We start from the raw sequence: 288,358 nt of genomic DNA on the forward strand, positions 1-288,358 counted from the left end.
AGCTCTAAAGTGTAGCACACTGCAGGATGTCAGTATTAGCCAACATATAAGCAATTTTAATATTATATACATATCTATTATGCGCTATTGTATATGACTTAAGTGCAGATAACCAAATAAAATTCAAGAGATGAAAAATTGCATTCTGCGTAGAACCCTCATTGTTGCCACTTCCCTCTGTTTTCACCTGCCCTTAAGACCACATGTCATTTCAGACTGGGGAGCCCATCTATCTTACGCAACAGAGGGCAGTCCTCTGTTTGAAAGGCCAACTGATCCAAGACCAGTTTAAAGATAAAGAACCCTAAGATGGGAAAGGGGGAAACCTCTGCAGTTTTCATCAACAGTCTGCACCTGGGCAGGTCAGTCTTCCCCACGATGGTGAGGCAGGAAGAACCAGCTCCACAAATATAAGATGGGAACAGCTGAGTTGCCAGCAATATATGTGAAAAGCATCTAGAAGTCTTAGTAGACCACAAGTTTAACATGAGTCAACAGTGTGATGCAGAAGCAAAAAAAAAAAAAAAAAAAGCTAGTGCTATTCTAGGCTGCATCAATGAAAGTATAGTGTCCAGATCAAGGGAAGTAATAGTCTCGCTCTATTCTACCTTGGTTAGACCACACCTGGAATACTGTGTCCAGCTCTGGGTACCATAATCTAAGGAGGATATTGACAAGAGTAGGGCAACAGATCATTATGAGGAACAAATATCTAAAGGGCTGTCACATGAAAGATGGAGCAAGCTTGTTCTCCTGCTCCAGAAGGTAGGACCCAAAACAATGGATTCAAGTTACAAGAAAGGAGATTCCAATGGTAAGCCATTGTGGGAACAGTTTGCTAGCTAAAGATTGTCCTCTATCCAATCCAGCTAGTCTCTTCTAATGTTTTTAAGTATATATAGCATGGCAACAGTTGCCATGGTTTGCAGGGAGGAAAGCAAATGAGCCGACAAGGAAGAGGAACTCTGTATGGATGGGGTCTGTACTGCAGAAGGAACAACAGCTTTGGGCTCCAAGATGCCTTGGCTGGCCCTGGTCCTGGACCCTGCTGCCCTCCAAGCAACCCAGCCACGTACATGGAGAAGGAAACCATGGTGACTTTTAATGCTCCACCCATCGGAAAGTGTGTAGCATAGTGAGAAGGAAATATATTGAGTGCCCCAAGCTTTGGGGGTGAGTTTTTAGATTCATATTTGAGACGCAAAGCCAGCCTTTGCTCCAATGGTGCAATGTTTGGGATTCACCCTCAATTTCAGGCCTTCGTTGACCAGTGTTTGGCAAGACCAACCCTAACATAAAAAGATACAAGTCTCCTTTGCCTGTAGAAGCAGAAGTTAGCAGTTCCTTTCTGCAGAAGAAGACACCAAAGCCTAAAAGGGGCAGGGGAGCCTCTTCTAGACAGGTTTACCAAAAAATGGCCAATTTCTTCCTTCAAAACTTCTGGTACCTGGTTTGGGCCAGGGTGGCAGAGCCTGGACCAACTAAGACGGTGGAGCCACTCAAAGGATCAGGTACAAAACCTCAGGTACAAAACCAGCTCTCACAGCTGCCGCTATACCGCACTGACATCACCCATGTCATCTTCCTTGGCTCAGCAACGAAGGACTCCTAAACACATTCTGAGGTCTCTTGCAGCAGTGTATAAAATGCTGCAGCTCAACAACCAGGCATTCTAGCACCCATACATTGGTGATATATTTTAAGCATGCACACTAAGTGAAAACAACACTCCTGACAGTTACTGAAAAATAAACAAATACAATCCCTGTTTCACACATCCACACAACTTTTGGATGCTACCCTAAAAGATAAATTTCTTTCCCAGTTCAAATATCAGGAAACCTAATTAGATACAAGGTTTTTGGAGAAGTGTTTTTGTGTGTGTATGCATACACGCATGCACGCACACTATGGTATTATATTAAAAGCATACAAAGGACACAAGCTTTTGAGGCATATTTTCAAACCTGTGGGCACCACACACACACACACAATGCAACCCAGAACAAACCACAACCTTATTACGGATGAGCAGCAATAAAACTGCTAGCTATCCAGGTCCAGTATGGTTTCAGTTTGGATGGGGGATCATGTGTTAAGATTCCTGCATTGCAGGGAGTTGGACTAGATGAACCTCCAGGTTCCTTCTGCTTCTACGATTCTATGAGAAAACATCTTTGGCCTGAGGGTCAAATCCGCCCTGGACAACTTTCCAGGGACCACATGCCAGTGGTGGGGAGGGTGAGAGCCAAAAGAGGATAGACTTTCGCTGTTGTGCCATAGGTTGCGTTCCAAGCATGCGAAAGCCGTCAAGAGACTGTGGGTGGGTGCTCATGCACACACCCCAGACCTCTCCATCCTCCATTCAGCCTGGGCTTCCCCAGCCCCACTATAATGGAATGCTTCCTTCAAGTCTAATTTAAGTGGGGGAAGAGGGTGGAGTCCACATAAGACCCTTCACACTAGCAAGCTTTACAGCAAGAACAACAAAAATCTAGTTCAGAATTCTACATTGCTCAGTACAGCTGGAGGAAAAACTCATAATCCAGAGCTTCATTTAGCGGGTGTGGGTTGGGGAAAACCCTAGAAATTCAAAGCCCATTTAAGAACATTCCTAAGAGGAGGAGGAGTGAAATGGAGAGCAGAAGCGGCGGAATCTCTTTTATGGGAAGCTTAATGTTTTCTCAAGAGTCCTCTGTACTTCGCATACATCTAAGTAACTTCGCGGGATGAGCAGCTTTGGGAGAAATCCAACAGCTTTCTGTAGTTTGAAACATCAATGAAAATCTGCTCTACAACAGACAACCAAGGAGCATTTGCTAGAGAAAACGGTAGCTATCCAACAGTCCACAGGGGAGCAGACAGGCACATCCAATGTATGGAAAAGCACAAACAACACATACCTATATTAGATAGCGAAAAGTGGCTATTATTGAAATTATGCCCAGCTGGTAAAAGCTGCACAGTACTTGCCCATGTCACTTGGAAATACCCAGCTGGCTTGTCCCGCCGTGCAAGTATCAAGGGAGTCTCTCCTTGCCACCATCTGCTACCATCGCAACTGCCTCCACCTGTCGGCTAGACTTTGTATAACAGTTCCATGAGAGCGATTGTCGTGCTTTGTCCAAAGATGAAGGCTCCACAAAGGACGGTGACTATTCCCCATGCAATTAAGCAAGACCTGCCAAAGGGCGGGAGGGAAAAATGCCAAGCTGTGTTACCTTTGTCACAGTCACAGCAGTTATGATGGGCAGGCCACAGCCGGGCCTACGACTTGTAGGGAGTCCCTCGTGGCACACAATGCATCAGCTGTGCTCTCCAACTCCCATCAGCCCCAACCAGCATCCCCAAAGATGGGAGCTGAAGTCTAAAAGCTCTGCCGGGTACAGACTGGGGATGCCTGCCCTTGGCCACGAATAGCTCATATTCATAGAATCGTAAAATCATAGCAAGCAAAGGGGGCTGGGAAGGAACAGACATACTTGGTTCTTGGTTTGATAGGCTCCATCTCCACTGCGCACACCAAACACAGTCCTGCAACACAAGAGAAATCACTTTGCATTTGTTATCACTAATAATAATTACAACCAATCAATAGTAATTATTAATCGAGAGTCTGTGTGGTGAAGTGGTTAGAATATTGGTCTAGGACAGGCATAGGCAACCTTGGCCCGCAAGATGTTTGGGGACTACAACTCCCATGATCCCTAGCTAATAGGACTAGTGGTCAGGGATGATGGGAATTGTAGTACCAAAACATCTGGTGGGCCAAGGTTGCCTATGCCTGATCCAGGACCTGGGAGCCAGAAAGCTCTAACTGGTTGACCCTGGAGCATAACCTACCTCACAGGTAGGATGTGGAAGGAGGATGGGGAGAACTGTGTGAGCTCCTTGGAAGAAAAGTTCTGATATGAATGCAACCAGTTCCTAAAATACTATAGACTGCTCCGATCACTGTGCATTGAAGGGCAGAATAGAAATTAGATAAAACAAAATGGATGTTTCTTATGCTTTTAACCAAATTTCTATTTAACCAAATCCTCTTTATCTTCCGAATATTCCTCTCTAAGGCAGCTTAACCATGTCTGGTTCCCAGGGTTGCAAGTACAGAATGTGACATGGACTGCTTTAACATGGTCATCTAGTCATTGCCAAATGCTCCTCAGCTTGATTTAGCATATGGGTCAGCAAGGTGGGCTACCAGTATCTTCCATAAACAGCAGCCAGTTCTCTCCCTCCCCCCCCCAAAAAAAGAAAGAAACAGGGGTGAGTCAAATTCCAGAAATTCAGATCCCCCTCACAGCATCACTGACATGAGCAGTCGTGAAACATCTAGCTTCCAGCTTGTCTCTCCTAATGACTCATGAGACCTGGCAAACTACATTTCCCAGGCTCCTTGACATGGAGTTCAAACCTAAGCCAGATAAGAACTTCAGGAGCACTGCAAACTTAATGGAAAGTATTGTAAGTTGAACAAGTTTGCATTCCCATCAGATGTGAAGGAGATAAGTAACTGTACAACCTTGAGGAGACATCTGAAAGCAGCCCTGTATAGGGAAGTTGTTTAATGTTTTATTATATTTTCATGTAGTGGCTGGGGAAACCCAGTCAGATGGGAGTGGGGTACAAACAATAAAATTTATCTATTATTAGTATTATTATTATTATTATTATTATTATTATTATTATTATTATTCCAAACCAGGTAAACACAAACTTTTGCAACTTCACTTCTCTTTCTTTTAAAGTACATGCGCACCCAAATTTATAATCCTTACTGGTGCCAACAGATTATTACAAATGCCAATTCCTAATGAAGCCACAGAAGAATTGAGAGGTAGGGAAGAGGGGCAGGGGGAAAGAGGGCTCTAGCAGGAGCTGCAGTGACCAAGAGCTCACACCTTTCACCCCCCCCCCCGACTAGCAGAAGCAGTTTTCCATTATTATTATATTTAAAGCTGGTGTGCAACAGTGTTTAGCTTGCTGTTTACATAAGCAGTCGAGTTCGGCTTCTCCTGGTAGAAAATCTGGGTTGCTGTGACACAGAACTTTGATCAGTTTCCTTCTCAAGTACAAAGCTCTGGTCAAAACCTTTCGTTGCAATAATCAAGGCACCAACAAAGAAATCTCACTTGGAAAAGAGGTTTGCTAGTTTGCTCCTAGGAAGACCGCTTGACAATTAAATCCATCACTGAGGACTTTGCCAGGAGGACGAGAAGGAGGAGGAGGAGGCAAAAAATCAAAAGCTTTCATCAACCCACAAACATTTTCCATTTGATTAGGAGCGGGGAGGAGAAAAATCAATTTCCCTGAAAAAAAAGGAGGATAGCTGGCCAAGAGCAATGGTGACACCAATTCTTGGAGTCTCATGTGGACAAGCGGGGAGTTTGCTGCTGCACTCAGGACCTGCTTGCAAGCTCAGTTGGCCACTGTGAGAACAGGATGCTGGATGGTGGGCCTTTGGTCTGATCCAGCTTGCCCCTCTTTGAGGGGCTAAAAGATCAGCCACTGTTATGCAAATCCCTCACCCTCTACTACCTCAGAGAGCACACAACATGGTCATACCTGGAAAAATGAAGATGAAGAATGCACTGATGCCCCCAATGACACTGATGACGTCACTGATGTCTGGCACAAAGAGGGCAATGACCAGCGTGACCACAACCCAGGCAGTAGTGAGAGTGACCCGCATCCACTTCTCGTAAGGCTCAGTTGTCAGGACATAGCTGTGCTTGGAACTTAGGCAGACATCCTGTAGGACTGACCTAGCATAGACATATGGGCAATTACAAACAAACAACAACAACAACAACAGGATTCTACTTTATGGAAGTGGCTGGTTCAGTTGGTGGAAGAAGGGGAACTTTCCCCAGATTGGAAAGGGCCATGGGTTCAGTGGCAGAGCATCTGTTTGGGATGCAGAAGGTCCCAGGTTCAATCCCAAGCAACTCCAGGGAAAGCTGGGAACACCACCACCACCACCCCCACACACACACCTGAAACCCTGGAAAGCTGCTACCAGTCAGCATAGATAATGTTGAGATTGATGGACCATGCTGAGCCAAGTGAACCAAAAGTGTGACTCTACATAAGGCAGCCTAACGTTAAGTTCTACAGGAATGCACCTCCAGACATAGAATTTAAGAGGGATAATACATATTTGGAACAATGGACATGGCAAGGGAGTTGAATGTTGATAGAGTAACTTTTCTTCTTTGTTATAACACATGGAAATAAGACTACATTTATAATCACTGGAGAGGAGATAGCATTTATTCTGGTGGATAGCTTTTGAAATGTGCATTTTCTGTTTACCTCCAAGTTCTGTATCTCTTAGGTTCCACCTCTGACAGTGTAATATTACATATATATCTACTCAGAAATTAGCCCCAATGAGTTCAGTGGGACTTACTCCCAAACCAAGTTATGTATAGAATATATAGGACTGAGGTTTGCGGTCCTAAACTGATTCACCAGGGAGTAAATTCCATTAAATTCAGCAGGAATACCTTCCGAGTAGACATGGTTAGGACTGTGCAGTAATTTACCATATGTGTTTTTCTTTGGGAATAAGGGGTTGCCGTATTTTTCAAAATGTAATTTAGTTCAAATGGGCGGTGGGAAGAAAAATGGGTGTGGTTTGAGGAGGAAAGGGAGGGGCCAAGGAGGCAGCCCTGAACTTTGGGCTCCTCAAGAAGAAAGGAAGGATATAAAATGGAATAAAATACCATTAATTTAAGCCATAAATGGTTTTGGCGCAACAGGTTGGATTTCATTCTAAAGCAGGTATGCTGTATTATAAACATGGCTATGCTTGAGAAAAATGAGCCTGTTCCCAGAGGAAACCAGGCTATGCTTCTGACCAGAGGAGCTACACACAATGACAGTCCTCATTAACCAGAACAGCATTTCCATCAAGGTCAAAGCATAGGAAAACCAACACTTCTGCTCCTTACCTTCCCAAGAGGAGGACAATGGGGTAGATGGTGATTATGGAGATGCCAAACAACAGCCGAGCTACAATGACCAGCACGTCATTTCCTGGGTAGGACATCAGGATATCAGCAGCAACATCAGCACCAAATGTCAAATAGCCATAGAGCCCTACACAGAGAAACAGAGCATTGTGCTCTTTAGGTGTGGTAAGGAGAGCAAAATAAACTGCAGACCATGGTGCACCCTCTCACCAACATGCCCCCCTCAGCAGCCTTCATGGTAGGCTAACCTGCGCCCCTCCAGATTAGATGTTGCCCAAATATGTCTCCTGCCACCCCTGACTATTGGGGCCGGTGAGAGTTGGAATCCCACAGCATCTGGAGGGCCACCTCTGCTGTGCAGCAAGGAGGAGGAAAAGATGAAGAAAAACCCAGAGAATGTGATGTTAATACAAATGGGGGTGGGAACACAGCAAAACCAAATCAATATGTCAGGCATAGAACCAAACGTAAAGAACAAACCATCTACAGGGCCATGCACCTGCTAGAAATTCCTATGGGGAAGGGAAGTCATCTACTGGACACTAATATGTAAAGAAGCAGGAAGAAACCAGCCTATCTAAACTAACACACCGGGGGGGGGGGAATCCTGCCCTCCCCTCCCCACAATGTTGTCTCTTGGATCTCAATCGAAACAACCAACTGTGTATATCATATGTTTGCTATTAGCCCTGTGATTTCTTGACTCTAGATTATTCTGCCCTTGCTTGCTGAAAGACCTGCAGGAATCTGGAAGGAAGGATCTGTGAGCCCCTTCACACAATAAGAGAACAGAGTTATGAGATCAGATAGATAGATAGATAGAACTGCTTCAAGTAGTGGTGGAATGGGAAAAAACAAGCTAGCTCACCACAAGAGTCTCCAGAATTTCATCCCCAGGCAAAGTCCCTAGTCACAGCAGCAAGGACAGTCCAAAACAGGCAGGCAGCATCATCGATTCATTACACACACCAAAGAGGAACACCACAAGGCACAACAATAAAGGCTGGATGGTCATCAGTTGAGATACCTGTATTGCAGGGGTTTGGACTAGATGACCCTCAGGGTCACTTCCAACTCTACAATTCTATGATTCAATTTATAAGGGTCAGTATGACTGCAGCCTCGTGCATACTACCCTGGAACTCAGTGGTGCTTCAGACTGCCTAGGTTCCATACATTGAGCTTTGACTAAAGATCTTCAGGGGGCTAAAAATGCAACCTTTAGCTTTCAATTAGAAATGCCTGAAATGTTACAAATAAGTGTTACAGCAATTTTAAATGCTAGCATGAAGTAGGAACCCCGTCAGAGACAAAAGAAAGTAGCCAGCCCTGGTAACTGGCCATTGCCCTCATTTTCCAACTTCTTCTATGATAACCTGTCACAAACAAACTTGAAAGCTTCATCATCACCTTGTTCACTGGCCAGACTCAGGAGAATCTGTCTGTAAGCCTGGTGGTCCAGCAGACATCATTGCTCCTGCTCTGGGGGGAAAACTTCCCAGATCTGTGCTACCTTTCACCTATGCCACTGAGGGCCCCTAAACAAATTAGGAGCTTGGTACAAAATGGTACCAAGAGATGGAGCAAGTAGAAAAGAGCTTGCTTACCTGTCAGAGAATATATAAGCAAACAGAACAGCATGGACATGACAGACACCACAATCCAGTGGGAGAGCTTCTTATTACTCATGCTGCTGTAGATGGTGATGCACGCTTCGTGACACTGAAACACAGAGCTCATGTTGGAAAAGGCTGGTACGCATTCTGCCTCCATTCCTGGAGTCCCAAAGCCATCACTGTCTGCCTGCCTTCTCCCCTGCTCCGTATCAGAACTGCTGATCTCGTCTACACATGAGGCAGTCTCCCACCTTAGGGGCCTTCCTAGAGTAACTGGTGTGGTGGATTAAGAATGACTCTGTATCCTCATGGGATTTGTTTGGTAAAATCCAAAGTTCCCATTGTCCACATAGACTGCTCCTGCTCAGAAGCCATTGCGTTAAAAGGGGGGGGGCTATCAGATGTTTCTGGCCAATGTCCCACAATTGTCTCCTCCACTGATCACCAGCGCTGTGCTTGGTTGTGATTGACACACCATTTGTTTCAGGAAGTCAGGCAAAGGAGGAATCCCTTTTCTTTATTATATCAGAGGAGTTAAACTTGAATGTAGGATCTTGCATCATTTGAAGTGGAAACAAATAAAAATGACTTGGAAGCCTCTTTTAACAACGGGAGGGGGGGGACCAAGAAAGGAGGAGAAAAGGTTAAACTTCTTACCTGAAATCCAAAGCAGATTGTTGGGATAACACTGAACATTGAAGCCCAGGAAGATACCCTGCAAATGTGAAACAGGCTGTGTGTTAGCATCAGAGCTGGCCAACTCAGATGTCAACAGCCAACCAAGCAAGAGACTAGGGGCCTTACTCAGTACGTATATGGCAGCTTCTTCTACTAAGTGAGGGCAGATTGCAACCCCTACCTGCCAATTCCTCCTCCAACACCACCTGTTGTTGTTGTTGTAATTGGCATCTGTCTGTCTCAAGAGACAATGGAGTGTGCCTCCAAGGGTGAAGTCACACCGCTGCGTTAGCAGCACTAAAGTGACCTCCCCATGGTGCAAGACTCCCCTCTTGGCCTCACAATGTGGACCAAAGGAAAGCAGAGCAATACGTTTGGCACCAGCTTGGCTGCAGAAGTTGCCAGAAGGAGCTGTACAAGGCCAGATCCAACCATCTTAGGGACTCCACTCCGGATTTGTGTAGGGTTTACTCCTTAGCCTTCCCACCCTGCAAGGCAGCAGAGGTTTAAGATCAGTGTTTTCCTTCTCCTAGATGGGCTACCTTCCCAGGTTGATGAGCCCCATCTGTCCTTCACTGTACTACTCAAGATTACTCAGTTCTCGGTGGTCCCATGACATCAGACCCTTTGTCCATCTGGACCAATATTGCCTCCAATGACTGGCAGCAGCTCTCTGCAGTTGCAGGCAGGGGACTTGCCCAGCCTATGACCCAGGGGCAGTGTGCAACATTTGCCCACCTTTTGGTGCTTATATTCTTGGCAGGTGGAACTGGTTGCCTCGGCTGTATTCCTGCATTTTGTTCTGCTAGAGGTTATTACAGTCTCCATGTGTTCGTGACTCTAAGTTTATATTGATGCTGAAGCGGATCTGACTGTGACAGATTCCCCCCCCCCTCAACAAAGATGCAATGTGACGGGTTTTAGGTGTTTAAAATTAGATATTCCCTGCCAGCAACACTTGGGAAGTTGGAGATTCTCTGCATGTGGCAGCATTTACTAATATTCAGCAGCAAGGACTTTAACATCAATTAAAGCAAAACCTGTGATCACTTATCCCTCAAACTGGTAATAAATTAAGGATGAGACACGTTGGAAACAAAACAAGTTTTATTTATGCACACTCAATGAGGGTTAACGCTTAGTGGTTACTCTGATCAGGCACAAAAGTAAGAATCTCTTTTACAGAAGTAATAAGGAACTTTACTTACGACTTCCACATCAAATCTGCTTCTAAATAAACTGATTCCTCCTAGATCTATTAATCCAGTAAAACACTTCTAGACTCTTTCTGGGACCTTTTCATTCCCTTGAAGGAAGCTATCTGGTTTCCCCTGCCTAGGAAACTCCTAACCACCCAGCTAATATCTTAGCCAAGCCCTTGCCAAGTCCAATCCAAGCCCAGTCTCAACACTTTCCAAGTCCTAACTGCTAAACTAGCAGGTTCTAGATTTTAACTCCCCACTCTCCCCTGATTGCTGGACACTCCACCCAGCGCTGATTGGTTGCAAAGTCTTCAGGAGGATGATCCAATGTCCATCTGCCACATTTTCCTAATTGTAATCGTTGTATTTTTTGGTATTTTTGTGACGTTATTATAATGCAGCAAAACACTTAGAGACTTATTTGCAGTATGAGGAAGTATATAAACTACCTACAGAATTGCATAAATTTACTGCTGTATTTTTTTCATTACCCCATAAGTGGGGCCAGAGATATGCTTTGTTGGGGGTTCTCTGCCCCACATGCAACAATAATGTGTCTTGCCTTGGACAATCTGCACCTTGACTTCAAGTGGAGCAGGGCACCATCTGCGACAATGCCTCGGGGAGAAAAATGTCTGCAGATACCCCCAACTCTGCAGATAATTAAGCAGTAGAAGGCAGGTCCCTTCTGCATCAAGCATACGTCACGGTGGGTTGTAGCCAACACAGCCATTCAGCTTGCACAACGTAACTTCACCCTGCTCTCCTCGGCATTTGCTCCTGCATCCAGAAGCTTGCGGACCAGTCAGGGCAGATTTTGGGTGCATGCAGGGAGAGAAGAGGAAGGTGAAGTCGCCTTCCTCAAGTGGAACTCCGCATGTGCAGCACTGGATGCAACCCTATTGCTCTTGGGAACCGATTCAGCTACAACAATGTCATCTGCTACAGGTAACTGGGGTGTGTGTGTGTGTGTGTGTGTGTGTGTGTGAGAGAGAGAGAGAGAGAGAGAGAGAGAGAGAGAGAGAGAGAGAGAGAGAGAGAATGTATTTTACACACTTCAGGATATTGACATGGGCCATGTGCATAGGAGAATCAACAGCCAAGCTCCCTTGAGACTCTTAAGAGGTAAACTGGGTGGCCCTTGAGGCTCCTCCAAATCTATAACTGAACTGAATTATGGCAGGTTCCAACATGACAGCATCTCAGCAGCACCTCCATGCAAGCCAATGGGGTGGATGAATCGTGCCCATGAGACCAATGCTTGACAATTCCACTACCAGCCCAACAGCCACCCACGCCAACACTTACCCAGAGGAACGGCGATGTTCATGCTTGACAACGTAATCGGTTCTGAGGTAGTATTTTATTACAATGACAAGCATCAGGTAGCAGGCTGCCAAAGTACCAAGGATGCTGGAACACACAAACGGGGAGAATTAAAAGACTTTGCCTCAAAGGAGCTCAATGCTCCCCTGCATTCAAAAGGGCACCGTATGGTATTTCATGGTAGGGGTGTGGCAAATAGAAGCAAAAACAGCAAAATACAACCGCATCGGTGTTCCAGCAAATGAACTAGAAGATGCTTATGTTGCCTGGGAAGGACGAAAGGTTCCTCACCTGGGTAACCACACACCTCACTTCTGATGCTGGGGACACCTGTAGATACACCTCATGACATGCCTTAAAACAGGGAAGGACAGCCATAGCTCAGTGGTAGAGCCTCTGCCTTGCATGGGGAAGGTCACAGGTTCAATCCCAGCATTTCCAGGTACAGTAGTTGGAGAGCCAACACCAGTCACTGCAGACAGTGCTGAGCTAGATGGACCAAAGGTCTGACTCTGCATAAGGCAGCTTGCTATGTTGCTAATGGTGAGGAACCAACAGCTCTCCAGACCTTGTTGGATTACATTTTCCAATCATGATAGCTGAGGCTGCTAAGAATCCAACAAAATAATTGTTTAAAATTAATTCTGAACAACTTAATTTTTTTTAAAAAAAAATCCTAGGCGGTGTACAAACAATGCAAATCAGCACAAAGGCAAAAAATTAAAAAAAATAGATAGGTACCCTGTATCACTGGATTCTTGTTCTATCTGTGCAAAAGGATAGGTCTTTACAAGATATCTGAAGCACATAATTGATAATGGTTCACATACAGTATCTAGCTGGCCAGTGTTGGGCCAGGACCTGGGAGACCAGAGTTCACACCCCCACTCAGCTGGCATTATCACGTGATTCATCACATGACATGTCACATGACTGCACCCCCTCAGTGTGTGGGGGGGCAAGTTGGCGCCCTTGCTGAGCCCTTTGGAGCAAGTTTGGTCACTATTTGGCCCAGTCTCCAGGCCACAGAGAGCACAAGAACAAGAACAACAGAGCTCTTACCTTGTGTATTTCTGGAATCCAATTTCCCTTGGAATTGAGAGGGGAAAGATAACCAAGGCACACAAAGCAGACAAGGTGAAGCGATGGTCCGTGAACCAATGCTGACGAGAGATACCACCACTCAAGGTTTCATTAGGGTAGAAAGAATCACACACTGAGGAGAAAGGGAACATAAGGCGGCAATGAGGCTTTCCTGGTTGTCTGGCTACCAGCTGAGACGTATTATGCAGCTACCAACAGTGGGATGGGGGACTTCTCCATGGCGGTGCCACGTCTGCGGAATTCCTCAGGGGTGACTGGTGCCCATCAGGGCTGGTGGGACAGAAGGCAGGGAGTCCCAGAAGTAAGTAGGTGGAGCCAGAACTAATGACATGCAAAACCAACTAATTCAAGTTCTGCCCCCATCCACCTCCCTGCCGAGCTCTACAAGGGCAACACTGAAACTGAGGAGGAGGAAGCTGGCAGGCAGGGCCATGCCCTGGACTGGTTTTAAGTAAGGAAGTAGGCAGGTGGGGGTTTGCGGAGAGCAGGCTGAAGTTTTCCTAATGGATTCCACTGGAATTCCCTCCCCTCTGGATTAAGTCAGACCCCTGACTCTGATGAGTTTTCAGCACCAGCTTAAAACTTACCTGCTCACTCACTCAGACATTTGCTGGCTATTAATTCATAGGCTTGGTATGATGCATTAATGGCTTCTGGTGGTTTTATCATATATTAATATGCCGATTGTGCTGTCATTAATTATGCACACAAATTGCACTGGTATTATTTACATGAAGAGCCGCATAAACAATATTATTAAAGAAGGAACAGCTGGGGATTTTAGAGGAGGCTGAAAGGGTTCTGGGGTCAAAGAACTCACATTTTTCCAGCTGGTCTCCCACGACTCTAAGAAAAGCAACCGAGATCATGAACAGGTTCAGAATGAAGCAGACTTCGCAAAGCTTCCCAATGGCAGCCCCACAGATCTCTCTCACCACACCCTGGTACGTTGTCTGGGTGCTGATGGAGGCAGCATAACCCAGGATCACCAAGCCGCTAATCAGGAATATCAAGGAACCCTGCCAAAGAGAGAAAAGGCCCAAAGAGGAGAGAGCCGTGAGCCTATAGAGTAGTAACAGGAATAGCCATGAGATCAGGGTGAGCTCAACCAAGCAGGCAAATTAGGCAACCTTCCTAGAATTAGACACTATCAGTGCCTACTAGCCACCATGCCTCTATGCAAGCTCCAGTGTGGGAGGCAGTGTGCCTCAGCATGCCAGTTGCCAGAATACCAACCTGGTGCCCTCCAGGTATTTTGGGCATGCTGGCTGGAGCTGATGGGAGTTGTAGTCCAATGCATCTGGGGGAGACTGGCCTAACATAGCAAGACAAAGCAAATGCCTCACGCGGATTTGTTTGCAACAGGACCGTGAAGGTCAGAGATTATGCCAGGGGTGATAAGAGGTTTGTGTCTATGGAAAGATAAACCAAAATAAGCAATGACCCAAGGGGATCCAGCAACATCATCATTTCATGGCTTCTGCAAACACTTACATCCCTTCAATCCATGGAGTTGGAGCACACCAGAGAGGGATAGGGAAGGACAAATCCCAACAGTTCAGTCTCTCATGCCAGATTTCTAAATCAGTTTGCTGTTTCATTTTACTTTTTTACTCGCAAATAATTATCAGCGTTTTAGTGTGCATTTCTTCTAACATAATAAATTTATGCAAGCAATATTCCCTAATAAAGAGCATTTTTGTATGTTATATTCAGTAGTATATTGTGGAAACCCAGCCAGATGGGCGGGGTATAAATAATAAATTATTGTTATAAATTATTATTATAATACACTTCCTTCACCCTGCACACACACACACACACACACATGGAGAAGCGCATTGCAAAATTAAAATATGTGCAAGTTTTGAAGCGGAAATGTAGTTTTGCAGGACAGGAACCCAACCATTTTAGATTTTATTATTATTACTGTTGTTGAATTTATACCCCACCTTTCTAGAAAAATACACAAGGTAGCCTACATACAACTGGCACGGTAAAGAATAAGGTGAACGTACAACCTGAAAATGAAACAAAATGCAACCTAATATATATATAAAAAACCAAAGTAGCAAGCAAAACCAACAGCAGTTAAAACAAACAAGCAGCAGTTTTAAAAGCAGATCACTCAATGGAAGATGAGAAGCCACATCCCTAGACAGGCTAGATTCAAGCAAGGCAAGCAGAAACTGTCACACTAATTCAGAAATGTTGCACATCCAGACCGCAGTCCCAAGTCCTCCGCATGCCGTGGCATTGCCATTGTCCTCCTTGTTGGCTTTTCAGAGAAATTTGGTGATTGTCAGAACAAAACGCTGGACTAGATGAGTTTTTTTACCAGACACAGCAAGGTTTTTCTGACATTGTCAGAGCCAGGCACTGCATGGTGAAAGGATTTTGCCCGCTTAAGAAGCAGCTATAATGGAAGACACAGGTGATAAGTGAACTAAAGTGCTTCTGAATGCTATCAACATCTCAAGGAGGGAGAGCCTCAAAGAACCTTACCACTGATACTAGCCCAGCCATAGACTCACTAGCCAAGCTGCCCTCTCTTGGTCCCAGCAGCAAAGCAGAAGACCAAGTCTAAAATGTGTGTGTGTGTGTGTGTGTGTGTGTGTGTGGCAAACAGTGTGCAAACTGAACAGCAGCTCTCTTTCAAAAATTTGCACTCCACCAAATTTTGTGATGCAGTACTCCAACCAAGGCAATGCATATGAAAATGCATTGCATTAGGAAGAGCTGCTTGCAAAAAATGAATATATCAGGAGAAATGTGTGCTAAAATGTTAACAAATGCACAAACCCCAGCAGAAATGTGGAAAACTGAACTTAAGATTGGAAAAAGAGAGAGGGAAACTGGCATCGACAAAATCATCCATACCTGTCACAGCATATTTTGGAGTGTTAAAATCCATTAGTTGCACCAGGCATTTAAGTAAAGATACTATAATAAGTTTGCATTTAATAAACTGTAGAAATAGAGTCAAGTGCCAAGTGGTTCTTTCCCCACCGCGATGCGAGACTTGGTTGCAGCAGCCCCAAATCATACTGAAAATTCAGGGCTTGCTTTCTGCCAGTGATCACCAAAGAGAGTCTGTGAGGGTTGAACTAGGACTAGGAAAACCCAGGTTCCAACACCATGCTCACCCTTGAAGGTTACTGCATAACCCTGAGTCACTCTCTCCCTTACCTCAACCTCCCTCACAGGGTTGTCGTGAAGATAAAATGCAGAGCAGGGAGCTGTGTACAATGCTCTGTGTTCCTTTGGGGGGGGGGGAGTGGGACATAAATGAAACTACTAAATAAAGCTCATTTCCAGAGTCCTGTTCCAGTTCCTTTTTTTCAATTCTGTAATGTAGGAATCAAAACTAAGAAACTGTTTTCCTGCCCCACTCCCCACAAAAAGGAGAGTTCTGAGTGTATTTGCGGAAACCACTAGAGAATCATCTGCACATCAGGGATTGGGGAGAAATCCTGTTCAGTTCAAGCAGGAGTGCAAACCAACCTGATTCCCACTTTCAAAACCAGCAAGTGAACCAAAACACAGCATTGCTCCCAAATCCATGCTCCTCTGAATGTTGTGGTGCAAGTTCTCCAACTAAATAAAGTGAAGTGGGGAATGTGCATTTGAGGGAGAAACGTGCAAAATAATCCACATATCAGGGAAAACATCACGCAAAAATGCATAATATTAAGGAAATTTGTTTGCAAAAATGCCTCACGCACAATCGCATACAAAAATATGCTGACAAATTTTCATGAAGACTTAAAAAAAATGTATGTGCAAACTGCTGCAGAAATGGGGTGTCCTGAATTTATGAGTGGAAAAACAAGAAACCGAGATTAATAGATTTCCCCATCCCTATCCACACATCATGGCTGGGAAGGGAGCCTTGCAAAGCGAAAGGAGGCAGTACTAGGTAGATTAGAAGTAAAATAAACTATTAAAAATGCAATGAGGCTTGCTTCCAAATCCACTTGGCAGGATCAGACCCTCAAACCCTCCACCCACCTATCTATTCCAGCAGCCTGTCACTCTGCAAGAGGTCTGGATGTCTTTCCTTTGGCACTTACCAGCTCCACAAGGACAGCCGGGGTGACTCCTCCAGCCTTATTGAATGCCCAGGGGAAATTCAGGAGCCCTGCTCCAAGCGCAGATTTCAGCATGATAAAGACAGCCCCAGCGGAGGAGAGATTGGGGCTATCTGACTCCAGTGTAGGCTTGGCTAACAGGGTGATGCTCTCTCTAGCCAACTCCTCCATATCTGAAAGAGAGAAGGAGGACCAGGGTGTGGTGGGGTGAGTCTCTTAAAACTGGGCAAATCCAAGCTGACTTGAAACAGGTAACAGATTCCTCCGCTGATCCCCCCACCCCCCAATCTTGGACTGAAGGAATGGCATGCATTGTATATCAATGTCAAAAAGGAGCCAAGCTGTGCTCAGGGCTACGTTTTTTGTCCAGTGGCTGCTTAATGGAATTAGCAGGGCACCAAGAAAGTAGCAACGATGCTTGAGATTCTGCAGGGAGATGTTTTGCAAACAGAGTCCAACATAAGCAGTTGAAGGAGCAAGGAAGACTGGGACAGACATGTGCAACAGAGCAATGCAATGCCCTTGATTCACTGTGCAATTGTAAGCGCAGCTCGCAAAAGCTCAGGGACACCTCCAGTTTCAAACAAATTACCATATGTAGCTGGTCTTTCATGAGCTTTACAATGAAACTGTTATAGGTACAGCCAGGTTTCTCCCGTTTTTTTGTTTTGTTTTGTTTTACAACCAGAAGGCTTTGTCAATTAATAGCCACACCCTCAAGGAGAATCCAGAAATGCAGGCAACTGCATCAGTCCATTATTTATATACATGTCCAGAGCAGCACTAGGACCCCTCGGTGGTTAAGTCCAGTCAAAGGCGACTATGGGGTTGCAGCGCTCAACTTGCTTTCAAGCCAAGGGAGCCGGCATTTGTCCACAGACAGCTTTCCGGGTCATGTGGCCAGCATGACTAAACTGCTTCTGGCGCAACGGGACACCGTGACAGAAGCCATAGCGCACACAAACGCCATTTACCTTCCTGCTGCAGTGGTACCCATTTATCTACTTGCAGTGGCGTGCTTTCAAACTGCTAGGTTGGCAGAAGGTGGGACAGAGCAACGGGAGCTCACTCCGTCGCAGGGATTCAAACCACCGACCTTCCGATCGGCAAGCCCAAGAGGCTCAGTGTTTTAGACCACATTGCCACCCACATCCCTTACACTATATACAGCACTATACAGCATGATGACCAAATAATTAGAATTCCTCAACCTGCCAATAAACAGTCCGCATGGGCCGCTTGCCCTCAGGGGAGACCTGTCCTTTTTTCCACCTGAGGCAAAACAGGAATGTGCCACCTCCTGTTCCCTGCTGCCACTGCACTGTTTCTGCCACCACTGGAACACCCCCCTCCCTTTTTACCAAGTTTCTGTGAGGGGGGCGTTCCACAAGGCCTTGGAGCTTGTCCTTTCTATCCCAGAGTCAGGGAAGATGTGTGGCAATGCTGCTAAAGCCTGGCAAAAAAAGAAATGCTTTAGCCTGGCACTAATGATGATGCCAGGTGAGCTTCCCCAGGGATAGTATTCCACAAGTGTGGAGCCACCACTAAAAAGGCCAATTGTTGTGTTGCCACCTTCTGGACCTTCTAGAAATAAAATGCTGCAGTTTAAAAAAGGACTACATGTGGTTAAGTTACACTGTGTGAAGGAATAAGTCATACAACCCGGCAAATTATCAACAGGATGCTAAACTGTCCCTCCCAAATGAGAGAAATGAGAGAGGATGACAAATTTCTATTCAACTGTGAAATGAAGCCAAGACTGCAACCTAACCCCACTTACCTGGGAGTAAGTCCCACTAAATCCAGTGATACATACTTCTGAGTAGACATGGCTAGGATGGCAACCCTAGATAGTTTTGTGATGGGCAATTATCCACTTCATTAACTTTACCTTTAAGACTTGTCTTTGCTGCAAAGGACAAACCCCTCAGAATATTCATTTTGGAAGGGAACACAGAGGGAAGGAAACTGATGTGTAAATACCAGTTGATGGCTAAGATGTGTGATTTTACTATGATATACATAAAAAACAACCCACCATATCTTTCTGGAGGACAGAATTAATGCATAATAAGCTAACTGCAGGAGAATGGAAAATATAAGACGGCACTGCAAGTGAATGTTGGAAGAGACTGGGGTGTGTTTGGACATCCCTGGTCTGGGCTGTATCGCTTAGACTATGCTACTGCAAGCGGAAGGAGGGCTCACAGGGCACATGGAAAAATAAAATTCTATACAACTAGAAAACCGGCGGATCTGATAAATGGCTGGGCCAAAACTCTTTGTCCCTGTTGTACAAATGAAAAGGGATTATTTCATTCCACCACTCTATGCTTCCTTGTAATGCAGATATTGCCACGATTTCCACATCCTCCCTATTCAAATATTTATTTCATTTATTTAGATGGTTTATTTGCCACCCTTTGCACAAGGCACAGGACCACTTACAACATGGAAACCATCCAAAGGCATCTTGCAATTATGCATAGGGCCCATTGTGTACTATATTACAATAAAAACTAAAGGCTGTATTCAACCAACTTTTTCTCTGAGTAGACCCATTAAAATTATTGACCATGACAGAAATTAATGGACGTAGGTGAGTCATGACCATTCATTTCAATGGGTCTACTCAGATACAGCTCAAAAGTTTAAACCAAATCATAATAAAACAAGGTAACAGCATATATCTTGAAGGAGGAACTGGCAGTAATTCCATATTAATTTCATCTAGAATAAAAACAAACATATTTTTGTCACAACTGAAGCAGCTTCTTCTCTTGAAGAGCATTTATCAACAGCTCAGCCATCTTAATTCATTCTTCTATTTTCCAACCATGTGACCTTTTGATCTTGGTAAGCAGGATAAAGAGACTTTAATCAGCTGCTATAAGGAATTATTAATGGCTAATTGTGTCTGTCATCCCAATTATATATTTGCAACCTAAGGTGTTCCTGGCCATTTAAAGTGTCCTTTGCGGCCTTCACCGTTGTGAGCTGCCACAAAGGAATGTGGGCATAATTGGCTTGTATGATTTAGAAATTAGTCATTGGGCTGTAAAAGGTGCACTCAGCCAATGAGAAAGTCTCAGCGCGGACTGGCGCACTTTGATACAATTTTGCTCTGGTTTTTCAAAGGCTCTCTGGAACAGCCTCTAATCTTTCATTAGTGACACTGTGGAAAGATCCATCTGCCAATTAGCAGAGACTTGAAGAGAAGAGGACGGCTTGCAATTCTCACTCTAAATGAAAATGTATCCTAGTAGTCAGAATCCCAGCAGGAAGAGCAAACTAGTGCTCACTGGAGAAATCATAGTATTGTGGAGTTGGAAGGGACCCAAAGAATCATCTAATATCAACCTTCTGCAACACAGGAAACAGCTAAAAATTGAATCACACATGGCCACTGAACCTCTGTTTAAAAACAACCAATGACAGAGAGCCCATCACCTTTCAAGGTTCTACCATTAGAAAATCATTTCCAATATTTAGTCAGGATCTCCTTTCTTGTAATTTTAATCCATTATTTTCTGTCTTACTGTAGGTCTTGTTTCATTTTGAAAAATACAATCTTATTATATGGTTTATTATTGTTTATATTTTGAATTAGATATATATATGGGGGCACCAAAATATTTTAAGTGCTTAGGGCCTCTAGAGGTCTTAATCCAGCCCTGCACCCATCCACTGGATCAGTTCCTGAGAAACCTGTTTGTACATATGATGCCTGCAGAAAACAGGCTTTGGCTGTGCAGCCCATCAGCCAATGGGTGGTAAAGCTGAAGCCTCAGACACTTTGATCAACTCTTTGCAACCCCCTGCCCCCTGCCAAATATGGTCCCCACAGCAGATCCAGATAAGGAGATGGCCCGTGGAGCCAATAGAGTTGCCCTTCCCTGCCCTAACAGGTAGACCCAGATAGTTTTAACTGTACTATTTGAAAGGCTTTCCAGATCAAGTCCAGTTTAAAGGTAAAGGATCCTAAGAAGGGAGACCAGAGGTGGACTCTGAAATAGCCCACAAACAATGAGCACCTGGACAGGGGACTGAGCAAGAACACAGGACACCTGGTGGTCATAGTCTTCATGACTGGGTCCCCCCCCCCCCAATTAAAATTGTAGCCATTGTTTCTAAATTAGATGTGGATTTAGAAGCAACAGCTAACATTTAAAATAAAAAACATACATGAGTATACATACAGATTAATATATGCAGATTTCATGCAAATCTGTCTTACTTTTTGCAATGAGCAACTGATCACCTTAAGACCACCCTTATGCTCCCCTCCCTTCTTAACCTGCTCTTCTCTACATTAAGCCATTCCTCATGGTCCATACTTCCTTCATGGTCATAACTACTTAAATCCTTTTATGCCTCACCCTTCCTCCAAGTTGCTCAAGATTGCATACACAGACTGAGTGACCCCAGTTTATTGCACTAGAAAGAGATGGACCGTCCCAAGGCCATCCAGTTGAACATCACAGTCCACACAGGGATTCAAATCCAGGTCTCCCCAGCCCAAGTCCTCAGGGATGGGGAACATGTTGCCCTCCGGGGGTTGTCAGGCTCAAACTCCCATCAGCCCCAGCAAACTTCACCAATGATCAGGGATGATATTAAACCATAGTCCAACAACAGGAGTTCCTCTGTTACTGCTCTAGCCGTATTACTGCCTTAGCTTCCCTAACATCAGACCGGAAAGCAGTCTTACAAGGAACCTTCAATTATTGCCCTTATTATCAGAGCCAATCCAAATGAATGGACGAAATTTAGCCATGTTTACAAAGTATTGGGGGTGGGAGAGATTTTAAAAAGAACACACACACACACACACACACACACACACATGTATCATTTCCAACTATGGCCAAATTTTATTTCCAACTATGGGCACTTCTATTTCAGTGTATCTGAAGAAGTGTGCATGTACACGAAAGCTCATACCAAGAACAAACTTAGTTGGTCTCTAAGGTGCTACTGGAAGGATTTATTTTATTTTATTTTTATTTTTTTGTTTTGACTATGGGCAAATTGTTCAACTATAGAAGATGATATTGGAGAATCCAGCAGAGCCTCCTCAGCTTCCCTCTTAAGAGAAAGAGCCCCCCGCTAGTTATTTATAATTGCACCAAGTAAAAAGTTTGGTATGCAAGATGTCAGCCTGATTAGAGATTATTTAATCATTTTTTTTCTGCCTTCGTTAAGCTGTTTAACCTCTGCTGTAATCCTGGCTGAGCCAATGACTTGCAGGGTAACCTCTGGCAGGTCCCTTGACCTTGCCGATCCTTTTTCAACCTAGCTGGAAAATTGGTTAAGCTGCCAACTTCACAGGCAGGAATGGGGGAGGCCAGGATGGAGGAGACGACCCTCTCCACAAATCATCACCATGATGCACACATCACATTTTCGAATCTTCTGACTATACAAGGTAGTCAGGCAGCAATATGGTTTCAGGATTTTACTTCATTTTTAAAAGAAGCAGTTTGAGCCTTTCCACACAGGACAGGCAAACACTGATAGTAATCATCCTCATCATTTCCGTTAGTTTATTTGTGAACCACCTTCCACATATATGTCCCAGGGTGCTTCACAGACATATCCTTGAAAGCAGTTAAAACAGCTATAAAAACAGTACAAGAACAACCGAATATAACTTCAAAAACAATACAGAGTGGACATCCAGGCCCAGAGACCTTGTCATCAAGCTAGAAAAGCTTGGGAAACAAAAATGTCTGTTTCCAGAAAGTTTGGATACTGTCTTATTTATTAATTAAAATTTATATACCAGTTGATTATTATTTTTTTAAAAAAATGAAAATGAAAGAAAATGATTTCTCTATCCTAGAATGATGGGACATCCAGCCAGGTGAGAGAAGGCCCACCCAATTGCTTCTATATCAACAGACTTCACTCTTTAAGATGCTGCTAACAGGTACTGTTCTTAGGGCTTCAATCTGAGCATCAATCTGAGCAGTGTTTGCTTCACCCATGCTTTCTAGGCACAGGTCCCCTTGCCTCACACTCCTTTCCCAGGGAAATCCCACTCTTTAGCACTAAATCAGAGCAAATGTTTATCTGGAGAAGCCCCAAATTGCTGTTTGCTCCGACAGAGAAGTTTCCCCCAGGGAAAAGTGTCTGAACAAGAAAAAGTGTGGATGAGCTTTCAGCTGAGCAGCTAATGGTTCAGCAGGTTTTCTCTTACAGATCCAAACCTCATAGATACCGAATCACAGACCTGGAAGGGACCCACATGTACCATACAGCCTGACACACACACACACACACACACACACACACACACAAAAGTATAACAATATGCTCTCACAACGATGAGTTACTTTATTCCGTAATAAGTGAATGGTTACCATTTATGTCTATCAAAGCACCACACTTCACAAATTCAGAAACTGCCTTGATGCAAGCCAGACCTCTGATCCATCTAGCTCAGTACTGTCTACTCTGCCCCCAAAAATAACATCCCTCCAGGAATTCAAAGGGTTACTCTACAAGGAGATGCCTGGGAACTAAGGGAGAGAAGGTTGTCACATGCCTTCTTCATCCGTTATCCTAGAGCTACACCACACCCACAAGGGTCTTGCAGTATATATGCCCCTCCTTTCTCCACCCCATAACCACAATGGACATTTTGCTTAGCATGTAATGAAAGTATGGCACACAACCCTATTCCACCACAACATAATTACAAAACAAATATTTTGAAAGGGATCCACCAAGGAGGATTCCCCTGTCCCAAGAATCAATCTTTTTCATTCTTTCTCTTGTAATAGATCTGTGGTGCTAAATGTTTAGGTTTAGTAAATATTAGGATTTAATTAGAACTTGTATGTTATAACTGAGACATGTTATAAAACAGTTACAGGTGGGTAGCCGTGCTGGTCTGCCATAGTCGAAACAAAATAGAAAATTCTTTCCAGTAGCACCTTAGAGACCAACTGAGTTTGTTCTTGGTATGAGCTTTCGTGTGCATCTGAAGAAGTGTGCATGCACACGAAAGCTCATACCAAGAACAAACTCAGTTGGTCTCTAAGGTGCTACTGGAAAGAATTTTCTATTTTGTTATAAAACAGTCTCATTGTGTATTAGAAGGGGGATTATGTAAGGGGTTTGTTTGAGGTGTTTAATTAGTGTTTATGTGTAAAGACTGTCAGACCTTGAGAATGTAATCTAGAGCCATGTATGAACCTACTTTTGAGCATCAGCAATTAGCATGTGAAGAGTTAACTACCCGTAACCTAGGTAAATGTCCTAAACCTGCACCAGTCTTTAATTCTAGTCAATCAACAAATGTTGATGAAGTCAGGTGAACTTTGTTAGGTGATGCCAGAGGGGATTAACCATTACTACTTCAAAACATCTAAAGAACATACCATTAGAATGCAAATGAATAAAGGAGGTTTAGGTTTTAGGAACAGCAGAATTAGGAAATATGGGACCAGGAAGGTGGAAAAGGACTCATGCTTGTATGTGCCCAGAAGACCAAGACAGGTGGCAGAGCAAAAAAAAAAAAGGATGCCAGCGATGCAACTGTAAGAATAAGCTAGCATGTTTTGTGGTGCTGCTGCTGTGTGCTCATTTGGAGACTAAAGGTTGTATATATGTGTAAAATAAACCCTATATTATTAAGACACTAGCCTCCATTGTGCCCAATCTCCCCAAAGGAACACAGAGCCTGGGTGAGCACCTGGAACCCCACTTGAGTCAGCAGTGATTGGAGGTGGCACCCAACTTTTGTAATACTCTGCTATAGAAATTGGGTAAGTTCATATGCATGCTTTGAAACATAGTATCTGCAGACTGGGATGGATGAATCTTTCAATTTGGCTTTCTCATTATTCCAGTCAAGTTCAGTTCCTCACATTTCCACATTTTGGGGGGGGGGGAATTGAGAAAATTCATCAGTGACCTAATGCACATTTCTTCCACTATTCACTTTCGTATGCTATTTCGCCTAATGTACACTCCAATATAATGCACTTTAGTGTTATCTAAACATATGCATGTTTATGCACACTTTCACACAACATATACCACACCACAAATTTCAGAGGTATTAATTTCAAAGGAAAGCTGCATTTCAGCTCTCAGGCAGTGTGAATTAAGGACATTCACATATAAATACAAAACAAAACAAATTCCCCCCCTATTGTGCAAGTGATAAACTTGCACACACACAAAGATTTGCTACAGATCAGGCATCTCAAGCAGCACCATCCTATATTCCCATACATCCCCCCAAAAAACAACCACCCCAAAACCACCATTTCCCAGCTGCAAACATGCAGCTACAAGCCTTTGCCTGTTGTTTATGGACCCCAAAAAACACGGCCGGAGTTTTCTCCTCCTCCTGGGTTAAAATACCTCATCTGCTTCCAAGCACTAGGCTCACCTTCCCAGCAGGAGACAACCAGCAAGCAACACCCACAACACCACAAACATATTTAAAGAAAAAAGGTGCAGGCAAAAGACACAGGCATACCAGGAACAAGAGTTAAGAGAAGCACAAAGTTATCAGATCAATTTCATTAGTATATAGAGAAAGAGAGAGAAGCAAGCAACAATACCCATGTTGGCCACGAACACCTTTTCTGCAGCATTCAGAGAGGAGAAGAGATATCCAGAACTAGTCCCATCATGGAGGATATACTTATATACTTAGGAAACTCCAATATAGAGGAGGGGGAGTGATTTTTGCTCCTGTCTCCTGACTTTAGGATGGGGGGGGGGGATATAGTTTGTCTCTCTCAGATTGCAAACCAATCTCCCCCTTCCCATAGCCACTCCCTTCTTCCTGCCTTCATGTTCTGCTTGTGGATAGTGGGCTATACCTATAGTTTAAACAGCCTCCAGCTGTACCCACTTGCTGGCTTAATCCTTGATTAGCTTAGCTCCATCCATCCCTTGCAGACCTGGCAACTGAAGGAGGCAGAGTTGGTTTTCTTAGCCAGGCTGCTTGGGAAGCTTTTCAACAGAGACACCTTGTTAAAAATAATAAGAAGAAAACATTTTTAAGCATTTTACAAACACTAGAGCTTGGGGAATATTCAGCAGACTTAAGCTGGCTCATTTGTTTCCTACCTCCTCCCTGCATCATGACATGGGGGGTGGGGGGTGGCGAAGTGGCACCAGTGGAAACTCTGCCTGCCTCAAGATTATTATGCCACATATGCAGAAGTCATGTCCTTGCACCTCAGTGCTAATTAATTGGTTTGTTAATTCTAGAATTTCCACCATCTTTCCATAGTCATCAAGAAGCTGTTAAAAAAAATAGTAAAAAAAGAAAGAGAACTCCTCAGGCAAATAATCCAAAAATCAATCACAGCCCACACTAAAGCTCAAAATCAGTATAAATTCAATCTTTCTTTTTTAAATTAAATCTATTTTTTTCTGAAGAGGCACACTGAAATAAAACCCATCTCCATAGCTCATCTAGGAGTATGGAGGCCTGAGATTATTCCACTCCTTGGATCATTACAGGTAAGATTGTCAGCTGCCCACAGAAATATGCCAGTGATTTTTTAAAAGCAGATTTTCCAGCTGCACAAATTCCCAGTCAGACACCCCACATTAAAAATAGAAGAAAAATGCCAAACCAAGAGAAGTGTGCTTTGCTCCTTGTTTCCTTTACCCTGGATCAGTGGCAGTTTCTCAACAGTAGAGGGTAGTTCTTATTTACCGGTACTATACAGTGACAATTCATTTACGACTCCAGCAGACACATAAAAAAGGAGTACTTTAAAGGTATTTACTATTAAAGGATGCAAATGCCTATTACCTGACAGAAGAGGAAGATGAAGAGGTGGCAGCCCCAGCCAAAAGAAGGTAGCAGCATTTTATATGGTTTGGGCAGATTGTCTTAAGTATGGAAACTGAACACATTTTGTCTTTATGCAATTGGTATATATGCTTTTCCTGACATTGCCTGCTTTTAAGTACTTAATAAGCACACACACGTAACACATTTAATTCCCCTCCACCCCCATTTATCAAACCACACATTTGTGACCAACTGTACATTTTTTTAAAAAAAGCCCTTCAAACATGCCCCAGTGTGTTAAATATCTGGTTACATTGCCAGAATGCTTTGTAAAAGCTAGAATTCATGACTAGCTGCTAGTTTATTTTATTTAGAAGCAAGCTGGGAGGGCAGCCAAGAGACCGTCTAAGGAATTAAGCTACCAAGTACCCTTCTCTGGAAAGGGAGTTTTCCCAGCTAAAATCTGGATTGAAGACAGAGCTATCTTGGTTCAGAAAAGGGGCTTCTGCTAGCTCATTGGTATTTTTGGCTTCTCTCCCACCCCCACCCCATCTGAAACACAGTATGTAAAGCAGAAGTTTGGAAAGCTCTGTTTTTGGTGTGAAAAGATGATCCTTGCAGTTTTTACTTTTGTGGAGTACAAAAATGTAGATAGCGAGTAAGAAATTAAATGCATACAGTACTTACTTACAAGAACACCTGCTTTAGCCAATGTTCTATCTTAATTTCCAACCAGTGACATATTTGCTCATTTGTTAAAGACTTCATATGTGTGTGTTTTTCAAATGACATACTCCCAGAGACTGTGGTTAATGCTTAATGACTTCACCAGGGGTTGCCACTAGGTCTCAGGTCTGGGCCCTGAAATCTCAGGGTCTGGGATGCTCCTGTCCCGACAACCCTAAGCTAGGTATCTGTAGCACCCAGGAAGACCTTTCTCAGCCCCACAATCTCCATAAATTGATCTCATGGCTACAGCATCCAACCACCTTTTTTTTTGGTATTTTTGTCATTCTTCCCTCCCCACCCGATTTGTGTTACATCTTGCTCAATAAAGAACTCTGAAGAATTTAGGAGCTAGCCATACTTTTGGACCTTTTTGGTTGGCCTTCCTAAAGATATTACCTTTCCAGCATTATCACCTGCTCACTGCTGCAGCTCTGAGGGGCGTTCAATTGGCTTCTCAAACTGTGCCTTTAAGAGTTAAGAGCTTTACTGAAAGTCCCCGTCCTCCCCAATTTCTGGTTGGGCTCATATGTTGTTGTTTTTTGTTTGTTTGTTTTAAAGAGCCAGACAAGCAGAAATTTGGCAGAAGCTTGTTTTTCCAAGCATGCAGATGGGATAGCTTCAGCTGCTGAGTTCTTGAGCCTGTCGCACAGTTGAGTTTTGAGGCACAGAAAAAATGTAAGAAAAAAGAGCTCGATGAGCTCATGTTAAAGGGACGGTTTCAGTGCTTTGCAATTTGCATTTCATTTATCCCAGTTTAGAGAAATACAACCCTCCAGATCTCTCTGTCTGGCAGGATATAAAAGTAAGGAAGTAAATAAAAGCAACACCCTTCCAAGGCATCACTTTAGTCCTTGATACTGAGTAATCACAGCATGATAATCAAGAGGTGCACGGGTGGTAAAATTTCTCTCCATTCCATCTTTAAAAAACCCCACAAAAAACTGAATTTACACGTGCCAAATTGGATCCCAATTTGAAGGCATGTGAAATTACAGAAACTTGTTGCAATATAAGTTGCACCTCAGGGCCAGACCATGTGCAGGGATCTTACCAGCACAGCATCAGAATAATATTGGGGTGGTGGAGGTGGTAAGCAGCCACTATTTCCTGTCCCAGAGTCTGCATACTTGCATGCTAAGCCATGGTTTAGTTTAGTGTGCAAGTCAGGCGAGTCTATATGGCAGTCAAAACCCAATCAAAGTGCTTATGTTCACAAATGAAAAGGTTTTGGCAAACATGAAGAAAGGTTTGCAGAACTGCTTCCTACTCAAGCTTTCAAGGAGGAAAAACATGCATTTTTGTTTCAGCTTCGATACAGGTAACATATTTATTGGAAAAAATTTCTTCACCAACAATGGTGTAATCATGCCAAAAAATTACAAAACATTATGGTAAGTTGCTTTATAAAAATAAACAGAAGGATTTTGCCACACTGATTTGTCCCCTTCTCCCTGTCAGTTTTGCTCTTTTGTCCTTACAGCAGGATGTTGCGAGTTCTATTTCTCTTTGTAATATATAGTATTAGAAAATTGCATTCCATTCAGAAAAATGGTTCTGCTATCAGATAGCCAAGAGCCTTGAAGAAGATCTTCTCCCAAGTTCCTCCTAAAATAAATATAGAAAATAGCCTCTAATGAAAAGGTTTGGTCAGTTTAAAAGAAAAGAAAAAATGTCTCTTTTCCTCCCTTTTTGGGAAATAGAACAACTTATCGGTTCTTTTTAAATAGTGCTCAAGGCTTTGGTGCATTCAGCTACTGAAAATAATAGTATTTTTTAATTAAAAAATCTCGTGATGATTCACTGAGTTCTTGTTTTGTCAGTAGCCGAAGAAACCATGGGTTCCTGCTTGAATCAGTCACCAAATGCCAGGCACAAGCAATCTTCATTAGTAACGATCATCGTAATCCCATGAAGCAGCCAGTAGAAGGTAATCTTTGGCAACTGTGGTCAAACAGACGGTGTCTTTGGTAGGTGACCCTGCTGTATAATTTGTGGCCGCTTGACTCTGGGCTTCCGTCTCTTTGGCCTGCTCTTAGCTTTGATCTGCACCACAAAGAAGGCCAGGACCACCATAGCACCGAGTAACGCAAAGACGGGTATCGTCCCTCCCACGTCCTGGTTGTACCGTCCAGGCATTATTCCTGTATGGGAAAGGGAGGAGATTAATGTAAGCAAGCTGAAGATGCATTAACCAATGGGCAAACAAGAGTTGTAGAAACTGCCACACAACTAATGGGTTGCCAGTCTTACTCAGAGTAGACCCACTGAAATTAATAGTCACGGCCAACTTAGGCCCATTAATTTCAAATGGGTCTACTCTGAGCAGGACTTGGTTGGATACAACTCACTGATTTCAACCAGGGATCACTTCCATGCAATTTTATTAAAGCTGATCATCAAAAGCATAGGCCTGCCTAAAGTTTCCCTTGTGGGGGAGACCAATGTTAGAATATGAAACACTGACCCTACTATGTGCCTTCCTCTATTTTTACCTGACTGTAAAGTATCCTAGAACTATTAACTCTTCCTTGCCTGTATGGAGAGTGGTATGCATCTAGCTGCACCCATCACTAGCATGTGGCCCCTTGGAGGCTGCCCATGAGAAAATGTGGCCCCTTGTGCTAAAAATGGTTTCCCACCCCTGCTCCAGGGTGTTCTTTGAGTTCACATGGAGGGGGGTGTCCATCAGGGCTAGGCATCAGTGTGCATAAACAGGGCATGTGCCATAGAGCACTCCCCAAGAGGAATTTCTATGGCAGACATACACGGGCTCCTTATCAGACTATTCTATGTAGAAAGTGGCTACAATTAAAGCTAGGAAATATTAAAACTACTTTTCCAAAATATCAAAAGTCAGAAATTTCACAAGCTATGCCTGTGAACACTGTGGGCAGGTGTGCTAGCACTAATTATGGCCAAAAAAAAAAAACATACTAAAGAGGCATAAATGAGCTGTAATCTTGATAACTAAAAGTTGGATCAAGATGATTCCAGATGTCTCTGTATTTCTTCTGCATAGGTGTGTATGCTTCTGTCTCATTTAGGGTGGTGTGATGCACTGTGGGCAACAGGTGTCCCACCATTCTGGCACCTACCCCCTGGAATATCCCAGGCTCCACTTTCTCCAGGTGACAAAGGCCTTACTTGGGGTCGGTTCTGACGGAAACTTGGTAAAGCCACTTTGTCCAAGTCGATTGACAATAACTTCTGATGTTTCCATAGGTTGCTGGAAGAAATGAAAGCATCCAGAACTATTTGTACACTGGGCTACTAGTCAATCAAGACTGCTAGAAAACATTTTGAATATCTGAACATTTCAGTGGGTCTACTATGCATATCTTAGGTGGGATACAACCTAGGATTGCAAACCAGGTCAGGCAGCGACTCAGCCTTGTTTGGCCAGAGCTGGGCAGTGGCACATGGAAACTGCAGTGGGCTAGCCGCAGTGGACAGAAGAGCCTGCTTACATCTATAGGGGTCAGGTGATAGTCCCCAAACCTTATGAAAACCCCTGGCCTGTCTTGATGGTCTGAGCATCAAGTCAGTGAAGTCAGTGCATGATGGGTACACACCACATTTGCTTCACCAGGCCTCAACTGCAAGGTCTGGCATTCCATGTTGTTTCACTTCTAGATGGTGGGCCTTAAATATTAAGGATGGCATTTTCATCTCCACAATCAGGAGAGCTAGAAACACCTTTTTGGGAGGGAGGGGAGGGAAGTAGGCAGGTTTCTTGCGAATCTGGTGTGTGAATTCAGCTAACTGCTGGTTCTATGGGGTGGGTTTTTTTGTATGTTTTTAATTCCGTTTTAACAGTACCATTCATATGCCTGGAAAGTTAATCAGACAAAATACTGTGTTAATTGAGTGCCATATTTATTACATTCAAAACTGGAAACTTAAGGTGGATTTAGCAAAATCAGAAATTGCAACCTGGGAGCCGTTTCATTCAGAGGCTGTGGCTTCGCCCAAGACAAATGAGGACACGCTGGGAGTGAGCGGGGCTTAGGGTCACGCAGGTGAGCCTCGAGCACCTTCGAATATCGATGAAGATGGTTACCTGAAATCACACAGTGAAACAGTTTTACCAGAAGATAATTCCCTGCCTGCTGCCTGTGCTGTTTTCTAAGCATGAGGAACACATCTTGCCATTTCTGAAGTACACACACCCTCCCAAATTCTACAGTAGGTGGAGGCATGGAGCAAGTGTTATGGTTGGAGGGCAGATACATTTGCCTCATGCTTCCCACAGAAGCAGTCAACCTGAAGTGGGGGGGGGGCAGATATTGGGAGACTGTCCAAGAGCCTGCGTTTCCCCTCTCTTCCTCCCACCACATTTACATTTGACCCCTGCCTGTTATGAACCCTGCCAAACAGACTAAGGCAGGTAAGAGTAGTAAACTAACCTGGACCTTGTGTTCATCATCTGAGGTCCTTTCTGTGTGCCTTCTCTGAGGGAGATCCAGAAGGTGGCAACATGAGAATGGGCCTTTTCAGTGGTAGATCTCCCACTTATGGAATGGTCTCCTTGGGGAGACCAGCCTGCCACCATCGCTGGCTATGTTTAGGCGCCAGGCAACAAACTCCCGCCCCCCCAGCCAGATTATTGGCCTTTAACTTAAGAGATTTTTAGACACCACAGCCTCTTAGTGTGTGGAATGCTAGACTGCTTTCTATGTATATTAGTGTTTTTAGCTTATGTTTTAGCTTTATAGTGGTTTTGATTTTTGTATTACATTACACTGCAAGTCGCTTTGAATTTACATTTTGTTTTTAAAAAGCAACTAATATGTCCGAAGAATAATAACAATGGGATCATCCACCCCACTCCCAGGCAAAATACTACCACAGCTCATCTGTAGCAGCACAAATCAAATGAAAATCACCTTCCATTCGCTCTGGAAGAGCATAGCCTAACCCAGTTGGAGGTCGTTGTCTGTTTTCTGAATGGCTGAGGCTTGGTGGCATAACTCCGTAAGATGTGTATTGAAGAAGAGAATCAAGAAGCCAAAAGCAATCTGGAATTTAAGAATAAAAATAAAAAGTGAGTGTTCCCTATAGCCAAACAAACCAACTCCACACATTAACTACACTGATTGACTCTTTGAAATCCACTGCTGCCACCTGTTTCCCCTTGACACTGCATTGCTGCTGTTTTTCCGTGCTATGCTCCTGAAGCTCAGCCCAATTCTTTGGGAACGGGAAATGCTCTGAGCCTGGGTTTCAACTCCCATCAGTCCCAGGCAGCATGGCCAACGGTCAGGGATGACGCAGCTTTAAACCATGTCTCTGATCTGCTCAGCACTCCTATTTCTATAATGCAGGCTCCCTCAGAGGTGGGACAATAGCCATTACCATGGTTTGTTAGTTCAAAATGCAAATGCATTTCAAACCTTATTTTCTGATTCTGGTGTTGCCTATCACAAACAATGGTTTAATGTGATGGTTCAGACACTAAAGGAAAGTTAAGCTTCCATCACGATGGCTTAGTGAGCTGTCGGGATGAAGCCTCAATGCCTGTCTTCTATGCCTTCACTACATCAGCCCTGTGAAAGGAGAAGTCTCATCCATGGCTACCCAGTGAATTTTAAAATGTTTGCTCTCTTTCATGTGAATTGACATGGTGCAATAAAGTCAATCTAAGCTGTCAGAAAGAAGGCTTTCCTTTACAAGAGCAATGTTTATTAATGCAGCAGAACAGGGCAGCCCAGAGGGGCATCATAATTGTTTTCAGCCTTTAAATTGGGAATAGGCTATTTTGAGGCACGCATCTTTTAGGCATGAACAAAAACCACTGTGCTGGGGAAATTTTTAACTCGCCAAATTTTCAGACCTGCACCTCTTGGAAATCTTAGTTTAGCCTTCACAGACCATTTTAGCACAGTTCAAAAAACACTGTCTGACAATTCCCACCCTGTTTGGTGGGAATGGGAGTTAATCTGCATAATCCTGATGTAACTGAAATGCTCACCTTTGATTTTTTTTTTCAATTAAAAAAAAACAGAGGTCAGACACGTTTTTAGGATTTACAAATCATATATGCGAGGAATTTTAAACACAGCTAAGCTCACTGATGTCACAGCAGGAGGTACTGCTTTCAATTTGCAACATGAAAGCCAGTCTGATACTGTATTTAAAGCTATCCTCTTTGACTGATACAAAGAACTCAGCGCTGAATTTAACAGCATCCTCTGGACGCTGCCCTGGTGTTTGTTTCCAAGCCCAATTGAAGGCACTCACACTGGTGTTCAAAGCCCTCCATGACTTAGGCACCAAATGGCTGAAAGACGCCCTGTTCCCTACAGACCTTCCCAGGTGTTTAGATCAGTAACATGGGAGAGGGCTTTCTCTGTCACAGTGGTGGAATTCCCTCCCTTGTGCCATCATTATTCAGCTTTCATCGTATGCTAAAGACATAGCTCTTCCCAGGCTTTGATCTATTTTACTTTTTAGTACTGATATTTTGTTTTAAACTGCATTGTTTTTGCTGCTGTAACGTATTTTGGGACCTTATGATGAAGGATGAGTAAGAAATCTAACAATTAATTATAGGGATCAAAATGTAGCCTCCCTATATTTGGTATGAAAGCTAAAACACAGGAATTGCAAATTGAAGACATCAAATGAAAGATGGACAGTAAATAATTTCCAACCATAGTCATACATGGAGTAGACCCAATGGAAACAATAGGTCTACTCTGAGTATGACAAGCCTTCAATATCATCCAGAAATGTAAAGAGCTTGAAATCACAGTAGATGGAATAGTTCTGAGGGTTCTATTAGATCAGGGGTCCCCAAACGTGGACGGTCCGGGAATCAGCGTGTTTTTACATGAGTAGAATGTGTCCTTTTATTTAAAATGCATCTCTGGGTTATTTGTGGGGCCTGCTTGGTGTTTTTATATGAGTAGAATGTGTACATTTATTTAAAATGCATCTCTGGGTTATTTGTGGGGCCTAGGACTTCATTTCCCCCAAAAAATATAGTCTGGCCCCCCACAAGGTCTGAGGGACAGTAGACCGGCCCCCTGCTGAAAAAGTTTGCTGACCCTTGTATTAGATCTTCTGGTTCTATGAATTTTCCACCCCCACATCTTTGGATAGAACCATTCAAGGAGTTTCTTTTTCAAGCCCGAGTGAAGCTATTCTGTCTGGAAGCTGGAGAAAAAATTGGCAAGTGGTAGGAGACCACTGGAGAGAAGATTTACTCTTTAAGTCTTTAAAAAAAATGCTTGTAAATTTACTATGCAAATTTGCTATGCAAAAATAACAGCACTCCATGACTAATCCCAAGGAATCTTGCAATTATTAACTCTGAATCACCTCAAATCAGATCAACTCTTTTCAGTAAATCTTTTTTCCTAGCTCGTAAGATTGAGATTCTTTTCTGTCTCCTTCTCTCGCTCACTCATGAACAATTCTTCCACTAAAGCTGCATTCCTGTGTCCAATTACTGGGAATAAATCTAATTGCCCCTTGCTTCTGAGTAGACATACATAGGATTTTGCATTAAGAGACCTGCCACTAGCGAAGGTGGGATTTGAACTTGTTCTACTGCAGATATAAAGTCATTTTACCATATGGTAGGGTGGCTGCCCACTGTGCATTGGCACTGTGACAACAGACTTTAACTTACATGACTAATGGGATGTTTTCTTAGCAAACATAACACACCTTTCTGCCTGTGGCTATCATCCAAGCAATTTGAATCACCGTACAAAACGATCCTGCCTCCACCTTCTGAAGGAACTTGGAAAAGGCCCAAAATGGGGACATTTTCTATTATTGCTGTTTCCTGCTTTAAAACTTCAAGACCTAGAGGAAAGGGTGGAAAGGAAAATTGTCAAACGGCAACATCCCACTGATCTTGCATGACTTGGGTGGTCAAAAAGCACTGGCTCTCAAACAAAAGATTTAAGACGCATTACATTTCTACAGGATGGTGTGTGTGTGTGTGTGTGTAAATAAAATGGAAAAACCCTCCCATCTCCTTAATCCTATGTATCTTCATCTATATAATGCTGCACATCTACACTTTATATGATTTCCTATGCCTTCCAAAGGACAGAAGAGTTGTAATTCGCATGCACATTTACCTATATACTCGAGTATAAGCCGACCCGAATATAAGCTGAGGCACCTAATTTTACCACAAAAAAACTGGGAAAACGTTTAAGCCTAGGGTGGGAAATGCAGCAGCTACTGGTAAATTTCAAAAATAAAAATGGATACCAATAAAATTACATTAATTGAGGCATCAGTATGTTAAATGTTTTCGAATATTTATTTCAAAAACAGTAAACTCGCTCTGTGAGTGGAAAAGAGGGTCAACAAAAACAATATGGTACCAACAATAACTTTAAAAGTACAAAAACCTTAGCTCAATCAGCAACCACGTAAAACAAAAGCGGTGGCAGCAAAGCGGTGGAGGAGGAGGAAGGAGCAGCTCAAAAGGGCTTTCAGGCTGCTTGTTCCTCCGCCGCTGCCAACAGCCTCTGCCGCTCGCAAGGGCAGGCACAGGAGCCGCGCTTGGCAGAGCGGTGGTGGCACGAGCGGCGGCAGCAAACCCTCACTCGGGTATAAGCCAAGGTGGGTTTTTCAGCATTAAAAATGTGCTGAAAAAGTCAGCTTATACAAGAGTATATACGGTATTTAAATGGATTTACAATGAAAATGTGGAGTGTTGGGGAATGCCCATTGCTCACTGGTAGAACATCTGCTTTGAATGCAGAAGGTCCCATGTTTAATCCTCACAGGCACCTCCAGGTAGGCTTAGGAAAGACTCCCTGTCTGAAACTCTCAAGAGCTTTGTAAAATAGTTAAACAGGATCTAAACAGGTCACAACAGGACTGAAAAGCCAAATACAATAGCACCAAATTGCCATCATTCTTCATTTTGCTTCCATGAAAGATAAGGGCAAATAATGAGCAGCGAGCAATGGCTATACAAGAAGGCAAATGTACTTTTCATTATAATTGTAACTTTCTGGTTTATCAACAGTCATAGTTAATGGTTCAGCATAAAAGGAAAGAAGATTAGGAGACTAATTTGGGGAAACCATTTTTTAAAAAACCAAAAAGCGACTTCCATTGTCCTTTCTCTGTTATCGAAAGAATTGTAGCAGAGTCCTTGTACCAAAGCTGCACGTGAAGAGAGCCACACGTGTGTTGGGAGCAGAGGTCTAAAGTGATTAATGGAATAAACAGCAGCTCTCTTTCTTGCTCACGAGAAACTGCACGTTGCTTTTTAAACTCCAGTGATTTTACAAAGCAGTGCTCCTGATGCAGGGCTGGAGGCAGGAAGAAGCCTATAATGCCCAAGGGCTACGTGCTGTGGCCCTCTAGATGTTGCCAGACCCCAACTCTCATCAGCCCCAGCCAGCATGGCCAACAGCCAAGGATGGTGGAAGTTGTAGTCCAACAGCATCTGAAGAGCCACATGCTAGCCTCTCATGCTTTACTGTCCATCAGCAAACCCATGCCCACCAGCTCTGCTCTCAGATTTGGGAGCTCTTTGGGTGGGGGAGTGCTCCTGGGATGGGGTGCTTCTTTAGGGCAGGAGATCCACATCTGGAAACCCACCTGACTCAAGTTTGCAAACAACTTTACCCAAAGTTATTTGGAAGCCACTTAGACCTTCAAAGTGGTGAGTCATGATGTGGCTGTAAGCCTTTCCAGTGCAACAGTTTTGGACACTGTGGATGAACAAAGATCAGCATGGAAGGTGGCTCTTTGCTTTTATTTTACTTGAAAAACTAAGCGAAACGTTAACCCCTGTCATGCCCAAAAGGGCTGCTGGAATTTAAATTATACAGTGAACTGTAATTTTGTGCCTACCTAGGAGGAATATGAAATGAAATGCAGCTCTGTACCTTGATCCTTAAAGGTCTGTGCAATCACAATGCCATCTTCTGGAAACTTTGCAATACTACATCCGGAGGCATAGTTCACTGCAAATAATAAAAAGGGAGCAATTCACCAATTCTAGCTTATAACTAGAATCTTGCAGCCATAATTTGATGGGTGGATTCAAATCAGCCGCCCAACCAAACCACACTACCCTTTTAATAGCTTTTGGGCCTATGCTGAGAAAGCTCTTGTGCCTTCCTTATACATGTGCATACAGGATTGAAACCTAAAAGTTGCAAAAGAAGATCTGTTACTAGCCACAGCTTTTCCCATTACAGGGCTGCAGTAATGGCAGATTTTGAACCAGGTGCAATTCTCCCTTCAATATATATCTTAAAAGACAGAGGTATCCTTTCAAGATCCCGATCTGGCAACCCAACGTGCCACAGTCTCCAACTCCCTTGTCTGCCTCACTATTCCCACTGCTATTATTAGTTGCTGCTCTTGTTCTTGTTATTATATATATTACCCGCTCTTCACAAGACGGTCCCAGGGTTGGTTACAGAAATAAAAATACTGCATTAAAATAGCTTAGAGCAAATTACAATCACAACTAGGGTGGGTCATTCATATAAATGAGTCTCTCTCTCTCTCTCTGTGGATATATATAAAGATAGATAGATATAGATACAGATATGTTGAAGGCCAGGGTAATGTTGAAGGCCAGGGTAAAGAAGTGCATACACTGAACAATGTACAATTAAGGTGCCAAATGCACTTCTGTGGAATCGAATTCCACAACTTAAGGGCTGGCACAAACAATGCACTCTCCCAGGCCACCCCCCACAATAGTTTCTCAGAGCGGTGGAGCTATCAAGGTGGCCCCCTCTGCAAACATCCTGTCCATCAGTCCCGTGGTAAGGGAAAAGAGAGCCTGCTTGGGTCAGACTGCCCCCTTTCCTACACAGGGCCAATGGACACCATCAACCCCGTGAGAAGGAGAGTGAGGGAAGCAAGCAGAGGTATCAGGGCCTGTCCCAGTTACATTGTCCTCTACCTACCCTACCCTCCCCTCCCCACCCCTGCCGCCCGTGTGTGAACATTACTTCCTGTTTTATTTATTTTAGTATTTTTAAATTGTGTCTTGGCGGGCTGGTGGCATATAAATGCAATTAATAAATAAGACACCCAGTTGACTTACTTTCATGACTTGCCATGGTAAAATCCCCTTCATACAGCCCGTCACTAAAGGCCATGCCCCACACCGAGAGAAGATCATTCAGAGCTGGAATATTAGCTCCCCCTGTGTCAGGCATCCACCACTGCCTACAAACGCATCAACACAAGGCAAGTTATCACAACCCAGAAAACACTGTCATTTGTTTGGTGGTAAATTTGAACTGCCACGACCCACACCTAATGTCCATGCTGACATAGTAATCACCAAAGACAACAGGATTCATATTGGGAGAAGCCTCAGATATGCAGAGGCTTTACAGTATTCCATGCACATCTGCCAATGACTGAAAAAGTTTGCCTAAAGGTAAAGGTAAAGGGACCCCTGAACATTAGGTCCAGTCGTGTCCGACTCTGGGGTTGGGGCGCTCATCTCACGTTACTGAGGGAACCGGCATTTGTCCGCAGACAGCTTCCGGGTCATGTGGCCAGCATGACTAAGCCGCTTCTGGTGAACCAGAGCAGCGCATGGAAACGCCGTTTACCTTCCCGCCGGAGCGGTACCTATTTATCTACCTGCACTTTGACGTGCTTTCGAACTGCTAGGTGGGCAGGAGCAGGGACCAAGCAACAGGAGCTCATCCCGTCACGGGGATTCGAACCGCCGACCTTCTGATCAGCAAGCCCTAGGCTCTGTGGTTTAACCCACAGCGCCACCCGCAACCCATAAGTTTGCCTAGGCCTCTTTAAAAAAAGAAAAACCGCCAAAGTGTGTGTTTTTTTAAATGGAACTTCTATACTGCCCTTCATCCAAAGAACACAGGGTGGTTTGCAATATCAAAACACAAAAATACATACCATAATAACAAAACAAAAATAAGTCCCCCACCAGTTTATGAACAAAACAATATTTCATAAATTTGTTTAATTAGCCAAAGGCCTGGGGAAATAGGAATGTTTTTACCTGGCACCTAAAGATATGTAACTAAGGCACCAGGCAAGTCTCCCTAGGGAGAGCATTCCATAAACAGGGAGCCATCACAGAAAAAGCCCATTCTTGTGTTGCCACCCTCCAGACCTATTGCAAAGAAGGGACACAAAGAAGGGCCTTAAATGATGATTAGAGGGTCCAGGTTACTTCATGTGGATGGAGGCAGTCATTGAGGTATTGCGGTCCTGAGCCACTTAAATATTTAGATTTAAGTTTTTCATATTTATATTAACATTTTAAAGCTAGGTGAGCTGTATAAAGGACAATATAGAATACAGCAGGCAATGGCTTCAATCTGGCCAGTTCCTGAATATCCATACCTTGTGTTTTCATCATAAAACTTGACTTTCCTCATCACTGAGGTGTTATACCAGTCGCTGAATATTATGAGTGACAGTCCATTGTCAACATCCCTCCTTAGTTTAGTGATTTCTTCTGGAAAATACTCTTCCTCACTGTCCACCATCAATAAGGTCCCTGCAGGAAAAGGGGAACAACAATTCAGAATGACAAAAACCTGCCCAACATCATTTTGCCCCTTGCTTGCTCCCAGACCTTTTTATAAAGGGAGGTAGAACAATGCTTGGCCCAACTTTTTTGCCTCAGAGAGCAGGTAGCGAATGATTCACATCCCATCTTTTCCATGCTGTAATACCGGGTTCTCTCTTTGACTAAAGACAGTCAAATTTATCCTCCTTTCTTGGCTTCTGTGCCCCTTTTCAAGCAGCTTTCTGGCCAGGCCTACCTCCTCTCCTCTCACTCCCAAGTTTCAGGTGGTGATTTTTCCAGCTTAAGGAGACCAGCAGCCCCCATGTGGCTCCCCTCCTGTTTTGGCCTTACATCTTTTTTTGGCCAGCCCATCCTCAATTTGAGAGCTTGGGCAAACTCGCCTCCCCAAAACTGCTTTGATATATAAAAAGCAAGCTCACAATTACTTACCATACTGACTGGCATCGAAACAAGTAAATGGTGAACCGAGAACTTCAACGAAATACCCCATACTTCTCAGATGTTGGTACATATCCCTGAAGTTTGTGTGGATGTGGTCACCGTTCCTAAGAAGATAAACCAAGTGAAGTATGTAACCTGATTTTCTTGTCAAATTACTTTCTAAAGATTTTGGTAACTTAAAACAATATATGTGCACAGTTTATGGACAAAGCCTATCACTTGTGTTTTAGGGCCAATGGCAGATAAGAAGGAAAATAAATAGAAATACTGTGTGCATGTAATAAACTACAAAAAATTATTTCACAAGGTATGAAGGAGGGGGGGGCTGTTTTATCCTGAAGGCCACGTTTCCTTCCAAGGACCTGCAGTGGACAGGGCCAAAGAAAAAACTACATTTGTACAGTAGGCTGGTTTCCATACATACCCCTCTGCATTCTTCATCAGAAAAACAAGAGGCATCTACCAGAGTTCAAGGAAACATTCAGCAGGCAAAAACATTTGGGTTGCAAAGCTGAGTCAGTGAGATATATGGCTTGGGGTTTGTGCAACAGCTTAGTGTCATGGCTTAGCATCATGTGTGAACCAGACCACTGCCATGTTCAATTACTTTATATCTTGCTTAAAGGAGAACAAATCCCAATAGGGATATATTTTTATTTTTAGGATATATTTTGTGGAGGACAAAAAAGGAAAATGCAAATTACACAAGTCATTAATTTGAGGGTGTAGTTTACCTCTATTACTGTCACAAAGCTAGGATGCAATACTGTAATTTATGAATGAACCAGATTTTCATGAATGTCAGACCCGAGTTTATAATTTCCCCTAGAACTACAGAAGATTAGGCAAATCCCCATGTTATCTTGAGAACAGAATTGTATTTCCTATTTTGTCAGAGTTATTACATGCCAGTATCATCATCATCATCACCACCACCACCAATTATCCACCCATTACCCTAAGGTCCCAGGGTGGATTACAGCCCTAAAAACAATATTAAAAACAATTTCAAACAGCAGTAATGGTCAGTAATGCACAAAACACACACACACACCAGTCTAAGGGATCATTCTTCATCCTCAAATTATCCCTTGGAAAATATCCTGGTGGATAGCGGAGATTATGATATTGATCCCAGAGGACACGCTTACTACGTGGGGGTGTCGGGATAACTTTCACTTTTATTGGGAGTTTCACGGTTGAAGTCTGTTCAGCGCCAGCTTTCGACTGAAAGAAGTGGAAACAAAAAGGAGCCTGGTGTACCACAGAATGCTTCCCCCAAACATAATCCAAACTACAGAACATTCAACTGATAAATATATTTTTTAAAAGAACTGTTATTCAAATACATTCCACCCCACCCATTACCCCACCCTCACAATCTTCTAGTATGATACTGTGGTGTAGGGCTTGAATATGGAAAATACAGCTTAAAAACCCCAATAAGCCACAAAGCTCACCAGGTGGCACTAGCCAGGTCACTCTCTCAACCTTGCCTATTTTGCAAGGTTGCTCCAAGGCTACAGCACCACTCCAACCTCCTTGGACAAAAGGCAGGATACAGACGCTGAACTATTTCAGATTTTGTGCTTGTGTTTTCCAAACAATATTTATGCCATGTACGGAAAGGAAGGATTTTGTGTTCAAAATCAGCTTGTAATAAAAAGGGGCAAGAAGAGATCATCAGCTGTCCAGAGATCTTCAAGAGTTCACACTAAGTGTGTCCAAGTACCTGGGCAAGACTAAAGCACTCCTTTGGGTCCCAAGTCCACGTACTTTAAAGCTAGATGAAGCTGTTTTGTTCCTTTGTTGTTGGTGCCCACACCCCTAACATACATCAACATGCCCAGTAGGTTTAGATCTCAAGGCCAGCCCCATTTGGTATGAATTAACAAAAATATTTATGAAAGCAACCACAGACTGGGTGAGGAACCATTTTTGATCAACCTTCCAGGAGGGCATGTCAGTGGTGGGCAGAGCTAGACACAAAACTGGGCAGAGCAATGAAGGTCCATTTTACCTTTGTGCAGCAGACTAGTTTGTGTGTGTACACAAACACACACACACACACCTCTCAATCCTCCATCCTTTATCCAGGCAAGCAAGAGGCTTTATCAAAGTTCAAGGACATAATCCAGCCAAGCAAAAACATGCAAGGGGTGTGTGAAGCAGGTGAGAGGTGTGGTCTGGGGTGAGTGGGTGTGGCTGAGAAACAGAGTATGGGCAAAGGAGAGTCCTGAGTGACAGACAAGGCAGGCTGGGAGGGCCACAACTGGCACCTGGACTATGTGTTTCCTGCTGCTAGTCTAAGAAAAGCACATGGTCTAGCAGAACCACAACCTTCAGAATTCTATGTCAGTTTTCAGACAGGGAAAGAGAACACACTTGCCTTTTGCTTGATCTTTAAGCACCCTAATTCAATCGTCTAGCTACATTTTGTGCTGCTGTAACAATAAGGGATGCTAAAGTGATATTACTGGCATGTGTTTCTCTCCTAGTAGCATTTTTATTTATTTATTTGCTCAGTCATGTGCCATACTGTGCTAGGGTAAAGAGCAGCAGAGTACGGCTTAATAAACAGCAAAGTAAGAAATACCTCATTTTCGGCCGGAGAGGAAACAGTGATCATGACATGTCCTTGTGCAATGCCTTCCCATGAGGCTGCTTTCTTTGCGACAGAAATAGATATTGCTAGGTACCCCGACCAAGGCCATAAAACGGGGGAATAGGAGAAAGCCACCTCGATGTAATCTCCATTCTGTGGTAAATAGGGCTGCCAGTCAGGCTAGATAACACAAAACAAAACAAAACAAAACAAAACATGGCTTGGTTAAAACAATGATGGATATATGTCTCTGAACTAACATGATCCCCATTGATGGCTGTGTAATGCATTTGTTCATCAGAATACTGGATGAATAAAGCACCACTTCCATGGGCAGCACTCAAGAAAACTCAGCAATGCATTTTCTGGATCTGCTCTTCCTTACTATAGGAATGACATCACCTTTGACCTGCAGGTTAACAAAGGAGGACTGGAGAGCCCTATTATGGCATCCTGGAGGCACAGGCATGAGGGGGAGAGAGCAACATGACGATCAGGAACTACACACAGAATTTTGATATACTTTGCCACTTTCCAGAGTGTAGTGGAAACACTCCATCAGAACTGAATGCAACAGTCAGGCAGACTGCTGGTCTTCCCGTCCCCATCAACCTTAAAATGCTTATGCTGAAAGCTTACAATATAAAAACATGGAATCATGTACCCAGTTAGCAGAAAGTTAAAGCCATTTAGGGATATACAATGGCAAAATGTTCTGCGCTAGAACACTGTTGTGCTAAAGAATGCACAAGCAGGTTGCTGGTAACTTTGTTGTGCAATGTATTGTGGAATCTGTTGCGCAACAGCATAACTGTTGCATTGGATTCCTCTCTTGTGCAATATAAAAACTCAAGAGCAGGCATAACTCGGTCCTCCAGATGTTTTGGGACTACAATTCCCATCATCCCTGACCACTGGTCCTATTAGCTAGGGATGGTGGGAGTTGTAGTCCCAAAACATCTGTAGGACGCGTTTGGGGATGCCTGCTCAAGAGACTTTATGCCAGCAGACAAAGAACGCTGGATACAGCCCCATGTTGCTGCATTCATCAAACCACTTAATTGTTCTCAAAAATTAATTGTCATGTTATCCTAACAGCAGATTTTGAAATTTCTTCTATAAAATTGAATGAGGGTGAATGGACTTAAGTTTCAATGGGATGCATATATTTAGAATCAGGTCTTCTCAAAACATCTCATCTACAGGAGGAAAGAGAAACTAACATTTTGTAGAATAAGGCTCAACTCTTTCCAAGTCTACCTTGTCTACGATTCTTCCGGTGACTCCCATTCCATTAAGGATAGTAACGTTCACAATTGTTGGCATGCCTCCATAGTAGATAGGTTGGGAGCAGTATGGCCACATGTAAGGGCATTCCGTCAAGTCGATGTAGCTTGGACTCAAACTAAACAGTCAGGAAAAAATGAATCCATGCATAAATAGGGTAAATAAACAAACATGCTGTGAGCCTAAAAGACCAGTGTTTTAATCTTCTCCATTAAATCCCAGGCTTTAAGAACTAAAATTGAAATTATACATACACCAGGCAGAGTCAAAGATGCTCGTATTATTTTGAATCAATACAGTCATGGAAATAATAGCAATAAATATTTTTAAAATCATAAATAAATAGAGAAGACAGGGATGGACAGACCTCTGGCATACAGTCTTACCTGGCCTGTGGTTTATAACTATTGAGAATCTGGTAGGCTCTGAGAAGATCAAGTTTGCCATGCCCTTGCTCAAACATGTTGACCCCAGGAAGTCGTCGTGCAGATGCGATCAGAGCCTGTTTCATACTAGCTGGATTCACCATTTCACGCTTCTGAACTGTGCTAAAAATGACAAATAGTTGTAATGTTACATTACTGTCCTGGCATCGATCGAGCCAAGCTAAAGTTAAAAATGAATCACAGCCTTTTTGTGATAATTTCTTTTATTACTGAAACTGCAACCTTTCCCAGTACATTTTACTGAAGTAAATACTGGAGAAGTTGGTATAAGTAGAACCTTCTCTAAAACACACATACAAAAAGGAGTACTTAAATTTTGTCTTCTTCTTTACTATCCCAGGAATAATTCACCAATGCTAACAGAGTACCATTGAACTGGACTACACATTGGCACAGAAATGATAGTAAGGCATAGTCTCAGATAATTATTAATGGTGCAGCCTGCTTCTCTATTTTGCCACTGTAGCAATCACTGCTGTAAAGTCTGTCTCACAAACATATGTACCACCAAACATCAGCAGCACAGGCATTGCTTCATTATGAAGTTCAGGATACTCAGTAATGGAGTAATTTTGGTAACATGAAGCCAACGTTCAGAAAACCTTAGTTCCAACAAAGTATTTTTGAGGACCCAACCCAATCACATGACAGTTTAATAAGCTCAAGGACAACTTCACGGCATCATTGCAAATGGTTTTCAAATGCATTCTAACTTTTCTTCAGCAGAAAAGCAGTTGACAAATGTTGACAAAGCAAATGCCAAATCACCTTTGGCCTAACTATTAACTAGCCCTGGCAGCAGGTCCAGTGATGGTTCACCTCAAGATGCTCATACAGGGAATTGTTTTGAGTGACTATTACTGCTTACCTCTGTTGTGCAGGTGCCTGTGTGTCAGAGGCAAGCAGTTAACAGTAGCTGAAAACAACTCCCTGCATGAGCACCTTGTGGCAAACTGCAACTGGATCTGCTGCCAGCCACCACTGAACAGTTCCCAAGTGTTAAAATAAAAATACTTGAGTCTTTTCAGATGCTTGGTTACAAGTAATAAACACAGCATTTTAATATAGCAATGAAACAAAAAGTTGGAAAAGGTATCATTATACCAGTTAAGGATTAACAGCAATAATTATTTGTGGTCTGTGGCCAACATGCACAAGCTTTGCAACTTAGGCTAAGAAATACTGCCCCTAAAGCATCAAAGCTTCTCTCAGTAAAATGAAGGTCGCAGAAAGAGTAGATTTTTTTTTAGCTACTTCAAATTTTAAAATGTTGCTATGAAAGAATATAAGATGGTAGGAATGTTAGATGCAACAAGAAAGCCTGTTCATTTTTTAACAATACAATTCCAAATTCATAGGGCCATGCAGGACATGGGTGATCAATTCATGCCATAAGTTTGCTTGAAGTAGGACACTGAATAAACTACTATTAGTCTAATGAAGCACTTTTATATTGATTGTAACAATTCCTTAAAACTGATAAAAGCTACAGATATCCTTTGAACTTGAAACCTGTGGAGCCAGAATATCCTCAGTTCAAATCTCCCTTCAGCCACTAACTCGCAGCAACATAAAGCAAGTCACTTTGCTTGCAAACTCCGCTTACTCTGAAATCCTGGAGCATGCTGTGTTTCCAGAACAGCTTCGGGGGGGGGGGGGAGAGGAGAGACACCTTTCGTGGCTAATTGAGGCTTACTGATCCTAAACTGGGACTACCCACAGGCACACATGTGCCCACAGAGGCCTTCCCAGGTCCCCACAGGGTTCCCACTCCCCCTGCTGAAATTGTATGTGGAAATAGCATCCTATGGTAGCCAGCAGAAAAAAACTTGTGGTATGCTTCTATGTGCTGCCCACAGCAGTTTCTTCAGTTTGCAAATGTAGCCATAAGCCCACAAAAGCTGTTGATCCCTGTGCTCGGCCAATTAATCTTTATTTAAGTAAACCTTTGTGGTGCTTGCATTCTCACTGAGCACTTACCTTACTAGCAGGGTGACAGCACCTGCCACCACAGGTGAGGCCACACTGGTCCCAGAGAGAGAGCGGCATCCACCCTTCATGCCAGAACCTCTTACTCCGGAGCCGTAAGTAACAATGTCAGGCTTGACTCTGCCATAACCTCCAGGCAGTTCCTTGGGAGGAAAACAAAGAACAGGATATTTCTGTTATTTATACCGCTTCTGCCAACTTGGTATCCTCCAGATGCTTTGCACAGCAATCCTTATCAATGCCAGCTGGCACAGCTGCAGTTAAAAATGCTGTTCTTTTATAAACTCAGCATTGGCCATAATTTTTCAGATTCTGAGATGATTGCTGATGCTTCTTGTTGAATGTTACTATACGCCCACCACATACAAACACTGTTGCTGCTATCAGAAAACAGACAAGAAAGGACAACAGCAAGATTTTTTACTAACTTGAAAACTATTATTTGAATATTGCAGGGAAAACTGTCTACTTCCTGAATCAAAAGGTAACTTTGGGGTGCTTTGAGATGTTACTGTAGTATTAATGTGACATATGCATCATTAACAAGATGATTTAATAGAGAAAGGTTTTGCATGTTGAATTTATTTTTATGTTCGATGTTGTCTATGTATACAAACATTTTTATAAACAACTTTGTATATTTGACTTAATACATGAAGATGCAACAACAGTGGGTTTCTAGTTCTTCTGGCACAGAAATTACTATAAATTTATTACTGCTGGTGCAACATCATCATGAGTAAATTTATTCAGTCACAATGCACTGTGTCTCCCAGCGTCCTTGCAATATAAAACTTGCCCATAATAATGATGAACAATTTCCTACTTACGAATAATGGGCCCTAACCATTATCCTATTTTTTTCTGATTTTTTTGTTTTTTATGCGAATTTCCTTATTTAAATTTATAGGTAATACCAAAGACTCGAGTCAAGGAATAAGAGGAGGCAGGGCTGGAAAATTAGCAAAACTAAGTTAAAGCCAATCCAGACTGAGTAAGTTCCCACAGCCTTTCCTGTCTTAACCCTGCACCCAACTGGTAGGTCTTGCATGCTTCCCAAAGCTGCTCATGCTTGAAGATGCTTACCCAAGTGGTCATTCCCCTTGATGAGAACCGAGCAATGTTATCTTCAAAGTCAATGCCGCCTACTCCAATCACATCCATCTGGTCAGCAGGGTTGTTGAGTGTGCTGAAATTAGTATTGAATTGTTATTTATCACAGCCCTACCTCAGCTTTCTACAAGAAGATGAGAGCAAATCTACATAGTTCTGTTCCCCACCCTTTTACTTAATCCTCCCAGGTATTTTATGAGAGAGAGAGACATAAGAGAACAGGCCCTGATCACCTGGTGAGCTTCACAGTTGAGCAGCGATTTCAACCAAGATTTAGAATCAAGGAGTCGGACAAGGCCTTATAAACCATATATTATTTCTTTTATTAGATTTCTTACCTACCCTTTCCTAAAAGGTGCTAGATCAGTTGCAACAATAAAATATACAATCATAAAATGTTTGTTAAGCCACTTTGTTAAACCTTACCTGCCTTGCTAAGTACCTGTCATCAGAATGAGCTCTGTTGCCATAGAACTAAAACCATCTTTTTACATTTTTTTCTGAAGGGAAAAATTATTATTTTATCTGTGGATGTTACTTTGAAAGAACACATCATTGGCACTTACCCATATAAAGGGCCATCATTTCCAATAGCAGAGACCATGATCACATTGTTGGCTGTCAGCTCCCATACCTGGAAAATTAAGAAACTCAGATTGCTGAAACATACCAACAAGTGATGATGATGATATATCATAATTACAACCCAGAATTACAAACAAATAACCCTTCCCTGAGAGTCTCAGAAACCAATCAGTAACATACTACTCTAGGTGATACCTGCTTGTATCTCTCAGGAGATGCTAACAATGAAAACAAAGCAAAACCTAGTTAGATTCCCCCCGCCCCACAGAGAGAGAGGCCCATTTTGTGACCTAAAATTCAAAATAACTACACAAATCAATACAGAGTTGGAATTAGTGGACTCAATAAATGGATACCAGATTGCTATAAGAGAGTATTTTAAATAACCACATCCTTAAATTTAAATCTTTCCAAAATCTCACTACTGTAACACAAGCTGCCTGGAGGAAATGTGAAATAAATTCCTGCTGTTCCAATTCCACATTGAGGCCCACATATAAATTTATTAGTGCTAACTCAAGCAGCCTTTAAGCCACAGTTCTCTCTGACATAATCAACTTCTGCTTAGGCCGTACCACTGAAGGTGGGTAACTCTTCCAAAAAAAAACTCGTATTTCCACACAGAAAAATGGATGAGAGAAACTTCTCTGTGACATGACAGTTTCCACTGCAGATAGATCTGTTGGTTGGAGAAGGAGCATTTGATCATGTGAACACGGACCTATTTTGAATATTCCTTAGAGGAAAGCATGGCTGCAAAGATAATAGTGCACATCCTAAGACCCCATGGGATGCTCCTGTCATTTTTTTTTCTTTTCTGAGCAGCCTCCTGAGCCTACCTCCAACCCAAAATCTGTTTCAGGGGCTTGGGTGAACCTCTAGGGCAGCAAAGGAGGGGGGAGTCTTTTTATGTGAATAGCAGGAGCCCTTGCATTTGCAGAAGGGCTACTTGGGATTATTCTGCAATGCTTGTAACAGTAATACTTTTAAAGATACACAGGCGCTACAAAATTAACCCGAATGCTTCAAAGGCACAAGATAAATTTACAAAAGCCACAAACGGATGCTACCAAGGCCTTTCCTCCACTTCACACACACAGTACCTTGTCGACAAAGGGATGATCCATGAAGTCGGGACCTCCAATGCTAAGGTTTAATACATCTATCTTCTTCAAGATCGCATAGTTAAAGGCATCCAGAAACCAAGATGTGTACGAGACCTATTTAGGAGGGAAACTCGTTTTAAACACCAAGCACTGTAACAAACGAAAACATTTTTAACAACAGAGTCCTCCCCCCCCCCAACCACTTCACAAGCCAAAAAAGCTCACATATCTCTTAGCATTTTCAATTATTACTTTATAAAGCCACAATTTTGCTTTTAAAACACAACTGGAGTTACAATTTCATAATAAAAACTAAGTCTTATTTGAGAATTGCTGTAGGTGATTTCAAAATATGTTAATCTGAATGTTCCAGATTGAAAGCCCTCAATGAAAGCCCCAAACTGAACAGCATGCATAATGAAGCATCTTCTCCTGTACAACTTGCATCGATGTTATCTGAGGCAGCATACCTGGTTGTTAGTGAAGACTCTAAATATGTGCAGTTCTGAGTCTGGAGCAAATCCCTGGCATTCTCTCATGCTAGCTATCACACCCGCTACAAAAGTCCCATGACCCAGACCTGTTGAACATAAATAATGCTTTAAAATAAAGTTCAAAATGTTACATCGCTTTTACAGATATTTCAGCTGCATTTCCTCAGCGATTCCTTTTTAACATAGCCTCTCCTTCTTTAAAAGACTGGGCAAATTCATGGAGGATAAAGCTATCAATGGTTACTAGACAGGCTGGGTATGTTCTACCTCGCTGTCAGGAGACAGTATGCCCCTGAATACGTTGCTGACAATCACAAGTGAGTGCTGTTGCACTCAGGTCCTATTAGCAGGCTTCCCATAAGCAACAGGTTGGCCTTATGGAGAACAGGGTGTTGGATTAGATGGGGCTTTGGCCTGATCCAGCAGGCTTCTTCTTATGTCCTTTTGCAGACTGTCCTCCCTTAGATTATAAAGTTCCTCAAAGAAGGGATGCTTCTCATGTTGCCCTGTAAAGTACTTCATACACGGATGCCACAATGAATAATAAACCAGCAATGACCAGCTGTACAATTTTAAAATGTGACAAGGAAACCCTTTCTGTATACAATAAGATTAACCCGTCTAGAATATTGTGATCCCAATCCATGGTTTCATACACACTCTGATTCCTGTAATGGGGATGAGTTTGCAGAATACTCCCCAACATGGCTGTGAGCCATTTTATGCACAGGAGCGATATGTACACATTGGAGCATCCACATGTACAAAACAGCCTCTAGATCAAGGTTGCTGATTTAGAAGTGGCGTGTTTAAATGGCACCTCCAAGTAAGCATTTATATTGTGCTCCTAAATGCACTTGGGACTTAATTCAACTGACATTAAGGGAAAGTTGCAGAAGAACTGGCAGAGGACAGAGGTGCATATGCCACATGAAGGGATGTTAAGCTGGAGTAAATTCACATTTTTTACCACGTGCTATATTTGTAATGGTTGGGTTTAAATGTTTCTTGAATTATAATAATGTACTAGATCACATGCCTCCAAGACCCGCTATGATGGCTGGAAAATGACTTAGGCTTTTACAAATAAATGTTTAATAAATGTACAGACACACAGACCTGTCTTCGGAAACCATTTGTACAGAGAAATAAAAGTTACGATGCAGAATCAAATTAAAAACACTAGTACTAATCACATGCTGCACTGAAGGAACCCCAAGAGCCCTAAAGTAGGAGAAACATGTGGTCCGCCATGTTTGTTGGATTACAGCTCCCATGATCCTTGACCACTGGATGCACTGGGTTGCGCTCTTAGGAATTGTAGTCCAACAACAGCTGGAGGAACATAGGTTTCCCCTCCCTCACCTTAAGGAACAGACGTTGAATTCTGGCCTTACCTATATACCACTGTAGCACACAACTGACAATTCATATTGAGTGAAACAAACCCTAGTAATGAAATAATGAAATTCACCATCATCCAAGGTTCTCTCATTAGTCCAGTTTGTTCTCTCTTTTACATTTTTGAAGTGAGGATGCTTCTCGCTAAGTCCAGTGTCAAAGACAGCCACTTTTACACCAGCACCTATTTACACAGAAGCAGATTTATAAAATTACAGATGAGCAAGAGACGTTTCTTTTGTAGTCTAAATAACATATTCCTGAATGCAAATGGATACTAAGAGGTACATAAATCTTACCCAATGCTTAGTAAATTGTTTTCTCTTCCTAACAGCTAGCAAGTCATACAAAGCTGCTACATATTTTCATTGAGCCTAAACAATGTACCGGTACTAAGAACACTTCAGCAGGGCCAAATTTGAAGGGTTTTATTGCTTTACATTGTAAAAATAAAAAATATCCTTTTCCCCACTTGAGTATTAGCATTCTGGAAAAGATTATCAATATTTATGCAGGGAAGCCACTCAAATGTGATGCAATGGAAAATATGATCTTATACACTATTTTGACTTTGCTTTCTGAGGTATGTATTACAGCTTAAATAATTAGCTTTGTCAAAGATTAAAATATTCCCAAAGGAAAAGTCACAAGAACTAGCCTACAGGGACATAGACATACATTAAAAAAAACTTATATCCATTTTCTATTGTCATGATTTCCACAAAGAATGTATTTATTATTTTTAAAACTTCCATATCATCTGCTTTCCAAGGAACTCAAGTTGGCTAATGAGAAATAACACAAAAGATTATGTCACAACTGCAATTTGGGGAGGAAGCTTCAAATCCCTAACCTTGGTCTTCTGAGAGCCGCAGTTCCTAGGGCTCCCTGGAAAGAGATAATGACTACTGGACCAGTTCAAGTCAGTGGTATGAATATGCTACCTTATTAAGGGATACAGATCCTCTGGAAGACTACTTGCAAGGGTATATTTTCTGCACATAGGAATGTACTTGCTAATCATTCCCACAACAAAAGCACCATGTCAGAAAAATGAGCTGCACACTGATGCACTCAAGTGAGCAGCCTTATTGTTTCTGTGATCAAGGGTACAAATTTCCATGAATCTAAGAATACCTGTAAAACCCATTTGCCAGAGAACGTCCGCCTGAAGCGTTTGAGCAACTTGTCGGGGTATGGCTCTCAGCAAACGCCTACTTGAGTGCCTGCCTGTTGCATGCCAAAATCCAGAACCCAACGACAAACTTGCCCTTCTCAGAGGACGAGACGACTGCCATTTCTGTGTCCATCTGGTTTCATTGCAGGGAAATGCTGGATCAGCTAGATATTTGAGAGTTGAAATGTTTTAAAAACTAATCACATTGTCCAAGCAGCAGAATAATAAGGAGATTTAAGTAAATATAATGATCTCTTGCCACTTCACTGGAAGAATGAATGAGCCTACTTACTTTCAGTGTACTTGAGCGAGCGAAATACTTTTCTTTGGGGGGTAACTCGTTTGATATTGGGATGGTCTTCAAGTGTCTGCACTCCATCTCTCTGTTTCTCGTTGATTTGGATCACCTCAAAATCACTGGGGTAGTCACTGGCTGGGTTGTTACGGGGTACAATCTTCCAGTTCTCTATGTCACTGCTTTTCAGAGCTCTTGAAATAAATTTGCTTCTTGCTTGGGCTGAGAAGTAACCATTGAAAGCCACAATATACTCTGCAAAGAGACCACCACACATTAGACAATACATCTGAATCAGAAGTTGCAAGCAAAGCATTTGCAGAGAAAGCTGCGTTATAACCCTTTGTCCCACTTTACAAAAAGCAAACTAAAATATCCCAGCTCACACAACCAAGTACAATACCAAGGCATGACAATAACCAGGATTTACTAATGAGGTTCTCAAAAGGAAGACCCCTGGTTTCAATTTAGCCTGTGGTGACATAGCACAGATCATGGCACGTAACAGAATTTGAGCACAGGGGTTGGGGTTGGGGATATTCACAGAAGAGAGGAGGGCCTGTCCAGACAGCCATCCTTCCGCTGAACTATTGTTTTAATTAAAAAATGGAAGAAAAATATTTTTGGCATTTCCCAGGGACTACAATTAAAACTGGCATAAATGTTAAGTCTCATTACCATGTTCCACTACCGTCGAAGAGAATTCCACTTTCAGTGTAAGACGGGAGCATTCAGAACACAGGTGGCTCTCATGAGAAGAATTCCCTAGTCTGATCCCCAGATGTTGTTTGCCACAGAGAAGGATCGCAGACAGGAACAACCAGGTGTGTGTAAGCCTCATGGTCATAAAAGAATATGGTTTCATCCCCAAAATTCCATGCATCAAGTTACATGTTGTTTTTCCATGAATCAGTTCCCTCTTTTCTTTTTGGTTTCAGAAAACGGTGCCTTTTTAAGTGCTTTTTAAGTGGATAGTCTTAAGGTTTTGTCCAAGAGAAGCAGAAGTCTTGCCTTCATGGTCTTTAGCAGTGAAGCCTAGTAAACAGGCTCATTTCTTTCTGCGTTTTTTCTCCATCTTTGATTAAAGGATCCTGTCACTCAGGATTCAACAGCTGAGTCCTGTACTCCATTTCGGATAGGTGATGTACGGCCAAAGCAGAATTGCCAAGATCTGTTTCGTTGCTGGGTTGGGGTGGTGTTTTTAGCAATACACCCTGCAAAAATAAACATCCAATTACATAAATGAAATATTTTCTAATTTAATATTTTGACAAACCACAAGGTGGTAATAATATAGGATGCAATTTCATGCTAAAGTGAAAAACATATGCCTGGATTTTACATCAGGTGGAAGCTAACTTTATATTCCTCTATACAAAAAATAAAATAAAAATCCAACATAGAAAAAGAAGTATCAGAAGGAAGGATCCTAGTCTAACCTTCTCCATGGCAAGCTAGTTTTCTATATGCAAGCAATCTGCACAGCAGCAGCAGCAAATTTATTGTAGTAGCTATTTAAAATGCACACCAAAATTTTCCAATATATGAACAATAATTAACACAATATATAAATTTTTGATGCAACAGAATAAAACCTCATTTAAACTAAAATTGAACTGAGCACACTTTTAAATCTCTCAGAACCTACACTGGTTCTTTCTGTTTGGAGTTCTCTTGCAGCCCAAACATACAGAACTGTTCTATATATAGACTACATATGGGTAAACATCTTCTAGGAGAAAACAGATAATCTCTTGATCAGAGTAGGTTGTTAAACCAGATAAAATATTTCTCAGGTGGGGGCTCACATGACAGAATGGTTCTCCTTGCACACAAATACATGCAGGCAATGTGTTTGTGCTGAGAACTATATTGTCACGAGAGCCTCCATCTGCAATCTGAAATGGTTTACAACTTTAGTCAGAACAAGGCCACAGGGAGAGCAGGGAGATCTGGCAATTAAGAAGCAGAAGGCAGGGGAAGGATATATTGTGTTTTTTCCTTTCATTTCCTTGTCTCTTGTCTCCTCTTAAGGGCTGCAAAATGCATTATGTTTTTGAGTATATCCACAAGTTATCCTACGACCCCAGCATGCTTTCCAACCACACTGAATTTCTGCTTCCCTTCTTTCTCACTCGTACACTGTCATAGTCACAAACACACCCACAAAAATACCATGCCTGCATGATGTTTATCTCTGAGGAGGAACATCCACTGCTTTCTGCCTCATGCCCTTCAAGAAGGCTGCGTAGGTGTGCTTAGCTGCTTAGACAGCATAGGACATTTACACGGGTTATGGGGGGGGAGGTTGAGTGATTTAGCATTTTAGAACATAACCTTAGCCCTCGTACATCCCACAAAAGGGAAATTTGATCAAAGAAAACATGTAAATGCTGATTGATAGAATTCCACTTCTAACTGCTGTGATAAACCTGTGCTGGACTGTACTACATACTTCAGAAATGCGAGTGAGAGGGAACCTAGTATCATTGAACCCTCTGCTATGCAAAATAAATAAATAATAATAATATATCTACACACTGAAAATTAGGTCAGGGTGAAGACCCCACTAAGAACACAATTTATTACATTTATATGCCGTATTTCATGAAAAGGAAGTGGAACAAACACATGGCTCCCCACCACCATTTTATCCTCATAATGCCTGTGCAACAGACAGCAGGGATAAGAGTTGGCAATGGGCTCAACATTACCATGTGCGTTTTGTGGCCAAGTGAGGGACTGAACTCAGATCTCTCCATTCCTGGTCTGACACTTCAACCACTAAACCGCACTAGCTGACAAGCTAGTTTTCTGTGTTGTCAGGTTTGTTCGTTTATTGAAGATCCTTTCATATTTCCCATCTACCAAAAGCTGTCAGGTCAGGGAAGGCACTACCTTAAGGTACTTTTCCTTAATATGCTAGCTTTCTCTGTGTGGGGCAGAGGGAGAGAAGAAAAACAGGGCTCTTCCATGATCTCTACTGAGAGGCTAGCTGCCTTCCAAACTGTCACTTTGCAGCAGCCATTCCACTTTTGTTGTTGTTGTTCAGTCGTTCAGTCATGTCCGACTCTTCGTGACCCCATGGACCAGAGCATGGCAGGCACCCCTGTCCTCCATTGCCTCCTGCAGTTTGGCCAAACTCATGCCAGTCGCTTCGAGAACACTGTCCAACCATCTCATCCTGTCGTCCCCTTCTCCTTGTGCCCTCCATCTTTCCCAACATCAGGGTCTTTTCTAGGGAGTCTTCTCTTCTCATGAGGTGGCCAAAGTACTGGAGCCTCAACTTCAGGATCTGTCCTTCTAGTGAGCACTCGGGGCTGATTTCTTTACGGATGGATAAGTTTGATCTTTTTGCAGTGCATGGGACTCTCAAGAGTCTCCTCCAGCACCATAATTCAAAAGCATCAATTCTTTGGCGATCAGCCTTCTTTATGGTCCAGCTCTCACTTCCATACATTACTACTGGGAAAACCATAGCTTTAACTATATGGACCTTTGTCGGCAAGGTGATGTCTCTGCTTTTTAAGATGCTGTCTAGGTTTGTCACTGCTTTCCTCCCAAGAAGCAGGCGTCTTTTAATTTCGTGATTGCTGTCACCATCTGCAGTGATCATGGAGTCCAAGAAAGTAAAATCTCTCACTGCCTCCATTTCTTCCCCTTCTATTTGCCAGGAGGTGATGGGACCAGTGGCCATGATCTTAGTTTTTTATGTTGAGCTTCAGACCATATTTTGCAATCTCCTCTTTCACCCTCATTAAAAGGTTATTTAATCCCTCCTCACTTTCTGCCATCAAGGGTGTGTCATCAGCATATCTGAGGTTGTTGATATTTCTAGTCCACTAGAGTAGACTATATAACCTATTTTAATACTAGCTAACAGTTACAAGAACTGTAAAAAAAAACAAAAACCTTAATGTCTGATCATGCTTATTTCTTCCTTCCTCACCATCCCTTTTCACTTGTGCATTGTGTCCCTTTTAAATGGTATGCCTGGGGGCAGAGACTATCTTACTATCTATTTCTGTATGCTGCTTTGGAAGCCTTTACTGATAAGAGTGCGCTACAAAAAAGCTTTAAAACATGTAAACTATAAATAGGGGAAAGTGTTCCACCTGGTTACCCCACCCCACCCTTGTGCAATACAGCTCAGAAGAAGAAGAAGAAGAAGAGTTTGGATTTGATATCCCGCTTTTCACTACCCGAAGGAGTCTCAAAGCGGCTAACATTCTCCTTTCCCTTCCTCCCCCACAACAAACACTCTGTGAGGTGAGTGGGGCTGAGAGACTTCAGAGAAGTGTGACTAGCCCAAGGTCACCCAGCAGCTGCATGTGGAGGAGCAGAGACACGAACCCGGTTCCCCAGATAACGAGTCTACCGCTCTTAACCACTACACCACACTGGCTCAGAGCAAACATCAGTGTTATTTATTATTTATTAATGCATTTATACCCCCGCCTTTGGCCAAAAAGGCTCTTAGGAGTAGCTTACACAAATCAGTGCTAAAACAGACCCTGCCCTCAGGTTCATAATCTCAAAAAGGCATGATACACAAGGAAAAAGGAACAGGAGGGAGGAAGTGAAAGCAAACTGTAAGCTCTTACCATTTATCTGAAGAAGTGTGCATGCACACAAAAGCTCATACCAAGAACAGGACCGACACTAGGGCTTCTTGCGCCCTAGGCGAACCATCTTCTGGCGCCCCCCCCCCCCCCGCCAAAGCCTGCTTTAGTGGGAGGTGGGGGTGGTGGAGAGGCAAGCAGCAGTTTCTCCGCTGTAGCGGAGAAGCTGCTGCTCGCCCATCCCGCCGCAGCCAACCGTGGGGGCGGGGGGAGGCCGCCGGCGGGGCCTGCGGCTCCCCCCGCTCGCTGCGCTTGAAGACGGGGCTGGGCGGCCAGCTCACAGCCCGCCCGGGAGCAGCATGGGCGGCAGCAGCTGTGATGCCGGTGCGCGAGCACCCGCCCGCCCACCCGCCCGTGGGGGCAGGTTGGGGAGGGGCACCCAGTATGCCGGCCGGCTCGCGGGGGCCGGCGCCCTGGCACGCCGCGCCACCAGCCCCAATGGACGAGACAGGGCTGGATAGCCCATCCCACCCAAGCCTGGCCAGCGCCCCCTCCATTTTGGCGCCCTAGGCAATTGTCTAGTTCGCCTAAATGGACACGCTGGCCCTGACCAAGAACAAACTTAGTTGGTCTCTAAGGTGCTACTGGAAGGAATTATATATATATATATATATATATATATATATATATATATATATATATAATTCCTTCCAGTAGCACCTTAGAGAGCAACTAAGTTTGTTCTTATATATATATATATATATATATATATATATATATATATATATATATATATATATATATATTGTTTAGTTCTAATTACAGTTCTATAGCTCTGTGTATGCAGATTCTAGCTGTCTAGGTGAGACGCAACTCCTCACCGCGGAAAGTGGTAGCTTCATCCATCTTGCCCTTGATAAAGAGCAATCTTTCCCCAGGCGCACAGGCTCTCCCACCACCATTACAGATCCAGGAGCAGAGGCGGTGACAATGTCCAGGCTGAGGAGGCAGGGCAACTGGCTCACACACGCCTCTGCAGTTATCACTGGGCAGAAGAAAGGACAGCAACAGCCTCCACCTGCCTTGGACTCTGGCTTTGGGCCCTTGTACTGATGGCACCAAGCCAATGCGCAGCGAGGACAGGCCCCCACCAGGTCACCTCGGCCCACTCACTCACTTTCTCTCAGCCTCACCTACCTCACAAGGTTGCTGTGAGGGTGAAGGGGGGGGGAACCATGTACGCCACCTGGGAGGAAAGGTGAGATGTGAATATAATCGTCTCCTGTCTGCTCTGTCTGCTCTCTGTGGGCTCAGACACCCCTCGAGACGTCCAAACCCCACACGAGAGCCCCCGAGGTGGGCGCCTCTGTCGATGTTGGGTTGCCCGATACCTTTTCGAATCAAGTCGTCGCACCGAAACGTGCCTTCACCCGATTTTGGGGGTGACAGGTCCGAACGCTCTTTTAAAAAATAACACCACCACCATAATAATAATAATAATAATAATAATACTTCTTGGCTTCTGCGAATTCCCAGGCCTCTCAGCGCTAGGAAGTCAATGAGGACGAGGGAGCGGGATCCGCTAAGGAACTGTGCCCGGTGCTGCCCCCCAAAATCCACCCCCCTGAAACCAGCGGCGGTCCAGGCTCCGGCTGCTTCCTTCCCCCTGCTCAGTGAGAGGGAGGCCCAGGAGGCGGCCACAGAACGGGGCCTGAGGCGGAGACGCCGCGGCTGCTCCCCCTTCCTCCCCACCTGCGGGCCCGAAGCCCCCCTCCAGCAGCTCCGTCGCCCGCTTCGACCTACCGGCCACCGAAGCTTCCGCAGGGCGCCCCGGGGCGTAGCGGCCTCCCCTGCCAGCCGGGTCCGGAGCTCCGGGTGAGGCGAGCGCGGCTCCCGTCCTGCAGCCCCCCGCTAACCCCACACCAAGCAGCTGGCCTGGGCTGCGGAGGAGAAGCCGCCTTCCATGAACGCGAGCCTGGCGCACGCTGGGACCTGTAGTCTCCGCCGGCCCTCGCTTCGGAGGGCGGGCGGGCGCAATGGACTACATTTCCCAAGAGCCTCTGGGGCTCTAGCGGGCTCGTTTGCGGGTCCAACGGACGGAGGCCTCGTTGGTCCCGTCAAATAAATCGAAATTGCCCTCTCGGAAGACGTAAACAGGAGTCCTTTACTCTGACGGCGCCACAAGAAATCTGCGCCTTAAGTGCGTGCTGGGATAGGTAACCTTGCAGGGAGACTCACGGAGCCCTTGCACTTTTAAATGCACAAATGGCTAGGCATTATTTGGAAGTTCCGCAAAGCTAAGGGCACGTGCGATGTAATCTTGTGCCCACATAGTTAGGGAGTAAGCCCCGTTGACGACGGTGGGGCTTTCAAGTAAAATAACGTGGGGATATTCGCGATTTTTAAATTATTTATGCTAATTGTTTTAATTTACTTAGGCTCATTTATTTATTTAATACAATCATGCGTTTAACGACATGCTTTGTTTGACCCAGAGTGAACAGTGCTCCCTTTTCCATTGTTCAGTTTAATCAGCATTATTGTGCTTGTAAGGAATGTAGCAAAAATATTGCTGCCCAAGAAAAAGGGGGAAAAGACAGCTGGCAGCTGAAGACATAGGAACTGCACTGAATCAGACCATTGGTCCATCTAGCTCAGAACTGTGACATTGACAAACAGCCTCTCCAGGATTTCAGGCAGGGTTCTCTCCCACCCTCCCTGGAAGTGACAGGGATTGATACTCAGACCTTCTGCATGAAAAGCAGTTGTTCTACTACTACACTATTGCCCTCATCAATTAAAGTTTTGCTTAATTAACTCAGCACTTACTTCTTCATCCTAGAATCCTGTGTAAGCCAGTATCTGCAGAACTTGGGAAGGGTCTATTCAGCCAGCAATCTCCATCTTAGAATTTGGTCTATAACCTGATCTCATAGCTACAGCATCAGTTTAACTTTCTAGTTCCTTGTTTTCCCTCTGCTGCCCAAGCTGCTTCATGTCACATATTGCCTGATGAGGAGAACTTGAAAGTTTGTCACATTTTTATAACATTTTGTTTGTTCTGAATAAAGGTTTTACCTATCTGTCTATCCATCTTTTAAATATCACAAACATATTTTCCCACCCACTGAATGAAGAAAGGCACCTAAATATATTTGCGGAATTCAATATAATTGAAACATAGTATAATTCAATATTTTGAGTTTATAGAGCATCATTTCATGGACAAACAATATACTGCACTATTATTTCTAGCTGGGGAGACCAGTCTTCTTTGGATACAGAAAAGCAGATGTCTTCATCAGTGCTCATAGCTTCAAACTCAGAGCACTACAAAGCATACTGGCAGGAGACCACACAGATAGGCTACTGAAGCAAGTCACTAAAAATCACGTTATCTAGAAAGCAGCATTTGTTTCCAACTCAGAAAATTGCTTCAGGTGTTCCCGACAAAGCTTCCAGGGAAGAAGTCAAGAATACTGTACTCCACTTGAAGAGCAGTACCCAGTTGTGGTATAGAAAAAGCATTTGTCTGCCTGGTACCCTCCAGATGCTTTGGACTACAGCTCCCATCAGTCCTAGTCAGCACAGCTGTTGCAGTCCAAACCACTTGGAGGGCACCAGGCTTGCACAGACGAGATCTTATGCACCGCATGACCTCTCTCTGCTGCCAGCTCTTAATGGGGGTTCAGTACCCAAGCATCCTATTCAACTTCTTTAGCATTCAGGGGGCCCTAGCATTGCCCACTCTTGTCCAAATCAGAAAGACTCTGGCAAGAATCACCCAGTACTATAGAAATCAGGACCCCACAGACATCATACAAAATATCAGCTTCCTAACAACAGGTTTCCTTTTCACTGCCTGCCTAACATTCTTGATGGGCCCTTCAACAAGATAGAAGCAAGATGAAGTCTCCTTAAAAAGGTACATTATTATTATTATTATTATTATCATCATCATCGAAGAAAATCCATCCAATGAGTCTGGATTTTTGTGGTAACTGTCCAACTAGTCTGCTGGGTGTTATCTGTTCTCCAGCTGATATTCTTAATGCAGTTTTTTCCTCCCAAAATGGCATTTTTTTCACAATAAGCCCAATCGGCTCACTCCCCTAACCCAGAGCCATTCTGGCACGATCTGTGCAAAATAACCCTGGAAGACAAGAGAGGAAACAGGTTAGAATTAGCACATAAACGCAGTCATTTGACAACAAGCAATAACAAGATTAAAATATACTGTATGCATGAAATAAAACCCAAGAAGATCTAACATGAAGAGTCTCTTTCAGAGAGTGAATCATTCACATCTCCCATTCCTCCTTTCACTTCAGAATATAGGAAGCTGCCTTCTATAGAGCCAGACCATTGGTCCATCTAGCTCAGTATTGTCAACACTGGCTGGCAGTGACTCTTTAGGATCTCTGGCAAACCTTGCCTGGAGATTGAACCTGGAACCTTATGTACCTGATGTTATATATTATTACATCAAACGTGGGCCAAATGGGACCTGGATGACCTAAGTAAGCCTGTGAGCCAGAGGTTCCCCACCCCTCCTGTAAAGCTTTGGACTCTGGACTCTGAAACACTGTCACATGTTCTGTGAGTCTGCCCGTCCTGTTATGCCATCCTTGCATTTGCATCCTTGCCAAGATTGGTGGCCAAGCGTGAGAGGGTCTTCTATGTGGTGGCACCCCATATGTGGAACTCATTTCCCTAAGATGTTCAGCTATCTTCCTCTTCATTTGCATTGCAAACTGAAAACTTTCAAGTGCCCATTGCTGGTTAACATATTGAGTACTACCCTTTGTATTTTTCTTCATTTGCTGCTGCTCTTAGCTTGATGATTTGTTTTAATGGTGGGGCATGTGTTGTTTGTATGCTTGCTTTTAGATTTGCAAACTGTTTTGAGCAACTTCCTTTAAGGAGGCGGTAAAGTCGGGTTTAAATGGTTCCAAAGAAAACATATATATATTGGTTCCAAATGGAAATGGTTCCTATGAGCAGCAATTGATGCACTGTCGCTCAGATTCAGAAGGAAGTAGACTCCACCGTGGGAGCAGGGCCGGGGCGGGAGAGTGCTAGAGCCCTGTCTAGTCATGTTTCATGGGATCAATTCCAATCTGTTACCTCCGAGGATGTGGACAGGCTGCTTGGACGAGTGAAACTGACCACCTGTCTCCTTGATCCTTGCCCATCCTGGCTTATAAAAGCTAGCCGGGAAGGGCTGGGCGATGGGCTCTGCGCGGTGGTGAATGCTTCCCTCTGCGAGGGAATCTTTCCAGACCCGCTGAAAGAGGCGGTCATTAAACCGCTTCTTAAAAAAACATCTCTAGACCCGGCCAATATGGCCAACTATCGCCCAGTCTCAAATCTACCATTCTTGGGCAAGGTGATTGAGCGGGTGGTTGCTGAACAACTCCAAGCACGCCTGGAAGATGCGGACCATTTGGATCCCTTCCAGTCGGGATTCAGGCCTCATCATGGGACTGAAACTGCCTTGGTCGCGCTGGTTGATGATCTCCGGCGGGCTAGGGACAAAGGTGAGAGCTGTTTCCTGGTTCTGCTGGATCTCTCAGCGGCCTTTGACACCATCGACCATAACATCCTTCTGGACCGGCTAGAGGGGTTGGGAGCTGGGGGCACTGTTATACAGTGGTTCCGCTCCTTCCTCCTAGGCCGTGTTCAGAAAGTGGTGGTGGGGGATGAGTGTTCAGACCCCTGGGCTCTCACTTGTGGGGTGCCTCAGGGTTCTGTCCTCTCCCCCATGCTTTTTAATATCTATATGAAGCCGCTGGGAGAGATCATCAGGGGGTTTGGGTTGGGTGTTCATCAATATGCAGATGACACCCAGCTCTACCTCTCTTTTAAATCAGAACCAGTGAAGGCGGTGAAGGTCCTGTGTGAGTGCCTGGAAGCTGTTGGAGGATGGATGGCGGCTAACAGATTGAGGTTGAATCCTGACAAGACAGAAGTACTGTTTTTGGGGGACAGGAGGCGGGCGGGTGTGGGGGACTCCCTGGTCCTGAATGGGGTAACTGTGCCCCTGAAGGTGCGCAGCCTGGGAGTCATTTTGGACTCACAGCTGTCCATGGAAGCGCAGGTTAATTCTGTGTCCAGGGCGGCTGTCTACCAGCTCCATCTGGTACGCAGGCTGAGACCCTACCTGCCCGCAGACTGTCTTGTCAGAGTGGTGCATGCTCTGGTTATCTCCCGCTTGGACTACTGCAATGCGCTCTACGTGGGGCTACCTTTGAAGGTGACCCGGAAACTGCAATTAATCCAGAATGCGGCAGCTAGACTGGTGACTGGGAGTGGCCGCCGGGACCACATAACACCAGTCCTGAGAGATCTGCATTGGCTCCCAGTACGTTTCCGAGCACAATTCAAAGTGTTGGTGTTGACCTTTAAAGCCCTAAACGGCCTCGGTCCTGTATACCTGAAGGAGCGTCTCCACCCCCATCATTCAGCCCGGACACTGAGATCCAGCGCCGAGGGCCTTCTGGCGGTTCCCTCACTGCGAGAGGCAAAACTGCAGGGAACCAGGCAGAGGGCCTTCTCGGTGGTGGCGCCCGCCCTGTGGAACGCCCTCCCGTCAGAAGTCAAGGGAATAAACAACTACCTGACATTCAGAAAACACCTAAAGGCAGCCCTGTTTAGGGAAGTTTTTAATATGTGACTCTGTACTGTATTTTGGTATTTGTTGGAGGCCGCCCAGAGTGGCTGGGGAGACCCGGCCAGATGGGCGGGGTATAAATAATAAATTATTATTATTATTATTATTATTATTATTATTATTATTATGGGCAGGTGTAGGGAACCTTTTGCCCTTCAGGTGTTTCTGAACTACGGCTCTCATCATTCCAGACTATTGGCCACGTTTGCTGGGGGTGATGGGAGTTGCAGTTCAGCAATATCGGGAAGGTCAAAGGTTCTCCGCCCCTGCACTAAGGGAAGAGATGCATTGTCCCACCCACAAGATACTACACAAAGTCCCACAGTCTCCGGGTCCAGAGTCAAGATAACTTCACGAAATAAAAATATGTTTGCCTGCAAACACACAGAATCGTACACAAGCTGCAATGTAAGAAAAGCACTTTGCTTTCTATGCTTCTTTTATTTCTTTTGTTAAGAAAATGAGAATTAAATAAACAAAACTCTATAATAAAATAAAAAGAACACAGCAATAGAATTAAGCAATTGGGTTTCAAGAGCATTAGCTGACAGTCAACACATACAGGAAGCTGTCTTATACTGAATCTAGCTCAGTATTGTCTACACTGAGTGGAAGTTTCAGAGGCAGACAGTCTCTCCCAGCTTTATGTGGAGGCTGGGGATTAAACTTAGGGACCTTGTGAATGCAAGGCAGATGTTTACCACTGAGCTACATCTCTTCCCCAATATCATGTGTGAGCATTTGCTTCAAAAAAAAAAAAAAAACCCATTAAAACCAATCCAGGCTGCATGGTTCAGCCTCCAAGAAAAGTTAAGAGAAAATGTAACACAGAAGCAGCTGAATTAATGATATTACCTGGATTGAATGTAGGGAATATCCTGGAGTCCTTGTGGATAGTCCAAGGGTAGCAATAGCCTGGTGTGCGTATTCATCTGCAGAAGGCACAAACAAGCTCTTTTTGGATAACGTCCGGCTGTATTTTGACATGTTGGTGCAGACGAAAGCTGGAGTTAAGCTCTGAACAAAAATGCCTTGGGGAGCATACTCATAAGAAAGTGATTGGCTGAAATGGTCCAGGTAAGCCTGTTAAGGTTAAGAGCAGACAATCAATATTCTCTGGATTTAACATGGGGAAAAGGTGTGGAGAACAGACATTGGCAGCTTAGACAACCTCTCTTGACCAACGCATGCAAGGTGCAACATAGATGGCTATGGAACAAAGTGTTACCAAATCAACACCCACCCCCAGCTCTGTATGTCTTGCTTACTGGCCAATTGAAACTTAATAATAACTGCTTTGGCATAGCTTTGCACAACCAAGTACCCTCCAGATGATTTGGACTTCAATTCCCGTCAGCTCCACCAAAAGCATCTGAAAGACACCAGGTTGGGGAACGCTGCTATAGCACATTTTGGCTACAGGTTATCTTGGGAGTCAGTCCCATTGAGCTCAAGCAGGGCTTACCATTAAGTATGTATAGCATTGCTCTGTTGGTTCCTTTACAAAATGCACACCAGTGCTTTACCATTCAGCTAACAGAGCAACCTTGTACAGAGTTACAATTTAGTAAGTCCCCTTAAGTTCCTATGTAAGCGTGTATAGGGTTGCAGCCTCAATTTATAAAGCTGCCTTCACTGAAGCAAAGTATAATGCTTAAGCCAATACATTCTAGAAGCAGAAAAGCCGCCATGGCTGCTCCTGAGCCCTTTAAATTTTATCCTGCCTTCCATTCCTATACATCTCTGAGCCAGAGTTGTAGGCATCTAATTCAACCATGCAAGAGCCTTTGCAGCAAGGATGAAGCATCCTTTCCAGGCCAAGGATAGTACATCCTCCATCCGGGCAAGCAAGAGGCATTATCAGACTTCAAGGACATGTTCCAGCTGTTTTAAAACACTTGAAGGGGGTGCAAAGCAAGGCTACTGAGCGATGGTCTGAGAAGAGGCCAGAGACAGAGAGGCCTAGAGAGCTGCATACTTATCCTGGGACCTGAAGTTTCCCACTCCAGCTTCAAAAAATTCCAGTTCTCCAAGTCCTTATCCACAGAAACAGAAAAAAAAAACCATTTCCATAGAGAAAGGATGCATAACTATCGCTTAGAAATAATGATTCTGATAAGATAGGAGGTAAGAAACCTTTCTAGCCTGGCAAGATAGATTGTTATCTCCCGCACCCTTCACAGGCCATGTTTGACAGGTGGGCAGATGCCACAGGAGCATATTGCCTGCATGGGTCTTCAAGTGCCCTGCACTTTGAACATCTGAAGATGCAGTGATCAGCCAATTGCTGGATCTTCAGAAGCCCCACTCACTGCACAGGGCAAGACAGAGCTTTGAAAGGGACTTTGCAGGGACCATGGTGAAGGGCAGGTGGCTATGGCTTGGCTGAAACGGCCTCATAAGCCAAACAGGGAGACCTTGTGGGCCTGATCAGGGCTGCAGGGCTGGAGGTTCCCCACCCATCATAAGAGAACACATATATTTTATATTTTGAAACTCACCTTGGAGGCTGAATATGCCGTCATTTGTGGGGAGGGGTGGTAAGAGGACATAGAAGAAACGTTCACGATAGCGCCTTTCTTTCTCTGAACCATTCCTGGCAACACCATGTGCACCATCATATTAGCTGCTCCAATATTGATGTTGATGAGATCCCAAATTTTATCCTCTGTCAAATTGGCAAAATAATCCCGGTGATCATAGAACACGCCAACGTTATTCACCAAAATGCCAGTCTCTTTGCCTACCAGGGCCTTCTTGATGGCAGGGTACACCTGGCGGCCCCTGCTGAAATCTACCACAACAACTTCCGTTTCGACCTTGTAGGAATCCTCAATATCTTTGGCGAGAGCTTCCAACATCTCCTTGTTCCGGCTAATTAAGACAACATTCACCCCGTGACGTGCCAACTCTTTAGCATAGGACTTCCCAATGCCTGAGGTGCAACCTGGAGCAGATCGAGAGAGCAACGAAGATCATTTTTAGACCCTGAGACTAAATGCATTCACTTAGTCAACCGATAGCTGTAGAGCGTTTACAAAGGGCTTATGCATTTTTATGTCAGTATGGGGTCTTCCTAAAAAAAAAAAATCTCAACAAATTTGCAGGTGTCAGGAATTTTAGTTTTTGAAATATGGCAACCCTAGAGAATCTGCTTGCTCCAACTGACTCTTACCTGTCACAGCAGCCCACCTTCCGTACAGTTTGACTAAATCAGGCCTGCTGACCAGCCGAGGAATGAAATACAACCTGACCAGGGTGTATGTGTTGCTTGCAACAGTGAGGGATGTCTTCATTATGTAGAAGGCTCCAATGAAAGCCAATGTCTCTATGACACAGCTGCAGGCCTGCCCAATCTCCCTGAGCAAGAAGGAAAAGCTGTCCACAGCAGCCATGGTAAGAGAGATGTCTAGAAGGGAAGAAGCAAAAGATGTTTGTAAGGAAGGAAGTGTGTACTTTTCCATTGCTTCATTTAGCCAAATCATTGACTTCATATTCCAATAGGTCATAAGATGCTAAATATAAAAATGACCATTTCATTTTGTTTCAGGAAAACCCAAGAGCATCTGCCACATATATCTATTATTCTCTGATTAACATAACATATCCCAGTAGAACTCAAAGTGGTTGATAACATTCAAAGCACAATGAAACAATAATAAACAACAACAATAATGAATAACCTATCAAAAAACCAACAGCATGGTAACTAATTAAAACAACCAAGTCAAGATGCAATGCAAATATAAATCTGAAGTTTAAAGGAGGATGAGTATTGGAGGAGGGAAGTCACATGGGTGTGTTATTACTATTATTTCGTTTATTTCTTTTCTTTTTTGTACTGTTTTTCTTCTTGGGGATATTATATGTATTTTTTGTCGGTGTGAATAAATGCTGTTTGTTTGTCTGAAAAAAATAAAAATAAAACAACCAAGTCTGCTTAAAATACCAGGGCAACCCCACCAAACTCACAGAGTCAACTGTCCTGAACAAAACTGCCTTCATCTGTCCGGCAGCACAGCAGAATGGGATGGCTACAAAGCTCTCCTTTCAGAAAATGCCATTCCAAAATCAAGTATGGAGGCTCTGGCTCATGTGTTGCTATTTTACTCTTTTCAATGAGATTTCCACAAAGAACTTATTACTCCATTACCATTATCATCTCACTGGTTTTTATTAGGCCAAATTTTATGCAGCCTTCCTCCTTGCAGACTCAGACAATCTGACAACAGCAAATTTGGCAACCACAGTCATTGCCAAACTACAGATAAGATGTCCATCTGGGCACCTTCTGTTACCTGTAATAATAAAATTTTATGCAGCGTTCCTCCTTGCAGACTCAGACAATCTGACAACAGCAAATTCGGCAACCACAGTCATTGCCAAACTACAGATAAGATGTCCATCTGGGCACCTTCTGTTACCTGTGATAATAAGATTCCACCCTTCCATCCTTGGGCCGAAACCCTGGAGTGATACTGCCAGTCAGGGTAGACAATAATGAGCTAGATGGACCAACAGTCTGACTCAGTGTAAGGCAGTTTCCTATGTTTCCTTGTAACCCCTGCAATCCATTTTAAAAGGTGAATGGGTCCCACCTGCCAATCACCTGACAACATGCAGAATAATAAAGTCACGAACCAATGAATAACTAGAATAATGAATTAGTAAGATTGGAAATTATTATAATTATTAACAACAACAACAATCTGCCCACCCACCCCCAATGTTTTAGACTACCATATCAGCCCCAGCCATTATGATGTGACTTGCAGTTCGAAGCATCTGGAGGGTACCAGGTTAAAAAATGTTGTAAAGCCATTTCAGTCTATCCTCTATGCGTTTGTCCCTGACCCTACTGCACCCTTCTTCCATTTTTCTGCAGCCGAAATACTTACCTTACTTAAGAGTAAGCACCACTGACTTCACTTTTACGTAATTCTGAGCAGGCAGAATTAAGAAGATTAAGATTAAGCTTAATCAATTTTTCATAGAACTTGAAATGCCGGGCAATTTTCGTGTATGTGGACTTGCATCATGATCGGATGCATATTTACTCAGAAGTAAGCCTCACTAATGGAGTAACTGAGGGTACAATTTGCACCCTTGGATGAAACAATAAGAAATGTAAAGAGAGAGGTTTCTGCTGTTCCAGAAATGATCTGTCAACTTTAAATTCCTAATAAATCCAAATATCAGTTCTGCTCTTTAGAGCAGAGAACAAAATAACATTATTAAAGATATTGTTGATTCCCAGCCCCTTCTGACCTTTGAGCTTTTGCTTCTGAGTAATACTATAAATGTTTTACCAAAAAAAAACCAACCATTGTCTTTAAAAAGCAAGTAAATCAAATCCATGGCGCCAAACCCATTTTGCCATATTTCATTTACCTGTTCGCTTATGCAGCTTGCGATGTTTCTGCGCGGCTGTCTTGCTTAATGACCTGACTTTAGTTCAGTTGAAACTAAACCTTCCCGTTCTCAGTTCCACCCGACCCTGCGGCTATGAGGAAAATCAGGGGAGCGGATTTTCAAAATCGCTTGGCAAGTAGGCCAATCACCGACCTGACAAGTCGCGATCCAGTTTCCATGTTTTTGTATTGCCATCTTTAGAAGATCAAAAGCCCTTCGTCCGCCCTCACAAGGGAAGGGTCCTGAACGCGCTGTAAAAACAAGCAGCGCAGAAATGCTGTGTCACTTCTGTTCCTTGCATGGACACCTCGCTTGTACATAAAATTAGTAAAAGCCACTATCTGTCCCAAAGCAAATTTTGTCCAGATGAATCTAAGTTTATTATATTAATGTCAACATACATCCCCTTAAAGGACTCAGAGGCATCACGAAAAGACTACAGAAAGTTAAAGTTTAGCATCATAACTAAACTTCTGGGTTCCAGGCGAATGGCTGAGCGGCTTCCATATGCGTGACAATATAATTCCACCAGGAGCTTAAAACTGCAAACAAAGCCAGTCGAAATGCTAGAAAGAGGGGGCTGTGTTCTTCCACCTTCCCCTCACAGCACACGCAATTTCAATCTCCCTTTTAAAGTTGTAAGCGACGGGCTACATTCAAATTAATTTGCATATTATTAAAACCTCAGCCTAAAAGCGTCAGAGGTTGGATTCGATGGCCCCTGTGGCCCCCCTCCAACTTTTTTGATTCCTTCTAGCAATGACTTTGGATTTGGGGGTCTAGAAGCTTGTGGTCTTTCTTAAACCCCAAATCTCTGATAAAAGGAATCATTAAAAAATCTGAAGGAACCTCAGAGGTCATCTGATCTAACCCCTTGCCTGTATTAATGTCTGCCTCTTCCTTCGTGAGTATAGGACCCGGATCTTTTTCCGTGAACTGAACTCGGAAAGAACAAAATAAAATAAAAAATTCTTTGCAGTAGCACGACTGAACTCGGAAAGCTTCCCTATAGAGACAACGGGATGCTGCTCTAATTCTTTTTTAAAAAAGCTCTATAGGACCATTCGGTGGGAGGAGGGGGCGGGGAGGGGCTGGAAGCGAGGCCCAAGTGCGTCACCCAGCTCTTCTGCCGCGCGTGCGCAGAGCCGTGTCTTGGTCGGCCTCTCGCCATGGCAACGGGGGGAAGCCGTTGGAAAGGAGCCGTTGAAGGGAGAAGCCGGTGTGGTTGGGTGAAGAAGGGGCTCGGGCAGCCAGGCTTCCCCCGGTAGCATGTCCTCCTCCTCCTCAGTGAGAGGAAGAATGGCGAAGACACCTTGAGTGGGCAGCGAAGAAGAGAAAGAGAGGAGGGTATTAAATGGGGACAGCAAGCTGGGGGGCGGCGGCGGCGGCGGCGGCGTGTGTTTAAAACAAAGAGGTGCTGGGGCCAAGCAGTCCTGTCTGGGAGCTCAGTTACCTGACATCCGGCTGCAGCTGTTGCTCCCGAGCAGGGATTGTGCTCTGCTTATGCCCAGAGAGGCATCCTGTGTTACTTGCTTTAAGTGGGCTGCAGCTGCATAGCGCAAATCACGTTAGTGGGTGAAATTTAATTTTTGCAAATTTATTCAGTGAGGGGTTTTGGGTGCAAGGAATTCAACTCTGCTATTGTTTTTGTTATTGGACATCATTTAGCTTGGTAAGTTCACATTTGATGAGGAAGCACGTAAACTGCTTCCGGAAAACCGAAGAATTTTAATTTTGCCTTCTGAAAGTATCAGCTAATACTAAAAATAATAACAAATAATATAGCTGCAAGTTCTTGGCAATCATTTTTAATGATCTCTATGCAATTTTACTTTTTTTACTCACCCAAACAAAACTAAATTATATTAATTTAACCAAAATATATTTTAAATTCCCAAGTCATGTTGCAACTTTTTAGCACCCCTCATTTTGGGAATTTGAAAGGTGAAAAATTCAACACGTTGTAGGGGAGTGAGCAGAATAACCAACAGTGTTGTGGGCACCTTGAAAAGCAACAAACAGCACTACATCTCAGAAGTCAGGCATATAAGTGAGCGTGGGACTGCGGCATAAGGGGCAGACATACCTGGGAGTATGCTGCATTGAATGCGATGCCATCTATCATATGATGCTACACTGTAATGTAATGTATTTCTACAGTAGGCTACAAGAGGGAGGCTACAGTAGGGGAGAGATGGGACCACAGCTCTGCTGGAAAACCAGCAACATTTGGCTCCTCGTTCCAGCTGGCCACTACAAGAATTATGTAACCGAGAAATGGGGCTTAGGTTTTATTTCTTCCTACATCCTCCTAGTCCTATTCCCTTTTTTGTCACCTGTTAAATTATGAGCCCAAGCACTTACCATCAATATTTGTAGGCTGTCCTGAGAGCTGCTGTTTGGCAGAAGAGCCAGATAAAAATGCTTTAAATAATAAAATAGTGGACTGTAATTTCTGATTAAACCAATGTACTATTGGTGGGGCAGAAGAGTTCATGGACCAGCATCTTGCCACCTGTCTTTTTATTTCGGGTATGAAGGGCTTCTGGCCCATGGGCCTATTATACCCAGCTGGGGTTCTAATTTGGGCTGCTGTGCTATTTTTCCTTTGCCAAATGCAGGAACATTTATTCATTTTCAAGATTTATATACTGCTTTTCTTTCACACACAATGGTTCTCAAAGGGGTTCATGGTCATCATACAAATTAATAAAGCATTTAATTTAAAACTATGATTTGCACATACAGTTATGCTTGAATGATCTGAATAAATACAAGGCAGAGTGTTGCAGAGCATGCTGTAACTTTCCTGTTGTCTCTCAGTAGGAACACATCAGAATGCATCCGCTCAATGAAGATCCTGGGTCAGGAGAGGCTGTTGCAGGGGAAGAGAATGGTCAAGGGATGAAAGACTGCGGGCAGGTGGACACCTTTTCCAACAATGAGGACAACTTAACAAAATCAGGTAGTTCTTGCTATCGGAGGTTGTGTGTGTGTAAGTTTTGAACATGAAATAATTTTGACAACACCTTGGCTAAAATGAATGACAAGGCACAACTTTCTGCCATTTTGTGAATATGTTTTTTTAATTTGGCAAGATTTACAGAACACTTAAAAAAACTTGAAGTGGTTTGCATAGAATAATATTAAATACCAATGTTAAGGTTTAAATTAATTTTATTTATTATTTTTAATTAAGAATAGTAAGGAGGACTGAGTACTTCCCTGCTTTACTACACAAGCATAGGAGTGTTTGTATAGAACTGAACAAAATGTGCCCAACACTATAAAAATGTTACACATTCCTTGTTCCCCATTCTTATCGCAATGATACCCTTTCATTTTCCTGACCTTTTTTTTCTTGCACTTGTAAAAGCTCCAGCAAGAGAGAAAGAGCCGCATATAAAACTAAATTAATGCAGACATACACTGCAGTGCAAATACAGTCCCTACAGATACAGATTCCTCTGTTGTGAACAGATGTGTATATTCTGGGATATTACATGCATGCAACAAAATGAAATGAGAGGCCTCCCTCTGGAGTGCCCATCTCTTTGTTTGAGTTAGCAGATTTAAACATCCACTGAGCCTGTTTCCATCTGTCTGAATTTTAGAACTACAGCCTCAACTGCCAGAAGGAGAACAAGGAACAGAAAAAGATCCTGCCAATGAGCAACTGAAGTCGAAAATTATTAGGAATGACTGTGGTAATGGAGAACCAGGTAAATTACATGAAAAATATCAATACTATAAGTTTCAGACCTATGAACAATATTGCCACATTAAATTTCCCATCAGGATCACATACTCCCCCTGGGTGTTACTATGGGGGATTTTTCTGATTCTGGGTGCATTGCTTGCCCTCATGCTCGAAGCTAGATTAATGGGTTGGTATATGGTGTGATGGACTGGGTGAATGATGGGACCATGTAACTTTTGTTCTCAAGTATTTTCTAGCTGGGTTATTCTACTCCACAGCTGCATACTGCACCCACCCTGGGGGGCGGGGTAGACTTACTCCTGTGCCTTTACCAACTGTCTTGGTGCTTTTAAGAGCATAAGAACCGCTTTGCTGGGTCAGACGAAAAAGATTGATTTCAAGTCTGTGATCATGGGAGGCTTCAGTTTTCTTGGAATTTAATTCTTTTTTATGTTCAATTTCAGGCAAAGGAGTAAGGCCAGTCAGACCATTCATTTCACATAGCAAAGGTGGGAGGAGGCCAGAGAGAGCCTGCAGCAATGTATCTTGTTTATTTCTTGATTACATTTTTATCTCCCTTTTCTTCCAAAGAGCTCAGTATGGCATACATTTATTGGTTATACTGCAGCTATCAGTAGGTATTACTGTTTGTAACAGTTAGCTCATTGGAGAAACTTTAGTTTCTGCCTTTAAGGTGAATTTCTTGGATCTATACATTTAAAATACATTCTGCAATATATTGTATTGTCACATATAATCTTCAAGCACCACAGAAGAGAGACAGTTCTGTGACCAACATACATGAACAGAATAAGGAAAATAGAAATGGTGACCAAAAGCCGGTGGTTGGCTCATCCTGTGAACAAGCAAACAAACAAGGTGGTTTGAGGTAATTTAGTTTTTATTGGTAGTCTTACTGTAACAAATCGGGGAATTTTTTAATAGTGCTGCCAGTCTCTTAACCATGTCAAGATATCATGAGTAGGCTGACAGGTTACCCTCCCCCACATGAATTCCCCAATCACTCCCCTTACAGGAGTTAATATTAGTGCCGTGCTATGTCTACAGTGGTGCTATGGTTAACCAAAGTTAGCTTTTAATTAAAGTTTGAAAACTAGGGTTTTGAAGCTGGATCAGTGTCTGTAATGAACTTGATAACATAATTATAAAATCCAGACTACTTGTTGGTTCTGCACTGAGCCTTTGTGTAAAGACTCTCTCAAGAGAGCATGCATTTTATGCAGCCAGCATAAATTACAGATTTCAGATATGCAACGGCTGACCAAAAATAGTACCCTCTTTATTGTTAAATCTCACCCCTAGGCAAACTTTTAAAAAATTAAATTAAAACAACATTCTTTAGCTGTTATTCTGGGTGGATTCAGTGTTCTGTATGCAGAGCCTCTGCTTCCCTTCCAAAAGTATAATCCAAGGATTGGGGAACTTTCTGAACCTTGTGAGAGGTGATGCAATGGGAAGGAGGTTGGTGAAAATATAAATATTAAGCAGCACATCTGCCTTCTAAATACGCAGGTGGAGCTTCTAGAGTATGTACTCCACTCACACTACTTCTTAATGTTTTAGAATGACCAAAAAGATACTGAGGGACCTCTGCAAACAGCATAAGTTGTATGTGACCCCATCCTTGAACGACACCCTCTATCTCCATTACAAAGGTAAGGGCCAATCTGCTAGCTATATTGTAGCAAAAGAACTGAACATGAACCCCTGAGAACATAGAAATATAATTTGTTGAAATATTGTGGAATCTAAATCTAGGTCAATGTATACAAATATTTTATTAAATGTTTCAGAATCAAGTGCACATTTCAACTCCCATCTATTCTGGCATTCTTTGTTCAACAACGGCCAGCAAATGCCTCTGGAAGCAAACCAGTAGAACATGACGCCGATAGTCTTCTCCTGTTTGTCTCCAGCATATACCAGTATCTGGTACTGATGTCCACAGTCTTAACAGGGAGGATAATTCTGTGATTTTTGTGGTAATTCTATAAGTGAAGACATTATGGAGAAAATCTCACTGAACCAAGAGGGGCTTATTTCTTTCTTCATATGAGCCCCTCTCAGTTCAATGAGATTTAGTTCATCTAAGTAAGGATTTATAGCATCTGTAAATGGATCTTTGACAATATATATAATTTTTAAAATCAGCTGTGAGAGGCTCAGATTTTGATAGGAGCAGTGGCAGTGGGGAAAGGGGTGTTTAACTCATGGTTTTCCCAATCTAAATTGCTTCTCCTCTCCCACAGCTGTCAGCCCTGCGGGGGCAGGGTGTGGGGGATACTGGTTCAGTGTTGCTTTCAATGTAACTAACTTTCAGTGGAGTATATCAGCTCAATTGGGCCCCTGGATCTCCTTACCTACAGCAAAAATGAAAGCAGGCTCTGCTTCTTTTTTAAGGTCTTCTTCAAATAACGGTTGGCTAGTTGGTTAAGCCAGTATTTGTGTACCTATGTTTAAGTAATTTTATGTGTGCGATGCAGATATCACCCAACAGAGGAACTTATTTGTTCATGCATTTTGCCAGCTATGACATTCATGAGTACTTTCTGTTGTGTTTGTAGTTAGATTAATATAACTCTCATGTGTAAAATATATGTGCACACCTTCGCAACTAGTTTTGAGATTTCTAAGGCCTCACTGGGAAACAGGCCTTGAACCTTGAAACATGTTGCAACCACTGTACAACTCATTCTGTTATTCCACCCGTGGTCTCACCTGTCCTCCTTCTCCAGAAGCTGTGGGACTATACCTGTACTAGAGTCCTGGTGACTCCCAACAGGTTGAGGAGGGGCAGGTTAAACAAAGGACAAGTGAAGGAGCATTGCAAGAGTTGTATCAGCTGCAGTCTCCTCAGTGCATTTAAAAGGAGACTCTGGCAACCCTGGTTGCTGCCTTTTACTTCTGTTAAAATTCTCCTCTCTTTAAAAAACGATTGCATTAGGAATAATTTGGTATTTCTGTTTACTCTCATTAAAACTTCTGTTAGGGCTCCAGAATATGTTGCCTGAACTTTGGTGATATATTTCATGCTCCCTTGCAGGTTTTTCTCTTTGGTCCTAACCAGATGTACCGGTGATAAACCATGTATGTTGTGTCACTCAGCTATAAAAGGAGCTGTTCACGATATAAAGTGGAGGAGCACCCGTCAAAGAAGGGAATCTAACCTTTTCCCCAACTAACCCCTTTTGCAGCCCCATAGCCCAACCAGGCTCCAGTATTAGACATTACTGAACCATAAGAATTTAAAGACCAACCTCCTGCCCATGCAGGAAATTCACTACTCCAACACTGATTGGTGGCCACCAAGGCTCTGCTGAAAAACATCTAATGAACAAATCAGGTTGTCAGGAACTTCCTCTTAATGTTTAGTCTAAATTTTTTGTCTTGTAATTTGAACCCACTGGTCTAGCTCCTGTCTTTGACAGAAATTGAGTTTATTGTATCATCTATGTGACATCCCTTCAAGTATTTGAAGATGGCTATCCTATTGCCTAGTAATTATTCAGGCTAAACACATCCTACTCTTGAATCCTTTCTTCATAGGACTTGATCCCCAGACCCCTCACCATCTTTGTCACCCTTCTCTGCACATATTCCAGCTTGTTGGTATCATTATTACATTGTGATGCCCAAAAATTGACAATACTCAAACCTTGAAGAAAGCCAAAAGAAACATGAATAGAAATAGAGGCTGTGGAGGGCAGGCAAAGGAAAGCATTCAATTGTATTTTCTTGTTGATGGGTCCCCACTTTAAAACCATATCCCCACTCCTTTTATTTTAACAAATTCATTCTGAAATATGGTCCATGTTGCCGTTGTGTTTACTGCATTTTTCTTCCTGCAGGATTTGATCGTCTGGAGAACCTGGAAGAATATACAGGATTGAAGTGCTTATGGCTGGAATGCAATGGCTTGACTAAGATTGAGAACCTGGATGCCCAGACGGATTTGCGTTGCCTTTATCTGCAGCTGAATTTAATACATAAAATTGAGAATCTTGAACCCTTGGAAAAGCTGGACTCTCTCAACCTCAGCAACAATTATGTCAAGACAATTGAAAACCTCTGTAAGAATTCTAACCTCACTGAAATAAGATCCATAACATGAACATTATTTAGTGATGTTACTGTCATACATGTAGGGGCACCAGTGTGTGAAAACACAGTGCAAAGCATTTCCACCGTAATTTCTGGTGGCTTCTGTGGAGGCAAATTTTGTTGTTGGCATCTGTCTGTCTTGAGAGAGAGTGGTGTGCACCCCTAGGGGTGAAGTCAAATCACTGTGTTAGCAGCACTGAAGTGACCTCCCTGAGATGTAAGCCTGGATGGTGTCTATGGAGGTCCAGGGCTGCCCAGACAACAAGACTATCCCCCCCCCCATCAGCCTCAATAATGTGCTTCAAAAGAAAGCAGAGCAATATGCACTGAGTCAAAAGGAGCAAGGAGGAACATTTTCAGCACTGAAAGTGTTCAGTGGAGCAAGACAAATTGGGAACCAGTTGGGGGGGGTGTGATGGTGAGTGTTGAGGCATTTTAACCCCTAGCTCCACACAGGATCCTAATCTCAAACGAGCCCCTGTGCCTGTAATTTGTGAAGGGAAAGACTTATACACAAGGATAGTAATACAAGGACACAAAATAAAACTCGCACATATTTTGGGCCTGAAACTGAACTAATGTCTATAGTCATATGCCCAAGAGAAGCAATGCTACAGCCTCTTCATGATGTGTGTTTTATTGATTAACTGCAGAGTAAGATTACTTCCCCCTTCAGCTAATCTAAATTCCCCTTCTTGAAATAGACCCCTTGCCCCTTCAACTGTTGTCATCAGACATACCTCTATACTTGCATTTAACTAACAAGCATTCCTAATTACAATTCTATGGCCAGTTAACCTGGACCCCTATACTCTGTATAGGACTGAACTGGGCTTTGCAGTTCCAGTTTGGTATGACTGAGGACTTTCCAGTATTTCAGAGGACAATATGTGGGTGTGTGCATTTTAATATTGTATATCCACAAGCAGAACTTGCTGAGAATCTTGCCCCTATGCCTAAAATGGCAACCTTGGTTGGGCTGTAATTGGTCCTGGCAGCATAATCTTGTTGCCTTTGTTATGATGCTACATTCCTTAATTTATTTGGCAGTCCCATTCATTTTACTTACTCTAACGGTATCCTTACTTTTCAACAGCTTGTTTGAAAGTTCTGCACACTCTACAGATTGCTCACAATCAGCTGCAAACAGTTGAAGACATACAACACTTACAGCAATGCCCAAGTATCAGTGTCCTTGACCTCTCTCACAATAGGATAGATGATCCAAACATTTTAGATGTCCTGGAGACCATGCCTGATTTGGTAAGCAAAGAATAACTAAGATTGCTTTATCTGATCCACCATTTCTTAGGCACAGAATGATTCTGTTCCACTGATCTTACTGCGCTGTGGAAGGATATATGCTGTATCCAGTGCTTCAGGGACATTAACATGCCTTAATAAAATTTAGAGCCGGGTGGTAGGAGAGGAGTTACTGCAATAAATTTGCACAATCAGGAAACAGAATCCTTGGTGGGTTATGTCAATATGAGTATGCTTGATTCAGACCTGCCCTATGCAAGAAGAACAGGGGCCACAAGGAGCAGGTACCAGGTTTAGCTCCTACCCAAGTAATGTCTCTAAATACACCTTTTTCCTTTCTTCTGCAAGAGTGAATGAGAAGAAGGTGCAGTTACTTTAGTTATGCTTGCAGTGTAGCTATGGGGGTTAAGTGAACAAAAGGTTACTCAGACCTGATCCTATGAAAATGATTTAAATAGATATATATTCAACTATTTTTAGTTCCAATATAGCTTCACGTATTGTACAAAAATAATTTCTACTGTTGTATTTTAAATTGAAGCTGTTTTGCTTTTTTTGCAGCGTGTATTGAACTTAATGGGAAATGAAGTAATAAAGAAAATACCTTATTATAGGAGGACACTTACCATCCGATTGAAACATCTGACGTATTTGGATGACAGGCCAGTGTTTCCAAAGGACAGGTAAAATGAGAAAGGAGATAGTGAAGAGATGACCAGTCTAAAATATTATTAGTAGCCTAATAACAATGACAATTAATTAAGCAAAAACCAGGGAGAACAAATTGCTCTTTCCTGCAAGAGCAGCTGGATGATAGATCCAACAGCAGCACTGCACACTTTCAGGCTGTGGAAACTGCCAGATATATGAGTCAGTTCATTATGTAGAAATAAGTTCCACAGAAATTAATACAACATCATTCCATGTGTCTGATGATAGTCATCTTTATTCTTTCCAGAGCCTGTGCAGAAGCCTGGGCTAAGGGTGGCCGTGAAGCTGAACAAAGTGAAAGAGAAACATGGGAATCGAAAGAAAGGAAGAAGATCCAAGACAGTATTGATGCTCTTGCCGCAATCCGGCAAAAAGCTGAAGAGAAGAAAAGGCAGTGGGAAACAGAAGAGAGAGATGGAACATCAGCTGACAGTGAAGAAGGTTTGTGTTTAAACTTTTGAGCAGAACTACTATGCCACCATAGCTCTTTCATCCAGCTTCACACACTTCCAATTTGGGGGGGGGGGCAGAATACACTTGCTGAAGAGGAAAATCTTCATATCCTTTTGGAAGAAAACCAATAAATGGACTAAAGTAACATTGCTCAACAAAAACCCAAGGTTTTACTTGCATGCACACTCATTCTCTTTTTGTTTTTGGGGTGTTCTAGAGGAAATCCCATCTTCAAGCAGCAGCACTGAGACGGACACTACAGGAAAGGACTCGAGTACTTTGGAAGCGTTGGAAACAAAGAAGAAGATTGATAAATTTGTGAAGGACAGCATGGATGCCCACAAGGAGGCTGTGGCTGAAGCAGCAATCTTAGGAGATCAGTTGGGGAGACCAGAGAGTGGTCATAGAAGTAAACATGAACAGGAAGTACAAGAATCAAGCTTTGACATGCATTCAGATTTTGCATGCATTGCAGAAGGTATGTATGTATGCATCTATTTAGCTGTTAGTGCATCTTTTATCCTGGAAATCAAGGTGGCATTCATGGGGACTCCCAGACAGTCTCCCATCCAGATACTGACCAACCACAAACCTATGTAGCTTTAGCAAGGTGGCTGCATCATGTGTTCTCAGACCATGCACTAGCAATACTAGTTGAAACACCATCCAGATTTTGGTTGTAGAGTTGGCTGGGGAAAAGGTTCATCCATTTCATTTCACCAGGGCTCTGAAGGTGGGGTTTGTTTACTTAGGAAAGTCTTATTGACATATATAGGTAACATTCTATAGGGAGGCTGCAAAAATGCTTGCATATTGCAGCATTCCACAAGAGGGACAATATGGTATTTGAGTAACTTTCTACATAGTTTTGTCCAATTGCCTAGCAAATCTTCACATCAATTCAGAAGAGTCCCAGGAATGTAGAGCACTCATGTAGAAACTGACTCTGCAGTTAAGATTTTGTGCAAAGTCAGTCATATAGGTTGCCGTGGGGCACTTCAATGACAGAACAATTTTTTGACAGCCTTTTACTAGGGACAGAGCATAATAGAAAAAAGAGAGCCCAGTATAACCTTCCCATTTCTATATTTTTATACCTAGAACTGTTAAGCATTTTGTCTGTCTGTCTGTCTGTCTGTCTGTCTCTCTCTCTCTCTCTCTCTCTTTTAAGAGATGCCAGTAGATAAGATGGCTACACCTGGATTTCTGCTCACTGAACTTGCTGACCCTGCAGAGATAGAACAAATTAAGTTGGATGTACCAGAAAAACTTTTTCTTGATGTATGTATTAACTGAGGGAAGAAAGGGTGGGTTATGGCCAAGATGAAGCATCTCAGAAATGGGTTTTGTATTTCCACAAACTCCTAAATTTTGTATTTTAAAAGTTACTTCCTTCAGTAAACTCCAGGATAACTTTAATTTTTAGGAGCTACCTGATTTGGAAGATGTAGATATCAGTGAAGTCTCACCAGGAGAGATCTTCACTAGAAAGGTGAGTTATTCGAATAGCACAGTGTTTTCTTAATCCTGTGTTTTTACAGTTAATTTAGATATATTCCTAACAGAGCCACAGACTGTTTTGTAGATCAGGAGACTCTAGAGATATTCTAATATCAGCCAATGTGTCGCTCTAAAATTCTTCAGCTGATGCCACAGAGTACCTCAAACACATATGCACAGACATGTGTGTTCAGAACAAGTTGAAGTGTGCAGATAAAATAGATGGCCATACTACTTCAAAATGTATGTAGCAGGTGTAGCAATCATGGTCCAATGGGCATGGATGATGGGAGTTATACTTTAGCAGCATCTGGAGGGCCAAAGGTTCACCACACTTGCACTAGGTGCTCAATGGCAAGCCCCACTTTCTGCAGAGATGAGCTTCACTCAAGAGCTCCAACCAGGAGCTCCTGAGTGGAACCAGGTTTATATTTGGTGACCAATGCAAAATGCACTGAATGCAAGCGCCACTGCTGAGGAAGCATCAGCAGCACAGCTTAAGGTTCTCACATGTTGGCTTTGTAGTCAAGACTACTGACATCAGATGTGTGAGAGCTAGGCATCACTGTAAAAACTTCCTCATGGGCCAAATTAGAACCACTGGCAGACTAATTTGGCCTGTGGGCCAGAGTTTCCATCCCCATCCCCACTGTTGAGGAGTTAAACTCTCAGTGTGCTTTGGAAAGCAACATCCCTTAGAATAGTGTGAGGGTAGAGAGTATCAAGACTAGACTGGGGGAAATGTATGCCAATACAGGTACAGACATTTTCAAGCTGGTTTTTGTTGTTACCTTTATAGCCAAGTTCTCCAAAGATTGAAGTGATTTCCGAAGCAAGTGATGACAGAGACCGCATAGTTGAAAGAAATACAGACACTTCTAGGAATATAGAGACAGAAGAGATCCCAATCTCTATCTTTTCAAACACATGTAAGATACCCGAAGTCTGTCAAAAGGAAGGCATAGAACCCATTGTAACAGACCTTCTAACACAACATGAGGAAGTCTTGGAAGCCAAAGTACAACCAGCAAAACCCTTGATCGAAGAGATTCCAGGACCTTTGAAACCATTAACAGATGATGAAGGAGATGAATTAATCCCAGACATTGTGGAAAATGGAGAGTGTCACATTGTATCTTCTTGCATAGGTAAATTCACATAGACATGATTTTGGGTCCACCTGCTTGGGTTTTTTTAAGCCACCTGCTCATTTTTTTAATAACGGGACAAATCACCATCAGTATATGTGCCCTATAGCTTCACAACTAGGCTCCAATCCAACTGTGCTATTAAAGAAAACAGTTAATGGTAGCTTCATCTCTTTCCAGGTCCACACATAGTTAATGTGGCTGGCTTATAATTACAGAATGATTACACCTAAAGCCTAACTTTTTTATTTTTAAAGTAACTAATTTATTTCAGTGGTGCTATACTTGAAGTCGTACTTGGGGCCTAATTTCAATGAGCTTCTATGGGTGTAGAGGGGTGGATCTTTCCCTTAAGAGATGTCCATATATGGACATCACATTTGCATAGGGGCTGTGCATAGAAGAGCTGAATATGTCTCAGTCTGATACACATAAAGCTTCTCCACATAATGACTACCACAATTATGGATTCTGTAGGCCCTGTGCAAGCATGAACTTTATGAGTGTAGGCTTCATGCAAACATGGATTTTTGTTTGGGTTTGTTTGGTTTCATGATGAATTATTGTTTTATTTTTGGTATGGTTCTTTTTTTTGTTCACCACTTAGAAATTCTAATTATTAAGCAGTGTATAGATGCCTTAAGTAAATAAATATTATGGCCAATTGGTTGCCATTAGCAAATCTGGACAGGGGATAGACATGTGCAGTGAGTAAATGAGAGACATAATTCCACATATAGAAGTTAGTTAAACTGAACCTAGAATCTGAGCCTATGGAAGTCTTGATACAGCAAAAATCCTCCTATGACTGGTAGGTGTTGCAAAGAGCATAGATTTCACACACTGGTAACTGGTGAGACCCTACCATTGCTGTCCTAGCTGCACTGATCCCATTGGGTCATTTGAGCTTGCCTGACACCTGCAATATCCTGCATCTGGAAGGGTGTTTTAAACAGTGTTTCTTCTGCACAAGGTAATTAAGCATTTCCCCTAGTACTTTAGCCAGAGACTGGTTGTTTTTTGCTGCTTGAGATAGGAAGTTCTCACTCATTTTTTAAGTAATGAAGTTCACAGACACTAACACTAATAATAATTAAGAGCTTTGAGGAAAGGGGCTGTGGATAAGAAATAGTGACTGGCTTAAAGCCATCTTGTGAGTCTGTGGTTGAAGAGAGATTTGACCTGGGCCTTCCTAGCTCATAGCTCACACTTTTAAGCCTTCACTGCCCTGATAAACCAAATGGTAAAGGGTTTCTTATTGCACCCTGTGCTTTCTCTGCTGGGGACCATTCAAGGAATGAACTGCAGTGACTAGTGAGTGGTCCAGTTTAGACCGAATCTCAGCTGCCACTCCTGTCTTTGGAGTAGCTTCTGCCTAATAACTGGTCCTTCTGTTCAGGAAGGTATTTGGGGAGAGTATAGCTCCTATGTCCAGAAACTAACTGAAATTTCACCTCTTAACAGGGAATATCTCTGAAGCAGATAGAGAGCAGCATAATCCTGAAAATGAATGAAGACGTGTTGTATGAATTTATAAAATAGAAGCCAGGATATTTCCCATTGTTCATTAGCATTACTGCATCACAGCGGGTGCTGTAACCCTGGCATCATTAGTCACAAATGCTTTCTGTGACACTATTTGCAGGCAAGCAAAAGTCCAGTCTCTGTTCAATAGTTGTGCCTTACTTTTACCACACTGCTGTGATCAATGGCAGAGCATGCAGTGCCATGGTGCAGATGGGGGCCTTATGCATTGGTCTTTCCAGGTGCTAAGCAACACAAGCTCACCCACAGTATGCATCTGTGAAAGTTCAATGCCACCAAGTCAGGTAACCAACATTTAAAATATGAATTCAGTTTTCAGTCTATTTTCTTTCTTCTGTTGAGAAAAGGTTGTTTAATCAGTAGCATCCAGCAAAAATGATAATTTAAGTCTCATTTATTTTGGTGAGAGTTGAGTACATGATTAACTTTCTCCCCCTGAAATCACACTTGCTTCACTTTTGTTGGATTCTGCTCTAAGTTTGTAGAAAGTCATTGCCATTGTTTTGCTTATTTTGGTTACATGTTTACTTTTGTTTGTAATTCAGTCTGAGTAAATGATTTTGTTCTCAGCTTCTTGCATCATTTGTTATCCGACTTGTGGTGGGGCATATTGCACACCCTTGACATCAGCATAGACAGAGAAACCCAACAAGCTAGCCTTCACAGAAAGGCACCAGAGGTTTTCACCTGACCCTCTTAAAAGCATCCACTCTAAATCTGCAGAACTATTGGCTAGAGTCCACCTTCCTACAAAAGCTTCACATTTAGTGCCCTAGTCCCACCCCCACAAAGCATCACAGCTTCTTTTGTTCATTAGGAGACTGACGTTTGCTCCTGGCCAGGTCACCATCTTAATTTGGGGGCTCATGATCCTGATATGGCTACAAATATTTGTGGTATACAAGGCGGCCATTCCAAAGTACAATCACCTTGCAGACAGGCTGTGTTGCAAGGTCTTTTTAGGTCCGGTGGCTGCTGTGGTCACAGGCTGAAGGACTAATTTGGCAGGTGCTTAATGAATTGAATACTTTACAATTGTTTCTGCTTATATGCATCTTTGCAAATCAAAACAAATGCTAGTAGCATGTGTAAAAGAGTATGTATCACCACCCTGATCCTCTATGTATATAGAGTTAAGACTGGATGGTTGATGGCTTCTAACAGAATGCAAGTGAGACATGCAATCCCTCCCTCTATACAAATGCATTAACTGCTATAAAGATTTTTGTAGTTTAACCCATGGTGACAGTGTTAAGGGGAAGCAAAGCAAAAGCAGCCCACCACCCCCAACACTGAGTAGGCCTAAACTACATCACAGGGGTAAATAAAACAGGGTAATCCCATGGATACCTCCAAGTTCCCTGGAGGAAAAGCAAGATTACAGTATGGGAAAATAGGGAGGCAAGTCTGTTTATCTAATATAGGATGCTACTGATATTAATACACAGAAAAATGAATACAAGGAAAATAAAAGGCTGTGAAAGCAGAACTTAATGAGGAAAAAGAAAACCTCTTTAATTAGCATAGCTTGTAAAACTTTACAAATGTACAGCATAGTGCAAAATTGCAGGTTCAGCACATCAACTTCAAGTATGAAAGCATAAAATAGCCAAGAAACCCAATCACACACACCACCTTTCAAGAAAAATTCATTGAAGTAGAGATAATTCTATTCCCCTTGATTTCCACTTTCTGAAGAAAACTAGATAAGATGGGTATGAACTCTAGTGAATCACTTTCATAATCAGAAAAGGGTTGGGAGCTAATTTGTTTCTTAGTCAATATCATTTTTAAAAATGCTGCACCTGTATCATTGCAAGTGGTGTCTTAAGAGAGCTACAAAAATGTATAAAACACTAGATTCTACAAAAAATTACAGATTGCTACTGAACAGACTGATAAAGCTGCAAAGGGAAGAAAATCATGTTGTCCACTCTTCAGAAATAATTCTGCCCAGCAAAGTTACGATGTGGAAAATCAGCTGAGAAGCGAGAGTGAGGGCTCTCTGTGCATGTACACATGCGCTGCTGTGTGTTCCAATCTGTAATGTGTCTACACTTTGGTATATAGACAATGTGTGGTGTGTGTGCACTGTGGTATGTGCATTCATATACTGTGTGTGTGTGTGTGTGTCCATGTCAACTGCTAGCATGCAAATCCCAGAGGGGTTGCAATGGAGTAAGGAAGCTTTTGGCAAATAAATAGCAGGCACACACAGGTGCTAAAGCATTCTTTCTACCCTGTTTCTCCTAAAATAAGACATAGCCATAAAATAAGCCATAGCAGGATTTCTATGCATTTGCGAAATATAAGCCGTTCCCCAAAAATAAGCCATACCCCGAAAATAAGCCATAGTGACGTGGTACCTCCCATTAAAACAGCCTGGAGAGGCGTGGCTATGCAGCGTACTGATGCGGCACGGTTAAAATAAGACATCCCCTGAAAATAAGCCATACTGTGTTTTGTTGAGCGGAAAAAAATATAAGACGGTGTCTTATTTTAGGAGAAACACGGTACTTTATAAATCATCACTACCACTGAGGCTATGCTTAATTTCTAAACTTAGAAGGTGCCAGGGTAAAAGTCAATGCCTCTCTAGTACAGGTATGTGTGGGATGGTGTGCTTACCAAGGAATGAGGAAGGCATGTTGCACATGCTGAGAGGTACTCTGTTATGAGGTACCATGTTCTAGGTCTAGGTTCTTCTAACAAATAGTTTATCAAGACTTAGCTCTTGTCTAAAATTAATTCTGACCTAAACACATTCTTTATCTGTTCTAAAAGGCCTAACTACTGGCTTAATAGTCATTCTCTCCCCACAAATTAACCATGCAAAATCCCATTCTGAGAGGGTTGCATAAGAGAAATCTCAGTATCCTCACCAAGCTACATGTGCCAGGAATCTAGGGAAACCATAGCCATTAAATTGGCAATAAACCTGATAAAGTTTCAGTATACAAGCATTGCAGTGTATTAGTAAGTAAAAATAAGGCTCTGCTGCTCTTGATGTTTTGTAAAAACTAAGGAAGCCAACTGATGCATTCTCACTCGCTTTCCCTTTATTTTCATCACACACAGTTTAAAGTATCCTGGAGGGAGTTTGTGTAGACATGGATCATGCAAAAATCTACAGCTAACTAGAGGAATTCTGGAGTGACTTCAGCCCCACAGCTGCCTCCATATAGGGGCATTTTATGGGAACAAGTTTTCTAAGAGATAATCCTGTCAGTGGGGACTTCTGGGACAAATAATTTTCCAGATGTTAGGAATGCTGATCCAATGTACCAAATTCCTGCAAGCTGACCAGGAACTGTGTTGAATGCCATGTTCATCCTTGTTGGACCACATGGCAGGCAAAGGAATCAACAAGATGAGGGTGGATGACAGTCAAAAGCACGGCTTTCCCAGGAATATACACATCAAACATTTTGATGAGTGCCGCTGCTTGTGCTTTTCTTTCAGTGCTAAATCATGCAATCCTATTACATAGGAAGTTGCTGTCTGGATGCAGCATCTCCCAAGGAATCTATCATTATCACTTTACTTCAGCTCAATAAACCATAGTGTTATGCAAGATAATCCTTAGGTAATGATTTATGTAAATTGTCCCTAAACAGATACATTTTGGAACACCATGTAGCACAATTAGATGACTAAAAATAACAGTCAAGTCCAGCAAACCATGGTTTATAAATCAGATTTCCAGCAAAGCACAACCTGTCAATCAGGAGTAAGCCCTAGAAAGATATGGTCACTTTTTAGCTCGCCTATCTGATGCAAATTCCCCCCACCTTTTCCTTACTAGCCTTAACCATAATTCAACACATTACATTTGTATCAAAACTATAGTTTAGATTCCCTTTTAATCAGATGTTACACACTAACATCAAACCATGGTTTCAAACATTAATTGAGGAATCTATGTTCGCATTAGTCATGGTTTCAAAGCAAGCAAGTGGTAAAGGAGAGAGTAAGAAGAGTTCATATTCCCAAGACTGACCCCGATATCTTGGGTTAATAAGCTCAGGGTAAGATGACAAGGAAGGGTCATGTCAAGAGAGGAGAGGTTCCATGTGTTCTCAAGGCTGGATCTCACAAATATATTTTGAACAGCAGGAAGTCAGGACTGCATTTGTAGCCACAGGCCCTATAGATTTCTGCAAACTTTACTCACACTTGCAATTTTAAGACATGCAATGACTCTCCAAGGATCACCCAGGATTGCAAAGACAGGTGCAAATTGAAAGAAACAAATCGCATACTGTACATCCAAAAACTTTAGAAATTGAACTTTGCAGAATTTAAAATAAATAAATAAATATAAAGCTACAACAATTATCTGTGAAGTCATAACATTTTTTCACATGTTCAAAAAAAAACAAAAAACAATCCCAAATTTAACAATGGCCATAGTTGGGAATGCTGAAAAAAGTCAAGCTAGAAGAATATATATTAGAATTCTCAGAAGCACATCCAATTTTTTATTCAACCCTCCCCAAATAATTTCCTTTCAAACTCCAATAATAAAACAGGTGAGATAAGACAATGACCTGTGAGATCATGGGACCCAGACTGAACATGGGAAGAGATGTACCTTTTTATTGAGGTCTAAGATTTTTCATGAGAAAAAGCTGGACACAGAGCATTTGACAGGACCAAAATGGTGTGTAGGGACCACCTCCTCACTGATTGTCAGTAGCAGTTCAGAAATAAAAGCTTCATTTGAAACATGATGGGAGTTTCAAAAACAGAAAGATAATCCCCTGGACAGCTAACTGTCACAACCTTTGACAGAGAAACAAAAATGACTGCATCACATTTGTGTAACTGTTATGAGTGACTGACTTCCACTTCTTTACATTCAGGCTGCTAGATGTCCCGTCCCGTCCCATCCCCCCCAGTGGGAAGGCAAGGCATAAATGGTTTAATTAAGCTAAGCAAAAGATAACTCATCCTCATTCAGGGAGATCAGGTTCGATGGGATGTGACTGAGATAGGGATTTTAAAGTCCACAGCAGGAAAGAAGGAAGGTGCCATTCTAAACCCAGTGTAAAAAGATGAACTTTTTGGTACATTCATAGTGTTGCAGCTCCTCCAAAAGTGCAGACAGATGCTTTCCAGAATGTCTCTCCCTAAGAACACAAATAGAAAATAGAGAATATTTCTACCAGTGCATCAGTTAACATGAATTGGCAGAGATCTAAACAAAATGTGACATAACATCTACTCTCTCAGAGGAGAGGATGAACAATGAATAAGACAATGGTCCATGTGATAGGTGTCTGATACCAAGCAACCCAGCCAATGTTTTTATTTATGTTATTGGATTTCTAAATCTTCTAATTTTAGAAGTCAGGTTAGGCTGTAACAACATACAGCAACTCACTCTAATGCAGTGTTTTTCAACCCTGTTTCTGTGGAACCTATGGTTTTCACAATCCTCTAGAAGCTCTGCAAAAATTTACAATGTCCTACCTCAGGCACTATATGTTCCCCTCTTGTGCCAGTCACACACACACACACACACACACACAAACACCACCCATGACCATGAATCACGGAAAGACACCTAACCAAGTCTCATATGGAAAGGTTCATTCTGATTTTTTTAATGAACAATATACATTTATGAATATTCTTGATTTCTTAAATCTCCAGTGACCTTGAATACTTGTCTGCAACTGACTAGAATTTATAACAGCATCTTTGCTTCCCATATGACATCAAGCCAAGATTAGTGGAAATTAAGGGCTGGTTTCACATTCCCAGTTACCATGCATTCCCAGTGCTGAGCTTTTAATCCATGTTCACAAAACATTATCCGAAATGCACATTTATCCTGTACTTTGTTACAAATAACTACTGTTGGATGTATTGTTCCACAAACCATTTCTAATGCAACTTCAGTCAAGGGGTGAACACCTTTGCATAGGTGAAGACATCCCTGGCCTGGCAAGGGTCCCCAGTGCGTACACAAGCAGAAACAAATCTGACACTAAGGCAGGTTGATGTGCGCTGCTGAGGGCAAAATGCTGTGAAATGCACCAAAAAAACAACACTGAGCAATGTGAACACACCCTAAGATTAAATGCTTCTTGAGTCCTCCTGGCTACGCAAGCGTTATGTGCAAACACAGTCAGTTATGGAGATGGGGCTTGCATTGCTGAAAATTGCACAGGAGGTAGAAAGTAGCACAGGAGGCCAAATGAAAAAGCAAAAAGTTCATTCTCTTTGAAATGTCACAACTTGCTGAATTGCTTGCAAAGAGCTCCTAATTAGGGATGCTTCTGCCAGCAAAATCAGCCTCTGCATGGTAGACTGTCACTTCTCTGTGTGGAAGGTTAGCTATGAGCAGTACCTGAGCAAGAGGCATTAATTTGGGGATTTAACACTCGGGAGGACCTCTTATTTGCATTCTTCTCCAGATCCACAGTTGGCATCTGTGTCCTGATGCAAAAACACAAACTACAACAATGCACAATTATACAAAGGCAGGAAGAGAGTGGGGTTGTAACAGAGAAACCAATCAAGCAGTAACATTACATCTGCTGTCCTGGAAATAGCTGTGCTAGGTAGGCAACTATCATCACTAAATGCAGAGAGAGGCTGTCTAAGGCCCAAAGCAGCTGTGTCTGGGCACGTGGCTACTCTGTTCATGCTATTTTCACCAATATCTTTTGTACATATTACTTGGCTGGTGAACGGCATTGCAAAATTCAGAGAAGTGCATTTATGGAAGGGTGGCTGTGTTTTGGTTTGCATATTGTTCAATCTTGTGCAAGTTTGGTAGATTCAACTTTAAATGCAAACTGAATCAAATTTCTCCATCATCCTTAGGCAAATTTTGGGCTCCTAGGCAAAAGTCAACCCAGCCTTCTAGTAAACATATCCCACACCCGAAAGTATTTAGAGATTCACACTACTCACCTTAGAACATGGGCACAGCCAGGATTTATATTGGGCAGGATTTATGTTGGGGGGGCAGAACCTCAGCTAAGTATTTTTTGTATTGATTAACTTGATGGGGGGCTGCCCTTCCTCACACACTCCCTTGGCTATGCCTAGGCCCTAAAAATTCTCGCCTCCCTACATTTCATGGGAATGAAGGTCAGGCGAACATCTGTGTGTTTCTATTGTGCGGAGGGACTTTGTCCGGCCCTATCTCAGAGTCTCCTGCAAGTTCCTCCCAGTTCAATGCCACAGGTGTTTGCTGGTGTTCAGATGCCACCCCTCCCTCTCCCATCCTGCACATGCATGTCTTACCGAGGACAAATTGGCCTCCACATCATTCAAATTCCATTCACTTGCAGATATAGTGGGGTTGAAAGCCTAAAACAAACAAGGTGTAAGATGAACCATAGCTTAAAAACATCAGGAGAATATAAGGTTTTTGCTGCATTCGATTCCTGCTCTGCTCACATTGGGGTGAGGGGAAGTAAACTGTATATCAAGACCCTTCTTACCCCTAGATCCAGCAAGTGTTTAAATGTAAGTAAGGATTCAAATTCCTGGTGAGGTGAAAGCCTAGGTAATGGGCCATTAAGGTAACAAAAGAAGTGGATCTGTGCCAGACAGAAAATGGGTGGGCCTCCCTCCCTCAACTGGCTGGTAGTTAGAAAAACAAAGGCCAGAGTGGAGAGTGCAGTGACTTAAGCTAAGAGCTGGAAGCTGGGAAAGCAGCAGCCTTGGAAGCCAGAAAGAGAACCAAGTTTGATTTCTGCTCAAATCCAAGGCTATGGGGGAAGCAAGGCACTATTAGGGTTTTAATGCTGTGAGCACATACACAAGCACCCACTGTAGGCTCAGGTTGTATATATAAACCATATACCCTAAATACATCACAGTCTCCACTGTGCCTCATTCCCAAGGAGCCACGAACCCTGGGTAAGTGCCTGGACCCCCTGGAATCTCACTCAGATATCGGGTTGGCGTGAAACACTATAATTAATTCTACAGGTAGGAGCTCAGTCACGGTGATTTCTGTTATTCAGATTGTAGGAAACAGTTTTTGCCAATTCTTTAAAAACATTTCTAGAGGAGGAGGAGGAGGAGAAGAAGAAGAAGAAGAAAGCTATAAAATAAAGTAGATTCTGCAGCCCCTGGAGGCCCTCAGAGCAGCCTGTGTGGGTGACCAAGCAACTAAATTCCACCTGTGGCTGAATTTTGTTGACTCAAACTCTCTGTGCACCGGAGGGGGGGGGGGCAGGATAGAAAGAGTGTGGTTGTGATGGGAACATCTTGCAGCAGGGAGTTCCATAAGTTAATAATGTATTGTGCACATTTATTTCTTTTGCCTGAAATTTTCTAAAAGGAAAGGAAATGCCCAAATTTTGCTTACTCAGATTTCATTAGCCAAATTTATGGGTTAAAAATAATAAGATGCTGCTGCTGGAAGGTGCACTTTTGCATTCATTTTAATTCCACAAATCTCTGCCAGCTAGTGAGCTTAATTGAGTCAGCCAAGTCTCAACATTTCCCAGCAAAACCCGATAATCTCAAAGTGTACCTTTTACCATTCAGAAACCAGTTAGTTCAATGTGTGTGAGGAGTTTATGGATTTGAAGAATTGTATCTGCTCAAAGTTGAGGCTCCAGTACTTTGGCCACCTCATGAGAAGAGAAGACTCCCTAGAAAAGACTGATGTTGGAAAAGATGGAGGGCACAAGGAGAAGGGACTAGCATGAGTTTGGCCAAACTGCAGGAGGCAGTGAAAGATAGGCGTGCCTGGCGTGCTCTGGTTCATGGGGTCACGAAGAGTCGGACACGACTGAACGACAACATCTACTCTAAGGGCAGTTTCTACAACTTTGAAAAACAAGAATGATGGAACTATAAAACTCTTGTTGTGGTTAGACGAAAACTTACATCCAAAGTAGTGGCAGCTTCGAGATTATACTGCTGGTTTCTAAGAAGGATTTGAAGGCCTTCCAGATTCAAATCAGCACCATCTAAAGGATCAGAGATTTCTACTCTGTGAAAACACAAGAGGAACAGTTGCCCACTGGGACTCAGGTTAAGCATTTGTGTAACAGGTGGGTCAACACTCTTTCCTTCCATCTGTTGTCCAAGGAACAAAAAGCAAGGGCATGGTGTTTTGTCTTCCCCCATTTTATCTTCATAACAAGTTTCTGAAGAAAGTTATAGGATTGTCCTATGAGTCTCATGCCGGGATCCGCTTCCTAGCTTAACCTGAAATTAGGTTAAGCTATAGACCAGGAATGGGGAGCCTGTGGCCCTCCAGGTGTTGTTGGATTCAAGCTCCCATCAGCCCCAACTGGAATAGCCAATGCTTAGGGATGGTGGGAATTGTAGTCCAGATCATGCAGAGGGCCACACACTCCCCATCTCTGCCATAGGTCTTTTTGCTGTGATGAGCACCTAAAGAATCAATGTTTTGCTAGTTGCATCCCCTAGAGCACAAGCAAATATTAGCATAGCTGCAACTACTAAAGCCTTCATGTAATACTCTCCATCCACAAGCAATGAAACAGTGTGGTGCTAGAGCACATAGTGGCGCTCCTCCCCTCACCTGTCTAGAGGTGCCCTTCTGCCTCTTCTGTCAAGTGTCTGCAAACTTGCTGGCTGTGGCACATCGCAGCTCCCTCTGCCGTCTAGCACAGACTGAACCATGGCAACAGGCAACACAGGAGGGTCTGAGCAGACATTACAGCCAATCAAGGGGACAGCAGGATCTGTGGATGCGGCTTTCTGCTCAGGGCTAATGGGTTCTTCCTTGACCAGCAGGAGGCAGGTTTCCCTGAACCAAAGACAAGTTTCAGCACCACCCTGATGCTTTTTCCCTTTCAACTCACTCCAGGGCCAACGTGCATGAAAGTCAGTTCCTCCCCCATACCAGGGGGAGGGTGCAAAATGGAGAGGAGAAGCAGTGGGCATGGGTACAGTGTGGTATAGTGGTTAGATTGTTGGACTAAGCCTGAGAGGCCAGGGTTCAAATCTCCAAGCAGCCAGGAAACTCACTGGGTGACCAATCACTGTCTCTCAAACTAGCCTACCTCACAGGGCTGATGTGAGGATAACATGGGGAAGACGAGAACCATGTACACTGCCCTGACCTTGTTGGAAGAAAGGGGGGGATATAAATGCAATAAAATAAATAAATATTGGAAATGCTAATTGAGAGAATGGGGGAGAGGGGAATGAAAGACAGAAGTGGCAGGGGGAACCTTTTTTTGATATACTCACTATAGGTAGAGTTCATCCTAAAAAGCAACATTATAAGCCGACGACTGAGTATAAATTCACCACTAATGCATTATTATTGCACCAGTGACGTAGAATGATAGAATCATAGAACTGTAGAGTTGGAAGGGATCCCAAGGGTCATCTAGCCCAACCCCCTCCTATGCAGCAATCTCAACTAAAGTATCCCACATGTTGCAGAACACACACAGGGGGGGGAAGGCAAAAACCACCCGTCTGGAGGAGCCCCTAATGGCAAAGCTGGCCCTGGTCTATTCAGTCTCCTGTGGCATTTATTTATTTCTGTCTCCTACATCCATCCATGTTGCTCACTAAAACACAGATTTTTCTTACCTCTCCCTGTTGGAAGCAGGCTGCATGACCACAGCATTAGATGGCGACACTTCAGTAACATCTGATATTATTGGCCCTCCTGGGACAGCAGGGCTGTTTAAGCATGAAGCAGGTTCTGCAGATGGCTGAAGACAAGGATGGGGGGGGAGACATATTTTTTTAACAATGCAACAATAAAGCGTTGCTGTAACAGTCAGCAGTGCAGTTGGGTAATGTTAGACTATAGACTTAAGTCACGTGTGGGGAGCCGCTCTATATAGTACCTGCACCAATTGGAGGCTGGACTAATTAAATTTGAGACCACTTGAAGTCATAGAATCACAGAACTGTAAAGTTGGAAGGGAAGCCAAGGGTCATCTAGCTTTCCAATGCAGAAATCATAGCTAAATAATCCCTGAGAGATGGTCAACCAACCTCTGTTTAAATATCTCCAATGGAGGAGAGTCTACTCACTACCTTACAAGGTACTGAACAACTCTTACCATCAGAAAGTTATTCCTAATGTCGACTCAGAATCTCCTTTCTTGTAATTTGAATCCTTTGGTTCGGGCCCTACCCTCAGGAGCAGCAGAAAACAAGCTTGCTCCATCCTCCATTGGGCAGTCCTTTAGATAACTGAAGATGGCGATCATATCACCTCTCGGTCTACATTTCTCCATGTTAAACATAGCTAACTCCTGTTCATCATAAGGCTTGGTTTCCAGACCCTTTATCATCTGGGTCTCACTCCTCTGCACACATTCAAGCTTGTCAATATCCTTCTTAAACTGTGGTGCCCAGAACAGGACACAATCTTCTAAGGTTCTACTTCAGAATGTAACCAGCTGCTGGAGTGGGAGGGGGGGAGTTCCTGCTCATTCTGCTGAGGCAACAGGGCAGGGGAGAAGGAGGCTGCCCTCAAATCCTGCCCTGATGGGGCTACTGGTAATTGTGCTTTTTCTCTTGCCAATTGGATCTATACACATTGGCTTGGGAGGAGGGTCCCACTTAGTGTGGAACAGGCACACATTACATAACAAATTCCCAACCTCCTTTTTGCCTTGTGATGCTAATGTCAGGACATATGCAGGAGGAAATCCATGGATACTAAAATGGGTGCTTAACACTACCCTTGCACCCCAAATCTCCCCTGAAACCATTTTAAACTCTCCACCCTCAACAAACAAATTACTTCCATAAACAAAGGTTTGGGGACACATGTTTCCTGAAGGAAAGTGTTCTTTCCAGTCAAGTTTATTTATTTTGTTAACTTTATTGCTCACTTTTTTTAAACAAAGTAACTCCAAGTGACTTACAATACAAAAGAACCAAACAGACAGATACATTGAAACTGGGATAATAGAAAACAAAGAAAAATCTAAAAGGCAATTCTATTTTTTAGAAACTGGATTAAACACGCCCCCTCTGAGGCCACAGATAATTAAAAGCCAAAGGGCCTGGTGAAACAGAAATGTGCTGCCTGCAAGTTGCTTTTGCAAAACATGGAGGCATTCTTGAGTGGAACAATCTGATGTAAAAGAATTAGAATTTAAATTTAACTGAATAATTGATTAAATTGCACAGATGCGAACATGAATAAAGCAACTACTGTATCTTGAAAGGGGGGCGGGGCGGAAGCATGACACCTTTGCTTTCAGATGAGGCACACAGGCCCTTGTTTCAGCAGGGACCACTTCAGAAGAGGAAATGTTCCCTGTATGTGAAAGAATGTCTGCTTCTTCATATATGGCACCTGCTGTCACTCACAGTGTTTGCAAGTATCTGTACTGAAAGGGTAACCTAGTGTGACAAAGCATGTGTTTTGCATGCAGTTAAGTCCCAGGTTCAATCCCTGGCATCTCTAGTAAGGGCTGGAGAAGTCTACCATCTGAAATCCCAGAGAGTTGCTGCCACTTAGTGCTGCACACAACAAATACTGAGCAAGATAGATCAGTGATCTGACTGGGGGGGGGGGGAGAAAGCTTCAGGTGTATGTTTAAAAATAATTTTTTTTTAAAAAAAAAGTTTGATTGATCACTAGTACCTTGCAAATAAATATGAGCAGGCAAGAAGACTAAATTAGATGGATGTCATCCCAAACTCACCGACTGGATGAAATAGGAGTCATGAATGGGATCCAAAGACAAATGCTTCCTGAACTTAGTCATTTGTGGAGCAGAGTTGCCATCATCCAGCATGAGAGGTCTGTTGAGAGAAGGAAGCCCAAATCCTTCATCCCAGTCACTATGCTACGTGACTTGTAAGAACACTATCACAAGCTCACTGGTTCTGTGGATGAGTGTTGAATCTTTCTTGGGGCAGCTAGAGGAAAGAACAGCTGGTGCTTCTTTTGGCCTTTAGGAGGCTTCTCAGCTGATCAGGTGGCACTTGGAAACACAAACACACGGAAACTGCTCCGTGAAGTCTAGGCTCCCCACTCATTCAAAGCAATTTCCACAACACCAGCCTTCTTCAACCTGGTGCCCTCCAGATGTTTTGGACTACAACTCCCATCAGCCCCTGCCAACACTAGTCACACCACCCCTCGCTCACAAATACAGCAGCTTGTCCTCTGAGCCCAGAGCTGTGGGGTTGCTACTCCTGTAACTAGAGTCCTAAATTAGACCTCCCCTTGGTCTACTCCAGCAAGGCAGCTCTAATGTTCCTAGGCTGTCCATATGGCAAACCATCGCAGGCCTTCCCTAGACTTTGCATCGGTCTACAGCCAACTAATAAGCTCACCCATGACCAATAGGCTTGACAGTCCCATAGGTGCACCTCCCTCTCCTCCCCCCCCCCCGGCCCCCTGTAATGATATTACTGGAAAACCTCTCTGTGGTTTCCACAGGGGACCTTGCCTCCACTCCCCTTTCTCTTCAAATTTTCTTCTTTCAATCCCCTGTATACCACTAAAACAAAGGTCACAGCAAGCTGACAGGGTGGTTCTCCAAGGGCACTGAATGGGACCTGTCAGCAGCTCTGACTCATCAGTTCCGAGGCCCATTCATTTTTCTGTCACCATGGTGCCCAGGTCTGGTGACCTACCACGCCACTTGGAGCTGAGCTCGGGTGTGTGGGGGGGGGGTTAAAATGAAGGGTGAGCCCCCAACTAGTTTCTTGCCCGTGCATGTCCATGCAGTCACATGAGGGTACTTACAGCTTTCTCTTTATTCCAGCATTGCTGGGGCTGGATTGGAGCTGGCCGAAGAGAAACTGAATCAGCTGTCAGGGGAAATCAAGGTCAGGTGTTTGTCAGTCAGCACAGTGATTCAGCACTCCACCATCCACCTCTCTGCTCACACAAGGAGGAGCTCCCTTCCAGGGGAAGGAGGGCTGCAAGCATCTGCTTTGCATGGAGAAGATCCAGGTTCAATCCCCAACGTCTGTAGGTAGTGCTTTGAGAAACTCCCTAACCTGCAATCCTGGAGAGTCACATCCAGTCTGTGTAGACAACACAGAGCTAGATGGAGCAATGATCTGACTTGATGTAAGGCAACTTATTATATAAGGCAACTTTCAAGTTGCCAGAAATGAAGGACAGGGGCAGGCAAGATGAGCCAGACATGGCCAACTTCCTTGACATAAATGTAAGCATACATCAAAAGTGTGCACTCTTATATGAATGCAGTGAACATGCAACACTTGGAATAGGAAGGGGCATTTGGGGAGGGTGGTCATATTGATAGATGCTACCCTGCCCAGGGGCAACAGAAGGCACCCCAACTTTGTGCCACATTGGATCAGAAACCTGGGTGATTCCTGACATGAAATGTAGCTACACTGGTCCTGAAGCATCTGCACAAATTCGGAAAGTTTGTCTTCTTCAGGCTGTGAGGGCAAGGACAGATGGAAGTGTGTGTGTGTGTGTGTGTGTGTGTGTGTGTGTGTGTAAACATAAGGCTTTTGCATGGCTGGAATGTAGCCTATTTTACAGAGGCAAGAGTCCATCCTATTGCTCCACCCAATTTTGCCTCTGACCCTGCCCAGCATTGGCATGTGGCATCTAAGAGGTTGCCCATATGGGAATGCCGCTCATGAGGAAACAATGCCCTTTGGATTGAAAAAGTTTCCCACTCCTGTATCAGATGAGCCCATCTGCTGCACAGAACCACATTCCCCGGAGTTCCTTGACAAAGCCCTGACTGTTGACCGTGTGCCAATTTCAGTGGAGCCAACCACCCTCCAATCTGCAAGTAGAAAACACCCACCACCACATTATTGGCATCAACAGAAACATTACCTTGTTGATCACTTTCTCATGCTGTGAGTGATTCTGCCTGAGACACACAACTTCCCTCCACAAAACTTCATTCTGCCTGAAAGGAATAGAGAACCGCAGGCTGAGGGCACAGTCGCTGAATGAATCACAGGAAACAATGAATGCACACTTGCATGCCTTTGTGATTCTGGCAGCAATCTTAAACACACCTGCGACGGAATAAGCACCACTGACCTCAGTGGGACTTATTTGTAAAATAACATTTATAGGATTGCACTGACAATCTGGAAATCATAAGGGCAAGTAACTTTTGTTTCCCCTACTAAAGGGAGGGGAAGGTTGCCCTTAGAGCACCTTTAGAGTGTTATATAGAAATATAACCATAAAGCTGCATCATTTTTTGTTGTCTTCTCTATATGGGTCCATTCGGACCCACTGCCACAACTCCTGCTGAGATTGGACACAGGCCTTGGGCTCTTGCGCTCACCCAAACTGGAGAGAGTTATTTGAATGTTAGGCCTCCCTTAACCTTTGACATAGAAATCGTAGGTTTGACATCTGGAGTAAAGATGGGCCCATATTCAGGTAACTGCAGTATCTTTACCTTCTGTGGAGGCAAGTCTCATCCAAAGAGGCCAAAAGTAACACTCCAGCTGCATGTACACAGAATTCTCCCAGTAGTCAGACTGGGTACAGGTAATATGCCATAGAATCATAGCACTGTGGAGTTGGAAGGGACTCCCAGGGGTCATCTAGTCCCACCCCCTGCAATGCCAGGATGCTTTTGGTAGCATTCACTTACTGCTTCATGTCCTGCACCTGACACTCCATTGTCTCTTGCTGACCCCGGAGGATCTGGATCTCGTACAGTAATCTGCTAAGGTCTTCTTGGCGCATCTTGGTTTCTTCACTTTTCACAATGGACACCTGAGGAAACAACCAAAGAAAGAAGCAGAAATAGAAGGATAAATTGTGCGAATGTGTGAGGTAGGACACACAATCCAGGGAAAGCTAAATGCAACTAAGGCCCTCTTCACCCAGTGCAATCCTGAGCTTTTGCAAGCGTACTCCTAAAAATGCAGTGAATGAATGTCAGGGAAACAAATATTTATCTGGTGAGGACACCTTCCTTTGTCTGGAGCCTGGCCTACAGCAGGGGCAATCCCTGATGTCACACGATCTCTCCCAGGTTTAGATAATCCTACAGAGCTCAAGCTGGGAAAGAGGGTGGAAAATAAAATAACAACAACAACAATATAATGCTTGTTTTAATGGGTTTGTTTATTGAGTATTTTAATTATGGATGCTGATTTTAATGTTTTGATGCAATTGTTTATTGCATATTTTAATGATGTGTGACTATATTTTGGTAATTGGTTTTATACTTGTAAATCACTTAGAAGCCGTTTTGGCAAGTAATTGGTATCTAAATTAAATATAATAATGATAATACTATGTAGTGTATGCAGCTGCCCTAAGTCCCATTGGACTCAATGCTGTTTTCACTAGGACTTGATAGGGATGAATGTGGTGTTGTTGTTTTTGTATTGGGCTACTCTTATGTTATGTATATACCACCTGCATGGTAAGAGGTAATTCCTATCCTTTCCCAAGCATGCCGTAAGTAGCACACGATCACAACAGCCTAATAGTTACTTGCATTTCCTACCTTCCTTTTGATGTGCTCAAGGAGGTGTTCATGGCCTTGTAGGAAATAAAGGTGCTGGAACTCAGTGTCATCGCGTTCAGGCTTGACAAGCCCGCCTTGTTCAATGTTCACCACTTTCCTAAAGCCATCTAAATGGACAAACAGAAGCCTGGTGAGAAGCAGAAGAACTGGGGGGGGGGTGTTGCTGATTTATACATTAGGCATACATCTATGACTGCACAAAAGTATGGAAGTGGCAAACACATGCTTGCGAACCAGTGTGCCAGTTCTACAGGACAGAGAGACAAAGCATCTGTCAAAATCCCAGATCAGCAATAAGTCTACATCTTCAATATTTCCACTATTCCCACTTTGTGTGAAGCCCCCAAGAAGGGGAGAGGCAGTGGAGAATTCTCTGTGTGCCCACCCTGCCTCTTCCAGATTAAAGGAGCCCAGTGGTGTCTTCCCCCTCTCTCTGTCTCTTGCTTCCTTCATGTTGAACTCTTGCTAGCTGCTGATATATAACTTTTTATTTATGTCGCTATTATTTTTATCTCAATTCTTTGAAAAGAAGTGAGATTTAAAAACTGGTATCCCGTTGATTTCACCTTTAAACAGTGCCTTTTTGTGATGCTGCTCACCAGTACAGAATACCTGGCACCTTTTTTCTTCTTCTTTTGCTGCTCATGGCAGCCATTATATGTGAATATATCATAAACTTAAATGTCTCTAACAAACATTAACTTACTAGGTTGCCAAATACAAAAGTCGGCTCTAGTGCTTCTGCTTTTTAGGTTTGGCAACATACTAAAACCACATTTAAAAAGTACAAAATTCATTTTAATCATGACCTTTCCTCCATCATACAAGCAAGACTGCACTTTCTAAATCTTGGGAATGTTACTTACACATGTTCAGTTGTCGCACAAAGCTGGCCATATTGTTGTGTTTGAAATACTTAGGCAGCACCTCCTTCGCAAACCGACTCTGATCAAAAACATGGAAGCTGGAACCATTCTTTAAAGGGGGGGGGGAAGAGTTAAACAATGTTAGCTACCTGCTCATTACTATAAAGCTCTAATGCTAAACTGAGATTCTGCAAATATGTGAAACCGGATTAATAACAAACCAGCATTTTCAAACAAAGGACAGGCTGAAATTTGCAACCTGGCTGCCATTTTTGAGGTGTTTTTGTTGGCGCTTTAATTCACATTTAGATACTTGAAAAACTAAAAGCAAGGCTTGTGGCACCTTAGAGACGTAACAATATTTTATCATGACATTTCAGTGAGCCAAGCTCACTTTGTCAGATGCATTAAGCAATATCTTGGTGGGCAAGAATAGAAAGGAGAAACCCGTAAGTTGAATGACAATGCAATGCAAAAATCGCAGTCAGAATAGCTTAACGATCAATGCCTCTTGGCAGAGAACCACAGGTGCCGAGTGTGTGGGGCTGTGGGTGCTCCAACCCCCATAACTTTCCCCATGAAGGGGCAGGGCACCCACAAATTTTTGCACAGGATCATGCACGTCACAGGTGCGGGTGCACCTGATGTCAGCATGCCCAGCACCACCCCACCCCCCGGAAACCCGCTGAGCCCAGTCCAGCCGGGCACGCTGAACGAACCATCTTGCAAGCCAGGTTTTATTTTCTCAGGTGTGTAATTTGGTACCTCAGCACCAGACAGGCACTTAAGTCTGCTGTCTTCATCGTGAAACACCAACCCATAAGCAGAGCTCATTGTTGCAACATCCTACCTGATTTTTCCACCAAAATAATAATAATAAAATCCCCATCCAACACCCCCTCCTTCCCACTTTGTGTATCATTTTGCCTGATGGAAGTTTTGAAGAACTGGAAAGGTTGCCACATTTTTGTGACTTTTTTTCCCTTATGGACCACAAGGCTTCCCTTGGGATTTTTTATTATGATCTGCCAACAATACAAACACTGTACTGTGTAATTAACTGTGGTTCAGCATCTGAAGGTCTTGTATTTTTTGTGGTTATGTCTGTTTCTTAGTGAAGTGTGTTATTTATGGAAAATCTCAAAATGTGTACACTCAGATATTATGCATATATGTATGCAGATATAACACATACTCTTACCTGTGGGCTCATGCACACTTTGCTCATCCTACACCTAGAGTCGAAGAGGTTTTCCACTTGTGCTATGCTTCCTAGGCACAGATCTGAGTGGGTTTTTTTCTGTTTGCCCCACAGGTTTCCCTGGGAAAACACACTCTTTACTGCTAAATCAGAACAAACGGCAACCCGCAGAAAACCCAATTGCCATTTGGGCTGACTTGGCACTAAACCGTGGGTTTTCTCTCGGGAATACGCCTGGGCAAATAGAAGCATGAACAGGCCCTGTGTGTGGATATCAATATAGCTATATGGCTCCTCTTCCCAGTTATAGATCTTGGCACATTACACACTAGTAGTTCGCAATTCTAAATAGGGATCAGGCTTCCTTGCTAGAAGTAGAAGGTGGTAGAGCAAGCCCCCCCCCCAAATACCCATTCACCATTAATTGTGTCCTCCACAATCCGAGGGAGTCTGCTCCACTGTTGAGCAGCTCTTACCATCAAAAAGCTCTTCCTTTATTGGCGGCTGCATGAGTTATTATAGCTAGGAAGTGGAAGTAGCAAGGTGAATATAAAATGGAATAATGGTATAAAGAGGTGTGGGATATAGCTATTAATGATAAATTAACCCGTGCTATTAAGGTAAGATAGGAAATATGCAGGAGAAATGATTCTGAGGAGATATGGAAGGTATTTGTAGAATTTGTACTGTTAAAACAGAAAGGGGTCAAACCACCGCAAGAGGTGTTGAATTTTTGGGAGGGTGGATAGTTACAATGGAATGGTCTCGGGGGTGAGGTGCACATTTTTATTTTATTTTTATTTACTATCATTACTTTGTTAAATAAAGGTCTTCCTAATGTTCCTGACCGCCTTAGTCAGCAGTGGAATTTAGCAGTCCTCCAATGAACTGCTGCTGTTCAGACCCCAGTACTGACAAAAGAACATAGTTTTACTCAGTGCGTTTTTTCTTAAAAAATGTTTAGGGGTACTCTCGTTTTCCTACTCATATTGAAACACTGCCCCTCAATGAGACCAAATTTAGATTCACAAAATGTTTAGGGGCTGCCGCAGTCAAGTATAGTTCTGTAGTGCGAAAGGAAAGCAAGTAGCCCACACACTTCTGTGAAATACGCACCTCCACTATTTTATCAAATGGTCCATTAAACAAACTAATAAAATGAGGTCTACTGTGTTGTAGTGGACAGCAAGAGACTGATCTGACCCCAGAGGGACTCGTCAGCTAAGGGTGGAACTGGGCAATTCCATGAAAAAGTCAACTGACATAACCATTTTTCATTTCCATATATAGTTATGGTGTTCTGTATCACTGTAAAAAATAATTTCCAAGTTTCATTATCTGAAAACAGTTTTTCTAAGTGGCATCCAGCAGCATGGGACACAAGGTGACCCAGAATGTCTCTATTTCCCCATCTAATCTTCAGTTAAAGACCTCTCCAAGTAAATAGACAATAGGTTCATAATCCTTTATTGTATTGATGGTTTTGCTTTTCCATTTGGTAAACAGAGAAGAAAATTTGTTTTAGGAACACAATAAGATGAGTTTAGGACAATAAAACCTACTTGGTTGAGTGGCTTATGTTGGTCACAAAAACACATGTCCCCCCCCACACACACACACCACCACCACCAAATGAAAATAAAAATGATGTTCTGGTTTAACTTTATTCTCTTCTTTGATTTCATTAGCATCAAGATGTGATGCTCCCTGAAATGTGTTTTACATGCAAAGTTCTTGTGATCAACATTACTCCATAATGTGCAACTTAGATAGCATATATGGTTATGTGTGTGATTTAACTCCCAATTCATACCTGCCTAACATCTCATGTTATGTAAGACAACAGATGTGTGTGGCGGGGGCCAGGTGGCATGGCCTCTCCAAAATGGAGAAGTTTGGGGTGCAGGCTATAAAGGGTCTTCCAGGCAAAGAAAGAGCTTTTAAACTCTGCTTTGCGTGGGGGGGGGGAGCCCTCTCAGCACCATCTCCAAAAGCCCCAAGATGCTTGTAGACTCAAGGGTATTTTGTGTTTTAGTTCCACAACCCCTCATTTTTTACAAAACAACACATACTTAACACACTTCTTATGGATAACCACCTGAAAATATTACTTACTGAAACTGTCAACTTTGATTAACATTACACTGGCATTTGTTAATTACCACCAGTAATTTTTTACCACAAGAACAGTAACAATTTAGACATTTACAGCAGAAATTTTCCACCCCATGTCACTGTCCTAGATTAACATGCTTCCATGCTCTTCCTCCTCAGGCAAGTAAAGAACTTGGGAAACTTTTGACCATGGCTAGCCATGCTGTACAGATTCAAAACTGGGGCTAACAAGCAAGTTTCAGAAACCACGGTTTCAAAGGTGGCTTGTTTGAAATTAGGACTACTTAATGTTAACCACAGTTTATTGGTTCAGTCAAAACATGCTGCAGTTGACTAAAAACAAATGCTTCTAATTCCTCCTGTGATCAGGGAAGAGGCTGGAGAGGATGATAGGCTCATTTACATCTTACCAATCCATAGTTTAGTTAGACAGTGGGAAACCTCCAGCATGTTGGGCCTAATTAGACCCACATCATCAGGGTGCACTGGGCAAATCCCACCCAACTTTTCCAGGCCTATCATCATATATGACATCCAGTATGGAAAAGTTCAAGCCATGACCAAGAAGAAGAACTGGGAATGCACATCAAGTGTACTCCTAATTCTTTCCTTTAAAGTCGAGTCACCTAGCGTTGTGGTGACATCAGGTTACTGGTGAGTGCAAGAGCACAACATCCAGTCTGCTGGCCAGATCCTCTTAAACACCTACAGTTTACTGTGATGTCCAAGTGCAGTATGAGGGAGATCAACTCAGTCCCAAGTAGGATTAAACACTTGTCAACACGTCATATTTGTGTGCTTGTGCAAATGTATGTAACTAGAGCAAAACAGGGCATTTTAAACTTTTTTTTTTTTAAAAAAAAGTACAGTTAAAACAGTTTAGCAAAAAGGACAGCATTTTATGTTAGTCCTGGAGCAGACCGACAAAGATCATTGGGTTTACATAAGTAAAGTCCATTGGTTTCAGTGGCTCTAAGTATGACTTAGCTGAGCACCACCCAATGCTTCAAAATTTAAATTTAATGTATTTTTTTACATTTATGGAATACAGTTATCCATATTGAGAATGATAAAACCAGACCAAGAACCAGTTCTCAGTTAGAATTTGCTCAAGATGCAGGCAGGATTTTTTCTCTTTCAAATTCACAAACAAGAGTGGTCTGAAAGGAGGGAAGAGAATAAACCAAGGAAAGCCCCCCGGCTCACTTCCTTTCCATCATTACTCCAAAACATCCACACTGAAAATATGATTTAAAAATTCTCACCCACAAATTTAACTACTGATTCTAAAGTGTGGTTTGAGACATTTAGTGGGTAATTTCATAGAAAAGTTCTGCAGATTTGAGCACCACTACACTTAGAGGCATTCGAGACATATATTCCATGTTCAGAGGTCAGGTAAAACTAGTTAAATACTACTAATTTCTGCTTCCAGCAAAAAACAAACAAACAACCCCCCTCGGCCGCCCAGCAAACATTATATTTTCTCCATATCAGCCAATGACCATTGACACACTTCATTATCTGTAACCAGAATAAACTAGCAGTGCTTTTAGGTTATAAGATAAATGAAACAGCAGACAGTAATGTGCAAAAAGCTAATTTTTAGAGCCATCAAGAAACGCTTCACAAGCTACTAAAATGTAGCAACTGAAAGTATAACTGATCAGGAATTAAAATCACAATAGAAAAATAACCTTTGTGCATAACCTCCAACATTTCTCCAATGAAAATAGGGACTCCCAAAGGAAAAGTGGGACATTCCAGAATCAAATCAGAAACCAGGGCAGCTTCTCTAAATCAGGGACATCCCTGGAAAATAGGGACACTTGGGGGGGGGGTCTGTCTGTGTGCTGCACTGATCCTCACAGCTTCCCTTTCCCCAACATGGTGTCGTCCTGATATTGCTGGGCCCCAGCTTCCAGTGAGCCAGGGTGGTTTAGTGGTAAGTTAAAGTCTCAGACTAGGACCTGGGAGACCAAGGTTTAAATCCCCCACAAAGCTCACTGGGTGACTTTGGGCCAGTCACTGCCTCTCAGTCTAGCCTACCTCACACAATTGTTGTGGGGTTGAATGAGGAAGGAGAGAACAGTGTATGTCACACTGAGCTCCTTGGCAGTATGGCCAATGGTCACAGATTATCAGGCAGCCAAAGAAGGCATCTGGAAGGCACCAGCTTGAGAAAGGTGGGAAGGCCCATTGCCTTCCCATGCAGGATGACAGCTATGGACACACAGTTGTGAAATAAACAAACAGGTGATCAAAACAGCTCCAGGAACAACTCTATAAGGGAAGGCAGCTACAATTTCATGTAAACAGTAGGGGTGGGCAAATCTGACAAATTTCAATTTCTCATTTAGTTTTTCGCATCAGTTTGCAGTTCATTGGCATTTCGGTGCAAGTTTCTCCCAATATGCACATTTTTGCAAAACAATGTTCCCTAATATTTGTGTATTATTTATTATCTGTGTAATTATTTTAACTAATAAATACATTCTTATGTGCACTTTACTCATTTTTTTGCAAACATTGCTTGGCTAGAGAATTTCATTGCAAAATTTGGAGAATTATGAATTTGAAGGATAGCCATGTCTTGGTTCACATATTGTTTGGGAAAGTGCAAATTAGTTTAAGCTCACCTTTAAATGTGAACCAAATTGAATTTCTCCCCCCTCACCAGTAGAGAACCAACTGATGCAGCATCATGCAGAATAAAGTGCTGGGATTCTGGCCCACAGATTGTAGGCGGGGAATTGCATTTCCAAGTGATCCCCACTATGGGGAAAGCTCTTTACGGACAACGAACGAGCACATCAAGCTTAGCACAGCCTTCTCCCTCAGAGATGGAGTCGTTTTCTCCCCAATATGCTAAGCTTTACATTCAGGAAATTTATGCTGGGAACACAGAACAAACAAACTTGACACTCCAGTCCACCTACAGTCTGAAGCACTGTAGCCCAGAATTCCATCATCTCAAGTCTGCCTGATGCACAAACTAGACCCTACATTTGAGTAACCCCCACTGAACTCAACACTGCATAGAAGTAAGTAAACATGCATAAGACTGCTTAGGTTAGGTACCTGAAAAATAGCAGTTGAACACATCACTCTTGGAGACCACTGTGTGGTTTCTAGCTAACGAAGCCCCTGTAAGTTGCGCATGACACACAGTGCCCTACAAGGGCTTGTCAAACACCAAACTAGCAGCTCCCAACGTTAGTTGTACTCACAATACTCCAACAGATGAGATGGTTGGTCTCAGGATCTTCTACCAATGTCCACAGCTTGGTGAGGAACGCTGGTACATTGCTGGGGTAGCCATCCATAGCCAAGGAAGTGGACGAGTCCTGCATAGTTTGTTTTTTTGTGTGTGTGTGGTGCTCTGACTACACTAGTGCCATTATCTCTTGCCCCACAGCAAAGCTCCCTTCCCTTTCTGTGCGTGTGTCAGAGGGAGAAACAAAACCATTTAGCGATCCAGGCAGAGCCGAGAAAACCTCCTCCTCCCACAAAAATCACATCAGCAGTGCTGCTGGCTCTCTTCCAAGCCCAGCACAATGGGCAGGGATGGCCAACCCTCTGGTTGAACAATGCACAGAATGAAAGCGCACCGCTATTTGCATTGCACAATGCCGTGAATAAAGATGCAGCATCATGGAAAGAGAATACACTTGCTTGCACAAACACAGTAGGCCAGGAGGTCAGCAAAAGCCCTGGAAAGGGCCAAGGGTGGCTCCTGCCCGTTCGCCTTCCCCATGCACAACTTGGAGGAAGTGACAGTAGAAGCAGACCTGCCTCAAGGCCACCTTAAGTTTTATTTCATTTGTTCTTTCAGCTTCTAGGCTGCTTTTCTCGTGGTTTACAAGAGGACAAACACAGCAAGGAGAATTCCAGCAGTAAGGAAAATGTTTCAAAGTATTTATTACAATAGAGGCAATTCACAGTAGCAGAATTGAAGGTGTGCCACCGGGAGACTAGTGTCACTAAGCAGAGTGGCTGACAGTTGAGGCGGTGAACATCACCCCTGTATGTGCCTCAGAGCCCACCCTCTGCATCCGATGCCCCTGCTCACAAGCAGCTCTTCTTCCATCCAGCCATCAGCTAAGGGATTATCCACACTTACAGTCCCTCTGCTCTTTCCAGGCACATTATGTGATTTAAAGCTCCATGTCTGAGCACCCCCACTTTTTTTTTTTTTTTGCTCCCGAGCTTTCCTTGCAAAAACCCACTCTTTAAAGCTCAGAGTAAACATCAACCTGCGGAAAACCCGAATTGAAGTTTGCTCCGATTCAGCTCTAAAGAGTGGGTTTTCGCAGGGAAAGCTCAGGGCAAAAGGTAAGTGTGGATAAGCCCTAATGGACTGCAGGAACCTTGGACCCAGTTGGTTTCAGAGCCATGATCTGCAAATACAAGAGCCCTAAGCAGCTGTCCCAAACTCCCAGTTACATACGGAAGGCAGAGAGATGGGAAGAACTCCATGACTGTGCTATCCCCACCTATCTGCCATAGTGGGAACTGATGCACATAATTCCATCCAAAAATGATGTCCAAAGCTTGGGTGTCTGGACACCATTTCTGGATGGAGGTACGTGCATCAGTTCCCACTAGAAAGTAATGTGCACCCACGTCTGCTGCCACAGCTGCACAGCAAAGTAAAGTAAAGTGTTTAAAATTGTTTTATGTGCAGATCTTGGTGAACTGTGATAAATGCTGTGATATCTGAGTTTGGCCGGGGGTGGGGTGGGGAATACTAAAATCTGCAGTTGTGTAAAATTTAAAATATCCTGTATCCAGGAGACTAAGAGAGACTTCACTGTTATTTACACTGATTTCAAGTAACATGCTTTTATCTCCAACTCTAGATTGGTCCTGTGGGTTTAAAATTTATAGCAACCCATAGGACTGACTCCTGCCCTGCCTATTTTTAATTTGTGTCCATATTGTGGCTCTGGAACAGGAGACTCAGTGGAAACAGCAACCGAGTACTTTTATGCTGTGTTTATGCCAAATAATGTCGCTGCTCTTTCAGGGCACAAAGTGTGCATGAACTCTCATTTTGGTCAAGTCACTGAACTACTGCTGGTGGGATATCAAAAGAGAACTTCTGCGCTGACAGGGTGTATTTTTTCAAACCTGGGCAGTGTGAAAGAAAAGCTTCTACCACTGCTTCGCTAACCGCAGAGTAGCAGTGAACCTCTTTCAGATGCACACACTTTCCTGCCAGTTCTATTAGTGAAGCGTTGAGGTCAGCAGAGGGGGCGTTGTAAAGGACCAGCCTCTCCAAAGTCCTGCTGTAAGTGCTGGCAATGAACTTAACCTGATCGGCCATGTGCAGAGGTGTGTCAAAATGCAAAGCGGACACGGGGATGGTTGGCTTCAGTACCACAGGCATCTTCCTTATAGGGACTGTTGGAGCAAACTCCAGCCTCACGCGGAACTGTGGGTGCTTCTCACTCACCATAGCCCAAAGCTCTTTAGGAATGTTGACGTCCAGCCCTTCATAGAAAAGGTCCAGAAACCGGAACGGCCCTCTGTTTGGTTTCAGCAGTTCCCGAAACATCTTCTCGGATAAACTGGCATAGCAGACCCCCAAGGCAGATAACTTAGGGCAGGTCCTCAGAACATCAGTGATTGTCTCTGGCTTGACAATCATTGGACCAGGCGCTTGGTTGTTGATGAACAAGGCGTGCAGGTTTGGGCTGCTGGATGCAATCATCTGAACAGTCCCGTTGTCCATAGTGAAAGGCATTTGCCGGAAGTCAATATACTGGAGATCAATCCCATTCCTGCTCTGGCAGATACTCCGGATGCTATGCAGGACATCTTGGCCGGAATAGAAATAGGGGCTTATTCCCAGGCATACAATACAGAGCCCCTGCAACCTGCAGCTCTGACAGGCCAACATGTCCAAGATGCCTGTGGCTTGTCTCCGGTTCAGGTCCAGGGACTGGTCAACCACCAACTGCAGGTGTCTGATGAGGCCTAGGAACGGCTGTAGCCACTGCAACAGGCACTCGTCATCCTCATCCTCTGTGTCAAAACTGAAATAAGATGTTGGGGAGAAGCCATGAACTCCTGCAGTGCTGAATTTGAGTTGCAGCAGATGAACACTTCTAATATGTTCTCTGGAACACTGACTAATTTGCACTTCTTCTAGGTCTAGGAGCAAGTTAGACAACTCTACAGCTGTAGCATCACCCCCCGGCCCAGCAACCTTTTATTTAACTAAGTTTAATAGCCTTTCTTCCAAGGAGCTTGAGGCAATATCCATGTTTCTTCCCCGCCCCCTTCATTTTACCCTCAGAACAACCCTGTGAGGTGGGTTAGGCTGAGAGATATTGTGAGTGTCCCAAGGTCAGCCTGTTAAGCATAATAGTTGGACCAGCTATTAAGTATGAGCCATTTTCAGGTATACTTTGTAAGGTCCCCCCAAAAAAATTTTAGAGGGAGAAATATACACTTAATGCCAGTTTTGATTTTTCTAGGTATAAACAGTGTGACTTGGGAAATGTTTCAGCTTTCCAGGTTAGAATGAGTCAGGGAGGACTGACTATCCTTGTACTGTATTATCAGACACCTCTAGCAAATAGAGTTTGCACGTTCTGTGAGCAAAAATAAATGCTTGTTTGTGGACACTACAGCAAATGCGCACTCAAAACCATGCAGGAAATGGAACCCACCAGTCACAACTTATCCTCTGCACAGCTTGATTTAATCCTGCACTAGAACACTGGCCTCTATTATGACACACACCATGTTTTCACTGCGAGGTGCAAAAAAACAAACAATTTTTATACTTTTCAGTTGATTGGCGACGTTTGCCAAGTTCCTAGGATACGGCTTTCCAAGAAGTACTCTCACCATTTCAATGTACCTGTTAAGTTGTCCCAATGTCTTTCATTACAATCACATCAAGTGTCAGGGACTGGCAGGCTGCTGCCGTGCTCCCTGGGATCTTCTGGGATGGAGTCTGGCACAGGAGAGGGGGCCACTGCTGTTCCCCACTGCTATATACATAGCTGTCAACCCTCCCTGCTGTTTCCCAATGCTATAATAAGGGAATTTCCCGCAAAAAAGGGAAAGGTTGACAGCTATGGGAACATGCATCAGCCAGGAGGCAAGAATCAGAGGCAAGGGAAGCTTAGAAGCTGGAGGGGGGAGCACAGGATGGGTCAGAAGCAGAGGGGGGAAGAGGCAGGTCAGGCAAGTGCAAGGGCCATGTGCTTCCCACCCTCTCATGCACCACTGTCCCCCAGAACTAGGAGGGAATTGTAAAGTGATGAGCAGAGGAAGTTTCCACACGGGCGCAGTCTCCATACATGCAGTCCATCAGAGGAAGGCACCTAAACTGGTAGAGGGGGAGTGACCCCCCCCCTTGCTGAAAGTTCTCCACAGAGCACTAACCTGGGAATAGCTGGCTAGATGCTAAATTGGAGTGCTTAGATATCCAGAGCCTGTATTATCTTTGACAATAAATATTTAACTACTGTATCTGATGTGTGCATTCCTTGGCTGGGAAGCGCCCTTGACAGCAAGGATTGAGGGATGTGTGTGTGCGTGTGCGTGCGTGCGTATGACTACTGAGAGTCTCATTCGCCTTTAAATCCATACTGACCGAACTTGTGGAGGAGAGAACAAGCATGTGCCTTCCAGCAGAGAATGAGGAGAAGGCTTTGAGCCAGGGAACCTGTAGTGTTCCAGATGTTGTTTGGCTACAACTCCAAGCATCCTTAACAGCTGACCATGCTAACTGGTGCCTGATAAAAACTACTTCTTCATCATCATCAACACCACCACCACCACCACACACACACACACACACACACACTTGTTAGCAGGCAAGGTCAATAACGTACATGTTCCTTTTTGACTCTACAAGCAACCAGCCGCAAATGCTGCCTCTTACCTGATTTCTGTAAAATCCCAGACACAACTGGAATGCACTTCTGCGGCCCAGTGCTCACACACACGCACAACGTTGTATCTGTCTCTGGCAGGCAAGAAGGAAAATATGTGGGCCAGAATTTCCCCTGGGATACAGTTCCAAAGGAGTTTCGCCAGCTTAGGCATCCTCTGCAACAGCTGTCTGAAGACTCTTCCTCACTGAAAGGCAATTTCCCAAAGATGAAAGGCATCAGTTCAGTACTGTCAACACTGACAGGCAGCAGCTCTACAGGTTTCCCAGCATGTGACTACTACGAGCCCTACCTGAAAAGGTCAGGGATGGAACATCTTCCAATTTTAAAACCTGAGGCATCGTATTACTAAGTCAGATTGCCTGCACACTTTCTGAAGCAGTGGGGTGAAACTAAAATGACAAGTTGTAAAGCATGGAACAGATGGGAGAGGAAAGAATTATTATTACATCTATAGTCCACTTTTACTCGCAAGGAATTCAAGGTGGCACAAATGGTTCTAGTCCTCTCCATCTTCATCCTCACAACAGCTCTATGAGGTAGGCTGGGGTGAAAGAAAGCCAGTGACTAAGCCAAGGTCACCCAGGGCTGAAGCAGAATGACTTGAAACTCCAAAGAAGAAAAAGAAGAAGAGTTTGGATTTGATATCCCGCTTTATCACTACCCGAAGGAGTCTCAAAGCGGCTAACATTCTCCTTTCCCTTCCTCCCCCACAACAACCAGTCACACAAGCAGCAGTGACTCCAACCACACAGAAACTTCAATTGCATACTTATGTTTTATGTAAACCACTTGAGAGCTTGCCCATTAAATAGCAACAAAAGGAATAATTGCTGAAGCGATGGCACACAGAAATCATCTGAATGGCAACACCCATCAACTTTTTTCGGGGGGGGGGGGGGCAGCAGCTGGTCCTCTCAAATATTTTCCGGGGAGAGTCAAAAGTACCTCAGCCCTTAGGTGTTGACTCCAATGCACACAGCCATCTAAAGAGCTTCAAAGTTTCCTTCTGTCCAGGTCCACAGAAATTACGCAATTTGAAATTATCGTTTGATTTACAATTCTGCAGGGCGGCCCGTTTCATGCCACTCGGCGTGTTAGGGAAACCTGACAGGAGCAAGCGCTGGATCCGTCTTAGACAGAAGCAAGCCGGAAACACCCAGAAAGCAGACGGTACACTTTCCTTGAAACACCCCCATCACCTTAATCTCGGAAGCAGGAGGGAAGCCCGGCAAACGGCGTCGCTTGCAGCAACCTGAAGAGCGAGCAACTGCAACGACGCCGACGCCGCACCCAGGGGTAGCCCAGCGCGAAGTGAGCACGGAGCACGGCGCGCGGTCTTTTTCAGCCGGAGCTCCGCGTGGCTCTCCCGCCACACCTGCGCCCAATTAACACCTGGCCGCGAGGCGGCAGCCTGAAGTACGCAGGCGCGCGGGAGGTGTGTGTGTGGAGAAGCGCCGCACCTGGAGAGTTAACTCTGTCGCTTCCGGGCAACAGGAATTGACCGCTAGGAGTCGCTACGCCGAAAGGACGAAAGAAAAGAAACAAAGCAAACTTGGGTCAGATGCTGTAATTTGTTCTGTGCCCACTTCAGAAAAGGGTGGTGGGGGCGGCTCCAGCTGTACTTGACGGCAGGGCCGGATTTAGGTTTGATGAAACCATAAGCTACTTAAGGTAATGGGGCCCTTTATATGTCCAGATGTCCTTTGTCGACAACAAATTGTCGTTTTCTGTGTTGCATATATGCCATATGGTAATTTATGGACCTAATAGGTATCTAAAACCATTTGCACATAACAAAATATGTATTTTATCAAAGTAATTGTTGAACTGAAATACAATTACCTACATCATAGGAGCCTACACAACACAAAACACTGTCGCTGTACGTAGGTTTTATTTTGTTTTTTATCTTATATTTTGGAAATGTACATCCAGGTGTTTTTTTCTTTGTTTTTTTTGCGGCCCCCAAGAGAGTGGAGCCCTTAACTATAGCTTGTTTAGTTTATACGTAAATCCGGCACTGCTTGGAGGCTCTGCAATCATTGTTGAGGGGCGGGACATTTAGCGCTGCAATCGCAAAAGCGAAACACATTTTTAGCATTCAGAAGAAAATAGATGCAGAGCCAATTTTTATTAGTCCAGTAGACACTTACTTGAGAGTAAACCCCATGGAACTCAGTGGAGCTTACTTCTGCGTAGAAACAAATTGACAGCCAGTGCAGCTGTTTTGGAGCAAGAGATTATACACGTCCCAAGGCAAACCCAGCCAATAATCCGGCCGCTGCATTTTGGGCCAGTTAAGACTTTGTGAGTTGTCTCCAAGGGCAGCCAAGTGCAGAGCACATTGCAACGATTCGCTCTGTCTCTTCTCAGAAACATGTCCTGTTGTGTTCTTCCCCAACCCAAAGTCTTTTTCTCTGTACAACAGGAGCTTGCACTTTGCAGGAGAAATTCTTATTTTTTACTTAAAGAAAACTCTGGATGTTTGGATGATGGATATTATCTATGATAGTTTAAATACATTGCTCCTGGCCAGGGAGGTTCTATTTCTGCCTACCAGGGGAATAAATAAGCCTGGTGTGGCTTACATAGAAGTAGCTCTTCTTGATAATATTTGCTGTTTTATTCAAAGGACTGATGGCACCTCGCATATGTGATGATTAACTATATTGAGCACAAGCCCCCAGCTCCTTGCTTGCATCAGGTGGGGGTGATGTTCCCAAGACTTGCTGCCTCAGTTAGGGGTAAGGAAGCCTGACTCATCATGGGGGCAACAGGAGAATGTGAGCTTGGCTTTGAAGGATGCTTTAATCCTCCTTTGTTAGGCTGCAGCGCCCCCTTGTGCCAACTCGGCCCTCCAGATGTTTTGGGACTACAACTGCCATCACCCCTAGCTAACAGGAACAGTGGTCAGGGATGATGGGAATTGTAGTCTCAAAACATCTGGAGGGCCGAGTTTGGAGATGGCTGCTTTACACCATTATTGCATGCCTCCAATGTCCCCCCCCCTGTTTTAATTTAGAAGCTTTTTAGTTTAGTTTAGACCACTTGGGCACTTGTGCCCCTCCCCGCCCCCAGGGTGCTGGACTCCACTCCAACTCCCATCATCCCTGGCCACGAGTCATGCTTACAAAGGCTGATGGGAACTGAGTCCAGCTTACAAACCAAGAACAAGCTCCTCTTGCACCATCATTACATGTCTTTAGGCCACCAGGCAGTAACATTCCTCTTTATCCAGGCATTTGGCCATTAAATAATCTATGGCCTGTTAAAGGGGTGGGGCTGTTGTTACGATTGTTTTATCATTATGCTGCCTGTCATTGTGTTTTGTATTGTGCTTTTATGATGATGCTCCATAAAATGTGCTCTTAATGTTGTACACTGCCCAGGGATCTTTCGATAAAGGACGGTATATAAATTGAATAAAAATAATAATTAATAATTTCTGATCCTGCGTCCTTCCCTGACACCACCCCGATGAAGAGGATTTGAACTTGAGAGAGGGGGCCCAAGCTCCACGATAGTCATGTTTCTGACAAAACTCCCCATATGAATATTATTAAGCAGAACTATAAAACACCTATCCATTCTTAAGGAAACCAGCCCTGAGTGCTCACTGGAAGGACAGATCCTGAAGTTGAGGCTCCAGTACTTTGGCCACCTCATGAGAAGAGAAGACTCCCTGGAAAAGACCTTGATGTTGGGAAAGATGGAGGGCACAAGGAGAAGGGGACGACAGAGGACGAGATGGTTGGACAGTGTTCTCGAAGCTACTAACATGAGTTTGACCAAACTGCGGGAGACAGTGGAAGTCAGGAGTGCCTGGCGTGCTCTGGTCCATGGGGTCACGAAGAGTCGGACACGACTGAACGACTAAACAACAACAACAAATAAAACACTGTATTTCGTATACAAATATTTATTGTGAATTATGATCATATCACAGATTTAAAGTGCTATGATTTTACAAGAATCTGAAAAATATATGCCACTGTTTGTAAACATTGTTCACCTATTTCTAGGGCAAAGACTGTGATATGTTCATACTAATAGGTAATGGGACTTAGGCTGCAGTCCTAACCATACTTACCTGGGAGTAAGCCCAACTGAATACGGTAGCACGTGCAGCACAATCTTACCCATATCAGCTGAGAAGTAAGTGTGTAATTCTATTTGGATTCTGCATTTACCCACCTGACTCCTGCGTTCTGGAACAGCAGTTGCCTACTCCAGCAGTAAATTTAGCAACAAAGTGAGAGGAAATGGAATTGCACCACAATCCTAACCACGCCAACTCTGGAGTTAGTAAGCGGGGTTTACTCAGAGGTAAGCAGGGCTAGGATTGCAGCCTCAGTGGTGCAGACAGTACTGAAATGTACACCCCAGACACTACCAAAGGCTCAAACAGCTACTGTCCAAGAGGATAGGTGAGAATGTGCCTTGACTGCAGGTGGAAAATCACTGGATTATTGTTGGCTTCCAAGTGCTGTGGCCCGTGGCGACCTTTAGAGTGTACCTTCTCAAACCCTTGCAGTGTGAAAGAAAGGCCTGTACCACTGCCGGGCTAACCACACAGTAACAGTGGACCTCTTTCAGATGCACACACTTTTTGGCCAGATCTGTTAGCGAGGAGTTGAGGTCATCAGATGGCGTGGTGCGGATGACCAGCCTTTCCAGAGTCTTGCTGTAGTTGCTGGTGGCAAACCGAATCTGGTTTACCATGTACGTGTAAGTGTTAAGCTGCAAACTGGTTACGGGAATATTGGGCTTTAGAATCCGAGGGATCTTCCACGCAGGGACTGTGTGGTCGAACTCCATCTCCACCTGCAGCTGTGGATATCTCTCACTAACCATAGCCCAAAGCTCTTCTGGGATGACAGGGATGTACTTGTCCAGGCGCTCGCAGAAAATAACCAGGCACTTGAAAGTCACTCGATTTGACTTTACCAGTTCCTGGAAAACACCCTCAGACAGGCTGGCATAGTAGACCCCCAGGGTAGATAATTTAGGACAAGCCCTCAGAACCTCACATATCGTCTCTGGCTTGACGTTGCAAACCAGGGTACGGTTGTTGATGAACAGGGTATGCAGATTTGGACTGCTGGATGCGATCAGCTGAATCATCCCGTCGTCCAGAGTGAAAGGCATTTGCCGGAAATCGATAAGCTGAAGGTTGATCTTGTTCTGGCTCTGGCAGATTCTCTGGATGCTCTGCATGATGTCTTGGCCGGAATAGAAAAAAGGGTTTTCTCCTTTGCACACAATGCACAGAGCCTGCAGCTTGTGGTTCTGCTTGGCCAGCATGTCCAAAATCTGAGTGACGTTCTTCCGGGTTTCCTCCTGAGACTGATCAAAGGCTATCTTCAGGTGCTTGATGTGGCTCAGAAACTGGTGCAAGCTCTGCAAAGTGCCTTCGCCATCTTCATCCTCTGTGCTGCAACTGGACAAAAAATGATCAGGGATTTTTTTTTAAAAAAACCAATTCAATATTTGTATCCTGCTTTTCCAACAACGAATGTTGAGCTCAAAGCAGCTCACAAGAAAAACAATAGCTTTAAAAACTAACAAACATGACAATCACTAGAATAATTTCAAAAGCAAGTAGCATATAAAGCAAAAACTAAAATTAAAAAAATCCCAAATTCATCACAGCATTAATGCAATTCAATAGAAACTCATAGTGATCCAAATTATCAGGAATGCGCTCATTGATATAGGCTCTCATATGGATTTTCAGAATTCCTCAAACTTTTCAGTCTCCGGTCAGTGGGGCGGCTGGAGGTGGGGTGGAAGAACCTCAGGGATACCCGCCCCCCGGGCTTTCCAAACCTGAGGCTGTAGCTGTCCCAACTTCCTCAGGACTGTATGGACAAGGCCCCCATCCTTCCCGTATTGCAGAAGTCAGCACCTATGGAACTGGCCAAGGAACCTTTAAGCCAGCACAACCAGCTCCTCAAGGAGGGCAAGGGGTGGCTGCAGTAGAAGCCTTGTCGGCCTACATAAAGCCTCACGTGGCCCCAGCTCTCTGCTGAGAACTGGCTAGCGAGCTCAAACCTTGCAAGAAGCAAGACTGAGTTGACGAGGGAGTTCAATCTTGCTTGGGCAGCAGGTCCCACCCACTCCATCGCCTTGGGCCAATGTCTGCATACGGATAGGACAACCCACCTGCCAATCATTTGATGTCAAGATGCCATTAAACATGGACAAGTGGGTTGTTCTCCACACCCATCACTTGAAAACTGGCCTCTTGGGGTGAGGTGATAAAGATCTGACACTGTAGGCTACTTCTGCTCCACTAGAACCAATTGCAGCACAACAGGATAAACTTCCAAACGGGAAGAGGCACTTGATAGGCTTCCTCGGGAGGTGGTGGCCTCTCCTTCACAGGAGACCTTCAAACAGAGGCTGCACTTTAAGCTCTCCCTTCTTACCTGACCTCTGTAAAACTCCAGACGGAGCTGGTAGAAACTGCCGCAGCCCAGGGCCGGCACACGCGGAATACTGTGTGCCGATCTTTAAGAGGCAAGTAGTAAAATATATTGGCCAGGATTTCTTCAGGGATGTAGCTCCAAGCGTCTGGGGCCAGCACCGGCATTCTCCTGGGGCAGCTGGTTGCAAATCTGGGAATGTAGCTTTCTTTGCTGGAAAACAAATGCACCCAAGACAAACAGACATCAGTCTATGAAACAAGCAGAAATAACGTGAAGTAGCCCAGGAAAACACCACAATAAACAATGCATTATTCCCAAGGTGAAAAATGCCAAAGGGTGGTACCCAATCCTTCTCAGACCCACTGAAGTTAATGGACATGACTCTGAGTAGGCAAATTAGTCTTGTGAAAAGGGGCTACACATAGGTCGTCAGGTAAAACATTTCATGCAATAACTTATGAACTTACAACGTGGACACTCTTCACAAGAACATGTCAAGGTGTGAATATCAAGAGGGCAAAGTTACTCCGTCAGTCGGCAACCTGATTGTATGCACTAAGCCTTGGAGGCAGATAGAGAATCAATGACATCATTCAGTAAGACGTCAGGCAGGAGGAATCATACGAATATCCACAAGAGTTCCCTATTCAGTGTTTTATGCCAAATCCTAAAGGAAGCCACCAGCAGTTGTTGTTAGGCTTTTGCTGCAGGTTATACCTGCAGCTATCCTAGATGGAGGCGAGATTAAATTCAGAAGGAAAGGCTGAACCCACCGAAATTCAAAACATGAATGCTCAACACTGGGTGGCCTGCTCCACAGCTCAGTGGGAGGGCAGATGCTTTGAATGCAGAAATAAATGCCAATGAGTTAAGTAGTCTCATCAGGACTTGAATCTGATCTCATTTGGAATGATAATTGTTGCAAATTACCTTGTTTTGTTTTTCTTACTTATTTCTTTACTAATTTATATCTGGCCCTTCCTCCCAAAGGGGCCCAGGGCAGCAAGCACAAGTCCAGGACAGACACAGACTGGGAAATATCCCTGCTTTAAAAGGCTCATTGAAAGAAGCTGGTCTTCAGGAGCTGCTGAAAAGACAACAGAGATGTTGCCTAATATTTAATGGGATGGCATTCCAAGGGCAGGTGCTACAACACTAAAGGCTCACTTCCTACATACCGGTAGTACTGTGTAGAACAGACCTCCTGATAAGATGGTATCTTCAGGAAGCCCTTACTTGCGGAGTGCAGTGATCGAAGGAGCCCCTGGATGTGCTTTCCTCTTCTGCCTGCTCAGGCCACCATGTGCTCTCTCCTTTCCTCCCAGGCACAAAGAGATCAGTCACTCTCTCAGAGGTCACACTGAAGGCGTCTGCAACAGGAAGCCCTCATAAACTCTGTTTGCTTTCCGAAACCATGAAGTCACTTCCTTGTATTCAGTACAAGGTTGTTGTTTTTTAAAACAAGGGGGGGGGCTTACGCAAAAGGAAGTCGTGACTGATTTTTAACACTCCTTGCCCCACCGTTTTTGCCACTCCTCATATAAAAAAAGAGGCCTCATTCACGTGCTGTGTTAAAAGTTGGAAAGGGGGGCGGATCTAGCAAGTCAATGTGCGCAGGGGGAGGGGCAGGGGCGGAGCAAGGGGGTGTGATGGGGGCAGGCCGCCTCGTGTGCCACCTTGGGGGGTGACACTTGGTATGCCACCTGCGACCCCCTAGCCTACAGCGAGCGACGGCCATGACGGCCTGTCCGGGCCGCCGGGAAAGCTCTCCTGGCAAAAAGGCTCGCTGTAGGCCTGGGATGCGGGGGGGGGGGGGAGGGCCACCGTTGTCCCACCACCCAGTAAAAAGCCTCGCTCCGCGGCTTGCTCGCGGTTTGCCAGCAGCAACCCACTATGTAGCGACACCCCGCCCCCATGCCTGAGGTTCTCAGCTGAAAAAGGTTCTCTTCCCTGACTTCTATAAAGGGCTGGGGTGAATCTTGATCACCTTTGCAGACAACACAAAGCTGAGAGTGATAGGTTGAACACCTCAGAAGGCAGGAACTATTAGTGAGCCCTTGTTAGGTTCAGTAAGTCAACCGGCTACAAATCCAGCTAACAGTAGCATCCTCTGGGCCACAATTTACCAGCTTCTCTGCAAGAACTTCATGGGGGACTTCGTGTAAGGCCTTAGTGAAATCAAAATACGCCACGCCCACCACATTCCCCTGACCCACCCAGTTTGTAACTCTTATCAGAAAAAGAAATGAGATTCATCTAGCCTGACTTGATTTTGAGAAACCCATGCTGGCTCTTAGTAATCGTAGCATCTTTTTGCTCACTGATTAAAAAGACAAGATGACTTTGCCTATGAAAAGATAAGCATATGGCACAACAACTGGATGAAACAAAAAGTGTCCAAAACAAACATGGAGAAATCTAAATTTCCCACTGCACATTTACACTTGCATCCCTCCCCCAACACCCACCCGCCCCAGACAGTTAATTTTACCACTGTTGAGAAAGGAGCGGCTTTCTCCCACCCCAAGGTAAAGCTCATGATGGGTCAAGGTACTTCTGCTGCCTCTGCCCAAGAATTCCTTGTCGGTGACTCAGCAAGGGAGAGACAGAATTGTGAAATAAAATAACTTAAAAGCAAACCCCAGGTTGAGGAGGGGAGAATAAACAGTTTACGTTGTTCTTTCCATGAGAAGCTAGAAGTTCCCAGTGGCTCTTGAAGGGGAATTCTTTCTTAAAAAGAAAGAGCATTGCTGCCTCTCTGTTCAATCATTCTTATTTATTTACTTATTACTTTTCTCCGCAGAGCTCCAGGGTCTCCCCTCTCTCCATTTTATCCTCACAACAACCCTGTGAGGTAGGTGAGGCTGAGAGGCAGTGACTGGTGCCCAAGGGAACCCAATGAGCGTCATGGCTGAGCAGGGATTGGATGTGCTCAGTGCTTCCCAGGTGCCACAAACAGCTTGCAGAGCACTTTGCACAGCGCTTTCCAAGCACCTGACAACCCGCTGGTTGCCAGGTGCTCTTGGGAAGTGTTGTGCAGGAGGATGTGGAGGCACTTACAGTAGGCAGTGCCTGGAAAGTCCCTTTGGGCCAAGCCCTGCCTTAGCTGGCCCACACCTGACATATATGATAACAGGAGTGGGAAAGTGGGCATGTCTTACCTGAAATGGCCTCACAGGCCAAATGGGGAGGTGGCAGACCAAATTTTACCTGCAGACCCTGCCCTAACCTCTGGTGGTACCTCTGGTTAAGAAATTAATTCGTTCTGGAGGTCCGTTCTTAACCTGAAACTGTTCTTAACCTGAAGCACCACTTTAGCTAATGGGGCCTCCCGCTGCCACTGCGCCGCCAGAGCACGATTTCTGTTCTTATCCCGAAGCAAAGTTCTTAACCTGAAGCATTATTTCTGGGTTAGCGGAGTATGTAACCTGAAGCATCTGTAACCTGAGGTACCACTGCACTCCTTAACCCTAGGTACCACTGTACTCCTTAACCATCCCAATGCAGGGATATGAAAATGTTTTACAAGCCCTAAACGGCCTCAGCCCAGTATACCTGAAAGAGCGTCTCCACCCCCACCATTCAGCCCGGACCCTGAGGTCCAGCTCTGAGGGCCTTCTGGCGGCTCCCCCACTGTGAGATATGTGGTTACAGGGAACCAGGCAGAGGGTCTTCTCGGTGGTGGCGCCCGCCCTGTGGAATGCCCTCCCATCAGATGTCAAGGAAATAAACAACTACCTGACTTGTAGAAGACACCTGAAGGCAGACCTGTTTAGGGAAATTTCTAATGTTTGATGTTTTCTTGTGTTTTTAATATCCTGTTGGAAGCCGCCCAGGGTGGCTGGGGAGGCCCGGCTGAATGGGCAGGGTATAAGTAATAAAATATTATTATTAAATTATTATTATTTGGCTTCCTTTAGTAATGTTTTCTCTTGTGTTGCTTTGAATGTATACTTTACACTGTATTTGTATTTCATCAGTAATGTTTTATTCTGGATTGTTTTATTTGACGTTTTAATGTGTTTGTGAAACCACTTTTAGATTCCCCCCCCCCCTTAAAAATATAAAGTGGTATAGAAATGAGTAACAACAGCAACAGCAACAACCCTGGTCTCCCAGGCACAACACTAGCAAAGCACGTTAACCACTACAAATAAAAATAGAGGTTCAGTAGGTATCATAGAACTGCAGAAGCAAGGATGCAGAGAGGCAGTGCAGTTCCTAAAGGAACATCGCTTATAAAGGCAACCCACCCACTATTAAGAAATCAAAAATCCAACCCTCCCCCTCTCTCAAACTTTTCTGCAAGGCAGACTTTCCCTTAGGAGTGCAGCCAGCCATTATAGTCTCTGCAGTCCCCTCTCTGCCTTGGAGCAGCTTTCAGCTAGCAAATCTTCCCAAGGGCGCTGAGAGATATGCTCTTCTCCTACCAGGAGTGGAATTAATCTATGCCAGCATATGCACTCTGCTGATGCTCTGAGACACGGCGCTCTTCCCTCCTTTTCCCTTCAGAAAACAAGGCGATCAAACAGCACCTTGGTCAGAGCTGCGAGCTGCAGCCAAGGCCAAACTGAATTCCTGCCCCGCCCCGTTCCTTACCTGATTTCAGACGAGCCCAGCCCCCACGCGGCCTCTCCTGTCAAGGCCACGTTTTGGGGCGTCCACTGATTGGCAGCCTGAACTTCCTGGTACATAATAATGGGGCGGATCCTTCGGTACCTTCCAAACAAGCAGCCCAATGGGAAGCGGAGCTCGATTTGGACTGGCAGGTCCGCCAGCCGGTCACCGTTGCCTCTCGCAAACCACGCTTGGAGGGGGAGAGACTGTAGTTCATTCTTCTCCGGGGAGAAAACTGCCAAAAAGGAAAAAGCAAAAACTCCACCAGGTTGGAATTAGGCTTTCCCCAGATCCCCGAACTGCAAAAACAATCTGTGAATTCTTTGCAAGCTTGAGATTCCGGGGGGTGGTCTTGTGGGTTGGAGAGAGCATATGGGGGTGGGGGGGGCGTGACTGGCATATGGGGGGGTGTCATTGCTTAGGGATCGGGTCATTTCCCTTTAATAGCCACATGATCCGGACAGTGCAAAGTGCCTTTTTGCTCTTTCCGAGCGGCTAATGCGCAAAGGCGGAAGACGTGCGCTGTAGCTCGCTCTGTTTGCGCGCGGGGAGGAGGAGGAGGACCGGCCAGGATCCGGCAAAGGAAAGAGGTAATGGTCGCTCTCCGCCTTGGGAAGCGGGTGGCCGATATCGCAGGCGCCGGCTGCTGACAACTCGATCCGAGGTAGCGATCGGGAGCCCTCCGTTGGCCCAAATCGTTCCGTGCCTCCCGCTGCCTAGCGCGGGGATTTCGCTACGGAGAAAGTGGGTGGCAAGGAGTTTTCCCCAAGTTTAAAGTGGCCAATTTTAAAAAGTGGGGAGGCGAAGCGAGGCTCTCCCTCCAAGTTCAGAAAGGCGCGGGTGGGGAGGGGAGCGACGCGCAAATTAATCCGTTTTCATTTGCCAAGGCCAAAGAGGCCAGTTTCGGTTCCGTGCGTTCCGGGAAGCGGCTTCGTTCCAGGAACTGGGCTCGGACATGTTTTGCTCTCTTGCGCGGCCCGAGGGATGGATCGGACCTGACATTCCTACGGATCTTGTGCAGATGGGGATCTCGCTTTTCTAACAAAAGGATTTTGAGAGGGTTCAAGAGAGGAAAAAGTGGGATATTCCCGTACTTCCAGGGACCCGCGAGGAACCTACCCGTTTTAGAGACTTCGGTTTACAAAAACTGGGGGCGGATGTGTGTCTGTTTTGGATTACTTAATCCGGAATAAACAGACTCATCAAAGCAGGTCAGGTTTGCCCTGATCGGTAAAAACATGGAAAAGAGAAACGGAGAAGTGTTCGTTTTGCTTTGGCAATAAAAATCAATGCCACCACTTCGAAGTACAGTATTCTTTAGCAGGTATATAGAACTTTGTTCAGAGTGTACAGTATCTCACTGCTTTTTTACAACAACCCTGCAAGTCTGGTCAGCATTATTTTCCCAGTTATTTATTTAGCATTTGATACATTTCAAGACTTGTTTTTATGTGCACCTGACCAAAATGTGGCACAATCTGTCTGTTTAGAGGTGCAAATTTGAGCAAACAAGAAATGTGATGTTGGTGTTGATGACACAAGGTCAGATGGTGCTGAACTTGGCCTCTCAGAACAACTGATTCTATAAACAAACCTCTCACACTTTTTGGGATGCTTATTTTTGTTTTCATGTGTTATTGTTAATTTTTATTATAGCTAGATGGGCCTCAAAGGTTGTCCAGGACCTCTGAGAGGGCCTGATACTAGTTTTAATAAGTTTATGGCAAAAGCAGAAGTTGACTAGTATTATATTTTAGGCCAGGCTTTCCCCAGCTTGATGCCCTCCAGATCTTCCTACCCCACTTCCCACTTTACAGTTCTCATCAGCCTCAGCCAGCATGGTCAATGGTCAGGAATGATGGGAGTTGTAGTTCAAAACAAATGGAGAGCACCAGCTTGGGGAAGACTGTTTCAGGCTTTGGAATATGAAAGTTCAGAATAACCAGACTATGAATGGATAAATTAAAATCAACATTAAATGATGGGCTCGAGCATGAGTTGGGTGTTAGCACAATAGCTTCCGGAATGTATGCTATACCTGTACACTGCTTAGAGATTGATTGGGCAATTGAAGTGGTTGATAATATTTTTCTAAAATAGATAACATGAACTCGCTTCAAAATGAATTTGGACTTTTTGTAGTAAGGAAAGTGACAGGGAAATGCACCATGGGATAGCCTTTGCTTGATGCAATGTTGTCCAACTTTCCTACAACCCAAAATGAATGAATGAATGAATGCCAGTGTTGCATAACTTCCCAGCAGGCTTTGTGTTAACAAATCAGGATGAATAAACAGCCCATCAGAATTGTGGCGATTTTAATTTCTGTTTCAAACCATTCCTATTAGCATTCCACAAGGACATTTCACCCAATAGTAGAATATTACTTAATGGGTTTATCACAAGAGTAAAACAAAGTCAGGTGACACTTAAAACTCTATATAGATCCAGATGGAAAGTTGGCCTTGGAACACCTGATTTAAAATTATACCATGCAGCTTTACAGTTGAGACAACTGATTAAAATTATTGCCACTTCCCTTTCTCCATGTGTCCTAGGCCAAAATAAAGGCTATACCTAATGCATTTGTAAAATCCACTTCATCAGTATGGAGAGAACGGTGTGATAGACTGGCCCCAAGTGCTTCCTCTCTTCTCCCATTCCTTGATCACCCAGAATTTAGACATTCTGACAAGTATATCCTGTTCCATGATTGGGAGGGTAACAGGTTGCATAGATTATGAAGCCTTCTTCCAGGTGGCGGTGCAATATCAGGAAAAAAAAAGATACTAGGGCAAGCTAAAATCAATAAGTCAGAATGGTTTAAAATAATGCAGATCTGATTGTTTGCTAAAGCAGGTGGAACGCAAAGGAGAAGGTATTCGCACAAGACCAAGAGGCCACCCTTAAAATAATTGTGTGATGGCACTGGACTCCTCAAAGGTTTTCCTTATTTATTTATTACAACAACCCTGTGAGGTAGGTTAGGCTAATAGATGATAACTGGCCCTAGGTCACCCAGTGAGGTTTATGACCGAGTCAGGATTTGACCCCTAGTATGAATCTCACGTCCATTTGTTTTAAAAGTTTGATTTTTATATGAATAGCTTATATTATTTTATGTAGCGATCTTTGTGGATTGAGTGCTATATAAATCTTGTTAAATAAAAAAAGTTAATGAATTCTTTTGTTTCCTTTTGGAGACAGAAAGATGGGAGACGTCTCTGATGTTTGGGTGGGAAGCGCCTACCTGTTTGTGCAGTCAACATCGGAAAAGGTCCTCCTTCCTGTGATGTATGGAGACCCAAAGCAGAAGCCCTGCGTGTTCAAAGCGCTCAAGCTGGCACTAGCGGGTATGTATTCTGTGTTGCCGTTAGCACCCCAAGCCGGAAACTCATTGAGGACGGCATCATTTGCCTGTTGTCACTCAGCATGCTTACGTCTGAGCTGCTCTTGGAACTTAAGCTTCCCACAAGTCCAAACCTTTGCAAGCTGGTGAGTCAGACCACTGGGCTCATCAAGCTCAGTACTGACTACTCTGACTGGCAACAGCTCTCCAGGGTCCCAGACGTGGGACACTCCCAGCCCTACTTGGAGACGCTAGAGATAGAACCCAGGACGTTCTGCATGCCAAGTAGGTGCTCTGCTTCTGAGCTACAACATTGGCCCTAAAGATAAAGGGAGATTCCAGTCCTGGTTTGAACGGGAGCCTAAGAAACCATCTTATACCGAGTCAGACCATTGGACCGCCTAGCTTAGTATTGTCTACACCAGAGGTAGTCAACCTTTTTATACCTACCGCCCACTAATGCATCTTTCTTGATGGTAAAATTTCCTCACCGCCCATCAGTGCTCAATGGAAGGAGGATTCAGCTTGTGCCGTAGAGCAGTGTTTTTCAACCTTTTTTGGGCAAAGGCACACTTGTTTCATGAAAAAAATCACGAGGCACACCACCATTAGATAACAATAATAGTAGTAGTAGTAATAATAAAAATGATAATTCTTCTCATGTCTGAATTGAGCATGTGAAGATGGCGCACCTTGCCCCGGCCCCACCAGGCTAATAATAATAAATAACAACTATAGTACTAGTCAGGACTCTCCCCCCAGCCACAGGAACTCAGTTCTGGCACCTCTCAGGTGGGCGCCTTCGCCATTATAAGAGAACGAGGGAAGGCGTCCGTGATGAGTTCCAGGCTCCAGCACCTCTTTTTCTAGAAAAATAGCATTGGTAGCAGCAGATGCCCCAATGCTAGGTAGGCAGCAGAGGTAGGAGGCGGTGTCGTAGCGGCGGCCGCCTCGCCCCGCACGGCGCACGGGGGTCAGCCAGTTGCTCCACTCGCGCAGTGCCCAGATGTTGGGCACGCAGCTCAGGTGTCGGCACAGCTGCAAGAAGCTGCCGGGCTGCCGCTGCACCCGCAGCCGCCACTCAGCCAGTCCCGAGGACGGCGGGAGGTGCTCGGCTGGCAGCAGGCGGGCCGGGCCCGCGGTGGTAGCGGCGGCGGCGGCATCAGCCACCGGCCCGGGCAGTACCAAGAGGACTCCGGCTTCTTCGAAGGCCTCGCGGATGGCGCAGAGGCGGAAGGCCACGTCTCCCGGCAGCGGCGAGCCCAGCTCCGGGCGCTCAGCAGCGAAGAGCGGCGCCCTCGGGCACTCGCCCCGCACTGAGCCCAGTCCGCAGCGCGGCCCGCCTGCCAGCAGCTGCAGCCAGTCGGACGAGAAGTCGGCCGCGTCCGCCACGCCGCCCGCGAAGACGTGAGCACTGGGCAGGAAGGCGCTCCGCGGGCTCCGCCGCAGGAGGAGCAGCTCATAGTCAAAGGCGCCCGCCGCCGCCGTGGGCCGAGGGGGAGACGCGCCCAGCCCACCTGCCGCTAGCAGCAGCGTCGCCACCTCCCGCCAGTGCCGCAACCGCCTGCCCATGTTTTCCCACGGAACACCAGGCAACATCTCGCGGCACACTAGTGTGCCGCGGAACAGTGGTTGAAAAACACTGCCGTAGAGCCCCCTACCGCCCACCTAGAATCCTGAAACGCCCACTAGTGGGCAGTAGGGACCAGGTTGACAACCCCTGGTCTACACAGACAAGCAGCAGTTCTCCGGGGCTTCAGGCACAGGTCTTCTCTAGCCCTTCCTGGGACCTTCTGCATTCAAATCAGATGCTCCGCCAAAATATTGCACACCACCCTTCTGTTCTAGAACGCAGCAACTTGTCTTCTGCACTGTTTGCTAAGAGATTTCCGCTCATTGGAACTCTCCAGGGAAGTCTCTTTCCCAACCTGTAGAATTTACAGGCCAAGGCGGTCAAAGTCCTCTCCTTTGTGACTTTAGTCATAAAGATAATAATAAGTAGAACATAGAGAAGTGTCTGCCTGCAATGTAGCTTGCAGCATCACTTTAGATCTTCTTGTAAATATGCTATTTTTCTCACTCAGTGTGTAAATGTTTGTTTTTTGCATTTTGGAAGATTATGCAAAACTTATTTACCGGTAATTTATCCCCTGACTGAAAAATATATTATCTGCAGAATCTGCCATTCAGTGTAGAAGTTACTGAGCTTGATAACCCAATGGTCAGACTCAGAATAAAGTGGCTTCTTATGTTTGCTAAGTGGAAAACCTGACAGCCACCGCTAACTTTCCTCCCATCTCTCTTCCCCAGATTCAACGGGTAGCCTCAACGGGGTAGACGTGCTGAAGGTCCATTGCAGCGACCCTCACCTGATAATCCAGCTCAAATTCTCCAAGCAAGATAACTGTCGGAGATTCCTGCAAAGCTATCGCGAGGGACACCTCCAAGACTCCCTCCAGAATCACCTCAAACTTTCCTTGTCCATGTCCACCTTAGTCCCTGTCCAGATGGAGCTGAAAACTGGCGCTGAGAAGCTGGACGCCATGATCCGGGAGGAGGAGCGGTGCCTTGAGTGCATCTACCATGAAAAGGTGCGAGCGAAAGAAATGCTGGGCTGCGTGGGTGGCTATATAGCAGGAGCCTGGAACCTTTGGGTGAGCCGGATTGTTACTTGTCCCTGCGGGCCAACTTCGACAGGTGTGCGGGACAGCCCACCAGCCAATCACCTGACATTGTTTTGATGTCCAATACATGACGGGTGGATTGACTTACCCACCAAACAAAGGCTCTTGTCCAGAGCTTTCCCAAGAACCTGAGAGCCAGCTGGGCACTTGGGAACCTCAGAGCAAGGGGCGAGGCCAGGCCTGTGCTCATCAAAAGGCTGAACACAGGGCATCATGAATGACGTCCCGTGTGGGACGGGTGGGAATGCTTTGGGAGAAGCAGTCTTGTGGACCCCATTGGGACTTGTGCTGCACCCAGTTTGGTCTGCCGGCCAGAGCTTCCCAACTCCTGCTATTTAGCATCCAAGTTAGAGAATTAAGAGGAAAATTCATGCAAACCGTCTGAGTTTTGCGTCAAGGAAAGCTGGATTATACAGCTTGGGCAATGTGCCCACTTTTCTCTGACACAATATGTTTATGGTTCTTTCTGAAGAAAGGCAAGGGACAATGTGGGGCATGAAAGCCCCATCTTTTCCCACCTCACAAGCCCTGCAATTCTTCATGGATCTCAGCAGGCATTGCTCATCCACTTTGAACTCTGTTTTTTCACAAATAGGACTAAAATTATTATTATTATTATTTAAGTGACAACTTACCGGGTTAAACCACAGAGTCTAGGGCTTGCTGATCAGAAGGTCTGTGGTTCGAATCCCTGCCACGGGGTGAACTCCCATCGCTCGGTCCCAGCTCCTGCCCACCTAGCAGTTTGAAAGCACGTCAAAGTGCAAGTAGATAAATAGGTACCGCTCCGGTGGGAAGGTAAATGGCATTTCCGTGCACTGCTCTGGTTCGCCAGAAGTGGCTTTGTCATGCTGGCCACATGACCCGGAAGCTGTCTGCGGACAAATGCCGGCTCCCTCGGCCTATAGAGCAAGATAAGCACCGCAACCCTAGAGTCGGACACGACTGGACCTGATGGTTTTACCTTCTCAGGGAATTGAGTTGGCCCACAACTCACACTCACTTTACATACGCTAGTGAAACCTTATGCAGGTGGTGGGGTGAAATAAATAAACGAAGATTGTGGAAAACCCGCTGTTCCCTGCTCTCCATTTATTTGCTTTTTTCTGCCCACACACTCAGTGGGTTTTCCTTGCTTACTAATCTTTGGGGAGGTTACAGGCTGGTGCTGAGAGCACCCCATGGCCCTCCCGCAACCTTCCCAGAGCCCAGTAAGCAGCCCAAATATATATATTTGGCAGCATACCTGAATCTAGGATCTAACACAGTAGACATCATGGATGCTGATTTTTTAATAGGGCTTATTACTGAACCAGCTAGTTTGCAGGTAAAATTAACGGGGCAGATGATTTGTGCTTTTTTGGTATGTTACTTATTGTATTTATTATGTTTATATCTTGCCTTCCTCCAGGGAGCTCAAGTCAGTGTAACTGGTTCTCTCTCCCTCCCCATTTTATCCTCACAACAACCCTATGAGGTAGACTAGGTTGGGAGGCAGTGACTGGCCCAGGGTCACTCAGTGAGCTTTCTCACCAAGTGGGGATTTGAGGCCTGGTCTCCCAGGTTCTAGCCCAGCATTCTAAAACCACTGTACTACGTTGGTTCTCCATTTCAGCCTAACCGTCTCAGGGATGAAGAGATCACAGAGCTGGAGGAATCTCTCAGGAACTGTTCCTTTCTGGACAAGAATGACAACAGGGGTCCTTCTTTGGATTCTTCTCCTGCATCTTTGAATTCTTCACCTGCATCTTTGAATTCTTCGCCTCCATCTTTGAATTCTTCGCCTCCATCTTACAGTTCTGTGGAGATCTCAGGGTCTCTGCCAAAGGGAGACACCTTCACTTTCCAGGGCCAGCAGTTCGGTAAGTGTTTCCAAGAGGAAATTGGGAGAACTCAATCACTTTGAATAAGAACTGGTTACAAGATAATAAAAAAAATTAAACAGGTGTGCACTAAAAGGAGAGAACTGGACAAATTAGTCTATGTCATCTCAAGGAAAACTCTGAAAACGTGGTGTTATTTTGCAGCAGGACTGTTTGCTGTTTATAGTTTCATATTGTAAAGTTTCTGAAGGTGAAGAAAAAGATCAGAAGAGTCGGGATAGTAGGAGAGTTGTCCAGCCAGAAATCACACAAGGAGCGCTTGCAAGGTTAGATGTTGTTTGAGCACTGGTTAGGTTTCATCTGAGCAGCTTCAAGAGTTGGTGTTGCTACCTCACCCTTCCCTGAGCTTTCATTGGGGTCCTGTTCTGGAACAGCAGCTGAGGAGTCAGGTGCCCTCCTCATGGATAGGGCTTAAGGAGAGTTGTGCTGCTGGATGGACACCACACCCAGGTATCGCTTCCATTCAGCCTTGCTCTTGGTGGTAATTTTGGTGGCTCAGAGGCTGCTCTGCTAAGGCAAATGGGGCACTTCCCAACCAACCCCGGCCTGCTCTCAGCCAGTCTCCACCTGCCTGCCCTCGGACTTACAACCAGTACTAGAGAGTGACCTCAGTTGCCAGCTTCGACTTCCCGAGTCTCAGTTTTGCCCTTGCTAAACACCACAGGAGGAAGGATTGAGACAAATATCAGATTAGTTGGCTCTGCCTGCCATTGGTTCTAGCGCTGCCTACTATTGACCTCCCTACTTTCTGTCCCAACAGTCCCAATGAGCATCAGCCACCATTGAAAGCCAGTCAGGGCATACTGTGTTTCTCCAAGCTTTCAGTCTCTCTGAGTGGGATATTTTCCCAGGCAGTGGTCTTGGGAGATTTATTGGTCAGTAGTAGGGTCAACACCAGCATCCTCCTCTCCCTCAGAAGTGTCATGCAGTCCAGGGCTGGTCCTGGCAAGCAGGTAGTGAGTTGTGTCCCCTGCTCCCACATATTGGGAGGGTTGGATCCAGAGCTCTCCATATTTAGAGCAGTCCCATTAAAAGTAATGAACCCATTGACTAACATCCATCCATTCATTTGGATACAACCCTATTTTTTTGTTTTGTACTGAACGACATGTCCCCGATGAGTTAAGATTTGATTTTTGTTGTTTCCTTCCCAAGCCAACAGAAAAATCTCTCCAGACGACCACCAGACGTTTGCCAAACTCGTGTCCAAGAAGTGGAAGCAGGTGGGTCGGTCCCTGCAAGTCAACTGCCGGGCCCTTCGGGATCCTGTCATTGACAACTTGGCCATAGAGTACGACCGGGAGGGCCTCTATGAGCAAGCGTACCAGCTTCTCCGCAGGTTCATTGACTCAGAAGGCAAGAGAGCCACCATACAAAGACTGGTCGCCGCCCTGGAGGAGAATGGCCTCATCAGCTTGGCTGAGGAGCTTCTGAGTCTCCACCAGAATGACAAAACGTTGTAAGAGGACATGGGGGGGCAGTCCTCACTTGAGACTACAAGCTGCAGGGCCAGTGAAGCTGCACACTCATGTGCCTTTCTACACCTCTTGACCGCACTGTAGCCATTTGATGCCAGACCAGTTGTGGCCCTTGCCACTGGCAGAACCTGCCCCAAGAATAACCAGCACAGGACTGAGGCTGAAAGTCAGTGTACTACTTCAGTGCTGAAATATGGATGGTCTTGGGAAACATCTTTTATCTTACAGTAGCATCTGGACAAAGGCCTCAGTGGTTTCAGAATACTGTATCTTAGCATTGTAATAGCAGGAAAAGGAAAAGATGTGTGGCTTTCAGGAACGGTCTAAATAACTGGCTAGGCTGTGTCTGAGTAAAGGTAGTTCTCAGCACTTACTGACTGTAGCATCAAATAATGACGTTGTATGGAAATGTGCATACAAAAGCGAGCTATCCTCAGATTAATGATCTGGCTAAGACAGTCATATTGTCCAAAGTCAACTTTAAAAAGTGGTACTTTCCAGTGTAGCCAGTTCACACAATGGGTTGCAAATGATTGGCATAACTTAATCTAGCATGCAGTTGAATGTGTGAACTGACTCTTATTGGAAATGGGCTAGGAAATGGGTTTTTTTGGTTGGCAAAGTGTATTAGATCTGCAATGACCTATTCATTCCTACAAGCCCCACTTGATGCTGCAGTCAGCAGAGTTGAAACTGCATGTGTGAACCAGCACTAGGTGGCGTTTCCATGAACAGACTGCACCAGCATTTTACACCTTTTATGGAGTTATTCTTGAGTGTCATACTAACTGTGCTGCTGCGATGCTTGCTTACAGGAGCACGTTGTCTGCGTTTCCTTGCACAGAGGATCCGCCTCAGTGATATTATTGTATCCCAGATTCTCTTCCAGGAAGGAACTGTGGTGGGCTCTCTCTTGCCTCATCGTTTGCTTTCAGTCTTATGGCTGTGTCTGCTTTAGCACCATTTCCCCCCCAGAAAAGGAGGCATGGCTGGGTTGGTAGCTGTCCATGGTTCATGATGACAGCTATCTCCCTTGGATCCTCCACATTTATAGACACCTGTTTCACACGTAATGTTAAACCACTGTTTATCAACCAATAGTTTATTAAATCATGGCATAGCATTATGTATAAATCCTGCCATCCAGTTTCAAATCAAATTTTATTAAACGGTCACAGACCAAATCGCCATCCAGTTTAACTATGGTTTGTTCACTGCCAATAAACCACAGTCTGAAGCCATGGTTTATTGTTGGCTTATGAACCTTGGTTTGTTTTAACTATGGCTTAGTGTTATGTGTGAACCTAGCACCCTTGTTTAACTATGGTATGTCTGAACACCCCATCACACTTAGTAAGCTACAAATGCACAAGGCAAGAGCAGCTGGGAAACAATCCAAGCTTTTGAAAAACAAGCCATGGTGACTGTCTGTGGGATAACTTGTGGTTAACTCTTGGTTTGTTAAAGAAAGCACGGTTTAAACAAAGCATTATGTGCAAACAAGTCCAATAATTGCTTAGAGCAAGGGAAGGGAACCTCAGATCTGGTGGCCCACTTTTCATGTACTATCTTACTGGCACAGGGGAAAGTGTCATTGTTTGTGTGGGCATCATTGTCAAAAAATGGACAATGTATGAGATTCATGAATACCTGTAGCCACATAAAGGGAGCTGTTCCAAGAGCAGATACGAGGGTGCACAAAGCAACCTTGCTGGTGCTAAGAATGTCTGGGTCTAGTCACTTGACATTCCATTCTGCTTTCGGCACAATCTGGTATAGCGCACAAATGAAGGAATGGTTAGTGCCCTGAATCTGTGAATCAGAACACGGGAAGATGTCTTGTACTGAGTCAGAACCTTGGTCCATTTAGATCAGGATTGTCTCCATCAGTTGGCAGAAGTTCTCCAGAGTTTCAGACAAAAGTCTTTCCCAGCCATCCCTGGCAATGCCAGGGACCTTTCCCCCCTGCTACTGGCCCTTCTCTACGAGTATAAACGTCATTTTAAAAACCTGTCATCTTTATCCTTATTTACTGGCGTCTTCAGTTTTTTACAAATACATACGCAAAACATAAACTCAACAAAAACAAGTGGTGCGTATTATTTGGGCGTAAAGGCAATTAAGCTAAAGGGAGAGCATTGTTCTGTAGAGTCAGCTTGGCTTCATTAAAGATAAAATACCTCTAGACCATAGGTATTGTGGTAATGTGTTTCCGAAACTGTCTGAGGATCTGGCAGTACAAGGGTCTCTCCTGCCTTGCCCAGTTACAAATGTTGTGATGGGAACACATGCATTTACGAAGGTATTCACTGACTGTGTCCTGAACCACTCAATTCTGCTGCATTAATTTCTCTGGAAGATAGTCTGCACTTTGGGTAGAACCGAAAATCTAGTGCATGATGGGAAATGGTACAATTAAAAAAAACAATAAAATTGCCCAATGAAAAGTGATTTCCCCCAAGCAATGGGAGCAGCGTTAGAAGTTTTTCCACGATGGAAGTTCGCAAGGCAGCCCACATGGGATTTCCCCCAGTGTATGCGTCTCCCTCATCCAGCCAATGATCTTTAGCTTCAGCAAAATTGCTTCACCATGTGGAAGAGTAACCCTAACTCAGGGGAAAATATTGATAAATTAGAACACAACTGGTACAGTCTGATATTTTTGCAGAGTGTATTTTTACCACTTTTGTATTGCCTTCTATTCTGCACTGTAGGTTTTCTACACAATGCTCTCTTCTGATAAGACACTGATTTTTAATGCCATGATTTGTATATTCTGAGAATCCTGCTTTTATATTGCAGCACTTTCCTCAATGTGTGTCTTGACAATCTTCGAATTGTGTCTCTCCCCACCTTGTTGTGACTTTCGGTTTTAAACACTTGCAAGATAAGGCAAAAATCAAATAAACATGCTGCTGAATGTTTAAAAGGGAATGCACTCATGGAGATACCTCTCGGGAATTTGTTGGAACCCAAAAGAGAGTTTCATGTTTTTAAATAGTTTTAGCAGCGCTTAAAAGTTTGGAGCAGTCTCAAGATGGCCGTGGGAAGACGACTTTGGTCTAAGCTGAGCGAAAGGATTTACTAACATGGGTGTGTGTGTGTGTGAGTGAGAGAGATTGAGAGAGAGACCTACTAGATGCTTGCCAACTGCATCTAGATTAAGACAATTGTAGCAAAACATAACAAGGCAGAGCAGAAGGCAGTTTAAAACTGGCATTGATGGTCAGAGAATGCCTGGGCAAAAAGGTAGGTTTCTAGTAGATGGTGGAAATACACCATTATTTGGTACCTACCTACATAAGACTACGTGGTTGGACCTGCCCTAGTACCAGGAAGGGCCAATCTGCCCATTTCAGTTTCCTTCACTTTCTTGCTGCCTAGTTTCAACATAAAATGGTGGAACAGACACTTTAAGCAGTTCTTCCCGTTTCCTGAGTGCTAAGACCTCCTTGCAACAGCGGCATGCCAGAAAGAGAAGATGCTCCTTTGCAAGGTGAGTCAAGGAAGACGTGCCCAGTTTTTGGTGGGCTGGCGGGATACCTTATGCAACCACATGGGCTGGAAGCAGCCTGTGAGTTTGCCTGCTGTGGTGAACTAAACTACAGACCACTGGAAAAAAAGGAGGAAAAAGCAGACTCTGGGATAGGGACGGGAAAATCTTTTCTATTTCTTGTTTTTCAGACCTGCTCCCCACATTTCTATATCAGTTTGTGATATTTTTTTAAGTCCTCATGAAAATTTCTCCTACCGGTAATATACTGATTTCTGTATGCAATTTTGCTTAATATAATGCATCTTTGTATGTTATTTCCACCAATCTATGCACCCTTCACCCTTGCATATCCATTTTTTGGATGCATTACTTGGCTGGAAAAGTGCATTGCCAAACTCTGAGAAATGTGAATTTTGAAGGATTCAAAATCCAGTTCACGTATCATTTTGGAAGGTGGAAATTAGGTAAGTCCACCTTTAAATGCAAACTACATCACATTTTGTCCTGAGTGTGGGGTCAGTAGACTAACCAACGTCCCCCAAATCCCAATGGCTATACAAGAATGAACTTGTTGGAACGACACTTTGCAAGTCATTTCCTCTTTTACAAGGAGCCAACTTTATTGGGGTGGTTTTCCCCCAAAAAAGTGTTACATGATGGTGCCCAGTCTGACCAGATTTCATGAGGCAATCTGTCGTTGCGTGAACACACACAGACACGGACCCTTCGCATGTGCATCCAACTCCTCTCCGCCTCCTGCCCCCTCCCTGCTGTTGGCATGCATCTGAAGCAGGAATACTCCAGAGCTCTCCTGACTCTTTTTGGACAGAAACATCTGCTCAGGTCATGTGACCAGCACTTGGAGGCCAGCTGAGCTCCGTTTCTCAACACACCACTGAGGGGGCTTTCTTGCCAGCATAGACACACAGAGAGAGACAGGGTTTGGAGAGAAGACATGGGGAGAGGAGGAGGACCCAGCCATGTTTGCACACAATCCGGCGCACAGACTGGGTGCTTCTCCTGAAAATGCACAGAAAGGCATGAGAGCCAGGATTGCTTAACTCAGCTAGGATTTCCTGGACTATATGATCAGAGGCTGAGGAATGCCAGAGCTAATCGGATCCAGATGTGCCTACTTGGCAACCTTTTATCCAAACGTTACCGAAGGGAGATGCAATGCTACTGACAAGATTGTACTGGATGTAAGTACCAAGCCTTTCGGTTTGTTCAGGGAGCGTTCTGTACGGACCCATTTGCAAACAGGAGCTGGCCTGCCCTCCAGTTTTAACCTAAACCTCTCCCCCACCCTCCCTGCGCCTGCGTTAAGATTTCTCATTGCCATTCACAAGCAGCAAATGAGCTCCCCTCCTCCTCCCCAATCTACACATCTGGCTCGCTCACTGCAAGAGGCATACCTTACCTGCGTCGGCTAGATGGGGAGACTGTGCAAATGCTGCAGTTAATATATCGGGAGGGGAGAAAGTTTGTGCATGCGGCTTTTGCTGAGATCCTCCCGCACACATTTTCCATTGGGGAGAAAAATAAGAGCCAAGGTTGGTGGCTAAGCACATGCTCTGTCTGCATGGTAAGATTCCAGAGTCAATCCCTGGGAAAAGAACCCCTTTCTGAAATTCTGGAGAGCCACTGCCAGTTAATATATTATTGAGCTGCATGGGCCAGCTTCCTCCTACTATATACATCCTATGGAAGGGGTGAGCAATCTCAGGACCAGGATGCAGCACTTTGGATCTCTCCATCTGGTCCTTGGGACATTCATCCCTGAGACAAAGGCCTTGTTTGCCCCCTCCTTGAGTGCTTTGCTGACTGGAACACACCCTTGAATTGTGACCATGTGTCTTGCTTGCCTGGAAGGATGGGTGAAGAGGGGTGTGTGGCTGAAATAGAGCTTATGCTATGTGCATTGCTCAGCCCATTTTTGCCTTTGGCCCTGTCCTCAGATGGCAAGCAGCCCCTGAGTGGTTTTCCATGAAGGTATGTGGCCCTTGGGTTGAAAATGTTTTCCCATTGCTGGGTCCTATGCAATCCATCCATCCATGCTGAACAACCTGAGCACGGCAGCATTCTGCCTCGCTGTGGTGCTTCAGGAACTGTATTCAGAGGCATGCCACTCTTGGATCCTGCAGACAGTATACAGTGCAGACATCCTAACTAGCAGTCATTGTTAGCCTTATCCAGATGTTCAACAGCATCTGGAGGGCCAGGTGCTTCTCTTCTAGGGTGAGCAGACTTCAGGTTTCCCCTTCTCATGCTCTAGAAACATGTTCACTTATCAGCAAGGGCAGGCCTCTGGGCATATGCAGAGTCCTTTCTAAATAAACCAGAGCCACTAATCTTGCAATTTTTGCTCCCAGAAGTGGAGGCACTATAAAAGTGCTTGTAAAGGAATTTGGGTAGTAGGCATAGCATATCTTGCTTTTTTATGAAAGGGCTGTTGCAATACAGAATTCTTCACCCTGCTAAGGGCAGTGACGATATGGGGGTGCTGGCATTCAGATGCTGTCAATCAAAGAGTTTACTTTTTTATTTCTGGCAGTTGGGGATGAATACATAGAAAGCCCTTACTAGTAGAGCGGGCATTTTTTGTTTTATGAGTTTGTTTTTGCATTGCCACAATGGTTTTCTTTGACAGCCTTCCCATCAGGACAGCTCTCAGGACAGTCTATCCAGAGTCTGCATTTTTCACGGAACCTGGCATCCACCCAAAAGACACGTTGGAAGGAGTCTGGCTAAACAAGGAGAAAAATGGGCTTTAGGGTTATCGCCCGGAGCTTAGGAAGGGAATCTTGACGTTGTTGTTGTTTAGTCAGGAAGGAGATCTTGATGTTGATGGGAGGCAAAAGGGCCAGTCAGAGAACAGGTTTGTAGTGAGCACAGCAGGGCCACTGGGGGAGTTAACACCAGAATATAATTTATTCTGTAGATAACATATTTGTTTCCATTTCCTGAGCTCCCTTCCCTTCCCCTCCAAATCTGGGAAGGCCCCCAAATGCCCCTCCCGCTGTGAGCCAGATATGCAGAGTCATGGCAGAGCAGAACATCTGGATCTGCTTCATTCCATCATTCTCTTCCTTCTGGGATTTCCTGTTGCACACAGGAGAATCAAAGTGGCTGCCATACATTTTTATCTTTGCACGGCGAATGGTGTCCCCCACCACGGGGGAATGGTATAACCTGGCTGGGGTGACCATGTGTCTTACTTAATAGAGGAGAGCCCTCGGTTTCAGAGTGGGCAGGCTTCAGGCTTGCAGGATTTTATCTCTCTCTCTCTTTTTTTTTACTAGTTCCCTGAAATCCACTATGTGGGGGTTGGTGCAAAAGGCATACACTTAAAAGGAAAGAATTCTGAGCTTAGCCGTTTGTTTTTGAGTATCAGGATTGCATTAAGTTTGCAGTCCATCCACCCAGGAATCTACTCTGGGTTACCCCAACTTTTTAAATTTCAGCAGTAGAATTTAGCATGGAAGGGGGGAGGGTGTCATTTTGCTGCTGTTAAACAGATGTTTTGTCATTTGAATGATACTTCATGGGTCTCCTGTCCCATAAGTAAAAGAAGTTATGGCTCTGAAACAACCAGATTTTATTGACTTTCGCAAATTAAGCTGATAGCTGGTCTAAATATTGGCAGGCTTGTATCTGTAAGTCATGGAAATGGTAGATTTCCATCTTGGACCAGGCTTATTCCAAGGCCTGAGTCCATGAAACTAAACAGAGAAAAGCAGCCAGAAATTCTCTCCAAGGTTGCCATTAGCATCTCAGATCTGAAATAATACTGGGCCAAATTTGCATGAAAACAAGTCAGAACTTAATTGGAGCCAGGAGTCAACATTGCTGGGCTCTGGAGTCAGGGACACAAAGTTGCATCATGTCCCAGAAAAGTTTTGGATGTAATATCCCGGGCAGGAAAGATCTTTTTGAGCATATACTGAGTTCTTAACATTCGCCGTGATATAGTGTGAACCCCACACCCAATCTCCTGTCCCTATACTGACACAACCTACTAAGATATTTTGTACTGCTACATCTTTTGGGACAAGGCCTAAACAGGAAAAACCTGATTTCTTGACATACTGTTTTATTTATTATTTAAAGAATTTGTATTCGACTCTCCAGCTTAAAAAAAGGGGGGGGGAGGCTTACTGGTCACTTAAAAAAAAACCCAAGACACTAAAAAAGACACCAAACAAAAGGAAAATGGATTTCTAGGGAGGAAGAAATAAAGAAAACTTGGGAACAAGTTTGAAGCTTTACTAAAACGTATGTGTGAAATTGTGAGGAAACTTAAACTAGGAGCCCCCAGTCCAGACCCCTCATGCCGGCTCTGGTTGAGACCACCAATAGGTGGAGCTAGTAAAAATGTCCACTACCAATGGTTTGGGCCTGCCTGAGTCCTTTTATACCAGGGCAGACAGTGGCACTTACTCTGGCTTTCCCTCCTCAGTGAACTTGTAGGGTTTAAACTTTCAAAGAGGATCTTTGTGGTAGAGGGTTCCAATTTATGGGTGTCCTTCTTCATGAGGTGCATCTGTTTCCCTCATTATTAACAACTGGGCAGTTGATGATTCAAATATCTCAGCAGCCTTGAAATTATTCACTGTGCCTTTTTGAATGTTTCCATATGTTTTAAAATGTATTCAATGGTCTTCAACAACAACAAAAACCAGTGTTTTGATGTTTTGTGGCTTAGCATCCTGGACTCCTTTGGAACAAAATGTAGAAGAGAAATTTAACTAACTAAATGTGCTACAGACTCTACCCTGACCTCCAGTTTCTTTTCTCTGCAGATGGATGTAGTCTACAGACAATCCCCCTAACACAATACTGCATGTTTCTTAGTGGAGATTTCTGGGAACAATGAGAGTTCAATTCAAGGCTGATGCCATTTGCACACTCGTCCTCGTGGTCGTCCTTTTCACCATGCTCTATTCTCAACTGGGCCACATTTCCCTTAGAGAAGAAAAGGTGAAAGGTCAGAAGCCACCATTAGCGGCGACTCGTAGGGTCTTCCACGTTCCCAGTGCCCTCCAGAAACAGACTGCAGTGGAGAAGGCCAAAATGATTTCTTCAATGAAACCTGGCGAGGGCGGAAGCCAAGATGCCATGGTCCCTACTCCGCCTCTCTTGACACAGTCTGCTTTTGATTTTAAGCGTTACCTGAGGAACAAAGACAACCGGAAGTTTGACCTTCTCATTAACCAGCCAAAGAAATGCAAGAGGAACCCAGGGGGCCCCTTCTTGCTCATTGCCATAAAGTCACTGGTAGAGGAATTTGACCGCCGGGAGATTGTACGGAAAACTTGGGGAAGAGAAGGGCCAGTCAATGGGGCGCAGGTGCAAAGGGTTTTCCTCCTGGGGGTCCCAAAGAACAAAACAGCACTGCCAGCGTGGGAGAGTCTTGTTCATCAGGAGAGCCAGATGTATCGAGACATCTTGTTGTGGGACTTCCTCGACACTTTCTTCAATTTGACCTTGAAGGAGATAAATTTCCTAAACTGGGCTCGTGAGTTTTGTTTCAGTACTAAGTTCATATTCAAAGGCGATGCCGACGTCTTCGTCAATGTGGAAAACATTGTCAACTTCCTGGAGAGGCGTGATCCATCCGATGACCTATTTGTTGGGGACATCATCTATAATGCCCACCCCATCCGAACCCGCAAGAGCAAATACTACATTCCAGAGACAATGTATGGGCTCAGCATGTATCCAGCCTATGCTGGGGGTGGTGGGTTCTTACTTTCCAGCAGCACCATGAAGAAACTCTCTCAGGCTTGTGGGGAGGTAGAACTCTTTCCTATAGATGATGTCTTCCTAGGCATGTGCTTACAAAGAATCAACCTGAAGCCCACCTTGCACGAAGGGTTCAAGACTTTTGGAATAACCAAGCCCTCTGCTGCTCCGAACTTGCAGACGTTTGATCCTTGTTTTTACAAAGATCTCATGGTAGTCCACAGCCTGAAGGGAGCTGAAATCTGGCTAATGTGGAACCTGCTACACAACCCAAGGCTCTCTTGCACCCAAAAGAAGCATGTAAAGAAGGCTTTCCGGTGGAAAATTAAAACTAAAGAGCCTACCAAAGATTATACGACCTAAGGATTGACTTATATGAGTGAATGAACATCACACAGGCCTAGCACTGCTGATGCGACTTGCACATCATCCAACAATGCTTGAAACCTACAGTGTTTTAGGCGGAGATATCAAGTGATGGAAATGCTTGTTTAAGCCAACCCTAATGTCTGCAGTTGTGTTAGTGGGGAAAATATATGGAGTGGAATCCAATGTAGTTCCCTTTGTTTGCTCACAATGAGTTTGCAACCACAGAAGTAGCCCTTAGGAACACAGGGGCGAAGCAAGCTGTCTTCTATGAAGTCCAACCAGTGGTTCCTCTAGTTCAGTACTGTCTACACTTAACAAGCATAACTCCCAAAGGTCCAAACATACAAGATACGTATGCTCAGAATATACTCAAAGAAAATCTGCAAAATTCACCCATGTGAATACTTATGTTTAGAAATGTCTGCAAAGGTTGTAAAGAGTAGACTTTGCTATACATGAAGTCCCAGATTTGATCCTTCAAGAACCTCAAATAGGTCTGGGAAAGACCTGTCTGAAACCCTTGAGTTGCTGCCAGTCAGTACAGACAATACTGAGTGAGATGGAGCAGTGCTCTGGCTCTGAATGATGCCTGCTCATGCTGCCAGATTTGTTAGGAATAATAGAGCATTGAGAGGAAGGTCCATTGTTGCAGGGTCATTCTGATGTAAATGCCTATAGGGGGGGGGGAATCCTTCCAGTAGCACCTTAAAGATCAACTAAGTTTGTTCTTGGTATGAGCTTTCGTGTGCATGCACACTTCTTCAGATACACTGAAACAGAAGTCACCAGACCCTTATATATAGTGAGAGGGTGGGGAGGATTATTACTCAGAAGGGTGGTGGGAATGGGTGATTGGCTGATAGGTGTGGAAAACCTGCAGACGACTGTTAACAACTGCAATTGGTCTTACAGGAAAAAGCAAGGGGCGAGATGGCTAAAAATAATTTTTGTCATGTATAATGAGATAAGAATCCAATGTCTCTATTCAGACCAGGTGTCTCCATGGTTTTAAGTTTGGTAATAAGTTGCAATTCAGCAACTTCTCTTTCTAGTCTATTTCTGAAATTCCTTTGTAGAAAGAGCTTGTTTATACAGATACCCACTCATCTTTGTTCACATATACCTAAAGCTATTAAAAGGACAATCTAAAACATTGCGCTTGAATGTCCGGTGTTGTGGTTTCACTACAACACACAAATCAAATTACTCTGTCTTCATTTGCATACTCTGTTTGCAAAAAAGGAAACAAAAATCATTTCACCTCCTAGCTCAACAAGACCTCCATAAATTATCTTCAGCCTCAAAGCAAAATGCAGGAGGATAATCTTTAAAAGTGCCCAATTTAAAATACGGTAGCAGTTTGGGACAAAAGACAGTGTGTGTAGACTTTTTGGTGTAATCAAGGTGGATCCAACCCCGTTCCAAAAATGTCTGTTGCTGAATTTATTGGACTTTTAAATGTATGTGTTCCCTTCAGTGTTTACCATTTAGAAGCAGACACAACCAACACAGAACAATATAATCCACAACGAATGTGGCTTCTCTCAGATGAATCATCAGATGGGAGCCTCAGCTTGCAGTGGGTGTTAAAAGATTATGGTGTATTAGATCACACATGTTCTAAAAACCGATCTTGGCCAGGTTCAGCATATGCATTTCACAGTTGCACTTTCTCAAGGTTTGGGGCACGAATCTTTCCCAGCCTTATCTGGCTCAGTGGCTTTCCAGGGTTTCAGGCAGGAGACAATTCTCAGTCCTAATTGGAGATGCCAGGTATTGAACCTGCATGAAAATAAAAGTTCTCTACCACCAATCACTGGTCCTTCCCCAACACTGGGAAACACCCCGACACAGCTGCCTATTGGTCCATCTAGCTCAGTATTGCCAACACTGACTGGCAGTGGCTCTCCAGGGTTTCAAACATTGAGTCTTCGCCAACCTTCTTTTGATTTGCTGGGGATTCAACTCGCGACCTTCTGCATGCAAAGCAGATGCCCTGCCTCTGAACTACAGCTTCTCAAAAGCTATGATTTATGGTTTATTGTGATTTGTGAATGAAGTCACTACTTTATTTACCTGTAAATAAACATGAGGCAAAATGAAGACAGATTCCTTGGATTGTACAATTAGATGGCTCCCTTTCTGGTCTTAAAAAGTCAGGGCTAAGGCACAAATTGAGAAGCGTGCTGGACTCTAAAAACACAAATCTCATTCAAAACAGCAGAAGGCATTTTCTTTGTCAGATCCGACACCGATTCAGTAGTTCAGGGCAAAGTGGGCACAGAAGAGAGTATCTTCAAAGAGGGTGGGGCTGGTTGGTTGACACACACACACACACAACCTCACTACAGCATTTTGCTGCAGACCCATTTGATTTCTCTCTGGTTTCTATTTGAACTCAGTGAGGAATCCTAATATATTCATTGCCGTAAGCACTTAGTGAAAGAAAAAACCCGCAACCATCTTTCAAATTATTGTTTGAAAGTGACAAATCCCCACCGCGACCCTATCAATACTGAATATAGAACAAAGGTTTTATTCAGGAAGAGAGGCTAGCACCAGCAATTGAAAATCTGATCACAGCTAGATTATTTCACTGCAGAGAAAAATCTGTTTCAAATTAGGAGGGAAATTGTTCCTGGAAGAAGAGATACTGAGCTAGGCTGATGGTAAGAGCAGGGCAGCAGGGAGGGAAAGAGAACAAATAACACCAAGGGAACAGCTTACCATAGTACCCCACAGGACCGGACCAGCTGAAGGGGGGGAAATAGTCTGCATGAGGAAGTAAATAGGATCTGTAGGGGCATCACTCCTCCCCGCAGTTCATGCCACATGCCATTTTTGTTCATGAGCCTCTGTAATCCCGTCCAACTTGCTAACACATTGAGTGAAAGCAAGTAAGTTGTTGTTGACACACGCCATTTGCACTGTTGCGTATGCATGTCAACGGCACAGCTCCCTTTACTTGGAAAGATGGCTGCTTGAATTGTGGAAGACTCCATCCTAGAACACCTGCTTTGCATGCAGAAAGTGCCTTTCAATCCTCAGCATCTCCAGGTAGGGTTGGGAATGTCCCCTGTCTGAAACCCTGGAGAGCTTCTGCCAATCTCTGTGGACTAGACTGAGCCAGGTGGACAGATGGCCTGAATGGCATATTTTCATATTGTTCCTATGTTATTAAAACACCATTATGAAGTATGAGAAAGTGACTGACAACTGCTCTTAATCAGGCTGGGGTTTGTTTTGCATTTTCATTCTTGGCTATGTCCACGAGCAGACTTATACCCTTTCACTGAGAATCTTGCAATGTTTTCCATTCAAATATTTATCTTTCACTCCTACTGAAGTGGCACACCTGAAGAGCCTGCCAAGCAATTGGTAGGGATTAAAAGATTATTATATTAGATTTCTTGAAGAGGTTAGCTTTGTCTGTAAGTAAGATGCTGTGGAAATACTTAAGGGACAATACTGATTGATTAGGGAAAGTCACAGATGAGTGGGAGAACATCTGCTTTGCATGCAGAAGGTCCTAGGTTCAGTCCCCAGAATCTCTAGGTAAAGCTGGGGGAGACCTCTGTCCAAAACCCTAGAGAGCCACTGCCAGCCAGTGTAAACAATACTGAGCTAGATGGTCCAATGGTCTGACTCTGTATAAGACAAGTTTTTCAGTTGTTTACATTTATGGATTGCTATACACCTTTCATATATACAGCATTACAGTTTAACCTTCAATCAAAAAAATGGGGTTAGTATCTACACCAGGAGCACTTGTCACTGTAGAAATTACACAGAAGTTGACCTACAACCTCTCATCCTGCACAGTAGTAAGCCAGGTCCCCATCTTTCAGTCAGATAATGCAGTATCTTTCAGTCTTTCAGTGCAGTAATACCACCCCAGTTCACATTTTAAAAGTTTTCTGGACAAAAGACGCCCAAATTCTAGCCGAATCCCTGTATTTGGTGTATTTATCTTTTTAACCTCAGCAAATGTAATGTGCTGGGGTAAGAAATGTTCCAATAAAACTGATGCAGGGGAAGATGGGGCTCACCAAAATGAACGCAGCCACCCATCAATTTTTCCAGCGAACACAGGTAGTTCATTGAGCCACTGGTAGGCTCCATTCAGCAGACCTTTTATACTTTCTCCTTCCTTCAACATGCCCTACAAATATTAAGGTAGATGCCACACTGCAATACTGCCAGGTCAATTGCAGTGCCCTGACTCCTGGGTGCTGTTTAGTGGGATGTAGTGGTTGCAGTGTTAATTTACAACTGGGGAAACTCAGGTTCAAACACCCCACTTATCCACAAAGGGCTTGCAGGGTGACTTTGGGCTTACCACTATCTTTCAGCAGGCTATTCCAAGGATATAGTAAAAGGGAGGAATCATGAGTTTCTTGGATGAGGACACAAAATTCAAATAATAAACATAAGATCAATCAAAGACTCATCATTAATTGCAAAATACAGACACTCAGCAACTGTATTTAAACAACACAGTAACTGAGACTCATTTTATTTGTCCTTTCAATGTACATGCTAGTTATTCATTTCATATAATTTACAAGAGGCTTATGAAAAACAGAATTCATGTTAGAAAGGAAAGAGAATTGGGGGATTTTCTCAGCAAGCAATGATCATGGGTGTGGGAACAGTACATTATGAAGAAGAGCAACATCTAGAAATAAAGGTAAAACAAAAATCTGTTTTCCTGTTAACCATTAAATTCTCAGTGGGGCTTCCTTTATTTCTTTTTAAGTATAGAATGTCACAGTATACAGGAAGACTAAATGGCAAAAAGGAGGTCACACCCACCCACAAATACACGCAACACGCACACACACACTTATCCCTGCTACTGGTCCAGGATCCAAAACGTTTAGTTAAACATCCTAAAATTCCCTATTTCCCATTCATTGGTAAACTATACAGGATTACACTGTACATGGCATTAAAATTACAAAAGGTTTTGTATTTACAAAATCTGTACACGCATATGCAAAACCCACAAAAATCGTCTATATATCACAAGTTGCTACACCAAAATATTAAAAATGGGATAAAATTATACATTTCTCTTTTCTCTCTCTTTCTCTCTCATTTTAAAAAGGGTCAATATTTCAAAGATGACCGAGACAGACAGAGACTATCTACTTTCCCCACAATAAGACTGGTAAGAGAGCTGCAAACCCCAGTTCCACTTGAGATAATGACTGCAGAGTCTCTAACTGGAAGCCACTGAAATCCTGTCTGCTGGGGGTGGAGGGGGAGAGTGTGCAGAACTATGTATGTACAGAAATGTTGAATCAAGATTAAGGATCTCTTTGGCTAACATTTTGGCATTAAATTTAAAAAGAAGATGAGAGAGAGATGGGAGGGGTGGAAAGAGAGGCAATTCCTCCCCTCTCCAATGTGCTACGTACGTAATCACCCAGAGCGCAATCTGCCAGGATCGGGTCCCATGGAAGCCTCTTGGGAAACTTCTCTTGCATTAAGGCTGCACAACTTTAATTTCATTTTGATGAGACTTGGGTGGGAGCAGTTCTTAGTGCTGCACCCCAGTTCTTCTCCTACCCCTACTCTACAGGACGAGGAAGAAGAAGTAAGAAATCCTAAGCTGATGCTTGTCACACAATTGCAAGAAGAGACAACTGTGTTTACTCTTCCAGGACCGAATACTCTCTCCCCCCCCCCCCCGTTTTATGCACAAGCAAAAATGGTATCAAAACCCTTAAGAAAGACATAATTCAGAGGAATAATCTACTTGACTCCCCCCCCTCTCCTTCTGGACACGGTATATATAAAAAACACATTAGTTAACCAGGCATGGCAGAAAATAAGTCGCTTCAGCATGTCAAGTAAATATTAGTGCAGAAAAGGTGGGGTTCTTCCCCACTGTATAAATAAGCTTTATGCGTGGCAAACAATTAAATAAACCATCGTACCCCCACTCACACCCAGTACACAGATGCTCCTCAGTGAATATTAAAATGTATTATCAAGTAATTAAAGTGTATGTAGTGCAAAAATGTTACAACCAAGTCTTATGCACATGCTGCTTTGCACTTGTTTCAACATCAGACAAACATGTGATGCCTGAAATTATGGACACGTATATACATACTTGTCACATTTGGTACGATGTCTTAGCCACAGAAATACCCATGTACTTTATTTTATATATACACCTATATATAAGGGGTGTGTCTATGTGTGTGTATACACACCCACACATACATTGTTGTCCTTTAAAAAATATGACTACCATTACAGTTAACACAAACACAGACCGGAAAAAATATATCCAATACCTGCTTCCAGATGCTCCAAGGCTCAGAAAGTTTGTGCTTCTAAGTCGTGCAGTCATTTGTGTGCCCTCTCGTTTAAAACTCATCCTTCTTCCAGCTCAGGAAAGATAGACCAGTCTGTTTACATCCACACAGTAAAGGATGAGGGCAACCGAGAGGAGAAAAATCAACGGCGACAGGCACCTAATTGCTCATTTCCATGCCCTGTGATGAACAGTCAAGAGGATTTCCCATCCTGCTCCATGCACAGGTGGCAAAAGACAGTTTATGAACGCGCGCGCGCACACACACACACACACACACACACACAAGTCCATCATACCGTGCTTTTCCATATTATAAGTGGCAGCAAATCAAGGCACGCTGTACTAATTTTGTAGCATTTTGATTAGCTGATATCGCTCACTGGGGAAGATCTGACATTTTCAGCTGGCTGCTGGGCCTTGCTGGGCCATAGAGAGTAACAGAAGCTATGTGATTATTCTGCATCACCTGTACAAAGAAACAAAAAGGAATACTGTCAGACAGCCCTTACTGTCAGAGGGACTACAGAATTCAAATTCCTCCAAAAAGAAGCCCAAATAGGTTAGCAGTAATATGGACAACTAACACCACCCAGTGGACTAGAGACTCAATCTGCGTGACCTGGACTCAAACCTCATACTAGCCATGGATTCCTTCTGTGGCTTCAAAATAAAAGTCTATTCAAAACTGGTTTTAAACATGAACCCCTTTTTAGTCTTTTTTTCAATGGATCACTTAGACAGCGGGGTCTGCATGTGGCTCCTAACCTTACCTCATGCAGCCCTTGCCGTCTCCCGAAGCAGCCCCATTCTTCCACCGCATTAGAGCTCCTTCCTTTTTGTTTCTTCTTTTCTCTTGGCTTTTAAAAGACTCCCAAAATTGCCCTTCCTATATAATTTAAGAACTAGAAGAGGCACTATTTTATTGAATAAAAATAAATTGATTCACATTCTCCCCCCCCCCCCCCCCCGGTTCTATGGCTCAAGGTAAGGAAATTTCCCTTCTGTGCATAGCACACACTAAAGAAGAATTAAAAAACTTGTTTTCCAAAATAGCAACTGTATTCATCTGTGGAATTTACTAGATAAGCAAATCCTTGGTATGCCAATCTGAGAGTAACCCCATCAAACCCAGTATGGCTTACTTCTGAAAAAATCTGCACAGGATTGGAAATTTTAATCTGAGGCAGCCATGGTGAAAACTGATGCCTTTTTTCACTTTTTTTCTCTGGCTCCACCCATTATGTTCCACCCCCACAGAATAACCACAAGTGAATGAGGCCCTCAATCACGTTTCCCATCCCAGTGTGGAAAATAAGCTTTTCCAAGTTCTTTTTATCCTACTACAGAGCTAGACTTGATAATGATGTGCACTGTGCGATTCACTTCAAATTCGTCTGCTGAATTGGTCCCACACACAATGGACTTAAGTGTATCCCACACCACATCAGCCAAGAATGCAGAGTGCTTCAACAGTACAACTTGGGAGAAATGTCCACAGACTTGCAGAACCAGCCACTATTTCAAACAAACTAAATCCAGGGCTCCATCACGTCTTTTAGCTAAGTAAGCTTGCCTAACCTCAAAGATCATTCGCTGAAGTCCAAAGCAAAATGTTGACCCAAATGGATTTGTGTTGTTTGGAGAGGATGATCTAAAGAAAAGAAAATCTGGCTAAGGTAACCAAATAATACCAGTAAAATTTACATTCAATATTTTTTTGTAACACCCAATATTAGCATAAACAACAAAACCTATCTTTTTAGGGAATTAAATGGATTTTTTTTCATTACAAAGGTATAATGCTCAACCATGTTTTGCTTTCCTCCACCACTACTTTGCAGCAAAGTAAAATGTGGACCTATTGTGAAAGATTACACATTCAGCAAGGTAACTACAACGAAGGCAGATTCTTTGCTTTTCCAGCCTCTCGACTTGCAAGGTGATAATTGAATCTTTTTTTATGTCTTACCACTGTCTCCTTCTAGGGAAAGCACTTAGCTCTTCAAGCAAACAAGGTTTCTAGTTTTATGATTCTATAATCATGGCGCATTTAATTCAACGAAGCTGTTGAGTATTATTAGGTCTCTCTTTCTCGTAGTCACTTGAAATACAGTTGATTCCTATCCAAGTGACAGAATAAAATAAAATATTTACCTGTGAAGTACCACTGGCTTCTCTACAGGATGTCCAAGAAGGTCCTGAATATTGTCCCACTGTAAGCATATGAAAATGCCTTAGAGAATGAAGCATGTCATGTATATCTATGTTTTTGACACGTGCACTTAAGAAAAAGCAAACATCAGCTAAAATCCGCTCACAGATGGATGGGACTAATACATATGACTTTATTTGCAAACTTTTATACAAACAAATTTGTAAAAACTTAAAGGGTCAATTGTCAGCAGCTGCTGCAGATATATAGACAGCCTGATATATTGAACTTTAGTGGGAATGTTGCTTTGTTATACAGTATATACCGGTACCAAGCCCAGGAACACCATTAGGGTTTTTTTTGGGGGGGGGGGGGTGTTTCTCTCATTTTGGTTTAATGTTGTATGTTTCTGTACTTATAATAAAATGCAATAATTTTTTTTAAGGTATCAAAGGTTGGCTATGTGTATTTTACCTCTAGAATCCAGCTGCTAACTTGTGGTTTGCTACAATGGTAAATTTGGATTTGGAACCATGGCATTTCAAGCATTGTCTTTTCTCATATCATCCTGCTTGCCCAATTTTATCTCCAGTGGATGTCCTGCTTTGAGTTCCATTCCACCTAGCTGGAAGATTAAATCTGCAAATGCCCAGAGTGGGTCCATTTCTGGGATGACTCCCAGCCACTGACCCCAATCACCTCCTGAAAGAGGCCACCTTAGCACAGTGCTCCAGCATACCCTTTCTTAGCCCAGTGCAAATAAGGTGCCACTGCTGAAGTTAAAGGACTGTTCTAGCAAGCATGACTGGGGGTTCAATTTACCTTGCTATAGGTTGTGCAGGTTTCTGTCTGTGAATCGGTGCTATCTGTTTGGAGAAAGAACAGAGAAAATGACCTATAAGGTTACATTTCAGCAAATGATCCCACTCCTCCTCTTCCTAATGCCTTTCTGCACCAACAGCATGTTAGGTACTATTCAGTACATGGAAGTGACTCTGAAAGCTAATTCTAAGAGTCTTGGCATATTAGTATTTTCTAAACTTCTATTTCAACAAGACACATATTTAACTCTTCTACCCCCCTCCCTGCAACACTATTTACTTTTAGAGTTTCTAAGAGTAAGAATTACTCATCCCCAGGTGAGCCCCCTTCCTTTGTTTCTTTGTGAAATGCTGTTCTGGGCAGGCCTCCTCATTGGAAAGGAGCCATGACATTAGTTGTTGCTCAGATGGTGACTCAACCAACAGCCTGCTCTGAGGACAGCCAAAACTTCTGACTGTTTGCATGAAAGAAATACTGGAGAATTCAAGCACACCCAACAGGGCAGAATTAATCAGGAAAAGTTGAAGCGGGCAAGCGTGGGCCTCTTAAGGCCCTTCAGTTTTAAGACCTGATGCTGGAGATGTTACATTTTTATATAGACAAGAATATCAAGAGCTGTGTTGCAACTGCCTGTTCATTCACTTAGATATCCCATCAACCTGAGAACCTTTCTTGGGTGTGTGCTCACAGATGTTAACAGATGACTAAGAGTACAGCTGTCAGAGGCTCCTTTCCTTGCAGTGCCAACTGTATTTGTGATCACCAGTTTCATATTATCCATACGAACACGTATCCACAGTGTAAACAGACCTAATGCTACACTTAAAAGGTGTCAGCTCCATGTTATCGCATCACTCCTGAGATAAATGTTCAGGTTTTTGCTTGGTACCAAAACAGGCTAAGGTTGGCATGCTAGCTATCTGCCAAGTCAGTGTCTACTGACATCTTAATCTTTGTCCAGTCAGGTATTGTCCAAAGTCCCCCAAAGACATGGAGTTTGAAGAACTTGCCTTCTGTCTACGCAGCCAAGTTGCCTCCAAAACCTGACATTTGCTTCTACTTCTTTTAACAGTTGCTGTTAATTTGCTTTATGTCTTTATTTCCTTTGTTTAAGGAAAGTAATTGGGGGCTGACCTCAGTGCTCCAAAATAAAAGCCAATGAAAGCCAAGGCGAATTGGGACACGCAACTCATCTAACGGTGTCTCACATGCCAGCCTGATTCTGAACTTGAATTAGGAGATCAAAATGTTGCCAGCCATAGGCAAAACTCTCCCTGCCCTTGTTTCCCCCAAAACTACTGGTAACATGTATATACAAGCACCAAGTACAGAAAAACTGACTGAGATTTGTTCTCTTGGAAAGCAATGACAAGGCTCCTCTGCTGATCTCCAAGGACTTCACATCAAAACCTGGAGGCAATTAGAGCTATTCTGCCCTCATGACCATGATATATTTAATAATTTCCATGAAATCTCCTTTGAAATAAGAAGCTGGTTAATAAATATATCCAGGATGAGATAGTTTGAAATAGCATTTGAGAATTTTAGGAAACGAAAGTTATCAGGCATGAGATCAGCCGACTGTCTCTCCTTCCTAGTGCTAACTAAGGTTGCCTGGGAAATGTTTTGACAATAGGTTCATTTCTTTAAGTTAGGAGCCAAGAGTGAAATTATAGTATTATAATTTTTATTTTATTTATAATATATTATTATATGATAATAATCATTATTATTCTTTTTTATAAAAAAAAATAAAAACTAAAGCCTTGCATTTGCTGGTTTGTGCCACTGATTGCCCCCACGAAAATAAATAAAATAACATCTGTACAAAAAGAGCTTCCTGAATCACCCTTACATCATTCTGGCTCCAAGTCCTTTGAAAAGCCTTAACCCCAATGTTTCCAGAGTTTGAACTGAGATTTATTTTGCCTACAATACAAATACAAATTATGTCCTGTTCTAACCACCCCTACATAAATGAGGTTTCCTTCCTGTTCATACTCCCAACAACCTGTCAAGGTAGGTTATCACAAACTTTTGCATGTTAAAGAGCCTCAACAGGGAAAAACTGTGATGTGTCTAAAGTTCAGTCAGGACTTCAACCCAGACCTAGTATTCATGCCCACAGAGTTGCACCGGCATCCTGTAAGTATGTCACATTAAGAACAGATAAGTATTTTCTCTTGTATTACAATAACACTTTGGGGTGTGAGCACTGAGCAGTGCTGATATCTCTCGGAAGTGCTGCTGCTCAGTTTTCCTCTCTATAAATTGTTTCTTTGTTAACACACCCGCAGTGTGGGAGAACCTGAATCTGCCATCCTAATTATCTGACATTGTGCAACTTTGGTCCTGTTCTCACTCTGATTGCTTAGCAAATTAATTTTTACCACTAGTGTGTGTTTAACACCTTCACCCACTCCTATTAAGTCTTTTAACTTTCAGGTTACTTCAGGCACCTCTTTCTTACCTCGTTTAATGGCCAGTGGAATCTTAAATTCACAACGATGGTAACTGAAATATTTAAATTGCAGAGTTATTGCGAGAAAGTACAAGCATAAATGAGGTTTACTATTTCAAAAGTAGCCCATTCTAAATTAAGCACAATATAATTGCATATAATAGAAGTTGGCAACCTGACCTGGTCACAGTTATATTCTCCACTCTTGTACAGTCTAGTACTTGCTTGAATGTTTACCATAGCTTTCTGCCAGCCATACCAGTTTTCCATGCTGCCTAATTGGTGGCAACCAGAGGGATGCCAGATACCACAGCAAATATGCAGAACACTGAAAGCTTCCTGACACCAGGTCTTAACTATTTTTTTTAATCTACTCCAGTATTGTTTACTCTGGCAGCAGCTTTTCAGGATCTTAGCCAAAGGGTCTTCCACATCACTTGTTGCTATGTGATTTTTTTTTTTTAACTGGAGGCACCGGGGACTGAAACCACGACGACCTGCATTCAAAGCATGTATGTTTTCTAAGTTATAGACAACCTCCCACCCAAATGTTGAGTACCCTACCCCAAACAAGTAATTACTAATGGTGCCCATGACACAGAAGCACAGTTTGCTTCTACCACTAGGAGCCATGCATTCAGTATTGTGGGCCTACTTCTGCAGAACTCCCTCGCTGGTCAGATCAAACAGGTCCCCACTCTGTGGAACTTCAGGTGTTTGGTGAAGACTTTTGATTTCAGGAGGCATTTTAAGTAAGCTTTTCTGATTCTATGGTTAATTTTAATCCTTTGTACCTCTTTTGTAATCTCAATGTACACTGCTTAGAAAATACAGCGTTAAGTGTCATATAATTTAAATAAATAAATACAATAATTTAATTGCTAATTAGGTTTTCACAGATTCCCATGCAGAAATCTTAAAAATCAGGCATGAATTATGGGTGGATTTTTTTTGGGGGGGTGAGTTAAGTTTCCTCTTTGCGGGGCATAAGATGGGAAATCTAGTCTTATGAATGAGCAGTGCTACTTCCACACACTACCTTCACTGATCTCCCAAAAAACTAGGTTTTGACAAATTACAGCAACACATCTTGCACAGGGAAAAGAGCCTATTGATACCAATTAGTTCCAGGCTCTGCAACAGTCAACTACTATAGTCCAGAAGTGACAACAAAGAAACCAGAGAAATTCATGTTTATTTAAAGAAGATTCTAACCAGAAAAAGTTGTGGAAATGTGAGTAACATCTAATGAAGGCTTAGAAACCAGAAAGAGCTTAGGCACTGCTGGCGGGGATTCAGCATGGTACCGGCGGTTTCTTTGCCTTCTCCTTGCCTTCCAAATTGCAACAGAGGTTTGGGCAATACAGCTCTTTCTACTCACATATTGAAGTTGTAATGACCAGGGTAATTAGTATGTAGAACAAATTTCTTCACTTTGTGAGTATTTGCATCAAAAAGGATATCCTGTTGGTGAAATTGAGAAAGGAAAAACAATGAGCCACACAAAGTTGAAATGATTAAACAGCTTCCCATAAATGAACAGAAAGTCCTGGACATGGCTTTTTGAAATGTATGCAGGTGGGCTCAGATAACAATGATTTCAAGATGTTTTCTTATTTGGTAGCTATATTAATATTATGCAAAAATCACTGTGAAAGCTAAGACCTCCAATTTCCTGGGACCTGCCCTTACTAATTGGAGAAAATTTTCTCTGCCTTCTCCCATTTGTGTTTAAGATGACAGGCAGTGGCACTGCCCTTTCTCCAGAACATTTTTTGGGTCTGAAGGATTATGTTTTGATTTTGCAAATGCTGGATATCAAATACATAGAATGGACCCCATGAGATACTAATTGTGTTAATTTGTCACTAATCAAACTGACAAAGATAAGAAGATACGGTTCAAATTTCTCAGCAAAGGATTTGAGGGATTTGGACAACATTGATTCTTGCATTAACTGATTAACATGGTACAGGTATTATGAAATTTGCGCACAGATGGAAGCAAAAAAGAAAAAGAAAAAAGAGATCCCTTGTTTTCAGTGTTTGCAACTTACCACTCCAAGTGTGAAGTAGTTGAAGAAGTAGTCATTGCACTTTGAAGGAACCTGCTTGTGAGGTGAGGGTGAATGAATTTTCATCTTTAAAAAACAAACAAAACAAATCTACACTTCAGCTTTTGGAAATAAGGAGACAAGTAGATCATCCAGTTTCATCAATATGCTCCTCTGGTTTGAACGGACTAAGTTAGCTCTATGGCAGAAATGAGAAATTTGTTCTGGTTCAACAGCCATTATTGCCACTCAATTACTGGGCATTTTGGGCACATTCAATGAACACTAACCTGCATAACCTGAGTGCATTTCTGGAGAGCTCTCTATTCTTTCCCTCCCTTCTTATTTTTCCTGCACATTAGTTAATACCTTGGGGAAATTGGATGGGGACTCAACATGGATCCTGAATACCAGAACATTATTTTTTTGGGTGGGTGGGGGAGAATCCCTGCCCAAAAAAGTAGATTGTCAGGGAAACTGCTTCTACTCTAGCCTTTTCCTGACATACTAGTTTTCTGTATGTGGGAATCTGTTATGATGGAACCTTCTGTCATCTGCAAAATCTGAACAGTGCAGTCCAGACATCAGTTTAACATCTAATCTACTAAATAAATAAATGAAATACTGTTAGTAAAACTGGGGTTAGGCAGGATGAGAAGACAAGACTCTGTCCTAAACCTGAAGCCACAGGGCAGTTAGAAGGTTAACATTTATTAAATAACTTCCAAGCCTGTAGGGATATTGAAAAGTGTAAACGGTTAATTTTAGTAGCCTAACACAGAGATAATCTGTGTTAACTTGTTATTGTAATCCAACCTTATCTTCTGACTTGTAGAAAACTTTGTGAGGAGACCCCAAAGTGCTCAGAACATCTTGGCACGAATCACCAAAATAAACACAGCGCTCAAATACCCGCATCTTGGCATCAGCTAATACACCAGGGCCGCAACCTGAAAAACAAGGGAAAGTGTTAATAGATGGGATACCACACTTCCAAAATGCTGCTATGGCCGGAAGCCTTCATTCAGCTCTTGTCCAGCTAACCAAAAGGGTGAAACGAGAACAGAAATCACACTGTGGCAGATTTTAGAAGTCTCTCAACAAATAAAAATGAGCAACTTCAGAGAGGTGTAACTCAGGATGCAAGTGACATTAGCAGAATCCAAGTAGAAAAAAAATAAAACACTAAATAGAAATGTACAAAACACACTTGCCACATTGGAGCAACTCTCATAAATAACCTGTGGAAGACAGATTATTCAAATTCATGCACACTAGTCCTCTTCAATCTGGTGGCTTCCAGATGTCTTGGACTACAAATTCTGGGAGCACCACATTGGGGAAGGCTGGTGCAAATTAGCATGCAGCTGAAACATCCATTTTCACCCGATCTGTTTTAGTCCTACTGAAATGAAGAGGAGTTGCACAAGAGCAGAAGTGGTCTTTCTGTGGGGCTGGGGTTGTGCTCTTTCTTCTTTAGAAATAGCCCAATGTAGTGCAATACTATTTGTTGCATGAAGTGTGGGTTAAATTTTTTAAAAAATTGCAACCAAAGTTATGCACAAGCACCCTTCTATAAAAGATACTCTAGATTAATCCATATTTTATCAGGAATGATTGTTACATTTCTATCCCACCCTTCATCCAAGGGGCTATAGGCAACACACACGTCCTTTCCCGTTTTAACCTCATAATGAAACTATACTAGAGGGCAAGTTAGATTGAGAGTGTGTGGCCGTCTCAACATCACTCAGTGAACTTTGTGGATTTGAGTTTCCTGGTACTAGTCCAATACCCCAGCCATCACAGCAAGTGTGGGTAACGTGTGACACTCCAGATGCTTCAGGACTATTAACTCTCACCATGCTTGGCTGGAGATGACAGGAGTTGGGAGCCCAGCAACAGCTGGAGGGCCACAGACTGCCCACCCCTGTCATACGCTTTCATGAACCAGAGTCCACTTCAACAGATGCATTAAATGTAATTCTAAATTGGCACACATGTCTGTGTGGAATGGATAAATTAGGTCCGAGGGAAACAAAATGAAAGAAGCACGCACTGTGAAAATTTGGTAAAAATCAACAGTGACAATTAATAAGGCCACAGTGGTGATAACACCAGCATCCGGGCTTCAGTAAGCTTATTACCACACAAAGTGTAATAAAAATCCACAATCTCTGTTCAAGCCATAGGTGAAAGTATTTTAAATGTAGTATACATTTTACATAAATTTAACATGATCAACATTTTTGTTAATTATGAATCCCCTTTCCATTGTCCTGCCCTCAGACTGGGAGTTCTTTAGATACACTGGCATCCAAATGAAGTACATTCACTTTAAAACTAAGTTTTGATATGCATGAGTTAACCCCTCAGTGAATAATGCTAATAATGAGTAGCTAATACATCCAACATCTTTTCCTTTAAATTTCAGGCACGTATATATGTTATCTGGACTTCACACTCTACCTTGAAAAACCATTTACAGTTTCTGGATAATAGCTAACTCCTTCCTACTATTACCAGGATATATGATCCCTGTCCTAGGCAGCTCTCCTTTCGCCTCCTCTGTAAAAATAGAAGCAAATTCCACTTAAAATTGGCTACAGTTTTATTCATCTTGTAATCAAGACAACCAAAAATCCTTCATTTTGTGATGCTAATCTTCAAGTGAACAGAAGCAAGACTTGATGAATTTTTCATTCATTACAGTATCCACAAATAAACAAACACCAAACCTTCAACCAAAGGCTGGATTGAAACTGCACTCATTTTACCTATTTCTTAGGTGATTCTGCTGTTCCTCCAAGTAGCTCATGGCAGCCAGTGCAGTTGGGCCAGGAATGGTGTTATATGCTCAGTCCTGCCCTGGTGAGCAACCTAGCTGCTAAATTCTGCACCAGCCGAAGTTTCCAAACCACCTTCAGAGACCGGCCCATGTATAGTGCATTGCAGTGATCTAACTTAGAAGTTACCATAGCATAAAAGTGAGGCTATCCCTGTTCAGGTAGGGGCACAGCTTTGCCACCAACCCAAACTGATGGAAGGCACTCCACACCACTAGGCCACCTGAGCCTAAAGCAACAGCAAAGGATCCAGGAATACCCCCACGCTGCGTATCTGCTCCTTCAGAGCAACCGCCCATCCATACGGTCTAGGGAACCATCCACTAGCAGTGCTTCAGTCTTATCTGGATGGAGCTTCAGTTTGTTGGCTCTCATCCAGTCCTTTACCAAGGCAAGACACTGGTCCAGCACATCCACTGCCACACCTGCAGTTGTAAAGGGGAAGTAGAGTTGTGTGTCATCAGCATATTGCTGACAACGTACTCCAAAACTCTGGATAACTCCACTCAGGCTTTTGTGTTCATATGAGACTTATGAGCAGACTTGTATGGTTGGTTAGCCTCCTCCCCTAGAAACCCCAGATGTCTTCCCAAAACAGAATCTTTCAAGGGTGGAGCAACATCCCGAATCAGCTTCAAAATATGGTTTCATATCCTGATTTGGTGAACTCTTGCAAATGATGGTCAGATATATGGTGTTGGTGTGGCTACAACATGACTTTACAAACCATGGTTTGGGGGCCACATCTGAATTCTAATACACACCTGACTACTGGCCAGTTTTAGGCTTCTATGTCCCTATGGTGGTGAAGAGCACCTCCTAATTCCCTTTGCAACCCTGCTAAACCCCTAAGAATCTTTCCACATCTCCCAAAGGTTCTGATTGTGAATCTGGTTCATATATAGTTTTGCAGAAATTCTTGCTTGACAGACAGACAGACTTACTTATTGCTCAAGGAGAACCCACAGCCCTACACCTAAGACAAAGTTTCATTATACCAAGAATGGTGTTGCAATGAACTTGGAATAAACTGAAGCAATATTTCCTGGAATGTACGAGTCAATACTTGAGACATTCTGAGATATATAGGTTGCCCATATTCACATTTGTGCCTTTGAAAGTAAACCCCTGCTCACTAATACCTGCAGTGAGTAAGCGAAGCCGTAAACCTGAGGGCCCAGCTCCATCTCTCAGAACATCAACATTCTCTGCATACACATTTCCAAGGAAACAGCTGAGGGGCATCATAGGAGCCCTGAAACAGCAAGATCATGTATAATTAAACAATACGGAGATTAGTGCTAAGCAACACATTGTTTCTGGTTCACTTTTATATACCAGTAGCGAGTGCTGTATAACTAAACAGCCCTAACTTCAATAGTGGTGTCGCAAACACAACTTACAGATGAAGAAGCAAAAAGAGAAGAACTGCATTTTTTAAAGGAACCTTACCATTTACTAAATTTATGCTAAACAGCCAACAACACAACAGAATGCCCATGTTAAAATTTAAATTACTAAACTACCACACAACAAAGTCCACACTATAAACTTTTAAAAAACTGGATTTCTAACTGGCAGTAATTCTAGGGAGCTTGTTATGGTTGAATTTGAATGCTAGAGCATGGTTGAAAAAGATTAACTATGGCTAAATTGATAAACTGCATAGGTTGCAATTGACCAGCAAACAAGAATTAGAAACCATAGTTTGCAATAGGTTTGCAAACAATGCTTTGATGTGATGTCTGAATTGATAAACTGTGGTTATGAACATCATTCTGCCTTCAGAGGCTATTGCATCTTCAGAACAGAGCACTGACCAAACGAAAAATGGAAGTAAATAAGCAGCTATAAACCATGGTTTTTGCCTGCACATTTTGAAATAAAACTATAGTTTGGGTTCAAAAATTGTCTTTACAGATCCTCATGGTTTGAGAAGATGCTTAAATTAGGCTTGGCTCAATTAACTCTTGAGCATGTTAACCAGCAGGGTTGGTTGGTATGTTTTTAAATACCAAGATAAGTTATTGTGTGAAGAGGCTCTGTACTTTTAATCTGGAATTGACTTGCCTGAAGTCAATTCCAGATTAACACAAAATGATGTAAATAACCAAGTAAACTTGAATACTGTAATAAAGCTAATTATAGCCAGCATATATAATTATATGCACATAAAGTAACAGATTTGACTTTCACTATTTATCCATTTGAAGATATTTCTCAAAATATAAGAGCTACTTACTTGGTATCTTGCAGACTGTTTCCACTATAGATGTACATACGTTTCACAGTTGCACCATGGGGAATTTGCAGGGAAGCTAGGCCATGGGCAAAGTTTGGCTGGAAAGGTTAAATTAAAATTATATTTGATTGCACAACACATAGTTTTAAGTCCAATAATACTAAATCTTGTACCACCTACAACCAAGTGAGTCAGAATGATCTTCAAAAACCAGCAAAACATTCTCTCTCTACATAGCAAAACTAAGATTAAAACCCCCATCACGTGTCTTGCAGCAGTTAAAAAACCCATGAAATGACTTGCAGAAGTCACTTACATGTACATGTACATGTACACACACAAACAAACAAACAAACAAACAAACACAAAGTGGATCCTATGACATGCATTCTCTGTGGCTCCACAAACCAATTCTTCTCAATAGTCTATGAATGTAGCTGATTAACAGACAAAGACATCAGGACCCCCCACTAATCTTCCTCTCTTCCCCCTCCTATTTTGGATGGGAGATTAATTTCAGCACCTCCTGCTGGGAGGCTAGTAGTTCATTAAACTTCTTCCAACTAGGATTATTACTGTTGTTTTCTTGTCTTGCAGTGCAGTTTGAATTTTAAAAGAAACAATCCATGGTAAAGGATGGACACCAATCTATATTGCAGTGGTCTCAGAATGTTAACCAATTGCAGGGTCCCTAATTTCAGGTGTCAGACACTGCATTGTAGTTAATGTAAAAGGTTAATCCATCCCCCAGTTTGTGTAGCTCAGATACGGTAATTTTCATTTAAAAATATTTGTGAATCTTGATTTGAAGATTTAAGGGGCCTATTGTAATACCACATGTACTTTGTTCAATTAAATAAATCCTCTGAAAATATTCAGATTACAAACACTATGGCCCAGTTTGAAGATCTCACAGCTTGATAATCAAAACAATAGTTTGGTGAATGGGAAGATCCTGTGAACTCAAATATTTATTCCCCCATTCATTCCTAAGCAGGGACAACTGTAGTTAACTGTGATGCCTTATCCAGTGTTCATAGAATCATAAAATTGTAGAATTGGAAGGGATCCTGGGGGGTCATCTAGTCCAACCACCTGCAGGAATCTCAACTAAAGCATCCATGGCAGATAGCCATCCAAACACTGCTTAGAAACCTCCAGTGAAAGAGAGTCCACAACCTCCTGAGAGTCTATTCCATTGCTGAACAGCTCTTACTGTCATAAGATTCCTTATTTCTTATAACTTGAAGCCATTGGTTCGGTTTCTACCCTCCAGAGCAGGAGAAAGCAAAATTGCTCCATCTTCCATGTGACAACCCTTTAGCTATTTGAAGATGGCTATCCTATCTGCTCTTGGTCTCCTCTTATCTAGGCCAAACATACCCAACTCCCTCAACTGTTCCTCATAAGGCTTGGTTTCCAGACCCTTTATCATCTTGGTCAACCTCTTCTGCAGATGTTTCACCTTGTCAATATCATTCTTAAATTGTGGTGCCCAGAACTGTACACAGGGCTCCAAGTGTAGTCTGAGCATGGAGGAATAGAGAGGGACTATTACTTCCCTTGATCAGGACACTATACTTCTGTTGATGCAGCCTAGAAAAAACATCCCCCCCTTTTTTTGGTTGCTTTTGTTAACACTGCCAACAGTTTGAAACAACTCTGATTCCAATCTCTGATTTGAGATTCAACTATGGTTAGTGGTTAACTATAATAATACCAGTTCACAAAAAGCAATAATACCAGTACCATGGCAAACCTATAGTTATCACTAACCATGAAAAGGAAAGGGGGGGGGGACAAGTGGGATGAAGAGAGGGAGTGTGTGTTAGCCTGCAGGATAATTCTATAGTTTGGAAATCAGTTCCTATAACAGCTGAACTAGGCCTAAAGAGGAAGTTACATATCTCAAAAATCAATAAATTAAGGCACAAAGACACAAGTCTTTCAAAACACAGTGACTTTGTTTAAACATGTATTTATTAACTAAGAATATTTCAGACCTCATACTTTGGAGTTTCAGTCCATGAGTCCAATTGAAAGGAAAAAGACAGTCCTCTGAAGTTGAGGTGGAAAAGTTGTTCAGCAGAGTTGTACACTGGAAAAACACACATACATGCATATAAGAACAGCAATTTATCCCTTTCCAATCTGACAGTACTGTCAAGCAGTTTAGCTCTTCATTAAACTATGCCTAAAGCGCTTATAAAATCTCTAGCAGCAGTTGGAGCTTCAACCTGTCTAAAGGCAAAAACCCATGAGGTGAACAACAGGGATAATTAATGAGGCCAGATAGGAGGTTTTCAAATGCTCAAGTGCCAGATATATGAACTAACCTTTTGTTTCTTTAACAGCACAATATTTTTCTATTCTCATTATCGCTATGGAATTTGTTGGATTGAAAAAAAACATGGCAAATCCATCAGGCACAGGCTCCATCCTACTTGTTTCTCCCCCTTTCCTCACATGGCTTGGTGAAATTGTAGTGTAGTATTATGTGTATATGAAGGACAATGCTAACCATGGGTTGTTCTTAACCAAGGTTTGCTGTTGTTTAACAAACCCTGGTTAGAAGGCTAAACCTAGTTAGTGTAAACCTCCATAGAAAAATATTAGGTTGTGGCCAACTAACTTCTACTCAGAGTAGATCCATTAGTCAGGTCAACTCTACTCTGAGTAGAACTAACAGTGGATACATTTCATCGCTACTATGAGAGGAAGGAGGTCACACACCTGATATAACCAGCAATTGTTATGAGGACTATTGCCTCTGCACATGGTCTGAAGCAATATCATTATAATCTGATGGTTTTATAATTCTGTTAGCACAGATCTGCTTTTCATCTCATCCCAAACATATTCATATGACACTGATTGCAGACATATAATACTTGATGACTTGAAGGAGTTTTGAAATAGGCATTGTTTCCTTTGGTGTACTCACAGCTTTAGTCAAACAGGATTTTCAAGTTTCTAAAGCACTATTGCAAGTATAGGGAACATTTTTCAGCCCAAGAACCTCACTGCCTTCTAGGCAACCTTGTAAGAGCCACATGCCAGTTTTGGATGGGGCCATAGGCAAAAGCGGGCTAAGCAATGAATGTACCTTTGGACAGTAGGCTTGTATCTACACACACTGTTGCACCCCTCTCTATCATCCAGCCAGGCAAGCAGGAAGCAGTTTCAGAGTTTAATGACACATTACAGCCAAGCAAAACCCCTCAATGAGGATGTAAAGCAAGGCCACTGACTGGCGTAGCCTAGGAAAAGAGGGAGTATTGCCTTGGCAGACAGAGAGGCTGAGGAGTTGGAGTTGCATTTGGCTCCTGGTCCTGAGGTTCCCCACTACAGCTACCTGAAAAACCTGCTGGACTAAAGAATATAACAGAGCTCGAGAAAAAAAATAATGAAACATAAAGCATAAATGCTGCAGGAGAAAAAGTCAAAATTCTTACCATGAATTTCTACTGGCAGGGGGTATTGGAGGCCAGTCAATAGTCTGGGATGGCTCTTCCCACTGACTGGACAGGCAGGGTCCCAAAATGATGATCCTACCCAGAGGAGGGTCCATCCCACTCACACCAGACCAGCCAGCACAGAAAGAATAACCCATCAGCCCATATGGACTCCATCCACCTAGGACACCAGTTCCAACAGATCCAGATCCAGAAGACTAACACAGGAAAAAACAGGCCATGGGGCAAAAAGGGAACCTTTTCAAGAACCCTATTACCTCCCTGAGCCTCCTAGAGATGGTTGAGGATGAGGAAGAAACCTTCTGTCTAGCCCCTACCCATCGAAGGAAGCAAATATGGTCTCAAACTTTGGGAAGGCCAAAATCCTATCCAAGCAGAAACATCCAAAGTGCCAGGACCATTCCTTGGTTGACTATGGGGTAGGACAAAATTAAGGAAGAACCACCTTGTGAGCTCTGTGAAAGATGGTCTTAACCTTTAGGACAGGCATGATCAAAGTCAGTTTGGGGGGCCTAATTCGGTCCGCCCGTCGGTTTAATCCTCCCTGTGGTTCTAAAAAAAGGTCAACAACTTAAATCCTAAAAAAGGTCAATAACTTTGGTCGGCCCTCATGCATGTTCACTTCATCAAATCTGGACCTCTTTGAAAAAAGTTTGGACACCCCTGCTTTAGGACAAAGGTCATATCAGGCTGAAGCACCACCTTGTCTGATAAGAGTAGGATGGCCTTTCCCTTGGGCAGAATCATAGTTTGGGACCCTGCCTGTCCAGCCAGTGGGGAGAGCTATCCCAGACTGATGACTGCCTTCCAGGAACCTCTGGCAACATAAGCAAATCCACCATAAGCACCAATGGTTCTATCATACAATTTTCAGCTCTCTGAAAATATATATATTGTCAGTCTCATGCCTCTACTAACTCATTAGAAGCTTTTTTATCACACTTGGCAAGATAGATCATGAAGCATATAGAAAGCTAAAACCAAGTTTATGCCTCCTTCATAAACAAATAATCCCTTGTGAATGAGACCCTTTGGTCTACCTGACTTTCAATTCCAGTGAAGCATAGGGAACAGCCACAGATACAACCAACCAAGTATCCACATGTGAACAGTGCCAAGAATTGCCAACTCACCTCCTGGATGTGTTGCTCCAAAAGACTGATCAATTTGTTCTATGGTTGGAGCAATAGCCTGAGAGTTAAAATGGACACCACTGGAAGGAAGGAAAAATCAATATTGCCATGGACGCTTTCAGTCAATGGAGTCAAAGGCAGATGAGAGATCAACAAACACAACACACAGCTTTTGTTGGTGGACAGCTAATGTACTTTTGAATAAGATAATTCAAAACAAGTCAGTGAACAATGTGCAAGGTCTCTTGTGAAAGCCTCCACGTGCATTGGGGACATAACCTGACTCTCTTTGACTCATCGTTTTAACTTATCTGAAAGAAGTGTGTATATTTTATGCATGAATATCAAGAAGCCTTATTTGGAGATATTTTGAAAGTCATCATAATCACACTTCTTAAAGACTGAAACCAAAATATTAGCTATCCAGACAGTTGGCAATATTCCAGTTGAATTATCAGAAACAAAGTGGCCAAAATTGACGCCCCTTGAAATGAGTCGATATGAAAAATTAAAATGGTAACATGTCCCTCTCTGGGGCTTTGCCAGGCTTAAGTCTCTGAATCAATATTGGATCAAATATTTGTTGTATTCAAAGTCACTTATAAAACAGCTTCATGATTCTTTCATCTTCACAATTCATTCCGAACTTACCGTAACTATTTTTACAGTCACTCAGAGAAGCAGGTCGCTAATCCCCTTCTACAGAATGAAAAAGTACCTATAGGAATGCTCTGCCCAACCCTGCTTCAGTGATCTGTGACAAACATCCAGGTTTCCACTCCTCACCAAATGCACACAAATAGGACTATGAAGCCTTTTGTGAAATTTATGAATGAAGATATTTGGAAAGTCACCAAGAAAAACACAGCAGAAATATACTCAATACATTTTTAAACACAGGAAAGAGAGGCTTTTGTTTCAATTACGTGCTTCACTGAGTAGAGTAAGATATTCTGAGGGCCTGAAATGAAGCCACTTTTAAAAGCCAGTTCCCTCCCCGCTCCTTGTTTTCAGCAGTTATATCTGCAGTATCTCACAAGAGCGCACAAAAAATTAGCTGAGGGACAATTTGTAGAAGAGCACAGCTTAAGCCTTAAGATCAGCTGAGGACAGATCCTCATCAAAGACCATTCCCTTTCCCTGAGAAACTGTAAAGGTGGCTGGAGATCTCTAAAGAGAATCTCAGCACCCTTACCAAAACCCTTCCAGGATTCTTTCAGGTAACCATAGTTTTGAGGACTGTAGCATACGTCTTATGTTAGCTATGAAGATGAGATGATGATCTCGTCTCAGTTTCTTAAGCCAAGATGGGATAAGGCTGAACAGTGGTATCTTTGAGCTCAGTGACTTTTCAGCTGTTCTCTCTCATGGCAGATGTCCTGCCAACCCTAAGAGGGGGGAAAGGAATAAGGGGCTACATTTATTTGACTCACCACTTACCAATATTTTAACTTCACTTTAGTCAAGTCATAAACTTCAATCACCTAAAAAAACAGGGAAAATACCATTATTACAAAAGTAAAAGACTGGTGTTGAAAGAGAGAGAGAGAGAGAGAGAGAGAGAGAGAGAGAGAGATGCACGCACGCACAGACACGAACGCATGGACACACACGAACAGCAGGACTGTTGAGAAGTATTGAAAAACTTTTCCCGCACCTCATTGAGCAGTTCAGCAAAGCCCTGATGCCCCTCCAGCTCATGTGAGCAGGAGCAGTATTGGGGCTTGGTAGGGCTGGATGGTGGGAGGAAGGTGGGGAGGAAGAAGCAGCCAAGATACATTGCAGACACTGTGGTATATCAACATATCATGGTATTTAGCTGCTGATATATCACAATGTTGAAAACCAAGATATCGCCCAACCCTTGCCATGCAGATGATGGTTATATAATAAAAACATTTTAAAATAAGTGTCTGTTCCCTGTGTCTCTTTCTGTTTCGAATGCCATTGCTTTACAATTTTATGGGGCGGGTTTTTAAAATATTGTTGTAAGCTTCCCTGAGCAAGGCAAATGTGTTGGAAGGGCAGGTGCAAGTTTTCCAAATAAATAAGTGTGTGATGGCAGGTATGAACTCTGGCAAATTCAGGCTTATGGGATCTTCTTTGCTGTAGCTACAGATAGAAGACCAGAAGCTTCTGCTTCCATTTTCAGCAAACTCCGGTTTTGTCCAAACGGAAAACTTCAGTTTGAGGAATTAAGTCCAGCAAATTAACCACAGTTTGAAGTCAGTTTGTTTCCTTAAGCAATAGAGTTTGGACATAGCAGGTTTGGACATAGCAAGTAACTGTTAAAAGTTTCCAATATCCTCTTCACAGATAGAGGAAGTAGAGAAATGGAATGTGAGTCTAGAAGTTCATGAATGTAGTAACCACCATCCTTTATCATTATCTGCAAACCAGGCCAAAGTCTTCGAAAATAGGAAAGAATGTGAGTGTAAGTACCAGAGTGAGGCTGCAGCAGGGGAAATAGGAAGAGGAGGGCAAAAATGAATGCATGGAAGTGATTGAGAGAAAAGGAAGGTGAAATAAGGACCAAAATATGGGGCAGAAGCAAACCATGCTGATTATCTATCCCACTAAGGACATCAGACATTTATTTAGCATATTAATTTAATTAACTAATTAAAATGTCCATTATAGCATCTAAAGAAAAAAACCCACACATTTTAATAGGATTTAATGAAGGTAACAGTTTTCCGTGGGCACAAAAAATATAGGGGGGGGGGATTCATTGGCAAAAACATCTAAGTTCAAGATGAACAGATTTGTTTGCAGCAATGCTTTCATCCCAACATCTTCCTTATAGGAAACAGTTTTGGTAACAATCTGATTGTAAATATATATGTTACTTTCTATCTGAATAAAAAAGGTTTGCCACAACCAACCAAGTGCAGACTTTGCAGTGACAGGACCTTGGGCTCCCAGTCTTTTCTTTCTATATGGATGCTTTGTTTTTTTTACAAATCTTCAGGTTCCGCCAAACATGCTCTAGAGTGGGAACCGTGGGAAGAAACTGCAGCTTATAAGGCCTGCCTTTGGTACCACTGATCAAAAGATCAGCCATGATGTGGGTATACAGGATGTGGAGAGTGGAGGGGAAGAGAGATGCTAGGGTGGCAGCTGTCTTACACTCTTACACTTGGTTGGTGAAACTGCAGCAGTCTGGAGTTGCTAAGGCCTCATCCACTGTCCAACAGTCAATAAGGGTGGGCCCAGAGCTAATGACCCACAGTTAACAGGAGCACTGCTCAGCTGCATAGGTGACACACTGCTGCATGTCTTTATCAGCTCCACAGTTCCCAAGTGGCACAGTGAGCATGTGCTAAAACATTTGGAAACTGAGTATTATATTTAAAAGTGATTTCCTCCCCGCCCCCATCATTGCTGGAATAAGCTTGTAGTCGGTGGCTCAAAACATGATTTTAGTGAAAGTGGTTCACACATTGCTAGTTAACTAGATGTTACACTAGGCACATATATTTATTTTTCTTTTTGCTATGGGAGGGGGAATTTAGCTCTTCCTCCCTACCATATTTGCAAAACAAAAACCCATTACTTAAAAGATGCTATTAGCACTGGGAGAAATGCTCCCACTGGTGCCCGTAAAAATCAACAGGCTTCATGAGAAAGAACTGGGTGGGAGAATAGACAATCTACTATTAGATGAAGTTGTGTCCGGGACTGCTTTTAGCATATTTAAGAATTTCCATTCCATTTCACAATATAGTAATCATAAGTACAAACAAATCAAGACATAATACAACAGCCTAGTATTGAACAATTTGCTTGGTTGCTTGGCTTAAGTTTGCCCTCCCAACATTCAAATCCTCATTGCCAGTTAACACCAGCTAAGAGTTTCCACCACCTCTTTGGGATCACATGAAACTGAGAATAGGCCTAAGTATCATAAGCATCATAAGCATTTCCAGATGACTTCACTCAGAGGTTGCACAAAATGCTGAAATATAGATTTAATTTAGTGAGCAGTTGGCTGTGACAATTTCCTTTGCAGTCTGAACTGCAACCACTTTCATGCCTTCATAACCATTAGACTGTGGGCAACTGTAACAGACACTGCATGTCACCTCTGACTGTTCTGAAGCTGTTGCTAGTACAGACTGTTGTGGCTGATGTAGATCCATGTACTTTAGGTGATGTTGTGCAAGTCTACAATAGTCTGAATAGCTTTTGGGGGCATCTGTTTCTGTTATTTCAGACTTCAAATGTAAAGGTAAAGGACCCCTGACAGTTAAGTCCTGTCGCGAACGACTCTGGGGTTGCAATGCTCATTTCGCTTTACTGGCCGAGGGAGCCGACGTTTGTCAGCAGACAGTTTTTCCAGGTCATGTGGCCAGCATGACTAAGCCGCTTCTGGCGAAACCAGAGCAGCGCACGGAAACACCATTTACCTTCCCGCCGGAGTGGTACCTATTTATCTACTTGCCCTTTTTGGTGTGTTTTTGAACTGCTAGGTTGGCAGGAGCTGGGACTGAACAACAGGAGCTCACCCCGTCGCAGGGATTCGAACTGCCAACCTTCTGATTGGCAATCCCACGGCTAAGTGGTTTACCCGTGTCCTTTATTTCTGACTTATAAGGTGCTAAATGGCCAAGATACCACCCACCTAAACAACAGCTTCCTTCACCATGCCCCACTGCAATCTCTAAAGCTGGCAAAATGGACATAACATTACGTGCCATGGAGTGTTGCAGCAAGGGTTAATTATCTATACAGAATGCCACTAGGTAGCTACTCCATCCAAAATAGGGTTTCTGCATTTAAGAGCTCCGAAACTGGACAATGTTCCTTCCACAAGCAACATTTACCCTAGAGTCCCTTTTCAAGGAACTGGCCTGCAGTAATTGAGCGGGCTTGCTTTTATACGAAGAAATGAACCTCTTTATCGCAAGACATTTCGCTTGAAGCGGTTAACCACTGGATAGCTCACATATTAATTGTTCTGCTCTTGGAAATGCAAATGTTGGTCAGTCCTAGCACCAAGATCACCTGAGACTTTGCAGTCACCAGTCCAGCACAGAAAAGTTTTCCCTCTCCATGGACTAAGCAGAGGGAACATTTACCAAACCAGCATATTTCAGTTCACTAAAGCCCTACCCCAATGACTAGCAAATCTGATTGATAGGACTTGTAGTTTGGACTTCTGGAGGTGCCAGGTTGGGAAAGGGTGTTATACACAATGGAGCAGCATAAGAAATCAATTGTGAATGTTTAACAGCATGGTATTGATTCATGTACAAGTGAATGTTTACCAAAGCACTTTATGTTCTACCAAGTAAGCAGCGAAAAAGCATTATGAGCAATAGAAAGAAAAGCCTCTCATTAAAAAGAGAGGGGAACTAAGCAAATTAATGTGCGGGCAAAACCATGGGGGGGACCACTGCCAAGGAAAAGCGTTTATTGACCAGTTTCAATGAAAGAACACTCAGTGACTTAATGTTGCTCTTTTTAAAAAAAAAAGGAAAAGAAAACAAATGAACAGAAAGTAGCACCATGCAATTTATGTGGCTAGAATTTGGTTTAGGTGTTTAGGGGGGAAGAATAACAAGTATGCTAATCAGATTAATACTTCCTTTGTGCAAGAAAAAGCAAACATGTAGTGTGGGTATTGCCACCCCAGTGCCCGCGGCACCCACAATGGCCTTTCCTGGCGCCCATGGGTGTTGGGTTGGCAACCCATGGTGTGTGGTGGGGCAGACAGGTGGAATGGTAGAACAGTGCAGAGCATTTGCCAGAACTGGAAGAGTCCATCCCTTTGCATTCTGGTTGGTTCGAAAGGAAGTGGCATGGATGGCTTCCCTGCTGAGTAGCTGGTAAAGTTTGCTTGTTTGCTGACTACATGAAGCTGGTAGTGAGCATTTCCTATGAAAAGGTTGTATGTGATTCAGAGAGATGCACTTAGGCAGAGAGATGGACAGATGTGTGTTAGGTTGGTCAGTCTGTTGTGTGTGTGGTGTGTGTGTGAGAGAGAGAGAGAGAGAGAGAGAGAGAGAGAGAGAGAGAGAGAACTTGTAGATGGGAAATAGGGCTGGTTCTCCAGCTTAAGGGGGGGAAGTATGCCTTTTTTTCTTTCAACAAGAATTACAGTCATCTACAACTTTCAGCTAACATTTCCTCATAAGCTGAGGATTCAACATAAGGAAAAGAACAAAGAGCTCCAAGATAAGGGCTAAAATAATGAGAGAAAGGGACTGGTGTGGTGATCACTTAGCTCATACAACACTCTATTCCACTGTGTGCTCTCTAAAACTGCTTTTTCCTGAGCGCGTTCTTGAGCTGTGTTTAGGTCACTAGTCTCTTAACATCCCTACAGCTATGTATTTTGTGTTTTTGTATTGTGTTTTTGTCTTGTGAACCACCCTAAGACCTGCAGGTATAGGGTGGTACAAAAATTCTAATGATGATGATGATGTATTTATAAAACAGTCGTAAATAAATATTTAAATAAATAAAACAGACATAGGAATAATACAACCATCAAACAGTAGTGTTGGAAGAGACCCCAAGGCTCATCTAGTCCAACCCCCTGCAATGCAATGCAGGAAACACAACTAAAGAATCCCTGACAAGATGGTCATCCAACCTCTACTTAAAAACCTCAGGTGGGATCTGACCAAGGCAGACTAAAGATGAACAGGACTAGGGGTAGGGAGGAGAAAAATGCCTGAGGTATACATGGACAGGCAGTTCAGGAAAGAGAGAGCAGAGAGAGAGGAAATAAAGGGTAGGTAAAGGAGGCTGCAAAGGAAAGTCAGAGCTGGCACACACCCCATTTATACACATTTTAATATTTGGTAGGCCTCCTCCTAACAAAGCGATAATGCTATCCAGGATGTGAAGGATGCCAGGCATTGTATCTGACACCTCATAAATTCAAAACTAGTGTTCTGTTCCCTGAGCTATGATCGCCTTTCCACTGGCACATTACCTAAAATACAATTACATTATTCAGATAAATAGATAAACAACAACAATAATAATGTAAGTTTATAATGCCATCATCACACTTCAACAAAAAAATCAGTTCACTATATTCAGACAATCACACACAAGACCTAAATAACTGACATACACAGTTGCCATGGGGATACAGTCCCACAGTTGTTAGTTAGAACACTGTTGGTATCATTTTGGGAGTGCATGCATGCATATTTAAGCCTCAGGTGGGGCAAGCAGAGTTGTATTTCTCAAATCACATTTTACCTTGAGTCTTTGATTGAAAGCATCAAACAGCAGTTTGATTCCGTCCTGAGTCAGGTTAAGGATGAGGTCATGGCTAAGAGGAGACTAGAAAACAAAAAAGAGAAATTAGTTGGTGAAGATGGGTTATTGTGAAGTTACGCTCTCCTACGACGGAAAGCCAAGGAAAAAGAACCTTGACACTGGTTTCTCCCAGGTGGCAGAAGGAACAGTTCGTTGTTCCATGAACATGACTGGAATAAAAGCTGCTGCTGCCAAATTCCCTCCCATTTACCTATTTAAATGAAACTAAAGGGCTCAAGATTCACATGCCTCTTGAATTGGAAGCCCAGTGCTTTCATGGAAGGAAGGAATCAAAATATGGCATTTGTGGCTCAGCCTGAACAGCAAAGAGGAAAGAGTGCTTGCCACCCTCTTAGCACAAATGAAAATTAGTGCTTTGAGGAAAAAGAAAGGCAGAGCACCCCTGGTCTGCACCACCAACATATTCTAGCTAATAAAGGCACCAAAGGCATCATATACTTCTTAAGATTTGAATTGACCTTGTGAGGCAGGATAGGTTGAGAGAAAGTGACTTGCCCAAGGTCACCCAGTTAGCTTCATGGCCAAATGGGGAATGACCCAGGGATGAGCCACCACAGTTCTGCCACCACCAACAGAAAATTCACATCACATCAAACCACAATGTGTTTCAACAGGATAATTTCATGCATGCAGATGCCAATTATCAAATGAACAAAGCTCAAGCATAAAGCATCCATCTTATTGTTGTATACCGTTAACAAAAGCTGTTAAGGGCTTTATAGGCCAAAACCGAAATATTAAAAGCTGGCCTGGTAGCTCCTTTGGAAGTGGTGTGATCTACTGTGATAAGCTACTTCAGTGAATAGCCAAGTCACTGCATGCTATACTAGCTGCAGCTTTCAGGCCAGCCCTAAAAGCAGCCCCCTAATTTTTTTCCTCTCCTAAAAGCAAGAAAACATATACTACCATTTGATGTTATAATTATTGTATCAATTGAAATAAAGAATAATATTACGGGTACATTTGAGATTATAAAAAGAAACTAAAAACAAATATGTATTTTTCCCCCCTGTGGGAGATCTTGTGAATACCAAGAGAATGCCCTTTTCAGGAATTAATATTGCTTTGCATGTTAAGTTTATGAAGAAACAGAAGCAATTACCTCCAAGCAATGAGAACTGTCAACAAGCATCTCAACAGTGCTAGACTAGATGCAGGCAAAATATTAGCAGGCAACAGGGCTAAGTACTGATGACGCAAGCCTTGTTAGAAGGCTCCTGTACAGAATGTTTATGAATTTATGCCAGGTCTGAAAATCTCCTCAAGGATAGCAGAAGAGATGTGAAGGATTGTTTGCCTAAAGCTTATTTTCCTCCTTCAGCAAATATTTCAGACAGGCAAAAACTGATTCCGAAAAGAAACAAGTATATCTTCTGAAGCATAAAAACAGAACTTCAAGTGTGTCAATGAAAATGAGGGAATATTCCAAAGAAATGAATGGGAGTTAGGTATCTAACTCCCCATGATATTCAAAATGAAACCCGACAGTGCATTTCAAAGAAAGAATTTCTAGTTCTCAAGAAAAACAGATACAGCCTTCCCTGTGTGCTTACCAGAGGTAATTCTTACTAGCCAGAGGCAAGTCAAGTGCCAGGCCCAAATATTATTAGAGGTCAACAGGACTCCAGAGACAGGAAGCTGAGCCACTGCTGTAGCTACCACCACAAGTGCCATTGTCTCAACAACTGCATGGCCAAAATGATGCAATCAACACAGCCAGCAGTCTGGAGAGTCACTGTCATGGCAGTGTGGATTTTGACTCCCAGCAATAGTCTGGATATGGTGAAAAAAGCAGGAAGTTGCAAAACCTCCTAGAGTTAAAATGGCCAGGAAGGGTTATACACATAGCAATAGTGAGGTTTAAGCAACACTGACAGTCTACTTCCTCCTCCAAGACAGAAAAGTTTCTTACAAACTGCTACAAGATCAGATTACTAAGGTTACCTTAACTTCAGTGAGCACAGTGTAGGATAAACAACCACTTGAACCTCCACTTGGGGGGAAAAAGTAAAGAGAAACTCATGGGCTGAAAGGGGTTGATTGACTCAGCAGCCCTTGCAAAGTCAAGAGCTTGACACTCTTCTCTTACATCTGTTTTATCCCTAGTTAAGAGATAATGTAAACAACAACAGGGTTGTCATCTCAGTTTGATGAAAGTGCCAAGTTCCCTGGAGAGCACGAGTGATCTCTAAACAGTCAGCAGAAAAGCAGGACCAAAAAAACCTTGAGAGTCCTAGTTTCCATTTAAAGACTTGAGTTGTTTGCTCCCCACCAGTTCCCCTTCTCTTAGAGAACAGTAAATAGGAGGCACCCTATTTAAAACCAACAGCGACATGGGATCACCCTGCTCTGTTATTTTGCTTGTCCTCACATTGGGACACCTGCTTCCGATCTCTTCTTGAGGAGAAAAATACCATCAGAAACCACTCTCAAGCTTTGACTGCATCAACAAGCTACAAAAGATGTTATATCCTTGGTACTAACATTCTTATTCTTGAAGGTTTGGAATTTCTACTACGTTGAGTATGAGTAACAATACTGGGGGGGGGGGTAGTCATATGAGGCAATATTTCTATTTCTCTGGTCCCATCCCCACCACACACCTGCAATGCCTCCTTTCATGGCTTACGATTCGCCAGGCTTGGCTCAGCCAACTGGGGTGGGGAAATGCAATGGTGTATTTCCAGTAGGAAATTATGCCAGCATAGCTTGGCTGCACCAGGAATTTCCCAGCAGAGCCAGAGATCTACTTGATCCTTGTCCTAGTCATCCTGGCAGATCTTGCTATAGGACTGCTCTCTTAAACCAGTGTGCTAAAGGAGTCACTTATATGTACGTGAAGGACCAATCTGATAAGAACATAAGAACTTGCTGGATCAGGCCAATGGTCCATCTAGTTCAGTGTCTATTCTCAACCAGATTTGATCTTCTCAAATATGAATATTTATAGATTTGCAGCCTTGCAGATTTTGGATCTCCACCATTATTGGGAAGTATATGAAGTATATGAAGTGGTATCAATGGGAAACTTGATTTAAACGAGCCTCCCCCCCCCCTGCTGATTTAAACTAATCCATTATCATATGGCATCAGGCAGAAAAGTGGGGATGCCATAGTGAACTGAATTCCTTTGAGATGCAATATAAGCCAGAGCAAGAAGCTGCAATTTAAAGACACATTACACCAGCCTTCCCCAATCTGGTGCCCTCCAGCTGTTTTTGACTACTCCCATTAGCTCCAGGCAGCACAATTGGAGCGCATGAAGTCAGGCAAGGCTGCATAACATGAATGATCACTACACAAAGATCAAAAGTTATAATCATTTTAAAACTCGGAACTACTTCATATAACTATAGTGCAATAAAACTCTGGTGAACCAAACAGATACCCAAAAATATGTTAACATTTGAGACATTCAAATTACTTCTACAATTCAGGCAGCCTCTTTACCCAAGACTGGAGTGGCTTTCTTTCCTCCTGCTGCATTGTTATGCACTGTTCTGTGCTTTATTATTTTGATATTGGTTGTTTTTGTGGTTTTAATGATTTTAAGTGAACATTGCACTTATTATAATTGTGATATTTTTGTAACCTGCCTTGGGACCATTTGGTGAAGGGTGGGGTGTATAAGTACAAACAATAAATGAAATAAATAAATAAATATGATCACATGAATAATTGTCAACAGGGTGCTTTTCCCATTTGCAAAATAAATAAAGTCATTATGGAAGCCATAAATCCATGTAACTTGGAGTAAAAGAGAACAGACTCATTTAATTAAGAGACTATGTACATGGCAGAGAGCCAAAAGATCAGTATTTACTCACAATTATGCTAGTAATGGTTATACACTGGCAACTCAGATATTGAGGATTTTAATACAAATTGGAGTCTGAGGCTATAATAAGAATATAAACTATTTTCATCTGCTTCTTCATAGAAAGTACAGTACATGTAGCAAGAGGTAGCAATGGGCCATTCGTGTGTGTGTGTGTGTGTGTGTGTGTGTACACAAACACACATAATTCTCACTATTTCCCCTCCAGACAAAATTACTGAGATGCAAAAATGCAACGTTTATATACTCATGAACTACAGTGGTACTTCTGGTTGTGAATGGGATCCGTTCCGGAGCCCCGTTTGCAACATGAGCAGAACGTATCCTGAAGCGCCGCGTCTGCGCATCGCGATTCGGTGTTTCTGCGCATGCGTGAACCCGGAAGTAACCCATTCCAGTACTTCCGGGTTTGGTGCGTTCGTAACCCGTGACAAACGCTACTGTACTGATTTTTTTGCTGCAGACCAGTAAAATAGGAGGAATTAAAAGAGCAGATGACTGTAACACTAACTGAACTTTTAAACATGCAACAGCAGCACAATTAAAATATCTATGAACTTTAAATTACAGCACCTGCTTTTATTTTTAGTTATTACTTAGAATCTTTCATTAAAAATATGGCAGTGTACAATAAAAGCATTTAAAAATAATAAAATTATTAGTTCATAAAATACAGAACACATGACCAACACCGAATCATATTAATTTTCTGATGATGCTTGGTAAAACAGAAGTTTTCAGCAGGTGACAAAATATCACAATTGCAGGTACCTGTCTGATTTCAATAGCAACAGTGCTACTATAATGATAGCCTGAATTTTCTAGAGCACACTGGAGAGAAGGGGTAGCATTTCAGCTGCACTCCTCCTTATTATAGCAAGACTTCACTTATCTATTTCAACATTAGGACTAAACTTGCTTTTGACTAGTTTCAAATACTGTTGGCTGTCCAGTCAGATACAGGGACAGAAACCAGCAACCACCACAATCACAACAACCACTCATGGTGCTTTCAACAGTTTAATTTCTAGAACAGAATCTTTTCCCATCTCTTTCTGATTAAGAGGAAGACTTTGCAACCTTTCTTTCCCATCACATCAATTTTGTGAACTCCCTCTCTTACAGTAGAATACAGCATTTGTGAAAAGCTGTATTTTGATAGGTCTCACTTAAAACTGCAAGCTGCAATAACATCAGGTCACAAAAGAAAATGTCTAGACAAGAAACAACTGTCAATTATTTTTTAAATGTATACATGTGTGTGTATCTGTATCTGAAAAAGCATGCTATTTTTAGAAAGCCACGTCCTCCAGGATGTGGCAACCGTAAAGGATGACTGGATGTCATGTGGCTAGGCAACAAACACAATGACATTACACAATACTTACATATCTTCCCATCCTTTCTGTGCAATTAAACATACAGAATACTTTGAAGCAAGCATGCTAGGTCACAACTTACCTGTTCACTGTAGAGAACCTGGACATTTTTTATGATACGACAGTGTTTCTGAAGAATTGCTACAGCCTGAGCCAATGGCATTCCTGCAAGGAGAAAAACAACAAGAGTTAGAGACGTTGCTCCCACTTAGCCATGTTGGCAAAAATGTGTTTGCTCAACAGGGTCAACATGTGGCAGTACTGGCTCAGTGGCCAAGAACAACAAGTTGAACACCACAAGCATTTCCAGCCAGTGACTAAACTTAGTCTCTTGTCAAATTAGAAGAAACCTGTGTTTCCAGAACAGAAACAGCAACAGCCATGTTAAGCCACTATGCCAGACTGTTTTCTAAGAAGCTAGACATAAGACAGCATTGCTAACCCAGGAGAACAAAATCACACGTTAAATCAAATACAGTTTTACATCCCTTCACTGTATTCAGTACATGGAAGGATGGTAATCCTGTTTATATCCATACATTTATTCTGTTTTGTTTTGCCCAGAACCCTTACTTGTTAACTCTAATCCCTCATTTCTTAAACTTATAAGCGTGTCTGAAATACACATTCACAGCTTTCTTCTTCCTCTAACATTCAAACATCTCTGGAGCTGAATTGCTTAAAAGTCTATGACAGTCTTCTCTAACCTGGGGCCCTCTAGATATTTTGGACTATGTTTCCAATCAGCTCCAACCACCATAGTCAATGGTCAGGGATTATTGGAATTATTGTCCAAAATATCCAGAGAGCACCTGGTCGGAGAGGGCTGATCTATGAGGTAAAAAACATAATATAAATAACAAAGATTTGATGCAACATTGATCCTTCAATTACTTCTCGGGGGGGGGGATAAATTCCTTGATAAATTCAGGACTTCATGACACCCAAACTTGTGTATGTTTTTGTCAATAAGATCATGCCAGCTGATCTAGCAACAGAATTCTAACAGTGCTAGGTAACATTCAGCTCAGTATCTCTTGCTTATCAAGTGACTGTGTAATAATCCAAGGAAAGGAACAATTTTTCAAACCCGTATTATGAAAAGAGGAATGAAGACGCTTAGACTGAGAGCCAAGTGAAGTGTACGGTTGGGAGTCTATTGGCAAGGACAAGAAACTTCCCTCAAATTGCTTCTTATTCCGGCCACTTGTAAACTTATCCTGGAGGACTATTATCTTACAGATAAAGAGCACTAGTAAATTATAACCTAAAACTACAAGATCATGAGATGTTATTAAGTTCAAAGTGTTTCCCAATCTTTCAGGAAATGAGCCTAATAAGATTTTTGAGGCATATAGTGGTAAACAGAATGAAGATTTGGCATTTAGTGTTAGAGTTTGAGGCCCCTGTCGGGTTCCAACCACAGGTCTCCCTCCTTATAAAAAGGCAGGGATACAAGTAAAGGTTGTCCAGCTTTATTCAGATAGTTGCACTGAAAGGAAAGACAACACATGAATCCCAGTGTTTCTGGCATCATCTCATATCCTGGTTTGGAGTACAAGACTTTCTTCAGGTTACAAATTAAACTTAAATAGTGAGCTCACCATTAAGAAATGTCTTTATCTTTAGAGCAAAACACATATACATCATTCATTCATTCATTCATTCATTTACTCAGCAAAATGTATATACCAAACCACAGTTCAAAAGATGAGAGAAGCATTTTTCCCAATAGCCCTAAATCATTCTATCAAATAGCAACTTTTGAACTCACTGGTTTTCCAAGTGTTTCACCACTTCAGGATATAAGAGTAGTTTTTGAATAATTTTAACAAATAATAGATTGAGCATGCTTGACAGAAGCTTCCAGTATCCTACATGCTTTTCAGCAAACTAAACCAGAAATTTCTTGCTTTACATTGGTCCGCAGTCAGAAGTTCACAGAACTTCAATATCAATTATAATATTAACACAAAAAGGGATATAAATTCAATTCACCATGCCTACAAAAAGATACACTGCTAAAGAGGCTAGTTTCAAATTGCCTAGTCAATCTTATCAACTTGACAGAGAGGTGGTCATGGTAAGCAGAAACTGTCTCAAAACTGCTTGGCACCCCACACACAGAATAAAGCTTGTCCACTCAATACCAGGGGTAAAGGACTGGTTTTGTTTGCGCTGCAATGTTACTTGCAAGTGTTTTCACCCTAATGAAAAAGATGAGTAGGTTGTGTGATGATGGGTCACCACTGAACTGGGGGCTAAGACTGCCCCCCTACCCATGACACTGGGTAATATGCAATTTAAGTTTTACTTAGAGTAGGCCCACTGAAATTATTGAACATGACTAAGTTAGGTCCATTAACTTCTATAGGTCTACTCTGAGTAAAATTTAGTTGAATACCACCCACAATATTTGGGGTGAGTATCAAATCAAATCCATCAGAACCCTACCCTACCCTACCTACATTTCTCTGTCCTGCATTATTCCATTTCTAGATGTGATGCTAGAGGGTATAAATATAAAACACTGCCATTATTACAAGACACATGCATACAAAGAATGGGCATGTATGTATACTGTGGGATTTCCATCCCTGACGGCCAAAGGTGGAAGGTGAGATTTTGCCCTCACATCACTCCTCCTAAGTCCAGTGATGAGTCCTTTCCTCATAATAAGGAATGACCATTCATTTATGTAGGAGAAACTAAAGTAATGTGCCCAGACACCATCTGAGTGTGTTTGTGTGTGTGTGGGGGGGTGTAGTTAAAACCTCAGTCACCCTACCCCCCCCCCCCAAGAACCAAGACCTTTCTACATTACTCTATCCTGGGTTCAGATTCCTAGCCAGACCAAAGGTAACACTGCTGGGAACTGGCTTTTTAAACAAATCATTCAAAAAGATGGATTGGGAGACCGTCATTAATTTTTGGCATACTACAGTGGATTCTTCAAAAAATATTTATTTATATTTATTTGAATATATTTATCACCTCCTGGCAAATAGAAGGGGAAGAAATGGAGGCAGTGAGAGATTTCACTTTCTTGGGTTCCATGATCACTGCAGATGGTGACAGCAGTCACGAAATTAGAAGACGCCTGCTTCTTGGGAGAAAAGCAATGACAAACCTAGACAGCATCTTAAAAAGCAAAGACATCACCTTGACGACAAAGGTCCGTATAGTTAAAGCTATGGTTTTCCCAGTAGTAATGTATGGAAGTGAGAGCTGGACCATAAAGAAGGCTGATCGCCGTAGAATTGATGCTTTTGAATTATGGTGCTGGAGGAGACTCTTGAGAGTCCCATGGACTGCAAGAAGATCAAACCTATCCATTCTCAAAGAAATCAGCCCTGAGTGCTCACTAGAAAGACAGATCCTGAAGTTGAGGCTCCAGTACTTTGGCCACCTCATGAGAAGAGAAGGCTCCCTAGAAAAGACCCTGATGTTGGGAAAGATGGAGGGCACAAGGAGAAGGGGACGACAGAGGATGAGATGGTTGGACAGTGTTCTCGAAGCTACTAACATGAGTTTGGCCAAACTGCAAGAGACAGTGAAGGATAGGCGTGCCTGGCGTGCTCTGGTCCATGGGGTCACGAAGAGTCGGACACGACTGAACGACTGAACAACAACAACATTTGAAAAGCATATGTAACTGTATAATTTTTATATGCAGAATATAAAGAAAAGTTGTTAAATGCTTCTTTATTTGTAATCATATATAAGAAAATATAAAAGAAAATTGACATGTCCAACTAATAGGCCAGTATCCTATCCTTTCAACAGCTCTCCCCAGGCTCTGGGTTTAAATTTTCTCCTGCATTATTTATGCTCTTCTCTATCTAGGAGCCTTTAGTAGCTGGCATGGGGTTCTTAAGCAGACTGCCATTCATCCACTGTCCAGAGTCAAACACCGTTAGCTTCAGAAAAAGAATGGTAGGTGTCTTCTAGGCCACCAATTGGTCTAAATTTGAGTCCTCTTATTATTTAGCTTTCATTCTACAGTTTTGTAAAGGACAGTGGAGGAGTAGGAACATAAATAAAGTGAGAAGGAGTGCTGCATAACAAGGCACAAGTGATGGAAATTAATTCAAGAGTTACAAATGGAAAGCTTATTGGAAATTTAGAGCACCATGGACTCTCCAAAAGAAAAGGCAACTATATTTCCCTATTTGCAGGAGGCATAGTTTTAGGAAAGTTTGATCTTACAGAAACTGCAACACTGGTATATTTAACCCTAAGATGAATGTTCAGGCACAGACCTAGCTACATCTTGGTTACACAACAAGCCAGAGATCAAAACCAGTGGAGTATCAGCTACTCTAGAGGAATTCAGGAAGAATTACTAATGGATCAGTTCCACTAGCTACTTGGGGAATCCCAGAGGAGATTCCTTGCCAGTATTTAGAATGCTACTGAACAACATTGCTCTGCAGAAAGGATTTATCATCATCACCACATTACCAAAATGTTTGAGGTGGACAGCAATGTATTTGCAGTTGTCTGCCAAGGTAGCAACATGATAAAATACTGCAGATGCTGCAACAACAGAAAGATTTCACATGTGGCTGCATCTGGTTTAGAACTGAAGTGATCCATCAACAATGACAATAATTTTATGAAACAAAAACCAAAAACAGGTTGATACACTAAACCCGCTTGTGAGCAAACACACTAAGTAATGAGATGAAAGGATGAAGAATTCATATTCTTTCAGCCAACATTACCTAAAGAGTAAATGCAGTCATATTGGCTTTAAGACAATAATCCAAAATCCACACTAGGGCAATACCTAATTATTGCATGCAAAGCTTGCACACTACTATTATCTGATATTTTAGTATTGCCCTAATGTGGATTTTGGAACATTATTTAAAAGGATAATGACAACTAAGAGAATGATGCACCCCAGTAACAGACAAGTGCCAATCATCTTTCATTTATTTATTTGCTTTTAGGAAAAGTAAACAAAGAAAAACAAGCTGGGACTGGTACAGAATTAGATATATCGTACATACATATGAATTATTATTCACTTCAGATAACAAAACTACCTGATGACCTGCAAAGGTCATAAAGAGATGAAGTAGGGAAGGAACAAGCTGTACCAAATACACACTTCAACAACATAATGGATGCCACTAAAAAAAGTTGTCCAGCAAGTAAAGCTGGTCCAGAACCACCATTTCACATTAAGATCTAAGCACAAATGCATAACCTCTGCATACGGTGTACGTTTGAAAACATACATCTCTGAACACCCAAAGCAGCCTCAGTGCAAGAAAAGAATGTTTTGTAACTAGAATAAGAAGCTATATTAATGGGCATGATTAACTTAGGTCCCGTAATTTTAATGGGAGTACTCTGAGTGGAACTAACATTTGCTACAACCCTTTATGTTGATCTTAAAAATACTCCCCCCCCCCCAATCTATTCAACTCTGGATACACTATTCCTGTTCAAATAGGCCAATCCCACATAATCTTTACGATGAAACAAAAGTTTCAAGATAACTTGTTTCAAACAACAGGTAGGTAGCCGTGTTGGTCTGCCGTAGTCGAAACAAAATAAAAAATAAAAAAATCCTTTCAGTAGCACCTTAGAGACCAACTAAGTTTGTTATTGGTATGAGCTTTCGTGTGCATGCACACTTCTTCAGATATCTGATATTGAGATATTCTTCAGGTATCTGAAGAAGTGTGCATGCACACGAAAGCTCATACCAATAGCAAACTTAGTTGGTCTCTAAGATGCTACTGAAAGGATTTTGTTTGTTTCAAACAAACTATTGTTAACATTATCTACAGTTTGATTATTTGGATGAAAGAGCAAGGTGTAGGTAAGCAAAAATAGGAAGCAAGAACTTCCACAGCTGCTCTTGGAGGTAGAAAAGTACGGGGAGGGGGGGAGCATGTGAACCCAAGGCTCACCCAAGCTCATTCATGTCATGCTTTAAGCTGTGGTCTAGTGTGATATTTGAACAGGGACAATGTGAAGATATGGAGCCTATTTTATCTGATGGTACTGCTGGCATACAAATCCTCCTCCTCTTACCTGAACCATTTGCTGCTATCTCTTAAAAACCCTGCTAAGCATTAGGATGTGGAGCAAACAATGCACTGGCTCTGAAACACAAAGGCTTTGTCCAATAAATCATAGTTCATTGGACCAAGAATAAGTGTAGTTCCTACATGCTGTCCACTCTCCTCCCTCCCTTGTACTGCGCACTATAATGGAAAATTTCCTTAAGTTTTGTTAAATCACAGTTTCCTGCTGGAGATTAAACCACACCTTCTCAGTCCAGATGTAATAGGCAACTGTGGTTTAAGAAACCCTGGAAATTTCCCATTACACTGCATCAGAAAAAGGAGGAGAATGTGGGCACCCTGCTCGTTCTTAGTCTATAAACCATGGTTTATAGGACCAAGACCATTATTCCTGATCTGTGCCAAAAACTGCAGAGATCTCAGCTCCTGATATGCCATCACCACAGGATACCTGGAATATTTGGGAATCAGACCCTGGTATTACTCTGCGAAGTATGTAAAAGGTAAAGGTAAAGGACTACTGACAGTTAAGTCCATTCACTAACGACTCTGGGGTTGCAGCGCTCATCTTGCTTTACTGGCTGAGAGAGCAGATGTTTGTCCGCATCATGTGGCCAGCATGACTAAGCTGCTTCTGGCAAAACCAGAGCAGCACACAGAAACGACGTTTACCTTCCCGCTGGAGCGGTACCTATTTATCTACTTGCACTTTGATGTGCTTTCAAACTGCTAGGTTGGCAGAAGCTGGGACTGTGCAACAGAAGCTCACCCTGTTGCGGGGATTCGAATTGAGGTATAATTTGGCCCCCACCCAGTCTTAAAATTGTGTATAAACAAAAACTAAACACAAGTAACATGCAGAGACTGATTTCCACATGTAGTACAACTGGGTTGGGTGTGAGTGAGTGGGTGACAGTGGGTGACTGTGTAAAATTTTGCTGTCTGGAGAAGAAGAAACTATACACAGTAACCTGCCTAACATATGCATAATATATACGCCAGCTTACATTTATACACTTATCTGTGGGCCCAACAACATACAGCCACCCTTCAGCAGATCAACTTTGTTTGCTCAAAGTTTTAAATTCCTAGTAAAACCCTATTAATCTGAAGCAACACAAGGAGCTAAAAACTTACAAAAGGTTATTGGCATTTCATATTAGTTCTGAAACAATTTTTACAGAGCTCAGTAAAACAACACCATGCCTTCATTTAAGGCTTTCATTACCACTATCACCAGATGTTGGAAGCAGTACACTGTTGGAAAACATCCTGTATAATATGAAAGTCTGGTAATGCAAATCTACTACAGAAACCAAGACAACAGTATAAAGGATTCTTCAGTTAGCTATAGATTGTTCTATTGATTACATTTGCTTCTGCCTTTCCTCCAAATAGCTTATGGTTGTGTACACAGGATTATTCCATGCTATCCTTAAAACAGCCAGTGTTTCTTTTCTGGGGAGATGCAGGGGTACGCATACCCCTAAACATTTTGTGAATCTTTGTACTTTTGTCCATTTACTGTATTTATTTTCTGCGATTTAAACTATGAAATGGTGATTTTCTTGAGTCAAAATGAGAGTGCCCCTAAACCTTTTTTTATAGAAAAAAGCACTGAAAACAGCCATCCTGTAAGGCTAGATGCACCAGTCATTATTTTTCAACCTAAGATCACCCAGCACATGGGGAAATTTGAACTCACATCTCCTGCACCCAAATCCAACACTCTGTCCACTATGCCGCATAGATTGATGCAGAGTAAGTGATCCAAGAAAATAAATCAATTCAAAACATTTGCTTATTGCTGTTCATACAGGTTTCTAAGGCAGGTCACAACAAATAATTAAAAAATACATCAATTAGTCCAGATTCAACTACCTGCTCTCAAATCACTTTAAAAACTTCTTTAAATTATTCTTCTAAATAGCATCACAGCATTTAACAACCATCATTCAAATTAGTATTGTGGGCAAAAATCTTTGTCTGGTACTCTGCACCTTTCACGCACACAGCTTCCAGCAAGGCTAAATGCTGTTCTGAGCAATAGCCATGTGACTTTTGATGGCTGTTGCTAAACATGCTAGAATTACTTGAGGAGGAAGTGCCAAAGCAAAGCGTAAACAAAACATGACCCCGTTTAAGGGCATCCACAGAAGCATATGTGGGTAAACTCATTTGACAAATAATGTGGAAGGTAATTCTGGACACAATCCCTTCTGAAGAGTTCAGGTGTGAAGCCCTATTTTTAATACTCCTAATACAGTAAAAATCCTTACATGTAGTAAGCTAGTATGTAGTAAGTAGCATTAGCACCTCAGTGAAGAAAAAATTAGCATAGTGTTTTCTCCTGGGGTGCTAACTTACCACATTCAGAGCTTTCTATATGAGGAAGAAGCTGTACAGCCCAGAATGTCTCTCAAAATTATCATCATATGCTTCCAACATGTTAGAGGTTTATACTAGCCTAAATTTAACTCTCAGAACAACACTGGAGGGAATGTCCCATTGTCCCAATATACCCATCACTTCTCATTATAAACAAGATGCTGACAAAGGCAACATTAAGTTACTTACCCAAGGTGAATTCCCATTGTTCATTCCCAAGAGATCGCTCGGGAACCACTTCCAGATCTAGCATTGGCCCAGGCAGAGGAACGGCCCAGTAATCACACAGCAGAGTCACAACGTTACTGCAGTTTGACCTGAACAGGGAGAGAGAACACACACCCAGGCTTATGTGTCATCTTTCTAATCTAAGGTCATAACCCAAAGCAACATGTAAACACTCCTTGTTGCTCAAACTCTTGATGAGGAAACTGCTGATCCTCAAGGCTAGCCTTTTGTTACTTTTAAATAATATTATTAATTAGTAGCAATACACAATCTGATCTCCCTTCTGCCTATGCTGTTCAAGAGGTTTTGAAGGATTTCCCACTCCCGTAAACACCCAAAGCTTTAAGCACACACACTAATTATATTACTCCAACACTGACGGATCAGGCTACTTTGGCCCCATCATAGACTGTGTATCTCTCCCTCTGAACTTGCTCACTTTCAGGCTACATACATATTCAACAACAGATGTATAAAGGATAAGTGCTTTGAGAACTGATAGGTTTGCAATATGGCCTGTTTTTACCTCGCCTTGTCCTGCCAGGAACAAGTGAGCTATAATGATTTCCTCACAACCAATACTTGGGATAATCCTCCTGACTCTCCCCAACCCCACAGTGAGTGCCTTATGCAGGTGGAAATGGAGAGGGCTTTCTGAATACTGTTCCTAAGATACTCAGTGTGCAAAAGCCAAAAGGCCTTGCCACTCTCCTTAAGGTCAATCTCCCTTCTCATACTTGAGGCCAACTGATTGGAGCTGTGGTCTAAAACAGGCATTGGCAAACTCCGTCCCTCCAGATGTTCGGGACTACAATTCCCATCATCCCTGACCACTGGTCCCGTTAGCTAGGGATGATGGGAATTGTAGTCCCAAACATCTGGAGGGACGGAGTTTGCCTATGCCTGGTCTAAAACATCTAGAGGGCACCAGAGTGGCAAAGGCTAACTTAAGAGACTTTAGGCTCTCTTCCTCATAGCAGAAATCCCTGGGACAACCATCCACCTCTCCCCAGCCAAAGAATCCTCATAGTGGGGACAACAGCCAAGAGGACTCAGCAATGGGGACTCCCCCCCCCCTTCAGCACACACACAGAGAGAGAGAGGAGGGGGAGGGAGAGTTATCCAGAGTAGGTATTGTGGAAGACAAATACCCCTCCATGAAATATCGGTTCAAGCCAAAAGCCCATCATAATCCAGCATACTGTTCTCACAGTTGCCAACCATATGAGCTAATGGGAAGCTAGCAAGCAGAACCAGAATGCAAATGTGCTCTCCCAAAGGCCTGAGAATCCCTGGCTCTGGCCCACTCCTCATAAATTTTCATAGGCATCAGGTCTCCTTTTTCTCAGCAAAAACTATTTGCCCAGGAAGGGGGAGGAGTGATCAGAAGGTCCAAAAAATCCCCCTCCCTACCAGCATATGTAAGAATGCCAACCTGGGAATAGAAACTCTGCAACAAAAAAGGTACATGCACACAGGCAAGCCAGGAAGACCCCACCAAATAGAGTGAACTCAGCCACTGTGGGCTACCTTCTTCAAAACAGCCACAGCCAAACATACATACACACAGACTGACCATGAAATACAAGAAAGAGACCCCAAAATGCCCCCCAACTGACTACAGACACAGACCCTCAGAGCCCACCCATTCCCCCCTATGCAAAATAAACAAACTCCCCCATCCTACCAAATAATACTCCATAGGGCTCAGCATCCCATGAATGCATATTATAGCTCACTACCCTTAGGCACTATTAAACCTCTCCCAATTATGAAACCAACTACCTGCCCTCAGGGCTGAACTCCTGTCACCCCCCAACTCGTCCAGAAAACCCCCCACTTGTTATTATCATTATCATCATCTATTAATTTGTATACCTCCCTTCATGCTCTGGGGAAAGCAAAATCCTGGACCCTACGGCCCCCAGATTAAGACCTCTTCAGCAACAGTATTTCTTAAGAAAACACCCCCCCCCCCAAAAAAAACCTGGCCACAATACCTTAAAACAAACAAAAAATCCTCACTCAACCCCAGCTACCATGGGTTCCCCCCCCCCAAAAAAAGTGTTGGTGGGAAGACTCTCAAACCTATTTCCCCTCCTCGTGGGGAGGGCCAGAGGGTTGACCATCTTCTCTCTCCCCCCTTGAAGAAACAGTTATCTGGGGCGGCTGTGGGGCGGGAGGGTCTCTTTCGATTCCTCTACATGCCCCTTCCCTTCATAAAATAAAGCCCAGGAATAAAAAAGGAGGCTGTTGATAAATGGGGGGGGGAAGCAACCCCCTTTTCTCTTTGCAACCCCCACCCCCCACCCGCGCAAAAAGAGACTCTGAGGTGGGGAAAAAAGGATGGCTCACAAAGGAGGCACCCCCCTCCCTCCCTCAGACTGAAGGCAGCCTCCCCCCCCCCCGCCGCTCTCCCCGCGCCCCCTCGTCCCAGCGCCCCACCGACACCCCCGGGGGAAGAGGCGGCCGAGAGGGCCCGCTCGTCTCCCCCGGGGAAGCGGGAGGGGGGCGCCGGAGGGGCCCGCGGGGGGAGGGGGCTGGCGGGGCTGCGACTCACCTCACTTGCGGCTGCTGAAAAAATAAAAAAGGGAAATGCCTTTTGCAGCCGCCGCGGCCGTCAGGCGAGAGGGAGGAGGAGGAGGAGGCCGGCGCTGGCGGAGGGAAGGGCCGGGAGAGGAGGAGGAGCCGCGCAGCGCCCGCCCGTCGACCCGCCCCTTCGCCCAGCGGGTAGGGGAAGGTGCTGGGAGGGATTCCTGGCTGCTCGCTGCTTATATCCCCGCTTATATCCAGGGACGCACGCAGGAACTTTGCACGCGCCCAGAGGCATCTCCGCATTCCCCTTGCTTATTTCGGACACAGCCCCGCTCCTTTCTTGCTCCCTGCCCTCCTCTGCCCCTCCAAGTAACAAAGGGGACCATGAATCTGTTGAGTTCTGACACCCCAGGGGTGTCAGTGTGGTTGAAACCCTGCTAGGCCCTCTTCCAAATTACGATCCTGCGCCTAAGGGTAGGATATGTGCGAGGAAGCTCGCCAAAGCTTTGCCAAGGAGCTGGCTGGTTAAGTGCATTCTTAGGGTTGCCATATTTCTAAAAGTAAAATTGTTTAGCTTTTGGGAGGGGGACGACAAACCCAAGGTTTTGTTGTTGTTGTTGTTGTTGTTGTTGTTGTTGTTTGAAAACCTATCCCCAAAATAGTGTTTTTAAGCATTTTGAGCTGTTTTCACTGCTTTTTCCATCGTGTTCCCATACATCTGGGTTTTCCATGACATTTTGCCAATTCAACAAAAAAACACCCCGACACCATTTTTACCCCTGAAAACCATGACATGTCAGGAATTTCCCTTATGTATGGCAAGCCTATGCATGCCCAAAGGATTGCTCTGTGCCAATGGATGTGCTTTCCCCCGCACCCACCCCTCAACAAAGTGACCTTCTCAAGACGCAAGCCTAGCCAGTGTGTATGGAGGTCCTGGGCTGTCCAGACAACAAGACCTCCCTATTGGCCTTGCTGATGTGGTCCAAAAAAAGAGCAATATGTTTGGCACCAGCTTGGCTGCAGGAGTTGCCAGAAGGAGGCATACAAAGTGTCATCCAACTGTCTTAATGACTCCATTCTGGATGATAATCATAATCATAATATGATCATGAGGTCTGATCTAGCAGTGACTGACCCGAAACGAGACCTTGCGGTTGTACTGGATAGTGATGGCAGCCAGCTTGGATGGCTTTGGAAGAGGATTGGACAAATTCATGGAAGTGACTGTTAGTGACAATAGTTATGCTCTGCCTGCTGGGTGAGAGGCAAAGGCTATGCTGGAGGATCAAGGGCTGTGCTGGAGGCAAGTTTGGAAGCCTTAGGGGAGCAGATTTGGCCCCAGGGCTGCTAGTTGCTGCTCCCTAATCTAATTGGTGCCTTTTTGTGTGTTTGAAGAAGAGTAGGCAGCTGTCTTCAGCTGCTTATGCCTGCCATGAATTAGTCTTGGAGGAGCTTTGGCACTTTTATCTTTTTGCTGCTGAAATGTAAATCGGCTTCTGGAACTTCAATTCCACATAGGCCCATTAAAACACACATGCACAGCCAAATGACTGTAGATTTTTTTTATTTGATGGTTCTGCCACATGGGCACCTTTGCATCAGATCTGTAGGTTCCCCCACATACAAGGTGAAGTAACCCTTAACTGCAGCACCTGAGCCCTGCAACTCTTAACATAATCAAATAAACAGTGATGGATTGAGAGGGTATCTGAAGAAGTGTGCATGCACACGAAAGCTCATACCAAGAACATACTTAGTTGGTCTCTAATGTGCTACTGGAAGGAATTTTTTATTTTATTTTGGATTGAGAGAGGACTGACTTAGCAGCATTCTAGGTATTTTTCCTGTTTCTGGTGGTGATCCAAGCATCTCCGGTGTGAGCTGACACATCTTCTGCTCAGTCTTGAGTCGGACTCTGTTTTTGAATGGGCTGTTTAGCCCAGGTCACTGCCCACAGCATTTTGCATTGGACTAAGTAAGACCTCAGGTTGGGACTTAGCTCTCTGAAGCAGCTGGGGCTATTACTATGCCCTCCCTTTGAGAGAAATCTTTCACCCAGAGGTGAAAAGCTATTGACCTCACCATGCTGCCAGGCCTGACTGGCATCTGTTTGAGACTTTCATTGGTTCCAAATTAAATTATACAGAGGTATTATATTTTTATTGATTAATTGTGTGTATATATTTGGTTTTAGGCATGGCAGGAGGAATTTGATTCCTTTCATGTTTAAAGGCAAAACTACCCAATTCATACTTCTCTGAAACAATCCACAAACCAAAACATAGGCCTACTTCTCCAAATTTTGCAATGCCGTTCTTCTGCAGGAAAGTAACATGTCTGAAAATATGTATGCTAAGGTTAAGTGTGCATAGAAAAGCATAGTGAAAATAAAATATAAAAATGCATTATATTAGGGGAAATGTAAATATTCAGGGAAGTGTGCTTTGAAACATGTTTATAATAGGGGAAAATGTGTACCTCAGGAGAAATTCACGCTAAAACAAGGCCAAATTTTCACAAGGACTTCTAAAATAGAAAATCTGCAAACTGACACCTACCCACCTCTCTATCCTGGCAACCAAGAGGCGTAATCAGAGTTCAAAGACACATTTGAATCAAGCAAAAACATTCAAGGAGGGTGCAAATCAGGGCCAGGAAGGGGCCTGGCCTGGAGAGAATTCTGAGGGCCAGATAGAAAGCTCTGGAGGGCCACATTCTGGCCCCATGCCTGCGACTCCCGACCCTTGTTCTACACGGACTGGCAGCAGCTCTCTAGAATTTTAGAAAAGTATCTCTCCCCGTCCTACCTGTGAATAATAGCAGTAATAGGTGATGTTTCAGAACTATGTCATATGAAAGGACATTGTGTGAGAATACACTGCCTGTGAAAAGTAAATTTGGTGTAATTCATATGCAAATACCCTCCCCGCAATAACTGGGGGAGGTGGATGAATGTAAAACTAAGAATCATTCCAAAGGAACTTGTCCTCCATGTCACAGGCACAAGGGACTGAAGGCAAGACCCCGCAAGCAGCCCTATGACAGCTGAGCATCCTCAGCAGCAGGACTGGCCCTCCCTTGAGGCAGGCTGAGGCAGCTGCCTCGGGTGACAGAAGCCAACAGGTGGCATGCCTGTGGGAGCCCTGCCCACCTCACCACACAGAGAAGTGGTGCTGGCAGTTGTTTCTAGTGAGATCCCATGAGATCTTGTGCGTTCTGCAAAATCTTGTGAGCACTGCATGAGGTCTCATTTCTTTGTGGGCAGTGCTGTGTGGTGTAGTGGTTAAGAGCGGTAGACTCGTAATCTGGGGAACCGGGTTCATGTCTCCGCTCCTCCACATGCAGCTGCTGGGTGACCTTGGGCTAGTCACACTTCTTTGAAGTCTCTCAGCCCCACTCACCTCACAGTGTTTGTTGTGGGGGAGGAAGGGAAAGGAGATTGTTAGCCGCTTTGAGACTCCTTCGGGTAGTGATAAAGCGGGATATCAAATCCAAACTCTTCTTCTTCTTCTTCTCTACCCAGGTAAGAGAGGCTTTGGCAGAGGGCGGTGTGATGGCATTAAGGTAGGGCAACAGCTTCCCGTTTCACCTCGGGCAGCAAAACGGGATGCACCACCATGGGAGCCAACTCTGAGGTCCCTTCATGCTCCAAATACAATATTTGGGGGGCTGGGCTGTGCCCCCAAGTTGATGGGCATTGCCATTTAAATTGTGTGTGAGCACCGTGTCATGTGATCGGTTATGCGGGGCAGGGCTTACTTGGGTCCCCCCAATTTTTTATTCAAGTCGGCACCTCTGTGTAACCCCCTTACTCAGCAGCTGCGAATTCCTGCCTATTGGAAGAGGGGGAGGAAAATGTGTGGGAGGGGGCAAAGAATGGGGCACTCCACATACTGCAACATTTTGTTGCCATCCCCACTTGTAAAATTACTCTCACGTTTTGCTACTAGATAGGTTGCTGCTACAACTGATTTTTAAGGATTTTAAAAAGAATTTTAAATAATTGCCATAGATCAGGTTTGGGAGGAATATGACAACACAGAAAACACTGAAATGTATCGGGTTGGCAGCTAGGGTGACTATGGGTGGCATCTAATGCTAGTCCTTCTCAGAGTAGACCCATCAAAGTTAATGAGCCTGACTAACTTGGATTCATTAATTCCAATGGGTGTGCTTGACAAGCCTGTGTGTTACACTTCACTGAGGACAGTTACAGGTAGGTAACCGTGTTGGTCTGCCATAGTAAAAATAAAAAAAAAATAAAAAAAAAATCCTTCCAGTAGCACCTTAGACACTAACTCATTATACATGACAAAGCTATCTTTAGCCATCTCACCCCTTGCTTTTTCCTTTAAGACTAATTGCAGTCGTTAACAGTCATCAACAGGTTTTCCACACCCATCAGCCAATCACCCATTCCCACCACCCTTCTGAGTAATACCCCTCCTCACTCTCTCACTCTCTATAAGGGTCTGGTGACTTCCGTTTCAATGTATCTGAAGAAGTGTGCATGCACACGAAAGCTCATACCAAGAACAAACTTAGTTGGTCTCTAAGGTGCTACTGGAAGGATTTATTTATTTATTTATTTATTTATTTATTTATTTAGTTTTCACTGAGGACAGTCCATTATCTGAAGGCCTGTCAATGGGCAGCCAGCTATTTCCTTTCGCTTGGTAGGGCTCTTTTGTCCAAGTCTAGTTTAAAAATTAAGAGCCCTGATAAGGGAGAGCAGGACGAGTTTTTTTTTTTTTTGAAGTGGTTGCCCAGCAACAGTGAACATCAGATGTCAGACTGAGCAGGTCAGAGTCTTCCTCTTTAGGTTAAGATGCACTGTGTGCCTGTTTAAACGAAAGCAAGTCTTTCTCCATTTGCATCTAAACATATAAATTATCACATTTGCATTAGGACTCTGGTCTAGAACTTGCACAGCTTCTCCTGATTCAGAAGATATGGAGAAGATTTGTGTATCCTGAGCGTATTGATAGCACCATGCTCCAAAACTTTTAATGACTACTTCCAGTGCCTTCATTTAGATGTTAAACAACAGTGAAGACAAAACAGTGCCCTGTAGAATCCTATGGCACAGGCGCCAGAGAGTCAAAGAACGCTCCTCCAGTGCTGATCTTTGGAGTCAGCCATGTAAGAAGGGAGGAATGGAACCAGTATAGTACAGTATAGTACAGTGCCCCCATGCTTCCAGTTAAAACCAGTAGCGCCTCTGTAACACAGAGGATACCTATCAGCACTCCTCCAGAGGATCTCAGAGGTTGGGCTGGAACATGCGTGCCAATTAATAAGGAAAGATACAGAACCCCATAATTAAAAACAAAAGATAATTAATAAAACTTTTAAAACAAATGCAACTAAATCAAGTGTCTGGATAGGCTTTGCTGAAGGAGAAATGCTTCCAGCAGGCATCTAAAACAGTATTGTGGAGGTGCTAACCTAATGTCAAGAGGCAGGGAGTTCCACAGCACCGGACCTGCCAACCTAAATCACCCATTGCGATGGCAGAACGGATGGTGCGGGTTCCCCAGATTGATGCAATCAGACAGGGGAGGCTTTGAAGGTAAGGAGAGTTTACGTCCAGTAAGAATGTTTGGGAAAGGCCATCAGGATGAATAGAGTTGCCCCCAAGTTCTGTGAAACTAATCTGCCCTTTTCTTTTCTTGCCCTTCAAATATCTGAAAAGTAGAAGAAGGCTGGCACCTAGTGGCCATGGGGATTAATGGCATCTTTCTGTGAATTTCAATTGCTCACTGGTTTCTTCTAGCAGGGATGTGGTGGCGGGGAGGTCAACATGGTGCAAACACACTGGCAGAGCCCTTCCTGCCATGGTTCTTGCACCATACCAACCTCCCCACTGCCGCTCTCCTCCGCCTCTTGGTAAGCAGCAGTGACCTACCTGCCAGGAAGTGAGTGTAGCACCTCTGCCCCACAAGGTGAGCTTTTGCAGCCAGCACAGGTGCCAAAACTGGAGTTGTATGTTCTGACTGGCTAGCGCTGGCCAATACTCTGGCCACTGAATTCTGCACCAGCTGTAGTTTCCAAACCTTCAAAGACAGGCCAATTGAAACCTTATAAATCAATGCTATGCAATGCATATTGCAGGCTAGAAGCAATGGCTGATAGTGAGCCTTGCTGTGAGACAAAGGATGTTTCAACATATGTGTATCCCTTTCCTTCTCCCTCCCACTTGCCATAAGTAAAATGCTGGCGGGTGTCTGAATATGTAGGTGGCCTCCATCCATCCTATATGATCAGCCTCCTGGCAAGGCAGACAGAGGGAGGTTGCAAAGGAAACTGGAGCCATTTGTCTTTGGTTATCCACAATATTAGAACTGACTTGTCACATGAGCAGACTGTTGAAGTGTTTGGTGGGCGTCATGTCTTACCCTTGCCTGCTGCTTCTCTGGGTCTTTTCCACAGCCTGTCTCTGTTTAGAGCTGGGTGGCTGAGAGCACAGCTTTAACGTCTTAAGTGTAGGGGAAATACAATATATACTGTTGCAGGGAGGGAAGCCTCATTCCCCCCTTCCCCCGCTTCCACTGCAAGAGAAGAGATATTGCCACCTTGTGGACAATGCCAGCCATTTACTTAGCAAACAAGTTTTCACATATTTCACACATACTGTGCTGTTGGTCTTCAACTAGCTGGTCATAGGGTGGATTCCATTTGAAGAGCTTTCTGGATCAAATCCAGTTTAATCACCAAGAGCCAACAGAAGAAAGAGCAGGAGGGGCCCTGGTGTCACCTATTCACAGTTAACATTAACACCTGGACTGCAGGCTGAGCAGGCAACCTGGTCATCTAATCAGTTTTCTCTACCAGATGGAATGTATTTTATATTTCTATTTGAATTACAGTAATTGTTTCTAAATTTGCAGCTACATGTCTAAATTAGCACAGGCAAATTTTATGCAAATTGGTGCCCTATTTTGTTCTTAAAAAAAAAAAAGAACAAAACTTGCTGGTGCGTTTTCTTTATTTTAGTAATGTGTGAGTGGTCACCCACTTCAAGTGGGTCATAACAGCAACAGTAACCACTATAAAAAGTAGGCAGATTTTCAAGTGCATTATGGGGGGTGGACTAGATGACCCTTGGGGTACCTTCCAACTCTACTATTCTATGATTCTAAGTGCACATTGGTGTATTGGTGAGTTCCAGGTCTGAAAAGGCTGGTGAATCTTGCTCTAGGAGCATAAATCAATCTGTGGGTAAGTTTCTTTGCTGCAATGAGAACTTTCTCCCTCTTATGCAAATTGCAGTCTAGGTGCCCCCAATCCAGATCAGGACCAAAGCTGGGGGCAAAGGCTTAAAGTTCCCCTACCCATCTGCCAGGGGCCCAGTATGGATCACACCAATTTAGGAATCTGATATTCTCAGATATTTCTTCCCTCCGGCTCCATTTCTGAATGCACTTACCAGAGAGCGGAGACTCCTCCAGACATCTTTCTTATTGAGCATTCACCATGATTTGTGCTCATGGTACCCAGCTGAATGAAGCTGAATGTTGGAAGATGCAAGACAGATAAAGGAAAATCCTTCACACAGCGCACAGTTAACCTATGGAACTCCCTCCCACAGGAGGCAGTGATGGCCACCAAGATGGATGGCTTGAAAAGAGGATTAGCCAGACTCATGGAGGAGGGGGCTGTCAGTGGCTACTAGCCATGAAGACTACGCTCTGCCTGGGCGGCTGTTATGCTTATGAATACCAGTTGCAGGAAACCACAGGAAGGGAGAGTGCACTTGTGTGCGGGCCCTGAATTTCAAAGGGACTTGCTTCTGGGTGAACATGCGGAGTGTGGTGGGCTGCATTTTCAGAGGCTGGGGAGCACATCTGCTTTGAATCGTGAATTTCCACAACAGCTGGGTGCTCTCTCTCTCTCTCTCTCTCCCCCCCCCCCGACTCTCCGTGTTTGCAAGAAAGGTGATGAAAAGTACAGGAGCCAGGCTGAGCCAAAGCAAGTGGGGGAGCTCTCACTCCTGGCTTCTCACAGAGCTCTGATAAGTGGCAAGAAGAGGCAAAGGGGAGGAGGAGAATGGGCAGGTCTCAGCAAACACACATGCAAGTGAATCCTGGGAGGGCAAAAGGGGTGTGTGTGTGCAGCAAATGGGTGGCAGGGACACGGAGAGCAATGTGGAAGAAATGCTGGCGTGCCTTTCAACCCTAGACATTTGTCCACCACCTACCCCATCTTTGCACTGGGGTCTCAGGCAGAGGTTTTCCCAGGGACCTGTTTCGACAGGGATCAATCCTCAGATCATTGGCATGTGAACCATTGCTTCACCACTGATCTATGATCTCTCCCCAAAGTCATTTACCCAGCCTGTCTGCAAATGGGAAACTGTGGGTGACGCGGGTCATTTTATCAGGACTGCCTGCCTCTCCTGTCACCTCACCAGCTCTGTGTTCCAAGCCAGAGGTGAGAAGCCATTTTTGTAGTCCAAAGGCTACATTCCCTTCTGGGCAACCTGTTTTTTTTTTTAAATCTGTGGGGTTTTTATTATTGTTGTTGTTGTTGCCTTTTTTTGGTTTATACTGCTGTTTTACATTGGTTTTTAATGTAGGTCGCTTTCAGTTACTTTTGTAAGAAAAGCCACAAACAAGAACAACCACCACCCTGGAATTTGTCTAACCAAGTGGGAAGTGCAACTAAATGTTGCAGAGTGAAGAACGGAAGATGCCAGGCAATGGGGAGACCCTTGAATTTACAGAATTCAGAAGAGTGAGATGGGTGGAAAGATCATGATGATGAGAACCTACAGGTAGGTTGGGGAGGATATGCTACCCCAGATCAATGCTGTGGGTGTTGGAGGGGGGGGGAGAGAAGTATTCCTATTGTATTCACATGCCTGTGTGAAGCCCCAAAGCAGGACCCGGGTACAAAGCCACTCTGCAGTTCCCAGCAACTGGTATTCATAAGCATTGTGGCCTCCCGTGGTGCAGACAGAGCCTAGCTATTGTGGCTAGGAGCCATTGATAGCCTTCTCCTCCACAAACTTGTTGAAAGCCATCCAAGTTGGTGGCCATCCCTGCCTCCTGTAGGAGTGAGTTCCATAGTTTAACCATGGGCTGCATGAAGGAGGAGTCTCTTTTATCTGTTCTGGATATTCCAACATTCAGCATCATTGCATGTCCAGAAGTTTTAGTGCTATGGGAGAGGGAGGGAGAAAAAACTTTTCTCTATCCACTTTCTCCATGCCTTGCTAAATTTAACATACAGTATGTCTATCCCACCTTTTCTTTCTCACCTTTTCTCTAAACTAAAGAGCCCCAAATTTTGTCATCTTTCCTCATAGGGGAGTTGCTCCCCTTGATCATTTCACTTTGCCCTTTCACTGAACTTCCCCCAATTCTACAATATCCTTTTTGAGGCTATTGCATTTAAAATGGCAGCATGAAAAGGACATCCCTTATGTTTCTCCAAAGCGAGGATTATCTTGTCAAGGAAGCCTCAAAATCTGCGCTCCCCCCCCCCCCAGGCCGCCGAATGCCTCTACAAAATTCTCTACTTCAAAAGTTATCAAGAGCAAGCCAAAAGCTTTCAGGTCCTCTTTCATGCCTTCTGAATGAAGAAAGAATAAAAATAATACCAAAATCTGCTTTTATTAGATTATCTTTTGATGAAGATCCCAGTGGGGCGGAATGCGGGCAGCGGGGGGTGGGGGGAGGCCGGAGAAGAAAGCCCCGGGAGGGAAACTGATGGCATGAGCAGCAGCCTCTCTTCGCCACACCCCTGGCAATCTGGTTTTGATTTCTGCAGAATTCACCCCACCCATTAAGTGGTAGGAAGAGCGAGACGCCTCCTGCTGCTGTGCTGTGCTGATGATCGGTAGCTTTGACATGATGCTGGTGGAACTTTGCTGATCCATCATCCCCCACCCAGGGACAAGGTTAGCCTTCAAGGCTCTGGACCAGCTGTGGGCCTGGAAGGGAGGAAGAATGGGGGGGGGGGGTGCGGCTGCTTCTGTGAGTGGAAGGATCGTGAGGTCATCAAATAGCTCTGGGCAGTGCTGTCAACCGCAGCGGCTCCTGCAAACTGCTCCCTGGCACACCCCATTTCTTATTTAAAGCCACCATCCAGAAACTCCCCGTTTCTTCCGCAGCGCTTCCCCATTCATGCTCATTACAACAGCATGAATGTAGCAAAAGTTGGCCTCGGCAGATATATTTAAAGCTGTGAATGATTCATGCAGAGTTAGATCTAAATTTGTACCCTTCATTAGAAACAGATGCCCGGGTTTCTCCTGATTTTTCAAAGAGGGTTTACTTTACAGATAATATATACTGCATGTTGCGTCGGAGACGATGCTCGCTGTGCCGTACATTAAAGGGAAAATTTGGCTGGCCACATTTCATCTTCAATTTTAAGTCTCGTAAAGGAACACAGAGGCTCGAGTTTCTGTGCAAGAGAGGAGAGGACGGGGTTTGGGCAAGACACACACAAATATCAGATGTGGCACATTGTGAAAATAGACCGGGTGTTGCTGCATTACTCTGCGAACACCCACTGGGAGACCTGCAGCTGATAGAAGGATGTATTTTTTCCCTACTAAATTAATAAGGCATTTACTCCATACAGTAGCTGCTGACATGTTTCTCTGCTAGCACAGCTTATACTTTTGGCCACTTGGAGGAAAGGAAACCCTCTCTTCGACAGCTAGCTCTGGGTTAACTAGGTTAAAAGCCTTCCATAGTTCTAGTTACAGGTAGGTAGCCGTGTTGGTCTGCCATAGTCGAAACAAAATAAAAAAAATTCCTTCCAGTAGCACCTTAGAGAAAAGCTCATACCAATAACAAAAATTGGTGCTACTGGAAGGATTTTTTTATTTTGTTTATGTTAAAAGCCGATACGTAATAGTAACCCAGTATCCTGCTTCCAACTGTGGATGGCTCAAGAGGTCATGTGGCAGGCAAAAAATAAGTTGTGCCCCATTCCCTTTAATTCACTTCCAGCTTCTGACAACCTGGTGGATTCCTAGGACAGGAACAGGGAACCTGTGGTCCTCCAGATGTGGCTGGACCCCTGATTCCATCAAGCCCCAGCCAGCATGACCAATGGTCAGGGATGATGGGAACTCAAATCCTCATTCCTGTGCCAGGAAGTTCAGCGTTACCTTCCTTATCCAGGCGTAGCTGCAGGCAAATGCCAACAACCATTTAGGAAGGCAGAAGATTTTTAGAATTTCTGCTTTTATTTTGGGCAGTGTGCAACAGACATCATTGCCAAGCCCAAGGAAATGCCTTCTGTTCAGAGAAGGTACCTATATACTTGAGTATAAGCCTAGTTTTTCAGCACATTTTTTGTGCTGAAAAAGCTGCCCTCGGCTTATACTCGAGCGAGGCGGGCGGTGGGGGCGACGAGAAAGAAGCCCTTTCTCTCCGCTCATGCCGCCACCCGCTCTCCCCAGTCAACTATTCCTTAAGAAGTGTACAAGAGCGGCGGTTCTTTACTCTCCCCAGGCAGCTTGTTCCATTCCTGAACTGCTTGGATAAATGCAAACTTGGCAAAGGAGGAAGAGGAAGGAGCAGCCCAAAGGGCTGCTTTCGGGCTGCTCGTTCCTCCTCCTCCTCCACAGCGGCAAAGGTGAACCGGCTTGTACTTGAGTCAATAAGCTTTCCCAGGTTTTTGTAGGAAAATTAGGTGCCTCGGTTTATATTCGGGTCGGCTTATACTCGGGTATATACGGTACTTTCCAGTGACTGGTGCCGATATTAAATTTCAATTTGATTTTCGGCCACCATTTTTATTTATTTATAACAAATATGTATATAGTGCTGTATTATCCAAATATATAACAGCAGTTACAATAGCCTAAAACCATATTATCATACAGTAAAATAATAAAAACAGGTTAAAAGCAAAAGATTTAAAAACCATGAGCCCCCTGTCCTATTTTAAATATATTCTGGGGTATCCCTGGCTGAGAGAGACAAAGGCATACTGTGCCCAGCCCATCTGAGCAGGAAGAAAAACAAATTCTCTCTCAAAAGCAACTTTTGTCTGATATGCAAAGCAGGAAGTTGCAAATCAGGAATCTCTTTTCTCTTTCTTCCTTTGTTTGCTCACTTGGACAGGTACAGTTGAGAAATTAAACATTGTCAAGACACCAGAGAAGGGCATTTTAAGAGGCAGATCCTGTGACTTGCGGCCCGTTTAAGGTGGAGCAACTTACAAACCCAGGGTGGATCTACACACAACCTCAACAAACCTGTGTTCCCAAACATGTGTTTGATGTAGTTGTCTTGGATTAAAGGATTTGGAGGGGACATTGTGGGCTGTCTAGTCCAATCTGATGCTAGGAACCCAGAGCTAGAATGCCAACAAATGGCTGCACAGCTTCTGCTTGAAGCTCTCCCATGAGGGAGAGAGCCCACCAGTAGCAGCCAGTGTGGTAGGACAGAACTACAGAGCTACTTCTGACACTAGAATTTGGGCACATCTGATGAAGATGTTGGAAGCAATATGCTTCTGAAAATACCAGTTTCTGGAAACAGCAGAAGTGGAGAGTGCTTTGCGCTCAAGTCCTGCATGTGAGCTTCCCAGGCATCTGGTTGGCCACTATAAGAACAAAATGCTAGGTTAGATGGACCATTGGCTTGTTTCAGCAGGCTCTTTCTTATTGGTGCATGTTTATGATCTTGTAATTTTATATTTTAATTATCTGCAAGGGGATTGTAACTGGACTATTGTGCAGGGTTAACATATGTAATATTGTGTTCTATGGCAAACTCAGCCAGATGGGCAGGGTACAAATAATAAGTTATTATTATTGATCTGCCTTGGTCATGCATGAACAACAGCCATGGGGCTTACGGTACTTTACAAGTGGAGATCCAGCACAATAAAGCAGTGCGTGTTGGATCAGGGTGGCCTGTGTTCAAATCAGCTGTGAAGCTTGCTGTGTTCCCTTGGTGCAGCCACTATTTCTGTCACCTACACTGTTGACCTGCGGCCATACACAGACTGAGCTCCTTCAAGGAAGGGAGACAGCCTTATGGGGTGTTATAATATAAAGGCAGAGCTGAGGAAGAATCAGGTCTACATATTCCCGGTTTGCACATTATTTTACAGTAATCATTCAGTGCTTGGTACTAGTTGCTTTGATAAAACCCTGAATTTGTTGAATAGAGCTCATATACACTATCAGCATTATTATTAAATCATGACCCCCCCCCCCCCCCGTGTGGAAACTATTTTACAAGACTTTTCCCATGCTAGATTCTTTCAGTTTATAGTGTACAGGAGTGGGGTGGGAGAATGGCACAGTATTGTAGCATCCCTTGGTTTGGAAAGCACATGACTCATTTCCTAAAGCTGTTGTGTGTTCCCTACAGGCAGCCACTGTTTAAGAGAACTGCTCTAAGTTTTGATCTTATTTAGCATGTGGGCTTGGGTCACAAAAATAGTTTTCTGTGGTTAATGTAAGGAGAACTGGGACTAGTGTTTTTAATGTAGAAAAAAAGCAAGCTTGTAATCTCCACAGTCACATTTCTAATGGGGCTGAATACGTTTAAGAATCTTAAATCCCACAAAAAGAGATTCACTGTGGAGAAAGAGAAAGGTGAATTTGGAATTTTAAGAGAAAAATGTCCTGAGACTAGCCAGGAGGAAACACAAGAGAGTGCTTTTTAAGAAAAAATGAAATGACAAATATAGAAGTGTGTGTGTTTATAAATAAGCAGCTGGTGCGTTCTCTTCCTATCTTTTGCATTTTGGTTACACTGCACTTTTCAACATTACAAATCAAATACAAATTTGATGTTAATATTTAACACCAAAAGAAATGTTTCAGGGGAGAAAGGGGGACAGGAGAAAAGGCAATCTACCAACCACTCTCTTCTTCCATGTTATCACCATTCAGTGAAGCAGTGGCACTTGAAAGAAAGACTATGTAGACTGCACTGTCAAAATGTGTATTCAAGTGCAGATGCTAACTGGGTTTTGTTCTATAGTATGTGCAAACCGTTGGGAATGTATTCAAATATATAAGTGTAAAAATACGAAGATGCCTTTTACTGAGCCAGACCATTGGTCCATCTAGCTCAATTTGGCTTACACTAACTGGCAATGTCTCTCCGGAATTTCAGACAGGACTGGCTCCTCCTCCTTGCTTACAATTGTATGTTCAGTGGTACCTCAGGTTACATACACTTCAGGTTACAGACTCCGCTAACCCAGAAATAATGCTTCAGGTTAAGAACTTTGCTTCAGGGTAAGAACAGAAATTGTGCTTTGGCAGCGCAGCGGCAGCGGGAGGTCCCATTAGCGAAAGTGGTGCTTCAGGTTAAGAACAGTTTCAGGTTAAGAACGTTAAGTAAGTAACCAGAGGTACCACTGTACTGTTTTCTGTTGGCATCTGAAGACCCAAGGGCAGTGGGTACAAGCACCACCCTTGGCACCTCTCCCACATAAGGACTTTAAAAACAACTCAGCAACAAAAAATCCTTTCTGCTTCCATGAATTTCCTGCTACAGTCTTCATGACAGTTATTTCCCTGTAATATGTGAAGTTAAAGAAATGTGTAGTGCTTAGAAGCTGCTAAATGTTCCTTTCAGTATGCACCTGCGTGTCCTCTGGCTATTTTTGACACCTGCTATCCAAGAAAGCTATGTACACAGCTATATTATCCGTACTAATAGAATAGCAGGTGAACTCATTGGGATGTGGCTTCATTGATTGTAAACATAAAAGCAGCCCCCCACTGCCAGCTTTTTGAACAGCAGGACTATATTATATTATGAGAAAAAGAAAAGAAGGGCAACAGTGTTCAAATCTCTCTGAGACAGTGAGCATTTTCAATAAGCATTTGCCAACTGTTCAGTGAGAATCAGATCAATTCTGCCATTAAATTCTTAATGAAGTGTCATCCCAAGCCCTTATATAGTTTATTGAAAAGGAGGATGCAGTATAAAAGTGACATTGAGTACCTCGGTCAAAACAAATGCAAAATAAAAGCATGCCCTGACATAGGATAGTAAAGCAGCTGGAGGAGGAGAGGACAGCGCATAAAAAAGAACTGTGAGTGGAGAGGAGCCCTTTCCGCATCCCCTGGACTCCCTGGGGAACTCAACAAATCTGCTGTACCTGGAGCTGGGTGTAGAGAATGCAGCTGAATGGGACACAGCTGTGGGCAGCCTGAGGAAGTACCATGCACCTTTTTGGAAGGACGTTCAACTTCTGAAATGTTTGCATTCCAAGGCGTGGCTTCTGATTGGCACTTCTGGGTTTTCAACGTTCAGGAGCTAAAACGTTCAGGAACGGAGCAGTTCAAGAACCGAGGTTCCTCTCTCTGTATGTGTGTGTGTATAATGTATTTGTAATATTTTGTTTAAGTTGTCTGTTGCTGCTTTAGATTTTTGTACACTGCTTAGATATATTTTTAATACATTAAGCAGTATATAAATTAAATAATAATCAAAATAGGCATTCTGCAACTCTAATGGATGGGTAAGCGGCTGCTCGTGGGGCTGCCCCGGCCGTCCGTGGAGCAGCACAAGGGTGTGCCGGGCGGTGGGGAGTGGCAGAAGAGGCCGGCGAGTGCCACCCCCCCTCCCCTGGAATCCAGGGCACCACACCCCCATCGTCCCTCCCTTGCTATGCCACTGCCCCTAAAAATGATAGTACTTTGGAATATTTGCCGAACTGTCCTTTATCTCTAAGCATACAATGGCACGTATCAGCACTTGACAGTTACATGTTACAAAGTTATTTACAACCACTTTGTTTCACTCACATATGTTTATTATAAACGTAAGGTTAACATAGCACAAAAAGATAGCAAAAGCAATCTTGAAGCTTAAGGCAACTCTTAAAGAGATGAGTTTGAAGATGATGCAACTCTTGTTTAAATAGAAATTATGAAAAAATATCAAATTGCATCAATAACTTAAAGTTTTTAAGTTTAGCAGGTCTGCACTAGCTAGCACAGGGAGAGGGCTTGTGATCTTAATGCCAGCATTAAGACATAGTGGCCCAGTTTGGACAACTATCTTGGCTCAACAAGTCAATATGTGAATGAGTCTATTGCCTGGGCACACAGCACCTTTGTTCCTCCCTTGATGATGCAGGTAGTAAAACCATGAAACCTGTAACTATCATTTCCTGGTTTGGGCAAACAGGGAGATGATGGTTAACTAAAATCTTCCTGGTTTGATATCCATTACTGCAAAAAGAGGAGCAAAGGGGCTGTGTGCATGAGCAAAACATCTATTTTTATATTGGGCTATTAAGCTGAGATATGATCATTCAAACATGGCCATTAAGTAGCCAAATTCTAGATAATAGGGGGGAAAGGTTATTTACACACAGACAGCGAAGGTTTATATGCAATAGGATAATTTGTATACTCATGATTTGAAACTACTATCAGAAGTAATCAGGAAACACCATACTATTTGAAATACAAAGAAAAGGAACATCCCTGACAAAAATGGAACAGCAACAGAAAACTACTTTTTGGACCATTCTTTCTTCACTGGATAAGGAAAATGTGCATGGAAAAAATATTAACATGAGCAACTTATTTCTATTTAATGGATCTGTTTGGGACAGTGCCTATGGATGACTGTAAGAGTATTTAAAAAGATTCAGAGTTGTCATATCCAGGGAAGTTGTTCAGATATTTGTAATTGTTATAAGTTCAACTACCAGCATTAACAAGGAATGTTGCATTCTACTCATATTAACACAGAAAATGAATGTTGTGGTTTAAAGTCTAAAATGATAATTTAGATTAGATTGATGTTCACGCCACATAACAAATGGAGAAACAAAACTGGTTTGACACAAGATTTGGTAAACAGTACTCTTGAGTAATATAATAGAAAAAATCAGGGACTGAAGTGCAAAAGTGAACAATCCTTAATAATTATTTTCTCCAAATCTTACGCTACTGGAAAGTATAACAAAACAAAACAAACAAAAAAGCAAACACCAAAGGCAACTTTGGGCCAATATGAGACTGTTTTGCATACAATTCAAACGTCTCAATTCATATTTTAATCTAAGCTAAAGAATAGGATACAAAAAGAGTTAAGCAGCTACTTTCAACATGATTGTATTCAAGATATCAGCTTCACCCTCAGCCATCATAGACTAATGTCAAATGTAATCAGAAAGATGGAGTATCCCATTTCAGATTTTTACAGAGTCCCTGAAGAGCCATACTGCAATGAGTTCCAATGAGTTTCAGCAGGTTATCTGAACTACATTAACTACAACTAGTAACTGCAGGACAGAATCTACAACAGAACGTGAGGACAGATTAAAATCTCATTTAGACATTTTGCCATCTAAAACATTAGCTTTAAGTTAACAATCTTTCATGGTGTATTAGAGTGTGGTTTTTTTTAAGTTTATAAACATGTAATTCAGTAAATCAATTGACAACACTGTTACTTGGTCTAGGCTGCATAATGTAAAAATAATAAAATGTGTTGAAAGAGAAGAGAAAGTGCATAAAAAGACAATACCACAAAGAATATGTGTGTAAAAGCAAGAACACTATGACAAACTTCCAAAAGCCCATATAAAAATTATTTTGAAAGTTTTTGTTTTTTAAAAAAGTCACAAAAAACTTTATTCTGCAACGTTTGACCTATTCTGAAATGAATGAATATTACAGTTGAGGAATTGTTTTTATAGCTGCATTAATTGTTCTTGTCACTAAAATAGTGCCAACAAAATTATAAGCTTGCATAGAGAAACAAGAATTTCAAATTCCCATTGGCAACATGCTTAAAGAAAAGAAATGCAGATAATACAACACAAACATAGTGCAAACCATGGCGGGACATGATAGTTTGGTTGCCGCAGGTCAGGGAATAGACTATAGTATATACCCAATTATCACAGTTTCTGGTCTTTTAATTCCATCATTTGCCATCAATTCCATCATGGCACAGCCGTTGTTCACTTAACGCAGTTTGAGATCATCGCCACCTCCTAGGGTTGAGCCAGGACTAGGGTCTTGTTGCCTTCTTGCCTGAATTAAAATGGAAAGGAGAAACAGAGTTAAAATGTATTGAATATTTTAAAGCAAAAGATGGTTTCAAATGGTGTACATCAATATTCATTCTAAACCAACACTATGAATATTTGACAAAAATGGTCCTCTCCATCCACATGCTCTTCCCCACAATTGCCATGGCATGCTTTTCTTCAAATCAAAAAGGGCTCCATAGAGCTAGCAGGGCTGGCTCTCCCAGCTGTTAAAAGGGTTAGGATATGAGGTGGCAGCCTTAACCCTGGGAAAGGGAAGAACAAGCTTCTCTGCCACTGCTGTCACTCGGTTGTAAGCAGTTTCTACTTACGCCACAGGAATGGAAATTGTACTTTTCTTTTTAGTGGGGGCATAAAGACCATTTCCATGTACTCACCTTCATCCCAATATTCTAATATAAAAACCAGACCTTTTGAAAACCTGTAGAAGTCATTTATTGGCTTTGCTGAGACAGGAATTTATAAATCATGAAGGAAACAGTGGCCCAGTTCAGTAATAGAGGGGAAACCAGTGGTTCCCCTTATGTCTGACCTGGGCTAGTATTGATTCTATTCAGAAAGGAAAAAAAGAGGAAATTGACAAAAACTTAAAAAGGATGCATTTACTAAATGGCAAGTGACATTTTTGACAACCTGCTTTCATTGAAAAAATGAATTTCATTTAAAAAGTTAAGCAAACATCATTAAGCAAAACTAGAAAATAAATAAATAAATAATTTCTCTACCACTGTGATTTGAGAATCACAGGGCAGTTTACAATATAAAAACACAAAAATACATAACATAGTAACAAATAAAAACAATACTCTCCCAGTTTAAAATGACATAGATTATTTAATTAGCCAAAGGCCTGGGAGAAGAGGACTGCTTTTGCCTGGCGCTTAAAGATACAGTATACAACGAAGGTGCCAGGTGCCACTCCTCTCCCCACCCCACATCTGCTCTTGAGGATTCCCCAACCTGCTGGAATATATTATAGGGGCAGACTGGAAGCTGAAGGAGGGAGAAGAGAAAAAGGAAGTCTGCTGTGCAGGTGGGATGCCACAGTTGTATATCATTCTTATATTTGTATCCCTTTTTATACCCACAAGAGACTACGAAAGAGCCTCAAAATAAAATCGGTTGCAGCATTTTTTCTGCATACTACAAGGAGCTGCAAATGTCTCCTTCTAACAGTTGCACTCTTTGTGGGTAAAGAGAAGTGGAGTCTGCTGTTTGTTATGACTATTCCTCTGGCCTTGCCAGATAATCATAGACAAGGTCATGGGAAGCTGGCCCCAAGAACAAGTGCTCAAGTGTTTATATCAGGCCCAAGCCCACCAAGGGCCAGTGGAAATCTCAGTGAAGACCGTTGTCAACACTGAAGCTGCACAAATTGCCTGTAAGGAGTTTGACCAGTTGCCAGCAGAAGGGAAAGGATTTTCTGGCAACAGAAGGGACCATAAGATTTTGTCTGTTTCCTCATGCTTTGTTCTTTATTTTCCTCATCCTGTTAATGAAAAACCTGTTAAGGAACAACTCTGGTGGTCTTCATTGCCCATCTGAATCCTAAAGTACCCTTCCCTTAGGAAATCTCTCCCTGCACCTTTTCTGTAGCCCAAGACTGTGCTGAAAACCAAGATAACGTGTTTGTGTATCATATTAATGTTTTTTCTTTAAAAAAGCAAACATCTCTATATTATTACTACATGGCAGAACTTCAGATTGATATAGGCACATATTTTTCTTGTAACCTATTACTTCATTGGAATATTTGGTTCTCCGTGTTTAAGAAGTTGAGCCCCCTGATCTGGTGGAATGCATCGCATCATACCATAGAACCAAGTTTTACTGTAAGTTTCCTAAGGGAAAAAATACCTTGGGACAGGGCCTTGGTAATTATTATATACCAACTGGTCCTCAGTATTTAGCAAAAAAGAAAAAAAAAAGAAAAAAAAAGGGAAGAGAGAGGCAGCACAATGTAGAGATAGTTAAAACACATCTCAGTAACATAAGTTGAACTAAAAAAGGGTTCTACTCCTGCTAGATCGTGCCTGTTAGCCAAACTCCAAAATGTACATTAGTAAAAGCACAAAGACCATCATAGGCATCTAGTTATGACTGGACATTGTTTGGCACCAGGTGAGTTGTCTTGTGGGGTCCTGAATGTGGCAGAAATTTTAAAATGATTTTTAGTTAAATTAACTCTCAACCTGCATATTATTGTCTTGGCTACCTCAAAATGAAAAATTATGAATTAAATGTTTAAGCGATTCAAGTTAGCAAAGCAAGTAAATAAGGCAAGATTCCATATATACAAATTAAGCTTTAGTTCTGTTAAGCTAAATAGTGTTTTACAGACAGTTCTTTGTTTCATGGTCTCAGTGTATGAAATTCAACCTCAGCAACTTCACTTGGTTTGTACATACTGTTAATCAATTTTCAGCATGAACAAAGAATCCCCCATGACCCAGTTCAGGGCAACTCCTGCAGATGGTGCTGGCTGTGTCATACAGGCAGATTAGGCAGGTAGCTACCCGAGACACACAATTTAAGGTGCTCTTACTGGAGTTCTTTAGCTTCTTGTGCTTCTTTTAATGTGTGTGGCTTTACAAACAAAGTAAAACCCAGAATTCTCTGCAAAACCACAGAAAATTCAAATCTGTTCTCTCAATTTGTACATAAATGTCATTGCCCCACTGATGTGGGGAAATGTCCAAATCTGTACTAGAAGTAGATGATGTGAGGCTAAGGGCTGCTTTTTATATGACCTTTTGCTATCCACGAGAGATATGAAGAGTGTACTTAGATATAAATCACTACTTAAAAGGAAAAAATTGCGACTTTCATTGTAACTGTCATTCATTTTCAATTGACACCAAACACAGCTTTTTGTGTAAGAAGCAGGTTTTTGGTGCTGTTTCACAAATAGCAAAGAAAAACTGAATGAAAAGGTAGTTCATATAAGGAAACTTTTTTCAAAATGCAGTGGGAAAGAGAATAGACAGAGGCTACAACCATTTTGCTAAGGGTATTCAAGCACTGGAATGTGATGGTGATGGCAGATACATACTGCAATGTCAAATAACTTGAATTGTATCACAGTAAATTTCAATTTGACATTTCTTTAAAAATGCAAAATAAAATATTTACAGATATACAGTGTTAAGTCACATGTATTAGCATTTCAAAACAAAAGCATTTCTGTTTTGTTACTGAAACGCTTTGGGGGAAAATAAACATCTGTGTTACTTAAGCAGAATCAAGGTTTCTCTCACACATCATGGCAACAGAATAGCACAGCTTTATTTGTTTACGGCTGCAATCCAACTTTCCTAGGAGTAAGCCCCACTGAACATGTTGGAACTTACTTCTGAGTAAGCACACACAGGATTGCACTGTAAAGATGTTCTCTAGCAGCAAATGGTATACATAAAAAGTGCAACTGAATACCATACTAAGAAACCCTTTTACATTTTGTCCAAAATCAATGCTGAGTGTGGTATAATGCAGATCAATTTTGCAAGTCAAGCAATACTGTAATATAAGCAACTTCTTCCAGTCAATGCAGGTTAGAAAGAGGCTGAGCATCAGCGAGACAGTGACTGACAGTGATCAATAGTAATTATATATTTATAGCATCTCCACCAGACATGAAACAATACTTTCTCTACTGAAAGTACATTTTATCCTAGTGGGGAAAACCCATAAGAAAGGTAGGATATTTAGCTGCCTTTCATAGACATAAAGATATGATACTAGCAAAACTGGAAAAAGTATTAGGTGACAAGGATTCAATTTTCAGCTACAATTTCATGTTGTGATAAAGTTTCCTTATTAAAGGAAATGGCCAACTGGTTTTTTTCCAGTAGTGTAAAGCATGCAAAGTAATGTTTCCATCACCATATATTGTGATGTGAGATGCCAGCTTCTCAATCTCTCAATACAAAAATCCATCAAGGGGTAAGACATTCTTATATTCATACTCTCGACTGCGTTCTTCTTTCTGATGCCTCTAGGCTGCATGTTGAAAGCTTGCTTTCCTCCTCCCCTAGACAAAACTGGTCCAATGAAAAGTGTCATCTGAGCCATTTTGAATTCTATTTCTACAGCTACTTTTATTTGCAAAACTATGGGTGTTTTTTTAAAAATAATTCAGAGGGGTTTGTTTCTAGTATTCTTGTGACATCTTGAAGACAGTTCTGGCATAAGCTTTTGTGGACTGAAGCCTCCTTCATCAGATGCTGGAAGTGAAATCTTAGTTGGCAGTTATATGCAAAATAAATTACAGTTAGCGATAATTATAACATTTAATTTAACATACATTTGTTAAACAGGCACACCTTTAAAGCTTTGACTATTATTTTGGTTGTTTTTACTAAAATTATACAAAACACTAGGATAGGAAAAGAGTTTGGAAACTTTAGTGACTAGCACATTTACTATCTTTCAACAAAAGAAAACAACTTTTTGTCAAATGCTCTTTATGCTGGGGTAGAAGAGTGCTACCACAATATTAACAAATACACTGGGAAATCTCCTGTCCATGACATCAGCCAAAAGTATAAACAGTAAACAGAGCATTTGTAATGTTCTTGTCTGAACTGATTTGGACATTTTGCCATATTATGTTTATTGAAGCATGACCAGCAAAGAATCAAAGATGCTTTGTTGAAAATGATTTTGTCATTCATTTTTATCATCCTTCCTGCTCTCAAACTGTCAACCTTCTGTCATAAAGAACAGCTATCAAATAGCACAAGGGCCTAATATTCTTCATTCTGTACCATGAAAAACTCATTTCAATGGCTTGTATAAAAATTGCATATTAAGCAGATGTATGCAAATATGCTTATTTTGTGCAGGCTTGTCCATAAGGAGAGACAGAGAGATATGCAAAGTACTTTTAGTTCAATTCTCAATCCCTGCTACAGAAATTGAAGGATGCTGGGTGAGGTGTTTAGCATAAAATTCTAGTTTGCCCTGCAGTTCCAGAAATGTTGGACTTTGTTTAAGTTGGTGTATTATGCAATTCTTTGAAAGGGCAGAAAAGCAGCAGAATAGGTACCAGCTGCAGAATTCAGTGGCTGAAAAAAGTCTCAGCTTCATTTAACACAGATGTGTAAACTTAATCAATAACTAATATAACTTATTTGCTCAGGGGAAAAAAACTTTAATTGGCTGCTGTAATTAGAAAACATTTTTCAAATAGTTTCAAGCCATGTGCTATAACGTGTTTCCATATTATTTCTGTGTTGTACATCTATTTTCTCCTTTCCAGTAAACACGTCAGTCTTGTATTTTTTTAAAAGAGACTTGATATTTTATACAAATGTTATTTGAACATGCTCTTATAATTTTATTTGTGAAATCTTTCACTTATGCAAGATTATAAAAAAATGTTTTTTGCAGTTTCTTGAAGTGGTAATCAACAATAGTAGCTCTAATAAATCCACAACCGTTCAGCTTATTTATACTTTAAAATAGATAAAATAAAATTCAAAATGTGACTGATTATGCTTGAATGATTCACTAAGAATTTTTTGTTGCATTTCTTTGCAGATGTAATAATCTACTGGCTTCTTAATAGTTAAAAAAATGTTGCACAGCATGTTATAAAATAAAGGAACATCTTTTCTAGGAAAGAAAGCTGTATAAATAAAGAATAAATTCTGATCATTTTCATATGCTGCTAAGGTTTGGCTGAATGCTTCCCAAGGGCTGGCGCCTCTCTTTTGGTAGGGGCAGACAAAGTATTGCAAGGGTTTCTCTGTCTTCATTGAACTCAAATGTGGTATCTATTAAAGCCATTTAAACTATGCATGATTTAAATGTGTGTGTGTGTGTGTGTGTGTGTAGACTTTGCAGCAGCTCAAGGTATGATTTATAACAATGAGACTTTCAATCTTCATTGTTCCAGACTTTAAGTGGTCTACTTTGTATATGTATGTGAAAAAAGTAATGTTTCATGGTTAGATTTTTTAAAAAGGAACTTTTCTGTATCTTCCCTCTTTGAAAATAGAACCAATGCTGAAGCTAGCCAAGATAATCCCTTCATTTACTCCATGATCAAGACTACTTTTAAGAATATATTAAATTTGGGGGGAAATGAACAAGGGAAAAATATTTAATTTGGTTTTGAAGTACATATTTTTAAACAAGTATTACTTCCCATGTATGTATGTATGTATGTATGTATGTATGCAAATGTGTATAACTCCCAACAAAAGCAAAAATAACCCCTCTCCCCAAAACACATTTTAAAAGGCCATAGATTATTAGCCCAAAATGTTTCAACAGTGAAAGAAAGATGTGACAAACTTTATCTGGCAGGGAAAACCACCCTGGTTTTCCCTGCCAGATAATCTGACAGACTTAAGAGAAAGAGGGGTTTTTGCCCTTCCAGACCTCAGACTTTATTATGAGGTAGCATACCTCTGCTGGATGAAAGAATGGATGGAGCTAAGAGATACCAACATTTTAGACTTGGACAGTTTTGATCTGTGTTTTGGATGACATGTATATCTGTATTATGACAATCAAGGGTGCACAAAGGTGTCCATGTCATAAGAAGAAGTATATACACGGTTTGGCAGAGACACAAATATGTTTTAGAGAGAAAAACCCCAAGATGGGTATCACCAACTGAGGCAGTCTCAGTGATAAGGTTGAACATGGACAAGAAGTGGGCCTCTTATAAAGAACTCATAGAGTTTAGAGATGGAGGAGTTCACCCAAAAAAAGAGAAGAGATTTTGGATCATATTATAGATTGGTTTTAGTACTTTGAGGTGAACAAGTTATTTAAAAGAGACAATAAGGAAAAGGGATTTGCGGAAATGAGTTCAGAATTTGGAAAAATTGTAATAGGAAAGGATGGTAAACTAATCTAGAAAATTTATAAACTGCTACTGGAGTAGGAGACCAAAGATGAGATGGTAAAGGTGACAATGACAAAATGGACAAAACAAAATAAAAAAATTCTTTCCAGTAGCACCTTAGAGACCAACTAAGTTTGTTCTTGGTATGAGCTTTCGTGTGCATGCACACTTCTTCAGATACACTGAAACGGAAGTCACCAGACCCTTAAATCTGTTTCAGTGTATCTGAAGAAGTGTGCATGCACACAAAAGCTCATACCAAGAACAAACTTAGTTGGTTTCTAAGGGGCTACTGGAAAGAATTTTTTTATTTTGTTTTGACTATGGCAGACCAACATGGCTACCCACCTGTAAATGACAAAATGGGCCATAGATATTGGTTACAACACAGAATTGTCTGCATGGGAAAAATTATGGGGGGAAACCATGAATTTCTCTGCCTGCTATCTTATTAAAGAAAACCCACAAAATATTATGTACCAGTCGTACTTGACATTCAGCAAATTAGTGAAAATTTATTAAACAGGGTCTAATTTATGCTGGTAGTGCCATGAGGTGGAGGGAACCCTGAGCCATACGTGGCAGTCGTGTAAATATGCCATATCAAGTTTGTTTCTCTCATTCTTGTCACAGCAAGAAATGTTTCTGCCATTTGTATCCAGAATATTAACACCAACACAACACATATATAATCTGAGTATATCAAATCAACTTTATCAATTCTGCATGTAGAATAATAATCTTTATAGTAGATGCATGTTATGCGTATTTCAACAGATATGCACCACATTTGCCTCTTTATCCCCATTGCTCTATTAAAAAAAAACCTCTTGCCAGTCTACTATACCATTGATAGTACAAACTTTGGTTCTTTATTTAACAATGTACACACATAATTCAATGCAAAATTCCATCATATGCAGTAACTACTGTGGCACATGCAGAAATAGGGCACACAGTCTGGATTACTTTGTCCAAGAGGTGAAAGTTAACAATGCTGAATTAGATCATTTTAAATTAAAATATGTTTTAGCTTTAGGGATTCTAAGATAAGCAGCAATGTACTTTCAAATGGCAAAATTGCACTGATTGAAGAATTTGCACCCTTAATGTACTAATAGAATGCTTTTAACCCAAACAGGATTCATTAAAATGACAACATCAAAATAAAACATAGGATTTTAGCAACATGCTCCAGGCAGTAGTTTATTGAGAGAAAAAAAATCTAGATTTTTGGTAGAGTACTAACCAGTAACTGACAGCAGCTGTGAAACTCTCACCTCCATTTCTTCCCGATGAGACCTGTCTCTGTCCTCGAATTCACGAGTTCTTCTCCGAGCTTCTTCAAAAGCCTGCTGTGCCAATGCATCTTCCTGCTACGAACCAAAAGTACAGGGTCACACAAGAAGCACCTTTACACTGATTTGGGGGGAAAACCTCTCCAATTGCTCACCTCTAGACATAATATTTAGGCAGCAGTGGGCTGTGGCGTGGCCCTCCTAACACTGACATAGCTTACCTATATGGGGCAGGACTGTGATGAGATTAAAACTGCATGAGCACACCTGCATGAGCACTGCAGTTGCTCTGTTGGTATACCTGTGCAGTCCTATCCTATTAATGCTAGTATTGGGAGGGCAGCTTTGCCCCACTATATGGGCAACCACTGGATTTAGGTGACTTTATTTTAAAGAAACAGAGCAACTGATCATGCAGAATCATGAAGAGGAAGAGGGAAATCTCTGCCTCTCCCTGTCCTCTGCACTGGTACTGCTGGCTCCTGCTATTTTTATTTTTTATCCATCATAAAGGCAAAATCTTTCTTTAGTTTATGAAGGCCCTGGCAGAGATTATGGCAACCACAGGGTACCTCCTCAAGCAGGGCCAGTGAAAAGGAAGCCCACCATGCCACCACAGAAGAAGCTGCAATGACCCTCACTTCCAGAGGCATGACCTCATGTGCCTTATGGCAAAAGACTTCAGGACACCTATCCACTACATTCTTGGGGAAATCATTCCTATATCTCTGGAAGCCACCAGGCCAGAATAGGGAAAATGGGGCATCTACCAAAGAAACCTTGAGCAAAGCCTCTTAGGAGCCAAGCCCAAATAGCACATCCCATTAGGTTTGGCCCACTCCCATAGAAATGGTCTTCTTAAAACTGGAAGGAAAGGGGACATTCGGCTGGACATCAGAGGTAGCCCTCACTTCAAATACTTCCTCCTCCTCAGCCTCCCACCTCCCAAAAAATGCTTGGGTAGAGAAATCATCAAAGTTTTATGGGCATTACAGAGAGTACCGAAAGCCTCAGCAGAAAACAGGCAAGGAGGAGCAGCAGGTGCTGTTACATCGTCATCAGTCAACAGCTCCCCCTTCTCCCTGTCTGAGGACAAAGGGAAAATCACCCTTCCTCAGACCAGTTGGAAGCTATGGGTCTGCTGCTGGAAAAGTTTGCTGGTGTTGCTGCTGGCCAGTAGGAGCAGGCATTTGCCAATGCTTCATGGTTAGCTGAAATGGCACAGGAAGGGCCTGCTGGATAGTCCTAGTGTTTCTCCTCTCATCATAGTGACTCAAAACCATAGAGACTACCAGTTCAGATGACTAGAGGGAGCCCTGTGCTTTTTCTCAGAGCACCCATACCATATCACTAGAGAGGGAAGAAAGAAGAAGAGGACATGGTGTCCTGCTCATCCTGAAAACAGGAAACAGGACCAGATAGTGCCTGCATTGGTAATATGCCAGCTGAGGAAAAAAGCCTGTGCCATAAAGAGGCCACTGAGTGAGAGGGTGATAGGAAGGGGCTATGTCATCAAAGCACCATTAAGAGAGGTAAACAAGAAGCTCTATGTGAATCTTCTGCATGTGAGCAGAGGATAGCACCTTCAATAGATAGATAGCTATGCTAGGTAAATAATGTAACATAACAAAAGTTGATAACTAAGACTCACTAGAAAATATTGGACTCTGAAAACATGTTAGCATGATGTACTTAAATTAGAATTGCAATATAATATGCAAATCAGAAAACAAAAAGAGTAAGTCTAGAAATACCATCCACCGAAGTTACATCATATTTTCAAATATAGGAATTGTAAACTTTCTAAAGAAAGCATAATCTTACCACCATAAATTCTTTTGAGAAGAAATTTGTTTACAAATAAAACTCTCTGCAAAACTGCTGTTGAGTTCTTTGAGAAGGCTATTTTGCCAGAAGAAAATATTGTCTATATTAAGAGTAAAATTCCTCATAATCCCATTGATAAAATGCTAATATAGGAATGTCATATTTTTAAAAATGCTAAACTATTTCCCACCAAGTTTTAAAATTTAAAGACATTTCTAAATGTTCTTCAGACCATTTATTTCTAATAGTTGCAGTGAGGTTGTTCAAGTTTCTCCTGCTCCTCCCCACAAACTAATTGACCTATACTGTATTATACAAGTGAAATTCTCTTGCACTTTTCCCAGGCAGAATTACACCATTTCTTTAACTTGTCTTTTTTAATAGTTTTTTTTTAAAATAATCAAAACTTTTAAGCAACATTTGTCAAAGTACAGCATGCTACATTCAGCATTATGATATTCCTTTAATTGTGTGGCTTTGCAAAGATGTGCAGGTTAAATAAGTCCTGCTCCAGAGAATCCAGCTACATTTTAATATACCAAGGGACCAAGTACATTAAATTTTAAAATAAAATGTCTGTAGTGAGAGAATGTCAAATTGCCTTTTTTGCCTAGGGCACTTCCTGCACCCTAAAGCTATTTTGTGAAATGATGTGGAAGAGTTTCCCCTGTGGCCTTGCTTAGTTTTAATACAACCATCTGTCAATCAATAAACATCAGCTTAGGCCCAAGCAGCATGCACTGAAGGGCAATGTGCAAATTTTTCATTAAGGTCTACTTTTAAGTAGCAGCTCCATCTCTCCTTGGCAATTTTTATGTTGGAACAGCATAATACAAGGTCTTTCAGAGATGCGATTTTTTTAAAATAAAAAAATCAATATCTTTTAATAGAGAAGCAAGACCTAAACAGCTGAAAGCAGGATGTTCAATAAAAGGCCATAATTAAATAAAAGCCTTCTTTTTCTAAGAGAAGAATTCATTTCACAGGTAGAAGCTGTTTTACGACTTTTAAGTGAAATAGATGTGAACTGCACAAATATTTTAATTAGTAATTAACTCCAAACTGAGGACATCATAATGCCATTATACAAATCTAGGGTATGAACAGATTTTGGAATACTGGGGTATAGTTCTGATTACTTCACTTGAAAAAAGATACTGTAGAGCTGGAAAAGGTTTAGAAAAGGGTACCCAAAACAATCAAGGGGATGAAGTGACTCCCCTGTGAGGAAAGGTTGCAGCGTTTGGGACTTTTTCATTTAGAGAGAAGTTGAGTAAGAGGTAAGATGATATAAAATAGGATGCAGTATGGAGAAAGTGGTTACAGAAAAGTTTTTCTCCCTCTCTTATATCACTACAACTCGTGGACATCCCATGAAGCTGGTTGCTGGAAGATTCAGGACAGAAAAAAGGAAGTGCTACTTCATACCATGCATTGTTCAACTATGGCAAACAACTTAGATGGCTTCAAAAGAGGATTAAGCAAATTTATGAAGGAGAGGACTACTGACTGCTACTAGCCATGATGGGTATGTTCTGCCTCCACAGTTGGAGGTAGCAATGCTTCTAAAAATCACTTGCTGGAAAGCAAGTTTTTGTTCTGTGCTCAAATCTGCCTTGTGGGTTTTCCATGGGCATCAGGATGCTGAACTACATGGGCCAGCAGGCTCTTCCCATGTAATTATATTCAGACAATTATTTTTCTATTACGAAAACTACTTATTGTCACCTGTGAGCCTTGCATCTGCCACTGTTTCAGTTTCTAGCATTTCATTGGATGAAAAGAAGGAGGAGGTGAGGAGTCAAGAGTGCTAGGTTAGTTGTGAAAGCTAGGTCATAGACAAAAGAGGCAGTGGCCTGGATAAAATATGCATGGATTAGCTACATAACTAGAGGAAAAAGAGGTGGTGGAGGGCCAAAGCGAATGAGATGGAAGCATCAAAGAAAAGCCTAATACAAGGTCTAGGTTAATAAGAGGCTTTATGTTGCTGAATTTTCAGGGTTTCTTAATGAAGAACTATCAGTTATTACAGACAAATGCATGATTAGTTTAATAACCAGTAAAGTACACCATGACTATTCAATACCTCAAGTGCAAGTGAACCTACCAAGTAGGTATAAGCAAGCTTCAGTTTTCCTTCCATTTAACTACAGAATAAGCAGGATGACTATGGAACTAGAAGGCACAGGGTTTGCATTCATTTTAAATTATGGACATGGAAGATCAGAGTCAGAAGTGCAAAGGGGAAAAGACAAAGAAGTTAAGACCAAAGGCAGACCTCCTAGAAAGGACAAGGGAAACTGAAAGAACATGGCAGGTTTTTCTACTCTCTACTATCTTATTTTCTTTGAAGGAAAACAGTGGAGAGTGGGGAGACTTCTTCCTTGGACCAAAAGGCAGATCTTGAAATATGCTGATCACATGTGACTGAAGATGCAACAACTAAATCCAAACAGTGATCCTGCTTACAGGTATGCTTTCAATTTCTCATTATATGATTTCCCCATCCGAAGTTATAAAGTACTGCATAGCAAAATTACAAATTCTGCTTCACAATATAACTGAGATTTGGGAAGTTTGAAGCTCCCTACTTTACCTGTGCCCGTTCTTCATCAAATTCTAAGCAGCCCATGCCATCTAGTCTTTGGAGATCTATCCAGCCTTTCCAAATAACACAAACACCATTAAGAATCATAGGCGCTTTTAGGTAGACCTGAAATATAAGAAGACATATACTGATAATGCAGACTGTATCCATAGGCATGAATCAACACCCATGGTCATTATAGGTAAGCCATGGCTGATAATTCACTGTGAATGCGAAGTTCACTCTCATTTCACTCCTCCCTGTTAGTTATAAACTATGTCTCTTAACTTAGTACTCCTTGTGAAATGAGGATCATAGTTTGTTTCGTTCAAACAGACCATAACTAGTAAGCCAAGAATGAGCCTTCATAAACTCTGCTAAGCCAAAGATCATAATCTCTTGCTCTTGCTCAGTAGTGAGAAGGAGTGAAGTGGGGATGTTCTGTGCATCCATGGCTTACTAAGACATGCAAACACACTCTATATTCAATTGTAATTTTGTTAGCCATTTTGAGCGTACCAGTGGAGAGTGTAATATAAAAGCAAATAAATAAAAACACATAGTTTTCAACATTGTATTTATTTGTCACATTGAAAGCCAAAAGAAACCTCATACCCATGGTAGCTTCAGTCAGGGCTGACCCAGTCACTGAATGTAGTATGTCTGTACCATGACCAGGTCACCAGATTCTAAGCTCCCTCCTCCTTCCTTGCTGTCTGCCTACCTGTTCTCCCCTTACTCTGCACCAGCAGAGGTACTAACTGTCACCACCTCTAGTGGCAGGTGAAAAGCCCAACCAATATGACCATGGTAGGTTTAATATAGCAGGGTCTACCTGGAAAAGATGGTGCCAACCTAAAGAAGCAAATTGTTAGACCTTGTCATGAGTTTTTTCAGTTCAGTTACCAGATATGTAGTGGTGGCAGCAAAAGAGGCATGAGAGGAAATGGGCAAATAAGGAAAATAAAATGACCACCGTATGGAGTGAGGGAGAAAAGCATCAAAGAAAAAGGAGTATGACTGAAAAGAAGGGAACCAATGGTGGAGGAAGCGTTTTTTCCAACCAACTTGCTCCAACCATTGTAATGAAGTCTTTTCAACCCGACATAGATAGAGATTTATTTAAATCATGAGTCACATGTGCCAAATTATTTTAAGCATAATTCCTTAACTGCCAACAATGAAGCTAGCTTCAAATCCTACACCATAATCACACAACAGTTAATGTTAACCATTGTTAAAATCTGTGTAGACATAACAATAAATCAAAGTTAAGGATAGCAGGGGGTGATTTGCATACTAGAGAGGGAACAGCTGTGGAGAAGGGAAGAGGAATAGAGAAAATCCCTGTTGCATTAAGCAGTGGTTATGTACTTTTATGAGCCTTAAAAGGGTATTCCCCATTTTCACTATATCTAAATATTGTTTTAACCTGATTAGTAGCCAGCAAGAAAGTGACCAAAACAAGCTCTCTTACGCAATTACTCATGGAGCTATCTATTTTTTTCTCATCTGCTTTCCATAACGCTATTCTAGATGTAGAACTACCATCATGAACACTGCAACTTCAATCAGCTTCAAATATGTGACACCTGGTAGCACTAAAAATGGTCACTGAAAGCAGTGAACTTAGATTTTGAATTTATACAATTTTTTGCTCCTTGCAAATATCATACAACTATGCAAATATACTATGCACATACAAGTGGCCACATCATTTTGCCAATTAGATTTAAAGCAAAGGAATTCTTAGTAGTAAGCAAGAATCATGAAATAAACAAGTTTGTGAGGAGAGTATACTTCTAACCTTTGGACATTACATTTTCCCAAACTGCTCAAATCTTGACTGTTTTACTGAAAGAGCTTATCCTTGCAATGAGTTTTGGCACAATAAATGATGTTCCCAGAAACTGCTTGTAAGTAAAAATTCTTGCTTCCAAATATTTGCAAAACAGTCAAGGTGACACAGCTAAGTTACCCCAGGCTTAAGCGCAGAGAATAAAAAGTAATATAATTGCCTTGCTGAATCAGAGCAGTTAATGTAGTTCATAACTATGAAACCTATTTTGTGAGCCCAGCAGGGTTTTAGACATTTCTGTTCAACATCCTCTACATCTGGGGCAAAACTGCCTTTGAAACCAAGTGGAATTTTAAAACTGGTTTGCTTAAAAAAACAAAAACAAAAACAAAAAAACCTGGAAAAGTTGTTCAACTGGGGGAGGGGGAGAAAAAAAAATCCCCATGTTTCCTATGAGAACCTATGCAGCTCTTTGGCTCCCAGTCTCTGTTTCAAAGAGCAGCCAGCAAAATACTTCTAAGTTTTCAAAACATGGAATTAAGATAGTGATCATTCCTTGCTTTCTTTAGCACCTAGATTTCAAAGGTATATATGCATCCTATGAAGATTGAGATTCTCAAAAATGTCTCCAGTGCTGGTTTCTATACTTTTTTTATCTTGACTGCATCAGAGGAAGAGAAACTAGATAATGTCTCCCAGAATCTTCTTTTACTACCACCTCTGCGGATGAGTGGAGCCATTCTTGCTTAAAACCATCCAATGAAAACACTTGGTTTTCTAAAGATGGGTAGCTTAAGGAGGCAGCTCATTTCTCTTATTTTTTTTCCAGACCTGCAGGATAATATTCAAAATGTGTATTTTCAAATACAGGATACATATTATGAGATCAATTCCTATGAAAATAATTGCCAATAGATCTGATTTTATTATTGCCAACCATTCTGAGAACAATTATGAATTAAAAGCAGCATATAAACATCTAACGGCCTCGGTCCAGTATACCTGAAGGAGCGTCTCCACCCCCACCGTTCTGCCCGGACACTGAGGTCCAGTGCCGAGGGCCTTCTGGCAGTTCCCTCGCTACGAGAAGCCAAGTTACAGGGAACCAGGCAGAGGGCCTTCTCGGTAGTGGCACCCACCCTGTGGAACACCCTCCCACCAGATGTCAAAGAGAAAACCAACTACCAGACTTCTAGGAGACATCTGAAAGCAACCCTGTTTAGGGAAGCTTTAAATGTTTAATAGATTGTGGTATTTTAACATTCTGTTGGAAGCTGCCCAGAGTGGCTGGGGAAACCCAGCCAGATGGGCAGGGTATAAATTATTATTATTATTATTATTATTATTATTATTATTATTATTATTAACTGATATACATTTCTGAAAGCAGCATGCTATTCAGTAATTTGTTAACATCTGCAAATACCCAAATTTATATGCCACCATTTCTCCATTTATTTATTTATGGTTATTTATTTGCTACATTTATACCCCCCTCCATATTTCATTCTCATACCAGCCCTGTAATATCAGACTGAGAGACAGTGACTAGGGTAAAGGCATCCACTGAACTTTATATCTGAATGGAGAGTTGAACTCTGGTCTCCCAGCTTCTAGTCCAACACTTCAAGCACTACACCAAACCATCTATAGAGCTATGGTTAATATCTCAGGCTGCAACTATTATGGCTGATGTTTGCACAATGGAGTCACATTCAAACAGAAGTTTATACATATGTAGCCCAAAACACATTTTTGTTGTCGTTTAGTCGTGTCTGACTCTTCGTGACCCCATGGACCAGAGCATGCCAGTCACTCCTGTCTTCCACTGCCTCCCGCAGTTTGGTCAGACTCATGTTGGTAGCTTGGAGAAAACTGTCCAACCATCTTGTCCTCTGTCGTCCCCTTCTCCCAACAACAGGGTCTTTTCCAGGGAGTCTTCTCTTCTCATGAGGTGGCCAAAGTATTGGAGCCTCAGCTTCAGGATCTGTCCTTCCAGTGAGCACTCAGGCCTGATTTCCTTCAGAATGGATAGGTTTGATCTTCTTGCAGTCCATGGGACTCTCAAGAGTCTCCTCCATCACCATAATTCAAAAGCATCAATTCTTTGGCGATCAGTCTTCTTTATGGTCCAGCTCTCACTTCCATACATCACTACTGGGAAAACCATAGCTTTAACTATATGGACCTTTGTCGGCAAGGTGATGTCTCTGCTTTTTAAGATGCTGTCTAGGTTTGTCATTGCTTTTCTCCCAAGAAGCAGGCGTCTTCTAATTTCGTGACTGCTGTCACCACCTGCAGTGATCATGGAACCCAAGAAAGTAAAATCTCTCACTGCCTCATATTTCTTCCCCTTCTATTTGCCAGGAGGTGATGGGACCAGTGGCGGTGATCTTAGTTTTTTTGATGTTGAGCTTCAGACCATATTTTGCGCTCTCCTCTTTCACCCTCATTAAAAGGTTCTTTAAGTACTCCTGACTTTCTGCCATCAAAGTTGTGTCATCAGTATATCTGAGGTTGTTGATATTTCTTCCAGCAATCTTAATTCCGGCTTGGGATTCATCCAGTCCAGCCTTTCGCATGATGAATTCTGCATATAAGTTAAATAGCAGGGAGACAATATACAGCCTTGTCGTACTCCTGTTGCTTCTCAAAAATCACGAGACAGCAATCAGGCTACTCTATAGGCCAAGCTGGCTGTCAGCTTGGGCAGCTTTACAACATGATGAGAAAATGTATAGAAGAACGGGCTAATTGCTATTAGTCATTGCTATATATTAACTGCAGTATCAAGGCAGCATATCTCTGAATACCAGTTGCTGCTTTTGGGTTTCCCATAGGCACCTGGTTGGCTACTGTGGGAACAGAATGCTGAATTAGACAGGACTTTGGTCTGATCCATCAGTCTTCTTGCATGGCAGGTGGCATGAACCTGATCTCCATAGTTAGAGACACACCTGCAGAAGGAATTAAGTGACATTAACAGGGCCTAACAATTAAGTGAAAATATATATGGTAAAATACATTTTCGGAGGCTTTCCTTTAACTTGTCAGTAAGGAGGTTGAAATGAGATATGTAGTATGTAATACAGATTACGCTTTTATATTTTGAGTGGGAGTTAAATCCCTGTTTGCGTTGCAACAGTTGTGAAGACAGCATGAAAAATGAGTTGTGATTGTTTTGAAACTGATCCTGCCAGTAGGAGCATTAAATGTCTGCCAAGATCAGTTCAGTTCAATTTCTAACTGTGCCTCTCTCAACAGGAAAGTTATTAAGAAGGGAACTTTTTTACTGATGCAAGCAAACAAGACTGGAAAGGGGGAGGGAGCCTAACAGTGAAGCATGCTGATAATCTTGTTATTATCAGATTATTATGCTACTAATACTTCTGAATAACCATACCTGCACTCCTTCCCCACCTCTACATGAAAACACCTGCAGCATACATGGGATCAACAGCTATAGGTAAGGGAGGAAAATGGGACAATTCCTTTGTACAAATTATCCCCCTCTGTGGATCCAGAGACAAGTGGTGGAGTTGCTATCAGTTCTAAACTATTTCAGTCAAATGTCCATGCTGCAAACAGCAACAATATCAGTAGGCCACTAGTTATGTAGTGGTTAGTGTGTTGGACTAGGCCCTGGGTTCAAATCCCCACTGGATAATGAAAATCACAGGGAACCGTGGGCCAGTTACTATCTACCAGTCTAACCTACGCTCACATGGTTGTTGTGACGACTGAATGGGGAGGAGAACCATGTAAGCCACCTTGAACTCCTTGGAGAAAAGGTGGTATTTATATAAAACAGATAAATTGCTCTCTCTCTGTGTGTGGTGTATGCTGAACTCAATAATGAAAAAGAAGAACAAATGGGAAGACAGAACAGACAGCCTGAAGAACAAGAGGAAGGGGAATTAAATACACTTGACACAAGAAACAAAGGAATGGAGTAACAGACAGAGCTACTGACTATGGTGAAAAGAAAAAACACATGCAAAAGAGGGAGATTAATAGGTTTCAGAGAAAGAAAGTGTGTGCCATGATTTCCAGTGAAAATTGGTTCACTGAAAATGATTTTTTTTTTAAAAAAACCACTATCTTTTAACAAAAAAGCTTTATTATAATTAAATGTAGCAATACAGCTCTCTTCAATTAATAAAATAGGCTAATGAACATCAGAGGTTGAGTTATATATTTCTGTTGTAGAGTACTATATACATGAAGTCTAATTTTAACGGCCCAAATGACCTGAGACAGCTTGCTAGAATGTAGTGAAGAGATAAAAAAAACAATTTCCATATTACTTATTAACACATTTAGTGACTTACAACATCAGCAAAGTAAGAATAAAGTGAGAATACAAACATGGCCAACTATAAGCCCAGTCAGCACAGATATATAGAGCAGCAGCACAAAGCTCCAGTTACCCCTGTCCAAATGCCTTCTGGAAGAGCCAAAAACAACCATCATCATTATCATTATCATCAGCAGCAGCAACAATACAGTAATAACAACAACAGAGGCAAGGCAAGCCTTAAAAATTGCAATTAAGAGTCCGTATCATAAAGTCCACGGCTGAGTTTGCATTTGCAGCAGCCAAATATTAGAAATTCATCTGGCTGCAGATATTTGAGAATTGTAGATGTCTTGATTTCTTTTGAATTCCATGATTTTCCATGCTCCTGTTTTATTTTATTTGATGCTCTTACATACACTCTGTTGCATTTTTGTGTCTGAAGGACACATATTTTCTGATTGTTTTAGACAGGGTGAGCTCCTGTTGCTCGGTCCACCTAGCAGTTTGAAAGCACGTCAAAGTGCAAGTAAATAAATAGGTACTGCTCCAGCGGGAAGGTAAACGGCGTTTCCGCGCGCTGCTCTGGCTTAGTCATGCTGGCCACATGACCCGGAAGCTGTATGCTGGCTCCCTTGGCTAGTAACGCGAGATGAGCACCGCAACCCCAGAGTTGGACACGACTGGACCTAATGGTCAGGGGTCCCTTTACCTTTACCTTTATTGCTACAAACTAGAATATATTGAAATGTGTGTCTCTTAAACTGTAGAATAATATTTTACCCATCCCTACTGTGATCCCTTCTCAACTTGAAATTCCTGTAAATTTCTTACCAGTTGTAACAAGTGCATAAACCACCTCTAGTAAACCCTTGCTCTGACTTTTTTCTTCCTCCAAGCATCCCTTTAAATTATGCTATTGTAATTTCCTCTGTCAGGGAAAGTAGGGGGGCACATTTTGTAAGAAGCAAACTGTCTGCTGTTATTGCTGAAGCGTTTGACCACATTTCCTTTTTTAAGATAAAAACTGTTTCCTCTCCATTTCTAAGCCTATTTTTGGTTGCAGCTGTCGTATCACTCACCATGCCAATTTAATCTTTTAAAATAAACTAGCTATCAAATAAAGTTACCTGAACACACATCCAAATCACTATAAGCCACTGCCCAACAGTTACTGCCAAAATGAGGTAGTAGTTTTGGTATATCTCAAAAATAATTAGCCAATGAAAATGTGTTTTATCAGGGTAAAAACAACTTTGTGCAAAGTTGTTTTAACAATTCATTCTTCATCGGCTACATCTGAGGACACTCTTGCAATATGCCGGTAGGTGCTTAATTCTGTTAATCAACGAAGACACCTTAATATCTAACTTCCTAAAGATTGAGATGAGCTTAACTCTAGGTTAAATCTACCTAAATCTCCCATTGTATGGATTGCAGATAACCTACAATAAAGAGAGCGATTACAAATTCAAAAGAAGGAAAATAATGGTACATAATGATGATGATATTTAATTAATGGCATTGGCAACAGTATTTACTCTTGATTATGATCATAAACAGATCTAAATTACAAAGAAGCCTGATTAGAATATTTTCAAATCAGATTCCTCCCCCCCCACAATAATTTAGCAAGTCAATTTAGGAAGAATTTGAGGAAATCTCATAAAGAATGATGAACACCTTATCTCATCAAGGATATATGTTACAACTGGAAATACCAATGTGGGAAGGAACAAGCAAATGTATACATGATAACACTGGCACAAGATAGCAGTATTACCACTGAAGTGTTTTCAGGAAGACAACTGAATCTTTCTAAGTCAGATTGTATGTAGTTCACCAGTTACCACCCATCAGTTAGTGAGTCAGCATACTAACAGTCACCACACAGAAAACAGAAAGCCAGAACATACCACTGCAATGAAATTTGTTTTTCAATCATATTCCCAGCAAACATGCCCATCATGCCTTCTTGTAGAAGGCACTCACATGTGAGTCACTGCCAATTCTCATCACATGCAACTTTCCCTGTTCATAAGCACATAGTGAACTGCCTGTCTGCTTGTAAAGCAGTAATTAAGTTTCAGCATTGATCCCACCTGCCCCTGAATCATACCATAACCGAATACTCAAATGATGTAGTTTTACTAAATGTCACCCATACCAGAGGTATTATAGGAAGCCAGTGTGGTATAGTGGTTTAGTGTGGATGGACTAGGACTTGGGAGATCAGGGTTCAAATCCCCACTCAATCATGAAGCTCACCTTGGGTCAGTCACAGCATCTGAACCTACCTCACAGGGTTGTTGTAGGCATTAACTGGGGGGGGGGGTGAACCATGTATTCCTTTGAGAAAAAGGTGAGATAAAAATGCAACAAATAAACTCTTGTGCCTACCTGCTTAAGAAAGCTGGAGGAGCCAGCCAGATGGAGATGTGAGTCGCCAACCTGGCAACCAGAGATCTCCACATGGTTGCAACTGGACCCACAGCAGTTGCAGTCACTGGGGCTGGCTACTGCCATGTTATGCTGCTGTTGAAAAGTAGTAAACTGGCTGCCAGTTAGCTACCAGGCTAAGTTCAAGGTATCAATTCTGATGTATAAAGCCCTATATGGTTTGAGATCAGAATACGTAAATTTAGTTTCATATTGATATACTCAATCAATCACTATGCTCTGCAGGAAAGGACATCCTGAAGATATCATATTATCAGGAGGACCATTCTGCATGATAGAAGAACTGGAGACCCTTCCCATTAAATACTGGACAGGCATAATCTCTGTTGTTTTTTGGAGCCTACTGAAGACCTACCTCTTTCAACAAGCCTTTTAAGTAGAAATTTTAATACTCCCTTGTTCATCACGTAACCATTTTAGATACTTCATAATAAATTTATGCATAAATAATTTATAAACATGTCAAGTGAACAATGAGTGATTATTTATTGAATTTCTATCCTGCCCATCACCCCAAAGTTTCCTAGACACCAAACACACAAGCAATAAAACAATTAAAACATATTAACAACAGCTCCAGTTACAGAAACAGACTGGGAAATATAACTGTCAACAAGTTTGCAATATAATAATATACTTCATAATAGTTTATAGAATATAAGAAGTGATATACAACTAAGTCCTACTCAGCAGATCGACTGAAATTAATGAATGTAATTTTACTTAAGTCCATTGATATTAATGTGTCTACTCTAAGCATGAGTAATACTGGATATCCCCCAAGGTCCCCCAAGCGTATTACACTCTGGAAGGACTAGGGTATATTTTATCCACAGTAGAGAAGAAAAATTCATTACCTAGCTTAATTCATCAATAGTGACCCAACTATTAGATTGGAAGGGTAGCTTTAGTTTATAGAGTAACTCCACTTTGCAGCCATGGGGTGTGGGGAATGTCAGCTAAAATAAGAGCGTTTAGTATAAATGAATTTCATGGTTTTAACATACTGATGAGTTTGAGGACATTAGCCTTTGGGGCAAACAGACCACTTTCTCAGGAAGCAAGCAAACAATGAATCTGAACATAGTAGCACGTAAGGAACTGGCATTTATTTCAAGGACAGTTGTATTAGAATCTTATTAGGGGCTAGGTAAGGAAATGAAGTTAACACCATGATTTCAAAGTAATTTCCACTCTGAATTTTCTTGCCAGAGGCCACTAAATCATTATTCCCTTTTAAAGGATATTAGAAGATTACAACAAATCCTTTCTAATATAAATCCCATTCTCTACTTAGCTACACAATAACAGAACATAAAATCATTTCCCATAATATCAGCACAGACACAAGGAAACACTCACCCCCTAATTCAAATACTAGGAATATTTCTAGTGCCAGGACCTTGGGCAAATAATAATCCTCTAAACTCTGTCACAAGTTGTTGAAAAAATAAACAATCCCATCAATGCCACCCTAAGCCCTTGGGAGATGACATTTAATAGCTTAAGAAGAGCCTACTAGATCAAGCTAATGATCCATCCAGTCCAGCTTCCTCTTCTCACACTGGCCAACCATATGCCTATAGGAAGCCAGCAAGCATGACTTGAGCACAAGAGAACTGTCCCCTTCCTGTGGTTTTCAGCAACTGTTTTTTTATTTATTTAAGCTTTATTCAACACTTTCACAACCAGTTTAAAAACATTCCAAGAATCATAACAAAAGGTCAATGACAAAAAGTCAAAAATCAATAATCAAACAATAATCAAAATCAAAAAAAGAAAAAGAAAAAAGATGTGTGTGTGTTGTGTGTGTATGTGTGTGTGTGTATATATACACACACACACACACACATACCACACACACACACACACACACACACACATATGTATACATGTATGCATTTTCAGCAACTGTTATTCAGAAGCTTATTGCTTCTGACTCTGGAGCAAGAGCATAGGCTTTATGGCTACTAGCCACTGATAGCCTGATCCTCCATCAATTTGTCTAATCTTCTTTTAAAGCCATCCAGGTTGGTTGCCAAAACTACCTCCTTCACTGCATTAATAGTACTTTCTTTTGTGTGTCCTGAATCTTCAGCTTCATTGGATGTCCATGAATTTAGTGCAGAGAGGAAGAAAAACTTTTCTTTATCCACTTTCTCCATATGAATAAATGTACAGTACGATCACATCTTGTGCGCAATTTGCTTGCACAATTTTCAACCTTGCATAGACGAAATCCACAAATTCAATGCAACTGGAGAGCTTAAAAGCTCATTTTGTGTCAGGTTTTCCCAACATGGAAAAAGCTTTTGAACTCTCAGACTTGCTTAATGGGCTCTGGGAGTCTGGGATATTCTCAAGTGGGTTCTGGGCTGCTCTCGCGGGAACTTGTAAATATGAGAACACCCCAGAGGTCAGTAAATAAGGCTTGGAAGGCAAAGACTGTTAGGGGGGACAGTTCCAAGGGATTGTTCAGGTATAACATTTTTGCATATACACACCATCCCTGGAATATTACTTTCATGCAAGAAATGATAGTACTGTACACTTCTATACCATTGCTGCTTACTCACCTTTTCTCTAACTTTAAAAAGCCCCCCTATTCTGTTACCTTTCCTCACAAGCGAGTCTCTGTTCTCTTGATAATTTTTATTGCCTCTTTTGGAACACTTACCAACTCTACAATATCCTTTTTGAGGTGTGCTGACCAAAACTGTACACAGTACAGTATTCCAAATCCAATCACACCATACATTTGCATAATGGCGGTCCGCCCCATCCCCCAATTCAGTTCCTAATGATCCCTTGCATGGAATTTTCCTTGGTTCACAGCTGCTGCATGCTGGGTCAAATGCTCATTGAAGCAGCTATTACAACTCCAAGGTCTAACTCCTGGTCGACCCATGAATGCATATGTCAAATTAAGCTTTTTTGCCTACATGCACTATTTACACTTGTTTACATTGAATTGCATTTTGCCATTTAAAGTCTATTCACTCAGTTTGGAGAAGTCTTTTGGAGTTTTTTACAGTCCCTTTTTAATGACCCTGAACAATTCAGTACCATCAACAACCCATTGCCAGCTTCTGCTTACCTCTAATTGTAGATCATTACCAAACAGTTTAAAAAGCAGAACTTCCATACTGATCTGTGAGGGACATTTCCTTCGTCCCCTCTGTTGGGAGAATTGTCCATTTATTCCACTCTCTGTTCTAGTGCTTAATAGGCTGGGTGGTTGTTTTTTAATTCTTCACAAATAAGGAAGTTTGTATTTATTAAATACTGATGACATTTCTACAATAGAGAAAGCATTCCTTTATTTTTGTTTGAATTTTTAAAATGAAACATCATATTAACAGGAAAAATACTTCCAAAGCGTAACTATATGATCAAACATGTTGATTACTGGATGATCAGTTGGTGGCTGATGTTAAGCAACAGAAAATGTATTGTTAATAGGTAAAGGTAAAGGGACCCCTGACCATTAGGTCCAGTCGTGTCCAACTCTGGGGTTGCGGAGCTCATCTTGCGTTACTTGGCCGAGGGAGCCGGCGTACAGCTTCCGGGTCATGTGGCCAGCATGACAAAGCCGCTTCTGGCGAACCAGAACAGCACATGGAAACGCTGTTTACCTTCCCGCCAGAGCAGTACCTATTTATCTACTTGCACTTTGACGTGCTTTCAAACTGCTAGGTGGGCAGGAGCAGGGACCGAGCAATGGGAGCTCACCCCATCGCGGGGATTCGAACCACCGACCTTCTGATCAGCAAGCCCTGGGCTCTGTGGTTTAACCCACAGCGCCACCCACGTCCCTGTATTGTTAGTACTATCTTTCAAAATGATGAGTTTTATTATTTAATAAGTTGGAGTTGGTAGGTTTGACAGAACTGAAGTGTATTGGAATAATTATAATTGTTTTATGTTGAGATACACTATAATGAAGTATCATTACTGGAAAAGTACCCTAATGTGTGAAGTCAAACATTTCCATGTTTAATAATAATAATAATAATAATAATTTTATTTATACCCCGCCCTTCCCAGCCAGAGGACCGGGCTCAGGGCGGCTACATCAATTAAAATCACAACAAAAAACATAAAAACGATCAATTTAAAATAACAGATTAAAATACAAATTTAAAATTCAATTAAAACTGCAGGTCTCAATTTCAAAATAACCCACCAATAAAAGATGAAGCATAAATATTAAACAGAAACCAACCCAAAGGCCAGGTGGAACAGCTCCGTCTTGCAGGCCCTGCGGAAAGATGCCAAATCCCGCAGGGCCCTGGTCTCCCGTGATAGGCTGTTCCACCAGTCGGGGCCAATATTGAGAAGGCCCTGGCCCTAGTTGAGGCCAACCTAACGTCTTTGTTGCTCGGGACCTCCAAAAGATTATCACTTGAGGACCTTAAGGTCCTACATGGAACATACCAGGAGAGGCGGTCCTTAAATACGAGGGTCCCAAACCGCATAGGGCTTTAAAGGTCAAAACCAGCACCTTAAACCTGATCCTGTACTCACCGGGAGCCAGTGCAGCTGGTAAAGCACTGGATGAATGTGGTCCCGCGGCCAAAGACCCGGTAAGGAGCCTCGCCGCGGCATTCTGCACCCGCTGGAGTTTCTGGGTCAGCTTTAGGGGCAGCCCCGCGTTAGAGCGAGTTACAATAGTCAAGTCTGGAGGGTGACCGTCGCATGGATCACTGTGGCCAGATCAGGGCGAGAGAGGTAGGGGCCAACTGCTTAATACGGCGGAGATGGAAAAATGCCACCTTTGCTGTGATTGCAACCTGTGCCTCCATAGAAAGAGAGGCATCAAAGGTTACGCCCAAACTCTTGACGGAAGGCGCTGGCACTAGTTGGGGCCCCCGCAAGAGATGGGAGTTGGCCTCCCAACCCCATGTCGTCCCGACCCAGCCAGAGGACCTCTGTCTTCGAAGGGTTTAACTTCAACGGCTCCCACGCATCCATTGCAGCCACAGCCTCCAAGAACCTGGCCAGTGTGTCTGGGACCGAGTCAGGGCGGCCGTCCATCAACAGAAAAGCTGGTGTCATCAGCATATTGATGACAGCCCAGCCCGAAACTCCGGGACAATCTGGGCAAGAGGGCGCATAAGATATTAAAAAGCATCGGGGAAAGGATTGTGCCCTGCGGAACTCCACACACCAAGGAGTGTCGCGGCGACAATTCCCTCCCTAGCACCCACTCTCTGTCCCCGACCTGAGATAAAGGAGCGCAGCCATTGTCGGACTGTGCCCTGAATCCCCACGTCGGCAAGGCGGTGGTCTAAAAGATCGTGGTCGACCATATCGAAGGCTGCTGACAAATCTAAAAGAATCAGCAAGCCCGAACCGCCTCGATCCAGCTGTCTACGAAGATCATCTGTTAGCGCCACCAAAGCTGTCTCGGTCCCATAACCAGGGCGGAAGACGGACTGAAACGGATCCAGAGCCAATGTTTCATCCAGAAATCCGCTAAGCTGTTCAGCAACCGCTCTCTCATTACCTTACCCAGGTACGGAAGATTCGAAAACTGGGCGGGTAATTGGATAGATCTAAAGGATTAATTTATACTATTAGATGAAGCATGCTGCCATACTGCAGGTCAGCACAGAGAAGTTACAAAAGGAAAAGGAAAAAGCCAAATAGCCAAATAGATGTATCCAGTGCTTTTTTTCTTCTTTGGGGGGGGGTGCGGGTACGCATACCCCTAAACATTTTGTGAATCTATGTTTGGCCTCATTGAGGGGCAGTATTTCAATATAAGTAGGAAAATGAGAGTACCCCTAAACATTTTTTTAAGAAAAAAATATCACTGGATGTGGTATATCTTGTTCTTTTCACCAGCTAGACAAAGGAACTCAAAAGCCTCCAACATCTGGTTTATAACTATAAGAAATACACCCAACTGTATGTATAACATGACAGAAGCAGCCAGAAGGGATGGAGGGATTTGTAATGTTGTGTTGACCATTACAACAAATGCTTTCAATATAGAAACTAGCAAGGAAATGCATTTGATTTTTTTCAGTCTGTAAAAGTGGTGTAACATAGAATTATAATTAAAACCTATTAAAATTGCTTTCCACTAATCTATAAATAAATGAAATAGCGTAACTCAGTGAGGTAGGTAGGAAGAATGAATGAATAGAAGTCTGCAGATGAATTGCAATGTTTTCCCTGAAGCACTTATTCATGGCAAGACCACCATGATTGCCAGCTGGCATTCTGCCATACATCTGGACAACAAACCACGCAGGAATAGCCAAACGTTCCTCACAGCTCTGGAATAATGTCACTCAAGAGGAGACATTTTGACTACTAAGAATGGAAGATTAAGTAGGTTTTCTTTAGTGAAAAGACAGCAAAGGGATTCCTCAAAGGAAAACACTATTGTTACAGCATCTTGTCTTGAAAAGAAAAGATAAACAGTTTCAGAACATCGTGTTCCTTCAAGCAGAAGTCATTTGACCACCAAGTACACAGCAGTCTCCCAATGAGCACCTACTTGCCAGCTTATCAAGAAAAAAATGGATTTAGGGCACATATGTAAAGTGAAATTGCCAAGAGTAACATCAAACTCCATTTCCTTTCCTGGATTTTCCACAGTTCAGCTTTCCAAAGACTGTTGCCTCATATCTATTGGATTTATAGATTTTCTCTCATGCCGAATAACAGCAATCATAAACAGATAGGCTATCTCCTGTTCCCAAAGAGTTAATATTCATCCTACATAGGGGGAAATGGAGGGGAAGCTAGGGAAAACCCAAGGCCTTTGAAATACTGAATGAGGTGTTGAAAGTATCCCCCACTCAATAGCAAACCATGGCAACATTTTTAAAGCAATAGAACTAGTGGGGTATTTCTACTTCTGGTGGAATTAATTACATAGTAATTTACATACAAGAGGATACGGTAACTGAAAGAAGATTGAAGGACTGAGTGAGAAGCTAGGAGGATGTTTTCTTGCCTTATTCATGTTTTGGTATTTGTACATTTAATGAAGCCTTAGCTGAAAGTTTCCAGAACCTGATCATAATGGTTATAAAGTGTAAGGCTACAGAGAGCTAAAAGGAATAGCTTAATTATATAACACACAACTTCACCCTTCCAAGGCAGCATGCCTGCATCGTCTTGTACAAATACATCAACTATTAACTTGGGCAGCCAAAGAGTTAAGAGTCTGATTTGTATTGACAAGTAGGTTGGACAGCTGGAACTCTGCGCATGTCCTGAAACCGTGTGAAAGAATGGCTTTGCTCTGAGTGTGTTATTGTGGTAAATCAGGGCAAGTTCAAATTGTGTGAGTTAGTGCTGGTATAAGGACATGCCTGCCACAAGGAGGAGACTGCAATTGCACTAATTAATTCTGGAATCTAGTGCCATATCTAATGCACACAACACCTATAATTCAGCCATTAGTCAAATCATCTCCAGAAAATGACTAGAGCCAGCTGGCAGCATATCTTGGCTTAATTAAATCCAACTACTCTGTTTTTTGCATTTCCTGAAAGTACAAGTATGTCCCTCTTGTAGCAAGAGCAAGATCACCTTACGGGAATTAATTTTGAGAGGGTGAATGTACCTGTGACTTGGCTTTAGCCCCGTATCATGACACTTAATGGACATGACTCAGAATGACCCATAAGCTTTGCAAAAAGCTTTTTCCTATTCAGGTGAAGGTTATATGATACATTTTTCTTGTAACTGGGGGGCATGGCATCCCCTGCATATTCAGCTCTTTGGAATCAGTCCTAGAGGCTGCTCAATGCCACTCTTTCAGACATGCTATAAACTCAGGCCCTGGAGCCAAATGTAGCCCTCCAGATTCTCTGTTTGGACATTGGGAGACGCCACAGGATACACCCCGCCTCCCAAAGGCCCCACTCCCCTTGACTGCTTTTGTATGGCTTGAATGTGTACTGAACTGTGATAATGCCTCTTGCTTTTCTGGAAGGAAATGCAAGTGGGTATGCATTCTCTTTCTTCTTAACCTTAGCTAGATTGCTTTCCTTGCCCCTGCTTTGTTGAATGTTCTTCGAAGCTGCCCTAATGCCATTTCCCAAGTTGAAGGATACAGGCACTTTGAAGTAATGATATACATCCAGAAAATTGGATAGCAGAATATTTTTATCTACTAAAAATTGCATTCACTGTAGGCTTTTTGCAATAAGTTTGTATTAAAACCTAAGGAAGGTTAAAGATGAGTCTGAAAGCAGTGCTTCGAGAAGGCCAGTAGCAATAAAATGCACTCTCTAGAAATCTTCATGTCCGCCTTATGTCAAAGTTTGCTTGTACAGTGGTGCCTTGGTTCTTGAACAGAATACGGTTCCAGGAGTCCGTTCGACTCCCGAAACCATTCAAAACCAGAAAACGGGAGCTGATTTGTTTGGGAGCCAAGACGTTTGAGATCCAAGGTACGACTGAACTGGCCATTGCGTTATTGGTTATTCCACAAGCTCAGCTGCCTGTTTGTCTTTTACGCTATATGCATTCAATTGTGGTTTGGGGATGATGATAACACATACAAACAAGAGAGTACTACTAGGAACAAAACTGAATTGAACTGCCTTACCACCATGAGTGAAATGAAGTAGGAGTTAAACTTCAAAAAGTGATAATCTCTCACTTCCTTTCTCAAGGACTTATCACTTACTGTATATCCTCACATACTGTAATTGCCAGTACATCTAGCCAGATCTATCAGTTTTAGTATTTCAGGATACAAACCACAATACCTCTTCATACCAAAACTGTATTTTCACATGCCTTGCACAACCAGTAGTATAGGTGTGTCACAGAAAATACAGGTACCTTTGCTTCCAGCACTGTTCTGTGCTCATTTTGGGGAAGCATGCTGTACAAGATACATAGCTTGTACCAGTTCCAACACTCATGAAGAGACCCAGGAGCCATAAATATTCATATATTCATATAGAGGCAAGGATGTATGAAAGAGCAGACACACTGGGTCAGAACACTGCTCCATCCAGTTCAGCCTCCAACAATAAGCTTCTGAGCTTCAGTACTTTTATTTATCCAAACTATATACTCAGACACTAACTACATATTAAATACTATTCAAGTCATATAATATATATATATATATATATATATAATCTATATATATATCTATATATATATATATATATTTCTGTACCTGAAATTGAACTCTGCCAGTTTGCAACAGAAGGCAAGCATTCTTTTAATCCTTAGTGATGAAATGTGCAGGACTTCCTCCCCAATACATTTTGCTATATTAAATGCTTGCTTCCCTCAAAATTCCTCTGATATGGAAAGCCCTACATTCACTATTTAAACTTCATTTTAGGCAAAACTTGAAGGAAACTCATTTATCTTATTTCAAATATTTTTAGGCTGCCCTTTATAAACATGATCAGGGCAATGCACAGAATTAAAATATATGTCATCATTAAGACAAAGCAGAAACAAAACAGCACAGTGAAGCTCAGTACAAAAAAAAAAAGTTTGAACCAGGAATGGGCAGCACACCAACAACAGACAACGTAACAAGACTTAACAAAGCCTGGAAAGAAGGAAGTTTTTCAAAGATTTTAACAAAAAAAAGTTGAATTGATTTCTTCATATTGAACCATTTTATGTTCCTGTCTCTTTCTTTTCCTGTTCTCTGAAGGCGGCAACCATTGTGCATTAAGCCACAACCCCTGTTGGCAATCATTTTGTGACCAGTGTCCTTGGCACTTCCTCAAAATTCCAAATCTGTCCCAGACCCAAAAAGGTTGGCAACAGTAACTAATGGAAAATATATTCAAACACATCTACCTTTTAAATTTAGTTTTCCTACCCCACAATACTAAAAAGCATGGTACAATGTTGTTGTTTTTCCTTGTGAGGTACACTAGGATGAGAAGAATTTGCCCCAAAGATATCTAAACAACTCCATGTTGTGTAGATTTTATCTAGAATAATGTGACCATACCAAACTCTTCAATATGCCAGCATGTCACCATTGCAGACAAAACCGAACAGACAATTCAATATCTATTTTTAGAGTTATAAAAATGCACACAAAACTTCAACTTTCCATTGTCTGCTTATCTGTCTGAGACGGATAAGTTTTACTGTGCTCTTTGAAGGGCTGATTCCTACATTTTTCTTCACATACAGGTGTACAAAAACTAAAGGATGTGAAGGCCTGGGAAACCCCGCAAGGGGGGGAGAATCCAGTTTCTTTCTGGAATTTTACATCTCTAGGAAAAAGAGTACAGAACAAGAATACCTTTATTTATTTATTTTTAATGCTAACCTATTCCAAAAATGTCTTACACACGATGGTGTGGTTTTTCGTACACAGACTTTCCTACATTGTGTTAGGAAAATGCCTATGTTAGGTGGCCTTAGTATCAATTAAAATTGTGAAAGACATTTGAATACTATTAGAAGCATGAAAATATTAGAAAGCTGCAATATTTTATTCTATTCTTTGTGCTAAGTGTTTCTCCCCTTCCTGAGATCCTGGAGTACTGCAAAATCTATTGAGGAGCCACTAAGCTGTTGCCACATTTACACAACATGTATGGTAATATACTTTTTGCAGGTTTTAAAGAAGCAATAGGCAACTGGCCACCATAAAAATAAAGAAATATCAATGTGTATTATTACAAGTTCATTTTATATCATAAACCACTAGCTCACATTTTAAAGTCACTGTCATATATACCTGTATAACCCACGATCCATACTTTTTGTCCTTACCTTGCCTCCCTCTCTTTCAAAGTCAACGTACTCTCGGGTTGGTGTCTGCCGTTGCTCCCCTTGCCAGCGGCCGGAAAAACTGGAGAGACAGATTGTTCCTGTGGCCACAAAAGCCTTTTAGAAAAATCATACAAACAGGATCAGGGGAGCAAGACATTACATAAATTATGCAGGCAGAAATTTATTTTTACATCAGTTTATGTCTTTAAAGCTGAGCAGCACTAAGAATGCTCAAAGTAAAAAAAACACGCACTCATCATTTTTCTTAAATATTAAGTTACAAACATCTGATTTCATTTTGACAACATTTGCCATTGGCTGTCTCAGATATAAGATACAACACATAATCAATACTTTACTTTCTGAAAATTCTACACTGGTTTACAGTGCAAGTCTGACTAAGTGGTTTGAATGTTTCAAGGGGTGCTTATATTTTAAATGCAACTTATAAGTAAAAAGCCTTAACTCTGCACAGTTGTATAATGGGGGAAACTCAATGTGAAGCAAAGTTTGTGAATTCTCATTTGAAAAGAAAATGTATCTCAAGCAGTCTCCATCTCCAGCAACAAATGAACACACACAGATTAATGTACACCATACAAACTCACTAGAGGAAGTACAGCAGTAGGATGGGAAATGAATGTAGATATTGAAAGTAACATTTTGATTCAAACGTTGCAGCTGCAGATAGCAGCCAAGAACATTTCTTAATGTTTTGTTAGAAGCCAGTCTTTATAGGCAGCCACTGTCTTTTTTAAACTAAAAAACCCAACTGTATTGAATAACACAACTAATAAATTCCTGATTTTGAATGTACTTCTCAATGATTTTTTTAATACACATCACTATTTTGGTTTTTAAAAGAGATTAATATTTTGTTCCATCATCATCTACTTTCCTAATGTGGTGACCCAATCAAAGAACCACCAATGCCTAAAGAATTGACTGCTATAATAATTAAAAGTTCACATTTAAATATCAGCCATTCTTTATTTCAGCATTCATTAAATACTGAACACCTTTCAAATTCATGGCTATGGATCCCAGCCAATAAAGACTGTTATAGGAAGGTAGTAAAAAATCTGCAATTCTCCTAAGATTCAGCTATAGTTAACAGGGATATGAAATATAAATGTTATTACTGTAATGATAAATTTTCAAGTTATGTCCCAATTTAATAACTGACAGCCACCAGAAATATTCTATCCTACACCAAGTCAATAATTTTAGGTCAAATAATGCCTCGTTATATGGTCCACAACAAAGAGGGAATAGGTGAAATAGCTACTATACCATCAAATCAAGACTACATATCAGGCATCTAATTTCAAAAAAGTTTCAAAATCAATTTTAGGAAGCTCATTAAGAGCACAGAGTATAACTCTTTAGAAGCATTCTAATATACAGTAAAATCTCTGCCAGGATAGGTGGGCACAGATTTCAATGCTAAAAGTAGTCACACTCCTGATCTCCAGTTTGTTAAACTTAACCCCCTCTAATAGCAAATTCAAATGATTGAATCTCTGCACCAGATGCTGAGGTGGGGTGCTAGGTAGTCTGTGTGAATCTTATCAGTTAATTCAATGGCTGAGGGTGACTGAGCCATGCAGTGTTTAAGGGGTGTGTGAGAGAGAAATAGAAGGAGTTTTGGCCTATTTGAGCCCCTGTATCCTAAAGGTGACCATTAGAATTGGGGGAAATGCATGCCATGTTGTTTTAAAAAGCATCCTTCTCAATGCATAATATTCACCCCCAAACCTATGCCAATAAAGCACTTGGGCTCTGGGCTGGCAATATGCTCTGAATACCTTATTAATATATAGTACTGTGAAGGAAAGTTTCAAGAAGGTAAGGAAAAAAAAGGAAGGGCTCTGCAAACTCACGACACCACAGGGCTCCTCTTTGCTGGAGCCTTGAACCAAAGCATTCTTGTTTAGGACTGAGGATATACTTGCAACATTTTGATGCAGGTCTGCACTTTGTAAGATTAAATATTTGAATTTAGTGTTTCAACACAAGTGTATGTAGTATCATTTCATTCAAGTACAGAAAATGACACACTTACTGTAACTTCAATCAGGTTCATAAGCTATTTATTATTTAGATTAAATATTGAGCCATGCCTCAGAATCGGAACACACCCAAGAATCTACTTAGATTGCCAAATGAGGCACATGTGTTACAAGCTGGAGTCTGCAAGCATTCTCAAGGTTCTTGAGAACATGGACAAAAACGTGGCATGAAAGTATTTAATATGTATACACTCTTTGATACAATTCTCTTACATAATACAAATGAGCTGTATTGTAAATATATTGGTATTTTGAATGCCAAGAATGTCACATTAGAATCACTATAATGAGATATTGAATAAATTGCTAATAAGTAACATTTTACCAAATATTTTGTGGGATGTTTATCCCTAAAACAACAAAATCGTAATTAAAATATTAGCCTAAGACTGTCAGTCAATAGCATCTACCCATACAATCTTATTAAAAAACTAGTTGCTGCCTTAGGTCTCTGTGGAAGCTTCGAATAGACGTATCATGCATGAGCTTGACTGATGCAATGGCAGAATTTGCTCAAGAGTAGGTCACAGTTATTATTTAATATGATGGTGACTACTCCTAATTAATGCAACACTCTTTGGTCCATCAGCTATCATCTTTAGTACTTCCCGAAATAATGCTCAGGCCTATTCTTGACACTATTAAGTCTTAGCTTTTTATGCAATCATTTGGAGGTCATCAAACTGAATATTGTTTGATATACTGTGTTTTTACTGAGATTATTATACTCACATTTAACTTACTTAACTTGTGTTGCCCACACTGAGACCTTTGGATTGATACGGTATATGAATACACTTTTAAATAAATATGACTATCATGAGAACCAATAAGCAATTGTACATTGTTACTAGGTATTATGAATATTGTTAGAGCAGATTATAAAACTAATCTACTGTATAATTTTACATTAGCTATCATATGAAGAATTTTATGTGGCTTTGGGGATATGTTATAAAAATAAGAGAGTTCCATTTTGATGTAATGCAGCCTTCTGCAACCTGTACCCACCAGATTTTTCAACTACATCACCCTTCACCCCAAGTACTGTCCATACTGACTGGGGTTCACTGGAGTTGTAGTTCAAATATTCTGGAGGGTACCAGGTTACAGAAGGCTGCTTCAAATGAACTTTAAGGATATCATAAAATATAAAGTTTCCTGCTTATGTTGAGAGGTAATTTTAATGTACTGTACAGCAAACCTAGGATTGTTAACTATTTGCTTTTGCAGAGTCTGATATTTTTTTTTTAATGGAACACTATGCAAAATTTAACATGCTTGACCAACTATGTAGTACAGTGGTACCTCGGGTTACAGACGCTTCAGGTTACAGATGCTTCAGGTTACAGACTCCGCTAACCCAGAAATAGTACCTTGGGTTAAGAACTTTGCTTCAGGATGAGAACAGAAATTGTGCAGCAGCGGTGCAGCAGCAGCGGGAGGCCCCATTAGCTAAAGTGGTACCTCAGGTTAAGAACAGTTTCAGGTTAAGAACGGACCTCCAGAACTAATTAAGTTCTTAACCCGAGGTACCACTGTATTCAAGAGCAAAATATGTTTGTTTTTTGCTTCTTATTATGTTATCTATTTTTGTGTTTTTATATTGTAATCCACCCTGTGGTACTTGGATGAAGGGTGGTTTAGAAATTTAATTAATTAATTGTTAAGTCTGAATGAGTGTCAAGTTAGTTTTGTTAGTTTTGATCATTAAAATAATGTAACGGCTATATTTTGACATCACAATAAACCAGATGTTACTATAACAATGGTTTATTGTGACGGGAACAAGTGTACATAAGCCTCTGGTTTGCACACTCCACCTGTCCCAATTCTCTTCCAACGCAGTCAAAAGGAGATTGGCTTTTACTTTCATTTTTTGGTTATACACAGTTATCATCTCATCCAAACCCTAAACGAACATTTGGTATGAAGTTGGTTTGGTTCTAACAAACTATAGTTAATACTAACCACAGTTTGTTGAGCGTGGACAAAATGGTGACTTGCAGTTAATCAAAATGGAAATGAAAGCTTCCTCCTTGCAACTACACCAGAGGCACCAAGAGAAGGGGAAGTGCATGATCTTGCCTAGGCTCATCCCCATCACAACAAGAAATGGTTTATTGCGACATCCAAACACAGCCAATGTGAGAACTAAAAAGTCAGGCAACGTGTTCAGGACAAAAATTAGAGGATTCAGATCAATGCAATTTCTCTCTAAGGCAAACTATCTAATTTTTTGTTACAACAGATGGGGCTCATAAGAACCAGCTGCAATGGGAATGTTTCTGTCAACTGAAAAGAAAAATCATACTGCTGTTTGAACAGTAGCACTGCACAAGCTAGGATAATTGTGACCATTTATGAACTTAAAATGATAGGGTCCACAGCAGCAGACCCAGCAGCCACAACTCCTAAAGGGTATGCTGTCTTATAATGAAGAACAAGTACTGTACAACACATGTGCTTATTGCCTACCACATCCCAGCCTTCAAACGTGGAATTTTCTCTACCAGTTTCATTACACATAAAAACAATGCACTTGAAGACAATGGTGGATACAAAAATGTCATATTTTAAGTGCCATATTCAAGAAAGTGAACATTGTACAAAATTAGCCAGTAGTGGGTAGTGAGCACACAGGTCTCATTGAAGAAATAAGTAAAAACTAAAAAGGGGGGAGGGGAGAGAAAAAAGAAGTAGTAAAGTAAAAGTTCTAGGCATCAAAATTCCACAGATTGACTTACATTACAGTGCACGATATAAGCAAGCAACCTACTCCCTTGTATAACACAGTTCTAAAACATGAAGAATTAGCTTTTACTACAACAAAGCTCACAAAAGGAATATTTTTAGCTGTAAAACCTAATACAAAATACAACTAAATTGGTAAATATGATTATTGCTGTTTTCCACCATCAAAAAGCTTTTTGTATTTAGTTGCATGCTAAATACTGATAGACAAGAGTTTCTCTTAACAGCTCTTAGTAATCATGCACAGCAGTACTTAAATGTTCCTGCTGAGATAGCCATTACTGAGTGTATATAAATGTAGAGTATGAAACCTTATTTAGTTTAAGCACACAAAATATTCTATTTCTATGTACTTTTTACACTAATTTCCTACTTTATTAAAATTAGATTGTAAGTCTGCAGGTACAGATTTCTCTCTTTCAAAATTTATTGTACAGCACCCAGTAATTTGAGGCATTTTATAACTAAAAACAATCAATAAACCTGCAATTTAAAGAAATCAGGAAGTCTAGTCAAGTTTATTTTCACCTTGAACAGTAAGAAGGACTTTCAAACAGCCAGGATGAAAGCCTTTCTGAAATGAAATGACCAACGGTCTTGAAAGTGCCATGCACATTGATCATGTGAAACGAATAACATTTATAGTCTAGATCTAGGCTTTAGCCATCTAGTCTGTACTTCCCAAATTCCCATACATTTGTGAAGACAGCAGAAAAAAGGGGTTTCCCCCCTCTGTAAGTCCTAGCAGCTCAGACCACTTATTTCATTCTGGCTTGCTAGCATAAGAATATTGGATCTAAACACCATGCAGTTTATGCTTGTTTAAGGTGGGACTAGCTGTGACTCCAAGATGACCAGCGTAGAGGAGTGGAAGACACATAAGTAAACTTTACCAATGTATATATACTTACTATCTCAGATCGTCCATCTCGGCACGCATTCCTGAAACCTGGCCTGTCTTCTTCATGTGGTCTGTCCCTGAAGCCAGTGTATTTAATCTGCAATAAGCACAAGCCAAATCAAAACCTGAATCCTGCCTTCTCTACAATACCAGGAAAGAGATAAGGGCAAGCCTACACAGAAACAAACTGAATACAGTATTCTACTTCCAGAGAGGCTGAGAAGAGGGTGCTCTCCTCCCCAAGAAATACTTCTGTACACAATTCAATTTGACATTATTTTAAAAGCCACACTATGATCCCCAGCTTTTATTTGCCCACCTTTGAATAAAAGTGCTAAGAGCAAAATATTCATAGAAAATGAAATGGAAAAGGACAAGCAAAGAAATGTTATTGGGGAGAGAGATGTCAACATTGTTCATGCAGCAGGCAAAGAATGACAAAAAGGCTCTTCTAAAAATTCAGTACTTGGATAGGATGTATTGACCATTAAATATGTAAGTTCACATCTCCACAGAAATGACAGAAGGCACAAAGAGGACAGCTGACTCGACAACACCATGAACATGTGTGTAAAGAATGCCCATGGTGGAGAGGCACTAAATATTTCACAATTAGTTTGCATCTGAAAAGGAAAGAAAAACAAAACTGCAGTGATGCACTTCCAAGCACTTTAACAAGAATACAAAAATTAGTAGAGCTGCACTCAGATCCTGGAACTTCTTTGTGAACTGCATATTATATATAAGAAAACAATGTAAATGTAGATTTATATAAGAATTATCATGATGCATAGATGCAGCCACAAATGGAAAGCAAGACAAAAGAGATTGCACAATCCAGCACAGAATTTACCATTCAGTTTTGGGGCAGAAGGAAGGAAAAGAGAAAACACAGCAGCAGAAATTAAACGGTTTGTATGTGTGAACTACTCCAGCCTAGAAATTGGAAGCTGAACTTCTAGTTTTAATGGCATTAGTAGCATCTGATGCAATAAATGCCAGATACGGACACTATGAGCACATAATGAGAAAGGGGAAATAAGAGCTGCCAAATGTGCTCCAAATTCAGGAAGTCCCTCCACCGCTGAATATGGAACATGTTCACAAGATCCATGCTAATGAGTATTGTACTGTATAAGTCATATAGGACCTCACTCCAGTTTTCCTCCTTTAAAATGTTAAAACGATACCCCTCTCAAATGAAAAAGGTCAGTATCCCCAACTAATTAGCACTGAACACATTTGCTATGGGGAAATTGAGCTAACCAATGTCCCCTGCAACCATCCTATGCAACCATCCTATGCAAGGTTATTAATCTTTAGCCAAAATTAATCAGTCTGGAATAACTACTGTTTTGCCAGGTTCTACATGCATGTAACCACATATTTGTGTGAAAAGGTGATTAGGGACATAAAATTGCATGTGATCCAGGAACTCCCACCCCCAAAAAATATTTTCCTTGGACGAGTACAAAAGAGTACAAAAGATACAGCATCCTATGGCAGCTGTGCAGACACAATCATAATACTGTATGAATTGTTAAACTCCTCCATGCTGAAACCCACACCCCAAGGCCCTTGCACTCAAACCAGGGCAACTGAACAGCAGTGGGTTTCCTTTTCTTCTTTCACTACATGCTTTGGACAACAAATGTTCAAAATCGCTTATGTGAAATAAGTTGCAACTACATTGTCACTATCTGATAAACTACACCAGTCTGTCCAAAGAACAACTTCCCATTCTTTTTCAGCACATACTTAAGTGTGGCTGGTAACCCATATTAGCAACAGAATTCAAGTCATTATTATCAATTACGAAGAACAAGCAAGGTATATAATACACTACACAAAATGAAGCGGGTGCGTGGAGAATAGAGGTCACTTTTTCCTTTCGGTGTGGAACACAGAGGATAAGAAGGGTCAGTCTGGGTACCCCCGTGATGTTGGGGAGAGCAGACACAGACACACACACACACACACACACACAGTAACTCAAGAAGGACTTTTAGTATCTTTATTTGGTAGTAATCCCCTTCTGATGTATTGGCTGTATAGGAAGTCTCTGCCTTAACAGATATAGGGCTGCATTTCCCTGCCTTCTGCTTACTTGGAAGTAAGCGCTCCCTCTCCCATGCAACCTGAATAGGGTTCAACATCAACACACAATCTTGAAGCATGTGATCCTAGACCTCTCTAGGGTTGGGGCAGCATTCTTGCTACATGCTCATCGGAAAACCCTAGTTGCTGTGGTGGGTTGCTCCAAAGTACTAGGGATAGATACCGGTAGGTTTTTCTCAGTGATGGCTCTATCTTTGGAACTGCCTCCAAAACGCAATGCTGAAAAGGTGCTGCTACTACTATAAAGAACCCAATAATAATCTGAAGGCACTTTCAGTCAAGTCTGTTTTTGGTTCAATAGTACTGTTACTTGGGGCGGGAGGCTGATGTTTCTTTACAAAAGTAAAGTTGCTTTCATGTATTTTCTTCTTTTTTTCCTCCTCTTCCCTTTCAATTCCTTTCCTTTTGGATTGTTTCTTTTAGATTATGAGCCTGAGGGCAGCGACTGTTCTATCAGTGACATTTGTAAACTGCTCTGGGAGTATCTCCTCCCATTGAAAAGTAAGGTTTTTTATTTATTTAAAAAACTAAATTAATTAAGTGTAATTAAAGTATTATTAAGTCTTGTAAATCACCTTGTGATGGCAGCATATTCTGAAAACTGGGCTTTAAAAAAGAAAAAAGAAAAATATTTCAAACGACACAATAATAATGCGTTGGGCTGCCTGGGGAGTGGCTTTCTCTCCCTAAGGGTGCTTCCAAACGGGTGCTTATTGTGGGAACAACGCTCACGCACGCAGGTTTTTCACAGCATCCACACGACGCCGTTGGTATTAAAATGTCACCTTTCTTTAAAAAAAGGAGTGGGTGGGTGCTTCTAGAGAGGGGTAACCATTGCAAAACGGGTCACTCAGTTATAAAAGAGGGGACCTTGACAACAAGTTTTCTTCTTCGATTTATCAGATTCCGCCGCCCCCCTCCTTTGAAGGGTAAATCTGGATTAAGTGGGCACCAACGTGTGCAAGCCACGAGGAGCCCCATCATCCCATAACTAAGACCAAGTTTTGGGTTTGTTTTTTTGTTTGTTTTAAAATCCTGTCTGCGATATTAAACTCCCACCCACCGACCCACCCCGCGCCCCTCTCCGAGAGCAACTCCACAGCAGGACAGCAGAGCTCTGCCATCGCCGGCGCAAAGTTTCCTCCTTGCTCTCCTCCGCCGCCGCCTTCCCTCTCTCCCTCCCTCCCTCTCCGGCGGAGAAGAAGCGGCGCCTGCCCGTCTCCTTCCTCCCGCTCCCTGCTCTCTCCTCTGCCGGCGGAGTCCGCCAGAGGCCGGCTGCCCGCGGAGTCGCCCTCCGTCTCTCTCTCTCTCTCGGTCTCCCTGCTCCACTTCCGCCCCGCGCGCTCTCTCTCTCTCCCTCTCCCTCCCTCACCTCGCACTCTCGGCTCAGCTTCCTGAAGAACTCCTCGTTCTCGAACTTGCTGCGCTGGTCCGGGACGACCCGCGGCATCGTGTGGCCGAGCAGGAAGCGGCGGCTGAGGCGGCGGGCGAGCGGTCTTGGGCAGGAGCGAGCTCGGCGGCGGCGGCAGTAGCAGCAGCGAGAGCCGCCGCCGCGACTGACTGAACTGAAACCGTCCGCTTTTCCCTCAGCGGCGCTCGAGCCCCACCTCCGCCTTTCTTCGTTCACCTCAGGCGAAGCCGGCTTTTGTCGCCGTCGCTGAGGGGAGGAGGAGGAGGGAGGAGGGCGCGGCGGCGGCAGCGGCGCTTCAACGAAGCCCAACTGCTTTTGTATATATACATATATATCTTGTGAGAGTTTTCCCCCCCCCCTCTTTCCCCTCCTCAAGCCGCCGCTTCCGTCTTTCTTTCCCTCCCTCACACAACCCAGAAAGGGGTGGGTGGTGGGTGGGAGAGAGAGAGACGAGAGACTCGACGCGGGCGGGCGGCAAACGGTCGCGTCTCGCCCCGCTGAGGCGTCTCTGGAGCCACTGAGGGAGAAGGAGCGGCGTCTCTCTCTCCCTCCCTCCTCCCGGTTTCTCCTCGCAGCGCGCGAGTGAGAGAGAGAGAGAGCAACTTCCCTCTCGCCCCTCCCCTCCCGGAGTACTCCGGCCAAACACCCTCAACCATTCACAACTAACTGCTCCTAAGGCGAAGGAGCGCGCGGCGTGGGATTTCCCCCCCCTTCCTTTTCCAGACGGGGCTGGCCGAGCGCGCATGCGCCTCCTCCTCTTCCAGGGGTTTAGATGAGGGCGCGAGGGTCCCATTACGAGCACACGCGCGTACTGGTGCTCCTGTCGGAGAAAGTAGGGCTTTGGCGCGGGGGGGGGGGCAGAAGTCCAGCGCCCCCTCCTAACTCATTCAGGAGAGAGAGGGAAGAGGAGGGCTCCCTGCGCTAAATGCAGCGTGGAGCTGGCTGTTGTTATAATTTGTTGCTGTTATATTGTTAGATTATTGGCGTTCCTGCTCCTTGGCTGGGAGGTTTTTAAGCAGAGGTTGAATGGCCATCGGTCAGGGGTTCTTGTTGAGCTGTGATTGCGGCATGGCAGGGGGTTGGACTGGATGACCCCTGGGGTGCCCTACAATGACATGATTCTATGTTAATAATTTGTTTCTTATACCCCGCTTATACTACTACTATCGCAACTATTTTTATTATTGTAGAAATCATGGAAGGTACTCCAAAGGTCATCTAGTCGAACCCCATGCCAATGTAGGTGATGCATATTTGGCATCCGAGGCTGCAATCCTAATCCCACTAAACTGGGAGCAAACCCCATTGAGTAGACATAGTGAAACTGGAGATGTAGACTATGAAGACCACCATCACAAATTACCAAGTTGCGCCACTGTGTGCTGTCCTTCGCTGAGACGGGTGCCTTTTACTTCTTAGGAAGCATGTTGGGATGGGTCTTCTGCAGCCCTAACAGCCAGCTCCGATGACTTTTTGCTCAGACGTGAGCCCCGCTAATTCCTCAGCAGCTTCAACACACGCAAATAAGTTGCGCGCGCCCTCGACCCGATCCGATGCGTATTTGGTCAGAAGTCAGTTCCGCTAATTTCAGTGGAGCTTTTTCTTCGCCTGACTTTTGCAGCCAGAAGGTGGGGCATTTGCTCTTACATCTGGATCCGTCGCAAGGCTAATGCAAGCCACACTGGAGCGTGGTCTTCGAATATGCAAGCTGGGAAAAAAAACCCCGTTGAGATCAATAAGTTTAGGCTTGGGTGTAGCCCTGCAAGATTTATGTTAGGGGGCGGAACCGAGCTATCTGCAACGCGGTTGGTCACTTAGTTAAGTATTTTTATTTCTTTACTTGATGGGTGGCAGCTTCCGTCCCCAGCCCCCCGCTGGCTAAACGCATGGGGTTAGACACGACCTAAGTCTGCATACTTTAGGGAGTGTGTTCCACACATCGCATTGGGAAGTTGTATTGCACAAACGCCTAAGCTGCGTTAGACCAGAAATCAGCCGTTTGGGCGTTATAAGCGGTATATAAATACAGAAGGCGATAAAGAGGTAACTAATAAGGACCGGCTGATTTTGTAGTAAACGTAGGATCGGTTTGCCCGATTGCAGTTCCAGCGCGCATCAACTACGAAGAAAGAAGCTAAATCGAAATCACTGGGTTTTACTTCTGAGTAAACATGCATGAGGTCAGACTAGAAGGTGTGTGTTGACCGGGAAAGAGACTCAAGTTGCAGATAAAGGAGAAAAGGAAGAGGGTGGAGTTGAGTCATTTCAACCGCGCGCCCCCCCCCCCCATTCGCCGCCGCACAAACTCGCACATAAAGCTCTCACACACAGTCGCCTTGTCTCGCTGGTTTCCGGCTTCCTGCCTGCAACGGGCAGAAGGCAGTAGCAAAGCAGCAGCTTTGAGTCCTGGGAGCTGCTGTTAGGCAGAGGTCCAGACGGCTCAGCCGAAACGCCTTGCATGCATCCAAGATAATGCTACCTGCCCTTGTTACCCTGCGGGCAGCAGGAAAGCAAAACATTGTATGCAGTGGAGGAAAAATAAAGTCACAAAATCACAGTACAGTAATCTCTTCAATAGTACAGATCAAGTCTCCCAAGTCAGGAGTGCAGCTGTCAAACTCAGCACATCATTCTAACCAACCAGCCAAGGGCCTCCTGGAAACTTGCATGAGTAGGACAAAGGTGTAGAAAAGTCATCCTGTCTTTGGCCCATAGAGCTTCTAAATAAGGAAGCTATTCTTTTATCAAGGTTGGCTAATGGGTATACTCACCCTGAGAAGGAATTGTGTTTCTCCTGCAGCATAATGTTATCAAGTGCTGAAGAAATGTGCCTCTCTAGCATCAGAGATGTTTTAATCTCTTTTTTTAAACTGTTGATTTTAATTGTTTTTAAATGCATTTAATACTTGTTTTTAACTGTTTTTATTGATAATTTTAATACTTTTTGTAAAATGCTTATAGGTTTTGTTACAATCAAGTAGTATATACATTTTACTAAACAAATAAAATTATGTGTTATATTTGGATAACTTAAGCCTAAAATTCTGAGTTTTCATGAGAACTTGCTTTTTAAAAATTTGCAGACTTTACATGGAAATGTGTATTATGCAATGCAGTTCTCCAGCCAAGTAATAAAAAATAGGCATATTCTAGGGTTAAGCATGCATGTATTAGAGAAAATGACATACAAAAATGCATTATACTCGGGGGAAATGACTTCTGAAAAAGTATACTGGCAACTGCATACAAATAAATTTGCACTAAAATGGTGACAAATTTCATGAGGACTTAAAAAAAAACCCCTGCAAACTGATATGAAAATGTGGGGAACTGAACTTAAGATGGGAAAAATTAGAATCTGAGAGAAACCAAACCTGGCAGATCTGCCCATCTCTAATGGTGAGTCGGCCCCAGGGAATTTCTCTGATAGTGATCTTCCTTGGGCAGAGTTGCTGCTTGAATCTGACTCAGCGGACCTTGTTCCTCTGATTGATGACATGGGTCAGGATGCTTTTCCTCTCCCTCCAGGGCAACTGGTAGCTGGAGCAGAGTGTGGCAGGGAACTCCCTGCAGCTTCCCCTCTTCTGGTTGATGGATGGAGCCAGCCTGCACTTCCCCTTGTCATGATGTTCTCCCTAAGAAGTGGTGGAGACATTCCGATTTGCCACCAGGGACATTATAAGAGGTTGCAACAAGCAATTGTCACCCCGCATTTCTGATGCATAAGAACATAAGAAGAGGCTGCTTGACCAGGCCAATGGCCCATCCTGTTCTCACAGTGGTCAACTAGATGCCTGTGGAGAACCAGCAAGCAGAACCAAAGCACAAGAACATTCTGCCCTCCTGCGATTTCCAGTGACTGGTATTCAGAGGAATAACACCTCTGACAGTGGTGGTGGAACATAGCCATCATGGCTAATACCCATTGGGAGCCTTGTCCTCCATGAATTTGTTGAATCCTCTTTTAAAGGCATCCAAGTTGGTGGCCACCACAATCTTTTATGGGAAGGAGTTCCATAGTAAAAAAATTGGATGTGTCAGGGGGAGCAGATTTGTCACACAAGAACAACAAATCAAATTTCAGTGGCTCCTCCCAGGCTTTGGAACTCCCTAGAGAGGCTAGACTGGCTCCCAGACGAGCTCCCACCTTGTCTTTCTACCGGCAGCTAAAGCCTATTTTATTCCAGCAGGCTGCTGAGAATTGACTGCCTTTAAGGAAAGGGCTCTTTACGTTGTCCTGTACTTTAAAAAATAAATAAATTGCATTTTAATAGATATGTTCTTTTTACATCGTTTAATTCCTTTTTAGCCATAGCTTTTTATATGTTTTTAGCTATGTGTGTTTTATTGTATCTGTTTCCATTTTTGTGAGCCACCTTGAGTCCAGGTTCTGGGAAGAGGGCAGGATAACAATAATGACGAAGATAATAAAACAATAATAAAAACAACAACTTTAATCGTATAGCCTGAATTTGCCTGTTTATGATTGAATCACTCTCTAAGAGAGTGGCAGTGTGGAAGCTCCATTTATTACTTTTTTCTTTTTCCAAAAAAAGAAAATTAGGCTGAAAACCTACCGGTAACTCCACTTACCAGGGAGGAATCTTCACTGAGTTCAATAGGACATATTTCTGGATAGACATGGTTAGAACTGCAGCCTAAATCTAGCAGGTTTAGATGAACCAGACAGAAGAGTGAATGAGTTGGGGAAGGATGGCCTAATCCAAGCTTCTGTGGGAATATGCATAAAAACTCACACCTTTCAACCTTGCAATGCAAGGAATGGGGATACAACTTGCACATTTGGCAAAAATACTTGTGTGAAACAAGGGCCTGTGAATGATGTGGCATGTGAAGAGGGTGTGTGGACCGAGGAGAGGTCCAAGGGCTAGATAGAGAGGTACGGAGGGCCACGTTTGGTGCTCAGGCACAATATTCCCCACTCCTGCATTAAATCTTTCTTTCCTTCCCAGGATTCTTCTGGGTAATGCTTCCTTTCTCTACTTTAGCCCTGTCAGGCAAACACGTGTTCAGGAATTGTGCACTGGCCGTGTAGTGTGTCATCCTGGCCAGAGCCAGCAATTGAGGACATTTGGTAAACACAAATGCATTTCCCTTGAAGTTCACTCATACTCAGGATTTGCTCATTATTATTAATAATGAGTAGATATTTTAAAAACACATACAGACGTGTCCAACCTTTCTGGGATCAATGTTACCTGCCAGCAGTAGGCATCTGCACAAGATCAGCCAAAGTCTTTCATCCTGGAGATCTTTATCACCAGTAATCCTCCCACCCTATGTATGATCCCCTCCAATCATTTACTACATTTAATATTGTCTCTGCATAATGGTAGCAAGCGCTTTTGCCATTGTCAAAACAGGATTTTCTGTTTGCCTGGTAATTTGCTACTGGTTGATCCAGAGCCAGCCCAGCAACTATCTGGAGTGCCATCTCTAGCCCTAGTATAGTGGTACCTCAGTTTAAGAACAGCCCTGTTTACGAACTATTCGGTTTATGAACTCCGCAAAACTGGTTTGCAAACTTTACCTTGGTCTAAGAACAGAAGCCGAATGGTGAAAGGGCACCGGCAGCTGGAGGCCTTATTAGGGAAAGTGCGCCTTGGTTTAAGAATGGTTTTGGTTTAAGAACGGACTTCTGGAATTTCATAAACCGAGGTACCACTGTATATGTATGTGGCAAATGAAGCTCGTGTCCATGCCATTGCCAGCAAAAGCCTCCTTGTGGCATGTGTTGTTCTGTGTTTATAAAACACAGGCAGCATTTCGTTTGAGGGCCAGTACAACAACTCTTGTATGCACATTCTTTTCAGTTTTTCTTCTCTACTCCTCAGAAAGGGAATCTGAGCCCAACAGAACAAAAAGCAAATATGGGAGCAATCCTATAGCAAGGTCCACCAGGATGTTCAGGGCTAGGGTCTTGAAATCCAAATGTTTTCCAGGATTGTGCCATTCTGTTTAAGTAAACCAGATCAATAGATTGGGATGCTCATTGTAGGGAAGAGCAGCATTAAAAACTACATAAACCACAGTTTTATGTAGTTCTTGCTTCTAAGAAAGAGAATAAGAACTTTTTAAAATGTAACAACATAATTACCCTTTAAATATCCTTTTTAAAAAGCTGTTTTAACACCCTGTCTTAAATTTTGAACTGATTTTATCAAATGTAACTGTGAGAAGAAGAAGAAGAAGAGTTTGGATTTGATATCCCGCTTTTCACTACCCGAAGGAGTCTCAAAGCGGCTAACATTCTCCTTTCTCTTCCTCCCCCACAACAAACATTCTGTGAGGTGAGTGGGGCTGAGAGACTTCAGAGAAGTGTGACTGGCCCAAGGTCACCCAGCAGCTGCATGTGGAGGAGTGGAGACGCGAACCCGGTTCCCCAGATAACGAGTCTACCGCTCTTAACCACTACACCACACTGGCTCCCAGTGTGAGTACATGCTTTAATGATGAGTAAAGATGTATACATTTTTATACAGTACCTGAAGAGCTTATATGGAAGAATGATGTCCAAATGTGTGCATCATCTTGTGGCAAGTGCCACCAGGTGGCGGTGTGTGTAATATGTTCTCTAAACAATTCCTTTTTCATGTAAGGATCCAAGGAGAAAGCCTAAGAAACCAGATCGAGGTGGGGTGGGATTTTTATTTATTTGTTCATTCTGAAAAGCTTTCTGATCACGATTCCAGCTCCCCACTCTTGAAGTTCAGCAGCATTCACTGAAGTATGGGGGGGGGGAACTGAGATCAGGCCTTCACCAGAGAAGCTGTATAGACAGACAGACAGACACAAGCTCCTTGGTTCAATGCAAAAGGCTTGCTTGCTTGCTTGTTTGTTTGTTTGTTTATTTATTTATTTATTTATTTATTTATTTATTTATTTATTTATTTATTTATTTATTTCAGACAAACTGATCCCAAGGAAGATGTTGATTTCATGCTGGTTATTCTTGAGGAATCCACCTAGACTGATTCACAGGTGAGGCAGATTCACTGCCAGCATAAAAGGGAAAAGGAAGCTCCCTTTTATCAAGTCAGAACCCTGGTCCATTTAACTATGTACTGCCCACACTGACAGTTGTTATCCAGGGTTTCAAGCAGTCTTTCCAGCTGTACCTGGACATGCTGGAGATCAAACATGGCACCTTCTGCAAAGAAAGCAGGTGCTCTCCCAATGGACTTGCTTTGCATTTAACACCTGGTGCTTGTACAACCAGTACAGCCAGTGTGGTGTAGTGGTTAAGAGCGGTAGACTCGTAATCTGGGGAACCAGGTTCGTGTCTCCACTCCTCCACATGCAGCTGCTGGGTGACCTTGGGCTAGTCACACTTCTTTGAAGTCTCTCAGCCCCACTCACCTCACAGAGTGTTTGTTGTGGGGGAGGAAGGGAAGGAGAATGTTAGCCGCTTTGAGACTCCTTCGGGTAGTGATAAAGCGGGATATCAAATCCAAACTCCTCCTCCTCCTCCTCCTCCTCCTCTTCTTCTTCTTCTTCTTCTTCTTCTTCTTCTTCTTCTAATGGACCATTGATGTGGCCAAATATGAAACAACTTATGGCTTTTGTAATTTTTGCCTCTACTAAATTCATTTCCACAAAGTGTGTATGTGGTTGTTTGTGTATAACAGCCAATCTTCCTAGTAGTTATTTTTGATGGCTTTCTTTGAACTACCTGGTACGGGTATAGTCTTGTCTTATTTACAGACTTAGGATTACATATATTAACAAGAAGAAAGAAAAACCAACAAGGTGTCTCTATGTACTCTTTTAAGCCACTGACGTGTGACACTTGAAGCGGGAGACTGATCCCGGTGGCATGTACACACACGCAATGCACAGATCAAGTAGAAGACAATAGGCTATTTGCAAAGTGCAATTATGTGCAGCTAGCGTGAAATTCATCCCACCCACCTAAAGCCTGTGCATTTGGGTTCAGTCACTGGATCTCACAAAGGAAAGATGAATGGCTAAAAATCACCACACCCGAGCCCTGAATGCGGCAACAGGTTGAATCTCCTCACTTTCCCTACCTATTTTCCCACCTGGTTGTCACCCTGCCAGCCTTCCACTGCAGGTTGCTGCAATGTTGTGTAGTGATTTGGCTCAGGTCATATTCCAGCAATATCACTCCCGGGGACAACAGTTTAACTTTCATCTCAGTCCTGCAGACATGGAGCAACTCGGTGGGCAGGGATAGTGGTGGAATCCTTTCAAATGGCCAGGTTTGCTTTACCCCTCCAAGACAGAGATGGGTAGCCAGATGTTGTTGAACTACAACTCTCATTGCCTAGAAATCTGAGCTGCAAGTCTCACAGTAGGAGAGGAAACTTGAAAAGTCAGAGGTGGCGAGTAGCAACAATTGCAGCTAAGCTCTGCAATAATGAACAAACTTAGGTCCTCTGTCTTTGGGACCAGAGAGAAGAGAAAGTTTACTGAACTGAATAAAGGACTGAACCACATTGCTTGCTACTTGAGTGCAATATGTTACTTTGTTTTGTTCATGTAATGTTTATACGTAACTAGTATTTAAGACTGTTCTGCAGTAAAGCTTTCCATCTTTCTTGGGATGGAAAACTCACATATTTCTACACAAGATTCAGATCAGGGATTCCACGGAACAACTCTAACACTAATCACTGCCCCATGCAGTGAAGCACATAACTGCAGCCTCTCAGCCTCCAGGCTGTAGACTGGCTCCACACACCTGAGGAATTGAGACAGACCATGGTGATGAGAGATGGAGTTCTAGGCCTAGCAGAATCAAAGCATCATAGAACTGTAGCATATGAAGGGACCATGAAGGTCATCTAGTGCAACCTCCTGCAATGCAGGAATCTTTTGCGAAATGTGGGGCTCAAACCTGCGACCCTGAGATTAATAGTCTCATGCTCTACCGGCTGACAAAATAAAAACTAACAAACCACCAGGTCCAGATGGCATCCACCAGAATTTGTTGATCTTCTAACACAAATATGAAACTTGTTCCTCAGATGAAACTCCATACCTGAGGACTGGAAAGTAGCCAGGATTCATATACTACTTAATCACCAAAACCTCTAAGTTGTTTCCATAAAATATACATTAAAAATACTGATAAAATCAGATGTAAAAGTTATTAAAAAAACCCATTGCAAAATAAAACCAGCAGTTTACAAAACATATGTTATAAAATAAATACATGCTGAACTTACATGATTGGGTAGCCAAATATGTTTTTATCAGGTGCAAAAACCGGTATAGGACAGGGAAGGTGCCTGCCTAATAAAAGTGCAGGGACTTCCAGTTTAAGTGTAAGTCCTGGCACAAAAAAGGATTGGTTCCTGGAAACCAACCAGAACAACCATGATACAATGAGAAATGGAGGCTGGATATGGCTTTTCCTGTTGTGTTGGTGTCATCGCCAGAAAATAGAAAGGCAAACTTGGGGTTGTTCCCTTTCAGAGTTCATTGCAGCTACACTTGTAGAAGTTGCAAGATCCAGCCAGTGGTGGCTGGCTGAGGGCAGACTGAGGTTGGTGGGGCAGTTCCTCATTTGCCTTAATGGACCAGCCTCCACTAGACCCAGGACAGCCTGCTTCTGCCATCATCAGTACAGCTCCCCTTCATATCTTACTCGCTGTCAGAGGCTTGGGTTGGGTGGGTACTTTTTGGAGCACACATCAAGTCTGTCCAGGAGGAGAGTGAATTAACTGCTGCGGTTTGTTTGTTTTTCAGAAGAAATCTGCATTTAAAGGTGGTCTCAATTAATCACATCCATTCATTGCTTAAAGCTTGCTAGACCTGCCAGTAACCATGATGGAATGGCGCCCAGAGAATGCCAGAGCTGGCTATTCAGACCTGATGATGTAACATGGCATGTATGCTACCTTATGTTAACAGATGTTCCAAACAAGCTGCCCGACTCTGCCTGTTATTCACTCTTAGAAATAGCAAAAAGGTAAATAGGAATCCATCTGCATGATTCAATGCTACCTATGTGGATGTTGGCAAAGGAAGTGCAACTGTTTTCTCTGTTTCTAACACTGACATTAGAAATAAAACACAACTTAAACACACACACACACACACACACACACCAGAAAAATGCAAAATTGTTTCGTCTACATACTATCCATGATATTATGCATATTTTTTGCCAACACCCCAAAGGCTGCAGGGCTTCCAAAATCACAGGAACTTTAAAACGAGTGTTTGGCATGTGCAGATGCATATAATTTGCACAGGACCAGCCCAGTCATAGAGGCAAATGAGACAACCACCTTGGGGCTCTGGGATTCCAGGGGTGCCTGTTGCCTCAGCTATGTAAATGTCTTGGAAGAAGAGACACTGACTGCACTGTGGATGAGGCAGGCAGAGTAAGCTTAGCTGCTTGGCATCTGACTGATAGGCTTTGCATTCCAGAGGGCATGATGAAGCACCTTCTGGTCTCCATCAGCTGCCCAGGATACAGGAGCTGATGTAAAGTGTTGGAAGTAAAGGTGAAGCAGGCATTGCAAATGACAACACTGAAACGGTGTCTTGGTCAACAACACTTGATCTGTTAGGCTGCAATGCAGGGTGGAAGTGACTGTGGAGGAACTAGGACTCCTCTGTCCATTTCCCAGTTAAAATAGCTTGCTTGCTTCTCTTCCTAGTGGAAACACTCAGAAATAGGTTTTTCTTTTCTTTTTTTTTAAAGCCCTCTTTGGGGGCATGTTGTGGGACTGGGTCCCCTCCAGACCTAATTTCTCATGTGTGTTCATGACTACACGCAGGTCCTGCTATCGGAATGCCCGTTATCTGAAATTTCATTTATCCGAACACAAAGGGTTCATACCACACATTCTCTCCTCCTCTCAACTGCAGTCTCTTCCTACATACACAGTCTTTAAATCAGTCTGCAACCCTTAGATGGGGTGGCAAAATGTGCCCCTTCCCATAATTTATCTCCTTGAGAAAATGCCACTACCCAACCTGTTCTGCCAATCACTCTGACAAAAGAAGGGTATTGCAAGGAATGGTTGGCCATTAGAGTATTATTGAGCCAGGGAGCAACTCTGGATTTACTAAGGGGAATGCCAGACGACTTTGATTGGAAAAAAAATCTCGGTGCTCATATTTTAGAAGCCGTGGCATTTAGGCCCAGTGTGAGTGTGGGATTTTCATTTATTAATACCAGTTACTGTGCTTTTTAGCTGTTCTGATGGTAAATGATTAGCACACGGCGTTCCTTTGGGCGGGGGGGGGGGCGCATTAACATTATCAGGGGAAAGGTGTGTTATTTATCACATTAATGCTGACGTTATTGCTGGAAACAAGGAAGTGGGTGGGTGCCAAATTAATCAAAGCAGCATATAGACTAAGGCAGGGATGGGCAGACTTCAGGCTTAGGAGATGCACTTCATTCTTTTGTTATGGAATCACCCTGAGATTCAGGTGCAAGAGACAAGTGGTTCAAATGAGAGGATTTGAAGCCCTGGAGTTTGTGTTGAGTGTCAGAACTGCCTTCCTTCACTGTCTTACCACACACAAAAATGACTCCTGTCCCTCTCTGAGGTTTTCTGTATCTTTACACATCTGCTCAGTGAAACACGTGGGGCAAGCCTTGTGTGCTATTCAAAGAACTGCTTGGGTTTATCTTTCTACCAAACTCGCTGCTAATCTATTTAATTGGGTTTGAGTGTTATAAGAAAGAGAGAGAGTAAATAAATCTGTCTATGCAGACACTCTCCTCACCCATGCCTTTCCTAACCCGTCTTGAATTAGCACTTTGGAGGTATTTCAAATGCCACAAGCAAAAGAAACCATAGTTTTCCCCTCCCCGTATTGCCAGGAAAGAGGTGGTCAGTGGTCGGCCATAAATCCTGCTGGCTGGACAGCTTCCAGCGAAGGCGGGAGGTCTACATTTCATCAGGGTGGGGAGCCTGCCAGCTTGATAGGGCCCATGGCGGACAACGTGTCTGCTTTCTCCAAATATAGTGGAATATAATTTGTGCCCTTTAGAAATATGTTTGCTTGCCTAACGGAGCTAAAAGCAAGAGTTGTTTGGCTGTTTTATATTTGTGTCCTGTTCTGCGTCTCTCCCTCTTGCAAATATCTGCAGAGCATTAATAGCTAAAAATATTCTCTGCTTTGTGGACATTGTTCCAAACTAAACTTGTGGTTAATATCTGAGAGAAGGTGAGAGAAAGGGTTTGTGTGTGTCAGAAATTCACAGGTATTGGGTTCTTCTAACTTTCCTTTTCTCTTCCTTTTTTTTTACCAGAAGGTAGAGTTTGTCGGTTTACAGGAAGCTTACGTAAAATATCCAGGATGTGGGGGTGCAAAAAGGATGTTAATTACAGGTGCCCAGTAAGTAATTTACAATATGTGCATATTAGGAGAAATTTGCACCCAAACACTGGCGAATTTTCATGAGGATTTTTTAAATTGCAAATTGCTGCAGGAATATGGTGAACTGAATAAGATTGAAAAAATTGGAAACTGAGCAAAAAAGGGACAGATTCATCCCTATATTCCTAATAAGGATATAGTCTTCCTTCACTTGTTCTGTTTACAGGGAACCAGGTAGAGGGGCTACTCCGTAGTGGCACCCACCCTGTGGAATGCCCTCCCATCAGATGTCAAGGAGATAAATAACTATACAACTTTTTGAAGACATCTGAAGGCAACCCTGTATAGGCAAATTTTTAGTGTTTGATGTTTTATTATGCTTTTATATTTGTTGGAAGTCACCTAGAGTGGCTGGGGCAACCCATTCAGATGGGGTGGGGTGCAAATAATAAAATTGTTTTTGTTGTTATCATTATTATTGTTAAATAAAAAATCTGTCATTAAAGTTATCTGGAAGGACATTTAGTCATCACAGTCACCATCATCTAAATAATAATAATAATAATAATAATAATAATAATAATAATAATAATAAATTTTTATTTATACCCTGCCCTTCCCAGCAAAAAACCGGGCTCAGGGTGGCTAACACTAATTAAAACCACAGCAAAAACATAAAAACAATCAATTTAAAATGCAGATTAAAATACAAATTTAAAAATTCAAAATTAAAACTGCAGTCTCATTTTCAAATAGCCCACCAATAAATATCAAACAGAAACCAACCCAAAGGCCAGGTGGAACAGTTCCGTCTTGCAGGCCCTGAGGAAAGATGCCAAATTTGATGCAGACCCATCAAATGGAACCTTAGATCTTAGATCTGTCGCTACCACCCCCTTCTCCAGCCTTTAGATTAAAACTAAGAGCTGGATCTTAAGTAAATTGTACTTGGTTTATACTGAGGTTATTGGGACTTAATTCATGACTTTCGCATTAGGACCCAAATGAAACTTAACTTAGATCCATTACTAGGTACCAGCAATTTTTCACTTGCCATTGTTCCCATGCCTACCCCAAAACAGCCATTATTATGCTGCTGCTTTCATAATCAAATCCAGTATTTTCTAACATGGAATGGACATTTGAGAAAAAAAACAAAACAAAAAACAACCCACCACCAGAGCTCTTTCAACAACTCCCTCCCCCCAAAAAGCCTTTTTAATACGTGAAGCTGCTCTCTCATCTTAATGGGCTCCACATTCAGGTAGTTTATCTTTAGATGTGGCTCAAAACCACGTCGTCTCTTGTAGTGCAATTAATTTGATGCTCTGTCTCCAATTTTCCCCCATTCTGCCGTGAGCGAAGCTTTGTACTTTATAAGACGTGTTGTTTCCTAGAGGTGTTGGCCTTCAGCCCATCTCCCATTTGTTTCCACCTGATTGCCAATATTCATCTGGTATTCATCTGAAGGGAACTTTAATCACTCTCTCACACACTGACTCCCTCGCACCGGCACCCTTGTTATGTGGGGTGTCACTTACCTAACTTTCCCCTCCGCCACTTGGGCCTCGAGAGTTATGTAATGTTTTACAGCGACACTTTCCTTTCTCCAGGAAGCCGCCCACACCCTTCAGAGCTGCAAGAAGTGCATCTGACTGGTGATCCTTTCCTGGCACAGAGAAGCCAATACACTCTCTTGCTCTTCTTTTGGTGCTCCGTCGGTTCGAATCCCCGTGACGGGGTGAGCTCCCGTTGCTCAGTCCCAGCTCCTGCCCACCTAGCAGTTTGAAAGCACGTCAAAGTGCAAGTAGATAAATAGGTACTGCTCTGGCGGGAAGGTAAACGGCATTTCCGTGTGCTGCTCTGGTTCTCCAGAAGCGGCTTAGTCATGCTGGCCACATGACCCGGAAGCTGTACTCCGGCTCCCTCGGCCAATAAAGCGAGAAGAGCGCCGCAACCCCAGAGTCGGACACGACTGGACCTAATGGTCAGAGGTCCCTTTACCTTTTAAAGCATCAGAAGAGCATTCAGAAGAGCCCTGCTGAACCAAGCCAATGGCCCATCTAGTCCAGCATCCTGCTCTCACAGTGGTCAACCAGACACCACAACAATAGTTGCTAATCATATGTACGCCTTGGGAAAGAGAGAGGCTTTCACAAACCACTTTGTCAACTTTCTCCAAAACGTCTCCAGCCCAGGAGCTGTAGGGGTAATTCTTGTACACAGCTGGCTGGCCTCCTGCCAGGATTACTCCTTTAGCACACCATCCAGAGAGATCAGTCATATGCTCCTATAATCTGCAGTGCACAAGTTAGAAAGGACAGTCCCGAGACATAAAGCCCAGACAAGGCTGGTGTGTGCGTGCGCGTCAAGGGAAGCTAGGGTAAATCTGGAAAACCTTTTGAAAGCTAGCGACAGGACAGAAAGATATGCAGTTATAGCATTCCTGCCTCAGATAAATAACTCTCCAGAGAGGAGTATTCCGGAGACATCTTTTGCCCACTGGTTGTAATTAAATGCATTTCCACTGAAACAAAGACAAAAGGAGAACGAAGGGGGACAAAAGCCCCTTTGTAGTTCTAGCAGCAAATGAGTTGAAAAATCTCTCGTTTTATTTTAGTTCTCAAAGAGCTGTGGATGGATTATTTAAAAAAACTCAATATTCAAATACAAAGTTGCTGTTGTATTAATGAGGAAGGGCAGGTCTAATGCGCAGAGGACTTGAAACACATAAAGGGTTAACTATGGCGAAGGGTTTAGTCATGTCCATTAATTTAAATGGGTCTACAGTGTGTAGAATGGGGACATGGGTGGCGCTGTGGTCTAAACCACTGAGCCTCTTGGGCTTGCTGACCAGAAGGTTGTAGTTCGAATCCCCGTGACAGGGTGAGCTCCCATTGCTCAGTCCCTGCTCCTGCCAACCTAGCAGTTCGAAAGCACATCAAAGTGCAAGTAGATAAATAGGTACCGCTCTGCAGTTTTCATTTTGAATTTTGAATTTGTATTTTAATCTGTATTTTAAATTGATTGTTTTATATGTTTTTGCTGTGATTTTAATTAGTGTTAGCCGCCCTGAGCCCGGTTTTTGGCTGGGAAGGGCGGGGTATAAATAAAATTATTATTATTATTATTATTATTATTATTATTATTATTATTATTATTATTATTATTATTATTATGTAGGAGGCGGAGCAAGCGATTACAGCAAAGGAAGACCAGCTGGAAGTGGGGGTGGGCTCAGCATATATCTGGCCTTGGAAGGGGACGGAGGCCAGTTGAGTCAACTGACTCCGATAGTGAAGAATGAGCTGTGGGAGGCTCTGTTTGCTGTAAGTCTGTAATTGCCAAATATACTGTGTCGTGTGTGGGAGATGTGCTAAACCTAACATGATCACTACTCATACTTGGTCCATAGCAGTTTGCATGTTGCAAATTTGTATGATTTCCAAACGGTCTGGGGATCTGCAGAAATAATGTTCTTGTTTAATTCCCCTGGTGGTGGCATAATCACCTATTATATAAAGGATGATATTTACTTTTTATTGAAAAAACATAATTAACTTTGGCTATCGCTTTGGCCATTGATGCATGGATTAATGCTATAGTAGGAGCAACCAGAAAGATCATTGAAAACATATAACAGGGAAATGAAATCAATACATCACTTATTTCACGTAAGCATTTAAATAACAAAAATGTTGCATTCAGCTTTTTCAAACAAAACACCACTTGTTTGGAAAAAAACATTTTATTGGAAATATAATTTTCTTTTAAAAATGTATTCAGTTTTAACTGATTCAGTAATATAAATAAGTAACATTAACAGTACTTATTTTAGTAAGATCCACACTGTAAACATTCAGACTAATGCAAGCTCTTTTTGCTTTATGAGTGGTGGGTAGGTTCAGATTGTAATGGTCTCTGTCTCTCCTGTATTCTTCCTTCTTCTGTGTGACAAACAAATGGAAATCGTGATATTAATATATGCTATTTGTGTATTTATTTAATATTGTAAAATATATATATCACTTGATCGTTTAAAAAGTCAACAAACCCCTGCTTTATAAGGATCCCTTCTCAGAGAATGAGTTTGCTATTCATTTGTAGGATTTTGTCACTGGGATGTGGTTTGCTTCCTGGCCTTGTGTTCCAGAACAGTAGTAAGGAATCTGGAAGAAAAAGTGGGCTTCCAGCTTTCTCTTTCCAGGCTTGGGACTCCCTCTTCAGGCTGCCCACTTCACTGGCCCTGCTCTTCATCCTCCATGAGTGATATTACTAGGCTGTAATATACCCTCAAGCTGTGATAATGCCTCTTGCTAGCCTAGACAGAGGGTGAAGAATGATGTGTGCATGTGGCCACTCTTAACATTGCCATGTGGCCCCCAAAAGGTTGTCCGTGTGGGAACATGGCCCTTGAGCTGGAAAAATTTCCCCATCCTTTCCCTAGAAGAAAGTTGCACAGCAACCTCTTGCCAATGCATCATGGGTTGGTGGAGGACACAGGTGGTTTGTGACGTCATTGCTGTTATAGAAACCAGGTGCCCTCACAAGGAAACAGCTGCTCTCTGCCCAAAGGAGACCAGAAAGCAGAGACAGTAGGCAGAACCTCATGCCTGGCAGAGTCACCCAGGCCCGTCAACTGACAGAAAACCCCCCGAACCCCCTGGGAGCAAGCTATTGTTCTACTTTGAAGTCACAGAGATGGCTCAGGAAATTGATTGGTTAAACAGCCAGGCGGGCCTGTGCCGAGTCGACCTGTACAAGCATGATGTCCCCAAAGACAAGAACTGCGAAGTGGTTTGCTTCATCGACGTCTCCAGCCTGAACTTGAAGGAGAAAGATCCCAACAAAGCCAAGAAGACCACGAGCCAATCCAGCATCGTGTCTGTCTCTTCCAATGACTTTGACCTGGCCTTGGAGAATCTGGAAGAGAAAGACGTCATTGTGATCAAGGACAACGAGCGGAACAACGCCATCAACACCGTTTGCCTTTTCAAGCAAGGCTCCTCTGACGAAGCCAATGTTGTGAACTGGCTCAGCAATGACCTTCAGAAGTACGCTGCTGGATTCCAGCAGGCGCTGTCCAATTTCGAGGCTCCCCCGTTAAAGTCCAAGCAGCCTTCCCACGCATCTGTAACTGACAAGATTTCCCAGAACACGTCTTTCCAAGGTTCTGATGCAAACATGCTTCTGATCCCTGAGTTTGGACGGGGAGGTTTAAGCCCCTCCTAAATCCCAGAGAAAGAGCCCATGGGGAGAAGCCCTGATGTGGGCTCCTCTTGGCTCCTCTGCCACGGTCTCTGTTTGCAATCTATTTATTTGACTGCACATTATACAGTGACTCTCAAAGGAGTTTCAGTTTCTGGTATCTGAAAACCAGGAGTTGGAGATACATAAATAATAAAAAAATGCATACTTGACATCAGCTTTCTGAGGTTTTCTTTTGGAGCGCGTTTTTGTTTATGTTGTTACATGTCTGTGAGGAAGCGGTGGCGGTTGAGACTTTGGCTGTATGGCTTTCCCACTGTGATCCGAAATGGCTGGACCTTAAATGAAGGAACTTGCTGTAAGCTACGGCAGGCTGTCACAAACAGGCCCAGCTGAGCTGCACCCTGGCTGCCCTGCCTGAGAAGGGAAGGGCATGGCTGAGCTGTGCATCTGGAACATATCTGAGCAAACTTTCCTCCAGCTCAGGAATATTCCATCAGGATGCTCTCTACCTCGGCCAGCATGGCCAATAAGCAAGGATGATGGGAGATGGTGTCACAAACATCTGGAGGGTGGCTACCCTGATCCAACCTCTTAAAAGCGGGCTGTGGATGCTAGGGTCCACTCCCCATGGGAGTCCAACATGATCCCCAAGTGTTTGGAGTTTCCCCCCTACACATTAATAGATCAAAACAATCTAAAGCAGGTGGAGGACACATGACACGGGCCTCTCGATGTTTCTAGCTCCCATCGTCATTCGTCCTTGGTTGTACACACTTGTTTCTGTTGCTCAATATCATCTCTGGTAAAATAACTTTAAAAAAAATGCTCATAAAGTAATAATAATTGCATGGCACATAACATAGGGATCCACAACAAATACAACGGAATCATAACATAACAGTGCACATCAATTGCTCAAAGAAGCATAAGGACACACACCCAGAAGGTCACATCTGGATAAAAGTTTGAGAATCTGTAGGAACAATTTAATCAGGAAGGTGTTCATGTAATAGGTCCAGTCACAATGGGTTGTTGCTTTTTAAATACTTGAGGATGTTATAATGCCTCGCTGCCCAGCTATATAATGCAAAAGGAATCCTAAGTGCTGCAAATCTGACACATTAACTTTCATCCCTGTTGTTTTTGGTTAGGTTTTTTTTTTTTTGCCAGAGCAATAAACCTTGGCCCACCATCCCTGAATAGCAAAGTGTGTTCAGTGTTTCCAGTGAAGGGCCATTTCCATTACAGCTAAGAGAGAAATAATCAGGTCCTTATACATCAAGCCCTTCACAGATTGATTAAATAACTTTAGAGGTACTTATCTGAATCCTCCTAGCCAGAAACAACCATGGGACAAAAGGAATGAGCAGACTACACTCACCTCCTAGTAATTATGATCTCTAGTTTCAGGAAATGAATTTTCATTTTTTTTTATTCATTGTTCTCCAATAAGGTTTTTGGCTGGCTACCATCAATCCCATCACTTTATTACATTTTTTTTTTACCCTGCCTTTCCTGCAAAGAACTTGGAGCAGCAAACATGATTCTCCCACCTGCCCATTTTATCCTCACAACAATTTTGTGATGTTGTCGGAGAGCACAGATGCAAGGAGGCAGCAAATTCTGTTCTGTCCAGTATTCAGCACTGTTTTTCACCAGTTTTTTTTTTTTTTTTTGGCCAAGTACTACATTGTGCATCTCACAGTCCGCTGTTTAATGTAAGTTACATAACTTGCATTCGTTTCAACGTAAAAGGAAACATGAAAACAAGGTTGAGAAAGCAAACACCAACTACCTGTGATTGTGTATTGTTTGCACATTTTTTAAAAAAACAAGAGCAACAATGATGTGAGCAAATATTGATTGTATTTTCTTGGCTGATTTCTGTTCCTGACCACAGATGAGCGTACGAACTTGTTGGTATTCATCAACATCCTTAGTTGAGAGACAGTGACTGACCCAAGGGCACTCCAGCATCACAGCTGAGTGGAGATTCAAATCTGGGTCACTACAGCCTGACATACTAATGCCTGCAGCCCACTGACTCTCTTGAAGACATGCCCCCTTTATCCAGCAGACTATTGGACCCTTCTCTACCCACCCCTTGAAATCTGATTGGTGGTCTTATTCTGCAGGGATGATGGTCAACCTCCATCAGAGATGGAACAAGGATGAGACTTCAGAACACTCAGCAGCACACAGCCTTCCTGTATGCAGAGAACCGCAAGCGACGAGGGCAGTGGTGGTGGTAGGAGAGGAATGAAAACCACACTGGGATGCTCAGCAAATTCAATGAGCTTATTGTGTCCAGGGCTAAATTTGAGCTCTAAAAAATATCTGGAATGCTGAGCATCAGTGTCACAGGGCAGCTGCAACTTAGGCCACAGAAGAGGGAGGGCAGGGCTCTGGGTCAGTTTTTAAAACCCAGAGAATATTCGCTATGAAAATCCACAGAAGGTAATTCCAAGACAATTTCTCTGTCTGTGTGTGGGAATTAATTTCAGTTCAAATATGGTACTGGTACCACAATAATCCTGCAACAGCAATTCCAATGTTTTGATCTGTGGACCATTGGCGGCCCCCAAAACCACAGCAAAAAAACCCCAGAGAGCCTGTTGAAAAGCTTTCCCACTGTAAATACTGGCGAGTGCTGGATTAAAATGACATCCATCCGATTGTTTTCTGTTAAATGTCTCCGTGGTACATGGTCTTTGCAAACCTGTGAATTCTTCCCCTTAGGGTGGAGTGGGGTTAGGGTTGGAGTCCAGACCCTCTGCAATGGGGCCAGGTTGCTGAAAGCCATAGCTGTCAACTTTTCCCTTTTCTTGCGAGGAATCCTATTCGGAAGAAGGGAATTTCCCTTTTAAAAAGGGGAAAGTTGACAGCTATGCTGAAAGCTGCTCTACCCAGTTGGTTGTATTGAGCTGCATCTAGATGAATCATCACAATAAACAGAGAGGTGCACTATTAACTGGAAAGAAGCAGAAGATGTTTCAGGGATCCTCCTACCAAAACAGCAACCCAGATGAAAACACTGAAAGAAAAAGCTGGTCTTTAATTAAAACAAACAAATAAATCAAGAATCAAATGGAGGTTTGGTTCCTGTCCTATGCAAGTCAATGGAAGCATTGCTGCTGTCATTATTCATGAACATGCCGCATTCTTAGTGGTTGAGAAGGTTGTCTGTAATTTTGAAGGCTCAGTGTAAATTGGATGATGTTAATCTGACTGGCTGCATGCCAGCTTCATCATCAAGGCGTGCAACTGCGGCTGCTGTTTGCTCCATCCAAACTAAGCCTGCCCTATCTCTTTCTGAGCTTAAAGGAGGGGTGGATAGGTGTGGATTTTTATCTGGATTTCTGTTAAGGAGAGAATTGGGCTAGACCGGGGTGTTCTCATGAGTTGCCTTTGGTTGATTGCATGAGTGAACATGTATAATAATCTTAATAATAGTTTGCAGAGATCCCGAGAGCTCCACTTTTGAATCTTTCCCCCCAGTAGGCTATCTGAATCTGATGCTTTGCCTAAGCAGGTGAGTATAATAATGTAACTGCTATAATTTCCATCAGACACTATGAAAAGAGCTGGCTTTCCCAGCCTGTCTCTCTCTCTCTGGAGGGATTTATTTGCGGAAAGGGCTGGGCCACAACACTTGCCTGCGGAGCCTTTCAAAATGTCCCATGGGAGAGGTAATTTTAAAGGAGAAAAAGGCCCTGATGCCAATCCAACCGTTTTTCAAAGCATCCAGGGGGCTTTTGGACAGGCCTTGATGGTAAATGAACAGAAAATTATGTAGACTAGCCTCGCCTTTGTTACATTCGGCTATATGAGTTAAATCTGGCAGGGGAAAAAATATCAACGAACACTACTGCCCTCAATCTGCTTAGTGTAGCTGAGGTAGCGATTGTTGTGAAAAATGGTTGCTTTCAAAACCGATAATAAGTGGTTTGGTGCTGTTGGCTCCTTGTCGGAGTGAACACACCTTGTGTGAGATTCCCCCTGTGTTTCTGCGGCTTCCCAAGCCCTCCCAAGCCCTTCCCTGCTTGGAGAACATGTGAGTTTGAGCAAGATGCTAACTAAGCATCTCTCCTCTCCCATCTCCTAGGACACAGAGACTCCAGCACCAGTGTGAAAGGACCACTCAGACCCATTTGAAGGAGGGCCCATTTGCTCACCTGTTCTAAAGACACATTTCACTCTCTGTGCTAAAGCTGTGCCGACCCCACTCTTTAAGAGCAAAGAGCCAGGGGTGTGTCAGTCGCTGAATCAACTCTTAGCTTGGTAGCCATGCATTTCACCTGCGGTGCCTTTTAAACCTTGCCTTGCCTTACTGTACTGACCTGAGCAGTAAAGGTTTTGGCAAAAACCACCATCCAAGTTTGCATTCTTAGTCCAGCAAGAGCCAGGGGGTTATCATGGGGGTTTCCAGCTTTTCTATAAAGAGCTGTCAAAAAGAAAAACTGGGCACATGCACCCCCCCAAAAAAAAGACAGAAAGAGGAGTGTATAAACCCCTTGTTGATACAAACTTGACAAGAGCAGAGGAAAAAAAATACTGCTAGCCTGTTCATCAAATGTATCAAGCTAATGAGGAAGACATTCCCTGCCCCTTGTAAAAATGTATCAAATTCGTCTATGAACACACAAAATCTGTGGTATGGGAAATACCTTTTTTTCAGAGCAGTTTTCTAGTTTGAGTCTATTTGGAGGCTAGCTCAGAACGTCTCCAAATACTCTGAATGCAACTGCAGCTATTTGCTACAGAAGAACGGGGCTGCTGCCTTTTCCATGAACATCTCTCTGTCCCTATTCCAGCACCAGAGGTCCACAGGGAGCCTCATTTCTGAAATTTTGACTTGGCAACAGACTAAAAATAAAACACTCCAGCCTTTTTCATGAGCTGAATATTCTACAGTGCATGGGTGCTACAACAAATGTAAGAAAGAAGAGCCTGAATATTCCATATGAAATATGGGGGGAAAGTGATGCAACAGTGGTGAAAAGCTTGTATCGCTGCCTCACCCAGTGTCAAGAATGTGGAACCACAACTCCCAGTGTCCCTGACCAATGGCCATGCTGACGGGGGTCCCCAACCCCTGTTGTAAGACTTGTTTTGCTGGATCCTGTGATTGTCAAATTGTTGAAAGTTGCTCTGGCACCAGATGGTCTGAAGGGCAGGTGATCATCACCACGAGACCACGACCCATCGAATCCAGCATTCCACTTCCAGTAAGGGCCATCAAGATGCCTCTGGGTGTGCAGGACATAATGGTGTTCATTTTCCCCATTGTCTTTCTGGGCTGGATGAATTGAACATCCAACATGAACCAAGGTGTGGACGTTGGTTCATTTGGGCAAACGGGATGCACACCCACCAACCTCAGTCTGGCTTAGCCAGCCTCTGCCTGTCTGCATTCCTACTTACCACCAATCCAGTGTTGCCTCATGTACAACTGAACAGGGATGATACAAAACTAGAATCAGCTAGTTCTGGCACCGCCATCCATTGGGCTCCTTGCCTCCTATCCCACCAGTCCTCATAGGCACCTGCTGCCATTGGATATAAAGCAGCTGCCTAGTTCAGGCATAGGCAAACTCTGGCCCTCCGGAAGTTTGGGACTACAATTCCCATCATCCCTATCTAACAGGACCAGTGGTCAGGGATGATGGGAATTGTAGTCCCAAACATCTGGAGGGTCAGAGTTTGCCTATGCTTGGCCTAGTTTATATGCAGAGCTGCAAGTAATGAAAGTGATGAGAAATAAAGCAATGTACCTGCATGTATGAGCTGGCCAATTTGCACGGTGGCTGCCATATGTCCAGTAGCTGCAGAAAAGACACTTGAAGAGCCTGGCCTGCCTTAGCTTTCTCCCCAAGTGCACGCAATGTGGTTGGCCTATGCTGTGTTGCTCCATAAAACCTGAGCGTGGCTCGGGGTCTTGGCTCGCTGCCTGGCGTTCCATAAACAGTGTTTGGCCATAAAGAAAACAATGATTGAAATGTCTATAATCTTTTCCTGGAATGGAGGAGTGTGTGTCAGTGCTGATTTCAGGGATGCAGAGCAAGCGTTTGTTCTGCATTGGAAACATCTGGGGTTCTGTGCAGGCACAGCGTGCATCGCCGTGTCAAAAATCGGACTTTGCGAAAGGAGTGCCAATTTCCTCCCTGAAACCTATAACACAAGTAAGTGCATTGGGAAATCTGACAAATCATTTCTGAAGTGTTTCTTCAAGAGTTGTAATGGGCTTAATATCTATATCCCACCATTCCTCGGGGTAGCCTATGCTGAGTTTTCCTATTTCCCCTCCCAACAAACTACTCTTTGACTAGGTGAGGCTGAGAGAGGACAACTGTTCCACAAGAAGGGTGAAATAATGGTCTGAAGGGCAGGTGATCATCACCATGAGACCATGTTTTCTGTTTCTCTATTTGTTGCACGCAGCACTGTTTCCATTCTGCTGCAGTTCATCTCCCCCGTACCAGAAAAAATGATGTTATTTGACTTGCTGTCCACTGTGGCAAAATTATACAACTTATGTAACACTATTCTACCTCATTAAGTTCAATGCAAAGGAAACACAATGCAGGTGGGCGGGGCATAATTAATTATATATTGTTTGTGGACTGAAAGCAACATATTTATTGAACATGGGATTAATAAGTGAACACTGGCAATATACATTCCCATTTTCATTTTGGTCAGAATTCTCCAATATCCTTAGTCCACAGTGACCTACACAGCCGGGAGGGGATTTGAACCCAGGTCCCCTCCCCATCTAAGTTTTCAGTGGGAGCAATGGGGGAGAGATTCAGCTGGATTTGCATTTTAATGCAAACTTACCTAAGACATGTTTTCTGAAACTATCCAAGGACAGAACACAGCTATCCTTCAAAACCCACAATTCTCCAAATTGTGTGATGCAGTTCTCCACCAAAAAAGATGGGTACAGAAATGCATACGTTGGGAGAAAGTGTAGTATTATACAAAAAAATGCATATATTGGTGAAAAATACATATAAAAATGTGTTATATTTGAAGAAATAGTTTGCAAAAAGCAATTAGGAAAAATTGCATGTAAGGAGGTGTGTATTAGGAGAAATTTGCCCTAAAACACTGATGAGTTTTCAAGAGGATTTTTTTTTTTTTTAAAACATAAACAGCTGTGGAAATGTGGAGAACCGAAGACTGGGAAAATGAGAAACTGAGTGTGTCAGATTTACCCATCACTAGGAGGCACTAAAGCAGGGGTCCCCAAACTAAGGCCCGGGGGCCAGGTGCGGCCCAATCGCATTCTAAATGTGGCCCGTGGATGGTCCGGGAATCAGTGTGTTTTTACATGAGTAGAATGTGTGCATTTATTTAAAATGCATCTTTGGGTTATTTGTGGGGCATAGGAATTTGTTCATATTTTTTCCCCAAAATATAGTCTGGCCCCCCACAAGCTCTGAGGGATAGTGGACCGGCCCCCTGCTGAAAAAGTTTGCTGACCCCTGCACTAAACATTGCTGGTCCCTCTGCTGTGCCAAGGGAGTGTCCTAGCATCCTCTCTCTTCCCTGCAGCCTGATGCAGCAGCCTGGTCCTAGAAGTCTTCCTGATCCAAGTCTCACACTCTTTCATTGCACCTGACTGGCTTATTCATTGCATTCCCATGCAGCCAGCCTTCAGAGCTCATACTTTTCAAACACCCCCCCCCCCAAAACGGCTAGATTCTGTGCTCCGCCGCCGCCCAGCATCTGAATGCACCCAAATGCTGCTACTTTGTACAGCAGTTCATGTGAGCATTATGGTAAGCAGCCCCCCCCCCACTGGCAAGCTCTGTACCTTCTTTTAAAAGTGCCTTTGGGCAAGATGCAACAAGTCTTTATACACATGGTGCCTCTTTGTCTGTGATTTGACTTATGCATAACAAAGACGAGGGAAAAACCATAATAGAGCTATACAGGCTGTGCTGTTGGCAATGGGAGATAAATTATTAAGTAGATGCAGGAACCGAGACTCCACTTCCTGGCATCTGCAGACTGGGGTGTTGAACTCCTGAGCATTGCATGGTGGCAGCGGGGGTGGGGTGGGGGCTTGCAATGGGGGGGGTGATGATCACCCTCCCCCCAGACTGCCTCTATTTTCTGTTTCAGATGTTACAGTAAAATCCTCCCCATTGTTATCTTCTGCAGAATCTCTCTCCCCACTCCCAGTTATTAAACAAAGCACAAATGATGGCTTCACACTTCACTGAGTTGGTGCACACAATTTCTCACTGACAGCCCAGGGTAAGCCATTTCTTGAGTCAGGAAGGAAATCTAGCATTGCAAGGGGTGGGGCAGAAATCTCTATATGAAAGAAATGCAAAGTTGATGACACTTAACTGCTGCTGTCCAACTACATTGTAGGCAGGTGATGAATGTTCATCAGTCATGATGATTATTGTTTGCAGTCTGTTAACTAACTATGACAGAGTACAGTGAGAACAGAAATGCTGATAACACTTTACTGAAGGAACCTGAGCCAAAACAGTGTATAATTTGAGGAGAAATAAACAGAGAGGTTTTATTTTTCTTCGGTCAGGCCTTGTACACAGCAGGGAGACGCTCAGCCAGAGATACAGAGGAGAAACTCATTCAGAACTACACAGCAGATCACTAAAAATACATGACCAGGATCAAGCACATCTGTTTTCATTGGTTCTATACTTCATTCTAGTCTAAATAACACTCCCACAGGGCCATCCAACCCCTTTTCCCTTTCTACCTGCCAAATGTGGAGGGAAAGACCAGCTGGCAAGGGCTGTGAGACAAGGTGGTTTGAGGATATGAAGGTGGCAGGGCTATGCCAGCCGAGAAATTCCTGGATCCTCAGCTGGTCTTCCTGCCACCATGTGACAGCATAGGGCCCTGATTGCTGTATCCCTGGTGAAGGGATTGGGCCTGATCAACCTGCTCCCTGCCACCAACTTCCTATGCATTCACCTTGAGCATCTGGGCTGTGGATGCTTACCCAGGATAAATGCTGTGAAAGCTTGCCTTTGAATCCTTGAATGCTAGAATTGTAGAGTTGGAAGGGACCCCAAGGATAATCCTGCCTACCCCTTTGCAATGCAGGAATCACAGCTAAAGAATCCCTGGCAGATGACCCTCCAACCTTCAAAGCAGGAGAGTCCACCACCTTCAGAGGTCGTCCATTCCGCTATCAAGTAGCTCTCACTGTCAGGAAGTTCTTCCTAATGTTTGGCCAGATCTCCTTTCTTAAGCGCAAGTTCAATGGCCTGTTGGCACTTTAAAACAGCCTCTGCTGACCTGGTGCCCTCCAGATGGTTTGGACTACAACTCTCATCCTGGGGCTGATGGGAGTTATAGTCTAAAACATCTGGAGGGCACCAGGTTGGTGCAACCAGCTTTAAAAGAAAAGAAACCCCCACCCAGGCAAGGGTGCCACTGTGCTGTTGCTGCAGACAGTGCTTTGAGGGATGTCATGACTCAATCTCTCAAGGTCCTGGGAGGAATTTTCCTGTAAATATTTTCCTGCTGATCTTTGAGCTTCAAGGGAGAAAAGCTCAGTTTAACTGGTGGTGTCTGGGCAACAGAAACAACAACTGTCACCTCATCATTTGGCTGCATCTCTCATATACAGGGCAGAAAAGGAAATGTGCTGAGTAGAGGGGAGGAGAAATAGATTGTGTTAATTAGATGTGGAAAATAGGGGGCAGGGAGCATGTAACAATATTGCAGAAGGTTCATTCTAGTCCTCAAGCCCAGTTCCTGAGGCCAAACACTCAGGATGCCCCCAATTAGGACAAGCACATGGAACCCCAACACGTGGAAACTCTTTTCAGGGGCAATTGCACCAGTGTGCTAATGCCACAATGAGGCCTGAGTATTTTCCAGAAGCATTATTTATTTATTTATTTGTTGTTGATCTGTGACATTTATACCCTTTGGTTCTCTTCCCTCCTCCCTTCCTGCTTGCCCCGCAAAAAAACAGGTTGCCAGAGTGGCTTTCAGAATTGAGTACTAAGACTAAGCCAGTCCTTACCCTCAGGACCACATTCCAATAAGACATGACACATAAGGAAAAAGGCATAGGAGGGTGGAGGGAAAAAGCAAGCTCAAGCACAATTTTGTATTATTGCTTAAGTTCAGAGGCAATGAACCTCACGTTGTTGCTGGGCTGCAGTTCCCATCACCCCTGTCCATTGGCTGTGCTGGCTGGGGCTGATGGGAGATGTAGTCCAACAACTTCTGGAGCGCCACAGGTTCGCCATCCCTATTCTAGCTGCTTTTGAATAGCCAGAATTATGGAGGGGGGGCACCGTAATGGAAAGAGCAGAGGAGCAGTACCTCCCTTTAACAGAAAACTGATGCATGTAAAATAACCATGGGATGGTGTTCAATGCTAGTGCTACTCAGAAGATAATAAACATGACTATCTTAGGTTCATTCATTTAAATGGGCCTACTCAGGATAGGATTTAGTGGCATAGGACCCCACGACTTGAAGTATTTCCCTTCCTCTCTCCTCACACTTCTTTACGCTGGTGGATGCAGGCCATCCTAACTACTATGTTTTGCTGTGCCTTGAAAGGTGCTCATATTCCACACAATATCTCTTTGTTCCACTTTCGTGAAGGCTGTGTCCCCAGACTCGTTCCCCAGACTTCCTTTTGTCTGGGACTTATTTGCCTACAGACTTTGCCTTGTTGACCTACTCAAGTTTATTCAGTGGGTGTGTGTGGTCTTCCGGACAACCTGGCCAGTGAGCATTCACTCTGATTTGTTTCCAGGGAGAAATGGCAACACTGGTTTTCATGAGCGTTCATTCTGATTGGTTTGCAGCGAAGGTCCCCAGCCAGGGTTCTCCCACACTTTGCAGTGCGTTTTCCCCATCACTTTCCTTATTGCAAAATGTCTGCTCCTTTGGCATAGCTGCCAACTTTTCCCTTTTCTTGCGAGGAATCCTATTCGGAATAAGGGGATTTCCCTTAAAAAAAGAGAAAAGTTGACAGCTATGTCCTTTGGGGAAGCGGGTTTGTTGTGCAAGAGCTTTAGGCACCAGACAGAAGCCTTCTCATGCTACCTGGACTTCCGGCCCTTAACTGGAAGGGTAGCATTGTGCCTTATTGTCATGTGGTAGGACCTGCTGTTCTCCCTTCGTATAGCTGTGCTTTTAGGTTTTTATTGTGCTTCATTGGTTTTAAGGCAAGTCTCCAGAGTGGATTCCTCTAACTCAAGGTTTCTATAACCTCTAGAATCAGGTGCTCATCAATATTCTGCACAATTAACTTTAGTGAGAAAACCCAGTTTGGACCATGAATGTGCTCTCAAAAACATTATGAAATTGTATTCACTGCGAGCAGCATTTAAAGTGAAAATCTAAAATAGCAACCCTTTAAACTTCAGTAAAGCTAATCAAAGGCATTTTCCTGAAAAGTTAGACAAGGGGTTTGATGAATATCAGTTAAATGTACTCTCTCACAATCAATCATCAATCCAGCTGGGTTTTGAGGTGGTTATTAAACTTCCCCATTGTGCCTCTGACAAATGATGCCTCAGCTGTGCTGGCATATTTATTAATAGGCCACCTTTCTACTGTAGTGGAACTTGCTGTTGAACTCCAGGCAGCTCTCATCAGCTGGGAAACTTGCAAGCAGGACCTGGGCACAGCAACAACACTCTCACTGCTTGTGTACTTCAGCAATAGGTGTTCAGAGGGATACAGCCTTTGAATGCCCAGTAACAGGCAAACAGTGGACCAGGAGTGGAAGCCCTACACCTGGGAGACCAGGGTTCAAATCCCCACTCTGCCATGAAATCCACTGCGTCTCAGCCTAACCTACCTCACAGGGTTGTTGTGAGGATAAAATGAGGAGGACAAGAACTATGCATGCCACCTTGAGCTCCTTAAAGTAAAGGAAACGGGCATTTCCATATTGGACACACGGTCTCTTCATCGTGGGGCGTCAGTCCATTGAAAAATGGAGCATGGGATGCTATTGCCTGCGGGGAGCATATGGGAAGAGGCGGCAAATAGGCAAACCCTGCCACTTCCCGGGGAAGCTCCTGGGACAATCTCCTTGCACAGCATGCCTGAGCTGTTACGTGCCGGGGTCAGCATATGCTACAGTTTATTGGGATTGCAGGGAAGCCTTTGATTGAGAACCGCAAGGCAGACAAGCGGCCGCAGCAGCTGAAACAAATGGAAGATCAAGGTGGGGAGTGAATGCCAAGGGCCTGGAATGCAGGAAGATCCTCGAGTTCTGTGGGAAGGTGTCTTTGATTCATGAGAAGCTGCTGTCTGTTGGCTGATGTAATAAAAACAACAGCAGCAGTAGCGACAGGAACACGGCACTGAGGCGGCTTAACTGGCTGCATCAGATTAAGGATGTGTGGCATAGTCTCTGATTTCAATACTTTGGGAGTAGCATACATTTGAACAAATTACTTAGCCCTCCCGCAAAGGAACTGGCTTTTGACAAGAAATTCCATTCTTTTATGTCACAAGACTCCCTTTCATCTCCCTTGTCGCTTCTCAGGCCCTTTCTTTGCCCTCAGCCACATTTGCCCACTTTTTGCTGTTTAACCTGATTGGCAGGGGATGACCCACGTGTTATCCATGAGCGGCTGTGACATCATTGTAGCAGAGCCAGTAGCAGGCTTTCTCAGATAAAACCACATAGGCCACCAGAGGCAGCTAGATTCAATGGCAGTGTGCAGGGGCGTACCCAGGATCAAAACTAAGGGGGGGGGGCAAGCCATGGTTGTTCAGGTTCAAAAACAAAAACAGCTTCAAAAAACAAAAACAGCTTCAAAAACAGAACCCCCCCCAAAAAAAACAGAAAGCCCCAAATGGCTGAAAAACTCAGTGTTTCCCAGGATCCTCAGTCCTCGCAAAGGAACTACTCACCATGCAAGGGAACTCAGTTTGCCAAGCTCCCTTGCAACGATGAATCCCGGCAACGATGAATTCGCCCCCTGACACTGCCCAAGTCTAAGCCTGCATCCCCATTTGACCAAGCAGGGTGCAGGCTAGGATCCGGTCTCTGATAGGCACGCCAGCTCTTTGTCGGCATGAGGGAGGGGGAAACAGCCGGCGCAACACACACACACACACACACACACACACACAGTGGCCAACTGCCTCAGCAAGAGCAGATGAGCTCAATTGTTATTGAGATTTTGGGAGGGGGAGAAAGACCAGTCTTGAGCTTTTTTTTCCCTTTTAGGCTGCTGATAACCATTTTATTTGCTGCCCCCCCTGCCCCCTGGGTACGCCCATGGCAGTGTGTGCATATAGGGCTGAGGGCAGTGAAGGCAAAGAGGTGGTGATGATGGCCAACTTGGATAGCTTTAAAGGGGGCATTAGGCAAATTCATGGAGAATAAGGCTATCAAATATTAGTAGTCAAGATGTCTGTGTACAGTCTCCAGGATAGATTACATACACTCCAACACAAAGCAGTGCCAAACTGGGATGCCATCTTCTGGGGCTAAACTTCCACGTTGGTTATGTGATTGCACGAGATTGCAACCCCCCCCAAAAAAGTGTTTTTCAGGATGAGAGTGCAGCCTGAAATTGCAAGAAACCACTTGCGAGAAAAAACGGGATGTTGACAGATGTTATTATCAGAATCTGATAGCGAACCCACGTTTTATTTTGATCTCTGTGATAAGTTTTTATGCCCCTTCTTTGCTTTATTGTATGAATTTTTAATCTGCTCTTAATTTATACAACATATATATCTGCCCGATTTCAGGGCAGCCTTGTCAATGGCAGGCTACTCTACATAGCTACTAGCCATGATGACTACATTCTCCCTCCACTTTCAAGAGTATGCCTCTGAATACCAGTTGCTAGGAATCACAGGTGGGGAAAGTGCTTTTGCACCCAGGTCCTGCTTCCTGCAGGGATCTGGTTGGCCGGTGCTTGACCAGATGGGCATTTGGTCTGATTCAGCTTTCGCATTCCTACAGTAAAAGAAAACAGTATCCCAAAGACCAGCAACCAAAGCAATGTGCATATGTTTGCAATAAGTGCCCACAATGCCCCTAAATGTGAAGCACTTTTCAACACTCAAGAAAATGAGCATGAAAAGAGGTAAACAGTTTTCAAGCCAGTTCTGTATCTGATTGCAGGGCTTGTCCTGCCTGCACTCTGGCTGAAACTGGAGGAATGGGTAGCTAAACAAATGGTTCCCATTGAAAGGGGAAGAATGTGACAGTTGCTGGCACTGGCCTTGATGGCCCCCTCAGTGTGCCAACACCACACCCATGCTCTGACTGGAGTCAAGAGGGTTGCAGTGCAGTTTTCTGTACTCAGGTCAGTCTGTGTGACATTCAGGCTGCCTAGCTGAAGAAGAGCCTTTTAAAAAAAATTGTCAGTGTTTATGGCCTAAGAAAAATAAGAAAGTGATTGGGATGAATACAGGACGAATATCCGTCGTCATATATAACCTTCCTGCAAACAAATCAGAAGGAATGCTCTGGAAATAACCGGACACAGTCTAATCTCCACATAAGCTTTTGTGCATGCAAATCTGGAAGAATGCTTAATAAATTGGTCATCTGAAGGAGCTCTTTGTGTAAGAACAGAACAGCCTGGCAGCTGGATTAGACCAGAAGCCCAGCTAGTCCAGCATCCTGGTCTCACAGGAGCCAACCAGGTGCCTGTTGGAAGCCCACAAGCAAGACCTAAGCAGAACATCAGTTTCCCATTTGTGATGCCTCTGACAGTGGAGACAGAACATAGCTAGCAGCCTTCGATAGCCTTGCCCACCATGAAGTTGTCTGATCTCCTTTTAAAGCTATCTAAGTTGCTGGCCATCGCTACATCTTGCAGAAGCAAATTCCACTTCATCTATGTGCTGTGTGAAGAAGTCTTTTGCCTTCTTACCCCATGCCATGGTCTAAAACTGCCTTCAGACAGCGGGTCCCCTTCATGTATACCTGGAGAGGATATAGGGACGCAGGTGGCGCTGTGGTCTAAACCACTGAGCCTCTTGGGCTTGCTGATCAGAAGGCTGGCGGTTCGAATCTATGCGACGGGGTGAGCTCCCGTTGCTCTGTCCCAGCTCCTGCCAACCTAGCAGTTCAAAAGCACACCAGTGCAAGTAGACAAACAGGTACCGCTGTGGCGGGAAGGAAAACGGCATTTCCGTGTGCTCTGGCTTCCGTTATGGTGTTCCATTGCACCAGAAGTGGTTTAGTCATGCTGGCCACATGACCCGGAAAGCTGTCTGTAGTCAAACGCCGGCTCCCTCGACCTGAAGCGAGATGAGCGCCACACCCCATAGTCGCCTTTGACTGGACTTAACTATCCAGGGGTCCTTTACCTTTTTACCTTTTACCTGGAAAGGGAGGTATAAACATTTCCACCAACAGCGGCTTTGCTACCTGGCTGCCAGAGGGGGAATATGGGACAGTGAGAGTGAGACTGACTTCCTCAGCCTTGCTGAGAGTACAGTGGTGCTGCTTGGCTCTACCTGAAGTATGTTTAAATTATTATTATTATTATTATTATTATTATTATTATTATTATTATTATTATTATTATTATTATCATCAATATATCACCCTTTATTAGAAGATCCCAGGGCAGTGTACAACAGTAAAAACACATTACAGAACATCAATGATAAAAAAACTTAATAAAAAGCATACTGATAGACATCCTAATAGTAAAATAGTCATCATAATAATAGTCCTTTCCCCCACACAGGCCATAATTTAATAGCCATAGGCCTGGGTGAAGAGGAATGTTTTTTCCTGCTGCTTAAAGACATGCAGCAATGGCATACTTTAAGCACTTTACTGCTCCTCAGGACATGATCCGCCCTGAACTAGACCCATGTTACAACCTTCGAACTGCTGATTCAGTATGGCAGCATCCCACGAGGCGACCTGAGTGAAAGAGGGGTGAGACTTGAGAAACAATTCAAGTTACCCTCTGCATGAGTGGCCATGCAAACTCGCTAAGTCCATTGCAATATTTGCAATTGTTTTTAAATCTGACGCGTCGGAAGAAACTTCTTTTTAGAGGAGAAGCACAAGCTTATAGCCCATTCTAATTATTACATCCTTTAGATGCCATGATCTTGTGGTTGGCTTGGAAGCTGTGTGTGAAAAGTATTTCTTAAAAGAAATGTGTGCTGGGAGAGGTAGAAGCAAACAAGCCTATTATCTGAAGTGACGGGAAGGCACTTTCTTAGAGTGCTTGCGGTAACAGCCATTACTGCCCATGTTAAAGTACGTGAGGGATTTTCTCAGACCGTTTTTGTTGTCTCAAAGAGGCTGCGTAATGAGAAACAGTAGCTGCCTTTTCACAATGCCATTGTTTTTAAATAATATTGCAATGTCCTGTAATTAAGAAAGGCGGTGGGGTGGGGGGTGTAATCTCAGCATTAAATTGTAGTCATTAGCTGCAAAAAGTGTGCATGATTTGCAACCGTGTTCAAGGAAAACTGGACATGTCTAAATACTGGAACGACTTTCCGAAATGTCCCGTCTCTTCCCAGCACAAAGAGGTGAAGTCTTTAATCTCGACACAGGAAGAGGTGAAAGCAGCCTTTAATTCTTCAAAAAAATAATGCCTGAATAAATTCAAAGAACCCATTGTTTGGGAAAAGCATTGAGAAATGGGAAATGATTGTTTGTTCTGACTCAAAACCAGTGTCAGGGATGTTAAAAAAAAGGTTAAGGACCCCTGACAGTTAAGTCCAGTCACGAACGACTCTGGGGTTGCGGCGCTCATCTCGCTTTACTGGCTGAGGCAGCCGATGTTTGTCCGTAGACAGTTTTTCCGGGTCATGTGGCCAGCATGACTAAGCCACTTCTGGCAAAACCAGAGCAGCACACGGAAACGCCGTTTACCTTCCTGCCGAAGCAGTACCCATTTATCTACTTGCACTTTGATGTGCTTTCGAACTGCTAGGTTGGCAGGAGCTGGGACTGCACAACGGGAGCTCACCCCGTCGCGGGGATTTGAATTGCCGACCTTCCGATCGGCAAGCCCTAGGCTCAGTGGTTTAGACCAAACCAAGTGCAGTTTCGTCTCATTCACCATCCCCTTCCAAGCATATCCAAATGTTCATTCTCCCCATACAACACATCATCTTTCTTAAAAGCCCTTCTCTCTCATGAAGACTAAGGCGTAACTCCTTAACTTGCATCTCCTGAGAGAGTGGGGAGACCGTGAAGTTGCTCATCAGCAGTTAGGACTTGGGCAGCACACTGAAGATGTCAGCTTTGGTTCATCTTAGCTTCCCATTTTGCCACCCCCCTATTCAGTTCTCTAAATTTCCACAATAGTTTGTGGTTATTATTATTTTTTAAAAAAATTTAAATAGCCCTCATGAAAATTCATCAGCATTTAGAGATAATTTATCCTAATATACACATTTTTGTAAGCAATTCCGCCTGGTATTAGGCATTTTTGTACGCTAATTTCCCTGATCTATCTTTATTTATTTTTATTTTTAAAGATCCCACTTTTCATTTGGTCTCAAATGAAACTCCCTGGCTGTTAGTTGCCCCCTGCCCCCAAAGCTTTTTCCAGTAAACAGCAAATTGCAGTGTATGTGTGTGTGTGTTTTGTGGCTTTTGGTAGGAAACCGATGCAGTCTCCTGATCTGGATTGGGAGCATTTTCCATTTTGGGCCCAAGGCTGTTTTAAATGGCCAACTTCAGCATGCCTTTTCAAAGGCATGATCAGCACCACGTGTAGCTTGGACCTCTGTCATTTTCAGTTGGGTTTGCACTGAAAGTTGAGAGTAAGCATTATACACAACTATGTTTTGATTAGTTAGGGTGGGGGGAATTGCGTAGATGTCTTCAAATGAACTGTGTTTTTTTTTTTAAAAAAAACCCTTTATTGCCTTCTTTGATTTATGGCATGCCGTGCTGCTTTGCTAAAACCCCTAGCTTTGGAGTTTCGACTTTTTCAGTATTCTAGGATCCAATTTGTTTGTCAAAAATGCCCAAGTTTGGACCAAGCTTAGTGGAGAGGGACTCCAGCCATGCCAGATGAAAAGCAAGCCTAGATTTAAACAGCTGCCTTACTTAGAGGATTACGAAATGCCATTCCTCTGAGATGTTTAAGGTATCCTCATAAACCCTCTTGTTTATTTCGTTCTCAGATACAACTCATAAATCTACACAGGACTGGGATGAAACACTTTCATCCAGAAGATGGCAATTCCACAAAATTCTAAAAGCATCATAGTTTTATTCTGTTTCACTTCTTTCCCTTTTATTCTTGCCATCAAATACTGCTGTAATTTCCCTCCCAAATATCTCTAAAATTAGATTCAAAGTGTTTCATGTTTTTCTTTTTCTTTTTATGAGAAAACTATAATGACGGTGATTGCTTTCTGATCCTATGTATGACACTCAGAAGCAGACAATTGCTTCGTATGTGTGTGTGTGTGTGTGTGTGTGTGTGTGTATGTATGTATGTATATATGTATGTATGTATGTATGTATGTATGTATGTATGTATGTATAACTGTTGCCCATGTATAATTACTGAGAGGTTGAGTCAACAGCTTACTGTAGGCAAGGGGGGGGGACTGAACCACGAAACTCTCTAGTGAACTTGGGCCTGTCACTCCCTCTTAGACTAACGTACCTCACAGGGTTGTTGTAGGGATTCAATGAGAAGGGGGTGAACCCCCTTCTAACAACAACAACAACAACAACAACAACAACAACAACAACAACACTATAACTCAGCCTGAGATCTTACAGTGAAGGGCAGGCAATTAATTGATTAATAAAAACAACCTAAAATTACTTCAGTGTTTACCGACATGGCATCCTCTAGACTTTACAGTACACCATCCACAGCCATTGACCATGCTGGCTGGGTTGTGGTTCAAAACAAAGGAAGTGGGGGAATGGGCGCAATATTTTGTTCCAGGTGAGTTTCGTTCCTCAGCCTTCCCACCAGCCTTTCTCATATTCCTCGCCTTCAGCTTGGAGGAGAGGCATGCAGCTGAGCCCAGGGCTTGTTTTAGACTAAAGTGCACATTTTACATATTAGTGGAAATAACATAGGGGAATCCATTATAAGAGGGAATGTATGCCTTGCAAAAATGTGTGCCTGAGGCAATATTCACAACTAAAATGCCGGCAAAGTTTCAGGAGGGCTTTTAAAAGAAGGTCGCAATGTGGAAATGTGGAAAACCAAGCTTACAACTGGAAAAGTGTGTGAGAGAAATTGAAGCTGACAGGTTCACTCATCTCTATACTCAGGTCACCTGGTCACAGTCTTCCCCACTATGGTAAAATAATCCAGTCTCGTGACTAAATTACTGTATTGTACCATATGTGGGACTGCCCTCGGGTCTGGTTTGGAAACTCCAGTGGGTGTAGAATGCGACTGATGGGAGCTTCTGGTCGAGAAGACGCAACGTTGTTGTTAAAACAGCTACAAGGGCTGCCAGGCTCCAGGTTTTTGTATTAATTTACAAAGCCCTGAACAACTGAAGGCCAGGGTACCTCAAGGATCACCTCAACCCTTATATCCCAACTCAATCACTGAGATCATCTGCAGGAGTGCTGATGGTCATTCAAGAGTTGGTGAGGCTGCAGTCAGGCAGTGGGAGTGGGGCTGAGAGCGAAGGAGACACAGCAGCCTGAATCTCCTCCTTCCCCACTCCCAAGCCCATGTTGAATCGGGGGTTTGAACACTAACAAAACAAAATGGATTGGGGGGGGGGAGAGAGACAGGCAGCATGCCTGCATCTCCCCCCACCCCACAATTCTTGTTTACGGCCCTGATTGAACATGTTAAAACATGCAGTCAGCCAGCCTGCATCTCCTTCCCCCTTCATTCCTGCCCACACTTTTAATTAGAGTTTTAATCCATGATTAAAAATGAGGGGGGCCAAAGAAGACTGCACATTTAATTAAGGTTTATAACTTTCATCAAACAATCTGCAAGGCCCCTAATTTAGTTCAGGTACTGGACCCAAGTCAGGTTAGCCCAAATTATCCTGGGTCAGTCAGATTAGGGACATTCTGGAGTGCTGAATTGAGTCCCACATCATGCTGGAATAATAGAATCATAGTTGGAAGGGACCCTGAGGATCATCTAGTCCTACCCCCTGTAATGCAGGAATATGCAACTGTCCCTTACAGCTGAGATTTTCAATCTTTTTGTGTCCACGGCTCCCTTGACTAACTACTTTCTTTCTGCGGCATCGCTGTGGGGATCAGGAGCCCTGTTATGTCACCCCTTGCCTGCAGAGCTGGCAGCCCCTCACCCCTTTTCAAATGCCCTCCCTTGTGGAGGGTTTCCTCAGCCTCCTCTTCTCCCCTGTCCCTGGGAGTCCTCTGGGAGCTGCAGCTGCCGCCCCTGGTCTTTGAGCTGCCATTGCACTGCCCCAAAGAGAGGTGCCTCCTCACACTGCCCCACAGGGGCCTGAGAAGCATCCCCTGGGCAGCCCCAGAGGTACCATTTGCCTGGGGAGCTTGTAGCCAGAGCTGCTGCAACCAACAGCCATGCAAGCCTTTGGGAGGCAGAGAAGCAAAAGGGCATCAGAGGAAGAGGGAGGGAAGGAAAGAGGGACAGAGACCAGTGTTGCCCGCAGCACCCTGACCATCATTCAAGGCACCCCAGGGTGCCACAGCACACTGGTTGAAAACCACCACCTTACAAGGATCAAACCTGTGACCTTGATGTTATCAGCAGCATGTTCCAACCAACTGAGCTGTCCAGCAGAACTCCTCTGAGTCCCAGTCACTGGGAATCACAAGAAACGAGAGTGCTGATGCACCTAAGTCCTGCTTGTGGATTTCCCATAGGTGCTTCATTTGCCATTTTGCTGGACTAAATGCGCTTTTCACCCGATCCTGCAGGGCTCTTCCTATGCTCTTAAGTAGTTCTTATTCTGACTCCTTTCGATGAGAGGCACATTTATTTGCTTTCACCTCTTTCCTCCAGCAGCGGCGGAGCCTCTTTTTCAATCCAAGCTAACATCTGGTCACCTGGGTGCAGGGACATGCTTACCTTTCAACATCTGACAAATACTAGCTTCACGTTGTGGTCTCAAGCTGGAAATCTGCAACACTCTATGCCCAGTAGGGGACAAAACACCAGAAAATCTCCTTTGCAGGCCTTTTAGCAAGTGCATGGGGTACTGCCACCCCTTGATTCATCAAATTTGCACGAAAGTCTTTACATTGCATGCAGAAGGTCCCAGGTTTAGTCTCCACCCAGCATCTCCAGCTAGGGCAGGGAATGGAGAGCTGCTGCCAGTCAGTGAAGACAATACTACTCTAGATGGACTAACGGGCTGACTCAGAATAAGGCAGCTTCTTATTTTCTGTTGCTGCAACAGTTATCAAGCGATGGTCATGCATGTGAGAATCATTTCCATGTTTTTGCTATTCTGTAGTAGAAAATCAAGTACTTAAATCAAAGAAGGAATACAGTTGAGCTGGCTATCCATTTAGGCACATTGCTACCACAGATGCACATGCTTTGTCCCAGCCCTGGATGTGTATCTTAAAAAACAACAACAACCCTGCACCTTTTCCTGCAGTTCTTATGCACGATTGTATAGTGCATGTAGGTCTTTCTTTGGCCTGCTTCAGAAGCAAGTAATAGTCTCCAACGTATATATTTATACAGAAAACATTCTGTTTGATGCCTTTGGCTCCCGTCCCTGCCTGCAGAAACCTCAGCAGAAAGCCTGGCTTCTCAAGAGGGAGGTGTAAACAGATGTGGGGTAGTTTTAGAGGAGCTTAGAATGGGAGAAATCAGATGCCAAAGAAGGCTTACAAGAGGCACGACCCTCGAACT

At 42.9% G+C, this 288,358-nt stretch overlaps 10 protein-coding genes across 24 annotated transcripts; 3 read left to right on the forward strand and 7 right to left on the reverse strand.

Annotated features, from left to right (window-relative positions):
* Window positions 1-2,880: 2,880 nt before the first annotated feature.
* Window positions 2,881-25,655, reverse strand: SLC38A8 (solute carrier family 38 member 8). The gene is made up of 11 exons (XM_033157237.1): window positions 25,577-25,655; window positions 16,977-17,167; window positions 13,724-13,922; window positions 12,862-13,015; window positions 11,782-11,886; window positions 9,251-9,308; window positions 8,585-8,699; window positions 6,957-7,104; window positions 5,566-5,765; window positions 3,483-3,534; window positions 2,881-3,181 (listed from the first exon to the last, which is right to left on the reverse strand). The coding sequence occupies exons 1-11, from the start codon at window positions 25,578-25,580 to the stop codon at window positions 3,079-3,081; spliced, it is 1,329 nt and encodes a 442-aa protein (XP_033013128.1). The 5' UTR covers window positions 25,581-25,655; the 3' UTR covers window positions 2,881-3,078.
* Window positions 25,656-28,793: 3,138 nt separating this feature from the next.
* On the reverse strand, window positions 28,794-59,522 carry MBTPS1 (membrane bound transcription factor peptidase, site 1). The gene is made up of 23 exons (XM_033157238.1): window positions 59,329-59,522; window positions 53,642-54,177; window positions 52,961-53,218; window positions 52,629-52,832; window positions 51,565-51,675; window positions 50,067-50,176; window positions 49,594-49,710; window positions 48,472-48,539; window positions 47,879-47,981; window positions 46,784-46,935; window positions 44,744-44,905; window positions 44,331-44,475; window positions 43,062-43,250; window positions 41,520-41,692; window positions 40,454-40,569; window positions 39,835-39,991; window positions 38,549-38,673; window positions 37,371-37,448; window positions 35,173-35,313; window positions 32,385-32,516; window positions 31,432-31,558; window positions 30,594-30,724; window positions 28,794-29,639 (listed from the first exon to the last, which is right to left on the reverse strand). Exons 2-23 carry the CDS (start codon window positions 53,844-53,846, stop codon window positions 29,446-29,448), a joined length of 3,198 nt encoding a protein of 1,065 aa, XP_033013129.1. The 5' UTR covers window positions 53,847-54,177; window positions 59,329-59,522; the 3' UTR covers window positions 28,794-29,445.
* Window positions 59,523-60,657: 1,135 nt separating this feature from the next.
* HSDL1 (hydroxysteroid dehydrogenase like 1) lies at window positions 60,658-69,752 on the reverse strand. Of its 2 annotated transcripts, none has more exons than XM_033157241.1 (5): window positions 69,590-69,752; window positions 67,374-67,607; window positions 66,700-67,145; window positions 65,054-65,130; window positions 60,658-61,678 (listed from the first exon to the last, which is right to left on the reverse strand). In XM_033157241.1, the coding sequence occupies exons 2-5, from the start codon at window positions 67,591-67,593 to the stop codon at window positions 61,630-61,632; spliced, it is 792 nt and encodes a 263-aa protein (XP_033013132.1). In that variant the 5' UTR covers window positions 67,594-67,607; window positions 69,590-69,752; the 3' UTR covers window positions 60,658-61,629. The 2 variants fall into 2 exon arrangements, with proteins under 2 accessions (XP_033013132.1, XP_033013130.1); XM_033157239.1 differs by having other exon boundaries at window positions 65,054-65,281; window positions 69,590-69,750.
* Window positions 69,753-70,796: 1,044 nt separating this feature from the next.
* DNAAF1 (dynein axonemal assembly factor 1) lies at window positions 70,797-84,621 on the forward strand. 4 transcript variants are annotated; one of them, XM_033157244.1, is made up of 15 exons: window positions 70,797-70,874; window positions 72,434-72,575; window positions 73,225-73,332; window positions 73,775-73,819; window positions 74,076-74,199; window positions 74,895-74,986; window positions 77,180-77,401; window positions 78,529-78,695; window positions 79,257-79,378; window positions 79,654-79,847; window positions 80,077-80,337; window positions 81,031-81,140; window positions 81,286-81,351; window positions 82,159-82,507; window positions 83,972-84,621. In XM_033157244.1, the coding sequence occupies exons 2-15, from the start codon at window positions 72,449-72,451 to the stop codon at window positions 84,019-84,021; spliced, it is 2,037 nt and encodes a 678-aa protein (XP_033013135.1). In that variant the 5' UTR covers window positions 70,797-70,874; window positions 72,434-72,448; the 3' UTR covers window positions 84,022-84,621. The 4 variants fall into 4 exon arrangements, with proteins under 4 accessions (XP_033013135.1, XP_033013133.1, XP_033013136.1 ...); XM_033157242.1 differs by lacking the exon at window positions 70,797-70,874 and adding an exon at window positions 70,881-70,957; XM_033157243.1 differs by lacking the exon at window positions 70,797-70,874 and adding an exon at window positions 70,891-70,957 and having other exon boundaries at window positions 72,437-72,575.
* A 5,601-nt stretch (window positions 84,622-90,222) lies between these two features.
* On the reverse strand, window positions 90,223-113,880 carry HSF4 (heat shock transcription factor 4). Of its 6 annotated transcripts, none has more exons than XM_033157247.1 (14): window positions 113,541-113,880; window positions 112,583-112,779; window positions 110,135-110,717; window positions 101,361-101,469; window positions 100,474-100,601; window positions 99,607-99,731; window positions 98,826-98,901; window positions 97,743-97,807; window positions 96,691-96,790; window positions 94,607-94,731; window positions 93,582-93,809; window positions 92,918-93,023; window positions 91,316-91,381; window positions 90,225-90,517 (listed from the first exon to the last, which is right to left on the reverse strand). In XM_033157247.1, the coding sequence occupies exons 2-14, from the start codon at window positions 112,744-112,746 to the stop codon at window positions 90,458-90,460; spliced, it is 1,935 nt and encodes a 644-aa protein (XP_033013138.1). In that variant the 5' UTR covers window positions 112,747-112,779; window positions 113,541-113,880; the 3' UTR covers window positions 90,225-90,457. The 6 variants fall into 6 exon arrangements, with proteins under 6 accessions (XP_033013142.1, XP_033013143.1, XP_033013138.1 ...); XM_033157248.1 differs by having other exon boundaries at window positions 90,225-90,499; window positions 113,795-113,878; XM_033157246.1 differs by having other exon boundaries at window positions 90,226-90,517; window positions 113,795-113,878.
* A 2,618-nt stretch (window positions 113,881-116,498) lies between these two features.
* FBXL8 (F-box and leucine rich repeat protein 8) lies at window positions 116,499-123,739 on the reverse strand. The gene is made up of 4 exons (XM_033157255.1): window positions 123,626-123,739; window positions 120,283-120,396; window positions 119,027-119,237; window positions 116,499-118,035 (listed from the first exon to the last, which is right to left on the reverse strand). The coding sequence occupies exons 3-4, from the start codon at window positions 119,188-119,190 to the stop codon at window positions 117,054-117,056; spliced, it is 1,146 nt and encodes a 381-aa protein (XP_033013146.1). The 5' UTR covers window positions 119,191-119,237; window positions 120,283-120,396; window positions 123,626-123,739; the 3' UTR covers window positions 116,499-117,053.
* On the forward strand, window positions 123,710-134,181 carry TRADD (TNFRSF1A associated via death domain). Of its 2 annotated transcripts, none has more exons than XM_033157253.1 (5): window positions 123,710-123,911; window positions 126,847-126,996; window positions 129,303-129,583; window positions 131,292-131,538; window positions 132,715-134,181. In XM_033157253.1, the coding sequence occupies exons 1-5, from the start codon at window positions 123,725-123,727 to the stop codon at window positions 133,020-133,022; spliced, it is 1,173 nt and encodes a 390-aa protein (XP_033013144.1). In that variant the 5' UTR covers window positions 123,710-123,724; the 3' UTR covers window positions 133,023-134,181. The 2 variants fall into 2 exon arrangements, with proteins under 2 accessions (XP_033013144.1, XP_033013145.1); XM_033157254.1 differs by having other exon boundaries at window positions 123,830-123,911; window positions 126,851-126,996.
* Window positions 134,182-136,502: 2,321 nt separating this feature from the next.
* Window positions 136,503-142,834, forward strand: B3GNT9 (UDP-GlcNAc:betaGal beta-1,3-N-acetylglucosaminyltransferase 9). Its single transcript, XM_033158668.1, is given in 2 exon segments — window positions 136,503-136,533; window positions 141,353-142,834. Coding segments are annotated over 2 exon segments (1,320 nt in total). The 3' UTR covers window positions 142,642-142,834.
* A 5,507-nt stretch (window positions 142,835-148,341) lies between these two features.
* On the reverse strand, window positions 148,342-190,016 carry C8H16orf70 (chromosome 8 C16orf70 homolog). 2 transcript variants are annotated; one of them, XM_033157257.1, is made up of 17 exons: window positions 189,909-190,016; window positions 187,310-187,437; window positions 178,768-178,850; window positions 173,388-173,471; window positions 167,607-167,650; window positions 166,167-166,246; window positions 163,561-163,655; window positions 161,558-161,655; window positions 160,458-160,570; window positions 157,286-157,419; window positions 156,473-156,556; window positions 155,798-155,880; window positions 154,426-154,469; window positions 151,956-151,999; window positions 151,136-151,194; window positions 150,560-150,632; window positions 148,342-149,447 (listed from the first exon to the last, which is right to left on the reverse strand). In XM_033157257.1, the coding sequence occupies exons 2-17, from the start codon at window positions 187,371-187,373 to the stop codon at window positions 149,358-149,360; spliced, it is 1,272 nt and encodes a 423-aa protein (XP_033013148.1). In that variant the 5' UTR covers window positions 187,374-187,437; window positions 189,909-190,016; the 3' UTR covers window positions 148,342-149,357. The 2 variants fall into 2 exon arrangements, with proteins under 2 accessions (XP_033013148.1, XP_033013147.1); XM_033157256.1 differs by lacking the exon at window positions 189,909-190,016 and adding an exon at window positions 188,500-188,519.
* Window positions 190,017-205,532: 15,516 nt separating this feature from the next.
* Window positions 205,533-249,301, reverse strand: CBFB (core-binding factor subunit beta). 4 transcript variants are annotated; one of them, XM_033157259.1, is made up of 6 exons: window positions 248,985-249,301; window positions 245,505-245,591; window positions 239,768-239,881; window positions 220,482-220,598; window positions 216,041-216,133; window positions 205,533-207,884 (listed from the first exon to the last, which is right to left on the reverse strand). In XM_033157259.1, exons 1-6 carry the CDS (start codon window positions 249,060-249,062, stop codon window positions 207,816-207,818), a joined length of 558 nt encoding a protein of 185 aa, XP_033013150.1. In that variant the 5' UTR covers window positions 249,063-249,301; the 3' UTR covers window positions 205,533-207,815. The 4 variants fall into 4 exon arrangements, with proteins under 4 accessions (XP_033013150.1, XP_033013152.1, XP_033013149.1 ...); XM_033157261.1 differs by having other exon boundaries at window positions 216,010-216,133; XM_033157258.1 differs by having other exon boundaries at window positions 216,041-216,136; window positions 248,985-249,299.
* Between the last annotated feature and the right edge of the window lie 39,057 nt (window positions 249,302-288,358).

The sequence above is a fragment of the Lacerta agilis genome, chromosome 8, assembly GCF_009819535.1.
Source record: "Lacerta agilis isolate rLacAgi1 chromosome 8, rLacAgi1.pri, whole genome shotgun sequence".
Lineage (NCBI taxonomy): Eukaryota > Metazoa > Chordata > Lepidosauria > Squamata > Lacertidae > Lacerta > Lacerta agilis.

Coding starts and splice junctions, on each gene's coding strand:
- SLC38A8 (XM_033157237.1), bottom strand. Junction 5,766..6,956: donor ATTGTCCTCCTCTTGGGAAG/GTAAGGAGCAGA, acceptor TGTCTATGCTAG/GTCAGTCCTACAGGATGTCT. Junction 3,182..3,482: donor CCTATCAAACCAAGAACCAA/GTATGTCTGTTC, acceptor GCCCTTTGGCAG/GTCTTGCTTAATTGCATGGG.
- MBTPS1 (XM_033157238.1), bottom strand. CDS start 53,846: ATGCATGGAATTTTGGGGATGAAACCATATTCTTTTATGACCATGAGG. Junction 49,711..50,066: donor GAGTCTTCACTAACAACCAG/GTATGCTGCCTC, acceptor CCTCCTAAATAG/GTCTCGTACACATCTTGGTT. Junction 43,251..44,330: donor CCGGAAGAATCGTAGACAAG/GTAGACTTGGAA, acceptor TGTGTTATCTAG/CCTGACTGGCAGCCCTATTT.
- HSDL1 (XM_033157239.1), bottom strand. CDS start 67,593: ATGGCTGCTGTGGACAGCTTTTCCTTCTTGCTCAGGGAGATTGGGCAG. Junction 65,282..66,699: donor CGGCATATTCAGCCTCCAAG/GTGAGTTTCAAA, acceptor TAACCTTAACAG/GCTTACCTGGACCATTTCAG. Junction 61,679..65,053: donor ATTCCCTACATTCAATCCAG/GTAATATCATTA, acceptor CTTGTCTTCCAG/GGTTATTTTGCACAGATCGT.
- DNAAF1 (XM_033157244.1), top strand. CDS start 72,449: ATGCATCCGCTCAATGAAGATCCTGGGTCAGGAGAGGCTGTTGCAGGG. Junction 73,333..73,774: donor CTGTGGTAATGGAGAACCAG/GTAAATTACATG, acceptor GTTCAATTTCAG/GCAAAGGAGTAAGGCCAGTC. Junction 81,352..82,158: donor GAGAGATCTTCACTAGAAAG/GTGAGTTATTCG, acceptor TTACCTTTATAG/CCAAGTTCTCCAAAGATTGA.
- HSF4 (XM_033157247.1), bottom strand. CDS start 112,746: ATGCCTAAGCTGGCGAAACTCCTTTGGAACTGTATCCCAGGGGAAATT. Junction 110,718..112,582: donor TGGGATTTTACAGAAATCAG/GTAAGAGGCAGC, acceptor ATCTTATTTCAG/TTTTGACACAGAGGATGAGG. Junction 91,382..92,917: donor AAGCTGCCACTACTTTGGAT/GTAAGTTTTCGT, acceptor TGTTTGTTTTAG/GCTTTCAACCCCACTATATC.
- FBXL8 (XM_033157255.1), bottom strand. CDS start 119,190: ATGCCGGTGCTGGCCCCAGACGCTTGGAGCTACATCCCTGAAGAAATC. Junction 118,036..119,026: donor TGGAGTTTTACAGAGGTCAG/GTAAGAAGGGAG, acceptor TTTTTTGTCCAG/TTGCAGCACAGAGGATGAAG.
- TRADD (XM_033157253.1), top strand. CDS start 123,725: ATGGGGCGGATCCTTCGGTACCTTCCAAACAAGCAGCCCAATGGGAAG. Junction 123,912..126,846: donor AAAAGCAAAAACTCCACCAG/GTTGGAATTAGG, acceptor TTCCTTTTGGAG/ACAGAAAGATGGGAGACGTC. Junction 126,997..129,302: donor GCTCAAGCTGGCACTAGCGG/GTATGTATTCTG, acceptor TCTCTTCCCCAG/ATTCAACGGGTAGCCTCAAC.
- C8H16orf70 (XM_033157256.1), bottom strand. Junction 156,557..157,285: donor TCTACAAGTCAGAAGATAAG/GTTGGATTACAA, acceptor TGTTTTTTAAAG/ATGAAAATTCATTCACCCTC. Junction 149,448..150,559: donor TTCAGCGAATGATCTTTGAG/GTTAGGCAAGCT, acceptor TTCTTTGTACAG/GTGATGCAGAATAATCACAT.
- CBFB (XM_033157258.1), bottom strand. CDS start 249,062: ATGCCGCGGGTCGTCCCGGACCAGCGCAGCAAGTTCGAGAACGAGGAG. Junction 245,592..248,984: donor AGCTGAGCCGAGAGTGCGAG/GTGAGGGAGGGA, acceptor TGCTTATTGCAG/ATTAAATACACTGGCTTCAG. Junction 239,882..245,504: donor GAGATGGACGATCTGAGATA/GTAAGTATATAT, acceptor TTTTTCTAAAAG/GCTTTTGTGGCCACAGGAAC.